This window comes from Sminthopsis crassicaudata, chromosome 4 (assembly GCF_048593235.1).
Source record: "Sminthopsis crassicaudata isolate SCR6 chromosome 4, ASM4859323v1, whole genome shotgun sequence".
NCBI lineage: Eukaryota > Metazoa > Chordata > Mammalia > Dasyuromorphia > Dasyuridae > Sminthopsis > Sminthopsis crassicaudata.
Window position 1 is genome coordinate 74,231,681 of NC_133620.1, and position 288,358 is coordinate 74,520,038.

At 34.4% G+C, this 288,358-nt stretch overlaps 4 protein-coding genes across 8 annotated transcripts; 2 read left to right on the forward strand and 2 right to left on the reverse strand.

Annotated features, from left to right (window-relative positions):
• Positions 1-746: 746 nt before the first annotated feature.
• On the forward strand, positions 747-29,523 carry RNF2 (ring finger protein 2). The gene is made up of 7 exons (XM_074308591.1): positions 747-1,067; positions 13,677-13,765; positions 14,589-14,749; positions 20,353-20,568; positions 26,335-26,607; positions 27,857-28,028; positions 29,196-29,523. The coding sequence occupies exons 2-7, from the start codon at positions 13,679-13,681 to the stop codon at positions 29,295-29,297; spliced, it is 1,011 nt and encodes a 336-aa protein (XP_074164692.1). The 5' UTR covers positions 747-1,067; positions 13,677-13,678; the 3' UTR covers positions 29,298-29,523.
• Positions 29,524-42,372: 12,849 nt separating this feature from the next.
• TRMT1L (tRNA methyltransferase 1L) lies at positions 42,373-133,125 on the reverse strand. 2 transcript variants are annotated; one of them, XM_074308587.1, is made up of 17 exons: positions 133,071-133,125; positions 87,105-87,525; positions 83,591-83,743; positions 80,633-80,746; positions 70,821-70,934; positions 68,316-68,380; positions 64,206-64,335; positions 61,372-61,495; positions 55,644-55,723; positions 53,074-53,323; positions 52,174-52,386; positions 49,896-50,086; positions 48,098-48,176; positions 45,720-45,886; positions 44,777-44,836; positions 42,827-42,953; positions 42,373-42,743 (listed from the first exon to the last, which is right to left on the reverse strand). In XM_074308587.1, exons 2-17 carry the CDS (start codon positions 87,244-87,246, stop codon positions 42,431-42,433), a joined length of 2,322 nt encoding a protein of 773 aa, XP_074164688.1. In that variant the 5' UTR covers positions 87,247-87,525; positions 133,071-133,125; the 3' UTR covers positions 42,373-42,430. The 2 variants fall into 2 exon arrangements, with proteins under 2 accessions (XP_074164688.1, XP_074164690.1); XM_074308589.1 differs by lacking the exons at positions 87,105-87,525; positions 133,071-133,125 and adding an exon at positions 86,959-87,078.
• Positions 87,589-217,230, forward strand: SWT1 (SWT1 RNA endoribonuclease homolog). Of its 4 annotated transcripts, none has more exons than XM_074308583.1 (19): positions 87,589-87,642; positions 96,941-97,030; positions 100,416-100,508; positions 103,477-103,535; positions 108,993-109,761; positions 111,967-112,026; positions 113,895-114,024; positions 116,613-116,714; positions 117,963-118,151; positions 124,364-124,457; positions 130,992-131,140; positions 132,829-132,992; positions 138,566-138,704; positions 143,405-143,550; positions 147,404-147,612; positions 152,038-152,169; positions 186,457-186,523; positions 196,441-196,505; positions 216,237-217,230. In XM_074308583.1, exons 1-19 carry the CDS (start codon positions 87,604-87,606, stop codon positions 216,367-216,369), a joined length of 2,829 nt encoding a protein of 942 aa, XP_074164684.1. In that variant the 5' UTR covers positions 87,589-87,603; the 3' UTR covers positions 216,370-217,230. The 4 variants fall into 4 exon arrangements, with proteins under 4 accessions (XP_074164684.1, XP_074164685.1, XP_074164687.1 ...); XM_074308584.1 differs by having other exon boundaries at positions 87,641-87,844; XM_074308586.1 differs by lacking the exon at positions 87,589-87,642 and adding an exon at positions 87,821-87,952.
• Positions 217,231-217,920: 690 nt separating this feature from the next.
• IVNS1ABP (influenza virus NS1A binding protein) lies at positions 217,921-236,007 on the reverse strand. The gene is made up of 15 exons (XM_074308590.1): positions 235,868-236,007; positions 229,338-229,576; positions 228,004-228,132; positions 227,428-227,597; positions 227,228-227,303; positions 226,623-226,796; positions 225,864-225,989; positions 224,256-224,363; positions 222,415-222,544; positions 221,721-221,945; positions 221,131-221,252; positions 220,863-220,989; positions 220,480-220,611; positions 220,190-220,363; positions 217,921-219,367 (listed from the first exon to the last, which is right to left on the reverse strand). The coding sequence occupies exons 3-15, from the start codon at positions 228,112-228,114 to the stop codon at positions 219,114-219,116; spliced, it is 1,929 nt and encodes a 642-aa protein (XP_074164691.1). The 5' UTR covers positions 228,115-228,132; positions 229,338-229,576; positions 235,868-236,007; the 3' UTR covers positions 217,921-219,113.
• Between the last annotated feature and the right edge of the window lie 52,351 nt (positions 236,008-288,358).

Below are 288,358 nucleotides of genomic sequence, written 5' to 3' on the forward strand. Positions count from 1 at the left end.
GAATGTCCATGGGCATCCTCGGAGGGAATACCCGCAAAGAGGATGTTTGGGTAAGAACCAAGGAGAATTCATCTTCAAGCTCAGAGAATGGTCTGGAAAGTGCTAGGGTTCTAAGAGTACGATGGGGGGCACCAAAGTTAATGGCGGGTTTTTTAAAAAAATTAAAGATAATTTTTTCCCATTTACTTCATTTTGTAGACAAAGAAACCAAGAAGCAAAGAGATGATTTGTTTTGTCCAAGGTCATCCAGGTCATTGCAGCTTCGAAGCTGAATCTTCTGGTCCAGACCTCTCCATATACTGGTTGGTAATAGGCGGTAATTTTGGACATTTCTTAGCTGAAGGTCACGCGCCTCGGGGGTGACGGTGCCGTGGGCACAGCTGACACGGAACAGGTGAAAGAGAAAGGAGCGGGAGGAAATGGGCAAGAGGTCATGCCAGGGAGAGGTCAGCCCCGTCTTTGCGCCTTAAAAGTTGGAACATCTCTCGCAGGAATCCCGGAGGAGACGCAGGGAGGATGGGGAGAATTCCTGACTGGGGATGCGGCTGACACACCTGTCCCAGACCACGCTCGGGCTGGTGGGGCAGGCGGGGCAGGCGGGGCAGGCGGGGAGGGTGGGCCCCCTCCCCCACCCCGGGGTGATGAGGCTTGATGAGGTCAGGGCGATGACGTCCTGATTTCATCATCTCGGGGAGGGGAGGGTACTCGGGTGGGGAGGAGGGGCGGGGCAGGCGGGAAGGCGGCGCGGCGCGGGGGGCGGGGCGGGCAGCGAGGGGGGCGGCTCGCAGCTTCCAGGTGTCTCTCCCCCCGCCGGCGCCGGCGCCGCCCCCCTCCCCCAGCCTCTGCCTCCCGCCCGTTCGGCGTCCAGCCCCGTCGGAGCCGGCTCGGGCTCGGTCTCTCATGAATATTGAGCGGCCCCTGTTGGATTTCCCGAGCTCCATTGCGGAAGCCGAGCCTCGCCATATTGTGCGGCGGCGCTGCCGGCGGCGGCTGGGGCCCTCGCTCGCCTGCGTCTCCCTCCGGCTGCTGCGGCGAGCGGAGCCCGCGGAGGCTCGGGGCGGGCGCCGGTGAGTGAGGGCGGGGGCGGGCCCGGGACCGCCGGCCCGGGAGAGGGGGAGGGGACGCGGCGGCGTGGGCCCCCGCGTCCCTTCGCTCCGGGGCCGGCTCCGGCTTCTGCTCCGGGCCGGGCTGGGGGGTCTCGGCGGCGGCGGAGAATGCTCATTGTTCCGGCGTTTCCTCCGGTTGGGGGGGGGGGAGGCGGCGTGTGTGGAGAGAGGGGTAGGCGAGGCACATTTCGGGGAGAGCAAGCGGTGGGAGAAGGGCTTGCTACCCTCTGCCCGCCACTTTTCCTCTTCCCTTTCCTTCTCCCCATTTTCCTCCTCTTCCCCACCCCCTCCCTTTTCTCCGTTCTCGCCCTCTCCTCCCCTCCCTACTACCCCATTCCCTCCCTTTTCTCCCCCCCCCCCATCTTTTCCTCTCTCCTCCTGGTCCCCCTCTTCTCCCTCTTGAGCGTCCATCCCCACAAGATTGGGACTGGGGAGGGGGAGGCTCGCAGTCCCCCGAGGTTCCGCTCCTCGAGGCACAACTTGGGGGGTGTACGTGGATCCTTCCCGCCGCTGCACGGAGGAGGGGAGCTCGGGGTCTGTGCGGGGGAGTTGGGGGTGACGGTCTTTGTGCTGGTGGCAGCCCCTCCAGCTGAGGGGCCGAGTCCTGGGGCTCACGGGGGGACAGCCTTCTCCGGGGTCTCTGCCTCCCTGTGGAAAGGAGGAGGGATGTTGATTTGAGACCCCCGGGTCCCCGGAGTCCAGCCCTGGCTTCTGCTCATAACGTCACCGAGCTTGTCAGATCTCTCTCTGATGCTGAAAGTGTTTTTTCACGTTCTGTTAAATCCACAAAACTTGTCTCTGGCCACCAGAAGCAGACTTTGGGAGGAAAAAGCGCAATTTAGGGTCTACCCGGTGAAGCTTTTGATTCCTTCCAAGTTTTAATCACCTCAGTTCGTCGTGGAAGGAATGGATTGGAATTCACCCAACCCTATACTTTTGCATTAAGTATAATGCACCTTCCGCTCCGTGACTGGAGCTCAGTTGGAAGTTTCTACCAGACCGGACCACTGTCATCGGTTTCCTCCTCTGTGAAATTGAGAGGTTAAAAAAAATTACAGCCCCCCTCCCCCTCGTGCCTTTTTGCCAGAGTTAAAAAGTTAAAACTGAAAATTCTAGGACAAAGATAGGTGGTCAAACATAAAAGTGTTTTAGTAATCCAATTTATTTTTAGTACAGTTTCAAGATAATTTTAGTTTGGAAGGCAAGCCGGGTTGCTAAGCAGCCACCCATATTGATTTATTTCTGAAATCCTATAATATTAATTATGGCACTTAATCATACACCTTTTTGGCATTAGTCTTAAACATTTCTCGTGTTTCCAGAATATCTTGTTCTTTACATCACCCATTTTATATGTACTTGTTGATTTGTATATAATGGAATTTGAGATACCACGGTGCTTTCGACCTCTTTATTGAATGAGTTCATTGTATTTTGTCTTGCCAGGATTACTAGAATAAATAATAGCTGACAGTAGAGTCCTTTTTAATTTTTCCCATATTTGCATATTTCCCATATTGGATATTTAATATGCAATAATAATAGTTAGCGTTTATCATGCTTGTAAAGCACTGTATACTTTCAAAGTACTTTACAAATATATCATTTGAGCTTTACAATCCTGGGAAGCAGATAGCTGTTATTTTTCCTTATTTTACAGATGAGGAAACTGAGGCAAACAGGTTAAATCACTTGCCCACAATCACACAGCTAGTGTCTGAGGCCAGATTTTGACTCCGTTGGACATACTCCCTCTGCAATGCTCAATTCACTTCTTGCATTATCTCATTTGAGCCTCAAAACAACTCTTTGGAAGATTAAATAGTACTTAGTACCACTATTTTGCAGATGAGTCTACTAAGACCTAGAGAAATTTTGTTACTTGCCCATACAGTGGATTATATGGTGGTCACAGCACTAGTTTCATTTTTTTATTCCATATTTTCTTTATTTATTTTATTTATTTCAAAACAAGCACGGACAATTCTTCAACTTGAGCCCTTGCAAAAACCCAGTGTTCCAATTCCCCCCCCTTTTCCTCCATGCCCTCCCCTAGATCACACCACTAGTTTCAAGCAGTTGAAAAGTAAGTTTTCAGTTTCAGATCTTCCCTTCTTCCAAGTCCAGTGCTCTATCCATCACACCCTAGAGGAATTGGGTGGGAATTGATTTTACAGATGATTAGGTGATTGAAGCTTCTAATTGTGAATTAGTTTATTCAATTATTAGTATTCATTTATTATGTAAGAGCTAGGAATAATGCCTTGGTAGAGTTTTGTTTATTATCCATTACTCATTCTCCAAGGCCAGAGATTCCTTTTGATATTTAAGTAAAATCCTTGCTTCTACCAACACTATAAAATTATTATATAACTCTAAAATAGCTTCCAATTGTATAAATATTGTGCATTTCATATTGCATTTTTTTTTTTTTTAAAGCAAATGCTAATCATTTATCGGCATCTCTGCTCTTCCTTTCTGGAACACTTTGTGGAAGGCAAATTACAAAGCAATTTTATTGCCCTCTCTTAATAGAAAAGCATGAACTTTAGGGATATTGCCTTTTTTTTTCCCAGTATACTTTGTCTCTCAATTACACATTACTGGTTTTGCAAATGTTGGTTTAATATGTGTTGTGTGTGTGTGTGTCTAACTTTCAACTCCTATTTTTAATTTAAAATGTAAAACTTTATTAATAGGTTTTGTGTTTTGCTGCTGGCATTTTTAAAACTTGTGGCTAAATTGATTTTTATCACTTTTTGTTAATGGTAGCTTTGTTATTTTAATTATGTCTCCCCCAAATTTTATTAAGGAAACATGTATATATATATATATATAGTTAAATCTATAGAGTTATAGCAGGAATAATATTTTTATGCCATTAGACAGTATGAGTTTCCTAGGTCATTACCATAGGGACATTTAAGACCAGAGATCAAATAATGAGAGAAATATCAGAAAACTAGTCTTTTGGAGGAGTATAATCTACTTTTCTGGGAGTGGATTGTACACTTGCACATTTTCCTTTGGTTTTTACCTTTTCATAGCTTCTATCTTTCAACAATGAAAATATTGAGAAGGCAAATTTAACAGTTTAAAAAATGCATAAACAAAATGAAAAGACAAAATAGGCAGAATAAGCAGCACTTTGAAATAGAAATTGGAGAGAAAAGAAAATATAGTTAGGTAGAAGGTATACTGGAGAGAACTATCAGGAAATAAGCAAATGTATTTTTAAAAATTACTATACTTGTCTGTTTAACCCATTTAAGCCTTATGCAGGATTTAATTTTTCAGTAACTCTTGAAGTGATATTTCTGTGTGAAAGGTTAAAACTTTTATGTCCATTGCAAAAATAATCTTATAGTTATAAAAATATAAAATGTAGGCTTCAAAATTAAAATAAATTAAAATACTTGTAGTATTATTGACTGAATTTGTAGGATTCAGGAACTGAATTCAGGAGCTGTTCAGTTAGCTTAATAAGGACTTATGATGAAAATTGTTAGGCTCCCATTCAGTGCCTTTTTTGTGGAAATAGGGGAGTTTGGTTTTTTTTAATTTAATATTTCAATTTAATATGATCAAATTTTGGAAGGATTGTACTGGGGAGGTAGAGTACTATATGTAAATAGATAACAGGCAATAAGAAACGTTTTATGCCCTTTTTAGTTCCTTCCTTTTACTAGTTTTCCTAGAAAAAAATAAAATAATCATGACTCAAGCAGGGTAAAGTAGTGTTAACATTTTCTTTTGACTTAAAAGAAAAATAAAAGTTTGTTCACTGTTGTAAAGGTGATTTAAGTTTGATGCTGAACGTTCTGCTCTAAAACTCAAGTGTATTGTCTATTGTGCCTGAATGATAGTCTGCTTTACAATAACAATGCTAAATTTTTCAACCAAATCTGAACATTCTTTTCAAGAATCCTCAATTCAGATGGCTGGTGGGTAGGTCCTAAATAAAAGAATCTGCTCTTTTAAATTAAAAAAGAGTGGGGGATGGAAGATTCTGCATACTCGGTTAAAAAGATCCATAGTACCTACTGCCCATTAAGCCTTCTTCCTTTTAGATAAAATTACTTTTTAAAGATTGACTTGTCTCATAAGCTCCAATTTCTCTTCTCACTTTAAACTTTGTTGTTTTGAATTTAGAGTCCTACCCCATATTTTCTTTTCAGTGGGTGCCTTGCAACAATTTGAAACTGAAAACCTCACGTTTATTTGCATATTTAAGGGGAATATAAGTGTCTGGCACTATGTTAAGTGCCTTTATAACCTCAACAAAATCCTGTAATTGTTCACATATTATAGTTGGGAAAATTGAAGTAAACAGGTTAAGTGACTTTCCCAGGGTCACATAGCTATTAAGAATCTTAGGGACTACTTGAAATCTGGTCTTTGACTCCAGTCCACTGTAGACCTCACGTGGGAATAAAATGAAGGGAGGTGGGGAAACAGGCTCTTTGATATTTTAATTGGAAAAACTTAGTTGTGGTTTAATTCTATTTTATTTTTGATTTTGCTTATATCTAGAAAGACAATAAAATACATAATAATTTACAGTAATCTATATGCCTAGGCTATTAAATTGAATCTTTTTTATCCTTGAAAATTAACTTGAGAAAGCCAACTCCTTTAAGGCCCTCATATCCCACCCCTTAGTCTAATTATCTCTGGGGTCTTTTTCCTTCCTTGGATCTCACATGACATTTTGCATGCAGCGTTTTGTTTATAGTTAATAGTTCTACAAGTCATCCTTTTAATGAGCTCTAAGTTGTATGAAAACGAAGACAATTTTATCTGAACTATCTTTGTTAATATCTGCCAAAATGCAGTACCTGTAGGAGGCACTTAATGCTTGTTGATTTGAATTAATAACAAGATTGAGATTATTTCTGATAGAATTTTGGGAAAAATCAGTAGTTTTAATTGGCCTTTTCCACAGTGAAAATAGTGAATACCCTTGTCATCCTCTTGAGAAAATCTGCCCACCTTTTCTGTTACATCAAGACATGTCATTTTTATGGATTGATGGTAGTGGCTGCTAAGAATGAGAATTGGCCAGGGCTGGGGGGATTTGAGGGGGGGTTATTATGGGCAAATGGCTTTATTCTTAATTCTGACATTTATTTTGTTTAAAGTGATAAATTGTTTGCCTTTAACGTTAACAGTAATTCAAAAGCAAGTTTCATTTGTCAGCTTAGGTTAGCATCTATGTAGCTCATTTCAGTAATTATTCAGTTCAAAAATCTTAACTATTTTTGACAAGTTAATATTTCTGTTAGGCAAAATATAGACAAGCCTGTCAATTGTATTTATTTTGAATTGTATATTTGGAACTATGTATTGGAATATAGGCTATCTATGACAAAAAGGGACATCTTATTAATTCTTAACTCTTTACCAAGTTGAAACAATAGGTTTTTTATGTTTTTCAAGACACCCATCCGATGTGACCATGATTGTTTGAATCAGATATTTGTACACAATAACCTTTGAAGCGTGGAATCAAATCTCTTAGTAAAAAAATGAGAAAGTTATCAGTTAGACATTCTAAGTTGAGACGTTTTGATGTTGTGCACACACATAAAAAACATTCGTTGTAATAATGCCCAAGAAATAATGAATAAAGATTTTTTTATTCTAAGAGTGGGCTATATGGACTGGGGGCTGAAGTACAAGACTGGAAACCAGAAGCCTTGGACTTCTAGGTCTGCTAATAGAATAACCAATTGTGTGACCTTGATGAAAAATCACTTAATGCTTTGGTCTCAGTTTCTTTTTTGGGACATAATGATGATCTATAGATGGTTTTATAGCTCCTTCTAGGTGTATTGATCTATAGTTCTCTTCTGCTTTGCCTTCTAGACAAAACTTTTTTTTTTTTTTTACTGGTTTATCAGATAACTTTCTATGAAAGGAATTAAAATATAAAATGGAAATTGTTTTAATTTTGTATAATTTTTAAAAAATCATTGTAACATACAGTTAAGCAAAACAAAATTCCTGTACTGACCCATGTCCTAAAAATATATGTCTGCACACTTGTCAATGTATTACTTCTCTGTCAGGAGGTAGGTTGAATGTTTCTTCATAAGTCCTCTAGAATTGTTAATCATTACATTGATCAGAGTTCTTAAGTGTCTCAAAGTTGTTGGTCTTTACAGTGTTATTATTGAATAAATTGCACTCCTGATTGTGCTCACTTTACTTTGCAACAATTCATACAAGTCTGGCCAGTTTCCCCTGAAACTGTTACCTTGATTTTGTGTGTGTGTCACACACACACATATCCATTCAGTTATCCTCGAATTGATGGGCACCCCTTAATTTTCAATTTTTTGGCACAGAAAAAGTTGCTGTATTTTTGTATCTTCCTTTGATCTTTTGGGGGGTATATAGACTTAGCAGTTCGAAGTTGCTTTTCAGAATGACTGGTCCAATTCACAACTCTACTAGATCCTCCAAGTATTTGTCATTTTCCTTTGTTGTCACCTTTGCCAGAGGTACAGGCTGTGCTGGAATCCAGCAAACATTACAAGACAGGGCTTGATTTATTGTTTTGTTAAGTGCCTCAACTTAAGAAAGTGGTGCACAAAATGTAAATAATGAATATTAAACTTAATATGTTGTGCGTACATTTTTTTTAAACTAGAGAACCAGTTATTAAATGTTTTACCAAGCTCCCCTGGTCTGAAATGTTATGAATTTATTGTGTGTCTCTTAATTATTAGTCATGTAGAACATTTTTCAAATATCTAGTGATAACATGGATTTCTTTCTTTTCATAACCTTTAACCATTTATCAATTGGTAAATGGCTCTTATTCTTATAAATTTGAACCAATTTGTTATCTTGTAGGCAGAAACAGTTCTGCTTTTGTCTTTGTATCCCCAGTACCTGTCATTTAGTAGGCAATTAATACTTGCTGTTGAATGACTCTTGACCTCATATTGTCATTGAAGGGAAGGAGTTTATAGACCTTAAGTCAATATATAAATCTGAGCTAATTGCTGACATTACTTTCTATATTCATTGCTTATAATTTCATGCTAAAAACCCATGTAGGGCTCAATACTAAGTGCATCACTCTCCCACATCCATGACCTTTAAGATAGTGTCCTGCTTTTTCCTGGCTCTTACTTCATACCTGCTTAGTAGGACATTATTAAAACAAAAGATGGTTTGGACTCAAGACTATTGAGCTAGTGGTGAGGGGTGGGGGAAAGTTTGGTTTTGACTACATGACTCTTAGAATTCAGTTCATTGCTTGCTTCTGTTTGCCATTTCTCCCTCAATCTCTGCCACAACTATGCTCTAATCTTTTTATCAAATCATTCTTTAATAAAACTTGCTTATTTTTTGTCCACTGATCAGAAGAAAAAGAAAGCAGTACTATACTGACATAAAAGGATGCAGACTAGAAGCAAGATAAACTTCATTGCATCATTTTATTTTGAGCTGGAGAGGACCTTTAGAAGTCATCTATTGCCATTTTACATATACAGAAACAGACCTTGAGAGGTGAAATGAATTGCCCCAAGTTTTAGAGAAATTAAGCTGCAGAGTTGGGATTTAAGTCCTGTGGTGCCAGTTTAAGGGCAATAGACAAATGGAGCTTCATATTGTACAATATAGAGATTCATAAACTTGAAACTATAGAAATCTATATAAACTATGTAAAATGATTATTGAATTGAATATTATCTTTATGTGTATATTCATTTATTCTTATTATAACTTATTCTTACTCAGTTTCTTTTTAGAATCCACATTATAATCAGCCTATCATTGATTAATTGAGGCGTTGAAAATAAAAGTACAAAAGGAAATAGTTCCTGCCCTTAAGGAGTTTTGTTTTTGAGGGAGGCAGGATTGGGGAAGAGATAAAATACACATACTTATAGATATAGAGCTAGAAACCATTGCATTTCCAATAATTTCATTTTACAGCTAAATTGAGGCACAGAAAAGTTAAATAACTATCCAGTCATATAGCTAGTGGGTGTCAAAGGCAGGATTTAAACCTAAGTCTTCTTGACTTAACCTGTTTGCCTCAGTTTCCTCATCTGCAGCACAAACGTGAAGAAGAGGACATAGTCAAAGTGCTGTAGACAGCAAGGCTAGAGGCACCTAGCTCAGCCATTGGAGGGCTCTCCTTTTCTGTAAAATAGAGATAATATTATGTATTAATATATGGATCAAATAAGATTATGTCTCCATGTGCATATGTGTGCATGTGCTTCAAAGTGCTATTGTCATTAGCAGTTCTGAATCTAATTTCTATCCTAACCAAAACTTAAAATTATTTGTGAGATTGGAGACCAGTTCTAATACTTGGTCTTTCTAGAATTTACTAGTAGGAATAATGAAGTGGGTCTGTATTTTAATTAAACACATGATCATTCCCAATACCTAGTATAATTCTATAAATATTATAGATGCTTTATAAACTTTCAGGTGTTCTTAACTTTTTTTGTGTCAAGGACCCATGTGTCAGTCTAGCAAAGTCTTTGGACCACTTTTCAGAAAACTTTTAAAGTAATTGAAATGAATGCTAAATTTCAGTTAGAGATTAATAACAATAAAGAATTGAGTTCTCCTTCAGCCAGGTTTATAGATCTCCTAAAATCTGTCCTCACATACTCAAACACCAAGTTAAGAACTCCTGGCATAGTTGAGTCCAGGAAATAAATCGATGATTACATCCAAATAGATAGTTTGTGATAGTTTCTCAGAAAAATCTGGTGTCATCACCTTTGTTGGGGAAGAAAAGGGACTGGTGTTATTGAATAGTGTGACATCATTGACAGAATTAAAAAGCAAGAAATGTCATTAAAGACAGGTAACAAAGACATGTTTAAAAGAATGACTAGATTTTATAAAGATAGTATCAGGCTAAACTTCAAGCTCAATTGAGATTACTGCTAAAGACAATAATTTTTTAGCCATGTTGCAGATAAGAGGAAATTAAATAAAATATAGGAATCCTACATATAATTGGACTACTGCCTTTGTCTCTCCTTAAATATATCTTCCATGTAGCTTTCAAAAGAATCTTCATAAAGCCTGTGTCTGATTATGTCATTCCCTTCCCTGATCAAGAACTTTTTAATGGTTTCCTAATTCCCTTAGGATAAAATACAAATTCTTAAAAGTTTGGCATTTAAAGCCCTTCAGTATCCACCTATGGCTTAACTTAGCTTCATTTCACATAACTCTTCCTATACATATTCTTATGTTTCAGCCAAACTTGCCTAGTTCTTGGTGCCACCCTCCCCCCCTTACCTTAGAGTTCTTGCCACTTCTATCCTCAGTAAAGCCTGAGATGTACTTATGCTAATATTTTCTTCCACATTAAATTAGTGTACAGTGACTTATCCCTGTACCTGTGGAATCCCTCCCCAGCAGAATATAACCCCTGTACTTAGTGATGTACTCCTTGTATTCCCAGCCCCTACAAGATATAATTGGCATTTAAATGCTTGTTGGATTTGATTGGGCCTTATATTAGGTTAGCAAAGTACTCCATTAGTTCATTTGATTCCTTGTAACAATCCTCTGAAGTTAGGGCAGGTATTAGGCAGTCTTCTTTATAGTACATAAATGTGGTGATAACATTAAATTACTGGGGTATGATCTTGTAGTTTTAAATATACAGGACCAAAAGAATCAAATGAGTTATTTAAAAATTATTGTATGTCAAAGGACTGGGTTACTTTTGTTACCTCAAGCAAGTCAAGTCACAATTTATAAAATGGGTCTGGGATTAGATCACATCTTCTAGTGCTGAATGTAGGATCATATGATCCTAAATACTGACATGATAATTTTGTTGTTGTTTAGTCATTTCAGTTGTATCCAACTCTTCATGATCCCATTTGGGGTTTTCTTGGCAAAAATATGGGAATGGTTTGCCATTTTTTCTCCATCTCATTTTGTAGATGAGGAACTGAGACAAACAGAATTAAGAGTCTTGCTCCAGGTTAGTAAGTATCTGAGGCTAGATTTGAATGCGGGTCTTCTCAGTGCTCTACTCACTGTACCACTTACCGGCCTATAACTTATATATTTATAAAATTTATTTTTAGATATATTATCTGAATGAAAAGAATACAAATTCTTCTTTTAGGAAATTCTAAACTTTTCATAAACGATGGTAAAATATTTTACCAGGAATTTAAGACTAAATAATATGGGCTACAAATAACTATACTATATGGAATTAAATAGACATTAAGCACTTTCTGTGTATAAATCAGTGTATTTAGAAATAGTAAAACTTTTGGCTAGAGAGAAGTAATGGAATATATGCCTTGAAGGATAGGTCTGGTAGATTGAAATGGTAGGTGGTTCTTCTTACCCAGGTATGCCTTTCCATGTACAAGTGATCCTGTTCTTTTCTGTCTTCTCCCCATTTATCGTCCCTATTCTTCCTAATTTTCAGTGTCTCCCTGATTCCGGTTTGCTTCCCTATTGCTTATAAACAGATGCCAAAATCTCCCTCATCCTCAGAAAATCCTCATTTGAGCTTCCATTCCTAATGTCATCCTGGACTTTCCCTTTTAAGGCTAAAATTATTTTTCCCCCTAATGGTATTTTATTTTTCCAAATACATACAAAGATAATGTTCATCTTTGCAATAATACAGTTTTGCAAAGATGAACATTATTATCTTTGCATGTATTTACCCCTTTCTTTCCTGCCTCCCCAAGACAGCAAACAATTTGATATAAGTTAAATGTGTGCAATTCTTTTAAACATATTTCCATATTCATCATGCTGAGCATCAAAAAGGGGGAAAAATGTATAAGAAAGGAAAAAAAACCCAAGCGAACAAACAAAAAAGGTAAACATCTATGCGCTTGAAGTTTTCCCTCCAATAGATGCTTCTACTTTTCTTTTTTCTTCCTTTTCATTACTCAGAAGTCTGTCTTCTATCCTCTTTATTCAATTGATAATGATCTCCCCAAGTTACCAATAATTCTTAAATGCCAAACCCAATGACCTTATCTCAACCTCCACACCTTTTGACTTCTCTGCTGCATTTGACACTGTCACCTTCTTTCTAGTGTTCTTTTCTCTCATCTTTTTGTGTGTTGACATTTTTCTCTTCAGGTTCTCCCATTTGTCCGACTTTTCCTTCATCATCTTTTGTTGGTCATTTATCCTAGGTTATAGTTGCTATCTGCTAACCATGCAATTCCCACAGGACTCTGTTCTGACTTCTTTTCTCCTTTATCATTTCATTTGGTGATCTCATCAGTTGTTTTTTGTTTTTGTTTTCCTGCAGGTGGCTTTTCCACAGGTTACTTTGTTATCTCTATATTGTCTATGTGCTGCCTTCCTCTTTTCTTAGAATGAAAGAAAGCTCCTTGAAGTTTTTTTTTTTTGTTTTTTTTTCTTTGTATCTTCAGCACTTAGAATAGTGCCTCTCACATAGTAAACACTTAAATGCTTCTGGATTGTTTAATTGGTAATGTCATTTTATTAAATGAATGGAAAATGATCAAGAAAAACTTTTGTCTCATAAAGAAAATTCTTCTCTAGTGTCATAATTTTTCTTTTGATAAGCATATTTTTGCAGCTTACTTGGCAGATTGTGACAGTAAATCAAAATATAGTCAATCACTAACTCTTCTCACCAGTTAGCTCTATTCATATGTACTGCTTTTTGTTACATATTGTTCATTTTCTCTTTATTTGCTACATAATCACTTGTCATTTACATATGGAGAAGAGCTTATTGAAGTTTCCTTTAAAAGTTTTGGATGAGTAAAAGGACTTTTTTACCCAAGTACAAATGATTTTAAAATTGGCTTATTCTTTATTAGAAAAATGAATTGCAGAGTTGTATCAGTAACTAGACCGGTGAAATTTGAAATTGATGTGAACAACAGAAATGATGACCATCAATTGAGATTAAATTATGTCAGTCAGAAATTACATATACATATGCAATTAATGATTTGAAATATGTGATGGTTTGTCACCTTTTCTCAAGCTCTTAGCTTTCTTTTAGTTTGTTTAATAAAATTACTTTTGAAAGAGGAATAGCTTTTAAAAATATAAGAAAGAACCATTTTACATATGGAAAATGACTATAAATAAAATATTTTCTATTTTACTAATGAAGACTGTTAAAATAGCATGTATATCCTATGAGGTTGTCATTTTATTAATTGACTTAAAGAAATTTTAACTTGCTCCTAGAAGTAGATTTATAAAATATGTTCTTTAAATTGGAAAAATGAAAAGTTAGGTGTTTTTTTTTTTTCAAGAGATTTATATAAGAACTACAAAATCTCTGCTGATCAACACATTTGAAGAGAAACATTTTTTATTTTTTAAGAGTATACTAAATATTTCCTAGGTAAAATTTTTAATTCTGACATTTAATGATCTTTTTAACCACATATAATACTTTAACTTCTTTAAGGAACTTTGATAAAACTGACTTTTGAAAAGGTTAATCTTTTGTCTTCAGTTGTTTATATTCAAAAACCCTTTTGTGATATTTTTATCCTCTTCAAATAATTAGACTTTTACTCTTCTCACTTTTATTTTCAGCAATGTCTCAGGCTGTGCAGACTAATGGAACGCAACCTTTAAGCAAAACATGGGAACTAAGTTTATATGAATTGCAGCGAACACCTCAGGTAATATAGACTATGTTAAAATATGATTTGAAACATTGAGGTAAGAAATTTGTATAGTTATAAGAAATGATTTAAGTTATAGAAATGTCTATATTTTTGATGTTTAAAAACCTAAAACTATAGATTAGGTAAATCTATGTGCTATTTTGAAATGTGGTTTTGTTTTGTTTTGTTTTAATTATGAACTAGAAAATAACATTGTTGACTAGACCACTGACATTTGTTGTGCCTTGATAACCAAAACCCTTCTGATCATTGATAATGCAATGGTGCCTATTTGTAATATAATTTTTTTCCTGGTAAATATTTTTAGGTAGGAACAATTAATGATGTTAAGTAGAGCATGCTTTTATGAGATGTATTATTTTGTCACTTTCCCATTTTGCCAGGTATATGTCTTAACAGTAGGTAAAACTTGTATTACTGAAAGCCCTAAAACCATTGAACTTAAAATGACTTTCTTTCTCTTCTTTGTACCCTATTTCTCCTGCTTTCAGCTATTTTCTGTCTCTGTTCTTTGAGCGTCTGAGTTGAGTTGTATAAGATGAAGTAGTTCGCAGCAGAGACTTGGATATTTTACTAGCCTGTTGTATGGTTGTGAAACACTAGTTCAAAAGATGTTTAAAACTGGAAAGGACTTACCTAGTCCACTTTCCTCATTTTGCAGAAAAGAGAAATGAAGTCTAATTAATAGGAGAACTGACCCTGTGAGCCAAACATACAGGTTCATAGATATTTATAGCAAATTATGATTTTAGGATTTTACAAAGTAAATCTGAGTATTTTATTCAAGTTTTCCTTTTTTTTTTTTTTGGATCTATAGGAAGCAATAACAGATGGCTTGGAAATTGTGGTGTCACCTAGAAGTCTACATAGTGAATTAATGTGCCCAATCTGTTTGGATATGTTGAAGAATACTATGACCACAAAAGAGTGTTTACATCGCTTCTGTGCAGACTGTATCATCACAGCCCTCAGAAGTGGGTATGTTGTGTATAACTTATATCAAATTGCATGCCATCTGGGGGAGGAAGGAAAGAGAAAATTGAATCTAAAAATCATTTTTAAAGAATGTTTAAAAAATTATTTTTATATGCAATTGAAAAAATTTAAAGAAGAAAGAGATGTTGAACAATCTTTTAGACTCTTAAATTGTGTTTGAACATTGTGTAGGAATTAGAAAACCTTTTAACTATTGGAAAGTATTCTGGTACCATAAGAATTGATGAGATGATAATTTTCATACATAAGAAAAATATACAGTATACAGAAGAATGTTCTTTTTAGAACTAGAAAGGAACATGTTTTCAGGATATGTTTATAATCGGCAGGCAATTTTATGTATTTTGAAATGAGAGAAATACTAAAGATTAAATAATGAGAAGAGTTGATTCTGTTCTTGTGTTATCATAGGAGAATATAAATAAATGTAAGATGCATATTTCTTGGAAGGTTGAGAAGAAAGTAAGCCATATTTTTTCTAGCCTTTTAAGTAGATAAAATCATATTACTGTGGAGCATGGTATATGCTATTTTAAGGCAAGGGCTGATAACACATTTTAAGTGAATTCCAACATAAGTATGTTTCTTGTGCTTATGTACCAGTATTGGAAAATTGTGAGATAAGTTTTTTGAAAATGTCTAACAGTGATTATGTCTACTAAGCATAATTTATTTGTAACAAAGTCTACAATTATGGAGAGTTTTTTTAAGTTTTTAGTTATTGGCAAGGATTGCTGCAGTGGTTGTTGAAGTTTCTGAAGTCCTTGTTTTTGGGAAAGGAATTATGTTCCAGACCTGAGAACCTGAAATGGAATCTTCCTAAGATCTTAGCATAGACATGGGACAAAGTCAGTCAGATCACATTGACAAACAAACATGTAGGCCTTCCCTTCAGGGTCCCCTATCTCCCAACCCAGTCAGGAGAAGCTCTCAGTAGAACAGCCGACATAAGACACGCCCCGTCTGAAGGGCATGTGGCAGAAAGAACCCCTGGCAGGCTGGGGGAGTGCAGAAGAATTAGGAGCCCGTGGTATCTAATGTTACCAGACCATCACCTCAACACAGCTACCTCCCTGCCGGACTTTCCTCCACAGATCATTCCGAGCCTTGAAGCCTCCCCCCTGCTCCCAGAGGGAATTGAGGCTGTTGAGTCGAGCTCCTTTGACATCTTACAAACCCCTGGGCTGTGTGCCCCGCTCGGCCTGTGCCAGCCTGGGCAGGGTAGCCCCTCCCAGCCAACGGCACCAGGCACTCTCTTCTGCTCCTCTCTTTTCCCAGCAGAGTCCTTCTCTGCCTCCTTTGAGAAGGGGTCTCGGTGCTTCTTCTTGGGGGTCTGTGGTGGGCTGAGTCGCTGGCCTCCTCAGGACTACTGCTACTGTGGAGTGTCCCCATGGCGCCATCTTAGATGTTCTTCTCCAAGGGCTATCACCTCTTGATAGCCAGTGTCTCCCTGAACTGTGTAACCATACCATCAGTGGTTTCAAGAGCAACCTGATCCCCAGACTGTGTCTAAGAGACCCCCCAACTCTGGGTCTTCCATGTCTATAATGTCAGGAGGATATCAAGTCTAGGGCTGTACACTTGCCAAAACCTTGTTGTTTCTACATCCATAACATTTCTCACACTCAATCCTTGCCCCACATATAGCCACCCCCTTAATTCATGGCCTCAGTTCTTGTCACACCTTGGATTGTTGCAGTCTCCTCCTGATTTGTCTCTCTCCACCACAATTCATTTTGGGATCCACTGCCAAAGTGATTTTCCTTAAATAAAGATTTGACTATTATTACTTCTAATCAATAAATTAAGTGGTTTCCTATTACTTTTTAGATTAAAATATTAATTGATCTAACTTTTAAACCATTTGCAAGATGGTCCCAATCTATTTTCACCTTCACTGAGCACTACTGCCACACAATGAAATCTAGCTAGAATAGGAATTAGATAAAAAATTGGATATCCCAGTGCAGAATGTAAAAACCCACACCAACAACAGAACAGAAAAAAATCATCTTGATCGAATCTTTCTTAAGTAGAATCTCTTGAAAGAATGTGTGAAAAACAAAAATATTGAAGTGGAAGAGTATTTTGCTATAGAAACTACAGGCAACATTTATTAAAAGAACATGAATTCTCTACAGCTGATCTAAACAACAAGATATAAATAATAACTTAAGCATCTAACATCTAATTGAATAAGAGTCAAGCAGCTAGGAAAAAGAACTTTAAACAAAAGGAAAAGCATTTTTAATAACTCAAGATTATTCTACAGTTATATGAAGTTAAAAAAAATAAACAGTGTATTCTAAGGAACAAATGGGCACAAGCTGTGATCTAAATCTAAGCCTCATAATTTAAAATGACTGAGGCATTTGTTATTCCCTGATTCTGAGGTTTCTTGGCAAAGACACAAGGGGCCATTTCCTTGTCCAGCTCATTTTATGATGGAACTGAGTCAAAAAGGGTTGACTTGCCCAGGGTTACCCAGCTAGATCTAGTCAGTGTCTAAGGCAGATTAGAACTCAGGGAGAGGAGTCTTTCTGACTCCAGGCCTCCACTCTTCTATACATTGCACCAGCATCTGTTGGAGACATTATGGTCTAAAAAGAGACGAGGCTTCCTCTTAATAAATATCCTAACAACAAATAGAACAAAGATAAAATTAATATTTGCAAGTTATTTTTTTTAAATCAGTTTGTGAATAGAACAAAGTGATTATCAGTACAAAAAGAAATTGAAGGACTATTAGATGTAAGGGGAAATTAAGTAATCTGAAGAAGGAAAGGAAGAGTTGAATGAATACCCCATGAAATAAATATTCTTATCCTTTATAAGTGAATCAGTATTTTTTTGTCAGAGGGAATAATGGCTTGGCCTAAGGGAACAAATGGAGAGAGGGGAAATAAGTAATAAGGAAGGTGGTCAGTGCATCTCTGCCAAGCCCATAGTTGAACAGTGAAGGGATAATACTTACTTTAGTTTCTTAACAGAGTGAGGGATTATGGAAGAATATGATAAAAACAATGGAGGGATGATACTAGGATGAGAATGGTGAAGGCTTATTCCAGATGGGAAGATGAAAGGGTTCCACAAAAGAACATTCCTTTGGAAAAGGAGGTCTATATCTATAGAAAGAAAAAAAAAAAGACTATAATCTCCCTGGAAACATCCCACTCAAAGAAAAAGGGATGTGTGAATGAATCTTTGTGACAGCTAGAGACATAGGACCAGGCCTTATGACTTTGGCTACAGTGACCAATCAGCAGGTAGCACTGTTTCTAATATTTCTAAGAATGAGGCATAGAAGGAGTAAATACTGAATCAGAAAACAAAATTTAAGATAGATCTTAAGGGAAAAGAAATAACAGGTGCTACAGTGGTTAGAGCACCAGCCCTAGAGTCAGGAGAACCTGAATTCAAATATGGCCTTAGTCACTTAATTCTTCCTAGCCACATGACTCTGGGCAAGTCACTAACCCCCAATTGCCTCACCAAAAAAAAAAAGAAAAGAGAATATTATAAGCAAAACAATGATATTTAAAATAAAAAATGGTCAAAGGGGGCTAATGGGTTAAAAAAAGTCACGATTTAAATTCAGAAAAGTTGGGATAAACTATGTAAATATGGGAGAGGGTGATGGGGAAAGACAGAATCCATGGGAGTTGACTTATTAAGATAATTTAAGTAAAGCTAATACAGGGACAAAATAGTAACTTAATATGAAATGCGTAAAATTAGTATAAAAGAAATAAATTGGAAAAAAAAAAACACCGAGAAATCTGGCATTCTTAATAATTTAAATTTAAATTCAAAAATCCTGGTAACATGGAATAAGTACAAACAAGTTACTCTGTAGCTGGGGTTTATGAAAAAAAAACAAAGTTAGAATCATGCTAAGAGGCATTTCAAAAATGCAAATCCATAAAACCAAGAGAGATAAGTAAATTACATTATATTTAAAGAAACTACATAATGAAACAGTATATGCTGAAATATACTATAAATATGTATATTTTCATACACATGTTTATGTATATACCAAGTGTATATGCTACATAGCATAGCATCTAACTTTGTAAAAAAAAGTAGAAATTGAGAATTGAAAAGAATTGAAAAGGGTGAAAGAAGTCTCTATAATATAGTTGAAATGTGACTATCCAGTCTCTACTTCAAGCACTTCCAGGAACAAGGAACTCTTACTTAAGAAGTCAGTTCATTCCATTTTTTGCATAGCTCCAAGTTGTTATGAAGCTTTTTTAAACTAATATCCGCCCTAAATTTGTCACTTAGCAGCTTCTACCCATTATGCCTTTTGTGTCTCTATGAGGGCAAAAGACTAATCCTCCTTCATATAATAGTCCTTCAAGTACTTGAAGACAGCTGTCATGTTCATCCTCTGTTTTTTCTTTTTTCCAGGATCAGGTTGCCCATTTCAATTAATAAGATACCCAAAAAGGAACTAAATTGCAAAAATGCATCTAACAACCCAGTAATTATGGGAGAATTTGGTAAATCTAACAAAGATGAATAAAAAAAGAAACTATAGATTAGGTAAGAAAGAATCAGAAACCACTGAATTGAATTACACAATGTTTGATAGCTCAATAAATAGATTGCTTAAACATGAAGTCAGAAAGAGTTTAAATCATACTACAAACACATCCAAGTTAAACTCTATCTCAGTTTTCTTAATTGTAAAATGAGGATAACGGCGCCTAATTCCCTGGGCTTTTGTAAGGATCAGATTATTTTTTAAAGTGCTTTGCAAACAATAAAGTACTGTCTAAGTGCTGCATATTATTATAAACCCCAAAGTATAAATTACTTGGAAAAGAACTTTTAGGAAAAATTAGTGGAATTCTTAAAGAAATTAGGGTTAGACCAACCCCTTTCTTATCTATACCTAGAGGACAAATCTTAAGGGATAGAGGTACTCACAAAAGAATAAGTAGATAATTTTTACTCCATTAATTTTTAAAAGATTTTTAATATGAACAAAATCAACAAAAGTAGAATATAAATGGAAGATGTTACTTGAGGGAAAAAAAAATCTTTGCATAAGATTTTTCTGGCAAGAGTGCTAACAAATTTTTAGGGAACTAATATAGATATTTGAGACAAAGGGCCATTTCTCTCTGGATAACCAGACCAAAAAACCTTAGAACAAAACAGTTTTCAAAAGAATTAAAAACCAATTAATATGAAAATTTGGACCAAATCACTGAATTATAATAAAAATGCAGATTGAAACAAGTTTTTCAGTTTTGGAAAGATGACATGAGGGATAGGCAACATTGGAGGGACTGCTAAATGACTAAACAAATTGCAACATAGATGAAAATTTAGAGTGGCATTAAGAAGATATTAAATGCATTTAAAGGGAAATAGAACAAAGAAAAAAATAGACCCTGTGACTACAAAAATCTTAATGGAAAGATTAATAAGAAACTGAATAAAGTCTTAATTATAGAGATCGTTTTATCTTAGACAAGAATTGACATACCAGTTGCAAACTAGATTTTTTTTTTTTTTTAAACCTTAGGATGTACACATTTTATAAATTAATTTCCTTTCTTTTCATTTAGGAACAAAGAATGTCCTACTTGTCGGAAAAAGTTGGTTTCCAAAAGATCTCTAAGGCCAGATCCAAACTTTGATGCTCTCATCAGTAAAATTTATCCAAGTCGTGATGAATATGAAGCTCATCAAGAGAGAGTGTTAGCAAGGATCAGCAAACACAATAATCAACAAGCTCTCAGTCACAGTATTGAGGAGGGACTGAAAATACAAGCTATGAACAGGTATATTGGGAAAAGGATAGTGAATGGTTGAAAAGTGATGAATTTCTCAAATGTTACTAAGCATTGGATTTATTTAAATTTAAATTTGAAAATATGACAAGAAATAAAAGGTGTATAGTTTTTTTTGATGGTTTATTGTGAAGGTAACATGTAAACATACTATATGGATATTTACATTTGAACAAATGATTTCAGTATAGGTTATTGAAAATAATGCATTATTCCCTCATTGATATTTATGGTTTTTTTTTTTTTTTTTTTTACATTAGTTTCTATAGTCCTATTTTTGATTCTTTTTTCTTTGCTTGAAGTTATTTCATGTACATATGTCCATCTAGTTTTCTTTGAATTCCTCTTAGCTTCCAGTTTTACTTGTACCATAATATTTGATTATCTTCATATGCCATGACTTACTTAGCCATTCTCCAGTTAGTGAATGTTTTGGTTGTTTCCATTTCCCCCCAGTAACAGATGTTTGTCTTTCTTTAAAAAAAAGTAGTTCCAGTAATGGAATTGGAGATAGTGTAACTTTCATTTTGAAACTTTAGTGTTTGTATAAGTTTAACAGGTTATTTTTTTCTCCACTGTACATTAAGCTGTATCTATCCTGTATGTACAGAGTTGTTTGCATTTGTTTCCACCATTAAAAGTGAGCTTGGGGACAGGGACCATATTTTTGCCTCTTTTGTATTATAGTACTTAGCATAGGACCTCGCATTTAGTGTCTAATAAATGCCCACTGGTTATTTCTAGCTCAGGTATTGTCACAATCTTATCATAGTCCAAACAGCTAGATTTGCCACTGATTAAAAATTGGAAGATATTCTCCATTATGACTGTAAGGAACTGAAATAGTAATCTGTGTATCCGAATAAGAATAAGGACATTATTAGTAGAATCATGAAATCTTCATTTTTAATGAACTTTGGAGATTATCTAGTCAGTCTTTCAAAGCAGAAGACTGATAGGTCATTATTCTACTTGAATGCCTTTATTGAGAGGATAGTCATTACTTTTACATTGAATGCCTTTATTGATGGGACACTTAATACCTTTATAATGGTCAGCTTTCTTTACAAGACGTTCACCCTTTTAAAAATTTTTTTCTGAAATTTATCAATTTATTCCACCATCTTTCTAGAATCTTCCCTGTTACCATTCAGATTCTTTTTTTTTTTTTTTAATAGTTTTTATTTACCAGATGTATGCATAGGTAATTTTACAGCATTGACAATTGCCAAACCTTTTGTTCTAATTTTTCCCCTCCTTCCCTCTCCCCTCCCCCCCAGATGGCAGGTTGACCAATGCATGTTAAATATGTTAGAGTATAAATTAAATACAATATATGTATACATGTCCAAACAGTTGTTTTGCTGTACAAAAAGTATATAGTGTAAAGTGTATAGTGAATAGTGAAATAGAGTAGCCTGTGAAGGAAATCCAAAATGCAGGTGGACAAAAATAAAGGGATTGGGAATTCTATGTAGTGGTTCATAGTCATCTCCCAGAGTTCTTTCGCTTGTTCAGTTCATTACTGCTCTATTAGAACTGATTTGGTTCATCTCATTGTTCAAGATGGCCACATCCATCAAAATTGGTCATCATACAGTATTATTGTTGAAGTATACAGTGATCTCCTGGTCCTGCTCATTTCACTCAGCATTAGTTCATGTAAGTCTCTCCAGGCCTTTCTGAAATTCACCCTTCTGCAGAACTAAAACATACTCCTTCTGACTAATGCCCCATTGATCTAGATTTGTTCCTTGAAGCTTCAAAGAGGCATTGTTTTATATTTTTTCTGTTTATGTTTTCCCAGAGCATCTATTTTATAAGGTAAAATTTGCTGGGTTTTTTTTTAACCATACAGTTATTTGCTTTCCTAATTGCTTATTAGTTGCCCTTCTCTGGAAGTATTCCAGTTTAAGTAATGTCTCTTTTGAGAAACGATACTTAGACATCAAATAAATATTTTAAGATGTAATCTGACCATTACCAAGTAGATAGAGACTATTTTCAATCTGCACGGCCATATAAACATAGCTGAATTATTACCCAAAATTTTTTTTTTTCCCTTTAGCAAAACTGTTGACTCATATTGAGCTTAATTGACTAAAAGCCCCAGGTTTCTTTTATCTTATACTTGTTTTATGCACTAAACTATAGGATTTTGAATTTATCCATATTAGATATAATCTTAATTTTGATCTTTTAAAATCTTGATTTTATTGTCCATGGGTATTAGGTATTCTGCTTTCTCTTTTTATGCATATATGTTTTTATTCAAGTTGATGGTGTAAATGTTGAAGAGACAGGACTCTGCATAGATCCCTGTAATATATCATTAGATAGATATCTATACAGAGTGCCTATAATGTATCATTAGATATATTCCTTTAGGTTGGTGATGATTGATTAAACAATCTTCAAACCATGTTTCTCAGTTCAGTCTCTTTATATCTTATTCAACTTATTAATTAAGCATTTAGTATTATTACTGTTGGCCAGCCACTGAGGATATGAAAACAAAAAAGAAACTGTTCATGCTTTCAAGTAGTTTGTATTCTATTGGGGAGTCAACATACAGGTATGTTAAGTATATGCAGACAAGTACATAATAAGAGGGTCATCTAGGGGCAGAGGGCATTAGTTGTTGGTGATCTCGAAGAAGACAGTGACCTTACTTCTCCAAGGGTTCTCCAAGGCAGAGGAGGGGAGTCTGTCCTAGGCATGTGGAGCACCTCTGCAGGTTTTTTTCAAGACCCAGGGATGACAACGAAAATTGAGCCCATTGGTGTTGACGAGGTGTGCTCTTATTCTTTCCTCTTAATGACTTTTATTCTACTCTTTCTAATTTTGAATATCATTATCCTTGATAGAGAAGATGGATGCAGAAAGGGAGGCTGAGTGATTCTGGTTTTTCTCATCTTTTGTTAACATGTCAGCTTTTCCTCAGCAGTGGGCCTCTATTCTTCCTTGTTCTTGCTCTAAATATAGTTGTTTGGGAATGGGGACTGTGGATTTCATCCTGGGCTTACTGATTCTTGCTTTATAGGTTTTTACTACTCCTGAGAAAGAGTTATTCTTCCCTTTCTCCCTGCAAGTGTCCCCTCTTCTCTTTTTATAGTTTTATATTTAATTTGTCTAGACAAGTTTCCTGACAAATTCAGGATGTTACTTAGTCTAACTACTAGATGAAGAACTATCAGTAAGACAGGTTATAGTTTAATTTGGATCATTTTAAAGTAGTACATTCCGTTTTTATAATAGTTTGCATTTTATACAGGACATAAAAATACAATTTTTAGAGCTAGCTGGTGCATTATAGGTCATCTAGTCATATCCTCTCATTTTACAGATGAGGGGACTGAGACATAGGTGAGTGACTTTTCTGACATTAGTAAAGCAAAGAGAAAGCTCAGTGGACAGTATAACTATGTCAGGCTGATTTATTTGTAACTAAACTAAAACAATGGTTAAGTAAAATAAAGCTTCTGTTTATGAGACCTATTATAGTTTCAATTTTTAAGTAAGCTGTAAGGGAAAAGTTGGGTGAATCTAAGCAAAATCATCTATTACAAAACTCTTGCACTTTGCTGGGTAGGAGAGGAATAGATCCGTCTTATTCCTTTCTCGAGCACAGACCATTATTGATCTTAATTTCATACAAAATACTTTGGTTGGTCATTTTCTCCTGACAGTCTTCAGTTCTGTGCAAGATTATAATAAAAAAAGTAGGAGTCAAATAACAGGTTATTACATAGGTGACACTTTAAAAGTGAAACCTCGGAGAAAAATATAAGACTCATTACTGACAGTGAGGCATGAAGTCAGAAAATGGGTTCATGGAGGGAGAAGACACAATGTTAAGATGGAATAACAGCAATCCAGGCTCATTCAGGGAAAGGGCATGCTAATCCCAGGAGATATAAAATGGTTCCTAAGGGTATCACTACACATGCTGTTTGAGAAGCTAGTATTCATCAACCTTTTTTTCATCAAGATAAGGTTAAAAATTGTGTTCATTATACTTGTTTAATTACTGAGGCAGGTTAAAATGAAATGCCTCTGTTTTAGAAGGGATATATATATATATATATATATATATATATGGCATAATGTGTTAATGTTGAATTTGGTATCAGGAAGACCTGAGTCCAATTTTTGGTTCAGACAGTGATTTGTGTCTTGGGGTTTCCTTTTTGTTTTTGTTGTAAAATGGCCTTAATATCACCTATGTCACTGAGTAGTTGTAACTTTCAAATGAAATATATGTAGAGCTTTTTAAAATTTTTCTATGTTATATTTTTATTTTTTTGTTAAACATTTCCCAATTATATTTTAATCTGATGCCAGAAAGACTGGGGAATTTTGCCAGCTATGGGCTTGACACTGACACACACACACACACACACACACACACGTAGATATAAATTTAAAACTATAGAAGTCCTCATATAAAAATAATGTAAATTGGAGCAAACAAAAATATTTGCAGACCAAATCAATATTTTTAAAAAGCCCATAAAACAGTGCCTGGAACGTAATTATGATTTGAATGCTTATTCTTTTGTCCCTTTTCTATTAATTCAATGACAGACAAAACAGCTACATGCAGAGGGGATGACTATAATTGCAGTATTTTGAATATTTTTCAAGCCTTAAAATTATATATAAATATTTGTTGTTCAATCACTTTTCTTCAGTCATTCCTGACTCTTTCTGAACCTATTTGGAGTTTTCTTTGCAGAGATCCTAGAAGGGTTTGCCATTTCCTTCCCTAGCTAATTTTACAGATGAAGAAACTGAGGCAAATGGAGTTAAGTGACTTGCCTAGGATCACATAGCCAGTATGTATCTGAAGCTGGGTTTGAATTTGGGAAAATGCCTCCCTGACTCCAGTCCCAGCACTCTGTGTACTGTGGTACCCTTGGCTGCCCCATATAAATGTTAACTCTTACCTGAAAGATTATCTATGTCACTGAAGAATTAGGATTTCTGGAAATGTCGTGAACTTTTTACATATATTTTTAAATCTCAGGCTATCTGTAGGATGTCCTTTTTCCTGTCTTGCTTATAGGCAGCTAGGTGATGCACTGTGCTTTGGAATCAGGGAGCTCCAGATTCAAATCCAAGTTCAAATATTTCTTAGCTTTGTGACCTGGTCAAGTCACTTAATCTAGTGCACCTTCAATTTCCTCAGTGGTTAAATGGGAATAATATCATCTCACCTTTTTTTTAGGATTAATAGATTTATAAAGTGCTTTGTGAACCTTATGGCCCTATCATCATCATCATCATCATCACATGATTTGTATTCAGAATTTAAGCTAATTTTAATATCCTATGTTAAATTAAAAATAGATAAGAGAAAGTATGTTGGTTATTTTTTTTTGAAATTTAAGTGTACTTTTTAAATTAAAATAAATATTGATTTGGATTTTTTTAGTCTGTCTTTTAAACCGCATTATACACACATACAGGAAAACTTACTAGTTTTGCTAGAGATTTTCTTACTAATTTTTATATTCTATCATTGCTAATCTTAGGTGCTACTATATGTGTTCTATTTAATTCTTCTATTTTTTTAAAAAGTATTTTCTACAAGCACATGATAGGAAAAATGTTTTAGTTATACCTTTACTATAGATATAACTTTACTAAAGTCACCAGTCAAGATTGTTCCGTGTTGGAGTAAAAGACTCACTTCTTTTTTGTTTTGCTTTTAACAAGGCTAATTAAGTAATATCACATAACTTTGCTCATTAGGCTGCAGCGAGGCAAGAAACAACAAATTGAAAATGGCAGCGGAGCAGAGGACAATGGGGACAGTTCACACTGCAGCAATGCGTCCACTCACAGCAATCAAGAAGCTGGGCCTAGTAACAAAAGGACCAAAACATCAGACGATTCTGGGTTAGAACTGGATAACAACAATGCCACAGTGGCCATTGACCCCGTCCTGGATGGCGCTAGTGAAATTGAGTTGGTTTTCAGGCCTCACCCTACGCTGATGGAGAAGGATGACAGCGCCCAGACGAGGTGAGCAGGTGGGGGAAGATTACCCAACAAGTCCTTGATGTGCTGGGCCCCACAGGTATGAAGATTGGACATGACTGAAAAAACGGCTTTACTGTTCAACCTTTTTGATGCTCCTCCCATCTGTTGTTTCATTTTCTGTCTTTTTCTAGCAGCACAGCCTCCCTTAATCACCTCCAACTTTCAAAATCCCTAGTTTTCTTCTAAACTTAATACAATGACCACCTTCTACAAAAGACTTCTTACCTCCCCATCAGCTCCTTATGCCTCTTTTTTAGACTGTGCTTTGAATTTACTCTAAAAGTACTTAGATGTGTGTATGTTATTCTCTACATGCAATGAAAGCTTGAGGAGGGTGTGCTCTATTTCTTTTTTTCTTTAGTCTTTGTTTCCTTACCCAGCAACTGACCTATCACATAGTAAATGTATAATAAATGTTTTTAGATAAAATCTCTTCTATTAGTAAATTTTAATTAGTAAATTAGTAAATTTTAATTTAGTAAGTTGGAAATTAAAGTAATTGAGATTATGAGACTTAAAGTTTTGATATAAGGATGTAGAAATTTCAGAGCTCCTCCGTTCCTTTTTCTACCTTTGTTCTATTAAAGATGGGAGAAAATTGAAGTTTTGAATACTAGGTGGTAGAGGGCTTATAAGGAAGTAATAGTGTTCTGATTTTTTTCCATTTTGTGTGTATTTACATTTGGAATCTGTCTTCACTCTTTGTACTGTGCTGTCATTGAGTAGAGGGTATGGAAATAGGTTTGAAATGATTACACATGTGTGACCTGTATCAGACTATTAGTTCTCTCAAGGAGATCTCCCCTCAAGGAGAAATAAATATTGAAAACTATGTTTACATGTAAATGAAAAATAAGCTATTGAGTAGAGGATATGGGAGGACCAGTGAAAGTGAAAATAGATAGCATCCAGTACTTGATGACCACTTTAAGAGGTCCTGCCATTATCCATAAATGACTGAAATTAAATGAAGGAGAAAGCACTCCTAGGTATGGGGACTTAGAAAACTTTGTGTAGGTGATATCATTGAAATTGAGTTATGAAGGAACTGTAGGATATCAATATGGTGGATGGCTTTAGAACAAGGCAGGAGGAATAGAAAATGCTGAAATATATCTTAGAAATTTGTTTTATACCTCATACCTCATATTATAAACTCAAAGGATCTGAAGATTTTGAAGATTATTTTTGTTTTCAGCACTTAGCTTTTTAAAAATTCCTCCTCTTTCAGATACATAAAGACTTCAGGCAATGCCACGGTTGATCACTTGTCCAAGTACCTAGCTGTGAGATTAGCTTTAGAAGAGCTCCGGAGCAAGGGAGAATCAAACCAGATGAACCTGGATACAGCCAGTGAGAAGCAGTACACGATTTACATTGCTACAGCTAATGGACAGTTCACTGTGAGTACCTGAAACTGCTTAATATGTAACATTAAGGCATCCTGTAAAAGGTATTGTTACCTTCTTTGTCCAGAAATCTTTTCTTACTCCATGAAGCACCTAAGATTTTTGGAGGGAATTATTTGTCATGAGATACTACTTGAGTTCATTTCAGGTCTTATTGCCCCTACAACATAATTATGTACACTTTTTGAATACTTAACCATTTTCTTTATGCTAAATGCTTAATAGCACTTCTATTTTCTATGGGCTTTTTGAGGAATAAAGAATAAGAATAGGAGAAGCTACAGCTACAGATTATACATTTTTTTTTAAATTGAAAGACTTGAATAGTATTCCCCAGAGAGTCTTTGGGACTCTGTACGTGAGGCTTTTTCATCTACTGTAGTATAATAGAAGTTTCATGGCACTTATTTGCTAGAGTGGCAATCTTTGCCTTTAGAACTTTTTAGTGATCTTATTTAATTGGCTGTTGGATCTGAGACTTGGAACTCTGCTTCTACAATCATACTGACCCAAAGGGGATAGAAGGAAGTGAGTGATGTATATAAAATACATTTTGATTCATAAAGGGGTTAGTTTACTTAGAAGCTTCAGTGTCATATTTAGCCATAGCAGATACATGCTTTAAAGCATTTGGAAAAATGAATTTACTTAAGAAATGAAGGCAAAAATATGGCGTAGTGAAAGGCTACATATATGACCTGTATCAGACTATTTGCTTTCTCAAGGAGATCTCCCCTCAAGAAGGGGAGAGGTAAGGGAGAGAAAAAAAATTTGGAATTCAGAATCTTCCATAAATGAATATTGAAAATTATCTTTATATGTAAATGGAAAAATAAGCTATTGAGTAGAGGATATGGGAGGATCAGTGCAAGTGAATTTACATAAATATAATAGCTTCTCTTATTGAAAGGAAATTGTACATACCAGGCCATTGGGAAAAGAAAATTTCTCTCAGGAAAACTGATTTTTATGGTCCTCTTTTATTTCTTGAAATATGCCATGTCATTGGCAAGGCTGCTTTTAGCCACAGTTGTGTTTAGACACTAGAACTAATAATTGTGTTTTTCAGAATCACTGTTCCATGTCTTCTGGCAGTTTTCTAATTCTTAATTTCTATAATATTCCTTACCTCAATTATACATATTTTCTCTTCATTCTTAGGTACTAAATGGTTCTTTTTCCTTGGAACTGGTCAGTGAGAAGTATTGGAAAGTGAACAAGCCCATGGAACTTTACTACGCACCAACAAAGGAGCACAAATAAGCTTTGGAATGATGGCTTTGAAAATAAACTTTTTTTTATAGCTCTGATTTCTTTAATATTAAAGATGCACCATCATTGTTTTCATGGACATCATCTTGGATTTGCGTTCAGTTTCCTTGCTGAGCCAGACTTGTTTACACTATTAGAATTCTTGTTTTGTTTGTTTTTATTTAAACTTTTCTTTTTCAAAGGGACTAAATAAAGCTATCCAGTGCATTCTTTTGAATAACTTCTGTGTCTTTTCACTGATGAAGCAGTGGATCCATTTGAGGCTCTCATCTGGCAAAGGAAGGTTTAGTGGGCCTTCATACTTAATGGCAACCTTTACTTAAGTTTTTCTCAAAAGTTTCTTAAAAGTAAAGAATGTTAAAGTTGGTTTATGGTAGTATTTTTGCTAGCTAAGGGTAAGGGTATAATTGTGGATTAGGCATGAGTAGGCTTTTTTTTTTTTTTTTTTTTTTTTTTTTGAGGAGCATAAATATTTAGTATGTAATCTCCTTCCCTAAAATGTAATTTATTTAATACAGTCCTAAGTGAAATAGGTTTTCTATTTCATCTGAAGGTTAGAACTTAATAAGTATGCTTAAATTTTTGTTTCATGGGTTTTTCTTCATTATTTAAAAGCTTGTTGCTAGAATTTTTGTTAAAAATTGATGTTCCTTATTTTACTGTCAAGCAGTGTCATTCACTTTTCTTCCTGTTCCAGCCTTAGAATTCTTGCTGTAGTTAGTGAATTACACAACTCAACATTATAAAGAGACACTGGTATACTATTTGCAAATCTTACTAGGCGTGGGAGTTAAAGTTCTAAATATAGGTAGTTCTCATATATAAAACTTAAGGGATCACTTTTTTGATCATAACTGAAACATCTTTTGTAGTCCCTTGTGACAGTCATTTTTTTATAGTATTTGATAACCCTCTTGTAATACCAGAGATTCTGGGATATACTTACTTGCACTTTAACCTTGATTAAAAAAAAAATACTGTACTATTTCAATAAAATGCCCTTCTTTTTTGTGGCTATAAGATTTGAGAACCACATGATATTGACAGAAGGAAAACAAGGATATACTTTTTTGTATGAAAAAAATTGTATTATTTTGTTTTCTAACTATTTACCCCAGTGGTTGTTTTTTTTTTTTTTTTTTTTTTTTTTTTTTTTTTTTTTTTTTTTTTTTTTTTTGGGTTGCTAGAGAATAATTTTTAACTCCTATTGAGCCACAGAAAAGTATGGTAAACCCACCCAGAACTTGAGTCCTGTGCTGCTACAGTGCAGGATGCTTTGCTAAAGGAATAGTAGTACCACCTAAGAGCTGCACTTTGCTTAATTTGGTGGTACTATAACATGAGGTACAGTGTTAGGTGTTTGGGGTGACAAGGCTTTGTACTGGTGGTCAAAAATACGAAGGTTTGCATGTTATTTCTCATTCCTGTCACACATCCAGCTGTTTCTGAGTTTTTAGTTTTACAGTATTTACAGAATATCAACATTGACAAACCAAACTGTAATGTTTTGAGAGGAAGAAAGGAATCCTCTATTTCCCTTGTAATTAAAACCTAATACTTGTAAATATTGAGCCGTCTGTTTTGACGGGGGGGGGATTGGTTTTAAGTGCTTCAGCCCTACATGAACACTCAATAGTTTTATTAAAATTTTTTTTATTTTTACCATTTTTTTCTAATATTTAAAACCTGTTTTTACAGTTTGTTTTTTTGGGTTTTTTTTTTTTTTTTTTTTTTTTTTTTTTTTTTTTTTTGTAATGTGCCATGAAATTGAGAGCCGCCAAAATTAAGAGAAATTTTGTATTTGGTACTTTTTTTGGTGTAATGTTCAGTTGTATATTAATGCATGTCCACTGACTATAACCTGGGTTTTGTGATATAAATACTTGGGTTTTGTTGGAAAAGTACTAGATTAGTGGTTGCATCAAATAACTAAATTCCCATTGTGTGATTTTTAATAGAACTTTAGTCTTGAAGCAAAAGAGATATTTGTGAATTTAAGCTGTGTTTATGTTTAGAGAATGTATGTGTGTTCATGTCAGTGTGGGAGAATGTAATCTCTTTACATCACTAGTGACTTTATTGACTGTTGTCCTTTACAAAATATAATGTAAGCATTTGATAAATCATTGAGTGTACTGTCTTTATTTAAAAAAAAAAAAAACCCTCAAAACTTTTATGATTTCAAAGCCTATATATATGTATGTCTCCTGGACCAGTTTTCTGAATTCTTCTATCTAAGGGAAATAGAAATGGCTTATTATAAAAATGAGAAATTGAGCACTGCAAAGCATATCTAAAATGGTTCAGCTTATTGTGACATTTACATACATATCCACAATAAAATAAATGATTTGCAGGTCTATTTGCTTCAATAATAATCTTATTCCCACTCAAGTTTTATAGTATCTGCCTTATTTTGGTAGATGTATAATTGCAACAGTGCAAAGTATAGTAAAACCGCATTAATTCAAATTGTTAGGAATTTGATTTATTTCAAAAGGTGATATGGGTAGGGTTTACCAAACCAAGGAAAAAACATATTTGTGCAAGTTGAGTCTGATGAGTAAAAAGCATAAGTTTTCATACTTATTTACTTGGGACTTAATTTCTTCATAGCCTTTAAATTATATATTCACTAAAGTAATTCCATTTCAGGGCATCTTCCTAGGTAATACTTTAACAATTTCATTTATTTGTATATTAAAATAATAAATGTGTTAGGATTTTTATTAGTTTAACATTGTTAAATTTCTGAGGGCTAAGCATAAGAAAGCATAAGGAAACTGAGGTTTGGAGGGGAACCTTTGACTTAAATCCTGCATCCATTTATTAGCCAGTATTTAGGCAAGTCACTTCATTTTTCTGTTGTGTTCTTGCCTGTGGCACACGACTGTGTGTCAGATGAAGTCATGTGAAAGCATTTGATAATTGTAAAGTGCCATTGGAATGAAAGCCATTATTACTGCATTATAGAAGTTTCAAGTTTTTAACGTAGTGATGTAAATCATTCAGCTGCAGTCATGGTATTCAACTTCCTCAAGGGTTTGGTCCATTTATTTATGTTTTTAATCTTCCTTAGTCCTTTGCATATGTTGTACATTTATTTAATAAATACTTGAACCAAGCAGTATTTTTAATGCCTACTGTCACCAACACATTGTACAACAGAGAAAAAGTAGCCTAAGAAATGTGTGTACATTTGCATACTTAATATAGAACTTAAGTATTTAAGAATTTGTCAGTCAAATATACTTGGTTTTTGGTGAGGTAATTGGAGTTAAAGAATTTTCCCAGGAGCGCACAGTAAAGTATCTAATTTTTTAAGGTGGAATTTGAACTTCAGTCCTGACTCCAGAGCCAGCGCTCCATCCCACTATACAACTTAGCTTCCCCTCAGTAAAATATACTTGTAAAGGTTGAATGTTAAAGATGAACTGTTAACTCTTCTGGATGCTCTTCTACCCACTCTCTCATCCCCATCCAGTCCCTCCATATCCATCCCCTTTCCCGTCAATTTTTCCAGCTTGAATTTGGATGCCTCCTTAAAATGGATATAAAATATCTATATAAAATTCTTTAAATTTTAAAATATGTTACATACTTGTTATATAAATAAAAATTTTAAAAATGTAAAATCTATATAAAATATCTATGAAATTCTTTAGAATCAATATAAAATAATAAATGATATTCAGAAAATCATTCTTAACAATCATCTGGTTTCTTTGCTTAAATTCCCATAAATAGACTAGTGGTCAGATTATTAGAACTCCACTAAAGCCTCTGATATTGGAGTGTGATATGGCAGTGATGCTGAATTCTCAGCTATGGAAGGGCACAAACTTGTCAGATATTGCCAAGTTGAGAAAGGATTTGAGTATAAGCAGAGAACCGGCCTATGTGTGTGCAGAGACCATGTTAGCTGCAGTCTACGAAGCTTCAGAGGGCTCAGGATTTGCTTGGAAAAAACCAAGAGATTAAATAGCATGTGTTTGCCATTCTGCAGAAAGACCGCTGGTAATGGTTTATCTATAGCACCACAATTTGAGGCTTTCCCATCACATCAATAATAAGTTAATAAACATTAGTAACTACACTAGTTCTCTTCACAAGATGGTTTTAATAATCACTTCATGATTGACAACAATTCTGCCGTTTCTGTTTTCTGTTGGAGTCTGAAATCTTTTGAGAATTTTCATTTGCTTAAGAGATAAGCATAATTCTGTAATACCAACTTGAATAAAAATTTATTTCTTTCATCTTTTCCTTAGGGAAGTTTTTGCTTAACAAATGTTTCTGCCTCTAGGATATCACCGACAAAACTAAGCCCTAACTCCTATACTTCCATCCATGGGGAAGAGAATCATCTCAAGGGCATCTCAGTAGTGTACTATGATGCCAGCTCTTCATAGTAATAAGAATTCTTAAAGTTATATCGTATAGTCTTTAAAAGCAAGAATTATGAGAATGTTTTAGAAGCTATTTAGGTGTGGAAAACCTCAGTTATTTTATGAAAATTAGTTTATGTGGCTACAGTCTCCATTGATGACAGAAAAAGGCATTAAGAATGCAATTCTCTTTGTATAGCTTATCCATAATAAGGAGCAAAATTCAAATCCCACCACTTACACCCCATGTGACCTTGGGCATACAGTGGTAACCCTCATTACAAATGGGTTTTCTCATTTGTAAAATGATGGGATTGGACTAGTTTATTTTGGGGGTTCCTGGACAGGATGTGGAGTTGGCAAAACCTGGGTTCAAATCTCAGACCCTAGTTTTCGGGCTGTGTACATCATTTCTATGCCGGTGTCCTCAACTAGAAAATAAGGGGGAATTTTAGTTGAGAATCCTTAAGGTCCTTTCTAGTTCTTATCTGTAATCTTGGGACTGAGTTCTAGATTTATGATCTTATGAACAAGTAAATTCCAGGCTAAAAGTCAGATAAATAAGGGAAACTATCAGATGTAAGAAAGTAATTTGTAGGAGTCCTCAAAGTTGGGTGTCCACATGTGATGCTTCAATACCAAACATTTGGAAAAAAACCAAAGACCTTATTAACAAAAACAAAAAAGACAACGGAGAAAGTAATAGTCACTGATTCCTATAGTTCAACTTTACCATTTCTATAATATTTAAGAATAATCTATATTCATTGAAAGCAGCTTTTGAAAATTATATACAATAACAGACCACATTTTAGTATCACAATTGCCTCTTTAAAAAAAAAAAAAGAGGTATACTGATGTATTCAGTACATCATTTTAAAAAGTATTCAATACAAATAAATGCCTTGCCACCTTTTCCAAAGATTGTGTGGAAGAGTTAGAGATAACATGTCTTTTTCATAATTTATCAAGTGAAGTATAAAACAGGTAGACATGATTGCCAAAGATGTTTGACTCTCCCAAGTAGTGTGTCCATTGTGGAATATAAATGAGAATTATAAATTCTTATAGGAATCAAGAGCCTCTAGATGCTGTTCGTGAATATTAGATCTATACTTCAGGCATTATTTTCTTTTTAAAAACTTCAGAGTAGTCAACTTTACATTGGTAAGGTCCATTCTATAATTTCTACCTTCCAGACTCTCCCTTTTTGACATTGCCTCGATACGCTTCAGTGTTTTAATTCAATAAGCCCCATTTCTCCTCTTGTGAAGCAAATCAAATTTGAGATAGATTTTGAGTAGGAAAGAAAAATTAGCAGAAGTAATGAGGTAAGAAAGAAACAAGATGGAAAGTGGCTTTCCTTTACATGATGTGGATTCCAACTTAACTCTCTCTGGATGAATGTAGTTTTATCAGTTTAAACATACTAAACTGTAGATTTCTAGTTTCCACTGAAATGATTTCCTATCAAAATGTTAGTTTGATATTTTCTTTTCTTTTTTTTTTTCTTTTTTTTTTTTTTTTTTTTTTTTTTTGCTGAGGCAATTGGGGTTAAATGACTTGCCCAGGTCACTAGGAAGTGTTGTGTCTGAGACCAGATTTGAACTCAGGTCCTCCTGACTTCAGGGCTGGTGCTCTATTCATTGCACATCTAGCTGCCCTAGTTCGACATTGTAAACCCCTTAATATTTCTCCCTGGACAATGGAATTTAGAGAAAGGAGATCATTTAATCCAATTCCTCATTTTACAGATAATGAAATTAATGTCGATCTTAAATCTTTAGTGTATCAAATATTAAAACACCCACTTTATAATTAGCCCAGATTTTCACAAGTCAAATACTGGTTAAATAGACCTATAGAATTCTGAGGGCAGGGAACATGTTTTGAAAGAATTGGGCAAATGAAAATGTTATATATATGGTCTTGTTCTAAAAGCTGAATTTAATAGAAGATTTGAGCTTTTCTGAAGGATGGTATGGATCATAGGGATGGGGGAAAAGTAGGTGTACTGTTAATTTCAGACAGGGAATGTAAGCAAAGGCTCTTCTGCGCTTACAAATACAAGGCTACATAGAGGATAAGTAGGAAATAATTAAAAGACGGAAGACACCAGAATTCAGAAGTCTTGGGTAGAAGATGGGATTTTAAAGGAAGTCAGAGAGGTCAGTTTGTCAGTATCATTGGTTACTTTTGTAGGGAATATTTTGGCTACGTTCAGGATTTGTATAAGGGGAGTAATGAGAAAAGAAAATTGGAGGGTCAGATTGCATATAGTGTGTTGGATCAAGAGCAATAAATTTGAATTCTGTCCTATTTACTATGGTGAGCCACTTAAGTATTCTGGGCAGAGAAATAATGTGATATAAGTGATATTTCAGTTTTCCTATCTGAATTTTCTCTCCAACTTTGAACACTGAACTTCTCTCATATAGCATTAACTCAATTTGGTTGCCTACCTTAGCCCATTCTCCAGTTTGAAAACGTCCTTCCCAAAATGTGCTCAGAACTGCATAGTATTCCACATTGTGAGGAAAAGCCTACAATGAAAAGTTGTAAATTATATTGGCATAGAGTAGGAACAAAAAGGGATAAGACCACAAAGAAGATAAAGCTATTTAATTCCTAAGTTGCTTTTGTGTCCTGATAAGAAAAAAGACTTATGGACTAGAAAAGAAAGAACAAAAATGGCAAATAGAAGGTTGAAGTAAGATGATAAGAATTCTTAATGGACCCTTAGGTCACATGAATCATATCTCCGTGTTCAGAACTGACAGCTGAGGTGGCTGAGACACTGACAGCAATATGGAAAAATATGGATATAGTTCAGGCTTGCCTTAGGCCAATGACTCAAAAATTTTTTCTTAATGAGTGGAAGCAATAAATGATGATATAAGCAGCTTGATTTTAAAACTTTGGCAAAATTGTAGGACATTATTGGTGAAAAAATTGTTAGTGAATATATACTAAAGAAAGTGATCACATCAGAAAAATGCAAATGAACAACTCTGAAGTACCATTACACACCTTTCAGATTAGCTAAAATAACAGGAAAAGATAATGAAAAAGGTTGGAGGGGATGTGGGAAATAAGATAATATGTTAAGAGTCGTGAACAGATCCAACCATTCTGGAGAACAATCGGGGAACTATACCCAAAAGGTTATCAAACTGTGCATGTCCTTTGACCCAGCAGTGTTACTACTGGGCTTATATCCCAAAGAGATCTTAAAGGAAGGAAAGGGACCTGTGTGTGCAAAAATGTTTGTGGCAGCTCCCTTTGTAGTGGCCAGAAACTGGAAGATGAATGGATGTCCATCAATTGGAGAATGGTTGGGTAAATTATGGTATATGAATGATATGAAATGTTATTGTTCTGTAAGAAATGACCAGCAGAATGAATACAGAGAGGCTTGGAGAGACTTACATGAACTGATGCTGAGTGAAATGAGCAGAACCAGAAGATCACTATATACTTCAACAACATTACTGTATGAGGATGTATTCTGATGGATGTGGCTCTCTTCAACAGTGAGATGATTCAAGCCAGTTCCAATGGACTTGTGATGAAGAAAGCCATCTGCAAGAGACGACTGTGGGACTAAGTGTGGATCACAACATAGCATTTTCACTTTGTTGTTTGCTTGCTTTTTATTTTCTTTCTCATTTTTTTTCCCTTTTTGATCTGATTTTTCTTGTGCAGCATATTTGTGGAAATACGTATGGAAGAATTGCACATATTAATATATTACTTGCCATCTAGGGGAGAGGGTGGGAAGGGAGGGAAAAATTTGGAACACAATATTTTACGAGGGTGAATGTTGAAAATTATGCATGTTTTGGAAATAAAAAAGCTTTAATAATAAAAAAAAGTGATCACAAAGAGCTAGTGTAATTTTATCAAGATCAGGTCCAGACTAACTTTATTTCCTTTTTTTTTTGACAGTTATTTATGAATTAATGCTTCAGGGAAATGATATAGATGGCTTACCTAGATTTATTAAAACATTTAATCAACTTGTGCTTTTTTTCTTGTAGAAAAAATGGGGACGTGGGTTAAATAATGGTGTATTTGTTAAATGGTTGCATATCAAGAATAGTTTTTCATAATTTTTTTTTTTTTTGCTGAGGCAATTGGGATTAAGTGACTTGCCGAGGGTCACACATCTAGGACATGTTAAGTGTCTGAGACCAGATTTGAACTCGGGTCCTCCTGATTTCAGGGCTGGTGCTCTATTCTTTGCACCAACTAGCTGCCCCCAGTCATTCTTCATTTCATGCAGTCAATAAACATTTATTAGGTGCCTAGTGTATGCTAGGATTGTGCTAAATGCTGGGGATGTCAGCCTGTACTAGGATGGTGGCAGCTGCATAGGGAAGAAGGATGTGTATTTGAGATATTGCAAAGGTAAAGTCAGCAGACTTTGGATATAAGGGGTTGAGGATACTACCTAGGCTCTGAGCCTATGCAACCAGGGGGATGGAATTGCCCTATAATAATAAGGGAGTGTTTTAGGGGAAGAATAAATTCAATGATGGACATACTGTCTTCTGGATATCATTTGAAATGTCTAAAAGGCAGGTGAAAGTAAGAAAGTAGCCGGGAAGTTAGGATAGGTAGGTTAGAAAATCATCAGCATAGAGATGGTAATTAGATCCATGAGGGCTGATGAGATCACTGAATGAAACCACAGGGGAAAAAGAAAGCCCAAGACAGAGCCCCATGGGACCTGGTTATCCTGCTTGACCTGCATAAGGATACAGAAAAGCCGACTAAGAAGTGGTCTAATAAGGGCAACAGTCGTGTCCTGAAAACCTAAAGAGAAATCAAAGAGGGTGGGGAAAAAATAAAAAATAAAAATTTAAAAAGAAAAAGGGAGAAGAGGGTGATCCAGAGTGTCAAAAGATGCAGAGAAAAGAATGAAAATTGAGAGTCATAAATAATAATAAATTTTAATACTTCCTTATCTCACCATATGTGACTGTACTGCTTGAAGCAAGAGAAGGGGAGTCATTAAATTGTTCATAAAGATCTTTTTAGTGGGATGTTCTGAGAATCTGTGGGACTATTCAACAATGTTACTGAACATCCTTATCAATCACTCAAGACAGAGCTGTGGTTAGTTGGATAGTGCAGGCCTCAGAGTCAGGAAGATCTTGTTTCAAGTCTTGTCTCGGATATTCACTGGACAAATGACCTTAAGTAAACTCGCTTAATCTTTATATATCGCCAAGACTATAGAGTGCACAGAAGGTACTAACCTGCACTAGCACAGGGAATCTCCAATAAAACTGAAGGTTTAGTTCCTATCAATAGCTTAAAGTTGTTCTCAGATGACAACTGAGAGAGATAAGTAACCTTGGATGGCAGGATCCAAAACAATCATGATAGACCAGGTCAGTGGACCAAGATGGCTAAGGTGATTAGGGGCCGGAAGAGGCGGTTAAGACCTGTAATTTCATACACTATGTAATCCTGTCGCATGATGACCCCGTTAACACCCCGAATACCTTAGAATCAGCCAGAGTCAGGATAAGCCCAAGTCATTTGTCTTTATTCTTGTTCTTTAGCAGTAGAAGAGAATGGACATGTAGGATCTCAGCGACCTCACCTCTTCGTTCTCCTGCACAGAAGTGACTCTGGCTAGTCTCCCTCCAGCCCCTAGTCTCTCCTACAATTCTCTTTATACACCAAACAATTGGGCCAGCACAGGATGGTGGGAAGGGCCATTTTCCAAGCATTGAACAATGGGTAATTAGCCTTAAGTGCTCGGTTGTCTGTTCTCAGTGCATTAACTCGAGTTTCAGCCCTTTACACTGCCTTTCCAAGGTAAACCCTAAGAACAAATATCGTGATATACATGTAGATTCCAAAAAACGTAATCCAGTAAAAAGTTGATGAGAAAAGATTTGGAGGTTTTTCAATGAGTCAGAACACATTTGAAATACTGTGTTTGGTTCTGGGTACTACATCTTAGAAAATGCAGCTTAGCATTTGTCTTTTGTGGGCAGAGTTATACAAAGTCATCAGCCTTGCTCTCTCCCAATTACTGAAATCCAGTGGTAGGACAAAAGTCAAGGAAGACAACTGACAATGACCTGAAATACACCGGACTACTATGGTACCTGTGATATCTGCCCAAGCTTTACATGCTCCACAGCTTCAGCTGCCTTCCATTCTCATCTACTTATTCTGCTGAGGGGAGTTTTCATATACTTAAGGTGGATCTCCCCCTAATTCCCACAGATACCCCCTCAACCCCTACTTCGGTTCACCTACTAAGACAGTTTTACCAGGGTGTGATACCCAAGGACAAGAAGTGGTTCTGAGAAGGACTCAGCAAACCCTCATACCAGAGATGCTGCTTCTTCCTGAATATCCCATGGACCCTGCATCCAGAGTAGAGCAACCTGATGCAAATGGAAGGAATTGAATGGTTTTTTTTAGCCTGAAAAAGTTGGGAATGTTTTATGTGACCCAATGCTGACTCGAGAGAGACTCAGAAACAAAGGGTGGGAGTTAGAAGCAATTTTAGAGAGAACTTCTTCAAGGAGAAATAAGCTATTTAGGGAAGCACTGGATTCTTGGAGTATTCCAGGAATTCTACGCAGTTTACTGGATAGGTTGTAGAAAGGATCCTTTTTTGTATAGATAGCCTAGATGGTTATATTAAGTTCCTTTATAATCCTGTAATTCAGTAAAAAGTAAATGCTCAAAGTAGGAAGATGAAACTAAGCTTGGTGGCTAAATTGGATATAAAAGAGTAAGTAGTTAGGTATAGTTAAAGTTTCACCAGTTGAAGACTGACATATTATAGACAGTGGAATATTAGTTGTGGCTGGAGTAGTTGGGTTTGAGGAAGAAGTGTCATCTCACTGGATTTGAGATGACAGTGTGGGAATGGAGGAAGATGTGAATTCCAGCATATACTGATGTGGCATTCATTCAGTACAGGTGATAGCTCAATCTATCATGAGCGTTCATTAAAGAGATCATGAGAGTTCTTAGAGAATGCCACAGCATATAGCATTATAACCTGCAAATACCTACTAGGTAATTATGTATTAGTGTTTATACTTATCAATATATTGTTTTTTCCCCAAGCTGTAGTTGATTGGACCTTTTTTTTTTTTCTTGAACAAGCTTTAAGGAATTATAAAGATATTCCATAATTCCTTACAACCATTTGAAAACCCAATCATTGTCAATATAAACTGAAGCTAACACTTGAGAAAAAAAAAATGGGCTTGCAAAATGAGAATTAACTGTTTTTGCATAGTGAAATGACTTCATTCAGTATGACAACTTTGAGAACTTGGAAAAAGAACAACGCATTTGAAAATATGTGAAGTCTAAGTTCTAAGTCAGAAGCTATCACTGGATTTTCTCTGAAATAAACTGAAGAATTATATTTAATCTATTTAGCTGATTTATGAGAGGGTGACACAGTAGATGGAGCACAGGGCTCAAGTTTGGCCACCACCATACATTTTGGCTACATAACCTTAATGAATTCATTTAATACTTTAGTGCCAAAAGCAGCTCTCATATAAGCAGTTGTACACCTGACTTTGTGGGGGGAGAGTTTTCCCACCAAGAATCCCCTTTACCAGTAAAATCACAAGTCTGGCCTCTTTCTTCCTCCTAATGATGCCCTCTTCATCCTCCTCCTCACTTCCCAATGTTCCTCTTAAAGCAAGCTCTAATATTTTGGGGTATTTTAAAAAATGTTGGTGAAAAAAATATTTCAGTAACCTTCAAAAAAGAGGGAAGAGGCTTGCAATTTTATAACAACTTGTGAAATAAAGTTAATGGTCCTAAGCTTTCAAAAGTAAAACATTAATATTCTCTTAGAAGTAACTCAATCATTTAAAAGGATAAAATAAGATCAAAAAAGCAAATTCGAAAGCTTTTTTGCTCCAAATACTTTTGATATGGTAGAGAAATTTTTTTTTCTAAATCTATTTTTAGTCTTTTTACTCTTTGATGCTTATATAAAAATGCCTTTTATAGAATACTTAACACTGAAAATGAAAAATCACTTCATGAGATTATATATTATACTTCATAAAGGCAGATCACAACAGATTAATGTGTTTATGCAGTGCATGAGGCAGTAAGATAATTCACCTGTTGTTCTATTACATGTCTAAGTCTGGTGTCTGCTAGATTACAATATAATAAAAAGGCCTCAAATGTGTAAGAAAACTTTGCTGCACACCAATCCCTCTTTCATTTGTAAAATATCTGTCATTTGTACCTTTGGCACTGATAGATATCCGACTGACACTTAGTTAGTAGGGCTGCAATGTGCAGTGCCAATACTTTTAGCTACTTAATTGTGAAATACAATGTAGGTCCAGAAGAAACACTTGTAAGCTCAAGGTCATGGTAATATTTAAAGGCTTCTGGCTCCCCCTCTCTGCCCTATAAAAATGTTATTTACCACAAACATGGTAAATAGGCTCAAGTGGTAATGTACAATTGAAAATATTTCAAAAGTACCCAACTGTCAACTATGAAACTCTTCCAAGTTATTTAACCAGAGGGGTGACATCAACTGCAAAATCTGCATCACATGAAACATCTGTAATATTCTGAAACTGTCTCCTTTAGAATAAGAAAAGTTTCAATGCACAGCTCTCCAAATCAACTTAGAAACCAATTACAAACTGTTAAGGTTTCCATATAAAAATATGAATGTTTTATATTTGTTACATCACAGGAATTAAATCACACAACAGGAGCTCTCCAGTCGTCTGTCAGGACATCTGGGAACAAACTTTCATTACTGGATTTCTCATTCCCCACGGCCTCGTCAGCCCTGCCATCTACAGACATAGGGATGGAATCTGTTCTCGCATCCTCAGCTGTTGACTGCATGTGGCCCTCCGACTGTCCCCCTGTGTAGGTGGGCATGCTGTACTTCATCAGGATGGCTTTGAACTGGCTCAGTGGGGCGTCTGTCCGCACGCCCATGGGGTCGAAGTGGGTGCGGCTGACCCGGAAGCCCGCTTGGGAGAGATACTGCAGAAACTTATTTAACCTGCCGAAAAGAAAAGCGAGGTGAGAGGGGGCTTCCCAAACCAGGCCCATGACTGGGCTCCCTGGGGCAGCCTAAGGTCTTACTTTGGCATGTTCATCCCCTTAATGCTGTGTCTGTGGATGTTGTAGTAGAAGGGAGGATGTTCCGCATTCACCTCAGCCTTTTGTTTCTTGGTAGCATTTCTGCATATTTCATTACTTTTTCTCTTTCCTGAAATATAGAAACACTGGTCTATCTTCTTTAAAGACATAGACAACAATATGTTTATAAAAGACCTTGAAAAATAAGTACAGTGCTTTAAACAAGAAAGATTTATTTTTGTTGTGCTAATTAAGCCTTTGTTTTAAATTTGCCCCTTTTAAAATTCCTTAAAGTCATGTAAGAAAAAATTAATTCAATAACTTCTTTAGGAGATACTAATAATGTACTATTTATATTAAATTGCTGGATTCAAGAGTCTTAAGAGACTTGGCTTAAGACTGGATATTTTGTTTTTGTAAGGCAATATGGGTTAAGTGACTTGTCTGTAGTCACACAGCTAATAACTTAAGTTCGACACAAGTCCAAATTCAAACTCAGGTCCTCCTGACTGCTGGGCTGGTGCCCTAAACAGCACTGTGCCACCTAGCTGCCCCCAAGGTTGGATACTGTAACTTAATTCCCTATACTAAATGGACAAATGACCTAAGTTCTAGCACTTAGTTTCCTCATAAGCGAAATGGGAACAAAAATGGCCATTCTTCACAGGGTCAATCTTATGAACAAATGAGATAATATAAAGTTCTCTATATCATTTACTACTGAATGCTTCATGTTTCTTTTTCCAAATAGGTACAAAGTGAGAATTAAATCACAGAATAGGAACTCTCTAGTAGGTATGCTATCTTAAATCTATTTTTTATCTTTCATAGTACAGTATAATAAAAAGAATAACATCAATAAAACTTGTTTGGTGACAGATTTTCCAAAAAATAAATTTGCAAAAATACCCAAGGCTTAGAATAAGTAAAAGAAAAATGCATCCACTGTTATGATCTAAATTGTGTTGAATTAATATTAAATATAATGCCTAATGCTGGATGCAGAGGACAAATAATGAAATATACTTCCTGAATATTCAGTGCTTGTGGCTGAGCTATTACAACATAAAAGAGATCAAAATATTTTCAAGAATAATTTACAGATTTAGTGCTATATTAATTAGACTACTTAGAAGATACTATATTGTAAAACAGTCATCAACAAAACCATTTAGCACTGGTTAAAATGTGGCTTGATATCACTAAAAGAAAAAAAAAAAAATCACACACACACAGCCCCACAAAACCAAATCTGATCTCTCACCATCTAGTTTTTAGTACTCACACCCACACACCCACACCCCACTTTTGACGAGGCATTTCCCCAGGATCATACAATACTAAAATACTAAATATCAAGTCCTGGAGGCTGGATTTGAAATCAGGTCCTCCAGACTCTAGGGCCAGTGCTCTATCTACTGCATCACCTAGCTGCCTTTGTACTATTTTCTTTCAGGAAAATAATAAACACTTTTCTCTATATTTTTTAAGAGCATATATCCAAAAACCATTTTAAAGCCTAAAGTTTGAGGTAATGAAAAGCTGCATGTAGTTCATTAAAAAGAGAAATCTGGTAAGATAATTAAATCTGAACATTCCAAAAAACTTGCATTGCCTAAAATAAATATGGACATGCAACTTAGTTAATTAGCATACAGGAATACTAAAAATTCTCAAAACTGTGGAATATGGTATTTTGATCAATTATGTGCTCACATTTAGAGTTATTACAGTCTACATATAAAACTCCTATTTAAATAACTAGAATACAATCACATTCTTAGCTGAAACCTTGCTAAGAAAATTACATCTTTCTTTGCTTTGAAAGGCACTTTTGTCTCCTTTAATACTTCTAAATATCATTAGATAAGTATATAATTGCTATGAGGTATTTTCAATGCATACAATGCCATAAAAATAAGCCTTTTTTGTATTTTTTGGATAAATACATACCATGTACAACATAATAATCTGTTCCAGTATCTGGAGTTTTAATAACTACACCACATTCCTCTAAAAGATAAAGAACAAATAAGAATAAAATATTTTATAAATTAATAGTGACAACAAAAATTAGATTAAATATGAAATCAATGATGCTGGCCTCCCCCAACTACCCTCATTTTTATCTGAATAATCTTTGAATTTATAGATAGAAGAAAAGGTGGAGATAGTTCGAGCTCTTAATCAGGCCTAGCCAAATTATACCATGATCACATTTATAGAATAAAATAGAAAAAAAGAATGAACAACTTTAAAATTACTTGAATGAGACCCAAAAAGTCCTATGGAAATTTGCAGTCAAACTACTCTTAGGACCTTGAACAAGTCAGAAAATGGGGTTAATTAACAAAAGACCATTAGCTTTTAATTTAAAGTAACCCACCAACTAAAGCTATCAATGTTTTGTTCCCCGACTAAGCATGAACATAGATTATGATAGTCTGATCTTCAGCAACGGTGACTTGAAACAAGAAACTATATTTCTCAAAAGAATATTTGCAGCATAGGTATTAATTCTTCTTCAAAAATATGGCAGAACATAGATAATATAATACTAACATATGGTTTTCTAAGCCAATCTGCAGGCCTGAAGATTAGTTAGTGGCCCTGTTTCTATTTGAGTTTGACACACCATTGTTGTAGACAATCATCCACTTCCTTTGAATTCTCAGATTTGCTAGCATAAAATATTAGGTAGTACTTTTTGATATCTGTTCATTCTGAAAAGGGAACTTTAGTTGAAACTTTAGCTCATTGCATCACATAACTTTTAAATTATAAAATTAAAGTTGAAACTTTAGCTCATTGCATCACATAACTTTTAAATTATAAAATTAAAAGATTCCAATAAAGATAAACTATTTTTGGTGAGTGCTGTCACTTCCTTAGTCACCTTGCTTATTGAGACTTGTAGGTGCATGAATTGAAAACTGTTTTAGAGTGGTGCACTCTGCCTCACAGATTAAAGTCTTTATTAGGGGCTGAATGTCGTCTAAACCATGCTGAACCGCTTCAAACAGCATTCTTCGGAGGAATCCAGTATTAAAGAGAGAACCTGACCTGGACAAATAAAGAAAATAAAATGAACACTGAGCCTGAGAAATGTATATAATCTTCAAAGGAAAAGGACTCTATTTATTTAACTATTGACTAATGTATATAATTATGTGATGCTGGGGAAGGCTAATATTCAATAGAATTCATGATCCAACTTTAAATTTACTTGCTTTAATGAGGCTAGTTTTTTATGAAGTCAGTTCAACTGCTTAATAAAAATCCCAGTGGGATTAGTCAAGAAAAAGAAATTCATGTTTCTGCTGTATGTAAAATGTCCTTCTTTTGCACACTGGAGAAAGATATAACGAAATATAAAACACAGCCTCTGCCTTTAGAGCTCAGACTAAATTTATGTAATATACATGAAAATATTACTAAACCAAACATTATGATAAATATCAAGTTAAGTGATGTGGAACTTGGAAGGAAGAATTATTAATGTGGGTTGGTCTTAAAAAGTTATATAATTAAAAATAAAAAAACCCTTATCTATACTTGAAAAAATAAATTTCAGGTGATTAACATATTGTAGTATTGCACAGGTATACAACAGTATACGTGAAAAAGACCTGTTTTTTTTTTTTTTAATGAACTATATAAACTCAATGAGTCAAAAATATAACATGGCAGTCACAAAAACTAATGTGATTTTAGTCTATACTGATAAAGTAGGATATTTAATACAATTTGGGTTACTGTGCCATTGTATTCTGCTCCAACGAGACCAAATCTGGAATATTTTGTTTCATAATGCTTTAAAATGACAGTGATAAGTAAGAACATAATGAGAGTGGGATGATTCTGATGGGAAGGGCCTCAAAACCATACTTCAAAAAAGACTATATGAAAGGATTAAGATCATGCACAGTTAGAAGGGGATGTACGTCATCTCATACAACTCTCTTAATGCAGAGGCAGGATGACTTGTTCAAAATCCGATGGGTAATTAGCAAAAAAATTAGGAGTTCAATTCAGGTCACAGAATTTCAGACCTTGCCCTTTCCTCTGTTCCTTGCTGCTTTTATGGGGGTTTAGTCTGGAGAGAATTGGGGAACATGTGACAGCTGTGTTTAAGTTTTGGAAGGGTGGTTGTATCAAAGAAGAATTTAAATTTTGTTCCTTGGTTCTAGAGGACAGAACTAGGGACAAATCACACTTCAACAGGGCTTTCAGGTTTGCAAAATACCTCCATTTTCCAGGGTTCTTCAAGACCCCTGAATTTACAGATGAAGAAATGCAAGCACAGGGAGGTAAAGACTGTCTGAAGACACACAGGGAAACAGTGGACTGGGCAAGAAGATGAGATGGATTCTCAACTCCTCAGGCAATCTATCTCCTGCAGCCTGCCACATTATTGGACAGAGGGGAATAGGGTCTGACAGATGCTAGAGGAACTGGCCTTTAGGCTGATGTCCTCTTTGCAACATGTCACACAGTCTTGCAAATGTCAGTGTGAGAAGACACTTTACAGGCTGCTTAGTCTCAGCTTCACTTGTGGCTGAAGGCCAGAAAAAAAAAGTAACTTGCAGGAGATGACCCTGAAATGAGAGTCGGCGTGGAGCCTGGATCTTTCGAGAACCATTCTACTATACCGTGTGACATGCATTTCACTACTCCTGTGTCAGAGATGGGAGAGAACCCTTTAAAAAGTGCATTTTGGTTTTATAATTTTGTTTTTAAAAGCCTCACCCTAACATATGCAGTCAATTTCCAATTTATTCAGAGACTAATTCTCTCGTTTATACATTATAAGAATAATGATAATAAAAAAACATTTATATAGTGCTATATGTCAGGCACTATGCTGAGCACTTTAAATTACCTTATTGGATACTTACAAGAATCCTGTGAGGTAGGTGCTATTACCTCCATTTTACAGATGAGGAAACTGTGACTTAGCCACTAATAAGTATCTGAAGCACATGTCTTCCTCACTGCAGACTGGGCCCTTCCTCCATTGTACCCCCCTGGTTACTCTAGGCAGGGAACTTGGTTATTTTCTTCTACTATATAACCTTTTAGCACTGATGGCAGCAAGGGAGGGTAAAGAAATTATACTATTTGTTAATAGCTGAGGTATAAAGAGAAAGAGGTGGCCATATTTTGTTTTGTTTAGTTTTAAAATTTGTCAACATGATGGCTATACCTATCCTTCATAATTACATCTTGGCTGTGACAACAACTGTGTAAATTACTTTATTCTTAGATACATACCACAAAGGACCCAGTTCTATTGCTGTCTTTCCAGGCATGCTTCCGTGACAATCACAGGGCAGCTGTCTATATGGGTTTTCTGTAAAAGGAAAAGAAAGATAAGATGGGATAAAAGACAAAGAGCATTAAGTAAATTTAAATGCCCTCACATTTGAACAAAAACATGGCTTTTGTTAAGAGCTGGAAGATCCAAAACACCACTACAGACTACCTCCAGAAAAAAGTCTCCATCCCATGGGCTGACTTTACCAGTACAATAATAGCAAAGGGGCTTGTCTAAGCAGAGCGTATTTTGGATTAGAAAGCCCTGCGAAGAGACTGGACCAGCTTTACTGCTGGTGTGGGGATCCATGGCAAACTGGTAGCTAAGTTTGGCATCTTCTACTTTACTTTAGGAGAGCCAAAGCTCTTGAAGCTATTTCAGGTGAGACATGGCGCCTGAGCACATGGGTCCATCTCTTCTCACCCCATCCCCTAACACTATGCTTCTCCTTATAATCCTGCTCTTAAGTCTTCCAGTTCTAGGCCAACAGCAGCCAGGAAATGTTCCAAGTAGGAATACTGACTCAAGCATAGCAGTAGCACTTGAAGGAGAAGAGAGAATTTTCTTACACAGATGATATAAATTTTAACTTTTTGACACCTCTTATATCTATATCCTCTCTGTTTTAAAATACATTCTTCATCTACTCCATGAGTCATTCTTTATAACAATTTGGTCATACACTAACCAGCACATTAACTGAGTCTGAGAGTATGTGCTGTAGCCAATATCTCCATTTTTTCAAAGGGAGGTTTACTTTCTCAATTTAAAAAATTTTTTATTTTCCCAGTTACAAAACAGAAGAAAATTATTTTAAAAAAGTGAACATAGCAATGTGGATAATGTGCTGGACTTGGGGCAGCTAGGTAGCACAGTGGATAGAGAAATGGCCTTGGTGTCAGGAGGACCCGAGTTTAAATACAGCCTCAAACAGTTAATATTTACTAGCTGTGTGGTCCTGGGCAAGTCATTTAATCCCAATTGCCTCAGCAAAAACAAATAAATAAACAACCAGATAATGTGCTGGACTTGGAAGTCAGGAAGTCCTGGGTTTAAATCTTGCCTCAGACACTTACTAGCAATATAGCTGGGCTAATTTTCTCAAACTTCTAATTCTTCTCTAGAGGACCACCATGTTACCAGTCACTTAGACTCACAATTTAGTTCATCTTCAAATCCTTACTTTTTCTCCCTCTCTGCTCCCTATTCAATTTGTTTCTTAAATCTTGTTCATTTTACCTCCATAATATCTCTAATATATACCCACTTTTCTCCTCTGACACCGCTACCACCATTGAGTGGGAACTCAGTAGCTCATGCTGGGACTATTGCTAGTGGGTTTGTCTGTCCCATTCCAGTCCATCCTCCAAAATGAAATGTCAAATTCATCTTCTTAAATTGCAGATCTGACTGTCAATCCCCATTCACTGAATTTCCTATCACTTCAGAGTTCAAATATAAAATCTTATTGGGCTTTTTAAAAGCCCACATAACCTGGTTTCCTCTTATGTTTCCAGTGTTTTTATGTCTTATTTATCTCTCACACACAGCGAGACTAAATGACAGTGGCTTTGGTGTTCCTTAGACAAGACATTCTGCCTCTGGACTCTGTCCATTTTCATTGGCTGTCTTCTATACTGGAAATCTCTCCTTCTCTGCCTCCTGGCTTCCTTCAAAGTTCAATAATATGTTTAAGTTAAGGGTACAGTTAGTACTTATTTACAAATTATACGGGAAATTAAAAGTCTTATTTACCTTCTACCATATTACCATCCTTTTGAAAAATCCTCTCTTCACACCACTGACAGTGAATCAGGTATCGAATTTTCTTTGCTGTTTCATCAGCTGGGGTAGGACCCCTCAAAACTCTCACAACTACAAGGACAAAGTGTTCTAGGGCTACTGCAAACAAGACTTCTATACCTTTATTACAACGAGTCGCAGCTCTGTAGGAACAAGAAAAAGAAGAAGTTGCTTCTGGAAATCAGCTATAGTTTCACTACTTGAATAATGCTCATTTGGACAGTACATATTAAGAAAGAGAATTTGATTCTTATCAAAAAGTGCTTCATAAATAGAACTACCACTATTCTTTTCACCCACTTATGAGGAAAAGGGGTGCTTGGAGAGTGAGGCAGGGCTCAGAGCTGCACCTCCTCCCCTTGTTATGGCTGACTTCTATCAGCTCCTTCTCAAATCCTATCTTCTTTACCACCTTTCCTGTCCTATACCTTGTCCTCCTAATTCCCTTTCTATCTCATTATCTTATCAGTTTGCTGGTCTGTTCTATCTGATTTTGAGTATAAAATTCTCCTCACTGGGGCAGCTAGGTGGCACAGTGGATAGAGCACCAGCTCTGAATTCAGGAGGACCCGAGTTCAAATCTGGTCTCAGACACTTAACACTTCCTAGCTGTGTGACCCCTGGGCAAGTCACTTAAACCCCAGCCTCAAAAAAAAAAAAAAAAAAAAAAAAAAAAAAAAAAAATCGCCTTACTGTTTTTCCTTTAGTAACTTCTATGTGTGTGTACACCACACACACACACACACACACACACACACACACACACACACACACACACACATTTATTAAGCATTTAACTATATTGTAAGTGCTGAGGAAGAGATACAAAGACAGTCTTCATAGCACTCACAGTATGACACATAAATAAAATAACTATAATACAAATTATATTTAAATGTAAGGTGTGGACCAAATGCTTTGTGAAACTTGAGGGACAAAATGTTGGAAAAGCTTTTGTGGAGAAGTTGCAGAACTTATATCAAGTAGATCACATAGATCAGGTAGACACGGATGGAAGGCATATGCATAATGGCAAGAGTAAATGTACAGAAGGGCAGAAAACAGTGTAGAGACATGGAGGTAGCAAAACTCCCAGTTTCATTAGAGAATGGAGGGTATGAGATAAGACTACAAATGGAGGGGGTATCAGATTGTGGAGGACCTTTAATGCCAAACTAAGGGAAATTCAAGTAATATATAAAGGGAACAACTGTAAAGTTTTGAGCAAAGGAGTATTATGATCACATTTATATATCAAGAATATTATTCTGACAACAAACATCCACTGGAGAAGATGGATGCAGCAAAGTCAGTTAGGAAGATAATCTGTATTATGGTAGTGGACTTACTTAATGGATCTGAGAGGTTTTGTGTCATATGACTTAACAAATGACTGGCTATATAGGGTGAAGAAGTAAATTTTCTCTTCCTTTTTTCTACTAATTTAAATTTATCACAAAACCCATTTATTGTCACTAAAGCTTCCTAGATATTAGGATAAGTGCCCCAAGGGACAGAAGATCTTCTATTTCTTCTGTATGGTACCTGTCATAGCAACTTACACATGATGGGTGCTTGATAAATGCTAAATGAATAAAAACCCTCCACTTCTCAACTGAATGGAGAATCAATTGGAGTCAAACCAACTAAATATAGATAAAATGGATATAAATTTAATAAGCTTTCTCCTAATCTAGGATAAAATTTTTGTTTTTCTTTTTCCTGGTGCTATTGTCCACCTTCTTATTCTTTCTTTTCTGCAATGAAATATACTTATCTGAAATTATCTTTTACAAAATTCTCCTTACCCCACAGCTTTTCTTGTCTTTTCATAAGCTTTACAAGAATTTATAAAACAATAATCTTTATTTCTAGCACAAGTTTTTGCCTTTTAAGACAGGAATTCTTTATATGAAACTCCCCATGATTAGAAATCACCACATAAAATACCAAAATCATTAAACATCAAATAAACCAATTCAAAACACAGAAATACAATGTATACTGTATAGATATTCTGGTACACTAGACAGTTAATTGTACTGTACATAATTATGTCCCCCCCCCGCCCCGAGGCTGGGGTTAAGTGACTTGCCCAGGGTCACACAGCTAGAAGTGTTAAGTGTCTGAGACCACATTTGAACTCGGGTCCCCCTGAATTCAAGGCTGGTGCTCTATCCACTGAGCCACCTAGCTGCCCCCATAATTATATGTTACTAGTCACCATTACCTTGCTACTGCAGCCACAACAATTCTGGCTGCCAGTTCCTTGTAGTATTCAGTTCGTACAATGTTACAGCCATAATGACGCCGGGCCACATGCAAAGCCTTTGCATATAAAGAACTGATGTCTGTTGAAGTTACTGACACTATCCCAAGATTCCTTACATTTCTGAAGGCAGAATCTAGATAGTTCACTGATGTTCCAAATGGGTCCAAGTGTCTAAAAATCACAAAAAACATGTTAGTATTTAAAGATGCATTAATAACCACAAAACCCATAATAATTAGCCTTCTGGTTAGCTTATCAAAAAAAAACTCTGACAAAAGATATGTATTGAGCTCTGGGAAAAATAGTAGGAGAGATATTCCTATCAGACTATTTCACAGATATAAATATTTTACACATCTATAAATCAGACACGGAGCTCATATTTAAAAATATGTGAAAATCACATCCTTGAATCAATTTCAATCCTTGAAAATCAAGGAGAAAATCTGAGAAAACTCAAATCAGAAACAAACATAAAATCAGGGGACCATTGAGAGCTACAAAATTAAAATTGTTGATATTTTTTCTTAAGTTTCCCCCCCCCCTCAAACTAATTTAATTGGCGTAGGGAATCTACGAAGAAAGGGAAGTTCTTTTAAGAACTGACATGGGCAACTTAAGACTCTTGGAGAACTGCTGGGATCACTAAGAAAGTTAAATGACTTGCTCAGGATCACAGACTGGAGATGATGAAAGTGGTTCTTGAATAGAGGCCAGCTTTATACCCATTGTGTTACATAAAGCTGCTTCTCTTTTCTCATGCTAATATAGAAAAATTCCTCAATTAATCATCAGTAGTAGTAAAGTAACTACAATAAATAGCAGGGAAAGAACAAGTGCAGCTTATTTTTATCTTACATAAAGTCAAACGATCTCAAGTGCATCAGTACGTTGGCATCCATTTTGGTCACTTCAATAGCACCAACATTTTCTTCTCCTTCTTCAAGAGCTTCATCACATTCATCCTCTTCTTTGCTGTCCAACATCACTTTCATTTTGTTTAAATGGCAATTTTCCTGAATCATCGTCACAGAGTTTTCATTAAAATCATTAATAGTAACCTTTACTGCATTCCCAAGGTGTTTTGCCCACTGTAATCCCATTATGCCTTAGGAGAGACGAGGAAGAGAAGAAGTTATTTTATAACCACAAACAAAAAGAATGCAAATTACTCTTGTTGCAAAGAGTACAATTTTAGAAACATTAAAACACAAGTTTCAAATTCTGGATGTTTTTATAAGCAATTTTTCCAAGTCTGTTAGGGTATATATTTATTCAATATCAGTAAAAGTTATGTATTTTTTATTGCTAATAAAGAAAATCTGCATAGTATGTTTTCATTCAAAGTTCTATTAATTTTTTTTGTTATTGACAATTATGCATTTTTCTTACACCTAGGGAGTGCTGAAGAAGAAGAGCAGTAAACTTTGATATAACAGTCACCTGATGGATGGCGATGATCATCTTTGCCATGAGGTACAGACCCTTCCCTGACAAGACTGGTCATTTGGTTAGGGTGTAAGGATCATTCACAGACAATTTCAGTGCTGGAGACCCAGCCTGACCAAGCAGAGCTGATAAAAGAGCATCTCTCCTTGCCATCTAATCACAGAGGAAATCTGGCACTCTCCTCTGTGGCTTTAGAGAGCAGGCCTGTAGTCCAACCCTGCTGGTAGTCAGGCCTGTAGTCCAACCTAGCGATATTCTGTATGAGGACAACAGGATTGCTCCTGACTTCTTCTGGTTCTTTATTTATTGAACAATGATTTATTAAACACTTGTTACAGGAAGGGCCTTGTATTAGGCTCCTAATGGAATAAACAGAATATAAAACAAAGCAGTTTTGTAGAGAAATAATGATGATAGCTAGCATTTATAGCACTTTCTTTGTCTCAGGCACTATGCTAAGGACTTTAAAATTATTTTCTCATTTGATCGTCACAACACTCCTGGGAGGCAGAAGCTATTATTATTATCTTCACTTCACACATGAAGAAGCAAAGGCCTACAATGTTTAAGTGTCACACAGGCTAGCCAGTTTAAGAGACCAGATTTGAACCTGCAGGACCAGCACTCTGTCCCCTCACTGCCATGTGAACGCTAGAGTCCCAGTGTGATCTTGTTTGTGGTTGTGGGTCTGACTCTTAAGTCTCTGAGGGCTGAACTGATGGAGTCTAAATTCTTCCAGATCCTACCAAGCATAACATTTTCCTGGAAATTCTGTTCTTATTTTTGGCAGAACCAGTACAACTAGGAATAGAGACCAATGACCAGTTTCAAGATATTCCTATCTATTTAACAATAAATTCTTTGTTTATGACAACCCATGAAACAAAGAAAAAGGCAAAATGGTCCTCAGCCTCCTTTTAATTTAGAAGAAATGGTAGTAGAGAGATAGAAAATTCATTTTTTTAGACTATCTACAAAAGCCAATATTTTAGAACTGAATCCTATAAATCTTGATATTTTCTCTAGATAAAATTAGAAGATGGAAGAGGCTATAACAACTTGGCTCACATCTCCTTAGGAAGCAAATAAAGCTGGTGATGTTGGTTTTATCACTTGTTAAAAAAAAGCAAAAACCCCATGGATTTCATGAAACATTTAGTTATAGTGTGTCAAACTGCACATGACAAATATTTTGAAAGGACTACAAAAGAAATCATGAAAAATGGCAACTTATGAATCAAGACCTGTTGCAGAGGTAGGGAAATTATATGATAAACTTCTTCTAGTACATTTTAAGAGGTAAGATTCCCATAATAGCTTAAGACAGAAAATGGAAAGGGAGTGAAGATCAATGACATAGGAACTAAAGGATCTGGTGATTAGTTAGTTGCAGTGAAAGGGAAAGAAGCAGTAAACGAAATAAAGGGAAAGGTTGACTAAAAAATCCTGACATTTTAGATTTTGTGCTAGGGTTCTTAACCTGGGTTCCATGAACTTATTTCAAAAAATACTGTGATAGCTGTATTTCAATACAACTGATTTGCTATGTAAGCCTGGATATTTTATTTTATACATTTAAAATCATTTTTCTAAGCAATCTATAAGCTTCACTAAATTGCTAAATGGAGTCCATGCAACCCATAAAAAATTAAAAGCCCTAGCTCGACTGTAAAACATCATCCATGAGGAGATTAAAGGGGTTAAACTTTTACCACATCAGGTAGAAGGCATCCAAAAGAACTTTGATTAAAATAACTCCTAAGAATCAGAATGAGTCTGCCTATTTGGCTTGACATTACTGGTTTTGTCACCTTTCTTCTATGAATGTTGTAGTCATATTTGGGGACTTCTCCATTTATATTACCTTAGGTTTTCAATTTTATATCAAATTTTCCACCTTAGATACTCATGCTTCATAAATAAGAACCAACTGTAAAATTAAGTTTGCTTGGTTTTTTCTTTAAAATTCCTTTTCTTACCAGTGGCTCCAAAAGCATCCAAACATTCCAAAGGTTTCCGTTCCTCAGCCAACACTGCCAGCGTAGAGAATATCAGTTGCCTGGAAGAAAGTTTAAATGTTTAAGAAGTTTTTCCTTACATTGAATCAAAATCTTTGTCTATCTGCTATTTAAATGCTATTCTTTGGGTTACATAGAAGTCAAATTTTTTTTTTTAATGTGAATATCTTTAACATTTTTGAGGTGTTATTGATAGGGAGTGAGGTCCCTTTAAGATTCCTTTCTGATTGTCCAACCCCCATGGCTGACCTTGATTCACAAATCCTGGTCAAAAAGCACTCTTTTGAATATTTGGGCCTAGCCCCCACTATCTGCTCAGCTTCCCCCAGCCCTCACAAACAGTTTCTTCTCCCCAGAACTTGGTACCGCCCACAAAGCCCCTTTTAGGTATAAAAGAGCCAAGCAGGAGCTCTCTCTTTGCAGGAGGCCCTCCCAGCCAACACATGGTATCCTTCTGGCCACGTAAGGGTTCCTGCCCGCCCAGCGGCCACCTCTGGCCCCGGTGTCTTTCTAACTGAACTTTACTTCTAAATTTCTACAATAAACCTTTTATTTATCAATCAATTTTTGGGACTGTAAATTCATTTACAGGGGACACTGCGCCTCATGGGATCTTTGCACTGATACAATGGGATTTCCCTTTTCCTTTCTCTTATCATTATGAGCTTCTTAAAGTTTTTCTTCATTGGGCTAAACATTCCAAATGGTATGAATGAGGCCCTTGACTACCTTGAATGGACTATAGCCTTTGAATACTGTAGTTTACCAATGTCCTTCCTAAAATGTATCATCCAAAAACACACACTACTCCAGTTGCAGTCTGAGCGAGGAAGAGGAAAAGGGGAATGGCTTTGTCCTAATCCTATAGATGTAAGTTCAAATGAAGCCAAGATTGCCTTCTGTTTTTGGTAAATATAGCCTATTTTCTGTAATTTTCAAGTTCTATCTACTGGCTCCTTCCCTACTGCATACAAACAACTATATATTCCCCAACCTTTAAAAAAAAAAAAAAAAAAAAGCCCTCATTAGACTTGCCATCCATCCCTAGTTACAATCTCCAAGTTCCCCTCCTTTTTACAACAAAACTTTCAGAAAAAGTTGTCAACACGAATTGGCTCCAGAGCTGGGCTTTAGGAAAATCACTCTGGTAGCTATGTGAAGGTCAGATTGGAGGGGGAGAAACTTTAGGGAGACAGGGGAGATGATGACTTATGTAAGCAGAAAAGGCAGGATAGATGCAAATGTTGTGGAGGTAGAAATAGCAAATTTTGAAAAATGCCTGGATGTGTGGTTAGGGAGAGACAGGAGTCAAAAAGGGCAGCTAGGCAGCAAAGTCAGAGGTAACAGACAAATTGGATTTGGGGTACCTATTAGCTGTATGATCCTGGATGAGTCATGTAAACCTAGTTGCCCTGGTGCCTCAATTATAGAATGAGTTGGGGAAAGAAATGGCAAACCATTTCTAATCTTGGCTGCATTGGTTATTTTGTACAAAATCTTTTTAATTTAGTCTAATCATAGTTATCCATTTTGCATTCAATAATGTGCTCAAGTTCTTCTTTGGCCACAAATTACTCCCTTCTCCACAGATCTGAGAAGCAGACTATCCTTTGTCTCCTAATTTGCTTATAGTATCACCCTTTATGTCTAAATCATTGTTATGGGCCAGCTCTGTACTTAAAGCAAGGATTCTTACAAGGTGTTAAGTCAGTGGAATTAATAAGACAATGGTTATCTAGTTTAGCATGGTGATTAATAGTTCTCTAGTTCAGTACATGTACTTAGTACTTAATATAATTCTACAAGATACACACCTGTGATGTAATTAAAATAGAGCATATAAATAAAGCTACAACAAACTCAGCCAGAGCCAGAGCCAGAGATGGACTTAGAAGAGACCCAGAGACACATTCATTCCATCATCCACCTTTGTGGTGGCTAGAGGCTGAAGCACAAACCCTGGGACTCAGAGAGATTCACTTCATCTCACACCACCATGATGGCTGGCCTCTGGTACTTCCTCCACTGAGACCAAAGCCTGTCTGAAAGGCTCTCCAGAAAGCTGGCTGGGGCCTCAGGCAAGGAAACTAGATTGTGAAGGAGATAATAAAGGATTTGGACTTTAACACCTGGCTATTCTTGTGGTGATTAATCGGCTGAAAAGAAGGCTGCTCCTAGAAATCATGACCCCATTTCGACTTTATCTTGATATAGGGTGTCAGATGTGGGTCAATGCCTAGTCTCTACCATATCCTTTTCCAATTTCCCCAGCAATTTTTGTCAAATAGTGAGTTTTTATTTCAGAAGCTGAAATCTTTGGGTTTATCAAATACTAAATTACGATAGTCATTGACTATTATCTTGTGAACCTAACCTATTCCACTGATCTACTACTCTATTTCTTAGCCAATTCCAAACTGTTTTGGTGACTATCACTTTATGATAATAGTTTTAGGTCCAGTATAGCCAGAATATACTTTTTTCTCAATGATACATGACCAGTATAAAAACTAACTATATATTAGGGCATAAAAAAAAATTAAATTATGACGGAAATATTAAATGCATCTTTTTCAGATCATTATGCAATAAAAATTTTGTGTAATAAAGGATCATGGAAAGATAAACTAAAAATTAATTGAAAACTAAATAATTTAATCTAAAAGAATTAATAGGTCAAACAAGAAATCATAGAAACAATAATTTCAAAGAAAGTAACAATGAGAGAGCATACCAAAATTTATGGGATACAGCCAAAGCAGTTCTTAGAGAAAATTTTATATCTCTAAATGCTTACATGAATAGAGAAAGAGGGGATAGGTAAATTGAGCATGCAACTAAAAAGAAAACTAACAAATTAAAAATCCCCAAATAGCAAATTAAAATTCTGAAAATCAAAAGAGAGGTTACTATATAAAAAGTGAAAAAGGTGAACTTACTAAGAATGGAGAAATCAAACCAATAATTATAAGATATTTTGCCCAAACTTGTGCCAATAAAATCTGATAACCTAAGTGAAATGGATGAATATTTACAAAAATATAAATTGTTCAAATAAACAGAAGAACATAACTGCTTAAATAGAAATCATGTGATGCAGAGAAAGCTTCTGATACAATATACTATCCATTCCTATTAAAAATATAAAAGAAAATCACATAAAACATTCACATTTCTATATATTAGCAACAAAGCCCTTCAAGCAAGAGATAAATTCCATTTAAAATAACTGTAGGAAATATAAAACATTTGGGGGTCTACTTGTCAAGACAAACCCTGGAACTATAAATACACAAATACAAAACCCTTCTCACACAAATAATGTCAGATTTACACAACTGGAAAAATATCAAGTGCTCTTGGGTAGGCTGAGTTAATATAATAAAAATGACAATTCTATTTAAATTACTCTACTTATTTACCAATCAAACTGCTAAAAAATTATTTTACAGAGCTAGAAAAAAAAATAAAGTTCATCTAGAAGAACAAAAGGTCAAGAATATAAAGGGAATAAGTGGGAAAAATATAAAGGAAGGTGGCTTAGCCATACTAGATATAAAACTATCATAAAACTGCAATCATCGAAACTATTTGGTATTAAGAAATAGTAGTGGATCAGTGGAATAGATTAGGTACACAAAACACAGTTGTAAATGATTACAGTAATCTATTGTTTGATAACCCCAAAGGCTCCAGTTTATGGGATATGAGCTCACGATTTGACAAAAATTGCTGGAAAAACTGGAAAACAGTAAGAGGGAAACTAGGCATAAACCAATATCTCAAACTATATATCAGGATAAGGTCAAAATGAATACATGACTTAGATCTAAAGGGTAATACCATAAGCAAATAACGAGAGAAAGAAATAGTTTCACAGGTCAGATGTATGGAGAAGGGAAGAATTTATGATCAGACAAAAGAGAATATTACAAAATGTAAAATGGATAGTTGATCACATTAAATTAAAAAGATTTTGCACAAGCAAACCAATACAATAACGATGAGAAGGAAAGCAGAAAGCTGGGAAATAATTTTTGCAGTCAGTACTTCTGATAAAGGCAATTCTCAAATATATAGAGAACAGGGTCAAATTTATAAGAATATGAATCATTCCCCAATTGATAAATATTTGAAGGATGTGAAAATGTAGTTTTTAGATGAAATCAAAACTCTCTATAATCATATGAAAAAATGCATAGTCATTATTGATGAGAAAAATGCAACTGAAAATAACTCTTAAGGTACCACCTTACACTTGTCAGATTGGCTAATGTGACAGAAAAGGAAAATGATAAATACATTGTGGATGGAGTTGTATATTGATCTTACCATTCTGTAGAGAAATCTGGAACTATACCCAAAGTACTATAAAACTGCATATCCTTTGATCTACTAATATTACTACTAGGTCTGTATCCCAAAGTGATCATATAAAAGGAGAAAGGACCTTATGTATATAAATATTTATAGCAGCTGCTCTTGTAGTGGCAAAGAATTAGAAACTGAGGGGATGCCCATTAATTGGGGAATGGCTGAACAAGTTGTATAACATATATATATATATAATGAAATACTATGATTCTATTTGAAATGATGAACAGGTGTAGTTCAGAAAAACCTGGAAAGACTTGCATGAACTGATGCTGAGTGAAGTGAGCAGGATCATAAGAAATTGTAAAGAATAATAGCAACATCGTGCAATGATCAATTATGACTGACTTAGCTCTTTTCAGCAATATCCAGTGATTCAAGAAAATTCCTAAAGATTTATGATACAAAATGCTATACACATCCAGAGAAAGAACTATGGCTTCTGAATGCAGATTGAAGCATACTATTTTCATGATCTCCTTTCCCTTCCCCCAACTTTTTTTTCTTTTACAACATGGCTAATATGGAAATGCTATAAAGAATTTACAAGCATAACCTATTTCAGAATCCTAGACATCTTGAGATGGGAGGTAAGAGAAAATTTTGGAAGTGTAAAATATTATAAAAATGAATGATGAAAACTCTCTTTACACGTAATTGTAAAAGTAGGAAAAAAAATTAAGAATGGAAACCTTTATATCTATTTTACCCATAACGTAGCTGTATTTTTAATCTATGCAGTTAAAATCTAAACCCCCAAATATAGTGCTTTATTAATGTTAAACTTCCATATAAAATCCTAAATGAGTATAAGATTAATTTGAGTACAAATTTCAAGCATTCAAAATATTTTATTGTGACCTAATTGTTAGGAAGTTGAGATATCATCTACAGCATATTTTTGGCTTCTATCTACTGTCACAATATTATATCTGCCCTAACACATTGTTATTTACAGTAGCAGTGGGGAGGTACAATGGATAAAGTGCTGGGCCTGGAGTCAGGACGACTCCTTCCTAAGGTTCAAGTCTTGCTTTAGATACTTCCTTCCTATATGCCAGGGCAAGTCACTCATATCCCTTTTTGCCTCAGTTTCATATGAAAAATGAGCCAGAGAAGAACCATTATAGGATCTTTGAGAAGAAAGCCTCAAATGGAGACATGAAGAGTTGGACATCACTGAACACACATACCTATTTCTCCCCTAAGTTGATGATGACAATTTATTTTCCCATGAAATAAAAAAATTCTAAAGAAAACATTATGACCTTAAATATCAATGAATATATCAATACCTCAACTCAAATTTTCTTACCTGTTTAATTTCATTTTTGGATTAAAGTAGGAATCTGTTTTCTGAGGCGTAGAATAGTTAGGAAGAACTTGTATGTCAGTGTCTGCTTCTTTCAACACTTCACGGGATAGTTTAGCAGCAGAGGCTAAAAAAAAAAAAAAAAAAAAAAAAAAAAAAAAAAAAGATTTCCAAGGACTCATAGCTTCAATGTAGAATGTGCAAGCCTCTAATATATATTCAGGGGGACAACCATCCCACACTAATGTGCCACCATGCACTTTAAACTTTATAAAGTGCTTTTTTCATTACATGCCAGTAAAGGAGGGAGGTAGCGCAACTGTTAAAATCTCCATTTTACAGACTACAGAACTAAGGCTTAGAGACACTAAATGCCTTGATCTTTGCTAGGCAAATCAATCAATGACAAGATCAACAAACTAGAATCAATCAATAAGCTTTTATTAAACCTGTTCTGGCAGAACAGGCCAAGTTCTTTCTTGGGGGCATCAATTCTGGGGATGAGGTTTTGGTCAGACATGTTTCATTCCCCTCTGGATTTTGCCACTACCCCATCCCCTTCATTTAGTTCCTTTTTATGTACTGTCTCCCATTGTTAGACTATAAATTCTTTTAGGGCAGGGACTGTGCTTTTGCTTATATTTGTATCCCCAGAGCTTAGCACAGTGTTAATAAATATTTGATGCCTACCTATCTACCTGAATGACTTTAAGGTTATAGGCAAAAAATTAATATACGCCAAAATTACATACTAAAGTAATATACAGGTTATTTAAATTCAACCTAGAAGAGAGCACTAGCAATTAGGAGATTGGGAAAGGCTTTATGTAGAAGGTGATGTTTGAAGTGTTTAAAGGAAGAAGGTTTATATGGTGGAATTGAGGAAGGTGTGTATTCTAGTCATGAGGGATGGCCACTGCAAAGACAAAGAGATGGAAGTGCCATGTGAGAGAAACGAGAGACTACTTTGGCTAGAGGGTAGCATGTAGGAGTCTTCACATTTTCTTTTTAACTCTCTTACATTTTGGCTTCTGACCTCATTTAACCAAAACTTCCTCTCCAAAATCACCAATAATCTTTTAGCTGCCAAACCCAGTAGTCTTTTCTCAGTCCCTGTTCTCAATCTCAGCCTTTTCCAGTACTGATCAATATCTTTGGATAGACTCCTCTCTATAGGTTTTTGGAACACCATTCTCTCTTCCTCTTTCTCAGTTTTATTTAAGACCTCTAACCATAGGCTAGAGCCACAAGGCTCTCTTCTCCTTTTTCTCAAACTATTTCACCTGGTGATCTTATCACCTCCCATGAATTTAAGTATCTTTTTGCTGATAACTTCCTAATCTACTTATTCTGTCCAAAGTTTCTGTCGACCTTTCAACTACCTTTCAGAAATCTTGAAATGAATGTCCAGCAGACATAAACTCAGTATATCCAAAAACCAACCTCATCTTTTCTCCCGTATTTGCCCCCACTTCTTAACTTCCCTATTATAGTCAGAGGTATCTTCCCAGTCTCCCAGGCTTACAACCTAGGTATCATCCTCAGCTCCTCCACCATCTCTCCCCACTCACATCCAATATCTTGCCAAGGCCTGTCAATTTCTTCTTTACAAAATCTGCCTTCTCCTCGTCTCTGATCTCACCATCTTGGTACAGGCTTGCATTATGTCCCACCTAGAATACTGCAATAGTTGGCCCACAGGTCTGCCTGCCTTAAATCTCCCTCTATTCCTCCATGCTGTTATCAAAGCAATTTTCCTAAAATACATGTGTGTACACCCCCCCACACACACACACACAATTGCTTTCTTATTCGATAAACTTCAGGGATGAACTACTGCCTCCAAGGTCAAATATAAAAATCCTGTTTGATGTTCAATGTCCTTAAAAACTATCCCATCATTACCAGTTTTCTTACATCTTTTTTTGTATCGTACTCTTTGATGTTCCAGAAGAAAAGACTCCAATTCTCAATTCTAAGCATTTTTCTCTAACTGGGTCTGCAATTCTCTTAACTCCCTCAATTCTACCTACCCACTTTTCTAGCTTCCTTAAATCCCAACTAAAATCCCACTTCTGAAACCCTCCTAGTTTTAATGCTTTCCCTCTGTTAATTATTTCCTATTTGTCCTATATAGAGCTTGCTTTGTATATTTTTTTTGCAGTTTCTTTCGGTAGACTGTAAGCTCTTTTGAGGGCAAAAGCTGAATTTTGCCTCTTTCTGCATCCCTAGCACTTAGCACTGTGCCTGGCACATAGTAGGAACTTAATGTTTACTGACTGATAAATATCACTATAAACACTACCAGCAGGTAAGCTGAAATCACCTGCCAAATGTTTCAGAATCTATTTACTCTTATCCAAAGTCTTTATATATGCATCAGAACCAAGATTATTATGAGCTGATTAAATCTCATTACTTATTTCTTTTGTGGTTTTCAATGCCAATGAACAACAACTAAGCATGTACTTATTGTGAACTAATTTCAATGCAAGGTAAGTTGCTATTACACTTTGCTTTAGGGGCAAGAGATGTTACTCTTCAAAGATATTACCCCATAGGAGTTACTTTGTTTATTTGCAATCTTCCACTTCTTTTCTAGTCCAATTTGTAAATGGTTTTGTCATGTAAGACAAATACTCAGGTTAAGTAATTTTGCATTTGTTACAAGGACAATTTGAGTAAAAGTGCCGCTGTGGAAATCACCTTCCTTAAAGAGTCTGCTGGCTCATGATGGATTTTAGCCTGTATTTCAAAAAAAGCTTTGTTTCAAATGTGGAAATTATAATTTCCCCTATTGTTTAATGATTTGTTAATAGACAAGCTATTCAACTTACCTGCAATATATCTGGATTCAGTTTCTCCTTTGTTCACATGGCGTTTAATATGTCCTATCATATCAGTTCTTCGTGTGATTGTTGCTGAACAAATGATACAGTGATAATGGGCCCCCATCTTACTAGATGTCTATGAACAAAGCACACTTAATTAAAACACACAATATTAAACCTATATTAAAGCAACTTGACAGTACCTGAAATTGAAATTGGGGACAGAAGCTCTAATAGAAACACTCATTTTCCCATGTTCCTATTTTATTTAAACGTGAAACTCCCACATTACTTTTCTGTAGACTTTAGATTTAATTTTGTAATTTATTGTTTCCTTCTTTTAATAAAAATCGTACTTTACTTTCTATAAAGACCACCTGTACATTATGGAGATATTGCTATTGGGACTTTACTGAACACAAGTTAACATGTAATTTATTTATTTTTAGAATAGTTAAACTTTATTTTCAGTTTCAAAATCTCATTCCCTACACTCTTGAAAAGGCAAAAATTTATGCTTTACATATATTTACATTTACATATATGAAGTCATTCAAATATATGCTTCACTCTATACACCAGTATTGATTCAGTCACAAGAACTCCGTAGAATAGACAGGATTTTTCAAGTTCTTTGGAATTGTGGTAGATCACCTTAATGATTAGACTCTTTAGGTCTTTTTCCTTTTATCTCTTTGGAGATAGAACTAGTAACCATATTGTTTGATCAAAGCTTTTGGATATAGTTCCAAATTTTTATCCAGAATGACTAGACCAATTCACGGCTCCAACAACGAATTAGTGTGCATATTTTCCTGCATACCCTCCAGTATTTTATTTTATTTTCCAGTCATCCTACTTAATCTGATGAGTGTGAGGTGCTAGCTCAAGAGCTGTTTTAATATGCAGTTCTATCATTATTAATAATGAAGAACATTTTTATGATAATAGATAGCTTTGATTTCTTCCCCTAAAAACTGTTCATTCATATCTCTGGATAATTTATCAATAGGGGAATAACTTTTATTCTTATAACTTTGGCTCAGTTCTCTATATATTTGAGAAATGAGAACTTTATTTCATAAACTTACTGCCAAGATTTTCCCCTTCATTTTCTCCTTTTTCTTCTAATTTTGGCTGCACTAGCTTTGTGCAAAGATTTTCAAATTTTACGTAATCAAAATTATCCATTTTACCTCTTGTGAACCTCTATTTCTTAGTTATAAACTCTTGCCCATCTATGAATATCTCACATGGTATCATCCTTTTTATCTAAATCACATAACCATTTTAAGCTTAACTTAGGGTGTTAAGATGTTAGTTTATGCCTAGTTTCTGCCAGACTACATTCCAGTTTTCCCCAGTTTCTGTGGAATAGTGAGTTGTCATCTCAATACCTGAGAGTACAGGTTTATCAAACACTAGCTTATTTCTTTATGTCACATCACTATTCTGTTCCACTGATTAACTCCTTTTCTCATCCAATACCAAACTACTTGGGTGATTACAGCTTTGTAGTACAGTTTGAAGTCTGGAACTGCTAGACTCCCCCCTTCATTTACCTTCCTCTATTTCCCACTCTACTGATTCCCTTGTTGACCATTTGTTCTTCCAGATGAATTTTGTTTTTATTTTTCTTACCTCTAAAGTCATTCTTTGGTAGTTTGATTGGTATGATATGGATCAAACAAATTTATTAAGGTATTGTTATTTTTACTACATGGCTTAGCATGTCTACCAGCAATTATTTCTTCAACTATTTAGATTTTATTTGTGGGAGAGTGTTTTGTAATTGTGCTTTTATAAGTTCCTTTGTGTCTTTTGGCAGGTAGACTCCCAAGTATTTCATACTGTATGCAGTTATTTTAAATGAAATTTCTATATTTTCTTGACAGGTTTTGTTGGCAATATTATTTAGGAAAGCTGATATTTATGTGGGTTTACTTTATATCCTGCAATGTTGATGAAGTTGTTAATTATTTAACTAGTTTTCAGTTGACTCTCTAAATTTCTTTAAGATATATTGTTTAACATTTTGTACACAAAAAAAGGCTCAACTCCTATAATATTAGTGACAAAAATTTCACCAAGATTTCAAAAAATAATTTAAAAAAATTAAACCACTTCCTTTGGTATAATTAAATATAAAAGGGAAATAAAACATTAACTCTAAAGAATTAGAGAATTAACTTACATTCAAAATTAAAAAAAAAGAAAAATACATTTTCCTTTACATTCTTAATAGTTAACTACTAGACTGATTTTTAAAGTTACTTAAAAAAAAATAACAGCTTTTTATTTTTTAAAACACATGCAAAGATAGTTTTCAACATTCACCCCCTGCAAAACCTTGTGTTTCAAATTTTTCTCCCTCCCCTCTCCCAGAGACAGCAAGAAATCCAAAATAGGTTAAACATGTGCAATTCTTCTAAATATATTTCCACATTTATCATGCTGCGCAAGAAAAATCAGATCAAAGAGGAACAAAACAAAACTAGAAAGAAAAAACTAAGCAAGCAAGCAAACAACAAAGGTGAAAATATTAGTCCCCTCAATCCTCTACCATCACAAATTTATTGGAAGTGGCCTGAGTCATCTCACTGTTGAAAAGAGCCACGTCTATCAGAGTTGATCATCACATATACTCTTGTTGCTGCTGTGTATAATGTTCTCTTGGTTCTACTTGTTAGGATTTTACATGGTGCTAAATCAGTTGTCTGATACTTAACAATTCTCTAGTTCAGAATTCACACCTTTATAAGGAGTTAGCTCATTGGCCCCTTGAGGAGTTGGCAGAAGCCCATTCTCTGGGAGGATAAAAGGAGCCAAGACTCAGTGGGGAGAGTCAGTCTGGAAGAAATCAGTCTGGATTGGGTCAAAGAGAAGACTTCCCGTGGGTTCGAAAGTCCAGCAGATTCACAAGTCTAAAGGAAAAGTCTCCTCATGGACTTCTGGGAGATTCACTCTAGGATTGAATTCTGGGAAACCCACAATCCCACACTTGGAGGCAGAGTCTGATTCATTCCCACATCTACCTTCGTGCTGGCTGGAGGCTTTGGATTCAGAGGGAGCTAGAGACTGAAGCTGGCTGGAGACATTCTGACAGGAAAAGATTCAAGACTTTGAAGGACACCATATAGGATCTGGACCTTTAACTCCTGGCTGCATTCTGGGAATTACTGGTACTGGAACTAAAACTAAGGCTGCCTCCCCAGAAGCTCCCCAAGAGATCTACCCCTAGAGAATGATCGCAATTTAGAGACAACAGAACATTCACATCTACTCACTTCGCTTAGCATCAAATCATATAAGTACTAGACTGTTTTTTAATTTGAAGCAGTATGGGTTCAAGACTCTCCTTTACCACACAATGCTTTTATGTGATCTTGAGCAAGTCACTAAACTTCTCAGTGTTACAGGCTAGAGGAATCAAACTTTAAAATGGTTCAAATAAAATTGCAGGGGAAATATGGACTTAGAAAACAACAAATTATCATTATCTATGCTGTATTGCATTTTTAAATTTATTTTGCTAACCATTTCACAATGACTTTTTTTTTTTTAATTTTTTTTCCCTGAGGCAATTGGGGTTAAGTGACTTGCCCAGGGTCACACAGCCAGGAAGTGTTATCTGTCTGAGGCAGATTTGAAGGAAGGTCCTCCTGACTTCAGGGCTGGTGCTCTATCCATCCACTGCGCCACCTAGCTGCCCCCACAATCCCACAATTACATTTTAATGTAGTCTAGGCAGATGCTGACCTCAGTGAGTAAGATAAAATTTCCTCACCTGGGAATTTCTCATACCATTGAGATCACAAGTCTAGTCTCTATTTCTATTCCTAAGTTTTATTTTATGTGATGAGGAATTTGTCAGCTAGACATCAAATAATGTAAAACCTAAACAGCAATGATAATAGCTTGTTCTTTTCCTTTAAATTATGCCCATTACAATGCTATGAATTAAAGGGAAGCAAGGTCTATGTCTTAGATATAGAATAGGAAAAGTCCACTATGAAATATGAGACTTGATATTTTTAATTTTAGGGAAGGAAAAAAAAACAAACCTTAATTACTATAACAAAACAAGTTTTATTATTTTCTTAAAAAGTTCATTACCTGGTCTCCAATGAGGTTTGGTTTTACTGGTCGACAAGGTAAGTGACAGATGCACATCCTATAACCTAAAAAGGAGAATGGTCTTCAAATAAATGTGATATACGTCACTTTTTTTTCCTTTTCTTTTTTCTCTTTCTTTTTTTGCGGAGGCAATTGGGGTTAAGTGACTTACTCAGAGTCACACAGCTAGTAAGTGTTTAAGTGTCTGAGACCAGATTTTAACTCAGGTTCTTCTGAGTTCAGGGCTGGTGCTCTACCCACTGTACTACCTAGCTGACCCATATGTCACTTTTTTCAAACTTAACTTAAGATACTCTTTCAACCCAATGTACTCAGAATTCTTCAGTAGTTTGAATGATGGTTTCATGGGTTGACAAGGGTAAGGAAAATGAATCTATATCACTTGCTAAATCAGCCTTCTACTAATGTGGTTTTCAAATTTATCTAGGCTGTATTTTGTATTACAAGCGTACAATTGGTTGGTGAGCAAATGCATGAGTTTAAAACCTACTAGAGTTAAGTGTTATGCTACCATGTGCTTTGGGGAACAGAGTTACCTCCATATCATAATTAGATCAGGAATTTGGTTAGAGTGTCCAACATGTATGTGAAGTGCAAGCCCAAATGTTTATCTCACAGGAAAAGGTAATAGTAAATTCACTAATTATGTTTACATTTACATCAGTAACTAAATGAGTTTCTTTTTGCATGGTGTGCTGAAGAAAGCAGAATACAATCATGACATGAGTTTTGATCCTGACCTATCACCAATTAGTGGGTGGTTGCAAGAAAGTTTTAATCCTCCCTGGATTTCAGCTTCCTTAACTCTAATCTGCTTTGTTCACTCTATTGGAAACGTTCTCAAAAGTAAAATTCTTTATTGTTCTTCATAATTCTATACTATTTGATGCTGGTATAGCTCCTTGAAACCCCTTCCTTCTTTAGTACAGAACTGTAATAGTTATTTTACTTTTTTTGAAGACTTTTTTTGGGATCTATTTGCTCTTGTTCTACTTCTGGATCCTAATGAATATAATTACCCAACAGCCAATCTTTATTCTTTTTAAAAATCTGTATTCTTTCTTTTCTGTCATCTATTTTCTACTATCTTTTCTGTTTCTACGATTTTGATTATTAATGCTATGAAAATGTCTTCTAAAGCTTCATCTTCAATTCCAACTTCTTTACTGAGCTCCAGTTCTATATTTCTAATTGTCCATTAGACATCTACACATGGATAGCCTTAAACTATCTCAAACTGAATATGTCTAAAACCAAGCTTCATCATTCCCCCTCTCCCCATTGGCTCTTCTTCAGGCCTTTCTTATTTCTGTTCTGTTGATGACCAAGCCATTCTTACATTACATCAACTTCAAGTCTGTTTTCTACTATTCGAAAGAAAGAAGCCACTCATTTCACTACCATTACAAAGTCATTGCTTATGTGAAACGTGAAAAAATGAGTAAACAGATAAAGTTAGGTAGCTTAAAAATTAACAGCTTAATGCCATTTATAAGAACAAGACAATAAAACTTCAAAATATTCTCAGTTCATCAGTTCTTACTTGACAAGTAAGTGACTATTTTCATTCTAACCTAAAACAGCATGCTTTTCCTGAGGGGTTTTTATCATTTTGATTGGCCAAATCATGTCAAATTAGAGTTAATTAAATTGGAAGGAAACTCAAGAGATCACAATCACAATCTCAGGTTGGAATTACTTTAGAAGTTTTATAGGAATGGCTTCTATATCCTTAAATAATCATCTAGTTTCTGAAGACCTTAAGTGATGGAAAATGGTACTTCCTGAAGTAGCCCTTTTCATTTTTTACAAAGTTTTATTTATTTGGCAAATCACATGGTTTAATCTTTATTTTAAACATGAGGAAACAGATGTCCACAGATTGAATGACAATCAAGATCCATAGCCAGTAATTAGATCAAGTCTCCTAATTTTTGCCCACAATATTGTCTTCCTTGTAACCAAAAAGTGCATAAACACTTGTCTTGCTTTTATGACATTTACTCTAATTCATATGCACCAAAATTCAATTTGATGAAAAATAAAAATTATATTTTCCTTAAGAGCTTAGACTTCTTTACTGAAAATTAACAAACTAAGATGTTAATACATTTAAAATCACACAAATTTAGGCACTGAGCTATTTGAGACTAAGCTGGAAGGCCAAAAATGTTAGAAATAATAGCTGTTGATAAGTTATTATAGAAGGATCTAATTAAAATAGTATCCTTCTTACTCACCAAAAAACTCCAACAATAATAAAAAACCAGAAATCTGTAAGAAATGGAAACTGCCAACTTCCAAATGGATATGAAAGTGCTGTGATACTGTCAACAAACCAAACCCGCATTTTTCTTTTATTACTTAGTCTTAAGTGACAAAAAAGCTGCAGAAGCTTTATCTTGAAAATACTTAATTAAAAATAAGTGTGCCCCCTAGCCCTCAATACAGTGCATACCATATCCTATCCATTAAACATCTTACCTTCAAATTCAACAGAAACTTTCCAGTGCAAATTCTGAAGGTGACGATGAAGTTTATGGCTATAACAAGCTTTAAATTTTTCCTCAGGGCATAATGGACAAAGTTTTTTACCAGCTAAAAAGAAAAAGACATTTATAAAAGGAAATAAACTAGTTGTTAAAGAATTCTACAATTCTTTTAAATTCTACAATTCAATTAAAACTCCCTTTACCCCCAAATAACAGCTTAAATTTTTTGTGATAACCTCATCTTGCAGTTCTTGGCAGTCGTCAGGTAATATCCTACAACCTCTTTTTTAGGACCACTGATTTTTAGCAGTCTTTACTATCTCCTCCATATCTAGCTAATATTTTTGGTTCCACCAATGAAGGAAAAGAATGACACTTGTAGTGTCTTACACAAACTCTTCATATGATGACTGTCTGCAGGTAAGTTATTGTGGGGAACACTTCTTAAACCGCTTAGTTGAGCTTATAAGGAGTAGCAATTTCCTCATATAAATAGAACAGTAAGATAGAAGGAGCACAAGTAATTATGATATTTCTCTCTTCTTTTAGCAATAATGGACACCCTGGGGCAGCTAGGTGGATAGAGCACCAGCCCTGAATTCAGGAGGAACAAATCTGATTCAGGAGTTCAAATCTGATCTCAGACACTTAATACTTCTAGCTGTGTGACCCTGGGCAAGTCACTTAACCCCAGCCTGGGGGGGGGGGGGAATTAATGGACAGCCTGCTAGACAAAGAAAGAATATCCTCAGGCAACATAAACTGTGATAGTAAAAAAAAAAAAAAAATATATATATATATATATATATATTAAGCCAGGCACTGTGGATTTGAAGATTTAAAAAAAAAAAAAAAAAAAAGAAACCATTCATGCTCTTGAGAATATTACATTTCTTATTAGTGGAGACTGCATGTACAAATATTACACATATAAGTCATACAGAGTACATTCTGAACAAATACCAGTTGATTAGAAAAGTGGGATAATTAGGAGGATCAGGAAAGGCTTCATGTAGAAAGTGACACAGTAAGTATTCCTTGAAGGTAGAGAAGCAGTCTATGAAGGGAAGGGAGGTAAGAAGGCATTGGGGAAATTTAGTCCAGAGGCAAGGAGATGAGAGAGGGGCATCATGGGAGTTAAGAAAAAGAGAGGGCACTTGAATGGTCTATAGAAGGTGAAGAGTGTCACAAGAAGTATGGAAATATAGGTGGGGGCAAGGTGGTGAAAAGTTTTTAAAGCTAACCAGAAAAATTTCTATTTGACTGCAGGAACAATAAGAAATCCCTAGAATTTTTTGATTAAGGAACACCACTGGTTAGCTGTGCACGTTAGCAGTATATAGAAGATAGTTTAGATTAGGGAAGCTTGGGACAAGGGTCCCAATTAGAAGGTCGCTGCAATGAAGCCTAGAACTAAGGTTAGGCTATATAAAAAAAGAGGGATCAGGTCAGAAGTTGAGATATTTGGCAAAGGTAGAAATGGCATCTGATTGGAAAACATAGGGCAAGAGAAATACTAAGGAATAGTTTGTCCCTTTGATGGAAATAGAGAAGTTGGGAAAGTGATGGATTTTGAAGGAAAGGCAACAAGTTCTGCTTGGGACACATTAAGTTAGAGATGAATCTGAGATCTCTAGTTTGAAATGTTGACCAAGAGTTGGATGTGAAATTTAATTTTAGGGGAGAAAATGGTAGAGGGTCCATGATACAGCCTTAGGGAATCCATGAATGGGGGCGAAGTGAGATAAGGATGATTAGCTAGCAAGAGAAACTAAGGAGCAAGAGTCAGTTATTTTAAAAGAATCATGAGATGACCAACAGGATGATTTCAGAAAGGCCTGGAGAGGCTTATCTGAACTAATGCTGAGTGAAATGAGTAGGACCAGGAGATCGTTATACACTTCAACAACAATACTATATGATGATCAATTCTGATGGACATGGCCATTTTCAACAATGAGATGAACCAAATCAGTTCCAATAGAGCAGTAATGAACTGAAAGAGCTACACCCAGCGAAAGAACTCTGAAAGATGACTATGAACCGCTACATAGAATTCCCAATCCCTCTATTTTTGTTCACCTTCATAGGCTAATTGTACACTGTTTCAAAGTCCGATTCTTTTTGTACAGCAAAACAACTGTTTGGATATGTATACGCATATTGTACTTAATTTATACTTTAACATATTGAATATGTATTGGTCAACCTGCCATCTGGGAGGGGGAGGGAAGGAGGGAAAAAATTAGAACAAAAGATTTGGCAATTGTCAATGTTGTAAAATTACCAATGCATATATCTGGTAATTAAAAACTATTATTATAAAAAAAATAAATAAATAAAATAAAGAACCACAAGAGAGTGGTGTCACAAAATCCAGAAGAGAATAGTCAATATCATCAAGGCAGCTGAGAGATTAAGAAAACTGAAAAAAGATCATAAAGTAGTATCTTTGGAGAAAGCAGTTTTTGTTGAGTGATGATGTCAGAATGTAAAGGGCTAAGAATGGAGAAGGGAAAGATATAGGATGATAACAGGAGGGATTATTTGGGTATAATTTTGGGGATGGGGAATATAATAATGTCAACCACACAATTATTATTGATTATAAGCCTCAGCAATATGCCTAGATCCATACTGTACCTAGAATAGTAACAAATGAAAAGCTAAAACCCTTTACTTGGGTTATATTAGTACTACATAACTTGTATTTTAAACAATGTTTTTACATCTAATGAGGAAAATATATACAGTAGTATTCAAAAACTAATTGTATATGTTTTAATATGTGTGTGTGTATGTACACACAGACCTGGAGACCGGATCTAAAATTACATTGGCATAAGGAACTCTCAGAACAGGAGAGCCTTCCTAAATCGAAAAAAGATTTAAAGAGTCTTAGTTGTCTAGAGCAATGGTATTAAACTGAAAGCTTCCCAACCAGATTAAAATTTAATTGGAAAATATTTAACAAAATAATAAAAATGAAACAACATAGATAATGTTAATATATAGTTTTCTAAGTCAATAATGGGTAATCTGCATGGATTCTTGTTTGATCTGGTGACCCTTTTCTGCTTGATTAAATATGGCTAATATAGAGCACTAAGGATTAGGTGTTTTGGCCAGGGTCATGCAGCCAACTACTTTTCACAGACAGGAATGGGAACTCAGAGATTTGTTAACAAAGCCAAGAAAACTTCTACTCCACAATGCTTCTCCCCAATATGTTATTGTGTTTATGTCTGTGTGTGTGTCTCTCTCTGTCTCCATATAATTACATATGCATATTATATAGCCTCTTGCAGATATACGCATGTATACATATATAAACACATATGAACACAGATAAAATATTTAAAGGGTACATCCTACTTCCAAAAGCACCTAAATTGATTTGCAAATGAACAATACACAACAGTATAATTAATACACAACAATATAATTAAGGGTAAAAAAGAACAGAGTCTATCTTAAAAGAAGTTAAAAAAAAAAAATGATGTTACCAGGCACCTGAAGTTAACTGAAATCTGGATAATTACAACTTGGGTATTGAATCTAGTTGCAAGTTTTTTGGTGTCTACGTAGAAAAGAGAAACATTTAATCATAGTGTTTTCATCTTAATTAGAAGCAGTAATTTTTCCAGAACTAATCCCAAACAAGAATTTATTTAAGGGACAATGAGTAATTTTCTTTCTTTCTTTTTCTTTTGTGGAAATTTTCTTTTTTATTATTAAAACTTTTTATTTTCAAAACATTTGCATGGATAATTTTCTTTTCTTTTCTTTTTTTTAAAATAGTTTTTATTTACCAGATATTTGCATGGGTAATTTTACAATGTTGACAATTACCAAACCTTTTGTTCCAATTTTTCCTCTCCCCCATGGCAGATTGACCAATACATGTTGTTTTGGTGAACAAAAAGAATCGGACTTTGAAATAGTGTACATTTAGCCTGTGAAGGAAATCCAAAATGTAGATGGACAAAATTAGAGGGATTGGAAATTCCATGTAGTGGTTCATAGTCATCTCTCAGAGTTCTTTTGCTAGATGTAGCTGGTTCAGTTCAGACAATGAGTAATTTTCAATTACAGCTTTATCAAAGACACAAATCTTGAAAGATGATTCTCATATTGAACTTTTGTAAGACAAAGGACAAAAAACTAGATCTTAATTCAGTGAGAGTTTTTGTATGCTTGTCATAGGAAGGTAAAAAGAAGCTGAAAAAATAATAATCCAGGGACTATTTTCTATGATTTAACAATATATAAGTTAGAGAATCAAGATAATGATTAACATGGCAATTAGATTCTCTCTCTCAATTAATGGGTAACCTAAGCAAGTATTTAATAAATACCAGATCAAAGTCAATTAACAACTGAATTATTCAGTAGAAACTAAAAACATAGGTAATGTTTAAGAACTACTGCTTAATATTTTAATTTTCATTTTTTTTCTAGAATAATGTAAAAAAACAAGCTGTATTACTGCTTTTAAAAGTTACTTTAAAATAATGTTTGAAACGATGTATAATTTAGTACAAATTAGATGAACTAGCATATCACTTCCAAATTCTTGCTACTTGTTGAGTTGATGTGTGATCTGGCCATTTAATTTTTATTTAAATTGATACTGATGTGAGAAAAGCTAAGAAAAGAAATGGTAACATTTCACATGAGATCACTGCAAAGTCCTTCGTACTGTGCCCACCACATGAGAAGCATACTTTAAAATATTCTTATTTGATAGGAGGTAGGACAAATGCTCAATTTAATTCTTCCTTTCTTGTCTTTAATAAAACAAAAGCTGGATCTAAACCTTAGGACTTGAAAACCATTCTTCTTAACTGTTATAGGGAATTCCTTCTAATTAACAACATAATTTTTATTAGAATATGGAAAGAAATTTTTTTGAATGGTTCACTGTTCTATCTATCACTTTTACCTATAAATGATCTAGGATCACAGGTGTCAAACTCCTTGAATGAAATTAGAATGTAAATAGGAAATGTTTAATACAATAGACAATGCTAATTTGTGTTTTTCTATTTTGTGGTTTCAGGGAACATGTTTTTTTTTTCCTTTCTTTTTTAAAAAAATTTTTATTAACTTTTTATTTTTCACAACATATATGTGGACAATTCTTCAACATTAGCCCTCCCTTTCCCTCACATCCTTCCCTAGATGGTAAGTAGTGTCAATATATGTTAAACATGGTAGAAATGTTAAATTCAAGGAACATTTGTATTTCAGTCTTCACTCATCTAGATCCTGTTAAAAGTACTTCCTATTCTAAGGTTCAAATCAGCTGTTCCCTCCCAGTTCTTATAATATAGAACATTCCTCAAATTCTGGCTCTGGGCTCGTGTGACTGAACAAGTCACCCTATATTTCCTGGCCTTAGTTCCACACATGTAAAGATGGGGATTGATGGCTTCCAAGGTTCTTTCTCACTCTTAAATCTATGGTCTAGGTTTCTAGTTTTTTGAAACATCTCTCAGGTTCACCTCTTCCTATTTCCAATACCTTTGTTCACTGCAATCATAATAATATGCAATCATAATAATCATTATTCCAGTCTCTCTATTCTAATTCAGTATACATGTTACTGCTAATTTTCCTAAATGTGATTTTTAGCTGACCACTTTTCCACTTAAAATTCTAGAATGCAATTAAGTTTAAATTCCTAAGCTTGGTAAGCCCTTCATAATTTGATGCCAAAAAAACTTGACTAGGTTTCTTTTCTGCTGCTCCCAGTAAATACCTTCCACTTCAGGAAGGATAGTTTCCCTCCTATCCTCATACTTTGTATGTTACTACCTCTGCCCTGATATTCTAGCTATTCTCTTACCTGAAATGCCCTCCCTTCTCCTTTAAGGAGAACTCTCCATTAAGCCTTTTCTACCCACTTTGATTTCTTTTGAATTACTGAAATTATATGCAGTAAACACAAACATAACATTTAGTTATTTTAATTGAGGGAATCAATATTTCTTCTCTAGATTTATACCTTCTGATGGATGGGTATGGTATTTTATAATTAAGTATAAAAAGGTGCCTAAGTATAAAGTTATAGAAGACGGACATAGCCATTATCATCCTTGTAACACTAGCATTAAAAGGTAGTTTTATTATATCCTGGGTTAAGGCCATTACACTTTTTAAAAATCATGAGATACAACTATACTGAGAGCTAACATGAAACAATGAGAGTCTGGCCTGAGAATCAGGCAACAGCAGAATGTGAGTTACTGTTTTACAACTAGCCAAGTGATTGAGAATAGGAATTTGACTGAGCCTTAGTTTCTTCAGATGTAAAATAATAAAAGAAAAATTTCCCATTACTAGAGAAAGCCAGACAAGTTTTTAAGTGATATAATTTAAAACAAAAACATCGTTTCCAATGTAACACTCATTTATAACTTCAAGTATCAACAAAGTTTTTGCAAAAGATTCTATTACAATTTTTGTTTCGTTTGCAGGCATGGAATTTTTTTTTTTTTAAATTTTCTTACACAGCTACAAAAAGAAGCCTACAAAAACAGGATTTTAAAAAACAGAAATAAAAAAAAAAACAAAAGAAAATGAAACAGAATAAAACAATACTTTTTAGCACTACCAGTCTCAATGATAATTCTTTTTACTCTTTCCTATATGCCATTATGTGATGTAGCAATCTTTAAAATTACCCTTTTATACAGAAGAAAAAAGAGCCTCAAAAGTAATAAAGCAATCAAAATGACCTAGAAACATGAAAGAGAAATGGGGTATGGAATACTCATGCATCCTATCTTTGATGGTTCATAGACTTTTATTTCACGAGCTTAATTATTTCAGAGACAATTCTGTTTTGTGTTCAGTTTTTAGGGACTATGGGGTAGTATTTCACTATATTTTTTGACTCCCAGAAAATGATAGCATGAGCTGTAATACCTAAAAGCTGGAGAACAAGACTGCTTAAACAAAGACTGTAATTCAAGCATAGATTGTAAAATTAATGAATTAATTTTTTCACATTCTGAAAAAATGAGAAATGTTAGTATGTTCTATTTCTTTATATAATCAAGAGCCAATCTACATCAATGGAAGACATTACTTATTGGGAGTTATATGCACAGAAAAAAAAAAAAAAAGGCTTCCAACAACAACAAAAAGCAAAGCAAAGCTCAATGGCTCACAACAAATTTCAAAATTTAAGTTTTTTTCTCATCAAGATCCTAAAAAGCATTTCCTTGTGTTCTCCACAAATTGCAAACTAAGGCACGTTAATTTCTGTTCTCTTATAGAAAGAATATAATTTAAGGACACATTGTAAATTAGTGAGTTAATTTATTTTCTTAGAAAGTAGTTACCTCTTGATATAGATCAAATGGAGAAATATTATTAGCATATACAAGTAAAATCTTATTATAGTCACTATCATGAAGTATGAAGTATTTGACAAAAACTGAGGAATTTCCATGTTCCTACAAATGACTTTTGTTAATTGATAACAAAGAATTCCCTATTACAAATTCTTTGTTGGTTTCAGCTTCTGTAATATGCTATATTACATATGGTTGCTATGGTGATGAAGTGGATAGAGCATCAGCCCTGAAGTCAGGTGAACCAGAGTTCAAATGTGACCTCGGACACTTAACACTTTGTATCTGTGTGACCCTGGGGCTTAACCCCAACTGCCTCAGCCAAAAAAAAAAGGGGGGGGAGGGGAGGAAAGAAAAGTACTTGGCTTGGTACTATCTGTCTTTGGAGGAGAGTAAGACAACTCATGGCTGAGTTACAATTTTTAAGTTCACCAGGGAGCAGAAATGATTCTTTGATTCTTTTCATTTCTTGCCCCTCAGACATTCCAATGACCACCAGAACTACTGATCCTCTTTAGGCCCAGTTCCCCAGCTCCTTCTCCCTCCCAAATAGGATATGCAGAAAGAACCAGAAGCATGGAAGAGGGAAAGGGGTGAGGAAGTGTGTCTGTCATACCTCCCTCTTTCCTCTACTGGGTTCAGAGCATTTCATTTCACTCGCTAATTCACTCCTGAGAGGCTGGATTTCAATTCTGTTTTTTCTCCAGCTCTTGTAGACCTGGAATATGATTTTTTTTTTTTAAAGCAAATTTAATTCAACAGATATTTGGGTGTCTATGATGTACAAATGTTTCAGGTGATAAAAGCATGAATAAGCCACCAAGGCCTTTATAGTAGGGAATACTAGACATCACTTGCAGACAAGAAGAAATGTGGGTAAGTAGCCTAAGGCATGTAAGAGCAGAGCATTGAAAGCTGTTCAAAGGAAGGAGCTTTTCTAATGGAGGAAATGGGGGAGGAAGGAAGGAGTGGGCAAGAAAAAAAAAATTTCATGAAAACACAAGGAAATATTGAAACGCTTAAGTGAAATAATGCCAAGAAAGCAGAAATAGAAAACATACATATACAAAGCATGAATATGTTAGCTGAACTAAAACACTGACAAAATTGTATAAGTATAAAGAGGAAGACATCAGAATGGGACACAGAATAAAATAAACTAATATTAAAGTTTTTATTATTATTAAAAAAATATAGATTAGAGCCTGACTTTGTTGGGAATTTAATTGCATACTTTGATTTGAAAAATGAGTTACATTTATAATTTTGGGGGGACAGTGGTAGTAGAAAAAAGGTTCAGGAGGGATACTGCATTTGTATTAGATTGTGGAGGATAAGATTTCAACATACAGCATATTGCAGGAGAGAAGGATAATAATTATTAATAATGAAGTTATAAAATGTCTAAACTGAATGGTCATCATGTGTTTCACCTAAATATAAAATTCTCGAAATTTGATCTGCAGGTCAAAAAGTCATGGGGGCAGCTAGGTGGCCCAGTGCATAGAGCACCAGCCCTGAATTCAGGAGGACCTGAGTTCAAATCTGGTCTCAGACACTTAACACTTCCTGGGCAAGTCACTTAACCCCAGCCTCAGAAAAAAAAAAAAAAAAAAAAAAAAAAAAAAAAAAGTCGTAGCTAGAAAACAGAGTATAAATTCACTCTCAAACACAACAATTTGCTTATCTTCAGAGAGTTATTATACAACACTGGTGGTAACTTAGCATTTTATAAATTCAGAAGAGGTTACTTAAATGGAAATGTAGAAACATTTCAATGGAAGAATAAAAAACAATTCCTAATAGGTTAAGCAAACTGAAAAGGAAAGCATTTATTTTATCATAGAGCTATGAAAATTTGCTACTAGAAGGAATCTTAGCTAAGATTTGTTTCCTTTTAAGAAAAATCATCTGGGAAATTTGATAGTAGTTAATCTTTAGTAGAAATCAGATAAGAAATCATATAAGGAAAGGCATCAATACATGGGCATCAAGTCAGATGCTTTAAGAGAAGCTAAAGTTACTGTTATTTACATTCATTTGTTGAATAAAAGCAAATCTCTAGATAGAGAAAGATAGAGCAATTTGCTAGATTTTGAGGGGAAAACAACAGAGACAAAGATAGACACACATGTATGCACATGCTAAGATTAGCCACAGGCAGTTGGTTTAAGGAATATAGTCACTTACCTGTACAGGGAGGAAAAAAAACTTGCTAAAACAGTTTTGAAATGTATGCAATTGGTAATAATAGCAAGGGACACGAAACCTTTTTTATACTTGGCTTCTAATATGTTACAAAAATTTCAATAGGGAGTAGAGCTCACACTTGGTAGGTTCTTTGGGGATCCTGAGCAAGTATTGTGATAAAATAATATAGAAAGAAACCAAATCTATGCAAATACTTTTGTCAGAGGAGAGCTTGTAACTGCAAACATACCTGCATCAAGCTGGTCAGTATTTGATGAGGACACAGTGGAGGCAGAGTCACCTTCGCTCAGGTAAGCTAACTTCTCTAGATCAGTCAGCTGTCTTTGAATTGAGATGTGTGTTTCTGGGGGAAAAATGGGTCCATTTAATAGAATGACTTGGAAAAGAGCACTTTAATGGCATTTCCAAATTCTTGACCCCCTTAAACTAGGTTACATATGACGTCATACACATTTTCTGTGGCACAATTCCTCATCAATCACCCTGGGAGGTTGTATTTCCATCATCAAATGGCAAATTTACATGTATAACTTAGCAAATTTATAAATTAATAAGCGTGCCATAAAATACAAAAGGTTATAGAGCACCACATATTTTAATTGCACTAATCTACTTCTCTTATACTACTAATAAGAAGAATTTGTATTTCCTAAACACAGATTAGTTAAGAGGAGAAAGTTAACTGGGAGTATGCTTTGTGAGGAGAGAATGTAGTATGGATGCCCTGCCTGTGGGGCGAGTTTTTTGGAGTCAGCAGCATATGTGAATTGTCATAACTTAAGTCAAGCACCCAGGGTGCTCGTTCTACCTAACTCTTGACCCTGGGCCTGTTACTTGACCTTTCAAGAACATCAGTTTTCCACCTTTAAGCTAGGAGTGACATGAACAGCACTCTCTACAGAGAATTTGATGTAAAAATGTATGCAAACTTTAAAGTGATCTATATAAATATAAGATATTTTTAAAATGACCGAGTTATTACCCATTCTCCCTTCCTAATTTGTTTGGTTGTTCACCACAATGCCCATGTGAGTCAGACTCTTCCACTCTTTTACCACCATATAGTTCATGAGAAAGAACATTGGTTCCTACACATGGTTACATGTGCCACCTAACCAGTCTGCAGCCTTCTCTTTTGTATCAATCAGCACATGCAATCACTTTGGGTGCAAGCACAGCCATCTCCCCTGAGATCAAACTTAAAAGATCAGCAATGGATCTTGTGAATCTGAAATTCTATTAATGACCCTTTACAGCTAAATTACTGGGCATCTTTATTCTGTCCCACTTCAGCACAAGGTCTAGAAATTTACAGTTTTCTTGGCTAAGTAAGATGGGGCTTTCCTTTTACTCCCACAAAATTAAACTTTTTAAGCTTTGGAGGGGGTTCCTTAGAGCGTCCCAATTGTGCCTCATCCTTCCTTCATGCTTCTCTATCCCCCATGCCCTTGTCTTTCCTAGGGTCAGTGCCAGGATTTCTGACATGTTTGTCTCTATCAATCCATTTTATTATTTCATGGGGCAGGAGACACCTTTTTATAGCTTTATTTTTTTTTTTCTTTTCCTCTCTGTATTAGGTTTTTCTTGATGACCTTTTAACCCTATTATTGATTCCCTTTTACCTCCTTAAAATTATTTTCTTCTAGTCCTCATCTGGATTTTTCTTTCTATCTATCCTGTCTAGTAAAACTTGTTCATTCTTTATATTAAGTCTGAGCAAGAAGTTTTCTTGAGATCTTCAACCTTTTCTTTAAGATGTGCAATTAGCCTGCATATAATATATAGAGTGATTGCTTCCAGGAGGAAAATAAAATTCATGAAATCCTTATATACCACTGGAATACTTTTCCTAGTTTTCACATATCCTAGTATATAAAGGCTATGCTGTATATGTTAAAGAACAGAGGTCTGTTCGGATGCTTCTGAAACATGCCTTTTGCATGCTGCCATAGCAACCTACTTTTTTTTAATGCTGCTAGTTGCTGCCAGCCCCAGAGATCTGAGGACTAGATATCTGCTTTTAACTTATTTTTCTCTTTTCCAGTGTTAGTGCTTGCTAATTTTTCCAGACTGAAAACCAGTAGTCTGCTAATCATTATAAGAAAATATAGATCCCAAATAAGCAAACACAAAGAATACTTGTTAGAAGTTTCAAATATTCCAAAATCCTCCTTCTTTTTGCTTATTCTCCTCATTCTTCACTACCAGAGCTACCCTTGGCTTTGTCTGGATCTTTTCTTGCTCTGTCACATGTTATGTAAAAAAGTAAAATAAAATAAAAAAGTAAACAAAATGATTATATTACGTTAATTTGCTCTGGTGCAGGTACAAATAAACTGTGGCTCTGTGGAAATAAAACATCCAATGTCCTTCTTGATGATGTCTCTACTTTTTGGCCATCATCACTAGAAGCACAATGGATCAATAACTTTAGAGAAAATAAAAGAGTACAAATAAGATTTTTATAATTGGTTAAAATTAAGTATAGATTATATTACAAGAGAGACAAATTCATAATTAATTCCTTATACACTAAAGAAATGTATTCTTATGCCAATGACAGCTAACCTAACCAAAATAGGACATTTTTGTGTTTTTTCATAATTTCTCATTTGGTCAGAAGCTTCCACTTGTGGACTTTTGGCACTTGAAGGCAATGACATAAGAAACCTTAAGAGACCATATAATCCTATACTATTAGCATGTGTTTACTGCCTTGTTACCTTCTGATATGTTCTACTCCGGTTCTCCATCACTCCATGATCTCTCCATGTTACCCTGATCTCCTGACTCTAGTTATATTAGATCAATCTTTCAGGGAATCATTCCACAAATATAAACATATTTTAATAAATTGGTAATAAAAGGAAAATATGAATCTTATGTTCTCCTACAAGATTCATTCAGTATAGATGGAATATGGAGTATTGTGTGTGTGTGTGTGTATAAAATTTTATATTATGTTAGCCATAGAGATTCATGTTTAGATAATAGAGACACTATAACTCAGACTTAAAGAACAAAACAAAAATCTAAGATTATAGGCATTGGATAGAAAGACATCTTAAAGTATTCCAAGATATTTCAAATCTACTAATGTATAACCATGGATAACAAGGAATCTGACTTAAATACTTCACAATTATTTCTTACTATATATCATAATTTCACAATTTAATAAGCAAACCTCTTGATAAATCAGATGAAGCCAAGATGCTGTAAGGCTCTTTCACATTTTCCTCCTGTTCTGCTTCTTTCTCACCACTCTTCAATTCCATTTCAGATACAATGTCTTTATCATGACTGTTGTTGCTTAATTTCACTGAATTACTAAGTCCATCTAAAGAATAAGAAGGAAATCTGTTTTATAAAGACAGTTAAGTGCTTAATTATTAACCAATGCATTAAAATACTTTCATTTTAAGTTTCTTCTCTTAATCATGTAACATGAAATCTTTAAGTAAATAAACTCAAATACCCATATAACTTAGGGACTTAAAAAGTTAAGAAAATCAGATACTTTCCAGGATAATTTCTTTTATATATGATGACATATCACAAAGATTAAGTGACTTTGTCCAAAGTCCCACAAATAACTAACATTTATACAGCGCTCTAAAGTTCACAAATGTTTTGTGTTAAGTTATTTCATGTGAAGTCAATACTACAAACACTGTCAATCTCCATTTTCTGGATGAGGAAACAAGTTTTTTGAAGAAATGTGAATTTTTCATGGCCATACAGATAGTAAGTCTCAGAGGCAACAAGTAAATTGAGACCTATGTACAGCAATAAGCTCCCTCAATGTAGATTTATTGTGGTTACAGTTAGAGCAAAGGGAGCAAATACTATCCCAAATTGTTGTCTCTCTTGCTATGTTTAGGGCTTAAATTTAGTACCCTTTGTTGTGCTTTCCTCTGTCCCTCAAATTCTGCACCAAGTGACCGCTTCTGTAACTGGCTGACTACCAGCTACTAAACCCTGTTGAGAAGTTCTGTTTCACACTAATAGAATGTTTGCTGCCTCATCAGAGTGCATAGAGTGTTCAGGAAGGATGAGCCCTTTTCAGGGCTGCTCATCCACCTTTGACCCAACACTTACCTGTGGCTCCAAGAAGCAGCAGGGTATGCTCTGGTTGCACTCTGCTAAAGCCATCCTGGCAGATAAACTAGACCAGGCTGAAGGTAACCCAACAGGCCTCAAACTTGTCAGTGATTTAGGGAGATATCTATTCCCACACATGTGGAGATTTCCTCTGATGGAATGTGTGGATAGGAATAATTTTTCTAATGGCCATGAAGGCAGCTGAAGCAGGTGCTATGGAGCAATCAGAGCTTGGTCAGGAGATACCAAGACCATTTATTGCATCTTAGGCCATTAGCAGTCACCTTTTAACTCTGATCCTACCACTGCACTTGGATGAATCTCAAATGACAACTGTCTAACTCTGGGCTCACTTGAATCCAATTAACCACAAGTCAGGATATCACTGCATGATGTCACTGGTCCTCCTTAAAAATGAAGGATGAACAATTGTCTTGTCTCCTTTCAGTATTTGACACAATGGTTCAAATATCACTTCAAGATCTCTGATTATTATGTTAAGCTTAACATGAGATAGATGGCTTTCCTTAGCTCCAGAAAGCCCAACAAAATATCTAGCCAGCCTTCCCTTTAGTTATCACTGTTAAAAATAAATATTTTCTCATAATTAAACTCAAGCTAATTGTTTATCTTATTTAATTACTAGTATCCTACAAAGTTTCATAATTTTAGAATATTGTAAATATCTATTATCTCATCTACTTTTAAAATATTTTCAGTACTGATGATTTCATCTGTATGAACATTTTCTCCACTGCTGTGTATTGCAAAAACCCTTATGCCTTAATACACTCTCCTGTAGTAAGTGAAAAATTCATCAATGAGACCAAACTGGGGATAAATCTTTCCAAACTTAAGGAAGCTGCTCCTTAGAACAGATGTAAAGGCTGTCCCAAAAGTCTTAGTGTAGTTTAAATGCTTTAATAGCTAATAAATATTTGCTATTGAATTAAATTTATTATTTCCTTTCCAGCTTGTGCCCTTTCAAAGCCCAGTCATTTATAATACTTTTGAGAATTACTCTCAAATCACAATCATCATTTACAGCACTATGATAAGAAAATACATCCCAAATTCCAATGAATTGATTTTGGAAATAAATTTTTTATTAAATCTTATTACTTTTATTTATTTTTGTTAGTTTATCCTTATGTAGCACCTTTTCTCCTTGAGATGCTAAAATCAATTTTTCAATAAACTTGTAGGAAACTAGACAGATGCCTTAACAGTGAGTGGTAAATCTCCGAGTATTAACTTTTCCATATTATTTCTTTCATGGCTCTTCCTCCTCAATAGTTTTTGGATTTTACTTGTTTTTATTTTCCCCAGGCCTAGTCCTATCTATACCCATTGTCCTGCTTACTAGGATGTATAGCAAAACACTCAATTGCACATTAAGGAGCTCAAGGCATCTATTCATGTTAACTTCAGACAAATGCTGTAATCTGCTCTGGTGAATGAAGAGCTAGCCAAAGTCAATCAATCATGTCCCTATCTTTCATTTATAAGGGTTCTCTGGCCCGTGGGCCAGATCGGCCTGCTGCGGGGTTATGGCACATGGGCTGAGGGGAGGAGACAGTGAGTCCAGCCCTCCAAAACAGTCTGAGGGACAGTGAACTGGTCCCCTATTTAAAAAGTTTGAGGACTACTAAGTTAACATTTCTAAGTTTTGTTTAAAAAAAAAAGAAAAGAAAAAAGAAACAATTTTTTCCCATTATCTTCTCCACATACACCAAAACTCCAATACAAATTGCAAAATTATTTTATCATAAGCCTGTAAACGTTCTCACCAAGCTCTGAGGACAGGGGCTGTTGTTCCAGCTTTCTTTGTATTCCCAGAACTGGGTTCAGTGGCTGGCACACGGGCATTTTATAAATGTTTGTATACAGTCCATGCCCACCAATAACGCAGCCATACATTCATTCGCTATTACTTGAAGAAAGTGAAACATAATTGACAGAACTTTCTGGACCCAGCCAAGAGCTGTGGAAGCCAGTAGACAGGAAATGTTTAATATAAAAATCTTTCAATGATTTAGAAAAAGATGAAAAGGGAGTAACTTGTCTGGGAAACTACTCTTTCACGGCTTCAAGTCCGATGGCCCATACTTATGTGCCTCCCCAAGTTTAATAAGATAAAACACGCTCTTACAAGGCCTCCAAGCCTCAGAGGCGGCTGGGTTCGAACGTCCAGAAGACCAAAATTCAAATTCTGCCTCAAGGATTCTGTGGCTCAGTTTCCCTGTCTATAAAACACAGTCGCTATCTCCCGGGCTTGTATCAGAATATTATTTGAACTTTTTTTTTAAGCAGACCTTAATGGGCGGTACACCTATATACACATGTACATCCACGTGAATACAGACGCACACTACGCGTGCACCTGGATACAAGTGAGTGTTTGCGGGTACACCCATAAAGTCAGACCTTGGGGGAAATCGGCCCTCCTACCATTGCTTCCGGTCACACTGGATGCGGCAGTATCCCAGGGGCCTCCGCAAGCGCGCGTCAGACCTCCTTTGGCACGTGGTGCTGCCTCAGTTTCCCCAGCCTGACTGATTTTCGGACCCCCACACTCCCGCAGCCCCTCCCCTTACTGCTCTCCGAAGCAGCCTCTGGGGTAGCCTCCTCAGGTTCGGGCTCAGGATCGGGCTCCGGCTCGGGCTCGGGCTCAGGTTCCAGATCTGGCTTCGCTTCTGGGGGCGGCAGCGTCGCCGCCTCCTCCGCCATGTTCTCCATAGTTACCACTTCCACGCCCAGCCCCGTCTAGGGCCCGAGGGGAGCCCAGGGGGTGGTGCTGTGGGTCGCTCCCAACTGCTCACGCTATGGAAGGCCGAGGGTAAAGTGGAGAAGAGCGAGATATATCGGCTAAGGTAAGGGTGGGGGAATGGGAGAGAGCGTCCGTGCTCCTCAGGCGGAGACCAAGGGAAACACCGGTATTCCGCGATCCCGGAGGTTCCCCAGTCCCTTAAGTATTAAGCTTCCACCGCGCCTCTGCGCACTGACGTATGAGGAGCGCTGGCCAATGAAGTAAAATTACTCTGTCTCCATGGCACGTTCACTGTCACTCCGACTCTATTCTCCACCCTCTGAACAATGAACGAACTACAACACCCAGGCTGCACTGCGAGGCCAGTGAGTGAGGAGGGTTAACCGGGGGGAGGGTGACTGTGGGTGTGGGATGGCATTCTAAGCTCGAAAGAGGAAAGAAAAGCAAACCAAAACAAACCTTGCGCGTGAGCTTCCCGGGAGCTAAGAAAGAACTACAATTCCCAGGGGGCATTGGAGCAGAGGGAGCCTTGTAAGGGCTTGGGCCTTGGCGCTGCAGCCCTCTGGGGTGAGTAGTGCTTCTCCGGGGAAAAGGGCTGGGATGTGGCGGGTGTGTGCCCCCTCCCCCCAGGCTGGGTCCTCAGTGGTGACTGCTTGAAAGACCCTCCTCGGTCAGGTATCCTCTCTTTTTTTGCTTTTGTTGTTGGATACATTTAGTTACTTTCGGCCTTCTCCCCCTCCCGCCCCCGCCCAGTCTCCTGTGTTTCCTGTTGGTGTCTCTGGGCGAACTTCCTGTGCCTGGGAGAGTACCCGTTCCCACCTCGCCCTCAGAGAGCTTACAGTCTAGTGCTGGGGCGGAGGAGGGAAACCTCTGCACGGACGGGACCGTGGGGGTACGTGTTGGGCTCGGGGTTCGAGGGGAGATTCCCAGGGAAGGCGTTCGGGTTAAAGAGAAACGTGGAGCTCGGGTGGGGACTGGAGCCTAGCGGTGGAGAGGAGGAAGCTCCAGGTGTGAAAATGCCCTGAGTGTGCGGATGGAATGCCTTAGGCAGGGGCAGCGAGGAGGCCCGGGGCTCCGGATCCCGGGGCTGAGCCGGGAGGATGCCGGGAGCCTTTGAACCCCGCCCGGGAGGCGGTAGTGAATCCGAGGGGGGCCTGGGACGGTGACTGACTCGAGGAAGCTGCCCGGGGAGTCGGAGGTCCCTAGGGGAGGGGGGGAGGGTCTGCGCTGGGTGGGGGCCCTCCCAAGCGTGCCGGTCCCCTTCCCCGCCTCGTGTCCGCAATGGTAGCCCTCCTCTACGTGGGGATGTAAAAGTCCGAGTTTGAAAGCGTTTAGCTGTCCGCCACCCTAACCCTCGGAGGGCTGTGGCCCCAAGAGACTGGCCCACGTGAATACTGCTTTTTAGGCTCCAAACCCGGCGCTTTTCTATCATATTTTACTTTTACTTCCCCAACTTTATAACCTTCAATCAACAAATATTTAATAAGAGCTTTGTGCCTGTGCTAGGTACTGGAGATACGAGTAAAAAGGGCATACAAGTACATATAAAGAAATAGCATAAATACATATATATATATATATATATATATATATATATATACATATATTATATATATATTTTTTTTCTGAGGCAGTTGGGTTAAGTGATTTGCCCAGGGTCACACAGCTAGGAAGTGTTAAGTGTCTGAGACCAGATTTGAACTCTGGTCCTCCTGACTTCTGGGCTGGTGCTCTATCCACCACGCCACCTAGCTGGCCCACATTTGATTAGTATAGCCTTCATGTGGGAGATGATGCCTGTCTGCATCTTATGGTAATAGAAATGGCCAGCGTTTATAAGTCTTTTAATGAGGCAGAGGTAAGGTGGGAGTGTATCTCAATTGTAGAGATCAGTGCAAAGGCACCTGGAGTGGAGGCGGCCGGCGGCATGAAGGGAATGGTGGGAAGGCCACTTTGGTGGAAACATAGTGGGAGAAAAGAAAAAGTAAGAACAATTTCTTTTTTTTTTTTAAATAGTTTTTATTAACCAGATATATGCATGGGTAATTTTATAGCACTGACAATTGCCAAACCTTTTGTTCTAATTTTTCCCCTCCCCCCCCATGGCAGGTTGACCAATACATATTCAATATGTTAAAGTACAAATTAAATACAATATATGTATACATGTCCAAACAGTTGTTTTGCTGTACAAAAAGAATCGGACTTTGAAACACTGTACAATTAGCCTGTGAAAGAAATCCAAAATGCAGGCAGACAAAAATAGAGGGATTAGGAATTCTATGTAGCGGTTCATAGTCATCTTCCAGAGCTCTTTTGCTGGGTGTAGCTCTTTCAGTTCATTACTGCTCTATTGGAGCTGATTTGGTTCATCTCATTGTTGAAGATGGTCATGTCCATCAGAACTGATCATCATACAGTATCGTTGTTGAAGTGTATAATGATCTCCTGGTCCTGCTCATTTCACTCAGCATCAGTTCATGTAAGTCTCTCCAGGCCTTTCTGAAATCATCCTGCTGATCATTTTTTTTTTTTAAACTTTATTTATTTTTTTTATAACATTATCCCTTGTATTCATTTTTTCCAAATTATCCCCCCCTCCCTCCCCCCAATGACAGGCAATCCCATACATTACATGTGTTACAATATAACCTAGATACAATATATGTGTGTAAATCCCATTTTCTTGTTGCACATTAAGTATTAGATTTCGAAGATATAAGTAACCTGGGTAGATAGACAGTAGTGCTAACAATTTACATTCACTTCCCAGTGTTCCTTCTCTGGGTGTAGTTGTTTCTGTCCATCATTGATCAACTGGAAGTGAGTTGGATCTTCTTTATGTTGAAGATATCCACTTCCGTCAGAATACGTCTTCATACAGCATTGAAGTGTACAGCGATCTGGTTCCGTTCATTTCACTCCTGCTGCTTATTTTTAAGTAAGAACAATTTCAAGGAACCTCTTAGAGTAAATAAATAACTAAATTAAAAATAAACAAACAAATAATTAAATAGAGTAAATCTATTGCTTTGTTTTTTTGCTTTCTGAACAAAATTAGATTGGAGCTAAGCAAGCAAAGGGGAACTGAATCTTTCCGTCCCCCTGTCCTCCCTACTTGTCGTGAGTGCCATCTTCAAAAAGAAAGAAGTTTATAGAATTGATGAGTTAGAGTGGACGTACCTGATTTTATCTGTAGGCTTTCTGGTTAGATCTGTTTCCGCTTGAGTTGCAGATGTGAATTTGGATTTAGGGTGGCTTGTATTTAAAATGCCTTATCTGAGGGTTGATTTTTAGTCTCTTTGTAGTTTAAGCTGGAAGGGACCAGAGAGCACATAGTACAAAGCCTTCATGTTCAGAAATGCAATAACAGAAGGACATAATGAAGTGGACTTAATAAGGACTTATTATTATTGAATTGTGTGCTCTTTGACCCCAAGTTTTAGAGCTCATTCCATGGCACTTAAGAGTTATGTGTGTTAACCTTTCAGCTTCACTTTTCTTATCCATTAAATGAGAATAACACCTGATATATAGACCTCACAATATTTTGAGGCTCAAATGAGATCGTGTATGTAAAATATGTGGCAAATTTTTAAAGTGCTATATCAATGTTAGTTGGTTAGGATGCTATTTTTATAGAAATAAAAACTTTTATGAAGCATAGTGGTGAAGCATTTTTAATCTTGGGGAGTCTAATAATAGCCAACATTTATACAATACTTTTTGAGTTGAAAACTACTTTACAAATACCTTATTTGATCCTCATAACAGCATCTAGTAGGTGCTTTTATTTTTCCCACTTTACAGATCAGGAATCTGCAGCAGACAGGTTAAGTGTCTATGTCAGAGGTTAGTGACTGTCCAGTGCTATACAACTAGTGTTTGAGGTCATATTTGATCTCAACTTTTGCTGGCTCCAGATTCAAAGCTCTATCAAGAAATTCCCAGCCCTGTAGATACCCTCCTTGCTTAATTGACTAATCTCATTGTTGGAATGTTCAGAGTTCATTATCAAGTACTTTGGAAATTTGGTCTGTGGCTAGATAAATATGTAATTATAATGATTGTTGCCTAATATGTTTAGATCATCGTATCAAAGAATTTAAGAAGGGATCTTTGAGATCATTCAGCACAAATCCTCATTTTAAAAATTACAACTTTAAAGCCCAGAAAGGGAAGGTCTAAAGTAAAAAAAGTGGCAAGGGGGCCAGAACTAGGATTTAGAACTCTGGTCTTCTAATCCCTAAATTTACTTTTTACACTACATTAGCAATTTGTTATAACACTTGGACAAATCACATTTAAGGGATTGGGTGCTATAGGAAGTTTGACTTTTGATTTTAAGACCATACATATCATGTATACAGGAAAGAGAAGTAGGAATTTTGAAAACATCAAGAATTGGGTTGAGTTTCATGTACTGACAAAGGATCTTACTGAGCATTTTTATATTAAGAGAAATGATTATTTCTTTCATATAATTGATTTTAGGACCAAGTTTTTTCCCCTCTATTCTCATCCAGAAATCAACCAATGTAGGAAATGTTGTTCATGTGCGAATCCAGTCTGGTTGGTTAAAACTTATCAAAGACAATAAAGAAATTCTAGGTTTAGGCCAGTGGGTGCATTCCAATTCTGTTTCCACTGTCTTGCCTGAAAAATATGCATTCTCCCTTTTGTTATCCTAATGATATGGAAATTGACAAATGTCTTGAGATTTTGGTGCTCTTTGTCTTGTACCGCCAGACCCTTTTAGGATTTTAGTTTACCTTTCATTATATTTATTCTAACTTGTTAACCTTTTAGAGTTGACTTTCACCCTCGTGCAACTCTTTTCTTTTTCTCTTTTTTTTCCCCTTAAAAGATTCTTTTAATTCATTGCATCCTTTGAAGAAGGACCTCTCTTCCTTTTTTTCTGATGTCATTTGGAATTTAAAATATACTTAGCACTTTCATGTTTTTTATTTTGAATGATTTTTAATAGCATTTTATTTTTCCAAATACACGCAAATATAGTTTTTAATATTCGTCTTTGCAAAGCCTTGTGTTAGAAATTTTTATCCCTCTCTTCCCACCTCCCACTTTACTAAGAGAGTAAGCATATAGGGATAGGTTAAACTTGTGCAATTCTTCTAAATCTATTTCCATATACGTCAGTGCATCCCTTTTCAAAAGACTTTATAAATATGGAAGGTTTCCATCTCTATAATAAACCTATTTATTGACTGCTTTCTAGCTATAGTCAATAAAACTGATTGTGATTTCCTGAAATTCTCTGAAATTTTTATTTATCACACACACGGACACACTGAAAAGCTGAAGTCTCATAATTTAGCTTGGTTTAGCTTTGGGAAATTTATACTGTCGCTTTTCTTGAAAAAAGATTACTGTGAATCAGTTTATGTTGTTAAATTTACTTTGAACGCAGTTTGTCACCAAACAAAATTTCAGATAGCACTGTTTTTTTTTTTTTCCAAGTTAAATTTTATTTTTTTAATCAACAACAATCATTTCCCTCCTGCCCAAACTCCCTCACCATCATTTGAAAAAGAAAAACTCTTGTTTACTTATATGTAGTCAGTAAAACACATTTCTATCTTAGCTGTGTCCATAAAAAAAAAAAAAAAAAAAAAAAAAAAAAAAAAGTATCATTTGAGGTTTTCACCTCTCTAATAAAGAATTATTTCATTGAAGAATGTTTCACCTATGGGTCTTTGTGATCTTAGTTGGTCTTTATGCTAATCAGAGTTACTAAATCTTTCGAAGTTGGTTGTCTTTACAGTATTGATGTCATTGTATAAATTGTCCTGGTTTTACTGTTTAGGAAAAGGGAAAAAGAGCTTAGCTTAGTCAAGGACAAAGATTTCATAGGTCAAAGTATTTTTTTTTTTTTTGTCTGAACTCTTCATCTTATTTTTTTATTTCTAATTATCTAATACTTCCCACCAATTGCATGTAAAAACATTTTTTAATATTATTTTACAGATGTGAAAATTGTGTCAGAGAGGTTAACAATTTGCCTCTAGATAGTAAATGTACTAAGTCAAGTCTACTGAGTCTGAGAACCTTTTATTCTACCATTCTGTCTCTATTTTATTTAAATCAATAACATACTTAAATGTTCTATACAACTTGTCACATAAGCTCTGTCATGCAGATTAAAAAAAATTATCATTGTATCATTGTCATTAATTGATATAGAAAGGATAATTCTGAAACTCTAGAAATAGATGTGATTTGTTTTGTCTTAGGATGTATATTTTATATATATATATATATATGTTTTTTTTATATATATGTGTGTGTATATATATATATATATATATTTTTTTTTTTTTTTTTTTTTTTTTTTTACAGTTTTTTATTGACAGAACACATGCATGGATAATTTTTCAACATTGTCCCTTACAATAACTTCTGTTCCAACTTTTCCCTTCCTTCCTTCCACCCCCTCCTCTAGATGGCAGGCAGTCTCATACATGTTAAACATGTTAAAGAATATCTTAAATACAATATATGTGTACATATTTATACAGTTCTCTTGTTGCACAAGAAAAAACCTGATATTTTTAAAAATGATTTTTAGTTTCACTAGTTCATTATTCCTGGCTCTTTTATGTATACTATTTTGATACATAGTCTTAGGAATCCTAGTAAAGGTTTTCAAAATCTTTTTTTTTTTTTTTTTTTTAGTTTTTTAAATTTTTTTTTTTTTTAAATTATTGCTTTTTATTTACAAGATATATATGCATGAGTAATTTTTCAGCATTGAAAGTTGCAAAACCTTTTGCTCCAACTTTTCCCCTCCTTTCTCCTACCCCCTACCTCAGATCACAGGTTGACCAACACATATTAAATATGATAAAGTATAAGTTAAATACAATATATGTATACATGTCCATATAGTTATTTTGCTGTATAAAAAGAATTGGACTTTGAAATAGTGTACAATTAGCCTGTGAAGGAAATAAAAAATGCAGGTGGGAAAAAATACAGGCATTGGGAATTCTATGTAGTGATTCACACTCATTTCCCAGAGTTCTTTTGCTGGGTGTAGTTGGTTCAATTCATTGCTGCTCTATTGGAAACTGATTTGGTTTATCTCATTGTTGAAGAGGGCCACATCCATCAGAATTGATCGTCATATAGTATTGTTGTTGAAGTATATAATGATCTCCTGGTCCTGCTCATTTCACTCAGCATCAGTTCATGTAAGTCCTCTAGGCCTTTGTGAAATCATCCTGCTGGTCATTCCTTACAGAACAATAAAATTCCATAACATTCATATACCACAATTTATTTAGCCATTCTTCAATTGATGGGCATCCCCCCAGTTTCCAGTTTCTGGCCACTACATAAAGAGGTACCACAAACACTCTTGCACATACAGGTCCCTTTCCCTTCTTTAAAATCTTTTTGGGATCTAAGCGCAGTAGTAACACTGCTGGATCAAAGGGTATGCACAGTTTGATAACTTTGAGCATAGTTCCAAATCGCTCAGTGTCCCAGTTTTCCCACATCCCTTCCAACATTCTGCATTATCTTTCCCTGTCATTCTAGTCAATCTGACAGGTGTGTAGTGGTATCTCAGAGTTGTCTTAATTTGCATTTCTCTTATTAATAATGACTTGGAGCATATTTTCAAATGGCTAGAAATAGTTTCAATTTCTTTGTCTGAGAATTGTCTGTTCATATCCTTTGACCATTTATCAATTGGAGATTGGCTTGATTTCTTATAAATTAGAATCAATTCTCTATATGTTTTGGAAATGAGGCCTTTATCAGAATCTTTGTGTAAAAATGTTTTCCTAGTTTATTGCTTCCCTTCTAATCTTATCTGCATTAGTTTTGTTTGTACAAAAACTTTTAAATTTAATATAATCAAATTTTTCTATTTTGTGATCAATAATGATCTCTAGTTCTTTGGTCATAAATTCCTTCCTCCTCCACAGGTCTGAGAGATAAACTATTCTATGTTTTTCTAATTTATTTATAATCTCATTCTTTATGCCTAGGTCATGGACCCATTTTGACCTTATCTTGTTTTACGGTGTTAAGTGTGGGTCAATGCCTAGTTTCTGCCATACTAATTTCCAGTTCAGAAAATCAAATTCACAAATATAACAAGGAGAGGCTTAGACAGTAATTTGGGGGAAAAAAAATTCTGGGAGTTTTAGTAAATTGTAAGCCCTGTAAGGATACATATATAAGAGATATAAAGATCCAATCCAATCAACATAGGGGGTGAGAGAAAATGAGTCAAATGTGACACCAGTGTTGTCAAGTGTGATACCTGGGTGACTGGGAGTTTGGTAATATTTCCTGCATTAATAGGAAAGTTAGGAAGAGGGGATGTTAAGAGAGGATGAGTTTTGACTTGGACCTGAGGAAGAGTAGGGCTGGTTAAGTAGATATGAGATTGTTAGCACAAAGGTGATCATTGAATCTTCTATGAATGTAAAGTGTACATTGTAGCCAAATTGTAAAGAGCTAACCAAGCCTGACCGGGAGTTTGTAATTGATTCCAAATAAAAGGAAGCTAGTGGAGTTTATTATGTTAGGGGAGTGATGTAATTGAGGCCTGTGCTTTAGAAAAAAAGCCGAAGTTGAGGTTTGGGGTGTGGATTAGGCTGAGGGAGAGTAGATGCGGATTGACTGATTAGATAGCTATTACTAGTTTTGTAAGCCTGGGCAAGACATTCTATCTCTGCTTAAATCCACTGGTGTAGGAAATAGGAAACCAAAGACTTAACTAAGTTTATAACTAAATAGATATAAGGTAATAGACAGAAGACCTAGGTGGAAATAAAAATATGAATACCTAGCAAATGATTGAATATGGAGAGTAAAAAGGAATGACTGGCTACTTGGTTTCTCAAAAATCCTGGGCTAAAACAAACACTTGGATTCAGGATTTTTAGCAATCCAAACAGACAAAAGTTTTGTCCCCACATAAAAGAAACATCCCAATCTGAGGGTGAAGGAGACATGTTGGGATTGAAACACTCTCAAAGTTGGAGTTCAGGTGGCAAGATTATATACTCTAAAAATAGGTGTAGTTGAAAACAAGTGCCAGATTTAGGAGGGGACATTCCTACTCAGACCCAGAGATGGTGGAAAAATTCTTGGGATCCCTTATCAGTAATAGGCTTAGGTACAGGAAGTTTCTTTTTGGGATCTCATACTTGTAGGAGGGGATCTATTGTTAACTAAGCTGAAGAATGATTGGGGCCCTTGGGAGCAGTGTTAACTGTTGATTTTCTTTGCTTCAATGGGCATTAGAAACAATTAGCTTAAGTGACTCCATACTGGGGACCTATCATTATAATATAACATTAAACTACAATCAAAAAGTATTACTACATTGGCCAAGAATGGCATGGACATTTACCGTAAGGTTTATGATGCCCATCATAGAAATAGGGAAGTTTAGAAAAACGTGAATTCAGGAGAAAGATGATGAAGTTTGTTTTGGACAGTAAATCATACAGTCTCTCTTAGGTGATTGAACTTAAAGAAGAAAGATCACCAAAAGCAGAATCTTATTTTCTCAATGAGAAGTGGTTGTATATTGATAATCCCTAGGAAGAAGTGGTTCGCTAAAAGACTTGGAGAAATATAATTTCTAATTATATTTTTTTATCTTAACTTTTCTTTTAGCTTTTCACAATGTCCAAGAAAGGATCTAATGGTAAACAGGAAAAATCTCCAAGAAAGGACACATCTCCTTCATCCGACCTAGTTGAAAAAGTAAGAAGCCTCATTTCATTTTACAAATAAAATATTTTCTCACTATTATTTTTGTTTTAAAGCAGAAAAAATCAATTTTTAAAATGGGACATAGAAGATGATTGTTTCCTTTTTGTCTAGATTTGCTTGTCTTAGGACCGTTTTACATCATTCTCCTCATCCTTTTATTACTTAAAAAAAAAGGAACTTCTGGGAAGTTGAAGGGACATGACATTTTAATAATATTATTTTTTAGTTTCTATGGATATTATTTAGGATGGTTATAGGTTTAGTTTGGGATGGATTAGGGAGATTTGTTTACTAAATATTTCATCATATCAGAGATTAGTGTTTTTTAATTGACCTGAAATGGAATGTGAGATATTAAATGGGTAGTTTCAAATATTATATGGATATGAATGTGGATAAGTCTTAGAGATAGTCATCAGTGTTTGTTAGCCAAGATGAAAGTCATTTCCTGATATGATCAAAGAGGATAGCTAAAAAAATTTCATTCCCTTACCTCAAACTGAAAACCTTGGAATGAATTAGATTCTTGGAAAAAATAGGCATGGAAATAGTGTGGGATATCATTTATTGTCAACACCTCATTCAGTATATTTAAAGTAGGACTTTGGGCTATCCCTAATATATTGCTTATCTTATTGATGGCTCCAGAAACTGGCACTTAGAGGCCAGGTCAAAGCTTTTTAAGTTTTGGGTGTTCATATGAACATCCAATGGTAGTCACTTTTTTTTTTTTTTTTTGTTAATGATACCATCCTTGGTTCCTTCTCCTGAGTAGCATTTATTTTGGGAAAGAATACTGGAGGAGGGTTGCACACCAATCCACTATTTGACTTGACTCACCATAGTAAGGTATCATTAGCATTCTTTTTTTCTTCAGGAGAAATTTGTATGCATCCTTCACTCTTTTCCTAATCATAATAAGAAATAATTAATAAACTTAGCCTATTGTGCTTGCCATATGCCAGATACTCTGCTAAGCACTTAACTGTTATTATCTCATTTGAAACTTTCAACAACCCTGTGAGAGAAATTATTTTTCTGTTATACTAATAACCAGTTATTCATATTGGGATCCAGGGTTTTTCTTCTTTTTATTTCCTTATTCAAAGCTCAGTCCCTATGGGTCAGTCTTTGAGGAATACTCCTGACAGATGAAATTGGTTGGGAATCATCCCCATCCAGATAAACTAATCTTGTTGAATTTTAGCCCTAAATACATTAAGTTCAAGCCCTTAAACCTCTAAAGCACCTCTCTCCCCCAGTTGTTCAACGAGTTGGGGATAGATTGTTTTGCCCCTTTGTACTAGTGGCAACTGAATCTCATTCAAGCCACGTTCTCAGCAGGAGGGACTGAGGGCTTTTAGCCTACTTCCCATTTGAAGTTTATCTACTCATTAAGAGTTAAATAATTAGGGTTGATTTTCATCTGTCAAGGTCAGTCCCATTTTTCCTTCAGTGATTTCTATGGTTTTGTCTTTGATTGAGAGAGACTATCGACTATTGATTTATTGGTTATTTTGTTAGCCTAATAATTACCCCAAAATTGTCTCTTGGGCTTATCGTTCATCTCACTTGGGAGGAAGGTGCTATTTTTATATCCATTTTACAGGTGAGGAAACTAAGACATACAGAAATTAAGTGACTTGTTGAGGGTCACACAGCTGGGAAGTATCTGAGACCATTTAATTTAGGCCTTCTCGACTCCGGCTCATTGCTTTTATCCACTGCTTTACCTTACCTATCTGCCTAGGTTAGCAGTTGTGATTAACAATCACAAGATTTATCTAAGAAGTTTTCTTTCAGTGTAGGACGTACATTGATTTAGCTTGCTAGGAGAATTGCTAGGAGAAGACAGAAGGACAAAGGCTGTAGTAATAGTAGTATGTTGTATTCATTTATGGATTAGTGTGATCTACTATTGATTGCTGTTGCTAATTTTGTAATCAGAAATCATGTACTATATGCTAATTTTTGTGTTTTTTTGATTTAATGGAGGGAAAATTTTAATCAGTGGTTGCTCTGTTAGAATAACTTCTAAGGAACAATAAAGCATAGGTTCTTAACCTTTTTGTGTTATGGGTACTTTGAAGCTGCCTTATAATATTTTAATACACACAGAATAAAATACATAGGGCTTACAAAGAAAACCAATTATATTGAAATGAAAATGCATTTTTTCTCCCCATCCAAGTTCACAAACTTACTGATCTATATCCAAGAACCCTTTGTTGGTCTAGCAGCCCCAGGAGGGAACCCTTGATCTTAAGCTAAAGAAAGTGAATTCAAGGGAATCCTTGATTTGATGAAGGTGACAAAAGCCACAGTAGACCAGGATTACAGTATTTTGAAGGATTTCTAAATTCCTGGTTTTAAGAGAAACTTATTTCTCCTGGTAGGCAGATTCTCATGTTTTTGTGACCAAGCCATTTCTCCTCTTCTGGAAAATGAGGGAGTTGGACTTAATGATTTATAAAGTCCCTTCCAGCTCTCTTTGATCCTATTAGTACTATGATTTATACTGACTTACCTAGGAGTTTTAGCATGAGAATGCCTTTCACTAACAAGATGACCACATATTCTTAGGGGCTTCCTGTGGGCTGCCTTAAGAGGTAAATAATTTTGTCCACTTTTGATTGCTATCCACAGTTGCTACTAAAAAAGACCCCAGAATGATTTATGTTGTGGTCCATCCCACTTTGCCCCAGCATATTGAGCCTTTCTCCTCAGGAGGATTTCCTGGCAAGAGTTTTCCTTACTTTAAAATTATTTAAACTTCTGTTTGATTCCTGACTCTCCTGTTGCTAGCCTTTCCTGTTTGGCTCTAGCCACCCACAGGTTAAGGGGCTGTTTCCAGTCCAGATGACATACCTATTGCTTGAAAAGTCTTTGAGGGCAAGGATTGTATTGTTTTTTATCTTGGTATACCCAGAGCTTAGTATGGTGTCTTCATCATAACTAGTCTCTTAATGCTTAATTGAATTGGGTAGAACACTCCTGAAGGCCAAGTAACCGTTAAAGAATTATAGAAAGTTAAGTTAGAGGCCTGGGAGGTCTTTGGATATACATTACTCAATTTTATATAAGAAACCAAGTCTTAGAAAGGGTTAGTGATTTCCATACTGTCATAAAACATCTCTAGATCCAGAGTTGAATTCAGGTCTACTGCATTTCAGGAGCATTATTTATTTATTTATACCACATCTGCTTCTTCCCATCTTACCTCTTAGATTCTTTACATTTTATTATTATAATGTCTCACGGTATTATCCATTGAATACTTAAATATAGGTTCATTGAGATATATAGAAGGCACTCTTTATAGCATTTAAAAAAATTAAACTTTCTCCTCCTCACTTTTTTCTCTTGAAATTTTTAGGAAAAGAAGCAGAAAAGAATCTCTTCAAAAGCACCAACTCCTAGTATCTTGTCTTGTTCCAGATGTTCAACTTCCTTAGGGAAGAGAACGTTGGTAAGTTTTTAGCTACCTTGAATAATTTAAATTATATGTTGACATCTTGCTTCTTCCCTTTGGTGTTTTTGTTTTGTTTATCTTATCTTTGTTTTGTTAATCTTTTCTTTATAAAGATTTTATACTTTGATTTCTTTTTTGATTGCATATTTTACCTTCCTTTTCCTCTTCCAAAACTATATTAATTGTTACACTTCTTGGACTAGAATACATTTCTGCATGTTAAAAAATCTTACAAATTTAGTAACAGAAATGATAAATGAATGCATGAAGGGACATATGGGACTTACAGGTAAGGATATCCAGGGGATAGAAAGTGAGATATATTACTTTGGTTAATGACAAGAAGAGTAGCTGTGAAACTTCCATTATGCCTAATATAGAATGCTTTACGCATTTTTGTTTCTTAGAATTTAACTTTCATTTCAATTTACTTTTATCAGAATAATCTTCATTCTTTAAAAGCAAGGAAACAACTTCAATGGCTCTCTTTTGTTAATGGGTTAAAGTATAAGAACTTCTATAATCTGGCATTTAAAGTTTTCTCTAACAGATTTTACCCAACTCCTCCAACGTTATCTCCCATTGTTAGCCTATACACATATTTTATTCCAGCTTGCCTAGTTTCCTTGCTGTATGCACCATACTCACCATGGAACTCACATGAGTTGGTGAGCATGGAACTCACCATGCTCATTTCTTATTCCATGATTTGGCTCATATTGATTTCCCCAACTTGGAAGGCCTTTATCTTTTACCTGCCCATGGCTACAATGCTGAATTAAAGTAAGATTACCACTTATTAGGGATGCAACCTTAGAGGAGTCTCTGAAATTCTGAGCTTTTGTTTTCTAAATTATATTTGCATTTATAGTATCCTTCTGAGAAAAGTGCTCTTAATCACTATCTAATGACATTTCCTTTGTCTATCTTTCTTGACTTCTTTGTAGCCTCTGACACTGTCAATCATCTTTTTTTTTTTTTTTTTTTTTTTGGATATTCTCTCCCCTATAGGTTTTCATTTCATTACTGTTTCCTTTTTTTCCTGCCTGTATGCCATTTCCTAAATTTCCTTTATTGAATCTAGAACATGTCTGTTAACCAGGCGTGAGCCCACAAAACTTCTCTGGGCCCCCTCTACCATGTTATTTGATGATCTCTTCAGATCTCACAAATTCAGTTAACATCCCTATGCCAATGATTCTCCAATCTCTTTAATCAGTCCTGCTCTCATTTCTGATTTCCAGTCTGGCATCTCCAACTGCCTGTGGGCATCTCAAACTGTATGTCTCATAGATATCTTACTCATCTTAACTAAATTGAATTCATTATCTTTTTCCTTAATACTCTTCTCTTTCTGACTTCTCTCACTGTTCAGAATGCCATCATCCAGTACTAGGTGTCATCTTAATTTCTTCATTATTTTTTTCAGGCTTTCATATCTAGTATATAATTAAGACCTGCCAATACAACATCTCTTATATGTCTTCTCTTCTTCCTTTTGATATTTTTGCTGTTTTAGTGCAGGTCCTCCTCACCAAATGTCCTGCACTCTTGTAATAGCTATTCTAGTATATTTTCCATTCAACTACTAACCTAATCTTTCTAAAATTCCAGTCTGACCATATCACCTCCTTATTCATTAAACTTTTGAGAAGGCTACTTATTATCTACAGGATCAAATATAAAATTCTTTGTGTGGCTTTTAAAGGCCCTTTTTAACCTGTTTCTTTCCTAGCTTTCAAATCTTTGATACTTTACTCATGTACTCTACTATCTAGTGACACTGTTCTATCAACTTAATGGCTTTCCTGCCTGCCTTCATGTTTCAATTTGTATCCTGCTTTCTGTAAGAGACCTTTTCTTACCCTCAAATTCTAGTACTTTCTGAAAATATTTCCAGTTTACTCTTTTATAGTTTGTACTTATGCATTTGAATGTATTCTCTATTAGAATATAATTTTCTTGAGGACAGAGACCATTTTAGGTTTTCTTTGTATTCCTGGTGCTTAGCACATTGCTTGGAACATAGAAGGCACTTAATGACTGTGTATTTGTCCATAGTCTTTAATTTTTTTTTAATTTTGAAAATAGCTTTTTATTTTCAAAATACATGCAAAGAGAAGTGGGCAGCTAGGTGCAGCAGTGGATAGAGCACCAGCCCTGAAGTCAGGAGGACCTGAGTTCAAATCTGGTTTCAGACACTTAACACTTCCTAGCTGTGTGACCCTGGGCAAGTCACTTAACCTGATTGCCTCAGCCAAAAACAAAAAAAGCAAAGAAAGTTTTCAGCATTCATCCTTACAAAACGTTGTTCCAAATCTTTCTCCTTTTCTCCCCCCCCCCACCCCTCTCCCCTAGATAATAAATAATCTAGTGTAGGTTGGACATGTGCAATTATTCTAAACATATATCCACATTTATCTTTCTGTACAAGAAAAATCAAATCAAAGAGGAAAAGAAAAAGCAAATAAACAACTTAAACAAAAATACTATGTTGTGATTCACATTCAATCCCTATAGTCCTCTTTCTGGATGCAGTTGCTGACCATAGTCTTTAAATCAAAAATAGGTTTATATGATATGATAAATGAGAATAATTTTACAAAGCCTCATTAAATCATTCAAAATAAAAATAACTAATTTAGAAGATTCAGAATATTTGATCATTTTTCATAGGATCATAGATAGAAAGGAGTTTAGAGATCATTTAGCATAAACTACCCTTTTATAGCAAAAAAAATAAAAAAAAGAAATAAACCCAAAAAACTTACACGTAGAGAAATTACTGTCTTGTTTTGCTATGTGTGTTTTTCTTTTTTTTTTTTTTTTTTTTTTTTTAACATGTCTTGGACATTCCCAAGTAGTCTGTAAGCACCAGGGGAAGTAGCCTTTAAATAAATCGTATCATTGCTTTGCATAGTTTGTGTTCTTCAGTTCTTGCTGATGTATAAATTTTCTTTTTTAGAAATCTGATGATACAGACGTTTTATACTGTGATCCAAAAAGAAGAGAAGACCTTCAAAGGTAATTCCTTATTGTGTTAATTTCTTAACATTTTTTTGGTTAATGTGGATGGTGAAGCTCACAGTAATTCAAAATCTATTCTTAGTTTTATTTTGTGCCAAATTTGGACTATCTTTTATTAGTTTTGATTTAACTGTTTTCTTCAGTTTTTGCATGTACATATTGTCTCTTATTGACATGATACACAAGTTGTTTGTAATAGCAACTGTCAGTATCAGTCTTAAGAAAATTTTCAGTGAAATAAAAATTTCATCAGATAAGTAGTAAGTAATTTGACTTTATTTCATCCTTAGAAAATTTACTAAAAGTATTAGCATGATAACTTAAAATGTGAATCTATAAAATTTATATTATGTCTGTGAGCTCTGCATAAAATTTATACTGGTGATCTTTGCTGAATTACTTGGTAGCAGAAATAACTAGGAGAACTTATGAGATGCTATGGAGGGTTATACAAAGAGAAAATAGAATTGTGATATGTGATCAAAGGAAATCAATAGCCCAATGAAAAAAATCATTGATAATTAGAGAAATACAAATTAAATATACTCTGAGATCTCACCTTCTATTCATTATATAGATATAATTAACAAAAATGGAAAATTACAAACATTGGGCTTTGGCAAAACAGGTGCATTAATGTATTGTTGGTAGAGCTTTGACTTTTCTGGCCTTTCAGGAAAGCAGTTTAGAATTGACCAGAAAGTTAACTGTACATACCTTTTGACCAAAAATTGCTACAGGATCCATATATACAAAAATAATTATAAAAGTGTTGGCAAAGAATTAGAAATGTAGGAATTCCCATCAATTAGAGAATGGCCAAACATTAAATTATAGCATGCATTGTAATAGAATACTATTATACTCTAAAAATGATGGGAGACAGCTTATTTTTCTGACTTCTCAATAGGATGTTATAGTATTTTATTTTTTCCAATTGCGTGTAAAATTTTTTTTTGACGTTTTTGACGTTCTTTTTTGTAAGATTTTGAGTTCCCTTTTTTCTCCTGTGTTTTCTTATCTCCTCCCCAAGACAACAAGCAATCTGATATAAGTTGAACATGTGCAATTATTTTAAACATATTTCCATATTAGTTATGTTGTGAAGGAAAAATTAGAACAAAAAGGAAAAACATTTTTTGAGAAAGAAAAAGCAAACTAAAAAAAAAAAAAAACTAGCATCTTTTGATGATCTGTATTCAATTTCCATAGTTCTCTTTGGGTATGGATGGCCTTTTCTTTTATTTTCTTTATCTTTTTTTTTTTTTTTTTTTAGTAATAATTGTTTTCAAATACATGCAAAGATAGTTTTTCAACATTTATCCTTGCAAAACCTTGTGTTCCAAATTTTTCTCCCTCCTTCCTCACTTCCCCTTTCCTATAGACAATAAATAATCCAATATAGGGTAAATATGTGCTGTTATGGGAGTCCCTTGTTAAGGGCTATGGGGATCTAATTCTGACCAGAATAGAGTGTGTCATGTGAGAGGACGATAATGACACAAGGAGAAGAAAGGCCATTACAGGGAAACCTTTGAACCTCTAATTTATTTCATCCTTGTATAGAATATATAGTTTTTTTAAGTACAGCAAGGTTATTAAAAGAAAACCATACATTTGTAAGCAGTACCTGCATCATTAACTGTGTTTTATGATCTCCAGACAGACATCTCTGATTGTCAGGGTCATGTCGATTCCCCACGAGTCTGTCGGCTTTGCTCAGAAAATTAGATAAAATTAGAAAACCAAAACATTCCTTTAGTTTCTCAAGTGTGCTATGATTTGTAACTGCAGAGACTCAGAGTACTGGCCCACCCCTTTGTACAGGCCCCTTGAACCCTTTACAGTCTTTCTGGGTTCCACACTTATTTGTGGTCCTCAACAATCTGCAATTCTTCTAAACATTTCCACATTTATCATGCTGCACAAGAAAAATCAGATCAAGGGGAAAAAACGAGAAAAAAAAACCCAAGCAAACAACAACAAAAAAGGTGAAAATACCATATTGTGGTCCACATTCAGTCCCCACAGTTCTTTCTTTGGGTGTAGATGGCTCTCTCCATCACAAGTTTATTGGAATTGGCCTGAATCACCTCATTATTGAAAAGAGCCAAGTCCTGGATGGCATTTTCTATCCCAGGTCTATTGGAATTATCTTAGATCATCATATTGTTGACATAAGCTAAACCTATTATAGTTGGTCATCACATAATCTCATTGTTACTGTGTTATGATGTCCTTCTGTTTCACCTCACTTCACTCAGTATCAGTTTATGTAAACTTGAAAGAGACAATTTCAAAGAAACCTAGAAAGACTTAAATGAACTGACTCAATGAAGAGTGAAATATGGGAAGAACCAGAACAATTTATATAACATTTTAATAACAAACAGCTTTGAAAGATTTAGGGACTATAATCACTGCAATGAGCAGCTACAATTCAGAGAACTTAGGATAAAACATATTACCCAAGTCTTGACAGAAAGGTCATGAGACTTATTCAGAAGGAGGCATTTTTTTTTGGACATAACAAATATGAAATTAAATAAGAAACTATACATTAAATGTTTAATTTTTCCCCCAATTACATGTAAAAACATTTTTTTTTTAACATTTGTTTAAATTTTTTGAGTTCCAGATTCTTTCCCTCCTTTTTTCTCTTTTCCCCTCTCTCATTTATAAGGCAAGTAATTTGATATAAGTTTTATGTGTGTCTGTGTATGTGTATGCAGTTGTGCAAAACAAATTTCCATATTAGTCATGGTTTGAAAGAAAACTCCTCCCCACCCCCGAAAAATAAAATAAGTAAAAACTATGCTTCTATTTGCATTCAAACTCCATTAGTTCTTTCTTTAAGGCAGTTTTCATTGTAATCCCTTCAAAATTGCCATGTATTGCTAAGAACACCTAAATCATTCACAGTTGAGGATCACCCAATATTGTTAATATATACAATGTTCTCCTGGTTTTGCTCATTTCATTTTGTATAAGTTTTTATGTCTTTCCAGGTAAAAACAGCAATATAGAGTAGAAAAGGAAAAAAAAAATCCTCTTAATTTTAGTTGAATAAATTGTTAAGGAAGTTTGAGAAATATAAAATGGCTATAAAATTGTGAATGCTCTAAGACTATAAATTCTTTGATGGCAGGCTCCATTTACTAAACTTCTTTATATATACCATATTATATATACTAGGTACTGAGTAAATACTTGATTTATGTGGAACTTGAACCAAATGAGTATAATGCCTCTAGACCATTAAGAAACATAAAACTCTTTTTCTAGTAGAAACAGTATGGTTGAATAAATTCATAAAGCTTTTCCCCATTATTCTTTGAGATATTTGTTATATAAGATGTATTTCTTATTTTAAAAAACCTTATTGATACCTTTTTTTTTTTTTTTTAATCTACATTCCTGAATATATCCTCTACTTAATAAGCCATTCTCTGGAACAGGAAAATAAAAAGAAGGCAAAAACAGCTCAGCAAATCTTATAATCTATGTAGTGATCTATCCTCATGATTTCCCACTCTTGATGGATACGCCTTTTTATTTCTTTTCAAGTAAATTTGGATTCTATGATTATATGACTTCATTTTTTTTCCTTTCCATGTTTGTTTAGTCATATGCTTTTGTGAAGTCCTTGTGTGATTCTCTGAATTCTTTCATATTCTTTGTTTCTTACTGTACAGTACTATTACATTTCCATACTGGTTTGTTTAGTCATATGCTGATCAATGGACACCTATTTTACAATTTTATGCCATTTTATTATATATGGAATCTTTCTGTCTCTGACCTTCCTGGAGTATATGGAGTAATAGAATCTTTGGGTCAAATATAGTGTCCATTTTAACCACTATTTTAACTTAATTCTAATTTGATTTCCAGGATGGTTGGACCAATTCATGGCTCTACTAATGCTGTGCTAGTGTGCCTTTCTTTCTCAATCCTTTCTAGCATTGGGTAAGAAGGAAGTAAGGAAAGAAGGAAATAAACATTTATTAAGTGCTAATGATGTACCAGATAAATGAAGATACAATGTAGGGTCATGAAGTCTGAAAATCAGGAATAAGGCCAGGAAGGGAATGAAGGCTGGCATGGCCCCTCCACCGAATGGAGGCCTCAAGGGAAATTCATCAGTGGGAGAGAGGATTATTTCCATCTTTTATTGTCTTTGCCAATTTATTAGTCACCAGGTAAAGTTGCTGATTTGTTTTGCTCTGCATTTCTCTTATTTTTAGGTATTTGGACTAATCTGTCATGTAGTTATTGATAGTTTGTAATTCTTTTTTTGATAATTCTTTTGACCAAATATCCCTTGTGGATATTTGGGTTGGTATGAAAAACAGATATTTGATGTAAAGATTGCCCCCTCCCCCCCCGTAAATATTTCTCTTTTTATCCTAAATGATTTGTATAATTCATGCAAAAGTCTTTCAATTAATATAAATTATCTTACCTTTTTTGATCATTTCTATTCCTTATTTCAAAACATTTCCTTAGGTACAATTGAAAAAAAAAATCTGATTCTCTACTTTTCCTTTTTTTGTGGTATAAAAATCCATTTTGAGTTTATCATGGCTTAGGGTTTAATATTTTGGCGTAAATCTTAATTTTTGCTAAACTGCTTTTCAGTTTTCCCAGAAGTTCTTGTCAGAAAGGGACTTCTTCTACAAGTCATTTGTTTTCAGAATTACTGAATACTGAATTATTTCTTATCTAGTCTCTTTCATTGATCTATTTTTCTGGTTTTTTAAAACTTCAAATAGTTTTGATAAGTGCTTTATACTCTAATTTGAGATCTGAAAGTGCTATTTCTCTTTCTTTTCTGTTTTTTTCTTATTTCCTTTACATTGTTAGACCTTTCATTCTTCCAAGAAATTTTGTTATTTTGTATCAATGTGTATTTTGTGCTTTAAAGTATCACTTTGATTTTATTGGCATAGCACAAAATTTATAAATTAATTTAGGTGGCATTGTTGGTTTTAATTTTATTGGCATTTATTTGTGTTTAAGAGGTTACCATGTTTAAATTTTCACTGATAATGAATATATAAACTGCATACTTAGATATCATATGTCTTTTGCACATTTAACCTGGCCAGTTTTAATTTCCTTATCAGTAAAACTGGGATAATAATACCCATAGTACTCATTTCCCTGATTTGTTGTAAGGATAAAAAGAAGTAATGCACAAGAAACATTTTTTTAGGCCTAAAGTGTTATATAAATATAAGACAATATAGTAGATTATTAGGAATTGGATATTAATCAGATATGTTTACATTGCTTTTGAATTATTTTGATTTTCAACTGTAATTTGGCAACTATGACTTAATTCTTAATATATCTCATGTCAATTTATATTTGAAGTATTCCAGTGTTAAGTTTGAGAGTATCATAGTATATAAATGGTTCTATAACTTTAGTTTTTGTATTATTTTTTAGGTTGGATGTAGAAACAAGTATTCAGAAGAAGAAACAAAAAATCAGTTCTTTTTCATCTCAGGAACCTGATAGACATCGAAAGAAATCATTTGATGACAGTCAAAGTACTTCTCACAGGCACTCTTTAAGTAGAACGGACAAAGAAATACAAAAATATGATTTCAAATATGAAGATGTAAAGTTGAAAAGTGAGAACAACCAGAATGACTGTGACCTCAAAAGTAATAATAGCTTCACGCTTACCAAGAGTACTCAGTCCCAAGTGGAATCTCCAAAAGGTGAAAGGAAATGGCCTCATCATCTTTCCCAGAGGGAGAAGATAAAAGCATGGCAGAAGAGAGAAAAGATCATTAAAGTCAAAGATAATTTAGAAAAATCTTCCCTTGAGAAATACAGCAAAGATAAACTTGCCAAGGAATGTAATTCTAAAAACTTGAGTAAGGAAACACTTGGTCCTGAAAGATGCAGAATCAGTTTCAAAGTTGCCACAAAATCTTCAGGTACTCTTCAAAAGGTGGTACAGGATAATGTTTTTAATTCTAAATTTCATAAACCAAAGCCTTCCTGTGAGAAAAAAGAAAGCCTCCCGAATCCGCCAAGTTTTCCCAGACACAAAGTTAAACATTTATCACCATCAGATTCTTCATATACATCATCTGACTGTGGAGGGAAGTGGAGAGAAAAAGATCATCCTGATCAGTCCAGCCAAAAAAGAAATGATTCCCGGCCAGAAGAAACTTTCTTTCCTGAGACAGTATTGTTAAAACAGGTGGAGTGAATTTTTTATTTTGGTCAAAAGATTTTGAAAGTAGAGTAAACCACTTTTAAAATTAAAGTATTTTAGAGTTGTTTTCCTTTGTGGAAAATGAATTAAAATGAAAATTTACTGAGAATTTTTTTATTTCTAGGCTTTAAGTATCATTACCTATCCTTTCTTCTTTCTTAATTGTGAGGGGATTGGTTCTTTTGTTCATGCTTGCTCCTAGAAGGAGGGGGGTGTTTTACTTTTACTTTTGTATTCTTAGAACTTTTCATAGCACTGAAGTAAGTACCTTATAAATGCTTGTTATTAAGTGATTTGGTGGAGAAAGTTTTCATCAAAGTGAACCTTCTGACTGTTAGCCAGTTGTCAGGAAAAGAGACAAGATTAAAACAGGAACCCTAGTGTCCTTTGGCCCCTGTACACGAAAGCATTCAGTTTTCAATGCATTCCTTGACCATAGCAATTTATATTGGTTTTTCCTCTTAATTTTCCAGTTCATTTATAGACATGAGCACTTTCCCTACTGGATTCAGTTCAATCCAAAAAGCATTTATTACTGTGTTGGGCACTTTTTACTACTTGTTGGGCACTTTAGGTTTTAGGTACTGTGTATTAGGTATGTGAAACAGCCATTCTTCAGGGATATAGTATGTAGACAAATAAGTACATGAAATGCATGTAAGAGTAATTTCAGGGAATGTTAAGAGAAGATCTCTAACAACTGGGGGATCAAGAAAGACCTGCTCTAGGAGTTGATAACTGAGCCTAAATTGTATATACATATACACATGTGTAATATATGGTGAATAAAAACAAATACTTAAGAGTAGTCAAATACACTATATAGTTCAGGAGGATGGGCACAAATAGTTGAAAGGATTTGGAAAAGGTCACACAGAAGATGATGTTTGAATTTCTTAAATGAAGAAACAGTTTTTGAGGCAGAAGAAAAGGAGAGTATATTTAACGCATGGATGATGAACTAGTACATAGACATGGAGAATGAAGATGAGGCATTGTTTGTGAGGAACACAGACAGGAAAGATCACTTTATTTGAATTTTTGAGTATGAGCAATTGGGTAAATGAATATTGAAGCTGGAAGGAGATGGGCCAGGTTGAAAACAGCTTTAAAAACTCAACAAAAGGCATTTTTTTTAGAAAAAATAGGAAGCTACTGGAATTGATTGAATAGGGTTGTATGGTCAGATCTGTGCTCAAGGAAAATACTTTGGCTTATGTGAAATAGGTAGAGTTGAAGAAGGGAGATAAGTTAGGAAGCTGATGCTATCAGAAATCTAGCCAAAAGGTGGGGAAGAGCAGATTTAAGGTGTCAGTTGTGTAAGTGGAGAGGAGTTGGATGAAACATCTCGTGGGATAGCAATGGCAAAGTTTGGTAACTGGTGGCATAAATAGGATGACAGAAAGTAAAAAGCTAAAGTTATTGCTGGAATGACAAACCTGGGAGTCTGAAGCATGGTAGTGCTTTCAGCAGGTGTAGGGAAGTTTTGAAGAGGGAAAAGTTTGGGAGGAAAATTTGAGGTCAATTTTAGACATTTGTTTGTGATGTCTCCTGTACATCCAGTTTGAAATATTGAAAGGGCAATTGGTAATAGGGGAATGAAGTTTTGGGGGGTGGCGTCATTTGTGTAAAGGTGATAGTCTAGTTGTTGAAAACATTAGCAAAAGAGACAGTAGAGAGGGGAAGGGAACACCCATAATTGTGACCATAATATAGCTGATAAATAAGCAAAGGAGACTGCAGAATAGAGGAAAGTATGATTCTGTGCCATGAAATCCAGAGAGAAGATGTTGAAGGATGACTACTTGCTTGTGAACTTAGGTAATTAGGATCTTAGCTAGGGATATTGAGTCCTTAAACAGAAATAGTCAACTTTGAAATAAGGATAGATTTTGGGAATTTGAGATTTCTGTAGGATAGCTAGGTTGAAATCTCCAGAACCAGTTGATAATGTGGGACTGAAGTTCAGGATAGATATATAGGCTGGGCATAGAGATTAGGAAGTCATCTGCATAGAGATGATAATTGAATCTTCCAAAGTTGAATTTATCTCCATTGAATAGTATAGAGAAAAAAGAATAGACCTAATATAGGCAGTTGAGGGGCCATTGAAAAATGCTTAGGTTGTAATCTTAGAATCTGATATGTTCTTTATTTAACATTAACTCATAGAATTAATTTTTATTTTAGAATTTTGAAGCAACATGTACTTCATATTCAAATGATTGTGATCAGGACACAGATCAAGAGGTTAGTATTCTTATTTACTTCAAATGTATCAAATATAATTGCTAAATTGAAATTGTTCTTGGCTCATTAATATTAAAAGTGATGTGAATGTAATATAGTTAAGATATAGAATGTAAGATAATTAAGATAGATCTGACACGATTGTTGCTACATTACAATTATTTTATTTAGTTATGTAATATAAAATTATTGAGAAAATCAGCATTATGTAGTAGTAAAAGCCCCACTAGACTTACATTCAATCTAGACAAGTTATTTAGAGCTTCAGTTTCTTCATCCATAAAATGAGGTTAGACTAAATAGCCTTTAAGGCCTTTCTAGCTCTAGTTTTAAGTATATGATCTGTGATTCATGAACCTCTATAATTTTGTGGTGTAGATTGCTTCAAAAGCCATTATTTAGAAAAAAATTTTAAAATATTTCTCTATCATTTGATCTTTTGCCTTATTTTAATAGATTTCCTGAGTCTTAAATTTTTACCATAACACAAATAATGAAAGAGATTTCCATTTGTACTTGTAGTTGCAAGACAGCAAAATGGGGGTGTTCCTTGAAATTATATGCATGACTATCTTAACTATAGAATATGGGAAGAAGGAAATGCCTTGTATTACTCCTCTAATTGGTCTCAATTTAGTTCTGAAATAGGTTTTTAAGTATTATATTTACTTAATGAAGTTTTTTCTTAATTTAATAATTAGGGCCATAGGTGTTTTTTTTTTTTTTTCATTTAAAAAGAAACTCCAAACTTCATTAAATTGCTTATTATTTTATGACCTTCAATTTTTTGTGGCCCTCATAATATAACAAGGTTTCCCCCCCCCCCCTAATTTAAATTTAGTATTCCTTTTAGCTTCTTTAGTTTTCCATTAGAGAATTAACTACCTCAAAATGTGTAAGGTCTGAAGATCCAGTTTATAATCTGGGGTGGTTTGTAAAATTTTTTTAATATTCTGAGGAAGAACATCAATCAACTACTTATAAATATATTAAGCTATTAAGGTTTTAAACTTTTTTTTTTCTGTACACAGATCTTCTGCCTTGAATATATGTTTTTCATTTTCTTATTAATTTGGAAACAGCTCAGATGTGAGTCTTTCTACAATTCATTAAAAAAATCAACTTCACAAATGCAAGATTGATGAGACATGAGTAGGCAGCAGTTAGTCTGTGAATGATTTGAGGGTTTTAGTGGACTATAAGAATAATGTGAGTTGGTACAATAGTGATTTCGTAACCAAGAAAGCTAGTCTGATTTTGGGCTTCTGTGAAAGAGGCCTAAAGTTAAAAAATAAAGTGATAATAATTCTGTTGTCCACAGCTTTTGTCCAGCCACATTGGGGTATTATGTTCTGTTCCAGGAACTGTTAGAGGAAGACATGGATAAGCTGTAGAGTATTCAGAGGAGGGCAGCCAGGATAATGAAGGTCTTCGAATTCATGTCATCTGAGGATCAGTTGAAGGAATGGGATGTTTATGCTAGGGGAGAGAAGACTGACTGGTGGGGTGAAGGGGTCTAGTAGTATGGGAGGACAGATATGAGAACTATCTTGAAATATTTGAAAAGGCTAACACCTGGGAGAGAGGTTTGCCATGTTCTGCTTGGTCCCCGAAGGCAGAGCTAAGTGCAAATTGCAAAGGGACATTTTGGACTTGAGGTAAGGAAAGATTATTTAAAGCTATTCATAAGCAGAATGGAATGTTTTTAATGGAGTGGGTTTCCCTTCACTTGAGGTCTGTAAGCAAAGGCTGGATGGCTACATATTTAGTATGTTATAGAGGGGATCCATTTATCAAATAAAGGTTGGATTAGATTAGATGGCCTCTGAGATCCCTTCCAACTTTGGAATTCTGTGATTCTCTGATAGATGCAGATAGTAGAAGAGCTTCATGCTGCTCGTGTGGGGAAAAGTATGGATTTACCTGTGGTACCAGCCTCTGGAGAGCTGACAAGTATGGAAATAGACTTGGCTGAAGATGATGTGCATCCTTTTGTTGGTATGTCCTCTATATTAATGTTGGCATTTTTACCTGATCTCTTAACGTTTCAGCACATTAACTCATTATTTTGAATGTATTAAGATATGGAGGAAATGTCCAAAAAGTTTTAAAGAAATTATGTATTTACTAGTCTCCAGTGACAGTGTAATTTATTTCAGTATTCTGCCTTGTCATAATTTATTATATTCAAATTATAAGGCAGTGAGGTAGCATTTTTGCTTTCTGACACAAGATTTTTATTGTAATGTACTTAACTTTAATTGTACTTTTTATTTAGTTTGGGTAAGGGATAGTCATCAAAGTTTTGACCTCAATTTGTCCTCCTTTTACTGTAATTGTATGCTAATGAAGATTTTTTTTTTCTCTGTTAAGGCATTGACTGGATGTAATATAAATTGTAATGTGTGGAGGAAGTGTCATCTTGGATTTATCCTGATTTTACAGTCAGATCTTGTTTATTCTTGGTAATGGGAAGGAATAGTGGTATAGACAGTCCCGTCATTTATTGACTTTGGAATGTATATATTATATTATTTACCTTACTGATGATATTCAGTTATAAACTGATCTTTATTATTAGCTTATTATTGATGTATACGTCAACTGATGATAGAATAAGCGGTCTTAAAGCACTATAAGTAGCAAGGAAAAGTCCACTTAATTCAGTAAACATTTATATTATGTGGTAAAATACTGTGATAGTTTTGAGGAGAGAGAGAGAATTTAAGATAAGGAAATTGCTCCCATGGACTTGGTAGTATAGAAGAAAATAAGATAGATAGCCTTAACATACAAATAATATGTGTTAAGTTCACTATAGAGTTCCAATGCAATTAAAGCCATAGATGTAGGGCTGTTATCAACTGGACACATTGGGGAAAGTTTCACAGAGGAGATAGAATTTGAATTGGGCTTTAAAAGGACGTCTATTAATTCATTTGGTGAATAGGGAGAGCAGAAACATTCCAGGAGAAAATAAGATAGCATGAGCAAAGACAAGGAAGCAAAAAAAGGAATTGGGTGGGCTCTGCAGTTATTAAGAGACTATAGTTTGACTTGTGAAGAGTCCATTCAGGGGTATAATCTGAAATAAGACTGGAAAGATAAGCTGATCCCAAATTTTTGAGGTCTTTGAGTATAGGCAAAGTAAATTTGATTTTTTTTTTTTTTTTTTTGCAATGGGGAATAGGGAGCTAGTGAAATTTGTTAGCTAAAGAATGATTTGACCAGATATTTGTATGAGGCAGTGATTTTAAATAGTGGAGCAGAATTTGGAGGCTATTGCAGTACTTTTGAAAGTGGGTAAAGAAGGCCTATGTTAGGTCCTTGCTGTGGGAATATAGTGAGGCAGCAATAGTAAGAGATGTAGAAATTTAAATGACAGTACAGGACTGGATATGAGAGTTATGGCAGGAAAAAGAATAGAAGGTTATAGAAACTCCCAACAAGATAATAAAAATGTAAAGAGTAGCAAGATTTGGGTGAAAGTTAATAAGATTGGTTTTGGATTGTTAAGCTTGAAGTACCTGTGGAAATCAAGGTGGGAGGTGTCCTGTAGGTTCTTGAAGCTATATTATATATCTAAATCTGAGATAAGGGATCTGGATTTGAGATTTTTATTTGGGAACTATTTTAGAAATGGCAAATGATGTCATGGAAGTGAATGAGATTCCCAAAGGGAAAAGAAGATAAAGGTAATAAGAGGGTTAAAGACAAGATCCTAAGGAATGTTTATTAAAAAGTACAAAAGAGAATGAGGAACTTGTGAGGGAAACCTAAAAAGAATGTTTATAAAAATAGGAGAACTAGGGGAGAGGGAACTTTATCTAATACTAATGAAGAATTAAGAACTAATAAAGAATGGGGTTATCAAAGGAAGATGCAGAGAGAATATGGACTAGGAAATGGCTATTGGATTTGATCTCTAGGATGTCACTTGACATCTTTTAACAGAGCAGCAAATCTGCAAGGCACTGGCCCACAGTTATAGAAAGGAAAATGAAAATCAGTTCCTCACTTTGAGGAACTTAAATTCAACTTTAGCCACACAAAGGTCTTACTGCAAAGGGGAAGGGGTGATGAAGATGTGAAAGCATTGAATGTAGACTTTTTTCCCCTCCAGAAATTTGGCACTGATGGGGAGGCAGGAGTAGAAGAATGATAACTGGATAATATAGAAAAGTCAAAGGGTGACTTTTTTCATATTGGAAGGAATTGAGAAATTTTCTTAAGTATGTTCAAAAGAGCCATTGGTGAAGGAGAGCTTTATATGCATGAGAGAAGGGGGAATGATTAGTAAAGTAAATCTTGCCTTAGATCAGTCAGGAGGGAATATAATCAGAGGTATAGGTGAGGAGTAGGGATAGCTTGAGTTTTGGATTTGAAAATTGTTGTGTGTAATATTAAAATAATAAATGATGGGTAATTGGGCATTGATTTCAATGAAATCAATGTCTTAAGGTTAGAAGACAACTTATTTCTGGAAAATTGCATTTTTAAGTTAAGTTCAACAAGCAGAATCTTATAAATTAGTATTAAGAATAACATAATTTTAAAATATTGGTGTACCTTTTTATTCCATTCAGAGAATACTGCTTCAGATAAAAAACTTTTAATTGTTATTGACACAAATATTCTGATGAATCATCTTAAGTTTCTTGGAATTTTGAAGACAATGGATGTCCCAGGTATTTATCCATAAAGATATTTTTTGATTCTTACTAGACATTATCTGACATCACTAGAAAACATAGAATCAAAATTTGTATTTGTGTTGTACTTAACACTTTGAGATATGGAGTACAAGTGGTTAATTCCCTTTTTATAGGACAAGAAAACTGGAACCCGGAAAGTCTTAACTGTGATTTCCCTATAAATTACCCGATTAGGGAGCATCAGAGCCAAGACGCAAACCAAGGTCATCTGAAACCTCATTCCCAATTCTTCTTACACTATTTCCCTTTAATTATAGTATGAACTTGAAATTTTCCTTCCCAGAGAAAGACAAATGTTTTCTGATGCTTGCCAAAGTAATTTTGGCTATTGAGTCCTAAACTTACTTTTCATAATAAAATGGGATCTTCAGAAGTTGACATAGCAATATAAAATCTTACTCATAACTTTTAAAAAAAAAGAATCTATTTTTAACATTCATTTTAAGAAATTTTGAGTTCCAGATTCTCTTCTTCCTTTAATCTCCTTTGTCCACTGAGAAGGCAAGCAATATATCATTTATACTTGGGAAGTCATACAAAATATATTTTATATTAGCTATATTACCAAAAACCTATCTAAACTAAAAAACTGAAACAAAGATCTGTATCCCGAGTTCATCAGTTTGCTCTCTGGAAGTGGATAGCATTTTTAACTTATGAGCCCTTTGAAGTTGTCTTGAATAAATTGTATTGTTCACAGTTGCTAAGTCTTTCCCAATTGATCATTATTAAAATATTGCTGTTCCTGTGAACAGTGTTTTGATTCACCTCACTGCAGTATGCATCAGTTCATATAAAACTTTGCAGGTTTTCTGAAACCATCCTACTCATTTCTTACAGTACAATAGTTTTCCATCATAATCATATATCACAACTTGTTCAGACATTCCTTAGTTGATGGCCTTCCCTTCAATTATCAGTTCTTTGCCAACACAAAAAGAGCTGACTGATGAGAAATTTTATATATATATATATATATATATATCTTTGTAATATTGCTGGATATAGTTTTATAGCCCTTTGGGTATAATTCATTCTCTTTCCTGAATTCCTTTGAAACCTATTTGGTACTTATAATTTGCTGTGTGGCTAGTTAAGCTCAACTAAATTGTAAGCTTCTTGATTTTAAGGAAGTGTCTTATATTTCTCTGTAAAGCCAGCATGCTTAGTACTGATGTCAACTTGTATATTTCTTGATTTGATAAGATTTGAATTTTTCAGGCTTCGATAGACTTGTATTGATAATTCCGTGGGTGGTTGTGCAAGAACTAGATCGTATGAAAGCAGGGAAATTACTACGGCATGCACAGCACAAAGCTATACCTGCGGTTCATTTTATCAATGATAGTCTCAAAAGTCAAGATGGAAAGCTGTGGGGTCAATCTATTCAACTTGCTTCTCAAAAACTTTGTAAGTATCTCATGGGGAATTGAATAGGTGTTGGGGAGTGCTGCATTTTCTGTTCAATTTAAAAATGGGTATAAAGGGGAATGGTTTAAAAACTTAATTTTCCATTAAAAGGATAAAAAATTGATTATATTCAAAACATAAAAATTCAGCAAAAAATACATTTAAAATTTTTTTCCTCAAAGCTTTATTATTACTACGGAAAGTAAAATCGAAATTTAGTAAGTTTTTTTGTGCTTTATAGCTATCATTTTTTATTTCTTTAAAAAAATTGTTACATAATACTGGTGTTGGGTGATGAGGCTATTCTGTATTTTCTTTATCTTTTCTTTCTTTTAAGTGTTTCCCTCATCCTGTGAGCTTGTTGAAAGCAGGAACCCATTTCAACTTTTCTTTTTGTACTCCCAAGAGCTTACCATATAACAAGTTCTTAACAAACGCTTTTTCATTCATTCATTCATTCATTCATTCATTCATTAACTCATTCATCCTGATTTTTACTAACCATAGTTATTAGTATATATGTGTTTGAGTCTCTGTGATAAGGAAGTATTGTATAGTAGAAATTTTCCACATTTTTTTCTCTTTTAATTATCTAAATTAGGATTTCGAGGCAAGCTGTAAAAGACACATAAAACACCTATATATTGATGTCTATACCAAATCAAAATACATGTTTTTCCGGTATTTTGTTTAATTCTTTATAAGACTCTTTTCTTCATAGCTCAATATCTTTAATTGATGTTTTTTTTTAACTGTTTTTCAAAATGTGATAGTTTATGAGAGTCTATTGTAATACAGTTTACCATATATTCTCACTTTAACTTAGAAAAGAATTTCATTAGTGATAATTGTTCTCTTAGTCTTATTTATGCTCAGGAAGAAGTGTTACTATTCATTTGGAGGAAAACTTCCTTAAGTTCGTCAAAGAAAACCACAAAGTATATTTATTACCAATAAATAGAATTTTAATGGACGGATAAGTGTAGGATGAACCTGAAATGACATTAAATTGGGTTTTTTAAGGAAATCAGTCATCTGTATGGTTTGATTGTATGACACGGGAGACACTGGCACAGGACTGCCCAACATGATATACCCTCATCAAAGAAAGTGCTGTGCTCTATGAGTAAAGCAAGATTGAATGAGCTCAGAAGAAATGAGAGATGTGCAGAGTTAGAGAATTCACCTCAATAGTTCATATGGATTATTTGTATCCAACCTGTGGCAAAGCATTCCGAGATCATTTTGGTCTGATCAGCCACAGTCAGACACACTAACTTGGCTCTACCATGGAGATGTTATTTTGGTCCACTTTGAGAGAAAAGGATAGCAACCAACCCATTTAATGATTGTAAATAACAGTGTCTCAGAAATCCTTAAGGTATAATGAATTATTTACTTAACAGTATACTTTTCTTAACACTTTGGGAACATAATGAACAATGATGTTTATTGGTAGAGTACTTTAAGATTTTAAAAGCACTTGTTTTCAGACAGTCTCTTTGAAATAGCTCGTACACACTTATCTCCATTTTACAGATGTGAAAATTGTGTCATAGAGAGGTTAACAATTTGCCTCTAGATAGTAAATGTACTAAGTCAAGTCTACTGAGTCTGAGAACCTTTTATTCTATCATTCTGTCTCTATTTTATTTAAATCAATAACAAACTTAAATGTTCTGTACAACTTGTCACATAAGCTCTGTCATGCAGATTAAATAAAAATTTATCATTGTCATTAATTGATATAGAAAGGATTATTCTGAAACTCTAGAAATAGATGTGATTTATTTTGTCTTAGGATGTATATTTTATATATATATATATATATATATATATATATATATATATTTTTTTTTTTTTTTTAAAGTTTTTTTATTGACAGAACACATGCATGGGTAATTTTTCAACATTGTCCCTTACAATCACTTCTGTTCCAACTTTTCCCTTCCTTCCTTCCACCCCCTCCCCTAGATGGCAGGCAGTCTCATACATATTAAACATGTTAAAGAATATGTTAAATACAATATATGTGTACATATTTATACAGTTCTCTTGTTGCACAAGAAAAAACCTGATATTTTTAAAAATGATTTTTAGTTTCACTAGTTCATTATTCCTGGCTCTTTTATGTATACTATTTTGATACATAGTCTTAGGAATCCTAGTAAAGGTTTTCAAAATCTTTTTGTTTTTTAATTTTTTAAATTTTCTTTTTCTTTTTTTTAATTATAGCTTTTTATTTACAAGATATATATGCATGGGTAATTTTTCAGCATTGAAAGTTGCAAAACCTTTTGCTCCAACTTTTCCCCTCCTTTCTCCTACCCCCTACCTCAGATCACAGGTTGACCAACACATATTAAATATGATAAAGTATAAGTTAAATACAATATATGTATACATGTCCATATAGTTATTTTGCTGTATAAAAAGAATTGGACTTTGAAATAGTGTACAATTAGCCTGTGAAGGAAATAAAAAATGCAGGTGGGAAAAAATACAGGCATTGGGAATTCTATGTAGTGATTCACACTCATTTCCAAGAGTTCTTTTGCTGTGTGTAGCTGGTTCAATTCATTACTGCTCTATTGGAACTGATTTGGTTCATCTCATTGTTGAAGATGGCCACAACCATTAGAATTGATCGTCATATAGTATTGTTGTTGAAGTATATAATGATCTCCTGGTCCTGCTCATTTCATTCAGCATCAGTTCATATAAGTCTCTCCAGGCCTTTGTGAAATCATCCTGCTGGTCATTTCTTACAAAACAATAATTTTCCATAGAATATATACCACAATTTATTTAGCCATTCTTCAATTGATGGGCATCCCCCCAGTTTCCAGTTTCTGGCCACTACATAAAGAGCTACCACAAACATTTTTGTACCTGCAGGTCCCTTTCCCTTCTTTAAAATCTCTTTGGGATATAAGCCCAATAGCAATGCTGCTGGATCAAAGGGTATGCACAGTTTGATAACTTTTTTGAGGATAGTTCCAAATTGTTCTCCAGAATGACTGAATGTATTCACAATTCCACCAACAGTGTATCAGTGTCCCTGTTTTCCCATATTCCCTTCAGCATTCTGCATTATCTTTCCCTGTCATTCTAGTCAATCTGACAGGTGTGTAGTGGTATTTCAGAGTTGTCTTAATTTGCATTTCTCTGATTAAGAATGACTTGGAGCATCTTTTCATATGCCTAGAATAGTTTCAATTTCTTCATCTGAAAATTGTTCATATCCTTTGACCATTTATCAATTGGAGAATGGCTTGATTTCTTATAAATTAGTCAATTCTCAATATATTTTGGAAATAAGCCCTTTATCAGAACCTTTGACTATAAAAATGTTTTCCCAGTTTGTTTCTCTTCTATTCTTAGCATTAGTTTTAATTAAATTAGCTTCTAATTTGGGGGTATCGCTTTTGAAAACTACATTTCACTTCCATCTGAGTAATTTTTTTGTTGTGATGTCATTTAATTTTCTTCCATTACAATAATATTTTGATAACTTGTCACAATGTTTAGTTTATGCTGGGTTCTTAAAGTCCGCACTAAGGCATAAGCTCTAACAGGAAATGTATCTGGCAACAGATATCCTGTAGTAGAAGGGTGACCATTGAATAATGAATTTTTGTTGGCTATGGTAACTCTTAAAAATGTTAGAAGGGTTATAATCTGTATGGAGGGAGGGAATACTGACAGTGATGAAATAATAGATTTTTTTGATGTATAAATATTTGGTAGCCACGATAATTGCTCAAATTTCTTATTTGTAATAGATATTTTTCAAGATTTTCAGTGCCTCATAGTTTTGTTCATCTGAATGGGTGTTATGTCTGGAACATTGCTTTAGGGTTCAAATCTGGCTTAATTCATACACAGTTCAGCATACAGTGCCTTTTACTGACAGTGATAATGATGGTCAGCCATCCTTTCTAAACTTCCTCCTTAAACTTAAGAAGTATTGGACTTCTCAGACCCACACAAAGGTGCATAGGTAGATTTTAGAAATTCCTAAACTTGGTTAGGGAAAAAAAATTGTATCTTTATTTTCACTCACCTCAAATTGAAATTTAGCATTTTCTTCACTTGTTTAAAAATATCATTCTAAGAACAGTTGCATAGGTTTATCAGACTGCCAGAGGACTTCACTAAGCAATGAAAGATTAAGAACCTTTGCTCTAAAAATAGTCTTAGCTCCATTTTAAATTATAGAATAAGATACATGTTTTGTTTTTTCTTACTGTTTAGCTGAGCTTCATATTAGTAAAATCTCATTTTAGGATCTGGCAGATTTAAAGTAAAATTATTTGTTGGGACTAAGACCAAGAGCAGTTGTTACAGGATGCTAAAATGTTGGGATTGGAAAGGATCACAAAAGTTAGTAGCTCTACCTGAGGGGAAATCAATCCAGCCTTTTGTTGAAGATTATGTAGTAATAAGACCCATTCTTCCTTGTGCCAGTCTATTCCATTTTGGACAGCTCTGAGTTGAACAGTTTTTTATCCTCTTGAATTGAAATCAACCCTTTTTCAAATTTTTTACACAATGCCTAGGCTCTCTCCTTCCTCCCTTTTTGCAGATAATGAATCTAAACCCCTAAGCTGTTTATTGATTTGCTTAACATCAGATAGCCAATAAGTATAATAGTTAGCATTTGGATTGAAGAAATCTTTTGAGGGTTATTTTCACCAAGTTATACTTGAAGCCAGGCTTGCACAGTCTTTATTTCATGAGAGTTTTCTCATTGTTTGTGAATCAATGAGGCTTTGTGAATTTTAAGACTTTATTTCTATGTTTGTAATGGTGGAGAAACTGAGCAAGATAGAGATTAGAGAATATTTAATAATTTATTAAATGGAGAGATTTAGTGGGATCAGATGGATCCATGGTTTGGTCCCAGGGCTGAATGAGACTATCATCTCCAATGATCCAGCAAACAATGACCTATATACACACATTGCTCAGACTCTGGAGGTAGACTGAGGCGGAGTCAGGGTGCTGAGAGAGGGAACGGGACTCTGACAGGGTGGGGTGAGCCTTTGGAGATGAGATAACATAATCAGGGGGAGAAATCCCAGCATAGGGAGAGGCATCTTGATAAGATGGTATCTGATATTCTGGTAGTTTGGGATGGGGAGAGACATTCTGAGACTCTAAAACATAAGATCTTTTATCCTTATCAAATATTCTGTTAAAGAGGAAGGGGAGGTTTTGCAGGACTGAGAAGTAGAGAAACTTGAGTCAGGTCAGGATAATTAGAGAAACTGAGAACTGTGGCACAACATGTTGACTAATAATGATGAAAATTGTGAAAAGTGCACAGCAACATGGTAAAGTACAGATTAGAAAGTCAGGAAATATAGATTAGATTCTTCTTTCTCACTTAATATCTATTGGACAGAGGGCAGCTCACTTTGCCTTGCTATAATTCATTTTCCTCAACTGTAAAATAGAGTTGATTGAGATATTCTCTAAGATCTCTTCCAGATCTGACATTTTGTGTTTTCTCTGTCATGAATTATAATGTCCTAAGGTGCATTTTTTTTTTTTTTTTTGGTTGGTTGGTTTGTTTGTTTTTTTCCTGAAATGATTGGTGTTAAGTGACTTGCCCAGGGTCATATAACCAAGAAGTGTTAAGTGTCTGAGGTCAAATTTGAACTCAGATCCTCCTGACTTCAGAGCTAGTGCTCTATCCACTGTGCTACCTAGCTGCCCCTAAGATACATGTTAAATAGATAATGTGCAAAAACTTTAGTATCCTTTATTTCTTTCATTTTCTCCTCTTTTCATTTAATGACTTTTCATCCAAAAAATTGTTTCCGCATCAAGATCTCACCATCCCTAAATATAAATATTCATATCTCCCTAGCTGTCCTATTAAGCTGTACTAAGCAGACGAGGAGTTAGGAATCCTAACTTACTTAATCCATTACTAAAATTAAATCACTTTCAAACTTATGAAATAAATCGCCCCAATAACCACTATCATTCTTACTCTCCTCTCACTTGGGAGGCTTCCTATCACTTATCAGTTTCATACCAAAATGGCTTATTCTCCAAGAACTAATTACTAATAGAAATATTACAATAGCCATTTTAATAGTTCTCTGATCTCTATTAAATGTATTTTTCTATGTGTGAATTATTTATGCATACAGTCTAACTATATACTCTGCTGACTTTTACTTTTGCTCAATTTGCAGATGGATTGAGTGATGAAAACAATGATGACAGAGTCCTGAAATGTTGTCTTCAGTATCAGAATTTATTTCCTTGTGCTGTTGTTATATTGTGCACGTGAGTTCCCTGAACAATTCACCTTTTTTGGTATAAAACTGCAGTAATTGAATGAAATTAAAAATGTGGGGGAGGGTGAGATAATTTCTTAATTTCTATATCTAAACTCTTAGTCCTCATTGAGCAGGTTCTCTACTTTGAAATTGTTTTTGTTCATGAGCTGGAAGATTGAGTATTTTGGGGGTGTTAACATTTATTTAAAATATCTTATGAGTTAACAGGTAAAAGATAGTTCAGTCTGTGATAGTGCTAGGTTTCAGTAGGTTGTTGTTGAATTTACTAAGATATTTCCAGGTCTGTATTTGTAATATTAAGATTTTGTTATCTTTCAGCCCATGCAGTATTATAGATTTTTGACATATTATTCTAGCTACCATGTCATGTCTTTTTATTGTTTGATTTGACAAGGCTGTTGGAGTTGGAGTGACTTGCCCAGGGTCATGCAACTAGTAATTGTTAAGTGTCTGGGGCTGGATTTTGAACTCCAGTCCTTCTGACATCAGGACTGGTGAGGTCTCCACCATGTTGATGTCTGGTTATTCAGTAGGGTGCTACATTTTAGTCTGCAATAATGTGTTACATTCTTTCTAACATTTCCTTGCATAATTGGCATTATTAACTAAGTTAATGCTTTTTAATGGTAACTCCTATAGTTTTGGGGGACAGTGCCTTGGGTCTGTAGTGCTGTTGTTAAACTCTTTGTCACTACAAATAAATGTTTATGACTTGGGCATTGTTTGACACTTCTTTGACCTATTGTTGACTGAGTTCATGTGGATGGCATTAATATTTGGGTCTTAATTTCATAGGTCCCATGTAGAGATTACCTTTGTTTGCTTTCAAAAAATTCATTGGTCTGTAACTATTATTAGCTTTTGATACTACTTAGTGAAGTATATTCTAAGAATGTTTCTTCCTTTTTGCTGTCAGAAGGTTGCTGTTTTTATAGTTGCTAAATGCTGATGGACCTGTGTTTCATTTACATTATGTGGATTGTTGTTAGATTACTTAAAAAAAATTTTTTTTGGACAAGGCATTTAGGGTTAAGTGACTTGCCTGGGGTCACACAGCCAGGAAGTATTTTGAGGTCAGATTTCAACTCGGGTCCCTCCTGACTCCCAGGCTAGTGCCTAGCTATTCATCGATTACTTTTCAAATGTGCCATACATCACTTTATAGTTCTGAAACCACACATTTATACTATTGTGGTATGCATGTTATATGCTTTTAACTTGTTTTGTCTTATTCAGCTTTAATATCAGAATGCCATTAAGTTTATTAAAATAGCCAGTCTTTTTCCTTCTTGATTTTTTTTTTTTTAACTTTGTTTCTTTTGTGGAAGACACCAGGATGTTTGTAGGTACTCCCTTTATTTGCTTGTGCAATGTGAGCTCTGGGTTCAAGCTTGAAACCTTTCTTTGACCTACATTAAGTAATCATCAAAGGCATTATATATGTTATTGGTTATTTGAGTAGCTTGTCTTTACACAAAGATATAGATTAAGCAAAAGACAGTGGGGACAGATGAAGGCTAAAGAAGACAATGAGGAGATCTGGAGGCAGAGGTGACAGAAGCAGATTAGTGCAAAGGCTAGTGGAGAATGATTATAAATCAATAAACATTTATTAAGTAATTAAAATGTGCTTGTCATTATACATAGGCACTGGGTATCCACAGATAACGATAAGAGAATCTATGCTTTTGAGAAATGACATTGTATGCATATATAATTGTTAATGCAATACATACAAACTAGAGACCAGATTATTTTAGAGGAAGACACTGGCAACTAGACAGATTCAGGAATGCTTTTATATAGAAAGTATTGCTGGATTTAAAGCATGAAGGAAAACAAGGATTATTTGCCCAAATGGTTTTTACTGATAGAGGTATATACTCAAAAAACTTTAAAAAATCATAGTAATTTACTATGTCCTCTTCTTTAGGGATTCTACCTTTGCTCTAATTTTTAGCTTCTTGGCTAAAATTTTTGATGTTGGTGTGTGTGTGTGTGTGTGTGTGTGTGTGTGTGTGTGTGTGTGTGTGTGTGTGTTTGTGTGTGTTTTTGTTGTTCTTTTGATTTCTTTTCTGGCATTAACTTTTGTAAGAGGGCAGACTGTCCTGCCCTAATTATGCCAGTTTTAGTGTAGCATACCCTTTCAGAGAATACTGAGAATATCAAAGAAAAAGAGTCTCATACCAGCTTGGTTATTATTAATAAGATTTATTAGGGTTCATTAGGTTCATTGTGTTATTTGAGGAAGTTTACTCATAAGAGGCCAGTTGTCTTGGGCATTATAATAAGATAGAGTAATAACATTGTGGATTGTCATACCAATCCTAACCAAGGTCAGGTATTATAAAAACAGAACAAAAAAACCACAGTGATAGACTCGCCCAGGGATTACATGCAAGTTTTCTCATAGGATAGTTGGAGTTTCATTTGCTGCTTACATTTACTCAAGGTAATTTACATTCTTTGTGAGACTCCTTAGGCTTTGGCTTACTCTCGCACAATTTTATAATTTTTGCATTCAGATGCTCATTTAAGGGATCTAGAATTTTTGATATGCTTTTGGTTGTTATATTACTCTCTGCAAAAATTTTCTGTTGTCTTTAAATAGTTGATAATAGAATTTTAAGTTTTCTACTGTACATTATCAAGCCCAAATAAACATCAGTCAGTCTTCCATTTATCTTTTGTAGATCTTCCATAGGTCTTTCAAGGCATTTCTTCAGTAGTGTATTTTCCAAATATGTGTAAAGATAATTTTCAACATTTGTTTTTGTAAGACTTTGTGTTCCAAAAATTTTCTCCCTCCCATCCTTACCTCTCCTTCTGTTCAAGACAATAAACATATTTCCACTTTTGTCATATTGTGCAAGAAAAATCAGACCAAAAGGAAAAAAATTGAGAGAAAAAAAACAAATAAAGCAATGAAAATACTATGCTTTAATCTACATTCAATCTTCATAGTTCTCTATGGATGTAGATGGCATTTTTCATCCCAAATCTATTGGACTTTGTTAAGAAGATCCAACTTCATCACAGTTGATCATCAAATAATCTTATATGTATAGTAGTCTCTTGGTTCTGCTCATTTCACTTAGCATCAGTTCATGTAAGTTTCTCCAGGCCTCCCTGAAATCATCTTGCTGATCACTTTTTATAGAACAATAATATTTCATTACCTTCCTGTACCACAGCTTGTACAGCCATTCTCCAATTGATGGACATCCACTCATTTTCCAATTCTTTGCTACTACAAAAAGAACTACTACAAATATTTTTGCACATGTGGATCTTTTTCCCTCCTGAATGATTTCCTTGGGATACAGGTCTAGTAACAGCACTGCTGGGTCAAAGGGAACACACAGTTAAATAGCCCTTTGGGCATTGTTTCCAGATTGCTTTTCTGAATGGTTGGATTAGTTCACAACTCTACCAGCAATGTATTAGTGTCCCAGTTTTCCCTCATCCCTTCCAACATTGATCATTATCTTTTCTTGTCATTTTAGCCCATCTGAGAGATGTAGTACCTTAGAGTTGTCTTAATTTGCATTTCTCTAATCAAGAGAATTTTTTTTCATATGACTAGAAATGGCTATAGTTTCTTCATCTAAAATTGTCTTTCATATCTTTTGATCATTTATCAATTGGAATGTCAAATCACTCTTTCCATGTTACTGTGTATAGTAAGCTGTCAAGATTATCACAGTGTTGCTTAGTAGTCCTAATTTTTCTTTTGTGGTTCTTGTTAACGGAATCTGACTGCCATTGATTATTGGTGCTTTGTTTTACTGTCAGATGGTGCAAGACAATGCACTTGTGATCATTAGAGGAGATGCTATCCCTTTTGAATTATACTATTTTGGTATTGTTAGTCTGCTAATTAGGTTTATGCTGTCAACCTCAAAAAAGGCCTTTTTTGGAATTCTAGTGTAAGTTTGCCCAGCTCTTTTTCAAAGTAAGTTGAGATTTTGGTTCTACTTCAGCCACCCATTTGGCACTAGATGTAATTTTTAAAATTCTTAAGTGAGGATTTTCAGTGATTTCTGGTCCTTAGCTTTACCTTTTGTAGTATCTCAATTTCATTCTTATTTTCTCTAATTTAGGCTTAGGAACACAATTGTTTTATTGAAAAATGATTGACCTAATTTAATATTACTGTATTATGCGGCTTTGTCTGAGAATACTTCTTTAAAAAGCTGTTTTCAATTTTTTTCTAATAGAGTTACCAGCACAAAATGATCATCTTCTTGTGTTTCTAGAACACAAAAAAGGATCACTTACTTTTCTCCTCTTATTGTTATCTCATCATCACTATGGTTTTGAGTAAGCTTAGATTTGTAGTAGAAATTTCATCACAATGCCTGGGGTACTGCCCCACTCAGAAGTATCCCCCAAACCTGGCATCTTGCCTGGCATCTCCATTGTGTCACTCCTTCTTTTTCCTTACTTTCTCATGCAGGTTGGGTTGGTCTTTGAGAAGATTACAATAACAACATAATAATTATTATGTACATTGGTGGGCTTAGGAGAAGTGAAATACACCTGAAAGAAAGCAGTGGATTGTAGACAAAGGATAATATCTGGCCAATCCCCAGGACTTGGTAGGAGGAAGAAAAAATGGGGATGATTAGAGATAGCTCAGAAGTAAGAAAAATCCCTATATTTTTGCACTTGTGAATTATCTTAGGATCTTAACTTTTTTTTTTTCTTTTTTTTTTTTAGTGAGACAATTGGGATTAAGTGATTTATCCAGGATGACACAGCAAGTTTTATGTGTCTGAGGCTGAATTTGAACTCATGTCCTCCTGATTTCAGGGCTGGTGCTCTGTTCATGGCATCAGCTAGCTAGCTAGCTGCCTAGGGGTCTTAATATTTTATAAAGAAAATGTATTCAGTTATACTTGAATTACAATCAAACTTTTATATGTAAATTGCAGACTCTTCTATAATAAGCACATTCTACTAAGATAATTTGAGTACAATAATTCTTGTTGAATATATTATAATTGTATTTTAGTTGCTTTAATTTTGCTGTTTTCATGAATGATCTTTAGTAAACAATCACAAAACAAGTTTTTATAGGTGGAACTGTCTCCAAGTAATAACTTGTATTTTCATTTATATATCTTTTTAAAGTTTATAAAGTTAAAACAATCCACTGAGTCTGATATTTTATATTTCATCATTTCTGTGAAAGTTTGAGATAATATAGCCAACAAGCATCTGAGCTATGCTGGAATTCAAACTATCTCTTAAGTATAGAACTAGACTTTTTTTTTTTTCTTTATTTAAATGAAATTACCTGTAAGATGTTATTTTATTTTTTAACTTATTCTTATCAACACATATTTATTTGGGTTTCTTTGTCCAAATTGAAGAAGAAACATAGTATAGTTTTGGAGGTCAAAGAAGTAGTTATAAGTTGTAGCTTTTAGTCAGTTTCATTCCTAAAGTGGGCATTTAAATATTAAGAGATTGCAGTTCTCATCAAGAAATATGCATAGAAATTGCTTAACTTTTTGAGATTTTCATATGCAGTAGCTTTTTCAGAGCAAAGTATTATCATTTTTCCTAATTTGGAGAAAATTGATTTTTTATTTTGCAAATGAAGAAAAATTAGTAATCAGTTTCTATAGGACATGTAATTATTAATTTTAAGGCTAGTCAGATGTCATTCTGCAGTTGCTTTTAGTGCACATTGAAATCCAAAATAGTTTCAATTGGTAAGCTATTTAGAATTAATTACTGAAAATAATAGTAACCTAAAAATCTAAAAATTTTATCTTTTGTATTTTGTAATGTTCGCTGAAGCCCTAAGGTGAAGGCAGTGGTAATTTTGAGACTTGATTGTACAAGACAAAGCTAAACTTAATTTAGTGGATGAATTTATAAGTGGCTTATTTTTAAATGTTTTGGGCTTTAAATAAAAACTCTTATATTTATTGTACTTGTTGGTGTTTTCCAATATAGTGGATATGTCAGAAATTCTGATTATGCTGTTAGAAATGCCTAAGATACATTCTCTCTTTGGAAAACAGTTCACTTATACATTCCTCACATTGTCCTTTCTTATTTTCCATTTCCCACCTTTATGATCTTTTATGTTTTAACCTTTGTGTTCCTGTTTCTTTAAAAAAAATTATCTTTTGTCTTTAAAAAAAACCTTCAAGACTTTGCCTTCTAAAAGTTACCCAGTTTATCTTAGTATTTTAAGTGTTCATTTAAAAAAATACTAAGTCTAGGTGACTTGCTTTCTTATAACTTTATTGAAAAAACATATTCGTAATTTGAATGTTGAAGAGATATGAAATCAGAACCATATCATGCCTCTTTTTTACATTCACAATTTTATGATTGACAGATATTCTTTAAATATCTTGTTTGTTTGTTTTTTTAAGAATCACAGATCTCATCTAAGAATATTTGGTTTCTGAGTTCTATTTTTTCATGTTATTTTATACTGTTATGTTCTTTTTGTAGCATTTTGTTGTAACAAGGAAAAATATAATTTTCCCCACAGGGATGATAGAAATTTATGCAATAAAAGCATAATAAGTGGTATAAAATCACTCAGTAAAGTGGAATTAAGTGCAGAGTTGCTGAATCTCAGTCCCAAATCAGTAACTGTGGACAATCAACCACATGTTTCTAATCAGTACATCAAAGCAGGTTAGTGTGTTCTTATATTTATATTTCAATAAGTAACCTCAGTATACAGTAATCATCAGTAGCCTTTGACGTTTGTAATTAATATTCTTTATCTCACTGAACAAAATAGAGGTTCATATAGAATCTCTATTATTAGCATGAAAGGCTCATGCAGGCTAAATTAATAGTATAAAAGAAATTTTGAATTTAAGAATTAAGTTTGAACTGGGGTGATTGTTTTTAAAGGCATATGAGCTATGTAGTTAAGTTCAATTGTGATATAAAATTACTTTTCATAACCTTTTGAGACTAGATATGATTGAACAAACAGATTAAAAACAATTTTAATTTATGGGTGTTCTTAATCTTTCAGTTTTAACAATTTGTTCTGAATATTGTACTCACTCAAAGTGGAGGTTTTTGCAGGAATCCTTAATAGTACAGTTTTTCATGCTGAATAATGTAGAAGCAGGGAGGGTGGATGCTATTGCTTATTTACTATTCATGAGGTTGTATAGTAAATGGAGTCCTAGACTTAAGGTCAGGACGACTTGAGATCCTGTTCTGCTTCATACATTATACCAGCTTTGTGACCCTAGATGTCACTTGGCCTCTCAGCCTAAATTTCTGCATCTATAAAATGGGAGTAATAATAGCACCTAACTCAGCATTGTTGTATCAAATCAGGTAACTTATTTTACAGAGTTTTGTGAATTTAAGCAATTTATAAGTGCTAGCCATTATTGTTTACTACTAATAGTAATAGTAACATTTTTCCCAATTTTCTTTGACAAAATAATTTTCCCCCTTCTATCAAAATACTTGGTGAAATTCAACATCAAACCAGACCATGAGTAATATGGTCGTTATGTACATAGCAGCCCATCTCCCAATCTTTAATATGATCACATATATTAAATGGGGTGTGTGTGTGTGTGTGTGTGTGTGTGTGTGTGTGTGTGTGTGTGTGTGTGTATTCTGCTCTTTTGCCCTTGATGGTGAAAATTTTCAGTTTAATAAAGTTGGAGATAAATTTTTTTATTCTATTTTAATTTATCTATAGAATTATTATAGGTAAACTTCAAATGTTTTTGAGTTTGACCAAAGAGAAATTATATTTAAGGTTTTAAAAAAATATATCAATTAAGTGGTATCAAGTTAAGATGAAAAATAATTTTAAATGAATACGAAGAATGGAGAGTAAATAGAATGACTAATCACGTAACAGATTTGTGGATTTTTTTTAAACAAATCATTGCTGTGGGTTAAGATCATAAAAAAATAATTTTTTTCATAGCTGAAGATTCATTAAATAAACTGCTTAGAAGTAGTTTTCATATTAGTCCCCAAGCATATGTATTAATTTTGGTACTTTTACTAAAATATTAGATAGCTTTCACCAAGTTTGACATAGCAGTTGCTAGTAGTCTAGATAATGCACAAATCTTATATATCTAGATTAGAGTACCCCATTCAATTATTTTTTTAGTTAGAAAAAAATTAAAATCTGAAACCTGTTTGTAACAGCATCTTAATTGTACTTGTTATTTCTATATCTAATGGTTGATTATTTCTGATATTTTCTCGGTGTTTATAGATAACAAGCTATTAGAAAAAGAGATGAATTATGATTTTAGTATTTTAAAAATGATATCAACTTGTTTTTTATATATTATAGAATCTTAAAACCCTCAAATTTTATTTTCCAGATACAAAACCCCAGGAGAAAAGCTGCAAGGGAAATACTGTATCATCTGGAATGGCCATTCTACTTGAAAGTGTTATTTCTGAGCTTGAAAAATGTCTTGGAACAGCTCTATCTTCTATATTAGAAACAGAAATGAAAATTGCTTTTGGAGACCTCTGGCTGGAGGTGATTATTTCAACAATAATTGACTGAAAATTTCTTGTCAGAGTTGAAGAACGAGTTTTGTAATCCAGAAGAAATTACTTAAGTGATATGATAATTGATTTTAGTGTGATTAAAAATTTATCTTTCTTTTTTTACTGTACATTGCTTTATGAATCATGTTGGGAGAGAAAAATCAAAGCAAAAGGGAAAAACCATGGGAGAAAAAAAGAAAACAGAAAAAAGAAGTGAAACATAGCATGTGTTGATTTACAGTCATTCTCCATAGTTTTTTTTTGTTTTTTTTCTGGATGCAGATGGCATTTTCTGTCCAAAGGCTGTCTATTGGGATTGTTTTGAATCACTGAACCATTGACAAGAACCAAATCTTTCATAGTTTTATCATTACATATTCTTGTTGTTATTGTGTACAATGTCTTCTTGATTCTGTTTAGCTCATCAGTTTGTGTAAATCTTTCCAGGCCTTTCTAAAATTACCTTGTTCATCATTTTTTATAGAACAATAATATTCCATTATTTAAATATATCTCAATTTATTCAGCTATTCCCCAATTGATGGACTTCTACTCATTTTCTAATTTTTTGTTACCATAAAAGGAGTTGTTACAAAAATTTTTGTACATGTGGGTCCTTTTCCCTCCTTTATGTTTTCCTTGGGATACAGACCCTGTAGTGACACTGTTGGGTTTAAAGGTATTTATAGTGCTATAAATATTCTTGTACAATATGTTCTTTTCTCTTTTTTTGGTCTCTTTCTGATATAGACCTATCCCTTTTTGTCTGTACTGTTACAATAACTTTCTAATTTTTCTTCCTGCTTCAGCTCTCCCTTCAATACATCTTCTATGTAATTACCAAATTGATATTTCTAAAACTTGAATTAAGTCCTTCCTCTTTTGAAAAATCTCTAGTAGTAGTTTTCTCTCTACATTCCATTCACTGGGTCATCTCAAGTGTTCAATTCCATCTCTTATGAAGATGACTCCCAAATCTCTGTATCTATGCCTGATCTTTCTCAATGAACCCTTGTCCTACAATCAGGATCATTAACACTTTCCCACCTTGATGTCCAATACATATTCACTTAAATATTCTCAGAATAGAACTATATTTTCTTTCAAAACTGTCTCTTCTAAAGTTCTTTATTTACACTGGGGCTACCACTGTTCTTTCAAGGTTGGCAACCTTGGCTTTTCCCTCTTATTTCTGATACCTAATTAGTAACCAAGTTATCTGCTTTCATAGCATCCATCACATGTACCCCCTTCTATCTCTTCACATAGCTGGTCACAAAGTCCTCATTATATTTTGCCTGGACTATTAAAATAACTTTCTAATTTTTCTTTATGCTTCATTTCTCCTCTTTCTAATACATCTTCTATGTATTTGCCAAATTGATATTTCTAAAACTTGAATTGATAAGGTCACTCCTCTTTTTAAAAATCTTCAGTAGTTTTCTGTTATCTCTAGGTTAAAATATAAAATGCTTTGTAGGACAGAATATGCTCTATGACATGGGTCCCACTTATCTTTTTAGTTTTTTTTCATGTTAGACCTCTTTATGTACTCTGTAGGCAAACTTGCCTTGCTAACTGTTCCTCATGCTCAACATTTTAACTCGTGCCTTTCAATTCTTTTGCATGTGGTCCATCAGCATCTAAAATGCACTTGTTCCTTAGAGTTCCCTTAGAATACTGAGTTTCCTTCAAAGCTAATTCAGGGATCAGCTTTTAGATCAATTCTACTCTTTCCAAGTTGATAGGATTTTCTCCTCTTGAAATTACTTTGTGAATATTTGTATTAGCTTATATGTCCTTATATTGACATATAAGTTCCTTGAGGGTAGGAACATTCTATTTTATATTTTTTTTAATTCTTAGTGCCTAATACAGTGCTATAAGTGCTTAATAAATGTTTATCAAATTGAATTAAAATTTTGAATCTAAAATAATGCATGAGAGACTTTATGTTGGCAGACAATTTTTAAAGTTAAATCTCTTGTGGGTCTTTGGTTTTTTAAAAGTGAATCTGTAAACAAGTGTATTTTTAAAGTCTTTTGTACCTTTTTGTCAATTATGTGTCTGTGAATTGTGATCAATTACAGAAAGCAATTTGCAAAAGTTTACTTATATTTTTATCAAGGCTACTTTTGATAATTAAGTTCATCTTGAAAAAAGTAGGTATATAGGTTGATAATTACATATGTTCTTTTATATACCTTTTTGAACATAGTACTAGGTGGCATTCTTTTAGTATTTTATTATCCTTGAGTTATGTTGTAAAAGAAACTTTTGATTCTTCTTAGAGTTGAGTCTCAGACTAAGCTTTCTCTAGCTTATTTTGGTTTCTCATTCTTTTTAATGTTTAGAAAGAAAAAATACTGTTGATAATCTTCATTCTCCTATGTATTGTTACCTAATTGAATCTAAATTGTAAACCATTGGTTTCCAGACTTTGTTACTCACTTGTCTTTATTATGTATATATTTACTCATTTATGAGTTATATATAGAGTGTTATTATATTAATTAGTATTTACATTATAGACATTAGGAATAGAAATGTAAAAAGCTTGAGGTAAAGATGAAATGGTATTTGATCCTAGAGTAGAGATCCCGGGGGGGTGGGTGGGTACTGGGGCTTATAACTGAAGTAGGAGAACAATATGATTACACCTGTACTTTATGGCAACTTCAATGAATTGACATAGGAGGAGATCTCTTGAGATAGACCAAGTAGGAGGTTGTTTGAATAGTTCAAGTGAAAGATGATGTTAGCCTAAAGTAGGATGATGGTTGTGTGAGAAATAGAGGTAGAAATGACAAGATTTTGGCAATTGATTGGAGATGTGGGTTGAGGAAAAATAAGGAGTTAAAGATGACCCTTAGTGAACTTGTGTGACTAAAAAGATAGTGTTGCCCCTGACAAAAATAGAGAAAGGAAAAGGTGGGTGGGTTTTATGGAAAAATTATGTAATAAAATCTGCAAAGCAGCTTGATTCCTATTTATCCTATAACATTCTGAGCTACCTAAAAAAAATTAGAGGTTTGGGGTAGGAAATTTGTAGATGGGAAGGAAGAGGAATAAGACTCTTTATTTTGTAATTATTATCATGGGTCTGAGAACTGCCTTTGAGGATAGCAAAGGGATACCTGCCAGAACCTTGAGGTTGTTAGGGGCAGTGGTTAGTATGTTGGGAAAAGTAGGATTTTTTTCTCATAATGCTTTCTTTGCATGTTTGTATAGTAGCCATTCAGTTATTACGTACCTGAGAGTATGACTCAGAAGACCAGAGATGAAAGGTTTTACAGCAGAAGAAATGAAGCGTTTGAATGGGGAACCAGAGGAAGGGAATGGCTGATGTGGTGGTATTGGAGACAGCACCCATGACTAGTTTCTTCAGAAGGGTTGGAATGGAAGCCTATCATTCCTTTCTCATGATTTATCACATCCTTTTTGGGGTCTGTTCTTAGTGTGGAGACAAGTGTTCTGAAATATCTTCTGCATTCTCTTTCTTTGGAAATTTTTAAGCAGTGGCTAAATGACTACAGGAGTGCTATAGATGAAATTATTTTTGAAGGTATATATTTTGTTGAATTAGATGGCCATTGAAGTACTTGTTTTTTGTTAAGCTGTGATTATTCTTGACCAATATCCTTTCTATTTGGTAAGGATTTTGAATGTTTTCTGTCTAAGATAATCTCTAGATCTTTTTTGTTTTCCCATCACGATAGCTGCTTTATGTCAGTTGAACTTTTGCAAGAAATAATTATACTCAAGGTCAATAGCTATATTTTTTTCCATTTGGAATTTTTCAATATAATAATAACTTTTATATAATAGGTTAAAGATATTATCACATCATTACAACCCTGTGAAATAGGTGCTCTTATTATCCTCATTTTACAGATAAAGAAACAGAGACTGAGAGAGATAAAATCATTTGCCTTGAGTCACACAGCTAGTAAGTATTTGAGGCAGGATCTGCACTCAGTTCTTTTGACTCTAAGTCTAGCACTAGGCACTAAGCTTTTTCAGTGATTTGTTTCAATAGGCCACTTTGAAGGCTGCTATTTTTGTTGCAGGGTTTTTATCTTCTGATTTGGTGTTAATTTTGAGCTTTAATCCATCTAGTTGATAATATGATTATACACAGTTGATTCTGATATGACTCAAAATCAACTTGTCATTTTCTATCTGTTAAAATTCAGTGATAGTTTATTGCTTGCCATGTCTATTACCTTTTGCTTTCCTTTTTAAGGAAAATATTAATGATATATAGCCCTAAGGCTTCTAAATAAGCCTTTGGTTTCTTTCATTTCCTAAACCTGAATCATATTTTTCCAACATTCCATCCTTCACTATGCCTAACTTTACATAAGTCAAAGTATTTATGAGTATATGTTGACTGGATTTAGAAGATCTTGTCAAATTCTTATTTTTCTACTTTATTTATTGTACCAGATGTTGGCACCTAAGCTTCATGTGTTTTGTGACTTTGGTGCTTATGCTTGAGACAATTAAAAGACTAGATGACAAAGTGTCACTTGAAATTATGTTTCTTATTGTTTGAGTTCATGATGAAACCAACTTTACCAATTCTTTTGTTTGTCTTTTCAAAATAAACCTGAGACTTAACTGCATTATTCCTTTTTTTTTTCCCTCATTTCATTCATGATGAGAGTTTCAATATTAACTCTTCTAAAGAATATAATTCCTTGGTCATTGGATATAGATTTTGCAGTTAGAGTACAAAGTTCTATTAATGCTTATGATTTAAAAACTATAGTTCTCAGTAGCCCTTTTCTGCCACTTTTATTCCTTGTGATAATGAGAAATATTTAATACTTTACTATTATTGTAAGGTTGTATGATGATATTTTAAAAATTCATTGTTGTTAATTTTCACAACTGTGGTGGTTAGTTAGTTTAAGTAGCAAACCCAGTGTGAGAGAAAAGGTTTCTAAAAATGGATTTCAGTAAGTCAGTTATTAGACAGTAGACATAGGGAAAGCTTTTGCTTACTGATGATTTGTAAACATAAATTATTAAAGGAAAGCATCTGTTTACTATGTATTTGTCATATTTGCCTTGCATAGTAAATGCCAGTTATTCAACAACTTTGGTCTATATAAAGACTAGTTTTTTCAATAATTTTGAAATTTTCAAAGTTTTCACTAAGTTAAGTAGATGAGATGTAGATTAGTACTAACAACTAACATGATGTTGGAGAGACTGTTCATAATGACAAACTTTAAAAATTTTGAAGTTTAATAATTATTCAGTAAGCAATTATTAAGCACTTTATGTACACAGCACTATGCTAGATATTGGTGATGCAAAGAAAAAACAAAGACTATCCCTATCCTTAATTAAGGAGCATATATTTTAATGGCTGAAATGACAAATGCCTAAATAGCTAGATACATAGAATAGATTGAAGATAGCTGTAGAAGGGAAACTATTAGCTAATGTTTGGGAATAAGGGTGGTAACCAGAAAAGACCTCTTTTAGGATGTGGCACTTGGAGTGAATATTAACTTTGAATATATGTTGGTTTTTTTTTTTAAACTACAGATGGTGTATTTCAAGCCTCCTTGGACACTTGCAGATTTATTACAGTGTTTTAAAAAACACTGGTTAGCTGTTTTTGGTTTAGTTATGGAGAAAGATTTGCTTATGACAATTGAGAGCCTATACGAAAATCTTTGTAAAGGTAAGGAATCTTTGATTTTTTTCTATGCTATATTCTTGTTTTCTTAAAATGTTTGATTTAAATTGAATTTCTTTTCAAAGGTTTTGAAGAGTTAGTAGATGCCTTATCCCTGGTCCTCTTTTTTTCTTGCTTTACAGTCTTTCTGGATAATAATATTTATTTATGATTTAACTGTCACTTTGATAGACATACTATATATTGAGTATATATTTGGCATATCCACTCCTGACCTTTCTTTTATCTTTCCTTTTAAACATATTTCCATATTCTTTATGTTGTGCAAGAAAAATTGGATCAAAAAGGAAAAAAAATTAAACATGAGAAGAAAAAACAGATGAAATTTATTCTTCATAGTTCCCTCTCTGATATGGATGGCATTTTCCATCCCAAGTCTGTTGGAATTGCATTGAGAAGATCCAAAATATATCAGAGTTGATCCTCACATAAATCTTCTTGTTTACTGTACACAGTGTTCACTTGGTTCTATTCACTTCACTCAGCATCAGTTCATTTAACTTTTCTAGGCTTTTCTGAAATCATCCTGCTCATTATTTCTTAGAAAATAACAATATTTCATTATATTCACATACTATAATTTATTCAGCCATTCCCTAATTGATGGGCATCCATTCAGTTTCCAATTCTTTGCCACCACAAAAAGGGCTTCTATAAACATTTTTGCATACGTGGGTTCTTTTCCCTTTTTTATGATTTCTTTGGGATACAGACCCAGTAATGAAGTGGCTGAATCAAAGGTTAAGCACAGTTTTATAGCCTTTTGGGCATAGTTCCAAATTGCTCTCCATAATGATTGGATCTGATCTTTCTCTTTCTTGATCTTTCTTGCCTATGGGGGAAAAAAGGTCCCTAGAGGTCCCATTGATTCTTTAAACTGATCGTGTCTAAAACTGAAGGTAAAATCTTTTCATCAAGATCTTTTCTTTGTAACTTACTTTTTTTTTTTTTTTGTCACTACTACTTATCGATAGTACATCATCCATATTTTAGATTTCATGTTAAGTTTTATTTTCTTCACTTTTACTTTCTATTTACTTATTAAATCTCATCAACTACACTACTGCTCCAGTATCTGTTTACGTCTCTCTCCTTTCTATTTTCACTTGTCAACAATTTTAACATGGGCCCTGATTACCATTCATCTGGTATTATTTATTAATGTCCTACCTCTCATCTCCAGTTTTTCAGCTCCATTTCCTTCTTCATAATTCTGCCAGATTCATCCTTTAATTTGAGCAGATCTGATCACACCACTCTTCTATTCAAAGTCCTTTAATGCTATTCAAAGTCCATTTAATGATGGTTGTCTATCTGTTTTTTAATAAAAGTTATGTTTCTCATTCTAGTAGCCAGACCTTATACAATATCTAGTCTTATCTTCCCTCATCTAATCAATGTAATATCCAAACTAGATTGTCTGTGTCCATCTATGTATATCTTAACACTACTTTACTTTTGTGCTTTTACTCATTCTATTCTTTCTGCCTGGATTCTCTTTTCTTTTCACTTAATATGTCCACCCTTTTCCATCTCAGCTTTTTAAAATCCTAAATTTTAAAAACCAGTTTAAATACTACTTCATCCATGAAACCTTCATTCATTGTTCCAAAAAGAGGTATAGAATTTATTTTCTTTTATAATTTTTGAATTGTAGGGGGCAGCTAGGTGGCGCAGTGGATAGAGCACCAGCCTTGAATTCAGGAGGACCCGAGTTCAAATTTGGTCTCAGCCTCAAAAAAAAAAAAAAGAAAAAGAAAAAAAGAAAATTTTTGAATTGTAGTAAATTTATATATGCGTTTTATTTTCTCCCCTTTTATACTATGAATATACTCCTTATCTCCACTCCTAGTACCTAACAGAAATGCTTTCTTTGTACAATAGCTAATAATTTATTGTATAGACCAAGATTTGAGAATGCAAATTTATCCTGTCTAGATTGAATCCAACATTTATTAAACACCTACTTTATACAAGGCAATGTTAGGTTGTGGGGCTCCAAAATGAAAATAAAACATTATCTTTCTTGAAGGGGCTTATGTTCCATTCAGGATGGGAGTGGAAAACTTAAAAGTACCTGGTCAAATAATAGGTATAAATAGATAATACAGTCATCCCTTCCATATCTTGGGGGTTTGGGGGCATGACATCCCAGTGATCTGGGATCCACATCAAAATTTTTGGCCCTCCCTGCATACAAGAGAAGAAGTCTGAATGATTTCTTTTATTTTTATTTGGTATTTGTAGCATCAAATTGCAAAACTTGGGTTGGTATTATGTAATACTCTGCATATATTTTGTGCATTTCTGAGTTTCCAAACTTTTTTGGTGTCATCTGCTGGCCTTCTTGTGTCTTTTGCAGCTTTCACAGAACTATCCCAAAATCCCATTTAATTTCTTATGCCAACCCATGATATATTAAAGCTATGATAGGGAAACTTGGGATGTGGAAGGGATAATTGTACTTAACAGGAAAAGATTAAAAAGTTGGTTAGATGTAGAGTTTCACAGAATAGGTGACACCTTGAAAAAATGATAAGGATTCTGAGAGGTAAAGGTGATAAAATTGTATATTTTAGGCGTTGGAGTTGTTGGTTTGTACATATCCCTCAAGGATGTGAAATGTTGAGCTTGGGGAGATAGCTAATCATTTACCTGAGTATGTCTTAGTAGCTTAACACCCATATGCTTTATGAGTGTTTATAGCATCAATTTGGAAAATTTGGGTTGATGCTTTATGCATCTTATAGCTAATTTTGAATGGAATTCTCTTTCCACCATTTCCTTTTTGTTTTTGATAATACTGTATCAGAAGTGTGATGATGATTTTTATGGATTTCTTTTGCATACCAATTACTTTAGTAAAGAGTTTTAATTGCCTCAGTTTCATTGTTATTTTGCTGTTTTCATTGCTAATTTACTAAAATTTTAGTATATTATCTTGGTTTTTTAAAAAATATTTATGGTTTTATTGATTTTTATTTAACCCATTCATTGTTCAGAATGTTGTTTTAATTTCTATCCTTTCTCTTTCCTGAATTAATTGTTTTCTTAATTTATGGTCTGTAAAGTTTGTATTTATTTCAGATTTTTACATCTCTTTATACTTTTCTTTGTTCATTAACATTCATTTTTTTGCAAAGGTACTTACTGTATGAGGCTGAATAGTAAGTTTGTTCTTATTAAGATGTCATAAGTTCTGATATCAGTTTTCAACATTCTGTTCAGTTCTGTGGGTTTTTTTTTTCCCCTACTAGATTTATCTAGCTCTACAACAAGAGCAGGAACTTTTCCTCCAACAATTCTGCATCTTTTTTAGTCTTTTTGGCATTCATTTAGCATTTCTTTTATGGATTTATTCTTCTTGACATTGGGAATTTTCATTACTGCTTTGTCTGAAATAATAATATAGTTCTGATATTTTTGGAATCACTTTATGCTTAATGAATTTTGGTTATCTATTTTGACTCAGTGACTTCTTTTTAAAATGTATTTATTGCTTGTAGCAAAATATTTATTTTACTTCTCTTAATTTATTGGGGAATTTAATCCATTCACACTTGAGATTATAATTGTTAAATTTATGTTTTTTCCCCTTGAATTTTATTTATTTTAATTCTGTCTCATGTATGTCAAGACTTGATCTCAATGATTAACTTTGCTTATAATAATTTTATCTCCATCAACTTTCTGAGATTCTCTTCCTGTGCCCCTTTTCTCTTTATTACTCTTAACATAGTACAGGTTATTTGATTTGTTTCATTTTTATTATAAATATAATTTGGATAACAGGCATCTCTAGACAGTATGATACTTTACAACTTGAATTAAAGATGTTTTTAGGATAAATTATTAATTAGCAGCTAAAATGTAAGTATGAAATTTTTAAGGGGTTTTATAAAGTAAAGCATGAAACAATGATTTTATCACCTACAGTAGTACAACAAAGGAAGTAGAAATCAAAGCTTAGAACAATGATTTCAACAACAATAAAAAAATCACTAAAAGAAATTGAACTCTAAAGTTTCTTACTGAAAAACTAATGACATTCCTAGAGAAATCAGAGGTACAATGTTCAGTCTCAGATGTGATTGTTCTCTCAGTTTTTTTTTTTTTGCTTAGCTATTTTTGTCAAAAGGGAGAATTCATTTCTTGGAACAGGAGGTAGTTATGATGGGAAAATACTGAAGTGAAAAGTAAAAACATATTTAGAAATGATTGTGATGTTAAAAAAAAACCAAAGGGATTTTAAAAAAACTTATTTTTGCAAAAGAGAACTTATCTTTAGTGTTTATCTTCTTAATTTTAACTGTTCATAATTGAATCCTTGGGAGGTGAGAAGGGGCTCAGGATAAAGCTTACGTGAAAACACTTTTAAGAAAAGACAATTTTCCCCAGGAGTTTGCCTGAGAAAAAGTGGAGAGAGAGAGAATGATAGTTTGCATAGATAATGCAGTCTTTATCTTAAGAATTACCCAAATATATAAAAGTATACTTTATTAAAACATAGTTCCAAAGTGATTAACTTTGGTAAATCTTTGCTCATTTTTGGAATCAAGTATACATTTAGTGAATGCATATCTGTTTTTTAAAAAACAATATTAATTAGTTTCCTGAGTTTCTTCTCTGTATCATAGATTTATAATGTATATAATCTCTTTGCTTTTAAATTTTCTTGATGTCAGCAAAGACAGTGGACTTGACAACAACTAAATTCCTGCTTCAGGATTCCAAACATTTGATACATGCTTTTAGTATAAGGTCAAACTATGATGGGGTTCTGCCACAGGCCTTTGCTCAGGTGAATCAATTGCTTCAAACACTCTCAGAGGTAAGATGGTTTTGGAATGCTCTTTAAAACAAGTGTCAATAAATGCTTAATGCCTAGCCAAGTACTTTTAGTTGGTAAATAATAAATGAAATATTTATTGTTATTCTAACTTGTTCTTTAGCCTTAAAGGTACATGAAGTATTAGTTGAATTAGATACTGAATAGGCAAGCAATTCTGGGTTTTAGTTGTATTATATATTTTATCCTTTCAGGAAAGAAGGGTTTTATGATATTTGTTAAGAATACACTTCAGTTCATTTTTGGGGAGAAGACCGCTCTGATTATTAATCATTTTGTTGTTTCTCCTATATAAGAAACTCACTATCAGTTTAATTCTCTAGTTAGAATTTAAATTCTTGCCTTTCTGATTCCAAACCTAAAAAACTGTAAAAAATTTGATGCTTTTAAAATGTATACATGTTTAGTAGTTCAATGTATCACAACAGTGAGACATAGCAAATGCAAATTGATGTAGCCTTTCTTCAGTATGATTTTTTTCTCTCATAAGCCCTTACTTGACTAGTTTTTTGCTTGATTTTTCGTGGCCAGTTAAGTTTTCTAATCATTCATTCATTTATTTATTACTTTCTGAGCTAAAGAAGGAAATGATGATGATAAACAATCATAGTTGGTGAAGAAGGAGATTATTAACCAACATATTTTTATATTCTTGGTGCAGATAAAAGTATATTCTGTAATGATTTAGAAAATGGTGTTTTGTTTTGCTTTGTTTTTAATTTTTAATTGGTCTCTATTTGACATCATCATATTGCTGGTGTGAAATAAATTTTTGGAAAATGAGACTTTTTTGTAGCCTTTTGTAATGAAGAGCAGAACCAAGACTAGAAGAGGTTATTGTTTTGACTTTTGTTTACGTATTGTTTTTAGAATACTTCATTCTCATTCATATCATTATTAGGAAAGATAAGAACAGTGATTCTATGTTTCATAAAATAGAATTTGATTATCTGAAATAACCTGTGCGTCTGTGATTTGGAGCTAGTTATTAACATTTTATTTTCATTTTTAGAAACACATTTTGGCATCTGGATGCTGTCGAACACTTTTTTTGCTTCTGGCACTTTTAATATTCCTCTGTTTGAATGTTAGATTTAACTGACATTCATCTTCAAATAGAGTGGGACAAAGATTCAGTTTCTTAATGCAATTGTGTAGAATTACTTCATTTGAAAGAAAATAAGAGAATAAATGATATGACAGTACAGTCTATTAAAATCTTTTTCAGACAGATAAATAGTTCATTTAATTCAGAAGTCAAGAGAGAGATGTTTATGAAGTTTGGTTACAATAACTGAACTATGAGTTTAGCATCTGAGAATATAAACTGAAAAGCCTACAGACAACTTGGCTATGCATCTAGTTGAACCATAAGATCTCAAGATCGCTTGCATATGAAATTGGAAGAACAGATAATATTCAAAGTTCATCTTACAGCTTTCTGTTGATGATCTGCTTATTTGATTTTAGCCATATTTGAACTCTGTAGCTTCAAAGGAATTATCAGTGTTATATATGAAGAGGAAGTCAGAAAGAGTAACTGGAATTGACCAAATACCTATAGAGAAAAATTAATGCTGGGAGTGCTATGTTTTAGTCACAGAGATATTTTCAGAATTTCTTGAAGAGGAAATATCTTTTCCCCACTCCAAGAGAAAAATCACTGACATTTATTTTACTAGGAAAAAAAGAGACTTAAACATCTGTTATTAGCTTATTCTTATCTGTATAAAATCTTTTAAAATGATTTTTATATGTGTGTGAGAAAAAAAATAAATTCAGTGAATTTATATATATGCATATATATATATAAATATAAATATTTAACATAAATATGTATACAGTTGCATATATGTATATACATTATATATGTAGACATACAAATAGATACAAAATACACATCATGCATAGATATATTGACATATATTTACACATATTTATTCATTCTGAATATGTTCATACGCACAATGCTTAAGATATGATTAAATATGTATCTCTTAGAATTAATAGAATAATATTAAGCTGAGTGGAATTTGGGAAATTATATAATGCTTTCAGTGATCCCAAACTGCTTGTTCCTGAAGACTATTTTAACACTAGTATTTTCTACATGATAGTGCATGGTTAGAGATTATGTGACATCATGATTTTGAAAGAATCAAAATTACGTGTAATTTAAAGGCACTGGAAAAACATATAAGTGGATGTAGGCTTGTAGCATATTGACATTGTTGATAAACATATGAAAGATAATATAAAGGATATCATCAAGGACTTGTTTTCCTCAAAAAATCAGTTATATAGGATTGCAGACAAAAAAATGGAACTTCGGCTTGTATTGTTATTGTATCTTTGAGATACTAAAAGAATCAGGAAATGTCCTGGTGAGTTGGGTAGAAGATTTTTAGAAAGTCATGACCAAAGTACCATTACGAGATGAAACAGCATGGAGAGTTTGTAATCTGTAATGGCAGAAAGGAGAGTCTCTATCCCATCGAGATCACAGAATCCTCTTGGAACAGTTTGGATTCTATGGTTCTGCCATTGCCCTATTTTGTGGCTGTCAGTTTTCTTTTTCTTGAGTATATTGTATCCTCAGCCCTTATCACAGCTTTGTGTGTAATAAGCACTTAATAAATGTTTTTTTCATGCCTTCATTGTTTCTGAAGAAAAAAGTCAAAATATAACTGATATCATTTAATCTAAGTTTCTGGTTTAAGTATAGGGCTGGAAAAGAGGCAGAAAGGGTATAATTCTATGTTCTATTTATACTCTTATCAGCCCTGTGACTATTGTTTTTTTAAAAACTAGGTTTTCCATTTCTGAGCAGGGCAGGGAGAGAGTTTTTCCTGTTAGGCAGTTTGTTGGCTCTTAGGGTTAATCTTATTGATGCGCTACTCAATGCATGTACTAAGCCTACTGCAGCTAGGAACTAATGAGTTCAAGAGATCCAACAGCCTCAGTATCTTTCAGTAACAAGAATTACCGGCATGTGCTAGTACTTCTGCCAGGTAATCAAAGGCATAGTACCAAGGTAAGAAAATGAAATCATCCTTGAGATAAAATTGCTTCACTTCCTATTTATAAATTGGGAATGATTTCCTCCCTCAAATGCTATATCTGTGTACTTTGAAAATAAATTCTACAAATAGTAGTTTGAGTTTTTAATTCATTGTTTACTTTAAAAATATACAAAAATGGACACCTTAGTTTTTTTTTATTAGGGAGAAATAGAAAGGTCTAAGTGATGCATGGAGGCAGAAAAGGGGATATTTTAGAAATATGAATGTTATTTTCTTTTCTTCCTCTGTTTTCTCCTATTCATTATTTCCTTATTCTTTGTTTCCTTAGTCTGATAGCACTGCATAGTAGTAAACATTTTTTGTTTATACCTTGACAGGATTTAAAAAAAAATTTTTTTTTGGTCACCAGATTTAATCCTGCCAGTTCAACTCTTGGATTATTATAAGAAGTATAATTACTAGTCTTTTCTATTTTGTAGTCTTAAAAGTTTATAAACTGGAAGCAAAGAAAATCCTGTTTCTTTTTTCCCAAGTTAATAGTGAAATCAGTATGTGAACTTTAAAAATTGCTTGTCAATATTGTTACTTCATTAAACAAATCAGTAATCATATGTGATTAAATAGGTAATAATTAGAAAAGGGCCACGTTCACTCTAATATTGGCACTTGCCTATGAATATTCTGTGTATAGTAAAAAACATAGCACCTCACAGGAAACTGTAACACAAATGGGCACAAGAAGTTGGCTCTCCATTTTGGACACTTGCTAGTGTCAAAGTTAGCTGCATCTTATGCAATTCTTCTTTCCCCAGGTCAATTCTAAACATAAGCCAAATTCTACAGAGTCAATTGAGTCTTTTTCAAAGAATGCTGCATGTAAAAACCAGGAGGAGAATGCACTGCTCCAACCCAGTAATCAGGAGAATACAACAGTGTTGAGAACTGAGCTTCCCCAACCCAACAGACATCAAGAAATCTGGTCTGTCCTAGAGAATGTTTGGACCACGATATATACGAACAGGTACCATATTAGCAGAGATGATTTATAGTTTTTATAGCTCCGGGCTTTCTCTCTGCTCCACCTTCTCTTTCTTTTTTTCTTTTCTCATTAAATGTTAAGTCCCTATGATGTATTATAGGTTGAGAGTAAAGGACAAATTTTTTAAGTCTGGCTAGTCTTCTCCAAGAATTTACATTCTTTATGGTGATGATTCTCAGATTTATTTTTCCATTCCTAACTTTTCTTCTGACTTTGTCTCACATCTCCATCTCCCTGTTAGACATCTTGAACTTAATGTCTCCTAGATCATTTTAAGCTCGCCCTATCTAAAATGAAGCTCATTGTTTTCCCCTCAAATCCTCCCCTCTTCCTGACTTTTTCATTATTAGAGAGCACTATCTTCCCACTGACTCCTAGGTGCAGTCTTCAGTTTTTCTTTATGCACCATACTCACTTATTTGCAAAGTCCTGTTTCTATCTTTGCAATATCTCTTTCATATACTCCTCTTCTTATGACATGGTGGCCATCCTGGGGCAGACCCTCATAAACTTATGTAACACTACCACAGTTGTATGGAGGTTGGTGCTCTGTCCCCCTTCCAGGCCATTCTCCTCTGTCAAATGTATCCGGTGTTCAACTAATCTTCTAAAATGTTAGTCTAGTATATCACCCCACCCTTTCTTTTTCTTTTTTTTATTAAAGCTTTCTATTTTCAAAGTATGAGCAAAGATAGTTTTCAATATTAACTCTTGCAAAACTTGTTCCACTTGTTTTCCCTCCCTTCTCCCCATTCCCTCTCAACATGGGCAATTCCTCAACTTATTTATTTATTTATATGAACTCCCCCCTCACCTTCAAGTTAATTCTATTGGTTCTGTTTGTTACCTTTATGATTCTACTTTTTGGATTCTCTGCTACATATTCTGAGACCCAGTAACACTGGCCTCTGGGCTGCTTTGGACATTCTCTTATCTGTTTTCCGTGTCTGTAATACTCTGCCTCCTAGCTTTCCTGACTTCCTTCAAGTTTCAGATCAAGCCCTACCTTTGGCTAGAAGACTGTCCTATTTCCTAGTGCCTTCCTTCTGTTGGTCATCTCCAGTTTCTCTTCTGTCCATCTTGTTCATCCATAGTTGTTTGCATGTTGTCTTTCCCATTAGACTGTGATCTCCCTGAGAGCAGGTGCTGACTTTTGCCTTTCTTTGTATTTTCAGCATTTAGCAAAAGCTTAATAAATCCTGGGTGATTGAATCTCAGGTGAATAATTCTCTCTTTCTTTCTCTTTCTCTCTCTCCACCCCCCTTTCCATTCCTCTCTTCTTCCCTCCTTCTTTCCTTCCCCTCTCCTTCTTTCTCTCTCTCTCTGTCTTTCTCTCTCTCTCTTCTCTCTCTGTCTCTCTCTCTCTCTCTCTCTCTCTCTCTCTCTCTCTCTCTCACACACACACACACACACACACACACACACACACACACAAAGTTCATAGTAAAATAAGTTAAGAGCAGCATCAAATGGTTTGAAACCAGAGGGAAAAGAAGTCACTTCCAATTTGGAACATTCAGGGATGGCTTAATAGAGGAAAGTTGTATTTGGGTGCATCTACCCTTGAAAAATGGGTAGGATAAAATACCCAATCCCTCTATTTTTGTCTGCCTACATTTTTGATTTCCTTCACAGGCTAATTGTATACTGTTTCAAAGTCCAATTCTTTTTGTATAGCAAAACAACTATTTGGACAAGTGTACATATATTGTATTTAATTTATATTAACATATTTAACATGTATTGGTCAACCTGCCATCTTGGGGTGGAGAGAGGAGGGGAAAAATTGGAACAAAACGTTTGGCAATTGTCAGTGCTGTAAAATTATCCATGCATTTATCTGGTAAATAAAAATTATAATTAATTTTAAAAAAAGAAAAGAAAGAAAGAAAAATGGGTAGTATTTCACAGGCAAGGTAGAGGTAAAATCAAAGAAAGGAATGGATTTTTGCTCCCAGAAGTAAAAAAGAGACAACTTTGTTGTTATTCAAATGCGTGGAGAAGGAAAGTGGCATGACTTGTTGAATTGCAGTTTGGCTTCCCTGGAATATAGAGTGTGAAATTATGTCAAATATGGTTAGAAAAGCAAATGTAAAGCTTTTGCTGACACAGGTGTTGCAGACTGGGAATAAAATAAATTGGAGGCAGAGGGAAGAGGAGAGAGGTCAAACAACACAACGTCCTTTCCGTGAAGAGCTTGAAGAACAGAAACTGCTTCTCAGTCTCCTTATATCATCCTCTCACATGAGGAGATTCATTCTGCAGGTCTGGATTGGATCTCCAGCAGCCACTGTCAAGTGGCTCCTGTGATACAACATTAGGCTAATCTCAGGAATTTGTATTTTCTTTTTATAATAATAGGGAGCTAGTGCAGTTACACACACACAACACACACACACACACACACACACACACACACATTTATCTATCTCCATATATTTGATGAAAGAGTAAAGTGGTAAGACCTGTTAGTTTTGGAAGATTATTTTGGCAACTATATGAAAGGTACATGGAAAATTGGAGCTGCATGGGGCAGGAAGATAATTAGAAAACTATTATAATAGACTAAGCAAGAGATGATGAGATCCTATAGTAGAATGGTAGTCATATAATTGGAAAGATGCAAGTGATTGTAAGATGGAATCTGCATTAATTTGGAAATGGATGGTGAATGAGGGAGAGGGAAAAGTAAGAGATTATCTTGAAATTTTAAATTTAAGTAACTGACAGGATCATGGCACCAACCATAGAACATAGAACGAATCAGGACAGGATTTGAGGAAAGATGATTTATTTAGTTTTCAATAGGTCAAGTCTGAGACAAGCAAATTTGTTGTTCTTGGCTGAAGAGGCCCATTAGGCAATTAGTTGACAATGTGAGACAGGAATTCAGGAGAATTGGGACTAAGTCCACTTGTAAAAAAATCAGTTGATCAATTACTGTTTTACCCAAATGTTGATTTTTAGTACAGTTTAATCTTTTTAAGTTATTGATTAGTTATATGATAAATATTGAAGCAGTTTCTTTCTATCTAGTGCTGTTGCTTCCTGATCTGATGCATCTTCCTGTTCTGAGGAGCTTTTAGCTCAGTCTTACATAATATGTATCCAGGTGGCAATTTGCTTTTTTAATCCTTAGCAAGGAGGATGTTTATAGTCTGAGCAAGGTATTTTAAGTCTTGCACACAGTTTGTTATCCTAGATAGACACCTGTTAATTTCAGGATAAGCATAATCATTAGTTTTTCTCTTGCCTTGTTGTTGATCTATTAAGCAATAGTTAATATAGTAGATGACAGAGTTGAGACCCCACAAGGTCTTGACAGAATAGAACATCTATTGATCTGAATCTAATAAAGATCAATAAAGGTAGGTGCAAATTTTCCCTTTTGTGACCAAAAAGCAACTTGGCAAGTATAAGATTGGAGTTGGGAGAAGTCATGGCTAGATGGTAATCTGTATGAAAAAAGTCTAAAGATTTTATTGAACTTCAAGTTCAACATAACTCGGATATGTGATGTGGCTGCCAATCTTGGCATGTCATCATGACATGGAGAAATGAGAGTCCTTTTGTACTTTTTCACGTTTGGTTCTGGGCAGCTCAGTTTAAGGACATTAACAAAGTTCATAGGGTTTAGAGTAGGACAGTCAAAATGGTAAGGCACCAAAGTCCATGACATAAAGAGATTGAAGAAATCTGTGCTGTGATGTCATGTGAAAGTGAGGTTCTATTTCTCTGGCCCCAGGGGACAGAACCTGCTGTAAAGAGTTGGAAGTTGCATAGAGGCAGATTTAGGCTTTGTCTCAGGAAGAACCTGCAAACAATAGAGCTTTCGAAAAGTAGAATGGACTTCCTGATGAAGTGGTAGGTTTCTTTTATTGCAGGGATTTTTGACAATTATCAATATAATCAGTTTTCTTTGTAATACTACATATTTTATACTTTTAAAATCATTTTTCTGATTAGAGGCCCCTATACTTTACCAGAATGCCAAAGAGTTTAGGGCACAACAAAGTTAAGAACTTTTGCTCTATTAGACATCTGAAGGCAAAGACTAGATGATCTTTTATTGTGTATGGTGCTGGAGGGATTCCTTTTGTATTTGATGTAGAGTAGATGGGGCCTTTGGGATCTCTGAAATTCATTTTTGCTGAATCTGCTTCAGTTTCTCTGTGAAAATTAAACAGAATTTGTATAGTACTATTTTGGCTTTGGATGACTATTCATCTATACCCTCCTGCATGCCCATCAAGCCAAAGTTTTATTGTGCAGTCTCTTATTTCCATTTTAGATACTGTGTGATAAGAATAAACCTTAATATGTTTTTTATATATGCAGCAAACATACAATGAAATTTTAATAAATGTACATGCATGTGTAACTTGGATCTTTCATTTTGTTTTTTAGCACGGATGTTTTCCAAAGTTTGGATTCCAACAATACGTCGAGCACACCAAAGATTGCATCATTTGAAGAGGCCTTTGTGTATCTTCAGAAATTGATGGCAGCTGTGAAAGATGTTCTTGCTGGAATTCAAAGGTAATTAATTGATAAATTCTTTTTAATATTGAGCTGTCATTTGTATAGTTTTCATTAACATTTTGGAATTTGTACTTGAGGTGTCATTAATGTAGAATAACTTGTTGAAAAATAATGAACCAGTAGAGATTCATTTTGTATGTGACATAGATCATCTATGAACTGTCTAATTATACACAAAAATAAAATAAAACAAATACTGTTCTGGCCTTAAGGAATCTGGGATGAGGGAGGTAGGATATGGTAGAAGGTATGTACGAAATAGCTATTAACAAGGTAGAATGAGGTAGGTATGAAATATATCTGTGGACGTAATGGTATTCAAGTTAAATAAGGCAGAGTGAAATAATTAAATGCATTGACTTATAAATTAGCCTTACAACTTTTTCTATTTTAAAAAATCTTTGATGTGCAATGTCTGCCGTAGTCCCTTTTACATTATTTGACATTAGTTTCAGAAGATTTTGACTTGTATTCTTTAATTATGCATCCTGAAATCACATTTTTGTCTCAATGGATATTAACTATATCTTTGACAAATATATTTATTTTTCCAAATCTCACATCACTTATAATCCACAACTTTTCAACAGGATTTAAATCCAGCACCTTTGGAAACCTAACCTGTAGGCTATAATAGGATTTAAATAAGGCAGAAGCAGCATAGGAAGCCCTAAGTTCAAGTCTTGCTCCTGACTTTTGTTATTCTATATGACCCTGTGCAAGTTATTTAACCTCTCAGTGTCCCTAGGAAACTCACTAAGACTAAAAATTGTAGAGAAGGTGTCAATCTGCATTGGTAGAGGTATTTCCTTTTCTAGAAATTCCCTATATTAATGTAACTCGTCCTTATTGCCCCTTAAACTGGGTTCAAGTATGTTTGTCTCTCTTGTATATCTTTCTTAACCTTTTTTTTGTTATGTAATATGGTAGAAGGCTAGGTTGCAGTATTTTGTCTCCAGAAACTTAAGAATTTCTGTATTCTTAAACATTTACCTTCCTTAGCATATCAATATATTTATCAGAGCTTATTATTCCCTCCAGTAAACTAAGACTTCTTGGCTAATTCATAATTTAAAAAAAAATTCCCCGAAGAAATTTTTGAGTGGATCTTTTACAGTCTGATCTCACAAATGAAAAAATGTTTCATCAGTAGGGTTTTTCCAGCTCTAAATCTCTCATTTGATTTTGTTGTTCCTAGTTATACTAGAACTAACTTGTCTTAGTTTAATTTATTTTCTAAGAATTTACCTTTTAATATTATCAGTTTTTCCAGATTTCCTCAAACTTCCTGGAATTTTTGCCTCCTTAGTTTATATATTAATTCATTTAAAATGTCTCCGTGAATCTCTCCTGCTTGCCCTAAAAACACAATACAGCCTTAGAACATTGACCTTTGGCTGTTAACTCTTACTATATTTATGATATAAATAGGAATTTATGAAATTAACTTAAAATGTTTTTATAAAAACAGCTTTTTATTTTTCAAAACATGCAGATAATTATGAAATTAACTGTTGTAGTAACATTCACTCTACTAAATAATCACTTTATTGTTGGGTACGTGATTATCCTTTCTCTGATTTGGCTAATTTAGAAATTTTTAAGAGTCCTACAAAATAGCAAACGTTTTAAAGCAGAACTTGTATTGGAACAAGTATTACAGAACTTGTAATGTGGGCCCCAAAGCATTATTTAAATATTATGTTAAAGAATAGAAAATGTAGTCAGGTAATATCTTTGTAATATGGATATTTCTTTGTGTCTCTAATGGGAAGTAGTTCTGTTTGCCCATATTCTTTTTCAAAATATGTAACAATTGTCTGAACTGAAATCTTATGTTCCAGTTGCTATTTATAAAAAATAATTTCCCTAATTCTTTTTTTTTTTTTGCCATCTAAAAAAGAGTTGCTTTATTTTTGTACATGTAAGTCCTTTCCTTTTTTTTTTTTTTTTTTCTTTCTTTAAATCTCTTTGGGGTACAAACTTAGTAGTGATATTGTTGTGTGAAATAATATGCATAGTTTTATGGTCCTTCAGACATAGTTGCAAATTGTTCTCCAGAATGGTGGGACCACTTTATAACTCCATCAATAATTCATTTGTTTACCTATTTTACATTACCCCTTATAGCATTTGTCATTTCTGATATGTATGAGGTGGTACCTCACAGTTTTAATATGCATTTTTTCTAATCAGTATTGATTTAAAGCTTTTTTGTATGACTGAAAATTTTGATTTCTTCTTCTGAAAGCTGCCTATTTTTATTCTTTGACAATCTATTAATTTGAAGGTGGTTCATATTTTTATAAATTTGATTCAGTTCATTGTATATTTGTGAGGTGGCCTTTATCAGAAAAACTCACTGTAAAAATTATTACATTATTGTCTATAGTGCTTTTTTATTAAAATGTAATTTCCTTGATTAACTCTTAATTAGGTCTATTTTTGCTTTTGCTTTGTTTGAGATCATGACTGTTATTCCTGCCTTTTATTACTTCAGCTGAAGCATAATTGATTGTCTTTCTGTTTCAAATCTATCTCTTATAAACAATATGTTCTTGGATTCTGGTTTCTGATCCTTTTTGCTAACTCTTTTTATAGCTAATCTCATCCCATTCCTATTCACAGTTATGATTATTTTTAAAAATAACTTTAAATTTTTATTTTATTTTTCCAAATGCATGCAAAGATAGTTTTTGCAAAGATAGTTTTCAGCATTCATCTTTGTAAAACCTTGTATTCCAAATTTTTCTCCCTCTTCTGCCCTCCCCTCCTCCAGACAGCAAACAGTCCAATATAGGTTAATCATGTGCAATTCTTCTGAACATATTTCCTTATTTGTCATGCTACGCAAGAAAAATCAGATCAAAAGGGAGCAGGGGGGGAAAACGAGCTAACATCAACAAAGAAAAAGGTGAAAATCACAGTTATGATTACTAACTATATATTCTCTCCTGTTCTGTTTTCTTCTATTTATCTTTCTTTTTCTTTTTATCCTGATCCTCAAAAGTCTGTTTTGCTTCTGACCATTATCTCCCATAATATGCCTTCCCTTTTATCATCCCTCCTCTTCCTCACCCCTCATTTTTTATGCCCTTTCTCTATTTGCCAGTGGCATGAGATTTTTATGCCTAATTGAGTGTGTTTATGTATTCTCTTTAAACCAATACTGATGTGAAATTGAAGCATTGTCTGCCTACTCTCCCCCCTCCTCCACCCCTCATTCATTTCCCCACTTATAGTAAAGATTTTCCTTCATGTACTTTTTTTTTGGTATGAAATTTTTTCTGTTTTCTCCTTCCCCCTTCTCCCAGTGCATGCCTTTTTCTCAGCCTTTTGTTTTTGGTTTATGATTATCTCAACATAAATGACTCACACCCATATTCTTTGTCTATGTAGGCTGCTTCTAAGTGCCATGATAATGATAAAATTCTTGGGAATTACATTAGGAATTACATAGTTAAATTTTCTTGATTTTCTTGATTTTTTTTCTTTTATCTTTCAATACATCTCTTGATGTATTGAATAAGTATAATAAGCTTAAGCATAATTTATTATTATTAAGTATAATAAGCATAAGTACTCCCTTCCCATATCCCATTCTTATCCTACAGGATAAGATAGATTTCTCTACCCAATTGAGTGTGTATGTTGTTAATGTTGATGAGTCCCTCTCTCCCTCTTCCCTTTCCCTCCTAACTCTCAACTGAAAAGCTTTTTTTTTTTTTTTTTTTGCTTTTTATGGCAGATAATTTACAGCATTTCACCTTTCCCTTTCCTTCCTGAAAGTCCTTCTTGCAATGCTGTTCAGTTTATATCTCAATTAGTCACTCCGCATAGGAGTGCCTACTATGGCCCTGAAACTGGGCACAGTTCAAAGAATGAAATGCAATCTATAAGGAGTTTACATTCAGTATCCTAAAATGTGATGCCAATGAGAGAACTCAGAGTGAGTGCAGCAGGTGATTTCTCTCTTATTGTATACTGTGACTTTCTCAATGGAGCCAGTGATCTTATTAGCTCTTGACTACACATCATATTGTGGTCTCTAATTTTCTTTCCATCAAAACTTCCAGCAGTGATATTCCTGGATCAGAGGATTTGCAGTTTTATAGCCTTTTGGGCATAGTTCCAAATTGCTTTCCAGAATGGTTGGATCAATTCACAACTCCATCAACAATGTATTAGTGTCCTAGTTTTCTCAGATCCCCTACAACATCCAATATTTTCCTTTTATATCATATTAGCCACTCTCTTTAGATTTGAGGTTTTGAGTTGTTTTAATCTGCTTTTCTCTAATCAATAATGATTAAGATAGAGCCTTTTAAAAATATGACTATAAGTAGCTGTCATTTCTTTGCCTGAAAACTTCCTGTTCATATGCTTTCACCATTTATCAACTATGGATGACTTGTATTTTTGTAAACTTTACCTAGTTCTCTATATTTGAGAAATGAAGCCTTTATTATAAATACTTGTTGCAAAAAGTCCTTCCCCCCCACTCCTGCCCCGGTTTTCTTTTTCTTTCTTTTTTTTTTTTTTTTAAATAATTGTGATTGCTTTGGTTTTGTTTGTGGGAAAACTTTTTAATTTTATATAATTAAAATTATCCATTTTATTTTTTGTAATGCTCTCCACATCTTCTTTAGTCTAAATTCTTCCCCTATTTGTAAATCTGATAAACTATCCCATGCTTTTAATTTGCTTATAATAACACCTTTTTTGTATAAAACATTTACCCTTTTTGACCTTATCTTGGTATACAGTATGAAATACTGATCGATTCCTAGTTTTGGCTATAATTTTTTTCAGTTTTCCTAGCAGTTCTTGTTAAATAATAAGTTATTATTCTTAAAGCTTGGATGTTTGGTTTATCATATACTTGATTACTATGCTGTTTTACTATAATGTAATTTGTACCTGATGTATTCCACTGATCTACCATTCTCTCTCTTAGCCAAATACCAGATTGTTTTGGGAACTACTGCTTTGTAATATATTTGAGATCTGATACAGCTACAGTAAATGAATTTTACTATTTTTTCTAGTTCAATAAATAATTTTTGGTAGTTTCATAAGTATGGCACTGAATAAAAAGATTAATTTATGTAGAATTATCAATTTATTATATTGGTTTGATCTACTCATGAGCCATTGTTATTTTTCCAACTTTTGGATCTGACTGTGTGAAGACTCTTGTGTTCATATAATATATAATTCCCAGATTTGTTTTGGCAGGCAGACTCCAAGCATTTTTATATTGTTTACCATTTTTAAAAATTGCATTGCATTTCTATCACTTGCTGCTGGACTCTTATGCTCATGTAGAAATGCTGATAATTCATTTTTTGTTGTTTATTTTGTTATTTAAATGTTCAATAGTACTTTATTTTTCCAAATACTTGTAAAGATAGTTTTCAATATTCATTTTTGTAAGACTTTATTTTCCAAATTTTTCTCCCTCTTTCACCACCTCCCACCCCAAAACAGCAAGTAAGTAATCTGGCATAGGCTAAATAGGTGGAATTCTTTGAAACATATTTACTTATTTGTCATGTTGTGCAAGAAAAATCAGACCAAATGAGAAAAAACCAGGAGAAAGAAACAACAACAAAAATTGAAAGCATTGTACTTAATCCATATTCGGGCTCCATAGTTCTCTTTCTCAATATAGAAAGCATTTTTCCATGTGGACTTTATTTTATATTCTGTAACTTTGCTAAAGGTGCTCATAGTTTCATGTAGTTTTTTAATTGATTTTCTAGGACTTTCTATGTATACCAGCCCATTATATCATCTGCAAAGAATGCATTACTTATTTTAATTCTTTTAACTTCTTTTTTTCTTTTTGAATTAGGTAGTTTAAGCATTTTAGTACAATATTGAATAATAGAGGTAATAATTGGTGTCTTTGCTTTGAGCACTTGCTTAGAGGGCTCTGGTTTGCAGGATAGTGGGGCCTCATTGGAGGATTGCTATAGGCCCCTTGCTGTGATGCTGGTGGCTGCTGCTGCTCTTGGATCTTTATCTCTATTCTATCCCAGAGAGACAAATTCCTGCCCTGCTGATAAGCTGCTTCCCTGCTCTTAGAGTAGTTCCAAGATAATTTTCTAATTTTTTGGAGGGGAATTTTGGAGAGCTTCAGAGGCTTCCTTCTTCACTTCATCTTAGCATGTGATGTCCTCGTTTTCTTTATAGTTACTCCTTGCTTCTGTTAAAAAGTTTTATTAGAGGATCAAGCCTCCTCTAAGGCCTAACATCCCAACATCTTTCTAAATTTTGCCTGTTTTAGCCATTATTCATAGTTGTTGGGTTTTTTTTGTTTTTTTTTTGTTTTTTTTTTTGTTTTTTTTTGGCTGAGGCAATTGGGGTTAAGTGATTTGCCCAAGGTCACATCCAGGAAGTGTTAAGTGTCTGAGGCCAGATTTGAATTTAGGTCCTCCTGACTTCAGGGCTGGTGTTCTATCCACTACACCAACTAATTGCCCCTATCCATAATCTTTTAAAGATTACTAGCAAACAGTGACTTAGCAGTAACATGCTGCTATTTCATTGTCTTTGGAAATAAATACAAGATAATTATGTGAGGAAGATATTAGCTGCTGAAGAAATTAATAAAAGACTTCCCCTTAGAAAAGGTTTAGGGTTTCTAAGAGGTAGAGTTGAGAAATAAATACCTCTGGTATGGGGAATAGTGGTGCAAATACATAGAGGTGGGAAATAGCATGTCATATGTGAGAAACAATATGCTAGTTTGTCTTGACCACAGTGCGTATGAAAAATAACATACTCATAAAGTTAATAAGATGATGTTGAGCCTTGGTTATGAAGGATTTTAAAAGCCAAACAAAGCATTTTCTATTTTAAGAGACCTTTAAAGGGTCCTAAAAGAATATTTAAGAAATGATCAGATCTGTGATTTTGAAAAAATCTTTTTGCAGCTATGTGGAAGGTAGAATAAAGAGATGTGCCACTCAGATAAATTAGGGGTTCAGGTAGGATATTATTAAATCCTGGATTAATTGAAGAGAAAGGGAGAGATACAAGGTTGTGGAATTAGAGGTGATAAGGTTTGACAGCTGATAAGATCTCCTGGGGTTAGAGAATGAAAATTGAAGAATGACACTGAGGTTGTGATCCTAGGTGACTGGAATGATAGCGGTGCCCTAACAGAAACAATGGTAGGCTTATACTGGTCTCTCTTGGTTTGTTGTCTTTTTTTTTTTTTTTTTTTTTTTTTTTTTTTAATGAAGCGTTTTACTTCAGTAAGCTAAATTTAATGATTGGTCTGTGACTTTATAGGGTATGTAAAAATAGGTGTACTGGGAAAGCCTTAAGTTTTCTTTTGCCTCAATAAAATCATCTTATAAATTAGAGCATTTTCCTTATAGTAAATAAGCACATATTGAGATAGACAAGAAGCATACAAGAAGTTTTTTTCTTATAGAATTCTTCTGGCTGCTCTGAATTTCCATTCCTTCCTCTTATTGCCTAGAGTATGCTAGGGTCATAGGCAGCTAGTTCAAGAATCAGCCTGATTGTGTGGGGTGCTACTATAGCTATCAAACAGGGACATGTCACCAGTATAGGTAGGTACAGCATTCCAAAGAGAAGTTACAGGTCTCATCTTCATTTCAGATTAGTCATAGTCATCCTGCTCTGGATACAGGGTGGGAGGTGAAGAATGAAATATCCTTTTAAACTTATTCAGCAAAAATTTGTTGTTCCTGGTATATGCACATCACTGTTTTAAATGAGTTACCATCTGCTGTTGAGGACCTTTAAATGTAAAAGGGAGATAGCATATACTAATGGTCTGTTTATTAAAAATTGTCAAAAATTCATTCAGTGTTTATGGTTTCATTTACACCTAACAAATAATAGCTGCATTTTATGAGTGATTGTGATCTTTTGTATAGCCTAATGTCTAAAGCTTTGGGGGTTGCAGTTGATTAATAGGGTCAGGTTAGAAATTAGGTGGTTGTTTTCTCTTTGATCTGCCAGTAGAGGGCAATGTGAATAAAGAAGTAAAAGACATTTGCTTATTTGACAGGGGCTCAGCATTCAACTACTGTAATTGTCAGGTTATTTTTGTTTTAATCATCAGGTAAGTGATATTTAAATCCAATATATTATAGGGATCACAAATTATTATTTGTCAAAAATAAAACTGTAATTTGTTACAAACCAACTATTTAATTATTTTTCATGAAGGTAGGTAGATTTTTTTATTTGCAACACTGAGAAGTGAACTTGACATTTGTAATAATTATGAATAGTTGAATTTAATGTTAGATATTATAATGAGTACTATTATTTAAAAGTAGTAAATCATATGAACACTTTGTGGTATTTACTTAAAGTAGAATAAAAAATGAAGAACAACAATGTGCCTTAAACAAAAAACAGTAATAGTACTAAACAGTTAATAGAGTACTTTCATATATAATCTAATTGTCTTGATGATTAATACATACACACACATATACATATTATTTGGTCAGAGAGTTGAGCTGTTAAACTCTAATACCACATAAATATTTACAGAAAATTCAACTATTTATACATATCCAAGGGCTATAAGTATTAGGTAAAAATAGGAAAGGAAACTAGCTGGACAAAAACTAAATAAAAATAGATCCATATTTTTCATCTTTTTTTCCTTTTTCACCAAATTAATGTTTGAACAAATTTTTTTTAGCAACCCTTCTTCTCATCTTTCACCTTATATGTATGTAGGAGCAACTATACTTTTACTAGTGGTTCTTTTATCTGAAAATCAGAGAGGAAGAGGCAAGGTTCTTTCCATGTAAACTTTCTATCTGATATTCCATTCTTTCACTAGTCTGATAAGAACAGAGCATGTGTCCTTAAGAATGGTTCAAAAGACTCATCTTTCTAAGTTGGCACATGTGGAAGGGTCCATTATTTGGGGTATTTAGATGAGTTTTTTCTCCTTTTTAAAGATTGCCTTAGGGTTTTATTAAAAAGTAGGTTAACATCTTTAGTTTTTGTTTTGCATATGAAGAAATTTAAGTCTTTAGTTTAAGTATCTCAGGATCATTGTCAGTTGCTTAGGATATAAAGTAAACTTATAAAGTAGACTTGTTTTATTAAATCACTAAAAAATGTAATTTCTTTTCAAACTACATTCACTAAAAACAATTTCAGAAGATTTTTTATTTTGAAATTCTTCCCTTTTACCTTTTTTTCATGCAGTGATAACCAAGAAATATGATACTCATTTTACATATGAAGTCATGTAAATTACATTTTACTTATCCATGTTGTAAAGGAAACTGCAAGAAAAATAATATGGAAAAACATGCTTCAATCTGCATCCATTTTATCAGCTCTCTCTTTGGAATTGAATACATTTTTCATGATGAGTCCTTGGAATTGTCTTAGATTATTGTATTGATCATAGTAGTCTGAGTCTTTCACAGTTTATCATTAAAATATTACTGTGTAGTGTTCTTCTTATTCACTTTGCATCAGCTCATCTAAGTTTCTTCAAAGTTTTTCTGAGGCCATGACCCTAATTCTTTATAGCAAAATATTATTCCATCACAGTCATATACAACAACTTGTTCAGTTGTTGGACATCCCTTAATTTCTAATTCTTGGCCATCATTCAACTTGCTACTATAAATATTTTTGTACTTCTGAGCTATTTTTTTTTCTTTGATTTCTTGGGAATATAGACCTCATGGTGATATTGGGTCAAAAAGTATGCACAATTTTATAGCTCTTTGGGCATAGTTCTAGAGTGATTGTATCAATTTTCATTTCTACCAATCTATTTTTCTAAATCCTTTCCTGCATTTGTCATTTTTCCTTTTCTGTCATGTTAGCCAATCTGATAGGTATCAGGTGGTTCCTTAGTTGTTTTAATTTGCATTTTTCTAATTATAGTGATTTAAAGACTTTATTGGTATGAATATTGATTGCTTTGATGAAAACGTTCAGATGTATAAATTTTCCTCTACTGCTTTGGCAACATCCCATAAATTTTATCTATATTGATTCATTGTTATTCTCTTTAATGAAATTGTTGATTCTATGATTTATTCTTTTACCCACTCATCTGTAGAATAAAATTATTTAGTTTCTAATTTTTAATTTATGCTTCTAATACCCTTTATTGAATATAATTTTGTTGCATTATGATCTGAAAAAAGGTACATATAATACTTATGCTTTTCCATATTTTTTTATTATACGGTCAGGGGCTGTGTATAGCTGAGAAAACTATTTTTTCATTTTCTAATTAATTAGCTGATTTTATTTAATTACTTTTTAATCCCATTCAGTATTCTTCAAAGTGTTAGCATATTTAACTTTTCAAAAATACTATTTATCCCCTTCTTGATCTAAGAGAAGTAGATTGAGGTGTCCTGTTATTAAAAGTTTTATTTTCTCCTGTAATTAAGTTTTCCTTTAAGAATGTGGATGCTATTCTTTTGGGTACATAAAGATTTAGAATTAGTGTTAAGTGCCTGTGTTACCTTTTAGCAAAATATTGTTTTCCTATTTATCCCTTTGAATTAGAACTGGTTTTGGTTTTGCTTTATCTGAGATATCCTTTACTTCAGGTGAAACATAATAAGCTCCTCAGTAGCCCCTTAATTTAATTCTATGTGTATTTCTGTTTCAAATGTATCTCTATAAAATGTGATATATTATTAGAGTATGCTTTCTAATCCATTGTACTATCTGCTTTTATCTATAAATTTAATTACGTTCATCTGATTTTCATTCGTAGTTATTTCTATGTATTTTTCTGTGTTCCCCCCTTCCCCTTTCTCTCTCTCTCTCCTTCTCTCCCTTTGTTTTAGTTAACATTTCTGAATGTTTTGCTTTGCCCTCTGTGTTCTCAGCATCGTTCCCTTTCTCTTCTTTTCCCTCCAAGGTCCCATTGGGTAAATTATATATATATATATATATATATATATATATATATATATATATATATATATATATATATATATAAAGAGAGAGAGAGAGAGAGAGAGAGAGAGAGAGAGAGAGAGAGAGAGAGAGAGAGAGAGAGATGTGTGTGTGTCTGTGTATTTCCTTCTTTGAATCACTGCAGATGAGTGATGTTCAACCATGTTCAACCATTACCTCCCCCATTTTTTCCTGCTTTTTAAAATGTGTTCCGCGAGTTCTTACATAACATCATTCCTTATTCTCCCTCCCTCTATTCCCAATATATCCATTTTTCTCAGCATTCCATTTTTTTTCCTGAAGATCAACCCAACATATTAGACATAATATTCATACCCATACCTTCTAAGTAGATTCCTTCTAATTGCCCTACAGGTGATAAAGTTCTCGGTCATTATATTTGGGAAATTCAAATTATTGAATTTCTTATGATTATTCATCATGTTTACCTTTTCATGGCTCTCTTAAGACTTGTATTTGAATGTCACATTTTCTATTTAGCTGTAGTCTTTTAATTGGGAAAAACTTGGAAATCTTCCATTTCATTCCTTTTTCATCTGTACTTACACAGTTTTTCTGAGTAGTTTATTCTTGAATGCAATCCCACCTCTTTTGCCTTCTAGAATATCATATCTAAGTCTTCCACCCCTTTATCATATAAATCTTATGTGAGTCTGAGTATGACTCCAAGGTATTTGAATAAACTAGGTGTTTTCTGGCTCTTTTCAGTATTTCCTCCTTGACTTGGGAACTTAGCAATTTGGTTTTAACATTCATTTTGACATGTTTTTCAAGATGTGATTAGTGGATCTTTTTGTTGTCTATTTTTTCCCCCTGGTTCTTAGCTCTTTGGGCAGTTTTTCTCTAATTTCTTGAAATATATCTAGACTCCTTTTTTAAATCATCTCTCAAATCCATTTATTTTTCAGTGATCTCTCCTCAGTCTAGAACAGCTGTTTTTTTTTTCCTATGAGATACTTCACTTTTCTTTTATTCTTTTGAATTTATTTTTTTTATTGATGTCTCATGCTGTCATTAACTTCCACTTCCCCAATTTAAGAAGTTATTTTCTTCAGTAAACTTTTGTATTCTCCCAAGTTATTAATTTTCTTATCATAATTTTTTTTGCTTTCTTATTTCTTTTCCCAACTTTTCCTCTTTCATTTGATTTAAAAAGTGTGCTGTTATAAAAAAAAATCTCCTTTCTTTAGCTCTTCTAGGAGTTCTTGTGGTTATGTTTAATATATATTTTTCTTTTAGATTTTGCTTGCAGATACCTGTTTTTGTGTCACTGTCTTTGGAGTTTGTGTTGAGTTTTTCTGTTATCATAGTAGCTTTTTATGGCTAGCTTCTTTTTCTCTTTACTTATTTTTCCAACCTGTTTCTTGACTTTGAACTTTTATATTAAAGGTAGCCTCTATGTACAAAAGGTGATGTTGTAGAACAGGTGGGGTGGTAGTCGCTGTTTTAAGCTTCAGGCTTTTATGCCATGCTGTTATCACAGCTAGTTCTGGAGGTCTGTATGTTTTCAGTGCTTCCAAGGTGGTATAATCCAGGGAGAACTGTTCTCCTGGTCTATGTTTTAACCATGTAGCTTTCTTGTTCCTCTACAACCAAAAGCACATCTCACTGCCCTGGAGATATGACTCTGAACTAAATAAAGGGCAAGGATAGCACCACAAATGGCATCAAATCCTCTGCTCAGTGCTAGCACAGTGGGCACCCATATTCTCTATCTAAATGTTCAGTTCTCTTATTGTATTTAGATGATGAGCATTTCTGGTGGTACTGCCGTGGCACCAGATGGTGTTGCTTACTCCTTCTTGCACTTCCATTCCAGTACCCACAGACTTCTCGTTCTGATCTGCTGATTGTCTTGGTTTGGAAAAAATAACTCACTTAGACTTTGTTGGTTGGCTATTTAGACTTTGATTTTATGCATTTAAAAAAGTTGTTTAGTGTATATTGGGAAAACCTGGGGAAATGATCCCTTCACTCTACCCTCAGGAATAACTCTATTAAAGAAATTCTTTTAGTGTCCATCATTTGGAATATTTATTGTCATGATCAAAAAGTATTTTCAAGTGACTCAATAAATGGTACTAAATTGGTAGGTAAAACTAAGTTTAAAAAGCAAGTCATTATGATCTAAACTAACAACTTCAGCACTATAAATATATTGTCAATCAAACAGTTGTATAAATTTAAAACTAATACTAAAGTATTTGCATTATATAATAGCACATGATTAAGTATTTTTTTTTGGGGGGGGAGTAAGGTTGGAAATGAAGCATTAAATATTCCAGCTTCAAGGGATAGGATCAAAGGTATGAAAAGTAGGAATACAACAAAATTGCCACTTCCGTTCCAATTAAGAATTTTGTGGAGGGGGTGATAATTTCAAATTGCCTAGGTTTTCTAGTCAGACTTGCATTTTCCACTTAATAAAATACAGTTGAGATTAGAGAAACTTTTTCATAGTTTCTTAAATTCCAGAGTTTGACTAATTTATGATCCTTAATATATGCATTGTGCAGTCATGAAGGAAATAGTCTAATATATATGTACTTTTTAATTAGTCTTGCTCTCATGGCTTAGATTTATGTAGAGGTGAAGCTAATTGTTAGTAGAGCACAAACTTTGGCAGGCCCACTAACCCAAAAACTCTTTTGAGTACAACAATAGATTGTTAGCACCACACTAATCTAAATTATATTTGTAAGGATTCATCATCAGATTAGACACTAGGTTTTGAAAGTTGTTAACCACATTAACTCTTTACCAAATGTGTAGAGGGATTTTAATCTGGTAAAATCACAATTGTCATGAACTGTTGAAATGTTTAACTGTACTTGTTTACCTAAATAAGAATTCAGTTAACAGATCTATATTTGAAGAATGCTTAGTGTTTGAGTTTCATTTTATTTACTGTAGTCAAAAGAGTTAATATTAGTCTGTATAATTTGCTTTTTTAAAATTAAAAGAAGCATAATTGACAAATAACCATTTCAAAGCAAAATGTGTATGGAGGACAATAGATTCATTTTAATCTTTGGAAAACTTTTTTGAGAAGCCTGGTAGAGGTAGAAGAAAAAAGTTTTTAAAACAAAGGAATCTTAATATCAGAAACTGATATTTTCTGGGTGTAAAATATGCATTTATCCATTAATGTCATTTTTTTTCATTGTTACAATTTAAATATAATAAGCTTCCCTGAAAATGATATATCAGGATTTGATTGTATTCTTTAGGTGTCATCTAATTCCTGATAATTACTAGGTACATGGATATGATATTGAATAATAGCATAACTTCAGTTTTAGAACAAGATAGTGATTAATTTTTACTGAGTTATTTAAACTCTTTAATCACTAAAAGTTCTACTCCAATGTCTCATAATATGCATTTTGTTATTAGTTTATCCTTGTTGTGTTTCTCCCGGCACAACTTATGTGGCAATTCCTGCTAAATTCAAACTTTCTATGTTGTAGATGACTGATAAAGTTTAGAGAAGGTTATTGTTTGTTTGGCTGTGGAACCATGGCTTTCTTAGACCTGGCAATCCTTAAAAATCATCTGCTAAATTAGAGTAGTTGTATACTATTGTTGGAAAAGTGAGTACTTATAATAATGGATTTACAGATCTTTGATATAATTAATCTCTACTCTAAGTAAGCATTGATTTCTTTTAAATTCCTTTGGTTTTCTTTTGAAATATTTTATTTTTAGAAAAAGTTCTTAAAATTTCCAATAATGCCTTTTAGAAAAAAATCATAGAATAACATTCTATTGTGATTTAAATATTTTATCCATTAACCCAACTTAATTTTAATATCAGAAGAAACTTATAATGACATAAATTATAAATGAGTCATGGAAAAAGCAGGTATAAGATAATTGCATCTCTAATATATTTATTACTTAGTTGTCTCAAAGATATTGGTTTGTACTTAGAGCATTTTATTAATTGCATTTTTTAACTTAATACAGAATATTCTATTCCATAATTCTCTGATCTTTTAGGAAAGGCTGCTAAAGGCATGACACAAAAGTGGAAATAAGGAACAAATATTAAAACTACATTAAAGCAGGTAGACATTGGGATACCTTTTTTTTTTTTTTTTTTTTTGAGAAGAATATGTAAGCATTTAAAAGCTATAGGCAGATTGCTTTTTTTTTTTTTTTTTTTGCAGTTTAGGAAAGAAATTGCCTAGCATTTGAACATATTCCAGATGTAGAAAATAATTCTAAGACTTAATTTTTTTTTCCTTTTCTGGGTTAAGAAAGCACTAATGAACATTGTGAGTTCATTTCCTAGACATTTTGATTTTATAATCTCTGTAATAACATCAATAGCTTGTCAGGATTCTTGCAAGGTGCTAAGTCAGTTATCCAATTTAGCGTGGTACTTAACAGTTCTCTAGTTCACTAATGTACTTAGTACTTACTAGAGTTCTACAAGATTCACACCTTTAAGAGAGCATATATAACTTAGGAGCCTCAACCAAGATGCACTCTGGGAGATTCAGAGCCAGGATTCAATTGAGGAGATTCACAAGCCAGAGAAGGCAGCTTAAGCTCTCAAAACCAAGATCCCGAAGGCCTCCAAAAAACTATATGAGCCCCAAGTGAAGGAGATAAGATTTTAAAGAGACAATAAAGGATTTGGATTTTAATCCCTGGTTGCACTTGTGATTACACTGAACTAAAATGAAAGTTCCAGAAGCCCTCCAAGAAACCTGCTCCCAGAGAACATTATATTTTAGAGAAGAACATTACAATAGCTGACAAATGTTCTATATTGCTTTGTTTATTATTTGCTTATATTATCTCATTTGGTCAAATGAGTAGTTGTCTTACTTTTTACAGATGAGGAAACTTTGGCACAGAGAGCTTTAGTTTTATTTTTTGTCCCCTTTAGAGTTTCTGCAATTCTCTATACTTGTGGAAGAACTACTCCTCCCCATCCACACAGTTCCCTCTCACCCTCCAAAAAAATGAAAGGAAGAAAAAAATTTTTTAAAGGACTAAGGGCAGAGGAGAGAGAAGAATCGTGATACACATGCAGAAAAGGGAAAGTAATTGAAATATATTTTTTTTACTTCATCAACTTAAGAAATGATCTGGTTCTCAACTGAACAATGATCAGTTTCAGGGATGGCAAACTTTTTTAGGTCATTAATGAGTGTACTCAAGCGATAACAGGGGATTATTACAAAAGAATACAGAAAAGGGAAGGAAATAAGCAAAGAGGGAAGATGACTTTTAAACTTTTGGCTAAGATGATGTTATGGTTCCCAGAAAAACCGAATTCTCTCTCAAATACTTGAGCAGGTTATGCTCAAGAACTCCAGAAATGACAAGTAAATTTCATTCATTTCAGACCTGAATCAAAGATAATTGGAAACCTGTTAGCATTGGGGAATGGGTTTATAAGCCAGAAGTCTGTTAGAACTCTGAACACACGTGTTCTTAGAACTCTTAACATGATGGCATACTGTTCCCAGAGAAACTAGGATGGGCTGGAAGCTTAAAGTAACCGGATAGGGATGATTTAGAGGAAATCAGAAACTGACAGTATCCTTAGTACAGATGGGGGCCAGAAGTTGTCAGCACTCTGACCTAAGATGTGTCAAAGGCCCTAAAGAGTGTAGCACTTGAATCTCAAGCCAGGAGGTTCTGGAACTTCCCTGTGCTCTTGGCTCAGACATAGCAAGGGAGATAGAAACTAGCAGCAGGAGCCTAGAAGATCCAGATCAGGAATAAGTAAGTCTGACCACTATCCTAGGGTGTGGAAAGGATTAGACCTTGGCACTGGCATCAAGTCTCAGGCAACAGGAACAGAAGACAGGGAATACTGAAGTAGTAATTTAGGCATCAGAGGCTTAGAGAGTTGGAGAGGACACGGAGAGAGGAATGTTTAGTGAATGGGATGGAAAATCTTGTTCACAAAAACTTGTTCAGTCAGTCATGTCCAACTCTGTGTCCTCATGGACACCATGTCCTTCGACCCCCCCCCCCCCCATTTCCTGAATTGATTCTCTCTTACATCAATAATTAATTATTAAATTGGAACCAGATTTCTTTCCAAAGTCTGTTGTTTTTCAGTCTTGGAAGGGCATTGTTGATGGCTGAGATTACTTAAATCCCTGGATAAATGTCTTTCAGTCCTGGATGAAGGTTCTACCCTTTTAGAGAATCTTATAAATAATTTAGTCTAAAGTGAATCCCAATTCATTAGCAGATCTTAGCAGAGGCTGACCCTCTTTTGTCTAGATTACTCTAAGTCTAGGCAATCTGAACAAGAGATAAATCTTTTAGTTCAAGAGTTAGTGATTAAAGCCACTAGGCCCTTATTAGATAAGCCCACCTTGCATTATAATCATTCTTTTCATTAATTATTAACCAACCAGATTGCTACCCTGAGGTAAACTCACTCTTTCAAAAACTTTTAATGGGTTTCATGGATGTCATTCAGGAATATCACTGATCTCTTATAAATCATTGCTAATGGAAATTATGCCTCTCAATTATTTTTTTTTTCTTATGTGTCACATAATTGTACAATATCACTGTTACTTTGTACAATATTCGCCTGGTTCTGCTCACTTCAGCATCAGTTCATATAAGTCTTTACAGATTTTTCAGAAATCTACCTGCTTATCATTTCTTATAGCACAATAGTATTTCATTACATTTATATACCAGAATTTGTTTAGCCATTCTTCAGTTAATGGGCATCCCCTCAATTTTCCAATTCTTTGCTGTCACAAAAAAGTAGTTGATTGTTTGATAACAAAGCCTCTACTATACATAAGCCCCTTTGCCATGACAAAGCAGTGATCCAGGAGAAGCCCCAAGGACTTATATGAGTATGTAATTATAAATGAAATAAGAGTTCCTCTGGAGAGAAGACTAAATGGATTAGAATATGGTGTGAAAAACCATACCCGAGTAATATTCCATGTTTGAGGTTTGAGGTTTAGGGGGAATAGAAAAGAAATAATAATTTGAAAATAGTGTTTCTTACTTATCAATAAGTAGTGTTGACATTTCTTTTTCGTTACCTTCATTATAAAGAGAGTATGAGGCAGATTCTGATGGAATCTGGTATGTGGGAATATGACATAAATATGGATGAACAATGAAAGGAAAATGAAATTGAGAAGAAATGAAGGACTTTATTAGAAACCATTTTATCCAATTTCATACCAACAGAAATTAGATAAAATGGATGATTTAGAAAAATATAAAATACCCCAATAAACAGACTAAGACATATAAATATCTTATCACCCAATTCTAGCAAGAGAAATTAAACAAGCTATAGATGAATTTTCCCTGCCAAAAGCCCCAGGACCATGTAACAAAGCGTTAAAATGTTCAAAAAACAGTTGATTCTAATTTTTGCATGAAATGTTTGCAAAAAGGAAGAGATCATCTTTGTATGGAAGAAAAATGGTCTTAATGCCTAAAACAGTGAGAAAATAGAAAAGAAACTATAAATCAATATTTCTAATGGATATCTATGCACAATTGTAAATGTAATATTAGCAAAGAGGCTTCATCAGCATGTTAAAAAGTATATACTTTGTATTTGTATATTTGTATCAGGAATGCATATTTTGTTTAATATTAGGAAATCCACAAACACAATAAATTTCATTAATAAAGCAATAAAAATATGTAGAGATTTAGAAAAAGCCTTTGGCAAGCTATATTAATTATTAGCATTAAGAATATTACGAAGTATAAAAAATATATAATATTCTTTATTATAGTGAATAGTATTCATTTAAAATTGGCAGCCACCTGGAGGGTTTTGCAACAAGATTGGGGTGAAGTAGGGATTATTGCCATTTGATAATCAGCGTTCTAAAAATGCTAGCTACACAGTAAAAAAAAAAAAAAAAGAAAAATGAATTTGAGTAAGTGTAGATTAAGGAAAAACAAAATTATCATTTTTCTTCAGATACTTTTGCTGTAGTTATTGTTCATTCATTGTTCATGTGAAACTCTTTGTGACTTTGTGACTGTCTTAGATTCACCTAAACATTAAACAGTGATTTCTGCAAAAGTGTAAGGTGGAAAACAAATCTACCAAATTATAAGCCTTTCTATATATTCCTGAGAAAAATCATCTGGAAGAGAGAATTTCATTCAAAGTAACTATATAATGTATAAAATATTTGGAAGTCTACCTACCAAGACAACTTGATGTAGACTGGTAATTGGTGAGATTTGGACTTAGTGAAGGTCACAAAGCTAATAAAAGCTAGTGTTAGGACTCGAACCCAAATCTTAATAAGTGTAGATTTTAATGATGATAGTTATTTATCCTTTCCAACCCTTTTATATATTTGGGAAAACTAAGACTTAGAGAAATTAAGTCACTTTACCAAGATGTAGTGACTGTTAAGTATCTAGATTTAAAGGCAGGCACTGGAGTCTGGTTCTTTATACTGCTTTACACAGCAAATGGAAGAAGAACTTGGAAAGATAGAAGATAAAGGGGGCAAGGTAAAGATCCTGGGACGTCAGGGCTGGTGTCTGAATTGTGGGAAGCTAAGTAAAGCTAAGAGCAGGACAGAACCATGGGGCTGATCAAGACCATGGGCTCTTGGTGGGAGGTAAGAAATACCTAGGGATTCCAGAAAATGTCGGTAGCTCACATTGCTCCTGGCTCTTTTTCTTAGGACCATCTTTTATGTTGATCTTTTTGTTTTAATACCTCTTCTACCTTTGAGTTGGAGGCTACTAAATGGTGCTACTGGAAGGCTGGAAAACCTGAATTCAAATCCAGCCTTGGGCACTTACTAGTTGTGGGACCCTGGGCAAGTCATTTAACCTGGGTCTGCATCAGTTTTTTCCATGTAAAATGGGGTTAACAACAGCACCTGTATTAGAAGACTGTTGTAAAAATCAAGTGAAACATTTGTAAAGCACTTAGCACAGTGCATGGCAGCTTAATACTTTTCCTTTCTCCCTCTCTCAGCATAATGGAAACTAGCTGCTAGCTTGGCAAGATAGTAGTGCCCTTAATAAATTCCTTAAGTTGGCACTTAAGCCCTCAGATGCTCATTCCTGGTCTGTCTATAATTATTAATCTAAATTGGAGGCCAGGCAGAGAGACAGCAGGTGAGAAGTGCAATTAGACAACAGATATATCTCTCTATATGTACATAATGTCTTTGTGGTGGCAGACAATTAGACAATAGTGAGAAGTGAAATGCAATTAGATGTCATATATATATATAAATAAGTTTTTGTGGTGGCAGACAATTAGATAATAGGTGAGAAGTGAAATGCAATTAGATGTCATATATATATATATATATAAATAAGTTTTTGTGGTGGCAGACAATTAAATGATCCCTAGTTTGAGAAATGTGGTTTTTGTTAAATTTAGTTTAATATTAACATAGAACATATTTAATAATAAATCAAAGGGCTACCATTCTCCTATCAGTTAATTGTATTATCTTAATGCTAAGAATATGGATATTTTTCCTCATCCAAACCTTTTAAATAATGTAATAAATTCACATTGGTTGATCTTCGGTAGAATATTCTGGTAAGCAGAAATGATTATATTTTGTACAATCAAAACCCTTATCTGTGTTTTCTGGAAAAAAGATTTTTTTTCCCTCTACAAAGAAACTTCCTCCCCTTACCCCCTAAAGGAAGTTGAACTATAAATTTCAGATTGTAGAAAAGGGACTTTTACCTTTGCCCTTTAGGCCAGTACTTGGTGGTGCCAAGGGCGTTTTCATATTAAATTTTTTCAGCCAAATGCCAAAGCATTGATAGTTGTGAGGAAGGTTTTGTTTCAGCCAGTTAAATTAACTTTTTGATGGCCAAAGTCAAATTTATCTCACTATGAAACCTTGGAAAATAGTAGCTTCCAAAAATTTCATTTGCATAGAAGCATGGATTACATTTCCAATAGGATTTTTTTTTTAATTTGAAAATATTTTTCATCTCAACTGTTTTCAATCCAGCTGTCTATTTATGCATAAGTATTTTTTTTTCTTTTGTAGTGAATATGCCTCTAGATTTTTTTTTTCCCTCCCCTTTGAATCTCTATCATCATTGTCAGGATGTTATACCAGCCTTGAAAAAGGCCATTTAAAATTAGATCTGAAGTATCTTTAATAGTATATATGATGAAAGTTCTTAGTTATTGTTTATCTCCATACAGTTAATCCTTTCAGTTCACTAGTGATTTTTAAGGGAACAACATACTATTTTATTATTTGATATTATGCTCAAGTAAGTGAAAATTCATGTTTATACTAATGATTTTTATCCTTTGTCAGTAGATATATTGAGATGAGTTAAAATAATTTTCTTTGAAGATTATTTAGATATTGCCTAGGTTTGTATGTCATTAGGTATTACTAGCAGTATAGTAATCTGAGTATTCTTATTTGTTGGCATTGACTCATTAGGAGTGAGTTTATGTAATTAAGAATTAAGAAATTAAGAAAATTAAGAAAAAAATATGTCAAGTGATGAAAGAGATCCAATATTTGTTTTACATATCATTTAGAACTGTTTCTCAGAGATGGAAACATATAGCCATTTGAATATACAAAAAAGAGTGTTTATTTTTGAATCTTCTCTTAATCTCATTTGCTCTTGTGGGTCAATGGGTATTTATGTATCTTTTAAATATATGGTATAACAGAAATTATCATGGCTATTCAAAGAATACAAAGGAAAGAAGAAAAAGAGCAGGTACTTGACCAGGCCTACTTGAAGAAAGAGAAAGAGAAATCTCAATGGAAGGCACATACAAAATGTCCTTTATTTGCTATTACTTAATAATAATTATGTAATAATAAAGACATCTTCAACCACAGGTGGTAAGTAGCTACCTTTGTAATACAAAGCATTCATGATAATCACGCAGATGTTTTACTGCTTGAAAGTTTGCAAAGCACTTATCTTACAACATAGTGAAAGTATTATTATCCCTAGTTTATAAATGAGGAATGGAAAAGGCCTCGTGTAGAAGGTGAAATATGAACTCAACTTTGAAGGAAACTGGGGATTCTAAGAAGCAGGAAGGAAAAGGTATTGGGGTAATTAGCCCTAACAGAACCCTCAAACTGGAATTTGAAGAAATACAGAGTAGGCCAAAAGTAGAATGGTCCTGAGGAGCAGTAATGTATAATGATTTCAAAAAGAGGGTCTGCAGCCCTTGTTGTGAAGGGTTTTGTGTGCCAATATGAGCAGCTTATAATTTGGTTTTATGGAGCTACCAGGCCTCTTGTGTAATAATGGTAAGAAATTTCTGTTAGGAATGTTATTCTAAAAGCTCTCTGAAAGAAAAAGAGACGCTTAAGGCAAAGAGACCAATTAGGAGAGTGATAAGGACCTAAACTTGTATTTTCTTAATAGAAAGGTGAAAATGGAAATTTTGAAAGAATCATTTTATAGGAATCACTTTATAGGTTTTCATAGGATTTTAGAACCAAAAGGGAACTTTGAAAAAGGCCTTCTGGTTTAATCCCCCTATTCTAAAGTTGAGATGCCTGTGGTATATTAAGATAAATGATATTTTCAAGGTTACACAGCAAATTATTATAGAAGCAGCTTCTGATGAACGACTTTTCACTATACTCTACTGTCATGGGAAGTTAATGTTGATTTTTTACTGGAAATATCAAGACATTTAGATCAATTGACTTCATTTATAGATATTGGTAATGGTCAGAATAAAAAACTGTCATTTTGCTTCTGTTTCTTAGGAATTGGTTCCACAATCCTACTATACATTTCTAAGATGATAATTTTTCTTGAGTATTTGGACTTTGTCTTATATATCTTATATGTCTTATATATCTTATATATCAGCCCCCCCTTCCTTCTTCCTGTTCTCCACATTTCTATACTGTAAATATAATAAGAATTTTATAAAAATACTTTATTGAATTAAATTTCTTTATCTTTATAACTCAAATATAAAAACTAGAGTTATGTGTTTACAAGTAAAAACTGGCTAATTCCTGAAGAAGCAGCATAGTTTTATTTTAAATACTTGTTCTGTTACTGTTCCTTAAAATATTGCCAGTGCAGAATATTTTTTAGAAATTTTATTCTAAGAATCTTTTGTTTGAAGACTAGTAGAAAAGGAGTAATGAGAAAATTATACACAAGACTGACCTTTAAAGAATTTTTGTGTGGGATATTATTAAGGCATATAAGTTTGTAGCGGTTTTTCCCCCCCATTTTTTATTTTTTTCATGTAATCTTCAACTCTATAGTAAACATAACTTTTTTTTTTTTTTTTTTTTTTTTTTTTGTTTAGCCTAACTTTTCACTCATAACATTCAAGAAGAGCTTGGACTACATAATTAATAAATTCGATCCAGAATTATGTGCAGTGATACCAAGATTGTGGTCTTCAGTTTCTTCACCAGAAATTCATCATTAATAATACCTTCTAGCTTTCTTCTGGTAGTAATTTTTATCTCCATCACAGTTTCTAGAAATGGATAGTTATCATCAGGTTTAATCATTCTTGGGTGTCCCCATATAAATGCTTCAGGGAGTTAGTGAACTTCTCTATTCTTCTCTGTGCTATTAATATCACTTAACATTAAATAGCAAGCATTTATTTATTCAGTGCCTGCTGCATTCCACAGAATATACTAAAAGTAATGGAAATACAAAGACAAAAATGAAATAATTCTTCCCCTTAAGGAGCTATTTTGTAAAGGACAAAAACAAATACATATACACTTTATAAATAAGTATGAAAAAAAGTAAAATTTTTAAGGGCAAGATTGTAGCTCAGAGCATCTGGGAGGGTCATGTATAAGGCATTTGCGCTGAGTCAGCTTTCCTGGTAGTGTTGGGGAGAGCTTCTTGGCCAGTTACGTTGCTTTAACAGGGAAGAAACATGGACAGATATCTATTTATGGATAATTACTTTGGCAGCAAAATGTAGTATGAACTGGAGTGGTGAGACTTGGCCATAGTGAGACCACTTAGGAGAATACAAGATTGGGTGTATGGAGACCACAATCTTGGCAAGCAGTGAAAAGAGGCTAAATTAAGGTGATAGGTGTATGTGTGAAGGCAAGAGGTTAGATGTAAGAGATTTTTCTGACAGTAGAAACAACCAAATTTGGCAACTGGTACTGGAATTATAAACCTAGGAAAAGGATAGAGTGCCTTTGATAGAACTCAAGAAGTATAGAAGTGAATAGGCTTTTTTGGGGGGAAATATTTTATTTTTTCCAATTACATATAATTTTTGAACTTTTTTTTCCCTGCCTTCCCCCATCTTAAGAAGAAAAGCAATTTGATATAGATTATACACATGTATAATTTTCATATTAGCTATGTGTTGTAAACAAAAAAATATAAAAAATGAAGTCTACCAACAAAAAAATTAAAAAATATACTTGCATTCATATTTGATCTGTTCTTTCTTTCCTTCCTTCCTTTCTTCCCCTTCCTTTCCTTTTCTTTCCCTCCCATCCCTTTCTTTCTTTTATTCCATCACACAGCTAGTAAAATGTAAAGTGTTTTGACACTGAATTTGAATTCGGATCCAGGGCCAATGCTCTATCTACTGTGCCATCTAGCTGCCCTTTGAAAAGCATTTTTCATCATAAGGCCTTCATTACTGTCTTAGCTGAGGGTGGGGAACCTTTCTTTTTTTTCCCCTGACAAGGACCATTTGGATATTTATAACATCACTTGCAGGTCATACAAAATTATCAACTTATGGAGCTCAAACTGTGGAAGATTATTGTATCTACCTTTCAGCTCATCATTGCCTATAGTTGCCTTAAACTAATGATTTCTTAGGTCTTTTACTGGGGGACTGAATGTTCTCCACACTTGTCTTAGATCATTGAATAGTTAAGTGATTCACATCGTACATTGTTGTTATTGTGTACAATATTCTGATTCTGCTCATTTTATCTTGTATAAGTTCATATAAGTCTTGCCAGGTTTTTTCTGAAACTATCCTGCTCCTAATTTCTTACAAAACAGAAAATATTCCATCAAAATCATACACCATAATTTGTTCAGCTATTCCTCAATTGGTGGACATTGACTCAATTTCTAATTCTTTGCTTACCACATAAAAGAGTTGCTATAAATATTTTTGTATTTGTAGCTCCTTTTCCTTTTCTTAATTAAAAAAAAAAATTCTTTGAGCTACAGACCTAGTAGTAGTATTACTGAGTTCAAAGATATTCAGAATCTTGTAGCTCTTTGGGTATAATTCCAAATGGTTCTTCAGATGGTTGAATAAGTTTATAACGCTACTAAGAGTGCATTAGTGTTTCAGGTTTTTCATATTCTGTCCAATATTTGTCATTTTCTATCTTAATAGTCAATTGATAGGTGTGAGATAGTACCTCAGGATTGTTTTAGTAGTGATTTAGAATATTTTTTCTAGGACTATAGTTTTGATTTCTTCTGAAAACTGCCTCATATCTTCTGGGGAATGACTTCTGTGTATTCTTATAAATTTACTCAGTTCTTCATATATTTTAGAGTTGAGGTCATTTATCAATTTGCTGAAAAATTTCCCCTCTAGTTTCCTCTTTTCTTTCTAATCTTAGCTGTATTGCTTGTGTATGTGCAAACATCTTTAATTTCATGGAATTAAAATTATTCATTTTATACCCTATGTTCTCTGTCTCTTGTTTGGTAATACATTCTTTTCTTATCCGTAAATGTGACAGGTAAAATACTCTATTCTTCCTTAATTTGTTTATGATATGACTCTTTATATTTAAATCATGTACTCATTTTGACTTTATCTTGGTGTACAGTCTGAAATGTTGGTCTATGCCTACTTTTTGCCATTTTCCCCAGCAATTTTTGTCAGAAAATGAGTTCTTGTCCTAAATGCTTGGATTTTTAGGTTTGTCAAACATTGTATTACTATGGTCATTTACTATTGTGTGATATGTACCCAATTTATTCCACTGCTTCCCCATTATTTCTTAGCCATTACTATCTTCTTTTGATGATTAACTGCAATGCAGTTTGAAATCTAGTAGATCTTCCTTCTTCCTTCCCCACCCCACTTTTTTTCCCTTAATATTCTTGATCCTTTGATCCTCTGAATGAATTTTATGATTTTTTTCCCTAGCTCTATAAAATAAAATTTTTTGGTAAGTTTGATTTGAATAGTGCTGAATAAATAAATAAGTCCAGGTAGAGGTATTTTTGTTTTATTGACTCGGCCTTCCTATGAGCAATTAATAGTTCTCCAGTTTAGGTCTGTCTTTATTTGTGTGAAAAAGCATTTTGTAATTTTGTTCATATTATTCCTGGATTTTTCTTGGCAGGTAGACTCAAATATTTTTTGAACACCTATAGTTAGCTGGCATAAGGTGTTTGGTAAGCCAGCAAAGAAGACTGAGAGGGATTAGTTAAACAGGTAGATGGTAATTCAAAAAGAAGTAGTGTCACAAAAACAGGCATGAGGGAGTTTCCAAGAAATGAAAGTGTTCAACTGTGTCTGTTAAGATATCATTGTTTACTAAGATCAAATCATAGTAGGTTAACCTCATGAAGGATGGAACATTATGGTAAGATAAAGAGTATTGGAATTGGAGTCAGAAAGACTGAGGCTCAGATTTTACATCAGATATTTGTTAATTTTTTGATCCTGGGCAAATTATTTTACTTTTCTGTGCCTGTCCAATGTCCTCATCTGTAAAATGGGAGGATTGTTAATTTTTTGATCCTGGGCAAATTATTTTACTTTTCTGTGCCTGTCCAATGTCCTCATCTGTAAAATGGGAGGATTGTTAATTTTTTGATCCTGGGCAAATTATTTTACTTTTCTGTGCCTGTCCAATGTCCTCATCTGTAAAATGGGAGGATTGGATTTAATGGCCTTTTAAGGTCTCTTCCCACTCTGAATTGACTGTCCTACAACCCCTTTTTTGCTATATATATTTGGAACAAAATGGAATAATGGGATGATAGTACATTTTGATGTAGTCTTAACTCTTTGAGCATAGCAATCATATCCCATGGTAGTCTAGTATTTGAGGGGTTAATATGATTATATTCTCCTTGGATTTCCAATGGAATGCTACAGGTAATAGTTTTTGTTGTAGCTTTCTTAATTATTAAAGACATTGTGTTTTAATTTTATTTAAAGGTTTTGTAGCTCCTATGTAGGAATGAAAAGTTGTCATGGGACACTTGTGTAGGTATTTAATGCATGGACTTTAACTGTTTTCCTTTTGATTTAGGTATAGTATTGGAACAAAATGAGATACTTCTAGGTTATTCAACAATTAACAATAGATTAACTGAGCTTTAGCACAGTAAAATATATAAGGATACTGTAGCATTTAGGAATTTTTATCTTACACATATTTTACAAATACAGTCTTATTGAATTCTCACAATAGCCTTGCAAGATAGATGCTATTAATATTCACTTGCAGTGGCAAAGTATGCACTGAAAAAACTGAAGGAAACAGATGTAAAAACTGTCCAGGATCACACAACTAGTAAATGTCTGAATAGTGGGTTGCAAGGATGGGACATTGAATATTTTGTGTGAGAAACAGTAGAATATGTGAAGGATGCTAATGTTTAATAAGATTGAAAAGGTAGTTTGGAGCCAGGCTATTAAAGGTTTTAAATGCTAGACTGAGGAGTTTGTTTAACTTGAGGTGGTAATAACAACTAGAATTTCTTCATAGAATTTGGGAGATAAAAGTGGTCTCAGCAGTCTTTTAGTTCAACTTTTATGCAAATGAATTCCTAGTATTACATACTTGACAATTATCCAGTCTCTGCTTGAAGACTTTCAGTGAGAAGAATCTCTCAAAAGCAACTCATTCCACTTTTTTTGAATGGCTTTAATTGTTGAGAAGTTCTTTCTGATTTCAGATGTCTTATCCATTGCTCCTGGTTGTTTTGGAGTCACACAGACCAGACTAATCACTCTTTCACATGAAAACCCTTAAGATACTACTTACAAGACAATTATCTTCACCTCTTCTCCAAGTTTTCTGTCTTCAAAACTAAACATCCCCGATTTCCTCACCTGATCCTCATATGACTTCATGGCGCTTCTCTCTTGATTTCTCTCCTCAGAGTACTCTCCAGCTTATCAATGTTAAACTATGACCCAGGGAATATGACATGTGTTTAACCATTTAATTCAGAAAAATAAATTTGGCAGCTCCGTAGAAGATGGATTGGAGAAGAGAGAAAACAATAAAAAGCTGCTATCGTAATCAAGGTAGATGTTCAGGGCCTCAAGTAGTGTGGTAGCTATGTACATAGTCAAAAGGCTGTGTGAGATATGGAGGTAAAACTGATAGTACTTAACAATTGATTGGTGAAGGGGAGAGAGGAAAAATGATCTAAGGTTATAAACTTAGAAACTAGAAGACTGGTGCTACTTTGAACGATAAAAGAAAGGTCCAAAATTTGGGCAGGTTTGAGAGTAAAATAATTAGGCCATTAGAATGTGAGCTCTTTTTTCCCCCTTTCTTTGTATTTCTAGCACTTAGTGCTGTTGTTCAATCATTTATGTCTGACTCTTTGAAATTTTTTTTCAATAATATTTTATTTTTCCAAATACACGTAAAGATAGTTTTCAACATTCGTTTTTGTAAGCTTTTGCATTCCAAATTTTTTCCCTCACTTCCTTATATTCTCCTGCCCCAGTCCTGCTCTTAAATGGCAGCCATCTAAGGAATGTTACTTGATGAATTTCTTTGAACCTTGAGAATAGTGTCTATTGGTGGTACTATATAATTCCGACCCATCCTATTCTGTTTAATCTTTTAATAATTTTGATAGGCATCATGATTATCACATTTTCAGCTGACAGAAATCTAGGAAAGCTGACTTTGGATAAAAGTATCATAATATAAAAAATATCTTGACAGATAAAATCTTGTACTCAGATTAAAAATATTTTCAGAGACACATTTGAGGTGTGGTTTAAATAAATGATGTTAAACTCAAATAGAAATAGATCCCTGAAGACTGCATATTGATTTAGAAAAACACAAGTTAACATTATGCTGTATTGTATTTTTATTAATTTTTGTTCAGAATTTCCCAATTATATTTTAATCTGGTTAGAGCCCCACCTGAGAGTTTGATACCTCTAGTTTAGGCTCTAGTTTGTGAGAAAAAAACTTAGTCATTTTTATTATTACAAATATAATTTCAGAAAAAAAAATTAACAATTATCCCACGTTACTCTTCTGATCACAGCAAGTATTATGTTCAAATTGGGGCACCACATGTTTGATAAGACTAGTCACTACAGTACAACTAGAGACCTGGAATCATTAGAGGATTCAGAGCCATATTATAATCAGATTTTACTATGCTTTAGTTTCACATCCCTTTTGGCTATCACATCTACCCACCTAAGTCATCTCTCCATCTGCCTGCCATCCCTGACCTCCTTTCCATGTAGACCAGCATCTTCCTTAGGAGACCTCAGATTCATATACTCTGGTCTTCCTCAATCCAAGCTGCTTATCTTGGAAAGTTAATTCACTCAATTTTACAGCTTCAGCCTTATTGCTTAACTCATTAGAATGATGATAGAGACTGTGCAAACTAGGTTACTACTGGGTGACCCTCAACATCAGTCTGTGCTTCAATGTTTTGAACCATCTATCCATTCATCTAGTTCATTTCACCAGCACCTCTTCTCTCCTTTCCTTATTTTCTACCTTCTCAAAATAAAATTCCCTTTTCTTGCTGTCTGTCAATGTGTTGTCTTTTCAGAAAGCAAGCTGAAGAAAAAGAATCATCTTTTTTTTAATTTTTGTATTCTCTTTACTTATCACAATGCCTGATACATAGTACTAAGTAATAGTATTAAGTAATCTACCCATTTGTACATTCAACTGTTCATTATTCATAAAAGTAACTACTGGCAATGTTTAGACTGTTTTTTATCTGACTTAAAAATATTTGAAGGGCTTTTCAGATAGTAGAGGATTTAGGATTCTCATTCTCTTTCTCCAGGAGAAAGAACTAAAATAAGTACACTAACCTAGATAGTACAGGGAAACATAAAGAATCTCCGAGTCATCAAAGTTATCTGTAATTTTTTGAAAAAGTTCAAGAATCATACATAGTTCTAGGTAATTCAATCATTTTATTAATAAAGCCATCACATTTCTTAATAAAAAGGTGGTCATTAGGCTGTCTTTCTTAGACCAAAGATCCCTAATGGTGTGAGCTCACAATTTATTTATTTTTTAGTATAGCTTTTTTATTTACAAAATATATGCATGGGTAATTTAAACACTGACAATTGCCAAGCCTTTTGTTCCGATTTTTCCCCTCCTTCCCCCCACTCACTTCCCCCAGATAGCAGGTTGACCATTACATGTTAAATATGTTAAAAGTATAAATTAAATACAGTATATGTATACATGCCCAAACAATTATTTTGTTGTACAAAAAGAATCGGACTTTGAAATAGTGTACAATTAGCCTGTAAAGGAAATCAAAAATGCAGGTGGACAAAAATAGAATTCTATTGGGAATTCTATGTAGTGGTTCATAGTCATCTCCCAGAGTTTTCACTGGGAGTAACTGATTCAGTTCATTACTTGAGCTCACAATTTATAAGCCCTTTGAAGAATTGTGTTCTTTAGGGAGGCCAATCAACTATGATTGCTTAATATAGTGGGAGGGTAAACTATGCTAAAATGAGGGTGTTGAAGTATTTGACTTAGGTCCTCCAACTCTTGGTTAAAGAAATAATCAATTTCCTTATCAACTGTCTTTGACTATAGGGAGAAGCAGCATTTTCCCAAACCTGTCTTGAGCAACCACAAAGAACAGGAAGAGCCCAAACTTAGAATTTCTTTTATTGTCTGATTCTTGGTCCGAGTAAATTTTTGAGATTTTCCGAGTAAATTGAGATTTTCCTCATTGGTTTGTTTCTGGATGAAGAAGTAGATAAAGGGGAAAACCTTGGTCCTAAAATAGTAATTACTTATTAAATATAAGAAACATTCATTTCTCAGGTATCAAAAAATGAAATCAACTGCATTTAGCAGTAATCTCTCCATCTCTGAATATATTCGGTTTGAAGACCAAGGATTATACATTTATTGAAATAATGATTTTCTGGTAGAAAAGGAAATTTCCCTCATGACAAAAAAATTAAATTATTGCTATCAGATTAATTAAAAAATGACTCTTTGGCTGTGAATCACATAATTAGGGTTACCCTTGTTTTTGTTGTTTAAGTAATATATTTCCTCATGACTTGACGTAATTTTCCAAACTTTTCAAATAGTCAATTAGTGTTGAATCTTTCATTAAAGGATTTTGTTATAAAAGAAATTCCCAGTATTTATTTGAATTAAATTGGTTGCTATTTGCTAGTTTTTTTCCCTTTGGTATATGGCATAGTGGGAAAAGAGCTTCCTTTAGTAGTAGCCAATAGTACTTGAGTTCAAATATTGTTTTAACAGGCTAGTTTTATGATGGTGAGCAAGTCACTTACCTTCTATGTTTTAAGAAGTTGGTTTTTTTTTTTTTTTTTCTTTTCTTTGCTGAGGCAATTGGGGTTAAGTCCTTAGGGTCACACAACTAGGAAGTGTTAAGTGTCTGGGATCAGATTCAAACTCAGGTCCTCCTGACTTCAGAGCTGGTACTCTATCCACTGTGCCACCTAGCTGCCCCTGTGGGAAGTTTTCTAAGACTGGATTACAGAATTGAGAGGAATTTCCTTATTTGCTAGTTTTCTGTCAGTGGAATCACAGTTCTGGGCTCTACTTTTAGTCCTGTTTTTCTTAGTAGTAAAAACATATGATTTTTGTATGTATATTAGGGAAAATTTTAATATGCAATTATAAAACTTTATTCAAACTTTGAAATATGGAATATGATCTTTTGTACCATGTATATGTTGGGAAATGTTGTAACATTGTATCTGTAACTTATTTCATGTGGAAATAGTTCTGTTTTAATGTTGGTTTGATTTTTTTTTTTAATTTCATAGGTTCTTTTTTTCTTTTTTGTTTGTGTTTTCTTTACTTACATATAAAATGTACATTTATTTTATGCATTGTTCCATATGAATCATTTTGGAAGAGAAAAATCAGAACAAAGGAAAAACCACAAAGGGAAAAAAAAAAAACAAAATCAATGGGGAAAAAAGTGAACATAGAACATGATGATTTATATTCATCCTCTATAGTTCTCTGGGTGTGAATGGCCTTTTTCATCCAAAGTTATTGGGATTGCTTTGGATCACTGAACCACTGAGAAGAACCAGGTCTGTCATAGTTGGTCATCACACAATCTTATTGTTGCTGGGCACAGTGTTTCCTGGTGTGCTTGACTAAACCACTGAGAAGAACCAGTCTGTCATAGTTGGTGGTCATACAATCTTATTGTTGCTGGGCACAGTGTTTTTCTTTGCTTGTTTCACTCAGCATCAATTCATTTAAATTTTCCCAGATCTTTCTAAAGTCAGCCTGTTCATCATTTTTTTTTTAATAGAACAATGATATTCTGTTACTTTCATGTACCATAACTTATTCAGCTACTCCCCAATTGATGGGCAAATCAATTTTCAAATTCTTTGTCATCACAAAAAAGAGCTGCTATATACATTTTTTGCACATGTGGGTCCTTTTCCCACTTTTATGATTTCATAGGTTATAACAGAGTCTTTAATTAAGAATAACATTTTAATAGAGAAATGATATGTTAGGATAAGTCCACTTGGAAATTTAAAATTTCCCCTCCCCCCCCAAAAAAAATCTCTTCTCTGATGCAGAATTATGAACTTTCATGTTATTGTCAAGACACCACTATATTCCCAGAGACCAGTCTTATGATTGCTATATCATCCTTGACTTTTCACTCTTAGCCCATATATTCAGGTTGTTGCCATGTCTTGTCATTTCTATCTTGACATCTCTCATATATGGCCACAATTTTAGCTCAGGCTTTCAAGATCTTTTTACTAGACTACTACAGGTAGTAGTAGTAGTTTTTTCTTCTCTCTTTTTTTTTTTCATTCTTTGTCTGATCTTTCCCCATTTCATTCTATTTATTCTATTTTCCACACAGTTCCAAGATGATTTTTTTCTGCAACCTGTCTGACTGGTTAGCTTTTACTCCTCAGTGGGCTCCAACGGTTCCCTATTATGTTCAGGATTAAATATATTTTCCTCTGGCATGTAAAGCTAAAGCTCTTCACCAAGCCTTATTAGCCTTCTTAGACCATAATCTCCTTCATGCACCCTGTGATCCAGCTCCATTGACTTGCTTCCAGTTCCTGTTATGAAAATGGAATGGTTAATGCCTTTATTAATCACCTTGATCTGGTCAAGCTCCCTTACTATCCAGAAGAGACTGCACTGATCTGAGAATCAAATAAAACTGGGTATTCCTTGCTTGACATATCAGAAGTTTCTTGTAGTGTTGTCACACTGAACCCAAAACTTCTCTTGCTGTTCCAGATAACTAGCTCTGACTGATTCATATCAACTCCCAGTTCTGAAAAACAATCCATTCCAAAGATGTGTCAGCAAAGACCACTATGTGATTGCATCACTGCCTGCCCTGTGCTTCACCCCCCTCTTTTTTGTCTTTATAACCCCTGCTGTCTATGCTGTTCTAACTGTATTCCTATGTATACATATCCATATACTTAGGAGAAATAAAAGCCATGGACACAACCTGTTTTGCCTTAGAAGGTTGGCACCATATTAAGATATTCCATCTTTTATTTCTATGATTTTTTTTTGGGGGGGGCCACTGTTTGGTCCCCAATGTCTAGAATGCTCTGCCCCACCTCACCTCTGTTTACTTTTCCTGGCTTCCTTCAAGACTCAACTCTATTCTAATCTTTTTCAGTTAGCTTTTACTGCTTCCTACAAGTACAAATGCTTTCTCATTTCAGATGAACTTCATTTACTCACGTGTGTGTTACAAGTATATACCTAGTTATACATGTTGTTTCCTTTGCTAGTCCTTCTTGAAGACAAGGACTTCTTTTTACCTTGCTGACTAAATGACTTATAATGAAATTTAAAATGAAAGTTCATAATTATACAGAGGACAGAAACAGATTATTGAACTTGAAAATCATTTAACTTAATTTCCTTATTTATAAAATGGTAATGGATATCCATTGTAGTATCTAACAGTATTTTTGTGTGGCCTAAATGACATTGTGTTTATATAAAGTGGTAAATAAATATATTACTTTAATGAAAATATTATGATTATCATATAGCTGTACTGTTTGCAGCCTTATTTTTCAGAACTTCTACAATCTTTCAGAGAAATTGCTAATTTTGTGTTTTCCCATTACAGGATTTTGGCTCCACACAGTTGTTATCAAGATATTGAGACCCTTTATAACTTCCTAGTGAGTAATGAGGTATGAGAATTTAAATTTTTATCTCTTTTTCAAAAGAAATGACTTTAATGTAAAATAAAAACAAAAAATAAATTTTAGATTATGTTAGAAAGAGAAATATTGATAGGTTTGAGGAACATTGATGGATTTGAAAGAGTATTTTCCTAGGAATTAAAGGAATGTTTTAATTACAAGATTTGTAGTGAGTTTTGCTAATCAACAACATGACCTTGGGTAAACTACTTATTTATGCCTGAGTTTCTTTATCTGTAAAATGAGAAAGGTGGATTAGATTTATTTCTGAGGTCATTTCCAGCTCTGATTTCAAATGCAATAAAAGCAAATAAATTTATATTATTTTGAGTGCATGGTGTTTCAGTATCTTTTATTTAATAATCAATCACCTAACTCCTATCTTCTGCTTTTTTACTAGGATATACATTGAAGCCTTTAATATAACACAATTATCTTTGATAGAAATTGTTGATTTATCCTAAAAATTTGGGTATCTAGAAATGCCAGGATAGCATAATATTTTATGGTCTCAACTTTAAGGCAGTACAGATCATGAGGGCAACATTACAATGAAAATCTGGAATGTTTGAATCATGTTGTCCCCAAATGTTTCTTAAATAAATTTACGTGCTTTTTCATTTTTTGTTTAGGATATGTTTTGCCTTTCTCTTTGCCTAAATGTACCCTAGGTTGCCTTTATATTCTGACATTCCAAATTTGCAATCATTAATTTTTTGAAAATAAATTTATTTACAAGAGTGAGTGTGTTAGATTTCTACATAATTAATAATAAGTTTTTAAAAATTTATATTATTTTTTCTAAGAACTGAAGTCCTTTAATTTCTTTAGGTCATCCATTTATCATTTATTATCTTTAAATGAGAATTCTTTCATGCAGAGACTATTCTTTTAGATTCTATTTGTCTTCAGCATTTGATGTTGATTTTTTAGTTGCTTAAAATACTGGGGGTGGCTTTGTCGAAGGAATAATTTCATTTCACTTGGTGAACCCCACCCTAGCTGCCTACTGCCATCTCAAACTGCCATTGTGCTTTTTACTTTATGCTGATACTAGTGATGACAGATCTTCTCAGCTTATCACCTCTAATATGGTACAGTAGAAAACAATGTTAGACCCAACTTTACCAATTAACTTTCTTTTCTAACCTCTTGTTACTGCCTTCCATGCACACTGAAGACTAATTTAAAACCTTTCCCAAAAAGCCTTGTCTGATTCCTTTATTTGTGATGTTTTCTTGCTCCACCCTGACTTCACAAAATACTCTGTAACTCTAACTTACCTGTCATGTATTACTGTGTATCATGTTTATTACTCTAAGGGCAGAGATCATAGCTTATTCCTAATAATTTAAATTTACACATTCCCATAATGTTTACAAAATACCTATTTTTAATAGCAATCTTATGAAGTCATCTTATCAGTATTTTACAAATGAGAAGAGTTGAATTTGAGATCATTTAAAACACCTTGGTAGAGTTAGAGAGCTAGGATTCAAACCAAAGTCGCTACATTTAAAATCTGCTGTTATTTCCAGTGTGTTACAGTGTCCCAATAAATACTTGAATTGAGTTAAACTTTTATTAGTTGTGTGCTCTTGGGTGTCACGTAACTTTTCTAATCCTTGATCATTTCATTTGTAAAGTGAGCAGAATGGACAAGTTGACTTATAAGGTCCCTTCCAGCTTTAAAAAGCTTATTAGTAAATCTAGATGCTATTAGAGATATTTCTATATTTTTTCTTTTTAAAACATTATTTAAAACTTAACTATTGCCATATGCATAGCAGAACATGAGCGAATTGAAAATATGAAACACTAAATTTCCATTTCAGTAAAGCCTATATAATAAATACTTAACATTTTGTTCACAGCTGTCCATCTTTTCTTTTCTTCCTTGTAGGTTTTCTTTTATTCTCTGCTGTGTAGTTTTTACTTTATTCTCTTCCTGTCCCCGTTCTCCCCCTTCCCCCCCAGTTTCTCTCTCTCTCTCTCTCTCTCTCTCTCTCTCTCTCTCTCTCACACACACACACACACACACACACACACACAAAACTATAATATTGATATTTTAACAAAGTATATATGTATATATACATACATGCATATATATGAATCCCTTTGTATGTATGTGTATTGCCTACATTTAAATTTTCATCAAGGATACTTTGTTTCTGTTATGTGTTGAACACACATAGTAAGGGCACCTAAACTCAGTTTAATCTAAAACAGGTTAAGCATTTTACTTAATATTTTTTACCATCTTATAGAAAGCATTCCAGGAGTGATTATAAATGCTTAAACTATCATTTTTGTGATTAAATTATCAAAACCAGAGTCTTTTCCAGCAGTTTGCCTTCATTGTTATCCTCATTCTCTTATCTTTAATTTTTCCCTAGCTACTAGCTTCTTCCATACAGCCTACAAACTTATCCATTTATCCTCTATCCTTAAAAAAAAAAAAAAAAATCTCACATGATCATCCTAGTTAGTTGTCTCTTTTCACTGTTCTATTCCTTGAGATAGCCTTCAGTGTCCCCTATCCCCTCTCTCCCCCCAAGATTCTTAATTTCTTGCCTCTCGCGCCTCTCCCTTCTAACCCTCTGCTGTCCAACTTTCTACTTCATCATTTAATTGAAATTGCCTTCTCCAGTTAAATTACTAAGTCTAATGTCCTTTCCCCAAAACTTCTTAAACTTTTTTCCACTTGCAACCCCTTTTTACCTGAGAAATTTTCACATGACCCTGGATATACAGGATTATAAAATAAGTATATAAATCAAACTTAAGTGATAATACTTTTGCAATCTCCACATTCAGTTACAATGATTTTATATGGGGTCACAATCCAGAGTTTCATTAGCTTTGCTTTAACCTTTTGTATTATTGATAGTATCCTCTCGGATACTGTACTGTCTTTTCTCAGTTTTCTTTACCTTGCTCTCTGTCTTTTCTTTTTTCTGTCTGATCTTTTTTAAGTTTTTCATCTATACCATGCCCATTAATCAGAGGTTGTCCCTCAAGGTTTTGTCTTGGAATCTCTTCTCTTTCTCCTACAGTATACTGTCTCATTTGATCTTATTAGCTCTTATGGCTCTCCCATATTCTCATATCCAACTCTAGTCCCACATAACCAGTTGCCGTTTAGACATTTCAAACTGTATGTTGCATAGGCATCTTAAACTCAGCATGTACAAAGCAGAACTCATCTTTCCCCTAAAATCAGTCCCTTTTTTGAAACTATTTTTATTCTTCCAGATATGAACATTCTCTCATGTTAGCATCCTTGGTACTATTCTTGTCTCCTTACTCTCATATATTGACAAATTGACATTTCTATCTTATGATAACCCTCATCTATATTCCTTTCTCTCCGCTTATATTGCCACTGTCATCCTAATTTGAGTGCTCAGTATCTCTGTCCTTAGCTATTGTAATATTCTTCTAATTGATCTGTCTCAAATCTTTCCTAGTTTCATTCCATCCTCCACTTAGCTATCAATATAAGTTTTCTAAAGTGTATACTTCCGAGATCAGTGAACTGTAAACGTACCTGGTTGCTGTAGGATCATCTATTTGGCATTTAAAGCTCTTCATAACTTGGCCCTTTCCTGCATGTATAATCTTCTTACATTTTACTATCTGTGATTCAGCTACTCTGAACAACTTGCTGTTCTCAGAAGACATACACTCTTCTGTTTCTGTACTGCTTTCCTCTATGCCTAGAATAATTTGCCTACTCACTGCACATTGAAATTCAGCTTTTTGATACAGACTGTCTTTGTGATTCTGGGAAAGTCACTTAATCTCTCAGTTCTCTAAGAAACATTCTACTGCTTTAAGTTATAGACAGGGTTCTAATTTTAATTAGTGAAAGTAATTTCCTCTTCTGGGAGTTGACTATCATTGACATTACAAGTTAAATCCCTCTCCCATTTTAACTAAGAAGTTCAAAATATTTTCTTTGTGAATTTTTGAAGTATTTAGCATGAATTAAAATTCATTCGGCCTAAAATCAGTACCTTTTTCAAACTAAGGATGTAAGAAATCATGAATTTTTCCAAAGGGCCTATAATTTTGCTCTAATAATTAATTTTGTATTTTAAAAGACTTTTAAATCATCGCATTCCCATCAAATTTTATTAACTAACTTATAGTTAATGCTTTATAGCAAAGAACATTACTTCTTTAATATCTCTCCTTCAAAACTTAGGTCCAATCCCACCTTTGAATAGAAAACCTTTCCTTGTATCCTCAACAGTTTTCTCCCTCCCTCTATTTTTTTCCTCCCTTCTTTCTTCTCTTCCTTCCTGAAATATTTGCATTCATTATAATATATTTCCAAATAGATTATTTGTTACTACGATAAGCAACCTAGTGCTAGAAAGGGCCTTAGAGACCATCTAGTACAAACCCTTCTTTTTTTCTTTTTTATCTCTTTATCTGAGGGTCCAGGGTTCAAGTCCCTGTTCAGGCGCCAAATTGCTATGGTCCGGTCTAGCTCCTCTGAAGGGCTCAGAATAAGTCCTTGTCAGGATAAGCAAAAGTTCTTGGCCCACATTTTGGACGCCAATATGTACTGTGCTGTTGTCTCCAGAAACTGCTGATCGCTCTCTGGTCTAGAGGAGAGACTTCTTCCTCCAGAGAGCCGCCTCAAGTCTGGCCCAGACATGAGACTCTCTATCTTGAGTGCTGCCCTCTTTTATCCTCCCAAAGAATGGGCGTGGGATAATGGCAAGAGCTTCTGGGGAAAATTACTTCAACCAATGAACTTGCTCCTCCTAAGCATGCAAGCTCCTCCCCAGGAGTTCACAGATGTAAAACTCCCAGTAAAGGCCGGAACTAGAGAATTGTTAATTACCGACTTAGCACTTAGTAAGAATCTAATATTTCATTATCTCATTAGCACTTAGTAAGAACCTAACATTAAATATATTTTTTTTCAATTAACAAGCATCCATTTTTTTTTACTTTCCCACCTTCTTCCTCAACTCGAATTAAAACAAAACAAAAAACATTTTTAACAAATAGTTAAATAAAACAAATCCTCTCATATGCCATGTTCAAAAATGTGCATCCTTTTCTACATATTTAGTCCATTTCTGATCTATCATCATGTGAATGTTCTTTGCCATCAGTTTTCTGAAATTATGGTTAGGTAATTGTGTTAACGGAAGTTTTTTAAGTCTTTCAAAGTTGGTCATTTTTATATTGTGGTTATATAAAAATTGTTCTCCTAGATTTGTTCATTTCACTCTGCATCAGTTCATACAAATCTTCTCAGGTTTCTCTGAAACTGTTATTTTGGTTATTTCTTAAAGCAAAATAATAATTCCATTATATTTGTATATCATAATTTGTTCAGTTATTCTCCAATTGATAGGTACCACCTTAATTTAAAGTTCTTAGCTACCACCAGAAGAGAGCTGCTAGAAATATTTTCATATGAATAATTCCTTTTCCTATTGATGTCTTTGAGAGTATAGGCTTAGTAGTTGTACTCTGGGTCAGTATGTATGTATAGCTCATTTTTTGGGCATAGCTTGAAATTTTTTTTACTGGAATGGATGGACCAACATATAGTTCCACTGATACTGTGTTACTCTGCATATTTTTCTACCCCTCCAGCATTCATCATTTTGCCTTTTTGTTCATTTTGATAACTGTGTGATTCAGAAACCTATAATTACTTCAATTTACATTTTCTCTTAGTGATCCTAGAGCATTTCATATGGAAGTTGATAGGTTTGATTTTTGGTTTTTGAGTGCTTATTCATATACTTTGACTATTAATCAATTGGAACTTTTTTTATATATATATATATATATAAAACAAGATGAGGAAACTGAGACTAGGGAAACTGCATAATTTGCCTAATGTCACCTAGGTATCAAGTGGCAGGAAGAATTTGAAGCCAGCTTCTCTGTGACCTGGGCACATCATGTAAGCCTGTTTGCTTCTGTTTTTTATCTGTAAAATGAGCTGGAAAAGGAAATGGCAAACTACTCTAAGAAGAAAATCCCTTGAGGAATCATGAGAAGTTGTATACACCTAAAAACCGTCTGGACAATAACAACAACAAAATCTTATCATTTATAGAAATTTTAGAGCCAGAAGTGTCAAACATGAACGACACTTCTGAGTGATGGTAAGGTCAGAGCCAGATTAAAATGTAATTGAGAAATTTTTAACAAAATAAATTTGTCAGTATGTGGTCCAAAGGGATCAGTATGTAAATATGGTTTAGTAACCCTCATTTCTAGTACTGTCTAGTTGTATGACACTACTGTTCTAGAAAATAAAATTATTTTACATGAGCATACAATGACATTTTTGCAGAAATCTATTTGCCTCCATTTGCCTGCTGTGGAGGTATTTTTTTGTTTTTAAAAGTATTTTTCTCTTTGTTAGATTAACATCTTATCTATTTAAGCATCTTTTTTTTATTGAAAAAGTCAGACTTCACAGCATATAACTTGTAAAAATAAAACTTAAAAACAGCAGAAATATAAAAATGTCTATTAATTTGAACTGAGAATTTATGATCACTTAAGTTTCATATTAAGTAAAAAGAGAGGCAATGTGATATATTGGGTGAACGCCTCAAAGCCAGAGAAACCTGCATTCAAATTCAGCTTTTTTGATACAGACTGCCTGTGAGATTCTGGGCAAGTCACTTAATCTCTCAGTTCTCTAAGAAATATTCTACTGCTTTAAGTTATAGAGAGGGTTCTAATTTTAATTAGTGAAAGTAATTTCCTCTTCTGGGAGTACTATCATTGACATTACAAATTAAATCCCTCTCCCATTTTAACTAAGAAGTTCAAAATATTTTCTTTGTGAATTTTTGAAGTATCTAGCATGAATTAAAATTCATTCGGCCTAAAATCAGTACCTTTTTCAAACTAAGGATGTAAGAAATCATGAATTTTTCCAAAGGGCCTATAATTTTGCTCTAATAATTAATTTTGTATTTTAAAAGACTTTTAAATCTTCGCATTCCCATCAAATTTTATTAACTAACTTATAGTTAATGCTTTATAGCAAAGTACATTACTTCTTTAAAAAAATTAATTCTGTAACTATATATATATACATATATTTAAAATTCTATAAATCAGACTTTGTTAAAACAGACTTTTTAGCCATTTTCCCTTTTCTGGTATTATATGAATCATAACAGTAACAAGTTACAATAATACATTAAAATGTAAATCTTGTCAACAAACTATCAATAACATTAAAGTCTCATCTAATCCATCCTGTGCCTTATTGTGGCATTGAGTTAAGTCTGAATTTTTCTTTTGTATGCCAGCATAAGAGAATCTGATGGCTCTTACCATATAAGAAAAGTTGAGTGTATAATCCCAGGGATCAATCAGCTAAACTAAATTTAGAGCTTTTCATTGCTAGGTTGGCCACAGAATAATGAATATTTTGGCTATGGCTATGTTAACTCATGAAGACTATCCAGTAAGGCTTAAGGGATTGTGATTGGTTTTACTAAAGGGAATAACAACTCTACAGTGAAGAAGGTCATGGCTCCCTTGACTTATATCAGGATCAGTGATTCACAGAACCTCAGCATTTTAAGAAACCTTAGAAATATCCAGTTAGAGCCATATCTGAAAAAAATCCTTTTTCCAACATACACCAAATAAAGGGTCACCTTGCTTTAAGATGAAGATTTTCAGTGAGAAGAACCCTCGAGTCAACCCTTTCCATTTTTGTATAAGCTCTGATTATTAAGAGATTTTTTCTTGATAGCATACCTAAGCCGCCTTCTTTTCAACTTCTACCCCATTAGGATTAGTTCTCTCCTTTGAGGCCATGAAGAAGTCGTCTAGTTCCTCATTCATGTTATATCTCCCTAGTTTTAATAATTGTCTTCTCTTATGAACTAGCGATCCCCTTTTCTGACTGCATTCCTCCAGAATTTTTTTATCAATGTACTTCCTATATAGTGCACAGAACTGAACACAATATTCTAATATTATGTTCTAACAAAGGCAGAATAGAATGGTGCTGTTATCTCCTGGTTCCTCAAAGTTATGCCTTTGGTAATGTAGCCCTAAGAGTGTGTTACTTTTCTTGATTTCCCTATCACAAATCAGTTTATAGTAAATTTACAATACTTAAAACCTGAGATCTTTTTGAGATGAATTAGTATTTAGTCATATACACATACAGTCTTTTACTTATAAAGCTGATTAATTGAATCCAGGCGTAAGACTTTACACTTGATCCTATTAAATTTCAAAGATTCAGCCCAATGTTCTAGTATGTCAATATAATTTTTAATCTTAACTGTCATTCAGCTTGTTAGCTGTCCTTCCAGCATTGTGTCATCTATAAATTTCATAATTAAGCCATCTGTGTCTTTGTCCAAGTCATTGTTAAAAATACTCAACAACATACGGTCTATTGAACTCTATTGAATGCTTCCAAGTCATTCAGCCAGTTCAAGATATACCTAATCAAATTCTCATCTAGCTTAGGACTTACTGCATTTTTTCATTCGTGACCCCTTTTCACCCAAGAAATTTTTATGCAAGCGTGGGCATATAGGTGTATAAAATGGGTATACAGATCAAACATTTATTGATAATAAATCATAATTTCGTGACTCTTTCCCCCGTTCAGTTACACGACCCATATAGGATTGCAAAGCATGGTTTAAGAAGCTTTTATATAGCTCACATGTTTAATTCCTTCAACAAGAGTACATTAAGACTTTTTCAAATGTTTTGATAAATCTAGGTAAATTATATCTACCACATTCCCCCAAATATTAAGAAAAATATATTAGACTTGCATAATGTGATCTTGATGAAACCATATTGACTTTTTGTGGTAATTATTTCCTTTATTAGATATTCAGTAACCCTTTAGTACTGTGATTTAGAATTTTTCCATAGTCAAGCTCATTGGCCTACTATTAATAGGCCCTATCCTTCTTCCCTCTTTGAAAATTGGGACAGAATTTAATCCAGTAGTAGTTCTCTAGTTCACTAGGTTATCTCCAGGCATCCTGATCTCTGTCTTGCCACTGGACCCAGATGACTCTGGAGACTGGTGACCTTGCACAGCCCTCTCTTAACTTCAATCTAATTCCCTGAGTTGTAGTTCTTTTTGAGAGCCAGTCTTTCAAAGATCACTGGCAGTGGCTTGGCTCTTAATACCTACTAATTCTTTTATTTCCTAAAAAAGTTGTTTCTCTGAGCCACTGACTGCAGGAGTTAGAATGAGGCCTCCCTGAGTTCTAGTTTAAAAATGAGGAAACGTGATCACTTTCTCTTGTCCACTTTAATTCCTTTCTTTATTGACAAATGTCTCTCCAAATGCATGAGCATCTGGCAACCCTGTGTCTTCACTGGAAAAAGTAAAAGGAAACTTGCATATAAAACCTGTGTGTGCAAAAGAATTTTATAAAAGGATGCCCTTTACAGGCATCTAGATACTGGAGTGGGATGTTTTGGATCCCAATTCTGAAGTTATCTTTTCTGCTTTCCCCAGTAGTACAGGAAAGGTCCCATCTCTGATTTATGATAGAAATGCTCTCTTATTTTTAAAGATTCAAGAGTACTAATGTATGGGGATTAAGGTTCTTTCAGCTACCCTTACTTCCAGAGCTTGCTTTGAGCTCACTAATTGGGGAAAATGAGTATGAAATCAGAACACTTTCTGATTTGTTCAAGGTTAGTTAATATGAGGGCTGTAAAGAGTTTTCTCTATGTTGCTAGATGTGTTGGGGCATTAAACATTCCAATTTAATCATTCCTATTTAATATCCAGATATTTAAAATCCTACTACTTAGTGTATTAAGCAGTTTTAACTGGGTTTTTGCTAGTCATTTGATTTAGTGTGCGATTTTAATAATTATGATTTTTCTTTTTTCCTTAGGCAAATAGATGTATCAACTTTACTGCCCAGGAACTTTATGACTGTGTGTCACAGGCTGAATATCGGTAAGTCATCTATAGTATAAATCTGTAAGCAGAATAAGTGTCTTGGAATAATAAAAGTTACTAGGTACAGCAGTAATTTTCACCTTTCCTCGACCTGCTTTGGTTTTAGACTCTTTTCATCTCTTATTTAACTTCTTTTCTTTTCTCTTTTTTTCTAATTACTGAAGTTGATGGGTGTGTTTCATAATGAATAATTGCCCATGACAGAAAACACTGAATAATAATTTCATAGAGCATGCTGCCTTGCAGTTCCTCACCTGGCCATTCCTTGTAGCAGCAATTTTGATTAAAAGGGAAATTCCTTAAAGGAAAGACAGTTCTCTCCAACGTGTCTGAATTACTTGGATTTTACTTTTCTTTTTGATTCATATCTTGTTGCATTTACAGGTTTACTTCTTTTATGCTAGTTATATTTTTTTTTAGGAGTAACAGTCACCAAGACTTTTTTTTGTTAATTACTAGACTATGTGAGCTATGGCATTTGCTAACAAGCTGACTACTAGACTAGAGACTATTTATTGGGCCTATAATGGTGGGGGGTAGAGAGGAGGGTATGTGTATGTAGTAATTGACATTGAAAAAAAATTGAATAATGCCTAGATTCTGTATGAGGTAGCCTTGGAGCTATTTAAAAGCAGTTGGATTTTATGGGACCATTTCAATATTACATAGTTTCTCTATTTAAAAGAGGAACTAGAAGGAGGACTTCTTCCCTTATTTGACACAGGGCCAAATAGGATAGGTGAGGTTGAACCAGATTCCCTTTTTTAAAATAAAGAATTTTAGTAGAGTAATGTTAGGGCCAACCAGTTTCTCTATAATCTGAGGTAAGGGGGAGGCAGAAATAAATTGCATTTAATAGGCATACATATCACTTCCTTAGGAATATTAAAGCAAATAATTATTTAAAGTGCTTGAGTTTTTAGTTCTTTTATAATTTCTTATCTCCAGAATTGACTGTAAAAGAGGGAATTGTGAATGTGGAAACCAGACATCTGCAAAAAGACTTTTATTTTAATGCTATAGGGAAATTATAAGTGCTATAGGAATGAATGGGGAGGGCAGAGATGGGGGGTAGGGAGGAATTGTGCATAGAACCTGATACAATAGAAAGATAATGTTTCCGATTGAGTGTCCTTGATTAAAACTTACAAGCAAGGGATAAAATAGAAATATCATTACATAGTTATAATTCAGGAATTTTTAAAATCTGCAGTCAAACGCCTTTCAGTTTTTTTCATCTCTTATTAGAGGGATACTTGATTACCTATTCATTTGTCAGGATCATATGGGAATTTTAATCAGAAACCTAGGATGGTATATTAGCCAGTCTTTAGTTATTATAAAAAAAGAAATTGAACCAGTTTTAACTTTCAGAAAACCTAAAAGAGACAGACATTTTTCAGCATAAATTAAAAACTAGTTTGTGATAGCAGATTCAAAAAGTATCTGGTAAAGCCAAACAGCATTATACTAACAGCAGAATGTGTACTAACACTGATGTTATTTTCTCATTAAGAATGCTTTTGGAAACTTGCTTGTTTTGTGACTCCAGAGACAGAAGTTTCCTCAATATTTTCCCCTGAGGCTGAGATTAAGTGACTTGCCCAGGGTCACACAGCTAAGTGTCTGAGATCAGATTTGAACTCGGGTCCTCCTGAATTCAGGGGTGGTGCTCTATCCCTTGAGCCACCTAGCTGCCCCTTTTCTTTTCAATATATATATATATATATATATATATATATTTTTTTTTTTTTTTTTCCCCAGAAGTTTCCTCAAAATTAGATTAGACTAGAGTTTCTGATTTCTAACACAGAGCTTCTAAGAAATAGCCTTGGATCCAAAAATACTATAGAGGACTTGGATTTTCCATTTTAACTGAGGAAGTATGTTACATGATATATAAATAATAAATTATGTGTTAGGATTCTTACAGATGTTATGGGCCAGAACTTGAGACAAGGTTATGCACGTAGTTCACACCTTTAAAGGAGTTCATACCTTTAAAGGTGCTTTGATTAATCAGAAATAATTCTTGCATATATCACAAATGTGTCTCCATTTTTAGGAAGAATTTAAGGGAAGTTATATCAAGTAATCAAAGGTTGGCTAATTATTTTTATATTAGTATAATTGGTTAGATAAAATTGAACTGGTAAATACAGTTAACATCTAGCAAGACAGAATCTTCCCCTCTCCTCTTCTTTCTTTTTTATTGACTCAAACTAGTCAGTTGCTTTGATTTTTGTTTCTTCAGCCAAACCAAGTAGGAGAAACCTATTTGGATTATTCAGGGAAGAACACATGTCTATTACTTATTTTAATATAGTGCATTCAGTTTTCCTCTTGCCTAATTGATAATTTTCTAGAGTTATGCAAATAAATAAGGGAAAGTATTTCTTTATTGACTGAATTATTTGGAGAATTGTATCTTCTGATTTTTGCTGTGGAACTAATGTAACAAATGTTCATAGTGTGATATTATGTGCCTTGTGTTCTCTAGTTTATCTTTGAAAATAGTTAATGATGACAGAGGATATAGACATTCTTGAACTTAATATTAAATGCTAATGCTAGAAATATTTTGATAAGGTAGATAAAGGTCTATATTAGACCTTAAAACAATGGAACAAAAAGCATTTTTAAGGAGTTACATTGTGTACCTCAGTTGTGCAATTTGGCATTTGTTGTGGTTTGTGGGTCTGCTAGTGAAATGACAATTGTTTTTTTTTTTCCCTATGAGGTACTATTTCATTGTTTTATTTGTATTCCCAACAGCAATCAGGCACATAGTAAATACTTAATAAATACTTGCTATTGGTTTGCCTGCTTCCTTTTTCCTACTTTTTTTTTCTCCCAGACACTTGGATTACTTCTGTTTATAAGTGACTGTCACAAAGAAAGAGTTTTTTAAATGCTTTTTCATAACATATAGAGGAAATGTTTTTAAAATAATCTTTAAAAACCAAATAAAAGCTCTAAATTTACATCTTTAACATATTTGCCACATATCTTTAAAAATTATATTTGTTTTGTTTTGTTTACTTTGAATTAGGCAGAAAGCTATGGTGGGAATATGTTATGGGAAGGAGATAAATAGAAATAAAAAATGTAAATGTAGACCTAAATTGGACACCTTGGCCTTTTTGGGTAGTTGACCATCAAATTTTGATTAAGGCAATAATTATGTATTCCAGCATATTTAACAACTTTAAAAATTTGTGATTTTTCTTTCATTAGTCTTAGTAGTTTGTATAAGATAGTTAATGTAGTAAGTAGTACATTTCCTTCTTCTGTTATCTCTTGTTATCTCTTGTTTCTAATAAATCAGAGGAGACCAGGACTGATAGGATGACATAGTAACCCAATCTCTGAAGCTAGAAATTTCACAGGCACATTATTCATAATACATAGTTCAGTGAGTGGCCCTGTGTGATCACATTCTAGGCTAATTCAATATGCTGACCAAAATTTTGTCCATGGTGTGAGAGTATATATTTTGATGGATTCTAAAAATGGCAGAGAGAATACATTTTAACTTGGAATTGTCCACTGATTCTTTAACCTTAAGCTTCAATTGTAATAATAGTAGACTATAATTTCTATTTAATTCTGTTGAATTTATTATTTTAGAGATAATGATATGGAAATCATTTCCTGAACCCTATCTATATTCCATAAAAATTTTTTCTTCAGATTCTATCTAAATCTTGCCTTTCCTTCCATGTACAGCATAAGTCTGTGAAACCTTCCACTTACAACATGAGTCAGTGAAACCTAGTCTATGCCATTCATTTGTAACGATATTTAATTTTTTTTTTTTATGGAACCTGTCTCTTAAGTAAATTGAATTAAAAATACTCTTGAAGATAATGACCATATCTTCTGCCTTGCTATATCTTCAGTAGTATGTTTTTCCCTCCTTCATGCTTATTTCTCCAAAAAGTATTATTCCAAACCCTTGTTTACAATTGGAGAACTCATATTGGTGAGATCAGACTGTGAAATATGCAGTTATGTGCTTAATAACTATTGAGAATTCTGTCATAAAGTATTGGAATGGTGTTTCATCCTTAAAATGTAGTATTCATAGGATCATATATTTGTATCTAGTAGTATTTTATAAGGTTATCTGGTTTAACTCCTTCATTACAATGATGAGGAAACTAAACCCCCCAGAGAGAGAAAAATCAAGAGGCTTGTTTGAGATCAGAAATATCAGAACTGAGATTCAACTATCAATGACATAAACTATTAAAGTATACAGAATATTGAATTTGGAATCAGAAGGTGGTCTGAATTTGGGTCTGAACAGGATCAGTTATTCTGTTATGAAACTTCATCTGTAAAATGGGGATAACAATTTTTGAATGATCTTCTACGTGATCATCAGCATAAAATGTTTTAATAATACTTAAATACTTCATGAATTTATAATTAATATAGTGCTGTATAGTTAACAAATTGATTCTGAAAACTTCTTGACCAAATTCTACTTCGATGCAAATAACACCAGAGAGCAAGGTTCTTCCATGATAGAGATGTTTTTTAGGAAATGGTGATGCTAACAGACTGTCTGCTTTTCTTCTGGCTGGTTGTAGAAAAGCTCATTCCCAGTTAGATGTTACTTTTGTCATGATAACACCTGAAACAAATGAAAATGTCAACTTAGTCCTTTGTGGCCTTTCCCTTCTGCTTCTCCAGTGATAGTGGCAGAGTGGAAGAAAAGGAATCAAGGGATACCAAGGATCTTAAAGTTTTTTAAAACATCTATTAAAGGGAAGGGCAACAACACTGAAAGAGCATTCACATGCTACGTGACATCTCATGGGCTTTAACTTGTCACATATTCAAAACATATGGTCATGAATTCACAGATTTTCCTTGGAGATGTAATAAAAGAAATTCTTATTCTTCAGCTTGTATTCAAAGGACAGAAGAAATATTTTTTCAAGGTGTTCTTAGTCGTATCATATTTCAGTGCTTATGTTAAGTATTTTCAAAAGGACTACTATGAATATATAGGTGACCAGTAACCTAAGGAAGAAAGAGTATATGGAGAGGTTGGTAAGGCCTTCTAAATTAAATATATATATATATATATATATATATTTTAAAAAATAGGTACTTTCAGCACAAAGGTGGACACAGAAAAGGAAAGCAAAGAAATGAGAGACACCAAAGCTTTAGAAGCCACATTGTTTATCTCAGAAGGTAGAGCCAGGATGGCAAAGTAGCAGAGATGAAGTACCCCCTCAGAAGAACTCCAAACAGGTCAACAGAACAGAACCAGTCCAAATCTTGTTTGTTAAATCTAAAAAAAGACACAGCAAATCACTTTTCCAGCTAACAGGGCAGCAGGGAGACAGAATTTGGACACTACCAATGGGGACTGAGCAAGAGTCGGCCACATGAGACCACTTCAGTGCAGGAAGGGGCTGTAGACTAGAGCAAGAGAGCTAGTTCCCAGATCTATCAAGGGCACTTCATGTTAAACAAAAACATTCCTAGAGCCACTTAGAAACTTTGAAGTTCAAATGGGATTTTGGAGAAACATTAGAAAAGCGTCATAGAGGGACCCTAATTAGATAGAAGACTTGAGAGTAGTTTATAATGTCATAAGACAATCTAAATGGAAGGATAAAAGGAGGGACAGATGATTACACTTGAGAGCTGGGGAGAAGAGAAAGGAAAGTTTGAGGGAAATTATCAGTACACAAGTAGAAGTCTACACAAAAAAGAGCATTTCATGGAAGCAATTGGCACTTGAATCTCACTCATTTCAATTGGTCTAAGGAGGGAAGAATACATATAGACAGTTTGGTACATTATAGGGAATGAGGAATGGAGAGAAGGAATTTAGAGGGTATATTATATAGAGAGATTAATTTTAAGCAAAACAAATTCCAGTTAAAGATGTACCAAAATATTTTTGTCAAAGAATTGGATTTTGAGGGGGGTATGATCAATTGGGGAAGGGCAAAATGAATTATAGTGTATAAATGTGTTGGTATGCTATTTTCCTGTTAAGTTATATTAAAGAAGATGATTTCATTGAAATCTTGGAAGACATATGAACTGATACAAAATGAAGTGAGTAGAACCAAAACACACTGTACAGTAACAACAATATTGAAAATATATTCAGCTTTGAAAGACTTAGAAACTCCAATCAATGTAATGGTCTATTACAATTCCAGAAGTCTAGTGATGAAACCTATTGTTTACTTCCTGATAGAGAAGTGAGAGACATAGAGCATAGTGTGTTTTTGTAGGTGTACACACAAACACTCTCTCTCTCTCTCTCTCTCTCTCTCTCTCTCTCTCTCTCTCTCTCTCTCTCTCTCTCTCTCTTTCTCTCTCTCTCTCTCTCTATATATATATATATATGTATATATATATATATCTTAAATAAAGGTAATATGGAAGTTTGTTTTGCTTGACTATACATGTTTGTAATGGGATTTATTTTTCTTTTATTCTCATTTGGCACTTAGGGAGAGGCAAGATATATTCTACAACACATTAAATCTTTCCAGCTGTGCAGTTGTCCAAAAGGTGTGTAGTAAATGTAAGAAACCACTGTAGTTATTTATTATTATTATTACTATAAAAATAATTTAATAGAGAACAATATCTTTATTCCTTGAAACATAAAAAAATAATTTTATTCAGTAACCTTCTGGTTATTAATATCAAAGAAACAGATGCATATTTACTAAAAGTTTTCTCTATTATCAAGGAGGATATTTAAGGGATTCCTTATAGCTAGTGAAGTCTTTCAGATGCTCCCTTTTATAAATGACATTGTGTAGTTTCATCAAGCTTCAGAATATTACTAACCATCCTAAATGAAATCCTTAAATCCTCAAAAGAGGTCAACTTAACTATATATGCAGTTAAAACAAGTATAGAAGAAAAATTTTTATCCCTACTATGATTTGTACTTGAATGGAGAATTTATAGCTATGGTCCATCAATTCATCTATTTTGGACAGGCTCTGTAGATAAACCATGAACTGGATCAAGATTGAGAGAGAAGAAGGAAATTGAGTTGGATTAAATTTGGAAATTTTTCAGTGATTTAATGGCCCAGATACTCTCCTAAAACAAAGGCCCATCTCACTAACCTCAGTGTTAGTGATGATCTTTGACCTCAACTTGTAGGATACTGCAGAATTGAAGTTGTGGTTAGTAGGCAGTGAAGTTGGCGTGACTCGGCTTCTTGTATTGCCAGTAAAGAAGTACTTTAGATGAATGGGTAGGCCCGTCATACAGAAAGATGGAGAGCCTGTGATCTTTCCTGGTGTTTGTGCAATGTCAGGTGAGCTGCTAGAAACTTCCCACCATATTGGTTGAAATTTTTATGAGGAGTTTATGAAAGTAGAGTTGTACAAGACTAGAAGATATTGGTGGAGCATAATCTCAGCAGCTGCTCACCTAGCTAGCTAAGATCAAAGGTCTGTTGCAATACCTCACCATGGAACTAGTTTCTCTGGTTCTTCCTTCATGGAGGGTTGTATGAATAGAATGTTAATCAAAAGACTAGCATTTTTCTGGCCTCACCAGACCAGTAATGGGGATAGAGATTAGACCTCTGATTTCATTGGTTTAGGGAACTTTCAGGGGAAGAAACTCCCTTTACTAATACAGATTGGGATCTAATCTTTGCTATTTAGTCTTACAGAATTGCCCCAGTGACCAATTAAATCACTTGCCCAGGGTCATAGGCCAGTGCATTTCAGAGGCAAGGTTTGAATCTAGTCTTTGAGGCTGGCTCTCTGACTATGTCACATTTCTGTCTATCATCAGGAGGGAACATAACCAAATTGTTAGGCTAAGAGTGAGGATTAACTATACATTCTCTTAGTTCATTAATATTTCAGATTACTTTAAAATCCACTAAGTCAAGAGTTTATCATAATGTATCTTGATTATTCTTGGAGAAATCTTAGTATTATATCCTATCTTTGTTTTGGTAATTGGTACAGGAATGATGCAGCAGGATTTTTAATTGAAAAGATAGGGTATTAAACATTTATGAGCCAGAGCTGTTTATATTGTCATTTTAAAAATCTTATTAAAATGTGTCATGAAAATGTTTCAGTCATCTTTGCAAGTAAGCATATATACCAGGAATCATCACAAGATATTTTACCTGGAAAAGATCCTTGAAGTATGTTATTAATGGAAATGATTGATTTGGTATTCAGAAGGAATTGTTCCTTACTATCTTATAATTTACAGTCAACAGTAAAGTGAACATGTAGCAGGTAGAGCTGGTGAAATGCCATGAAGCATTTAAATGTGATGGGAAACTAAAGTTTCCCACCAACCCATTTTTCTGGTTTAATATAGAAAATAGTTGAGGAAAATCAGATGCCCCTAAAGTAATGTAATATTTTTAGATGCAATTCTTAATTTAGTATAGGCATTAAGATATTTGTGGAAAAAAATTCAAGCAGCATTTTTTTTTCACTGATATTAAACTTAGCTTAAGCTACTGAAATTTTATTCTTAGCCCACATCCTTAGTTTCTTTCATGTTCATTTTTACCCAACAGGTCAAATCAGTAAGCATTTATTAAACAACTTCTATGTGCCAGATGTTAGAAATATAAAAAGAGGCAAAAAAACAGTCCCTGTCTTCTCCAAAACTCATATTCTAATGGGAGTGGAGGGTGGCAGCATGCAAACAATTATATACAATTTATATACAGCATAAATTGGAAATAATCACAGGAGGAAGGTACTAACATTAAGAATGACTGGGAAAGGTTTCTTGTAGAAAATGGGATTTTTAACAAAGACTTAAAAGGAAGTCAGGACGTAGATATGGAGAGGGAAAGAATTCCAGGCATAGAGGACCTCCAGAGAAAATGTAAAATCTAGAGATGAAGTTTTTGTGTAAGGAATGGAAAGGAGATCAGAGTCATCTATCAGATAAGAGAGGACATTAAGTGTAAAAAAAGACTGGAATGGTAAGGAGGGAAAAGTTTTTAAAGGGCTTTAAAGCCAAGGATTGATTTTATATTCACTCCTGAAGCAGTTGGGAGGTTCTGGAATTTATTGAATAGGCAAGTGACCTGGTTAGACTTAGTTTTGGGAAAGCACTTTGATAGCTACCTGGGGAATGGACTAGAAATGAAGTAGAAAGGCCAGCTAGAAGGCTATTAACAATAGTGTTGTAATAGGTGTAACATGCTGAGGGCCTGAACCAGGGTGGTGGCAGTGTCAGTAGTAGAATCAACAGGTCTTGGTAACAGATTGAACACAAGGGTGAGAAAGAATAAGTAACCAAAAAAGTACATTTAAGTTGTGAGTCCTAGTGATATAAAGGATGGTGGTGTTCTTGAAAGTAATAGGGCAATTAGAAAAAGGGGGGGAAGGTGAAAGGGGAAGTTCACTTTGGATCTGTTGAGTTTAATAATCAGTGGGACGGTTAGTTTGAGATACCCAGTAGTCAGTTGGAGATAAGAGATTGGATGTTAAAAAAGAGGTTAGGGTTGGTTAAACTGATCTGAGAATCATCTGCACCAAGCTCCTCAAAAATGATATCTCATTGTGACAAGCATTACCACGGAAACAAGCAATTTTTCACTAGCTTTCTAAAATCTTTGTCTTTTGGTCTTGTTTTATAATTGAAAGGTTGCATTATACCAAGCCCCCCCCCCCCCCCAGAATCTGTGTTTTATATATGTATGTATACATTCATAACATATGTATATTGTGCTTATTCATATTGAAAATAACAGTTTATATTGTATACTCAGGTTTTATTTTATATTTAAGAGGAAAGTGTGGTTTAAATGTGGGCCAATTTTAAGTGATGGGATCTTATATAGAGAGGTGGCCAGGGCACACAGTATTCTAAGAGCTAGAGGGGCTTTCTTTTTAGAAAGTTCTGACAAATATATCTCCTGACTGTTCAAAAATGAGCAAGACCAACAAGTAATAATGAAATCCTAAAAATTCTGTACATTTTTCTTTCTTGCATAACATTAGCAGAGAGCCTTGCACATTAAGATGTGTTTATATAAAAATGAAAATAGAATATTTGAAATGCTGTTAAAGTCTATTTCTCCCTTTCAAGCCAAATTCCTAGAAAATCATCTATAATTATTAGTTCCAATTTTTTATCACCTATTCTTTTCTCAATCCCTACCAAAACTTTCTTCTCTTCACACCACTTAGATTGCTCTTTTCAAGGTTACCAACAATCTCTCTAATTACTAAATGTAATGGCTTTTTTTCTTTATCCTATTTTACCTTTCTTTAGCTTTTGAGATTTATTTCTTACTTGGTAATAACATTGTATTTTTCTGGTTCTTTTGATCTCACTCAAACTTTTTACCAAAGCATTATTTATCTCCCACACACTATTTATAGGTTTCCCTGACCTGGAACTTTTTCAGTTTCTTGTTGTCATCTACTCTCTTGATTCAGTTATCTTTACATAGCTTTATCATTTCATATTCAGTAGCTCCCAAATTTAACTCTTTCTTGCATTTCTCTTTTACTTTATCAGTTGTCTGCTAGAGAGCTTTATCTCACTGTTCCATCAATATTTCCAAATAAGTTTGCAAGTCCTCTTCTTCCACATTCATTCTCTTTTCATTGTTTATTCGCTACTTTAATTCAGAACTTCTCGACCACTCTCCCTGGATTATTGAAATTAACCTGGTTGGACTTCCTGTTGCTTCTTACTTCCTCTCTCCTATGTGCTCACCACAGTCTAGAATTTAAGTCCCTGCCCCCATCTTGTGTTTTAATTTAATATATTTAATATATTGTTCTCTATGCTTCAATCAACAACAAAATGTTCCTGGTAGTTTGTTTTCTCTCTCCCATTCCTATGCCTTTGCACAGACTTCTACCACTTCCTCATTATGTACCTTTATTTTCTTCCAAGACACAGTATAGGTGCTAGCTTCTACTACTAGCTGATTTAGCTATTTACCACCCAGTTAGACTTCTCTCCCTTCTGAAATTATCTTGTATTTACTTATCTCTGTACATATTATATTTCCCCATAGAATTTCAGTCCTTTGGGGGCTGGAGATGTTTAACTTTTGTCTTGATAACTCAGGATCTGACACAGAACATGAGTTTTAACAAATGTTTGTTTTGTTAAACCTTTACAGATGTTTTGCTTTATAGAGAGTCACTTCTGTTAGTATTAATTACTTTTGGACTGAACTTGTTATTTATTAATATAGAGAACTTCCAGAGCTGTCTGAGGCCCCAAGCAGATGAGCAGAGCCAATGTGCACCAGAAACAAGTCTTAAACTCAGATTTTCCTGATTTTCAAGCCACTTCCTTATCCACTATACCACAGTGCTTCTCATCTAATGTTTCACACTATACCAAAAACAGGAAGGAAGGAAAAAAGGAAAAAGGAAGGGAGAAGGACAGAAAGAAAAAGAAAACCTTCTTGCACTAGGTTTGAAAACTATATGAAAATTCAAGAGGATTGTAACATCAGTTCAAACTCTAAAAATCATAGAAATTGATAATTTTTTATGGGTAAAAAGGGTAATATTGTCTAATGAATCCTTTCCCAAATTACATTAAGTATCTATGATTTCATCATTGCAGATAACACCTTCCACTTTTGCACAGTGTAATCCCTCAGTACATTAGTTAGGTGGTTTGACAAGTTTACATGGTCCCCAAAATCTTGACTACTTGCTATTTAACCTTTTGATGATGATCTTTTCCAAACTTAGGTAGTCCTGTTCTCAGACAACAGATATGTTGTCTATTCCTGGGTCTGAATGTTTCCCAGTACATCAGACCAAACTTTGTCCTAACATAGCCTTCAAGAACATAAGTTTATCTTTGTGCCACACTGGAGACTACTGTAGAACTTTAGTAGAAATACTAGAATTTATAAAGCGCAAATTACAGGTCACTCTTGTCATAGGAAATGACTTCATTGTTTTGTATTGTTGAACTCTGGGGAGTACATTTTAAACTTCTAGCTGGCAGTGTTTCGTATCTGTCTCATATGAGCTTGAGCTAATTTACTTGTTACCTTCACTGCCCCATGTAATACCTTTGTTGAGAAATATAAACAAACCTTAATCCTTGTGGATTTTGGTCACAGCAAATGGCATTACATTTTCTAGATTGCATTTTGAAACAATTGGTGTATTATTGTGGTCTAAATGAAGGGAACTCAACTCCCTTGTGAAAGGGAACTCAATTGAAGTTTCTGTTACTGTCTAGATCTGTAGTAATTATTTAAGTACAGTAAAAAAACAAAAACAAAAAACTTCTGTTCCTCATTTCTTAGCCAACCTTCCATCCTTTTTTTTAGTTAACTTGTAGAAGTGTTTAGACAGTAGCCATACAATCCCATTGCCAGGTCCATATTCAAAAGCTTCCAGCTTGGAAATATATAGTACTTGGAGTCCTTGCATTATCCAAATTAGACCTAGGATAGTTATAACATCTTTAACGAGTAGGTTTGTTTTAGTTAAGTGAATAAACATTTATTGTAAGGCACTATGTAAGAATATAAACACACAAAAAAAGAAATAGTTCCTACTTTGGGGGGGGTAGGTAAGGTAATTGGGGTCAAGTGACTTCCCCATGATCACATAGCTAATAAATATGTTTGAGGCCAGATTTGTATTCAGGTCCTCCTGACTTCAGGTGTAGCCCTCTCTTCCCTGTGTCATCTAGCTACCCCAAAACAGTTCTTCCTCTCAAGAAGGTTACATTCTATCTGAGGAGACATGTCTATACCTAAGTATATACATAATAAAGTTAATGCAAGATAGTTTAGGAAAGGAGGAAACCTGTAAGTGGAGGGATTAGAAGAAATGTGGAGGGAAGGTAGTGCTTGAGGAACATTTGGGAGGAAGAGAGGGGGTCTGTGAAGTGGAGGAAGGAGTACCTGCCTGGCATGAAGGGTATCCAGTGAAAGACATAGACCCAGGAAATGTGAGAGCCTGCTCACTGTGGGGAACCCTAAGTCGGCTTAGCTGGGCCACAGATTGCAGAAAGGAAGGTAATATGTCAGGATCTTGCAGAGATGAGGGAGAGCAGGCCCAGACTGTAAGGAGCTTAACAGGGGAGTTTGTGTTTTGTCCTAGAGGCAAAGGGAGTGTGGGGAGGGATGGAGCCAGATCTACACTAAAGGAAAGCACTTGGGCAGCTTAATGGAAGGGAGAGAGACTTGGGGTAAGGAAGTCATTTTTAGAGTCTGTATAGTGATGTAGGCCCAAACTAAGATTGCTGTATAAGGAAAGAGAAGGCATAGGATATAAAAGATCTATGGGGGATAAGGTAGAGTGAGGAGTTGATATGAATTTGAAAGACTGGAAGAATGGTGGTACCTTCCGCAAAAATACTGCAGGTTGCCAAAGGGGGTGGGGTGATGAGAAAGATATTTTGTTTTGGACATACTGAGTATGTCGTACATCTAATAAGCAGTTGAGCCTGGAACTGAGGAGAAAAATGGGCTTGATGTATAGATCTGTGACTTGTATCTGTAGAGATTTTAATTAAACTTACAGAAGTGGAGGTCACTGAAAGCTGGGGTGTGGAAAAAGAAAAGGGATAAGATAGTCTTTGGGCAAAATCTGTAAGTATGGTTTGCCTTACATTTTAGTGCCTTCCTTCTGAGAATATCTCCATTTTATTTTGTATGATTGGTTGTCCATACTCAAAGAGGTCCAAAATGACATCACTATGTTAGAGTTAAGTTACAGTGTGTCCGATTTTGGCTGACCAGACCAATATGTTTGGAATGTTCTACCACAAGTTGGGCCCAAATACTCCACATAAACATTTAGGGTGGACTTGCTAAATTTGTGCATCTGATTTCTTTTGAGCTGCTGAAATTCTGCTTTTCTAGTAGAGCACAGCACCTTCTTTGATGCAGGCACACCATCCTGGGCAGTTCTTTGCCAACATCTTCATAAATTTCAGTCAGTTCCAAAGTTCTTGATTTTGCATATATATTTCACACACAGTATTTTTGCATGTTGTCTTCCTGATTGTGAATTACCTTGGAATGACTATTTTTTGCCTTTTTAATCTCTGTTATTTAACACACTGCCTTTCACATAGTAGGCGCTCAATAAAGGTTTGTTGACTGACTGATTTTGTATTTATTAACTTCTAAACAGTTTAGAAGAATATCTCTAATGACCAATGAGATGTAACTGAAGTGTAAGTGAGGGTTTATTATTGGCAGCTGTTATGTTTTAGAACTTGTACTCCTTTTTAAAGCAGTTACTTCTCTTTTATGATGAGATACCAGAGTAGGATTTGAACTGTCTGTATTGTATATTTTATTTTGGTTGCCAGTTAATGCTGCTCAGATACTTAGATGCTATCGTAGTTTAAAAAAAAAAGAAAAAGAAAAAAGAAATTCTGAGAGTTCAAACTTAGGCTTCCATGAAACTCAGGTCATTAATTTATGATTTCCAGAAGTTTGGGTCTTTGTTAATATGAGTACATATATAAGTGCTTGCATGCTTTGAGCTTTCTTAGAGCTTAATGAGATGATGTAAAAGCTGCCTTTTTTAGACATCCCTGGTAAATATCTTGGCCATCTTGACAATGGTCTTTTTTGACTTTCTCCTCTGCTTGCTCTGATGTTATTGGTAGTTGGTTACAGGTCTGATGATCTTGATCTAGAGGTCCCTTGACATTTTGGGAATTTTAAAAACTTATCTTTAAATGTAGAATTATTCTAGCATGTCCTGTAGGGCCCAATTCAACCTTCAATCCTAAAAGTTAGTTGGGATCAAATTCACAACTTCAGATCCATACCAAAACTAACATCTTTCTGGATGGCTTATGGAGGTTACCCTAATGCCAAGGAAAACCCCTTTAAATCTGTTATGTACTGGAGGCAGCTAGGTGACTCAGTGGATAGAGCACCAGCCCTGAACTCAGGAGGACCTGAGTTCAAATGTGGTCTCAGACACTTAACACTTCCTAGCTGTGTGACCCTGGGCAAGTCACTCAACCCCAGCCTCGGGGGTGGGGGGGGGGAATTATTATGTACTTATGTCTATAGGAATAGAAAGAGGAGAACAGGGTGCTGTTTTCCTAGGCATTCTCTTAACTTAACATTTAATACATCCATTTTTATCCATATTGATATTTTCTTCCTTCTATCACTACAAGTTCCTGAGCTAATGGTAACTCAGTTATCCCAGGGATTCCTCATTACTTCATTAAGAAGATTGAGGCTCTCTTTTGAGCCTCTGTAGAAAAAAGTTCACCACAGTGAAGGTGCTTCATCTATTTTGGAACTACCCAGATCCCTGGCCATATGGGAGCTGGATTACTATAATCCCTAGAAGTGCACTGTCAGGAAACTGGCCCATTAAAATTTGATTCAAACTCTCCTACTGTGCCAGAGATTCAATGGCCCAATTCTTAGCCTCAAGTTCTCTCTATATATCTATATCCTTGGCAGACAAAATAAATGATGGCTAAGTTGAATTGTAGTCAGTCATTGATGGCTACTGGGCCAATTCTAAGAAACTTTGGGAAGATGCAAGGGTTCCACCTTCAGTAGCTACTGTAGTTAGTGACTGCCAACCCTATCCACCATGGAAGATCCTCTAAGTTATTTTTTGTGGAGGTTTTGCTGCCACTTTTGCATTCTGAGCTTTTCTGATCTTTCCATCATTTTGCTATGAAAATTCAAATAGGAAAAGGGATTTTTTGGATTTCAGTAGTGAACTTCTAGATAGGTATGCAGCCTAAAGCAGCTCTGAAGATATAGCCAAGAAGATTCCAGCCAGTGCCCCTGAGAAACCCAAGAAAGAAGAAAATCCATTTGATATGGACTCAGGGCAAAAATTCTTATCCTAATAGACTTGTGATCAGTAGCAGGGTAACTGAAGACAGTGATGAGGAAGAAGGTTATGAAAAAGAGGAAGAGGAATAGGGAGACAACTTTGATGATAAAAGACTTGTGAAAAAATTAGAACAGTATTGGCTGCCATTGTGAGCACAGAGTTTTTGAAAGGAATGAAAAAGACAATGAGACTGACTAATGCAAAAACATCTTCCAAACCTGGGGGGCAAACTTCGAGAGAATTTAAGAACCTTTTGTCTAACTTAAAGCTGTGGGACCAAAAAAAATTTTTTTTTGACAACTCATTATCATTTCAACACTATGAGATTTTAGAATTAAATAAATGTTGCATGAATAATTGGCTACAAATGACCAGCTGTAGTTCTGACATTTTAAAAAGAGCTCTATAATTTTTTAAATAGCCTTTTCTGGTATTCTGGCTGATGAGTTATTCCAGCCCTTTAATGACCACCCCCTGCCCCAGTCTTTATTGCCTGCCAAATAATTTGGGAATTTCTTAGAATGCCCTCTCCCATCCTCTCTTGTTGAAACTTTTCCTATCCTTAAAAGCCCATCTAAAAAATGACAGCTTCTCTGGTAAGTCTACTCTGAATTTTCCTTCCTTTGAACTTTCTAATTTATTAATGTATTTTGTATTATCATTATATAGTTGCCTCTTAAGCTCCTAGAACAAGGATTACGTCTTATTTTCCAGAGCTTGATACAGCACCAACTGCATCATAGGTGCTAAATAAATAATGATTGGATTTGAAAAAGAAAGCAGTTAGTTCTTCATCGCTGAAAATGTAGAGGTTACATGAGTATCCATTAAGCCACATGTTCAGTGAATTCTTACATAGAGTACATCCTGTTATTTGAAATAAACCCAGTAGCAGAAGGACCCTTATGCCATGACCTGGTATATAAAATGCAGTAATAACATCTCACATTTATTTAATGCAGATGTCATGTGTCTGCACTTTACAAATGAGGAAAATAATTTTAAGCTACCCCTCAAACTGGGGTCTGGGCTAGGATCTGAGTCAGACATTTTACTCCATAGTTCATAGCTAACTATAATACTATATCAAAATTGAATCGAAATGCCTCAAAAGAGAACAAGCATTTCACACATGTAAAGTATTTTCTGCAATTTAAATTGCTCATTTGAATATAGAAGGGCTCTCTTTACTCAAAACATGACCAAACTCTGCTATAGGGGGCTCCAATGCCAAAATTGTGAATCACACTAAAGAAGTAATCAAACTGAAGATTAGAGATATTGCAGAGAGATCATCTGCACTAAAGAGCCACATACAGAATAAGAGACAAGGGAATCAGGAGTCTTTTTCACAGATGGACTAACTGACCAAAGGAAAGAAGCATTTGTATACCTCATCCTCTAATTCATTAGGACTTGATTTTTTAAAAATTAGAGCAAGACTAAATATCTGCTATGATTCTTGGCATGTACTGCAAGAGTGTGAATGACCCTTTTAGTTATAAGAAGTTTAAATACAGGGAATGGAAGAGCCAGAGAGAATTTATGTCCCTCCAAAAAGAATTGCCTGATCCAAAGTGGTTTCTTGTATACCTTCCTAAAACGGCTGACTGCTCCCCCTTTCTATTTCTGATGCTTCCAGCCTGAGAGGCAAACCTTAATACAGAAAGTTTATTTCACTCCTGTAGAGATGACTTGAGCCAAGATTTAGAAAAGGGAATGGAAATTCTACAGAATGCCTATAAAATGATAGTTCAAGACTCTAGGAAAACTTGTAAAATTGTATTTTCTCTTTCCTGACATTTATTGCCACCCCTATGTGTGTATCTTTCATGTGTTCATTTTGATTTTCAGTACTTACTACAATAGCTGTAACCTAACAGGATTTTAAAAGGGTGTACACTTTGCTACCTTCAATTTTTGCTGGGGGTTTTTTGAACTATCTACTAATGTATCTTTCTGTAGGATTAGTGCCATAATTTTCTCTTTCCTATTCTCACATCCTTGAAAGAATCAATTACAGGATGTATATTTATCAAAAATGGGAGATTTCTAGATAAAACAATTCAGCAATATTTATTAAATGGAACTGAACAGATTTAACCCAGGCAAGCTCTGATGAGGCTGTATTGTATTGATTTGGCCTAATCATATACATGGGCTCTTTTTGGACGTCCAGCTCTGAGAATCTCCTAGAAGCTGTGCTTCTATAGAAAAGAATGCTGTATTTGCCATGAAATATGCCTGGCTACCCAGCTTCACTGTTAGTTTATTTAGAGCCATTTCGAGTCTGCCAATCAATTCAGATTTATTAAATAATTAGTATATGAAGGCACTATTTATTACTAGCCACTCTAGTAATACAAATTATAATACTCTTGCATTGTCAGAGACTACATATTGATAGTTTACCCTCTTTAAATGATATTTCTCCTATATATAGCTTCTTTTATATGTTTTATTTGAATATTGTCAATCTCATTAGCCTGCTTTTTGAAGGCAGGAAATGTTTTTGGACTCTTTTTGTATCCTCAGCCCTTAGCACAGTGCCTGGCATGTAAGTAGAGGCTTAATAAGTGTTTATTGAATGAATACAAAATACAAGGCAGTTAAGTGTTTTTGGAAGATCACGACCTACCCCATGGAAATTGTACTTTGTTCTTCTAACAGTGGGTAGAATGTTGGATGTGGAAATGATAAAACTCCTGAGTTCTGACCCAGCCCCAGATATTCACTTTTTTTAGCCCTGGATATGTCACTTTAACTTTTCAATTTATCTCAAGTGTCAAGTTTATGGAAGAGGAGTTCTTGTTACCAGAGCCACCTGCTAGTGGCTGCTAGGGATCTAATTCTGACCAACAGAACTGAGAGGCAGTTGTATTCTCTGACCTCTCTCCTCTTCCCTCCAATGCTTCATTCCCCATGCACAAGCAACATCTGAGTCAGTAAGGGCTAATTTGCAATTCCTTCAAGGGTGTTATAATTCAAAGCTGTGGGGGCTTTTGGAGAATTGACCATCCCTTCACACTTAGGTGTGGTCCTTAATAGTTCTCCGTTTTTGTTTTATGGCAACACAATTATTTCTCCTCCCCCCGCCCCCAACAGTATGGCCAGTAAGTCTATGCAGCAGCTATTATCAGAGTTTGCATCCTGAGGAATGCAAACAGCACTCTTTTCCATCCTATTTATTCCTCTACATGGTTTCAGGGTGAGACACCATAGCAGGTGTTAAATCTTGAGATGTCATGGAAGTAAACTTTCTGACAAAGGAGAAGAGGACTGTAGCAGAACAGGCATTTTTCTTAAGTCTCTCATCAGTCTCCTGGCTCGGCCTTTTGATATACTGGCCCATTTTAATTACACCAATTGGGTCTCTCTTCCCTTCCTTTCCTTTCCCTTGAGTTACTGAAGGGAGGATCCTACTCTCTAGCAATGCTGCATCTTTGTTTCTTGTGTCCCTGTTCGGGCTCCATTTGTTAAGGGAGTCACCTGCTAGTGGCTACTGGGATCTAATTGTGACCAGCAAAATAGATCCCTTCATGTGAAAGGATGATGACAATGCATGGAGAATGCAACTGCCTCATTCTTTGACCTCCCTCATATTCCTTCTTGCCTCCATTTCCCTCCCAATCCACAAGCAACTTCTGAGTCAGTAAAGGGCGATTTGCAACTCCGTAATTCATAGCTGTGGAGACTTTGACCTGCCCCTTCACACTTAGGTGTCTTAAATTCCGTAGAATAAGATAAGCTGGGGCTGTCTAGTACAGCAGGAAAACCCTATTCCCCATGTCCTAACATAAATTGTTTTTAAGCCAACATCTTCTATCATATAGAACACATTTATAAAATCACCCTTTTGTTGCTTTCCCAGGTTTGTTTAATACTTTTTCTTTTCTAGGGAAAAGTTAAAAATTGGATGTTGTCAGCTGGCCCAGATGGAATACACCATGCAGCAGTGCAATGCCTCTGTCTATATGGAAGCCAAAAATCGGGGATGGTCTGAAGATATGCTCAACTACAGGACTTGTTAAATGTTTTCTTCCTTAATCCTTTATATGAGTTGGACTAGTTGAAATAACAGTATAATGTAGTTTTTGTTTTGTTGTGAAGTCTTTTGAGCCAAACCCCAAATTGGATCAAGAATAGTCCTCAGATTTTCATGTTTGTTTGACTGCCTTTTCCTGAAACAGCTAAGACCTGAAAAAAGCTTAGTGCTTATGTCCTGGGACAAATGTTTTTTTACTGTATAAGTTCAGTTCTTTTGGAGTCAACAACATTCCCCACTCCTCTTATCCCTAGGTTTTATAGATGGGATGATGTGGCTGGCTGTTCAGTCTCTTCCCAGCTTGAACTTGTCCTTAAAGTCAGGTTATATTGTCACAGTTGTGGGACCAGACATAAGAACCAATCCCAATATGGCCACATCTTACAAACTGAACTTCAGCCACCTGGACTATTTGTTTTGATCTGGATTTACCCCTGCAGGCCAGGGAACTAATTTAATACACGTTTTGATGTAGCCTTTAATATGAAAATCTTCAGTTATGACCTAAAGCTTTTATTTTGGGGTCATTTTGCTGCTTTCAGTTCCTACACTATGGCATCGAAGTTAAGCTGCAATGCAACTCTACCTCTTCCAATCTTCAATTCTTATAAGCATCCTTTATTTCTAGAAGAGGATTTACTTGAAATGCAACTCTGCCCTAGTTTATAGTTTTAGCAATGTTAGCTCTTGGCTGAAACTCAACATTTAATCTTCTGCATTATTCATTTGTACAATGAATTAGAAATATATTCTACATTTGGTAACAAATCCAACTAGGCATTCTATTCCAAATATATGTCTTATTTATTTTAGAAAAATTTAAATAAATTTTTTTGAGTAAATTTAAGTGTTTCTTGCTTTACTTTTCTTTCAAATAAGTTACATGAGGGACTGGAAGAGATCTTAAATTGCTAGTTAGGGTAGCATGTAAATGTTTCCACTCCAAATACCCAATTTGTATATTTAATGGAAGTGGCTGAAACTGAAAACTGAATTTTTACTTTGACAGTTTTCATTAACTTGAAAATACTTAACACTATGAAGCACCTGAACATACAAGACAGACAGCATAGTTAAGGTCCATTACCAGGATGTGGAAGTCAGACAACACAAGGTTACTGGACCACAACCATAAGGCAATTTTATGTAATCTGAATACTACTGTAATACATATTTGAATCTTGGTTTGGTTATCACCTGTGTATTTTTTGGACAAGTCACTTTAAATGCTCTTTCAAATTAACATATTTTATCATCAAATGCTATAAATAAGTATTTGGACTTTTAAAGGGACCTTATTTCATCTAATCCAATTCCTTTTTCTAGGTTAAGGACACAGATTCCCTTTACTTTTATCATGTCATAGCTGAAGATAGGCATTGACTATCTCCCTTCTCAGATGAAATGGCATAGATGTCTGTCCTAATCACAGGGAAATGAGGGGGGAAGAGAAAGTTTCCTTACACATTACAAAGTTCTACATTCCTCATTCTTCAGAAGCATACAACAGATACTAAAGAAATAAGTACACAAACAATCATGTTCTGATTTTAATTTCATGGTACAAGGATTTCCTGCAAGGTACCTTTAATGTGTTTGCATCAGCAGTAAAGCATTAGAAAGTGCCAATTTTGGCACCTTAAGTTAGATGTGCAGCATTACACATTAGACACCAAGTATCCCAAATTTATCCATAAAACAAAAACATAGTTCTGCTTAAGGTTGTTTCCAAAAACCTAGTAGAGTGTGTATTAAATATTTCATGAGCAAGGACTGCCATGTGGGAATTAATTGTACTGTTCAAGATGACTACTTTGAAAAGAAAACATTTCACTATCTTTCACTTAGCTTAAATAAGAGTCTCGTACAAAACACTCTTCAACCCAAACCAAAATACTTAAAAGCCAGAATTATTTCCACTCTATTGTAATCAACTATGTTACTGTTCAGAATCCTATTCAAACAATTAAAGTGTTGTATACAAAAAACAAAACAAACCAAAAAAAGTTGCATCTGAGGCCAAGGCTTAGAAGTTAGCATTCTAGGAGTTGAAGAAAAGCCTTTCTCTAAGCCCATTCTAAGACTCTCCCTCTGCTTCAATAATTTGAATCTGCCACTTTTCATATCAACAGATAAAAGTACTCTGCTGAGAATATAAAAACTTTTTATAAAAAGGCAATCATAAAAGATTAATTCTTGTTAGGCATGTCAGCTTTCTTTAAAAAAAAAAAAATAGCATTGTAATATATTAAATAAGGATTTTTTTGTTAAGATTGTTGTTATTGAAAAGGGGCCTAGGGAAAAAAATTTGCCGACATCCCAATACCTTATTCCCTCTTGCCCCATAAAACACATTCAAAGGAGAAAGTCATTTCATGTGCAAATTGGCAAAACAAATGTGGAGAAGAGGGAAACTCTTGAAATGATATGCCCAATCAGTTCTTAAGTTTATTTTTTTTTTTTACAATGTCAACTTTCAAAAAGACAAAAGTAACCAAAAAAATTCTAAAAATACACAAAACAAACCTTCATGTTGGCATTCTTTTCAAATAAACACAAAAAATTATGTACAGCACATATTATAGTATGCAATATGCAAAAGCTTTGTGTTGCTGTTAGCAACTTCTATATACCCTCCCCCACCCCCAATCCCACCCTATTCACAACTGTACCTCTACTAAACACAATTACATCACTAAGCCTGTTAGTTTGGAAAGGGCCTTAAAATTGTTAAAATTGGAAAAGCCTTGTATAGGGGCTCCATTCATTTGACTCAGGATTATAGACTTCCACAGTATTTAGGAATTCATTGCCATCAAATCCTCCCACTGCATAAATGGTGTTCCCCACAGCGGCAATGCCGGCGTTGCTCCTTGGTGAAGTCATGTTTCCCATCATCTTCCATTCATTTCTAGCTGGATCATACATCTCTACACAACTGACAGCATGAGAACCATCAAAGCCTCCACCAACAAATAGCTTTCCTAAAGGAGAAATGCCATTAAGTATTAATAGGAGCAAATACAAATATACAGCAGAGATACAATGAATAAAAATCTGAAGGGAAGCCAGAATCTTAGCAATTCAAATGCGTTATTATTTTTAAGTTATGTCAATTCAATTTTAATCTCTGCATTTTAGAAAGGATGACAATGAGATCAAGATTCCAAAGAACCATAAATTCCTGAGACATTATGAGGGCTTGTTTAGTCTAAAGTAGGTTAAATTATATGCAGAAACTGAATAGGAGGAAAAATGGCTTTAATTTATAGGTTGTAGGCCACATAGAAAGACCGCAGTCAACTGTTATATGCTTAAGGCATTAACCTGCATCATTACGATTTCATAAAATTCTATATATATGTGTGTGAATATATATATATCTATATATGTATGCACACTCCCCTACTTTTACATTACCATTTTTGCTTTTAAAAGTTCTATAATTTAGAATGTCAAAGAATTAGTCAAATTAATGAATTTTACAATCTATTCTCTTCATACTGAAATTTATAGTTATTTTTAAGTATATAAGAATTTTGTTTCTTTTGTTTCTAAATTTGAATTATAAAAATTATTTGGATCTATGGAACTTTTGGAAGCTACCAAATTTACTCACATATATATTAAACTACTGAGAAATAGAAGGGATCCAGCATCCAACTCACAAACAAAAGGAGCCCCCCTTTCAACATGTAGTTAGAGACAACAGATTTTTGCTTCCTTTAAAGTTGATTATGGCAACACTAATTTCGTTGTTTTTCAGCTATGATCACTGACATCTTGGTAGAAAGGAAAATATTCACCATTATGAACAGCTACTCCAGCTCCACGTCTAGCCACATTCATAGATGCAATCAGTGTCCAGGTGTTATTCTCCGGGTTGTAGCGCTCTACTGTATTCAAGCAATTCCAAGACTCTGCTCCTCCAATTATATATAAGTAACCACTAAGCTCACATACTGCTGATTGATGTCTACCTGTAAAGGCAAATTCAACTAGTATTATCACCTTATTACTAAAATTCCCTTAGAATTATTTATTTCAAAGGTACTCAAGTAAATCTGCCTTAAAAAATATGAAACCACCAACTTACGAATGTTAAGGGGAGCACAGCTGGTCCATGACTTTGTTACAGGATCAAATACATCACAATTTTTTAGTCCTTTCTGACCATATGGATCAGAGCCACCAAGGATATATAGTTTTCCATTCAAAGCACAGACCCCTATATTTGAAGGAAAGAAACAATTATATGCTATTTTAAAAATTCAACTATCAGGGCAGCAAGATGGCACAGTGGATAAGGGCATCAGCCCTGAAGTCAGAAGGACTAGAGTTTAAATCCAGTTTTACAAAACACTTCCTGTGTGACCCAGGGCAAGTCACTTAATCCCAATTGCCTCAGCAAAATAAAGTAAAATAAAACAGAATTTCAAGTATCTAAAACCTTTAAAACCTGGACAAAAAATAATGTACCTGCATTACAACGGTTGGTTCTCAATTCAGGAACTTGAATCCAGTCATCTATATTTGGATCATACATCTCTCCACAACTCAGGTCATCAGAGTGGCCATTTGAACCACCAACCACATAGAGCTGACCCTAGGAAATAAATTATTTCAGTCTCATCTGTTTAAAATTTCAACAAACACAAGACTACAGAATTTCAATCAATTCCCAAGTCACAGGAGAGACTAAGAAAATAATGGTCTCTACTATATATTATGGGATCAACTCAATTACCATTAACACTGCCATTTGAAACCGGGCTCTTGGTGTTCTCATGGGAGCCAAGAAGGACCAATGATCTGTATGTGGATCATAGCATTCAACTGTGCGAAGACATTCTTCTCTGTTGTAGCCACCTAAAAGGAGTAAGTAAACCAATATATTTCTGAGCTCAGAATTCCTTCAAATGTTTCTTGGAGTATACACACATAATACAGTGCACTTATTTTTGAAGCCTTAACTATATGTCTGCATTAGAATTGAGAAATAGATTTAATTCTTAAAGTCAATTGTTTATTCTTGGATTGAAAATTAGAATAAGAGGGAAAACAATTCATTTATATTCCCACACTAGTTGGGCTGTTTTTTAAATCAAAGTCTCAACTTATGACTGTTGAACAAAAGGCAAGAACATTTACTAATAGCTTCTTTCCATAGGCAAGAATGGGCAGTATTCAGAATAAATCATGAGGAAGCAGTAAACATTCTTAATCAACAATAGGATTTAGCTTTCACTAGCAACATACTGAATATCCTTATTCCCTAATATCTATTATAAACTTCGCTAGGCTTCTACATGTAAAATGTTTCTCAGGTTAACTCACCTGCAGCTATCAGTTTGCCATTCAATTCAGCTGTTCCTAGACCAGATCGAGCATAGTGCATGGGAGACATGGGCTTTTCTACAGGGCCATCTGGTTGCAATTCAAAACTTAAACTTTTAATCAGTCGAGGAGTACTTGTTGGTGAACTCTGTGGACTATTGCGTCCATGAAGGAAAATTACACAGAATACACCATCCAGCACAGCAAGACACAAGTAAGTATTATCTGCAAGCACAAAAACTTGGCATTAAAAACTACATCTCAACAAACATGATCTCCTCCCCCAACAGGTGAGATGGTACCCTGTATTTCATTCTTTTGCAGAAAGGTGGGGATGTCTACCTGTATGGAACATAGATTTTCAGATTTTTAAAAATTTTTTTGCTCCTCTTTTTTTCATTTTTAGGGGAAAAAAAAATATATCTTATGTGGAATGGATTTCTTAGGAGGTATGGATAGTAGAAGGAATTCTGACTATTTTAAAAAACTCATTTACTTGTAATTTCAGTTTTGAAATCCATTATTTATACATACTATTTAAGTAACATGCATGTTAAGATATAATAATATAGTATATAATAATACAAAATATACAAAATATTAACAACTAATTTGGAGGGAAGTTTTTTCTTCCCAAATCAGTAACAAAATTTTGCTACTCAATAGGGCAATTCATCAATTTTTATATACTTACTTGAAGTCTTTTCTGAAGCAACAATTTTCCATTCATGCTTAGGACTTTGTACCGTAGCATTTGGAGAAGAGACACATCCAGTTGAATTGCTACTTAACTGCTTGTGGCCATTCTCACGTGGTGGCTTTTTCTGCAAAATCAAAAGGGAGCTACAGAAACCTAGGCAAAGACTACACACTGAACTACCTCTGTGCCTCTGAGCCATTATGAAGACAAACACATGATTCTAAAATCCATGACTTATGTATGTCATTTATAGCACACCTAAATTTAAACAAATCCATTTTCTAACCACTGACAATTTTACTTGCACACCTATGTTAAGTGTTCACTTCATAAAAGAACCACCATATCTTAAGACAAGTCAAAAAACAATAGCCAATTTAATAATTAAGAAACTAGCTACAAGTAAGAATATACTTAATAATTCAAACAAGGAAATATTCTGACAACTTTATGTTTAAAGCATGAAAATCTCAAAGGCAAAAGGGAATAGAAGATACATTTGGTACACATTATGAGCTCACAGAATTTGTTTTACAGATGTGTTAGAAGACCTAATGTTTCCCTTCAATGAGGAAGAAATATATGCAGTGCCTCTAAGACACAGTGCGCCAGGTAGAATTAACAGATTTTCAATGGAAAGAATTTAATAAGAGGACTTGTGTTCAACTCCCAGCTCTGTACTGCTACCTGTGTGAACTTGGGCAAGTGATTTCTTTTGGCCTTTTCTCATCTCTTAAATGAGGAATAGAAGTTTCTTCTAGTTCTAAATCAGTGATCCCAAGTATCATTGCAGCTATATACAGTCAGAGGCAAGTAATAATAAGCCCATCTTCTAGCAGCTGTAAACCTACAAGTTAATGCTATAAAGCATTGTGCAAGATTTCCCACAAACCTGATCAATCTATAGAAGCCATGTCAGGAATTATAATTACATGAGAACATGACTCAATTTACAGACATGAAGTCCAAATTGCTATAAATCCACAGTATTGGTTTAAGTACTTCTAAAGTAATAATTTTTACTTCAGCCCGCCTTTATTTTTATGATGATCAGAGTATAGAGTTAACAACATTCTGACAAAAATTTCTATAAGTGAAGATTTCGTTTGACCTGATAAAATTCAAGAGTTTTTCAATAAAAATTATTATGCACAGCCAAAAATGAATCATATCTTTAACACTTGTTTATCATCATCTCAAATCATCCAAATGTGATTTTGTTTATTTAGGTTGAATATCTTGATTAATATTTGGAGTAAAGTTTGTATGTTGAAAAAAGGCAATAAAAAATAAAAGACTGGGGATAACTTGTAAAAGCAATGAAATTGTAAACAATATGAAGCAAGATGCACATTGGAATTAATAAGCAAGTTTCTCCATATTCATTGATTTAGAGAATTACTTCTTAGTATGCAAAAGAATTTAAGTTTTATCATTCTTTATGGTTCTGATATCTACATACTGTCATTATGATTTGCTATTTATGTCATTATAAGCTCACACATTAAAGGACCAAATACCACATGCTAAGAAACATGTCCAAAACTTCTTAAATGTCCACATGATCAATCATCTGGCTACAAAGATCAAAATACCTCTTTATAGTCTCAAGTCTCTAACACTAATTTATAATATGCTAACTTATCCTAAAACAAAACCCCAATTTTCACTGTCACTATTCTTTCATTACGTCACTTTAAAAGCCCTTTGTCTTATTGCAAATCTTAATTTACGGGGAAGAATCCAAATGGAATCCCAGATTGGCTACTTAGGTGTGCTATAAAATTTACTATCAAATTTTAACCTGCAGTTACCTCCAACTCTGCAATGTGTACCTGCACAAACTGAATGTGGTCATCATCACTGCCAAACACCTCAGCCTGTCCATCTAGTAGATTCCCATCAAGCAGCTTGTGATCAGCTGAGTAGTACAACGTTTGAACCTGCAAAACAGCAATAGAATACCCATGTGGTGGCTCTTGTCACCATAACTACTCTCCTATTAGGTAGAATACAAAGACTCCACAAGGGAACCTCCAGTGAGTGTGCCTCTTGATATCTCACTCTGGCAAAATCACAAATTAAAAGAAAAATACAAGTCATGGTGGTAAAAAAAAAAAAAAAAAAAAAAAAAAAAAGAAAAAGAAAAAAAGAAAAAAAGAAAAAAAAGAAAAAAAAAAAGAAAAAGGAAAAAAAAAGGAAAAAAGAAAAAAAAAAACCTTTTTTTTTTTGTTTTTTTTTGTTTTTTAAATCTTCCAATACTGGCTTAAGAATCCTTGGCTTGTTCTGCTTGAAAGAAATCTTCATTTTTCATGACTCCTAATAATTATTAACATTTTTGATGTAACATTAAGAGAGAAAGTATAAAAGCACAATATACAGGATCTTGAGTAATATACAGATTCACAATCACATATTAGGGTTTTACTCCCTGAAAATAAGCTCTTTTCCATGTACAATTATTTTCCTCTTGGGCAGGATGAAAAATGCCAACAAAAGTGAACTTTAAAAAAATTCAATTCCCAAGCCCCAAAACAGAAAAAAATGTGAGCATGCAATAATACATACTAAAGCAGCCAAATAACAAGTGGCAAGGCAGAAGATCAACTGAGAACATAAATGACACAAGGTGTTTTTTTCAAAAGTCTCTTAGGCTTATGTCTTTATCATATTATCTAGCTTCAGTGGAAATGCTACAATTGAGCAATTAAGTGCAGTGTCCTTAAGGAAAAATTTTTTCCAAGTCTCCTTCATTAATATTTTAGGCTTTGGTGCATGTGTGTTTGTTTAGGGGATTGTTGGGGATGTCTTAAGAAAAAGTGGCCCAAGAGAAGTTTAGAGGTATGCATGAATAACACCAATGAAAGACATAAAGCTTTAAAGAAAAGAATCCTGTAAAGGAGTAAACACCATTAAATCATCATCGCTCTCTGCCCACAGCGGATTTTTCTTAGGAGAACTGGGGCAGGACTGCTGCTTCTGTACGTGTCAATACACTTGAGGTTTCTTCTTGTTTCTTCAGTCTTGGGTATCCTAGTTTTGTTAATAAACCTATAGGGAGATAAATCAATGGGGAGGAACAACCATTAGAAGCTTTTACCTACTTTTCATATTTAAAGCAAAAACCTGTGAAAGAAACATTATAAGAATCTACAGAAATTTCAGTACCACCTCCCCATTTCTAAAGCAAATTACATGCTACTTTAAAGAAAGTTATCAGCACATAATGAGCAAAGAAAAAAAAATAAAAGAAAGCAGAAGACCAGACTGAACAGTTCATTCAGCTCACCTGGACACCCCCCCTGTTTCTCAGCTTAGGGGTACCTATAGCAAAATTTAAATTCTTTAGGGTCATGGTTATAAAATAAAATGAAAGGGAATCCTTCATGTCAAAGCAACTTAACTTTAAAGAATTGTTTAATCCCATTTACTTAAAAACTAACCTCTTCCATCAGCTCTTCCAGACTGTCTCCATTCTCCCAGATGCTACGTTGTACCCAGTTGATTACCTTTGTATATAATTTGCCATTGCTAGGTAGGCAGACATTGTCTTCAAGCATGACCTCCAACTAGAGTTCCAAAAAGAGAAAATAATCATTAAAATGTTTTAGTGCCCACTTAGTCAGTAAAAATTCTAGTTCTACTTATTGCATGAGTTTCTATTGCAAAATTATGTTAAAACCAATTTTTCATGTTTATTCTACCTAAAACTTCTTTTCTACATTTAATTATAAACTGCACTCCTTTTTAAAGAAAAACAGATAAAGTTTGAGAAAAACAGGAAAAAAGATACTCAGCCAGCTATTAAGATAAAACCATTTCACTTAAATGATTTTTACAATCTTCTCTGAAATACACCTTTTGTATCATTTTTCTAGTATATAAGGTGTATAAGTGGTAGAGAATAATGCACTTCTAAAAACAAAAAGGGAGAAAAACTGAATAGTGAACTAAAGTGAAACTAGTCACTAATAATCTTCACCACAAGTCAGGTTGAGAAAATGTATTACACTCCTTTCATTGGGACAGGTAAGAACTAAGAATGAGGAATGTCATAAACATTTATGACAGTTTTTTTAAACTATTTTGTTTTGCTTTCTTTGTTTCTAAGGGGAAAGACCTTATCTGGAAATGACCTGAAGAAAGGTACAAAAACTTTTAAAAAATGAAGCAGGCAGGATAATTTTTATTTTTCTTCTTACTTTTAGCCGGGGAAGTTTAAGAAATTCCTCTTCTTCTGAAATTTGTAATAGGTGTTCCTGGATATAAACATCAACTTTATTCAACAAACGTGAGTCTCCCATGCAACTTGCAAAATTCCGGTAAGAGATACAGCTTGAAACATCCATCCTGGATAGCAAATAGTCACCACAAACCTTTGGAAAAAATAAGGATATGCAAATATAACAATATTTCACAACTTCTCTGTGAATTTATAACCTATACTTTTCAAATAGTAAATCTTGAGAAAAACAGTAAAAGCTCCAGAGAGCAGAAAAGGCAGGATATAATGTTGATGTTTAAAGGATTTTCCCATAAGCTAGACAGCCCTCTGAGATGGAAACAGTAAGACCTGGAACCTAGTCTATTAAAAGTTTTTTGGTTTAACCACAGATCCCAAACAACAAAGAAAAGCCCCAAATTTATTTTCATTTCTATTAAGCAATTATCTCTGTCAAGGATCTACATGCATACTTCCTTTACTTATGAAAATTTTCATTTGAGCCATGATAATAAATTTTCAAAGTTATGCATATGACTAAGATCAGAGCAACACTGAATTCTCATTATATAAATAAGACTATACCTGCTTTACTCTGTCCATCTTTAGCTTCTTAGCTGCAGAATAAACATCTTTTACTAACTCTTTATCAGCTTTCAATCTATTAAAAAAAAATTCAAAGGTCCATTATAGTATGTCCATATTAAGGTTTCTAAAACACATGTTTTAAATTAGGAATTTCAAAATTATGATATGGAAGCTCACTTTCATGTGATAGTACTTACTGAGCAGTGTAGGCATAATTCAACAAAACTTCAACAGCTTCTGGATTGAGATCGTCAAATTTAACATGAGATACTCCATGAGGATCACTATCACTATTGAAGATTTCAAATAAGTAGGGACTGCAGCAAGCCAAAACTGCTCTGTGTGCCAACATCTCATGCCCACAGACCTTAAGATTATAAAGAATTAGAATCAGAAATTTATTAGATAACATCTTACCAACAAATCATTATGTAATATTCAGTTCTCTCAATTTCCCCCAAGTTATCTTCTCAAAGTATACTTTGTAAATGCCTTTTATGGAAAATATATTAATTAAGTCTGGAAATTTTTGTGACCTGGCAATAAAAAAAATATCTTCTTTGTTTTTTTAAAAGAACTATATCCGTATATTGCCCAAGCCAAATACAGGAACCTGATTTCTGATAGTCTCTGACCTCCTATTTAAGCAACTCAAATCGTCCCCAGCTCCCGAGTAGTTCCCTATATTAATGCCATTTAGTGGGTATACCAGACTGGCTTAGCCTACTCTTGCTCATACTTCCACTTCACTCCAATAATCAAAATTTAAGTACCTGAAGTCGAACATCACAGAATTGGCCACTTTTCCGCAAAGCATTTAATTTGGCAACTGAAGACTCAATAAAATTTTCATCTTCAAACATTAAATATCCATTGGGAATCATTTTTAAATATAGATTTGGCTGAGAGAAAGAAAACATCTGTTATTTTTTTCTTCCTAGAAAATAACTTTAAAAAAATTAACAATTTTGTTACACAAAAGACTAATACCTTTTTATAAATCCTATTTTACCCAAGTTGGATATCCTTAAATTACCATGTACATTACATGGAATATAAAAATATATTCCAAACAATAATGCAGCAAAGCATGGTCAATAAAATGCCCCAAACCAATGAAGACCAATCTATCCCTATATCCCTTAAAGGCTAGCAAACAGAATGACTAGAAATGAGGACCACTTCCAAGTTTCCATCCCTGTTAACTACCCCGTCTTTAAGAAGGAAACTATGAACTCTTGTACTGATTTATTTCAACTTATAATGAAAAATAACTTCCTAATCTAAAACTAGAAATATCCTCCAATTCTTTTTCCTTTCTTTCCTCCTCTCTGCATAATTCCATGGGTAGATTCATTTTAAATTAAGATGTCATAGAAAATCATCTGGTCCTATACCCAGAAGCTCTGCCATTTTTAACCTTATAACCTTGATAAGGTCATTTGCTCCTCAATCTGGGACTCAGATTTCTTCATTGTCAAATGAAGGGCTATGACCCAGACACAGAAATCCCTTTTAGATCAAAATCTTGAGACAACACAAATTGGCGGGGGGAAGAGGAAGGGATCAATGAATAACTCTATTCACACATATAGCCTACTTTTAATAAATTTCTAGAAAAATATAGCCTTTAGAAGCTAAATTAAACTTTCACATTCTGTGTAATCTAAAATCATCTTTACTTTATAAAGTAAAAATTGATTTACCAAAGGTATATTTTTTTCATTTACCTGCATTAAAAAAATGAATGCTAAAATTCTACTTATAAAAATAGAATAAAATGGATCACTGAAGTAAACATTAAAATAGATTTTTATTTTTTAGTCACTGAAGTTTAAAATACTGACACATTTGGTATAACTTAAATGATATCAAAGAATTCATATTCCTAATGTTGTCAGTGAGAAATATTTAACAATTTCAGAGTAAAATGAATATATAGATGAAAGAATACCACAGCTTTTTTACTCTTGACTTTGATAAAAAAAAAAAAAAAAAAGTGTTATAATTCTTAAAATTCTAAAAGAAATCCTTACCTAGCAAAGATTTTAGCAGAACATCAATGTTCTGCATTTAAAGTCTCTTCAGGTATTAAGCTTTTACTCACCTACTAATATATTTGTGAGAATTTATGCCAGAAGATTTGTTAATAATCCAAGGAAATTGGAGTGTGAAAATGCAGCATACGATTTTGTTATCTTCTTGTATGAAGACGGGGGCTGAATAAAGGCAGATGTGTTTAAAGCTGCAGTGGTGATTTCAAAACTATCAGGCTTGAAAATGATGTAATCAAGTCCTTAAAAGCTATAGACATGAATTTCTTCTGTGATAATCATGCATCATAATCTGTAAGAGAGAGAGTTTTTTCTTAGATAAATTAAAGTTCTACCAAGAGTTTACAATCTCAAAATATAAGCAACCTTTAAAAAACTGATTTAGCATCAAGTACAAGATTACATGTAACAGTGTCTCAAACTCAAAAATTAACTAACTTGAATTTCCTTCCTAATTCCCCTACCTGATTCTATTAATTAGTGCTCCATAAATGATAATTCTTTTCAAGATCCAATAATCCTTGAGCTTGAGAAATTTTGCAAACAAAAGATTTAATATGCTCACTTCAATATTTTTCCTACTAAGAATTAGGAAAAATATATTTATGAGCACACTCTTTAATTTTTTTTTCCATTTCTGATTATATCCTTCCCCTACATAGCCAGTCATTTCTTTTTACAACACCAATTTTTTTTTTTTTTTAACCAACTTTAATAGCTTACATCTACATCCACAGTCCTTTCAACAACTTTTTAAAGGCAGGGGGCATTTTCTCTTCTCTGGGGTCACTCGGTCACATGTAGACAGTTTTTAAAAATATTTACATTGTTGCAGTCATTTTGTATACTGTTTTTCTGGAGTTGCTTTCTTCACTGTTCATCTAAATCTTCCAGGGCTTTTCTGAATTTTTCTTAGTCATCGTTTTAATGGCATAGTAATACTGCACTGTTTTTTATGCCACAAATTGTTTAGCTATTGTCCAATCAATATGTGATATACAGAGCAGACCTCAAAGCCAAGTAGACTTGATTTCAAAAAATGCAAGCAGTGACCTTGGGCTAATCATTTAACCTCATGGTATGCTAATGGTATCAAATTCAAACAGTCTATGTTTTATCATCATGTTATTTTGTTAAATATCCTAAATCTATGCTCCAACTTATCCCAATCAGTAACTATGTATTTAGTTTCTCTTCTTTGCTACCTCAAAAAATGCTGCTATGACTTACTAGTATATGTGCGACTTCTTTTTGTCTTTTAGACAACCTATGTCTTATGGATATTTTAGTCATTTATTGAGCACAATCCTAAAGTAATTTCCAGAATGGATTGATCAATTCACAATTTGAGTGTATTTAAGTGGCAGTCTGCAGCCCTGTCATTCTCTAGTTTTTTTGAATGTGAATGAATTCTGAGAAAGAACAACATTTAATGGAGAGTGCAGACGCCTCTGGGTTGTGCAGAAAGATATGAAATTCTAAAGCCTTTTAATGTACCACAAGCAGATAATATGAAAATAATTAAAGAATTGTATATGAAACATTACTGAAATAGATTAAATTCTCATCTTGTCATTCAGAAAAGAAATCAACCCATATGAAGCACATCTACAACTGTGGCTATGCCAAATGAAGGAACTTAAGAAGAGTAAAGAGTAAAGAGTAAAGGAAAACATCAAAGAGTCACTATGACAAATACATTTATCATGCTTGGCTTCATAGGAGAAAACTAGGAACAATACCTACAAGTTATAGAAAAGCAGATTTCAGGTCAGCAAGATTTTCTAATCAATAAGGTTTTGTATAAGTTATCTGAATTTCTTTAATAGCTAGAGAAAAATATTTGTCTAGGTATTGATTCAGAGGCTGATCTACATGCAAGTCTGAGTGTATAAATAGATAAGTTTGCTTCTTTAACAATATAGTGGTTATTTCTTATAATTTTCTCAAAATTCAAATATCTTTCTACATAAATGCAAGATATAGCATATATTATAGTTACCATTTCTCCATAAAGAGTATATTACATGTCACCTGAATTTAGTAGTACTACAAACTACTTCAGTAGAAGTTTTCTTATAACGGATTATAAGTGCCCCAAGCTGTCTGCTATTACAGTTTAATGAAATGAACCACAAGATAATCTTAAGCATAACACATAAAAAAAAAAAAAAAATGATACTAGTTTTTATTATCAGTTTCCATCTATAAAACTTAGTGATTAAGACCAATAACTGCAAAAAAAAATTAACTAAATGAATGTTAAATTCACTTTAATTGTGTCAAGTAATTCTTGGTTTAACAAATTTAGTTTTTTTGTTTTTCTACAAAAGCACTGTCTACACATTGTATAAAATTTTCAGAATATGTAAACATTCATTTTAGTGACATTTATTGGGAATGGGGAAAGAAGGCCCTAATTGAACTTCACTGCTTTAGCAATTTTTCTTGCATATGAAACTGAGCTTACAAGTCAAGGAAACATTTGTCAATATCAGATCATCCCATGACCACTGAAAAGAAAATTTTACTTAGAAAAAAAATAGTCAAACAAGAATAAACCAGATGATCCCTACAAAATCTTAGTTTTTGATCCCTTTCTTCTTCTTTTTTTTTTTTTTACTACAACTTGTAGGAAGACAAGCTTTTTGATTAATATTGACATATGCACATCTTAAAACTTATTCAGAAACTTCACAACATATAGGGAAATTTCATAATGAAATGGGTAAATCCTAGATTCAGCTCTAAGATTCTAGATTGCAAACTAGTTCCCTTTAAATAGTACAAGACAAAGCTGGATTCAAGTTAAGAGAACACAGTCTAAATTTTTAGACTATGATCAAAGATTTTATAAACATTTACATTAATGAAAATTATGAAGGAACCCCCTATTTTTAATGTGGTTCTGTAAAGTATTTTTAATAGTAAATACATATGACACATTTTTCACTGTGAAAATTTATTGCTTAAAGATGAACATATCCAGAAATATGACTCAATACTTTGAAGCCAGTGAGATGCAACCACTGTCTTCTGATTACAAGATTTTTGCTACCCAGAATGTGCCTGCAGAGTGAACTTGCTATTCTTCAGAGCTAACACACTCAGCAAAAATGTATACTAAGAGGTAGCCATGTTGTGAGTAAAACGTTCCTTTAAAGTAACAATGATTTTACAAGGTGATCCCTAATATAAAAGTAACTGATTTTTAACTATGGCATAATTAGTTCCAAGGTTTGTAAAAAAGCTTTTTATACATTTATCTCATTTTCATCCTCCTTAACTAAATTAGATAGGTACTTTGTCCTTGTTTAATTTATATTTTTATCATAGCAATTAAGATAAAAAACAAATTTCAGCCTTTTGTAAATTTTGTGATGTGTGGCTCCCTCTTTGATTTAATTTTTTAAAAAAATTCTAGATAGCTAACTATATTACCTTAGATAAGCTGTAACTAAACTAACAGTCGTTTTCTAAGTTCTTTTTATTAGACAAAAGCTTGATTTTTCAACAGTCCACAAAAATCAGAGTGTATGTCTACAATCTTTTATTTTTTTTTTTAATAAAGACTTAACTATTGAGAAGCCACAGGTTCAGAATCCATCATTCCTGTACCCTGTACATAGTGAATTCTTATCATATTCTAGGATAGGAACAGAAATTCAAATTCCCAAATTCAAGGGTGGATCAAAATTACCCTTTTCATAAACCATTAATAATACTAAGTTATTCACTCTTCTCCCAACTTGGAAAATAGACCTTATATTCACCCCTTTCTTTGAGAACCCAAAACATATTTCTATAATACCCAACTTTAATTGAAATGGAAATGAATGCAACTAAACTAATAAAGCTCAATGGAAAGACTGGATAAATTTAAAATATAGGTAATCTTGAATCAGTGAATAGAAAAAAGGGAAACCAGAATAAGAATTTTTTAGGGAAGGTCACTAATATGCATATCAGTTTAAAGACTTTATATACAATTGTGATTTTCTTTGGTTATGGCATCTACTTTTCCTTAAAGTTTTAAAAAAAAGAATAATTATGGACAAAGATGGAGAGAGGAGGCAAAAAAACAGAGAAAAGAGACAATGGAAGATAAAGTAAGAAGGAAACAAAGATCTGAGAATGGTAGTCAAAACAAACTGTTTTAGTCATATTTACTTAGTATTCCGTTGGGTGGTGTGGTCAGAGCCAAGTAATCACTGTTTTTCAGTGAGGAATTTATTAGGAGATACTCTTTCTCTTAAGGATAAAGTGGAGATTAGAATTCCTATTTGTTAAGGAGTTGGTTCAGCAAGGAACAAGGCTTTTAAATTGCTTAAAACATCCAAAACTTGGTAAGAATAGCAGCTCATCATCCTCTCTTCTCCCCCCCCCCCCAAGAAAATCAGTACCTGGTTTTTAGGTTTTCCCACAACCTTCCTTTTCCCCTTGGAGCACTCTCAAAAGACCTGGAATTAAAACTAGTGACTTTCTCTTGCTTTATTAAAAAAAAAAAAAGCATATTATCAACATTACATAAGAATATCCTTGAAGGAAATTAACTCCCACATAAAGGTAGTCATCTAGAGATAACACTGAGAGGTACTTGATTTTTTTTTATATGCCACAGAAAGTTGAAGCTGTCTGTTTCAGGTAACAATTTATACCTATATCATTCAAAGTCAAAGGCCATTATTTTGACTCTCTTTCTCCTGTAACCTAAAGTCCAACAACTATGAAACCACAACTTCAATTCTTAATTATGGACAAATTCTTCGGTTCTCTAATAAAAGCAAGAAATTGACTTCCAAAAGAAAACGTAAAAGCAATAACCTCAAAAAAAAAAAATAAAAATCTAAGCTATACTCTATATTGACAAAGGTGGTTAAATGAACCTATAAAGTAATACAATTATTACCACAAGGCTCTTAAAAGATGTCACAAAACAGAACAGAATAGCTGGAGGCCTGTTCCCCTATCACTGACTCACCTCCAGTTTACCTACAGTGACCAAATTACCACCATCTGGAATAGATCTATGTAACACAAATTACTCAAAAGCACAATTTTCACGATCCCCAAAATTATTAACATTTGCATCTACAGGCAATCAAGACATGGCCCAAATAAGAGAGTTAATTAAATTATTAATATTATTTCTTCATTCCCAGGACCTCTAGAAAAAGGACTAGTTCAATAAAATATGACTTAGATCAGGGTCTTTACTGTATTTTTTTTTTACAGATAATAGAATTTCTGGATTTCCCATAGTGAATCAGTTAAGATGAGCAACCTCACACTGCGAAAAGTGCAGAAGTGATGTCAGGGGTGTTCTGGGTCGTTTTTCACTATTATTTAACCATGGATCACAAATTATAAAACAGTGAGCAACTCAAAGAAATCCGGGTAAAGAAAAGGCTGTTCTTTCAGTAGCTCCTGATGCCTTTTTAATTGTCATCTAATTGTCATTTAATTGTCACTTTTACCCATTACTTTTATACAAGTATATATGAAACAAACCAAGGAAAACTTTAAAAATATGCAGTTATGAAATTAATATCCCTCTACCACGTGTAAAAAACGTGACGATTTTATTAAGTGTTCCAGCGTGTAGGACTGCTTCCTAAGACCCTCAGAGCTGGAATATAAACCTTAGAGCAGTAGGGTGGCAGGAGGTGTTTGGGGGGGGGGGGGAAGGGGCGCCCAAACCAAACCCTCCAGATGTAAGACGAAGTCCGGCTCCCGCGTGGCGCTGGCCCCCTTCGGTTTCACAGCCCCAGCGCCCCACGCAGGGAGGCTCGGCACTCCGCCGGCGGCACACCCCCAGCTGGCGATTGGATGGCTTCCCAATCAATCAGCCCCTACACGTCAGGGCAGCCGATGGCTGCCTCTTCCCGCCCCCTCTTCGCCTCCGCTTGGCAAGAGAAGCAGGCAACGTGGAGGGAACAAAGGAGCCCTGGGGCCGGCGGCTCTGCGCCCTGCAAACCCGGCCAGGGGCGGGGAGCTCTCCCATGTCCCGCTGACCCCGGGCGCGTCCTCATCGACCCCGGGCCCCACAGTGAGTAAAAGAGACCCGGGGGGCTCCTGCTCCAGACTGCGGGAGCAGGGATCGAGGTTCCCGCGCCTCGTTCCCCGGGAGTTGGGGGCCGGGCAGCGGCGACCGCCGGAGCCGTTCCTGGAGGTGACAGCTCCGAGACACCGTCAGGTGCACTTCCGAGATCGGGGAGAGGGAAATCACCATCCCGTGCCTCCGTTTCCTGCCTCGCAAATGAGGGGCCTTCGCGTCCTTCCAGCCCTACACCGACAAACCTTTCCCTTTTTCGGGGAAGACAGACAACACGTGTCCCGCCCCCTCCTCGTTTGCTAGCATCGGGGCCACCCCGCCGAGAGCGCGCGGGACCGGCCTCTCCCGGACTGCTAGTCGCCGGCGCCGGGGTTACCGATCCCGACACTCCGCCTTCCGCCTGCACACACCAGGCAGGCGGGGCCGCGCTCGCATCCCTTAAGCCATCCCCTCCTCGGTTCGGTGTCTGGCTGGCCCACGAGCTCCCTCCTCCCACTCTCTCCATCTCATCCCGCCCGCGGACGTTACCTGGTTCCTCTGAGAAACGACGAAAAAATTCATCGCTGGAGTTTCGGGGGGATCAGGAGGAAGTGAGTGGGAAGCGGCCCCAACGGAAAGTGCCTCGAGGCAAAGGAGGCAGCGATTGGAGAGGGAGGCTGGGTCAGCCAAAGGGAGACACAGACGGGGAAGGGGATCCGCACGGGCCGGATTGTTCGTTCGCCGTCCGCCCTGAGGAGGAGAACGAAGAAGAGAAGGAAGAGAAGAGGGAGCCGCTGCCACCGCTGCTGATCCTGCCGCTGCCCGGGAGACCGCACGGAAGATACGTCCGTCCTCCTCGCGCGCCAGAAGACACTGCTACCTCCCGCCCCGCGTTGGCCGCACCCCCTTCTACACGTCACCGCACGCGCCTGCGCTTCTGGCGCTGCCCCCTCCCACTCCTTTTTTCGTGAATCCCTCAGCGAATCAGAGCCCGACACACAAATCACTCCGCTTCCCTCCTTCCAACTCCCGCCGGAGCCGAAGCCCTGCCTCTCTCCCTCCCCCGCGCGCCCACCCCTCCCCCTTTCTATCCCTTCTGCAGCTGCACTAGGTCAGTGCAAGGTGATGTGAGGGCGAGGTCCTGGGCAGAGTGGGTAGTGCCGCCGCCTTCTGTTGCTATTCCTATTCCTCCTCCTTCTCCCTCTCCCCGTCGGGAGCTTTTTTTTTTTTTTTTTTTTTTTAATATCTAGACCAGTCTCCACCTGTGTGCTCTTTTCCCCGCCTACCCTTAACCCCAGGCTGGTTCTTTCCAGCGCCGAGGAGGAAGGAGTTAGCTGGGCCGGCAGCTCTTACCTGTCTTCCCGGATCAGATTTTGAAGATTAGTTTTCATCCCCAAGAATTAGGACTTCAGACTCGCCGTCTCCTCCCAGCGCCACACCCGGGCCTGGACCTAACTGCTTTAACTTACCTGGGTCCAAGCCACACCTTCCCCTTAGAGTTAATTGCAGTCCGCCAGGGGATTGGGAGCGAGGGGAGCGAACGGAAGCAGGGAGCGCGCGCCCGGACGCTCATGGGGTGCGAGGCATCCAGAGGCTTTGTGTTCACACCCAGTGTTTGTGGGTTTTATTTTTGCCCTACCGGCCTGGAGTGGAGAGACCCGACGCCAGTATATGCTAATCATCTCATTCCGAGCTTCTTAAACTTCAGTTCCAATAAATTTTTACAAGACTCCGGATATACAAAACACACAAACCCGGGTATATAAAAAGGCATCTGAAACAGGTGTGCAAACCAAACATTTATTGATAATAGGTCACAATTTCGAGCTGGAAAAGACCAAATCCGGTGCATCCACGGCAGAGGGAAGGGCCTTCCAAATGTGACAGAACCCAGGCCCCTTGAATCCTGTTACTTCTTATCTTGGCTCCTCACGGGTTCCTGCTTCTTCGGTGGAGAGCTGCACGCAGCTCTCTGCACAGACACAGGAACAATCCTTAACCGGCTCTGCCCCTTATGTCTGGAGAGGAGCAGCAGGCTGCGATGTGAGACGATGTACCTGGAAAATTTGAAACCCTTCCACCGAGCTTCCGAGGCCTTCGTGACTTCATAACATCCCCATTCTGAAGGGGAAACGACTTAGGACAGTGGTCCTCACACTTTTTGCATAGGGGCCAGTTCACTGTCCCTCAGACTGTGGGAGGGCCGGACCATAGTAAAAACAAAAACCCACACTCTGTCTCCGCCCCTCAGCCCATTTGCCATAACCTGCGGGCCTAGTTTGAGAACCCCTGACTTAGGAAATTGAGTGGGGGGAATAACTTGCTTGATTGAAGGAGAGGAAGTTTTAGTGAAGCAAAAGTTAACTCCAAACTGGAGTCTTAACAAAAACATCCAGGTGAGTGACCTATAAAAGGCTTGGTTAATCCCACAGGGGAAGGTGCTTGAGCAGAGACTGGACTTGTTCTTGTTTATATACTGATGGGTCAATGGACCACATATGATGTCCCAGCGCCAGGAGTTCTGGCAGTTTGTGGGACATAACAGAATTTATATTTATTGGAGTTTTCTTTACAGTGGAAATTTCAGAGGTTCTCATTTTAAAAGTCATAAGAAAAACCTTACTTTGTGTGAGTGATTTAATAAATCCAGGAAGAAAATCTCATCCTATTGAATTCAAATTTAGCATCAGATGCTTCCTAGCTGTGTGACCCTTTGCAAGTCACTTAACCTTGCCTCAGATTCCTCATCTGCAAAGTGAAATGGAGAAGGAAATGGCAAACCACTCTTGTTGCCAATAAAACACCAAAAAAAGAGTCACCATCAGTTGCTTATTATGTAAAACAGTATTTATTTAAAAGATAAAACAAAAACTTCAATTTATAACTTGCAATCCCAGTTTTCCCTCATCCCCTCCAACATTTATCATTATCTTTTCCTGTCATCTTAGCCCATCTGAGAGGTGCTTAGTGGTACCTCAGAGTTGTTTTAATTTGCATTTCTCTAATCAATAGTGAGCATTTTTTCATGACTAGAAATGGCTTTAATTTATTTGTCTGAAAATTGTCTGTTCTAAGGCAAAGAAGAGCACCAGTGCCTATGTGTGCAGGGGACTAGAGGCTCTTCCTGGGTAAAGATCAGAACACAAATCTCTCCCAAGATTATACCAGTTTGGAAGCACCAAAAATTTTCAGACTCCCAAACTAACTTGAAAAAGCAACACAAATAAGCCTGAGGCTTTGAATGGTACCTCCACACTGCCAGGTGAGCAGAGATCAACTTTAACATAAAGTTCAAAATCTAGAAATAGGCAGGAAAAAATGAGCAAATAACAACAAAACACCCTGGCCATAAAATGCCACTATGGTGGAAGGGATAAACTCTGAAGAAGACAATAATGTAAAAATAGTTATGAACAATTCCTGAATTGTTCCACAAGAATTCCTGAAAGAGTTAGAGAAATAGAGAAAATAATGAGAGAGGCAAGAAAATTATGAAAAGAGACAACATCTTGGCAAAAGAAGCATAAAAAGTATTGGGAAAAGATACCTTAATGAACAGAATTAGCCTAATTGTAAATGAAGTTAAAAAAAAGTTCACTGAAGAAAATAATTACTTAAAAAGTGGACTAGACCAAATAGAAAAGGAGGTTAAAAAAATTCACTGAAGAAAACTTCTTAAAAAACAAAATTGGCCAAATGGAAAAAGAAAATTCCTTAAAAATTGAAATTGAACAAGTAAAATCTAATGACTTCATGAGACATCAAGAAACAATAAAGCAATCATCAGTATGATGAAAAACATAGAACATTTGAAATATCTCATTGGAGAAACAACTGGCCTAGAAAATGGATCCAGAAAAGATAATTTAAGAATTATTGGACTACTTGAAATTCATTATCAAAATAAGAGCCTAGATGACATATTTCAAAAAGTTATCAAAGAAAATGACCCCAATCCCTCAGATACAGAGGGTAAAATAGAAATCATAATAATCTCAACATCTTCTGAAAGAGATTCCAAATGACTACTCATAGGAATGTATATTGTAGCAAACTTTCAGAGCTCAGTTCTTCAAGAAATCATTCAAATATTGTGTAGTTTCAGGATGATAGAAAATTTAGCAGCTTCCATGTTAAAGAAAAGGAAAGCTTGGAATATGATATTGAAGAAGGAAAAGGAGCTAGGATTACAACCAAGAATCACCTAACAGGCAAAACTGAGCCTAATCCTTTAGGAAGGAAATGGATATTTTTTTTAAATTTATTTTTATTTTTATAGTTTTTATTTACAAGATACATATGCATAGGTAATTTTACAACATTGACAATTGCCAAACCTTTTGTTCTAATTTTTCCCCTCCTTCCCCACCCCCAAGATGGCAGGTTGACCAATACATGTTAAATATATTAAAGTATAAATTAAATACAATATATGTATACATGTCCATACAGTTATTTTGCTGTACAAAAAGAATCGGACTTTGAAATAGTGTACAATTAGCCTGTGAAGGAAATAAAAAATGCAGTCTGATAAAATTAGAGGGATTGGGAATTCTATGTAGTGGTTCATACTCATCTCCCAGAGTTCTTTCACTGGGTGTAGCTGGTTCAGTTCATTACTACTCTATTGGAACTGATTTGGTTCATCTCATTGTTGAAGATGGTCATATCCATCAGAATTTCCCCCCTTCCCCCCCTCCCCCCCTCCCGAGGCTAGGGTTAAGTGACTTGCCCAGGGTCACACAGCTATGAAGTGTTAAGTGTCTGAGACCGGATTTGAACTTGGGTCCTCCTGAATTCAAGGCTGGTGCTCTATCCACTGCGCCACCTAGCTGCTCCCACATCCATCAGAATTGATCATCACATAATCTTGTTGTTGTTGTGTACAACGATCTCCTGGTCCTGCTCATTTCACTCAGCATCAGTTCATGTAAGTCTCTTCAGCCTTTCTGAAATCATCCTGTTGGTCATTTCTTACAGAATAATAATATTGTTGTGGATTATTTCTAATAGCTTTTTAGTAGAATGTCTGGAGTTCTGTAAGTATATCATCATATCCTCTACAAAGAGTGACAGTTTGATTTCCTCATTACCTACTCTAATTCCTTTGATCTCTTTCTCAACTCTTTTGCCAAAGCTAGCATTTCTAATACAATATTGAATGTAAGGGTGATAGTGGGCAACCTTGTTTCACTCCTGATCTTATTGGGAATGTTTCCAGTTTATCACCATTACATATGATGCTTATTGATGGTTTTAAATAGTTACTACTAATTATTTTAAGGAAAAGTCTATTTATTCCTATACTCTCTAGTGTTTTTAATAGGAATGGGTGTTAGATTTTATCAAATGCTTTTTCTGCATATATTGAGATGATCATATGATTTTTGTTAATTTGGTTATTGATATAACTGATTATGTTAATAGTTTTCCTAATATTGAACTAGCCTTGCATTCCTGATATAAATCCTACTTGGTCATAGTGTATTATCCTGGGCATGATTTTTTGTAATCTTTTTGCTAATATTTTATTTAAGATTTTTTGCATCAATGTTCATTAGGGAGATTGGTATATAATTTTTCTTTCTCTGTCCTACCTGGTTTGGTATCAGTACCATATCTGTATCATAAATTTTTCAAATAGTTTATTTAGCATTAGAGTTAATTGTTCTTTAAATGTTTGGTAGAATTCACATGTAAATCCATCTGGTCCTGGGAATTTTTTCTTAGGGAATTGATTAATAGCTTGTTCTATTTCTTTTTCTAAAATGGGACTGTTTAGACTATTTACTTCTCCCCTCTGTTAATCTGGGCAAGCTTTATTTTTGAAGGTATTCTTCCATTTCATTTAAGTTATCGAATTTATTGGCATAAAGTTGGGCAAAGTAACTCCTAATCATTGCTCTAATTTTCTCTTCATCAGTGGCAAGTTCTTCCTTTTCATTTTTAAGACGAACAATTTGATTTTCCTTTTTCCTTTTTCTAATCAAATTTATCAAGGGTCTATCTATTTTGTTGTCTTTTTTCATAGAACCAACTCTTAGTTTTATTTAGTAATTCAATAGTTTTTTTCTTACTTTCAATTTTATTAATCTCTCCTTTTATTTTTATAATTTCCAATTTAGTGTTTTATTGAAGTTTTAAAATTTGCTCTTTTTCTAGCTTTTTTAGTTGCAAGCATTCATTGCTTTCTTTTTCTCTAGTAGGCCTCTAGAGATATAAAATTTCCTCTTATTACTGCTTTGGCTACATCCCACACATTTTGGTATGTCATCTCATTATTGTCATTCTCTTGGGTGAAATTATTAATTGTGTCTATGATGTGCTGTTTCACCCATTCGTTCTTTAGGATGAGATGATTTAGTTTCCAATTACTTTTTGATCTATTTTCCCCTGGCCTTTTATTGAATGTAAATTTTATTGCATCGTGATCTGAAAAGGATACATTTACTATTTTTGCCTTTCTACATTTGAATTTGAGTTCTTTATATCCTAATATATCCTAAATATATGGTCAATTTTTGTATAGGTTCCATGAATTGTTGAGAAGAAAGTGTACTTCTTTTCTGTCTCCATTTAGTTTTCTCCAAAGATCTATCATACCTAACTTTTCCAGTGTTCTATTTACCTCTTTAACTTCTTTCTTATTTATTTTGTGGTTTGATTTATCTAGTTCTGAGAGTACAAGTTTGAGATCTCCCACTATTATAGTTTTGCTGTCTATTTCTTCTTTCAGCTCTCTTAACTTCTCCTTTTAGGAATTTAGATGTTATACCACTTGATGCAAATATGTTTAGTACTGATGTTGCTTCATTATGCTACCCTTTAGCAAGATATAGGGCCCTTCATTATCTCTTTTAGGTCAATTTTTGCTTTTGCTTGATCTGAGATCAGGATGGCTACTCTTGCTTTTTTGACTTCATCTGAAACATAGTAGATTCTACTCCAGACTTTTACCTCTACTCTGTGTGTATCACCCTGTTTCAAGTGTGTTTCCTATTGTAGGATTCTGCCTTTTCCTTGGTCTGATAGTTTCTGGAATTTAGCCACAATATTTCTTAGAGTTTTGATTTTGGGATCCCTTTCAGTAGGTGATTGATGAATTCTTTCAATGTCTATTTTATCTTGTTTCTATAACATCTGGGAAGTTCTCTTTGATGATTTCCTGAAAAATAGTGTGTTTAGGCTCTATTTTTTCATCATGATTTTCAGGGAGTCCAATAATCCTTAGATTATCTCTCCTAGACCTATTTTCCAGGTCTGTTGTTTTCCCAAGTAGGTATTTAACATTTTTTTCAATTTTTTCATCTTTTTTTTTTTGGTTTTGCTTGACTGATTTTTGGTGTCTCCTCAAGTCATTCATTTCCATTTGTTCATTTAATGAATTATTTTCTTCATTTACTTTTTTAAAATTTCTTTTTGTAATTGTCTAATTGAGTTTTTAAATGAGTTGTTTTGTTCTATGGAATTTTTTTCCATTTCACCAATTTTATTTTTTAAGGAGTTATTTTCTTTTTCCAATTCAGTAATTCTGTTTTTTCATGGAGTTGCTTTCTTTTCCCACTCTATCTTTTAATGAGTTACATGTCTCATCTGGATTCTCTTGCAAAGCTTCCCTTTCCTTTCCCCATTTTTCTTCTAGCTCTCTTTTAAGAGCCTTTTAAATTTCTTCTATGAGAATCTTATGTGGTAGGGATCAGATCATATCTACCTTTGGATCTAGAGACATACTGTTTTTAGTCTCCTCAGCGTTTGAAATCTGCTCTCTTTCAGCGAAGAAGCTATCTATAGTTAAAGCCCACTTTGCCTTTTTACTCATTTTAACTACAACAAAAAAAGTTGCAGTCTGCTTTTGGGGCAATGTGGGGTTACCCAATTTCCTCAACAAACGTCAGGAAGTAGCAGTGAAGCAGCAGTGGGACAGCAATGGTTACACTGGCTGCACTGGGATTAGCATCTGCACTGGGATTAGAATCTGTGCTGATCACAGCATTTCAACTGTGATCAGCGGTTGCCCGCTGAAATCATGTTGAGTCCTTCCCCATTCTAGGTGCATGTGGCTAGGTCCTGAGAGACTCTAGCATTTTGGGGTTATAGTCTTTACCCCTGTGTTTATAGCTTCTCTGCCAATCTACTGGCTTGCTTCCAGAGCATAGTAGCTGACACTATAGTAGAGTTCTCCTTGCAGGTTTTCTGCTGGCAAAAACTACACCCAACCCCTTCTGGTCTGTTCAGTGTGGGCTGTTTCCCATGCTCTCACTGCCTATCTGCCTGAATCTGCCCCTGGCCTACTCTCATTCTGTCCCTATGCTCAATCAAAACCAGATTTTTTTCTGGCATATTTTGAGATTATCTTCTGTTGGTAATGTGTTGTACTCCCAATATTTGTGAGTTTTGACAGTCAAGCACTAATTCTGAGGCTGAGTTTCATAAAAATAGTTTGAGGGTAAAGGAAAGCTCAGAAAGATGTGTATGTCTTCTTCACCATCTTGGCTCTGCCCTCACGTAGAGGCCTTTTTTGTCCTCATTGAGGTCTTTGGTAAGGAGAAGATCATGAGACATAAATTCATTAAGTGACTGCTATTTTGTTCTTTCTGACTATTCTTCCCAAGGACTCTCTGCCAAGTCTGACACTCTGTGCGGACTCTAGCATTAAAGTCACCTAGAATTACAACCTCATTTCCTTTAAGCACATTAATGATAATGATCTCCAGGTCTTCATAAGTTTTTTTCTTTGACTTCATCAAGCTTCATAGTGGTGGGAACATACATATTAAGGATGGTGAGGATGGTGACATGGCACTTTCTTATAAACAATGACTTCATCATGAGCCTATTGTTCACTCCATTTGGGAAGCATACAAACTTGTTGACTAGAATCTATACTAGCAATATTGAACTCCCTTTTACTATGACCATTCCAAAGAAACATAAATCCAGCTCCACCTTGGGTAAGCTTGTCTTCATTTGCCAGCCTTGTTTCAGGAGTGGCTAGCATTTGGTTGTGATATCTGCTGAGTCCTCTCACAACAAGAACTTTCATCTTTCAGGTCTACGAGATTTTGTGTGGTGCATAAGTGTATGCACATTCTATGTACCAATGTGAATGGAAACATCTTCTCAAAATTTTTTGTATTTTTTTTTATTTCAGTCACTGGATAGGATCTTTGCTTGCCCTAGTAAGCAGATCAGGATTGGATTGGATGAAGCAGATGATTTTTAGGGCATTTTTTTTTTCTAATCCTTCCTCACACCAAGAGGCAGCAGCGGAATCCTTACAAAAGGCTTTTCAGAGACCTAGGGGGCGGCCGAATCCCACTTCTGTGTCAGTCCTATGAGAAAATTACCCTATGGCCCAGGCTACCCGTATGCAAACTTGTGACTATAACTTTAATGTATCCATACCTGCTGCTTCATCACTTGCCACTTGCCATAGGACTTTAAGGTAGGTAAAAGTGGTAAACTGGTATAGATATTTTTTGACTCTTGCATATATCGGACTTAAATGAAACAGTTGTAGACTTCATTTTCTCTTTGAGCCATTCAAGTCCAGTTGCAAGGCAAAAAGTCAAGATCATTTGTAGTAGTTTGGAATACGGTGTATAACCTTGACTTCTTCAATTTCTAACCAAGCTATAATCTTTGCAGGGTACTTGCTTCACCTGCCTTTTTGATTATCAGAAAAAATACTTGTTCTCATCTGCCCATTCCATCCATTGGAGGGAAGTCTTCACATACATTTCACATTCTTCACATATCTCCTTAATTCATTGATAGATTTGAGACCTATCCATTGGTTACCCTCAATTTGTTTTACCCTATCTGCTGAAATGGTTTGCCAGGATGTGATTGTAGCTCATGCTACAGATTCTTGGAAGCACAGTAAAAGCTGGATAACTGGTTGAAAACCAAAGGTGGAAAACAGTCTTCAAAGGACGTGGCAGCCCCCAAACCAGAGTTACTGGAGTTACTAGTCTTTCCCAAACACCTACCTAACCACCCCATTTTAATAATTTTAGATATTTTAACATTTAAAATTTAAATAATTCATAAATATAAATCATAGCATACAGATTATACATTTATTTCTCATGCCTCAGATCTACTGTCTTATTTCTCATTAGCAATTTAGACATCCACCAAGATGTAAGTCTCATTTTATTATTAATTTTATCTGAAGCATTTTTAAATTTCAAAACAATTATGGTTTATTTGTATGAAGAAATTATTACTTGACCTATTTTTCTTTGGTTATGTACATAACAAAAATACATATGTGTGTCTGCCTAATAAAAACAAATATCTATGATTCTCTATTTTTCAGGTGTTTCTGCTCATATATTTGAAAGTATAGGGAATGGAAGTTATACCGGATTTGGAGAGAGAAGACATGAGTTGGAAATCCAATCTCTGTCATTCAATAACTTTGAAATGTTGAGCAAGTCTGTAGGCTTGTTTCTTCATCTGTCAAATGAGGTAGTTGGACTATATAAATCTTAAGATACTTTCCAGTTCTAAATCCTTTGAAAACCACTAGTTATTTTGTGTGAGTTCAAGTCATTTATCCTATTTGACATTTGGTTTTTCCATTTAGAAATTAAGTAACTTGGAATCAGTTTTGCAAGGCAGAATGATGTTATGTAGTATTATACTTGAAATGAGAATATATATACCTGGGGTCCAAATTCTACTTCTGATGACTTATCTAGCTGTGAGATTGTGGGAAAAGCAGTTGGGTTTATAAAACCTTCAACTGTGAAATGGAAATAATAATATCTATTGTGTTTGCTTCACAAGGTTAGTCTAGAGATCCAATGAGATAATCTATAAAGTTCTTTGCAAGACTATAAATGTCAGCCATTGTTCTTATCTTTAAATCTCTAAATTCATCTGTAGATATATATATATATATATATATATATATATATATATATATATATATATAATTCTATGTCTTGCTTCTCCTAACCAAATGTATTTTTTTCCTCACTCATCCCTTTCATCTTTTTTTCTTATTAATTATGGAAATTTCACTATCTTTATAATAAAAATATTGGGATTCCAATGCCGGTCCTAACATTTGAGCAAGTCATTTGACCTCTTTGGTGCTAGATTTTTTTCATATTTAAAAGCAATGCTTATTCTACTTACCTTATAGAATTGTTGTGAGGAAAGTATTTTATTAAATGTAAAACATCATATGATGTGAGATATTATTGTTATTATTATTATCATTTAATTCATATGTCCTCTCATTGCTAGATAGCACTGAATCTGGGGTCAGGAAGATGAGTTCAAATGTGGCCTTAGACACTTTCTAACTTTGTGATGCTGTGCAAGACATTTTTTCTATGTCTCTCAGTTTCCACACATGTAAAATGGAATAAAAGTTATACCTCCCAGGATAGTTCTATGGATCAAATGAAATAATATTTGTAAAGCACTTTGCAAACTTTGAATTGTTATATAAATGCTACTATTATTATTACTATTTTCCTTCTTGCTTTTAGACTTTGAACACACACAAATGATATATTCAGAATAAGCAAAAAGGAAAATACATAAGGAAGGAAAATAAGAGAAACTTTTTGTACTTGCCATTAAATTATGTCATTGGATTTACTTTCATAATACTTTAATATATAATAAAATGAAAACATGATGTAGTTCTTCAAAATTATTTTAAGAATTAATATTCTGTTTTACCCACCAAGTTAAAAAAATTATTAAATCCCTGCTATGTGCCAGACACTGTGTTGGATATACAAATACACAAGTAAGATAAGTAGCTGGCACAAAAGAAATAGCATGCTTATAACCAAGTTTGAGTCACTTTTTTTTAATGGCTAGGGCCTACACTTAATTATTGAAGCCTTGTGGGAAAAGAGTTTGCCTTAGGTATCATTTTCAAACATACTAATGTAGTTGGAGCTAAAATAATTACAATACAAAGAGAGTAGACTCCGGATCTCTCTTAGCTTCACCTGTCAGCTGGTCTTGGTTTCAGTTAACTCTTCCATCTTGTACTTGGGAAGACAGAAAAGAAAACTGGGTCAGTCATCCTTGAATCTTATCTATCCTCCTTCTTCCACATTCAATCAGTTGCTAGATTCTATCAATTCTATATAGATAGTAGCTTTCACATCTTATCTGTTGATTCTAGTCTTCCACTTTTGCTCCTGCTCAAGTCTACTCCTCCTTTATCCCAATCTGAGGATTAAAAGATTTTCCTTTCAAGGCCCAAATCAGATGTGATTTCCTACTTCTAATAGGAAATCATTGCTACTGGCACTCTTCAAAGTGAACTCTCACTCAAAAGTTCTCACCTTTCCATTCAAATTTTTAAAATGTTATTTATGGCCTTCTATGTTCAAGGCCCAAAGCAAAGTGCTAAGAATGCAAAATAAAAATGAACTTTTAACTTTTTTGATCATCTTCACAGCTAGAGATTGTGGAATTTGAGCCTCCAAATTCAAACCTCTATAGCATGAAAGTTTGAGTTGTCCTTATTTGTCTATATTACCTATGCATACCACCTGATTATCCTGCCACCTTTCATTAATTTTCAAATGAAAATTAATGAAAAATGAGGTGTAGATTTGGTAGACTGGTAGATAATACTCCAAATGGGTAGTGCTGTGAGAGGAGGCAGAACCAAGATAGTGGTGTGCACATAATCATTAAGTTGAACTCCTCCAAAATTCCCTTTTGAACAACATTAAAAGAAATGAAATAAACTTTTGGAGTAGTAGAGCCTACAAAAGTCAGAGTGAGACGTTTTTCTGGCCTAAAACAAAAGGAGAGATCCATCTGGATGAAGGCTGACTTGGAGTATAGCAGGAGCATCAGGAGTGGACCTTGGAAGTAGCCATGACAATGAGGGCAGCAACAACAGCTTCAGAAACTCTCAGTTCAGAGATGGTGAAGGGTTGGACAGCTAGTCAGAAAGGGATTCCAGGAGACCCTTTGATGGCATTGGTTCCACCTGGCACGGACAAAGTAACTCTGTTGCCCATATGCAGTTGTGGGTCACAGTTCCAAGGCAGAGAAGAGTGCTAGTGCTTTTGGCTGCAGGGAACCAGGAGTCCTTCCTCAGTAAAGACAAGAGCACAGACCAGGAGATCAGTAATCACACCTCTTCTTAGACCTCCCCACCTTGGAAGCACCTAAAACTCTGAAACTTGGGACAGTGCCTCACAGAGTAGAAACTACAGGAACTTTCTCAAATTTTTTGGAAATCATTTAAGTGTTGAAGTAAAGGAATGAAAAGAATACCTATATCTAAGCAGAGAGAACATATGTTTAAACAAATCCAGCAGCCAGTCCAGCAACTCTTTTCCTATTTAAATGGTGATCTTTGTCATCCTGTGTTCAGTGTGACATCTGGTGAATATAAGTTACTCTACTGAAGGGAATTTTCCTTGCAAACCAATTGCCATCCGTGTAAACTGATAGTTTCCTGCATGAAAAGTCAAAAGACTAGGTCAGGGTGGGGACAAGCAGTGACACAAGACCTCCCCTTTTCCATAATACATGTTTACAGAAGTCCAGAAGACTGAAAAATAAAATAAAACCAACTCAATGGAAAATGTGTTAAAGAAAAATCAGTAAATGACAAGGTTATATTGACCTGAATTTTCCTATCCACAGTTGCTGTGAATGAACCTGTTAACATAGCCAAACCAGTGTAGTTGGAACTAGATGGAGGAAAGCTCCCATGATGACATTCCTGCTTCAAAAGTTTGCTGGTTGGCCCTGAAATGGGACATATATTTTTTAAAGGCTTTTAAAAATGTTATAGACAAAGTTATAGCATTAGTTCTGGCTACATACACCTACTAACCTTTTATATTGTTTTTGTTTTATTTTTTGCCTATAATATCTCCAACTCCCCTCTTTCAACTCAACCTTACCCTGTTTTTCAAGGTATTGTTCAAGGACTATATTCTCCACAATATCTCCCTCAGCTAGTTTGGCCACATCTCTCCCTTCTCTGAACTACTGTAGTAGTTTTTATAGTTGACTGCAAGATTTGTGCTTTTCTCCATGTCAGGCCCCAATTGTGTAATATCCAAAATTCTGTTATATTTAGGAGGTTGAATAGAAAATAAAACAATAAATAATAAAATAAAAATAAAAGTTGAATCAATTTTATTAATACCAATAATAATATAACCAAATTTTTGTGTCCCTTCCCAAAAGAAAAAAAAAAAAAAAGAAAGAGAAAACAGTGGGTCACTTTCCTGTGCTCTAGGTCCCCAACCCTGTGTTTTCTAAGCTCTCAGGGATTTTACACTTGACCTGGGGACAGACTGTCTAGATCATAGCTGATTCTGACTTTAGGAAGACACTTGAAGAGAGACAAGTTAAGGGAATCAAACAGGAAGAATGAGGAAACAGAGCTTGTGTAAATCAAAGAAAGGAGTGTCTGGGCCATGGAGATCAAAGTGCAAGGTCTGTCTAGTTGATCACACCTTGATGAGACCCAAACCAGGGCAGTATTCATCTAAGATCTTTTAAGTCAACTATACCTTAGTCAAAAACTTCTCTGCTCATCAGATTAGAGAGAGTGATAAGATAGCCTTGTTTCTATCTAGAGAAAGTTGAATATTTTAGGTAGTTTCTACTCACCTTATATTTCTACTTTCCTCTCTGAATACAAAATAATTTACAATAAAATAATAATAGCTAGCATTTTATTGTGCTTTTAAGGTTTGCAAAGTACATTATCTCATTTTATCCTTACAGCAATCCTGGGGAGTAGGGGCTATTATATCATTTTACAGTTGAGGAAACTGAGCCAGACAAAGATTAAGTACCTTGTCCAAAGTCACAGAATTAGTAAATGTCCTAGAGTGTATTTCAATTGAGATAAAATTATGCATCAGCCAAGGCAAAATAGAAAAATTTGAACCCTGGATATGTCCCTTGTTTTGTTTTTGTTCTTAAATGTACTGATAACAACCTTACTCTGTGAGCAAACTAAGACTAGCATTTTCCTTTCCCTTTTTCCTGGAGGAAGCTATTTAGACAGCTGAGTTTTAAAAGCTAGTCATTTTCCATATTACAGTCAAAGGAGTAAGTTACTTAGAGAAAGAGAAAACTTGTCCCTGAAGGTCCTGAGCTACTACAGAAGTTTTACTTGTGTGAAGAAGGCAATTGCCAAATATGTCCTATGCTCAAGGGATGATTGATAACTCTGTCTGCCTTGTTTACTATCAGGTCAGTAGTAATAATAATAACTATAATCAGTTTGATTCACACTTTTGTGATATGGTATATTTATATCTGAGAAAGTTAATACTTAAGAAGTTAAATCTCTTTGTTATAGGGAAAGCAACAGTATATGTCAGAACCAGAATGTTAATCTATGTAAGTCAGTCAGTCAGTCAATAAATGTTTATTAGGTACCATGCAGAGTATTAAGTGCTGGGAATACAAGAAAAGGCAAAGTGTAATTCCTGCTCTCAAGGAGGTCAACTGTGTAATGGGGAAAACAATATACAAATATAAGAAAAATAAGTTATTAAATTGTTTGAAAAAATATATAGTTTGAATCCAACCATAATAAAAGTTCACTATCCAGAATGCCACCTGATCCCATTAACTCTCTAGGAATGCTACTGATTGCTACAAGGAATTTGGGGCTCCCCCAGATCCTAGGTCTTGTTTTGGGTCCACACAAGCTTGTCCTTTTGGGTTCCTTATGTTTTGACTTTGCCCAAATTTTATGGAATATTTATATTTACTTATATACATTTCAATCTATCTTGCTTTTAAGCTGCCCTCAGCAAAATTGCTTAACTGTGTACATGTAGTTCATATAGTAACAATCTTGTCTAAATCACATATAATATAAAACTTCTGGAGCCTGGAAGAGAGGGAGCTATACCTCTTTTCTAGCTCACTTTCTTTCACCAAATGACCAATTTTTTTTCTAAAACTATTTCAGATTTTGGGGTTTGATCTTGTAAACAATATAAATAGCTACAGTATGTAAAAAATTATTTTTAACCTATTATGTAACATGCACTGAGTAAGGCAATGGGGAAGTAAATAAGAAAAAGAAAGACAGCCTCTGGCCTTTAGGAATTTATAATCTCATGGGAAAAACTATATGCAAACTGTATACAGATAAATTGGAGAAGAAGCATTAAGACTGATCAGTCTAGGCTTTCTGCAGAAGGTGGAATTTTAGCTGGGACTTGAAGGAAGCTGGGGAAGCCAGGAAGTACACTAGGTAAGGAGGGAGAGAATGTCAGATAATAGAGGATAGCCAGAGAAAATGTCCACAGTCCTGTGCAAGTAGGAGCAGAGAAGCCAGTGTTACTAGACTGCAAAGTATGTAGGATTACTCAAGGTGAAAGAAGTTATGAAATGTTTTGAACACCAAACAAAATTTTATTTATGATTCTGTACATGATAGAGAGCCACTGGAGTTTATTAAATAGTAAAATGACATGGGAAGGTGACATGCTTTAGGAAGATCATTTTGGTAGCTGAATTGATGATAGATTGTAGTGGGGTCATACTTATGACACAGAAACTGGTCAGTATAGCAACAGTATAGGCTTGTGATGCTAAGGACCTGCGCCAGAGTGGTAGCAATGGCAGAGAAGAAAAGATAACATATCAAGAGATGTCATGAAAGTAGAAAGGACAGGACTTGGTAACTCATTGGATATGGGGAGAGAGGAGTGAAAGAGACTGAGGAGTCAAAGCATGACACCTCTAGGTGATAAGCCTGGGTGGCAGGAAGGAAGGTAGTACCTTGGACAGTAATTGAGGAGTTAAGAAAAGAAGTGGATTTGGGAAAAAGATAATGCCTGCTTAGGACAGGTTAATTTACATTATCTATGGGATAGTCAATTCAAGATATCCAGTAGGTGGTACAGAGATAGGAAGTCACACCAAGAGAAGTTAGGATAGATAAGAAGATTTGAGAATTATCAGCATCAATATAATAATTGAATCCATGGGAGCTGATGAGATCTCCAACTGAAAGTATATAGAGAGAAACTAAGAAGAGGGTCCAGGACAGAGCTTTGTCCATGCTGGGTTAGCAGAGAAACTCCTACTATCAAGTCCAGAATTCTTTTCACTGCTTCACTGATTCAATTAATGAATAAATGAAATTAGACAGTATAACATTGGTAGCTCCCTCTTTCAAAATATATTGGCAATTATTTTCAAATAGAGAATATAGACTGAGAAAATAGAGCTGGGAAGAATGATTTGATAATGGGATAGTGTAGAGTAGATACATGGGAATATAATCCTTTAGGTAATAGGTAACAGTGTAAAAAGTGCTGGGGCTGGAGCCAGCAGACTTGAGTTCAAATCTTCCCTCAGACACTTATTAGCTATCAGACCCTGGTCAAATAATTTAATCTTCTGTCTGCCTCAGTCTTCTCAGCTGTAAAAGAGGATAACAATAGCACCTACCACACTGGGTTGTTGTGAGAATTAAATGAGATGATATTTGTAAAGAACTTAGTATCATGGATGGCATGTGAGCCACATATGTGTTATTCCCTTCTTTTTCCTCTTCCACATAAGCCAAGTTTGGACTGGCCTGGTCAAGACAAATTTGTCTTTCTTAAAATCACTGTGTTTTGAATTCAGAGAAGTTAACTAATCTGTCCATAGTGACATAACTAGTAAATAGTTGAAGCAGAACTTGAAGACAATATTCTGACTCTGACTTGATACTGGACCATAGTCTAATATTATATTATTTGCTCTGAGAATGTGTAGGTAGGATCTGGCTTTTATTCCAACCCACAGAAGAAGCACAAAAGACTGAGATCTCAGTTTTGTTATAAAAATTTAGAATGAATATTGTAAGACTGTCCTAATCTGAACTTTGATTTCTCTAGAATAAACACCAGTGTCAAATGAATACAACATTCAGTCAATACCTATAGGGAGTATACTCCCTTTCCTCAAGGCAACCGGGTAACTAGATCATTGAGTGTGTGTGGGGGGGGTGTTGAGTAGCTTTACTAAGAATAGCAATGCCTTGTTTACTTTCGAACCAATTAAGATAAAGGATGTCTTTTTATTAATCTAGTCAACAAAGATATATCTTTTCCTCTTTTTTCTAAGATTATTCTTTCCAAAGTTATCAATGGTTTCTTAGCCTTTGTGGGCCTCAATTTTCCTCATTTTTAAGATGAAGACCCAACTATATGATCTTAAAGATCTCTGTCAGCACTAGATCTATGCTAAGTAACATAGGATATTCAGGGCTTGGACTGAACTTCTCTTTACGTATTCTCTTCTCTCCTGCATAAAAACTCCCATGAATTCTGTTATAATTTCTAATGGATGGTTCCCTAACTTATGTATACATACTGATTTTATCTTATGAACTCTATCTATGTATTATCAACTGACTATTTAATATCATTTATACGCCTTGCTGGCATCTCATTCCCATTCGGTCAATAAACATTTATTAAGTACCTTCAATTAAGTATATTTATTACCTAATACTTCTGTGCTAAGTATTGAGGATACAAAAAAAGGCAAAAGAGAATTCCTATTCCTAAGAAACACATGTTCTAAAGAGATGACAAGCAAACAAATATGTACAAATTTTATTCAGGATGGATAGGAAATAATAAAGAGGGGAAAGGCACCACAATTAAGAGAGGTTGTAGAACATTTCCAAGGCAGAACTGGTTATCTTCTCCAAACCTATTCCTTTTTCATACTTATGAATTTCTATTTGGGTTCCATCTGTCCTTTTAGCAGCCCAGGTTATATTTTCTGGGCTGATTTGAACTCTTTTTTTTTCTTGTACCCCTAACCCACAAAATCCATATTCAGTTAGTTGCCAACTCTTACCGGTTTAACTCATCTTTTACCTTTGTTCTTTTATTTCCACTCACATAGCTGGTTCCCTAGTTCAGAGTAGCATCACTCATCACCCTAATTAGTGTAATAATGACTTAACTGCACTATCTTCTTCCAGTCCCTCCCTTTTCCAGTCTACACTTAACACTCCTGCCAAAAGAATTGAAAGGGATGAGTCTGAACATGACATTCCCTTCCTTAAAACCCTTCATGGTTCTCCATTGCCTCATCCTATGTGCTTGGCATAAACGAAAAATTCCTGATTTTGGTATTGGAGACCCTCCACAATATGATTCCAACTTCTTTTTCTTTCTTTTTAAAAATTTTAATAGTTTTTATTAACCAGATATTTGCATGGGTAATTTTACAACATTGACAATTGCCAAACCTTTTTCTAATTTTTCCCCTCCTTCCCCTCGCCCCCAGATGGCAGGTAGACCAATACATGTTCAATATGTTAAAGTACAAATTAAATACAATATATGTATACATGACCAAACAGTTGTTTTGCTGTCCAAAAAGAATTGGACTTTGAAATAATGTACAATTAGCCTGTGAAGGAAATCCAAAATGCAGATGGACAAAATTAGAGGGATTGGGAATTCTAGTGGTTCATAATCATCTCCCAGAGCTCTTTTGTTGGGTGTAGCTGGTTCAGTTCATTACTGCTTTATTGGAACTGATTTGCTTCATCTCATTGTTGAAAATGGCCATGTCCATCAGAACTGATCATCAAATATATTCCAACTTATTTTTCTAATCATATTTCATATTAGTCTGCATGAGATACTCTGTATTTCACCCAGACTGAACTACCAACTCATTCCTAAACCTTTCATCTCCTGTATTCATATATTTATTGTTCCCCACATGTTGCCAGAATCTTCTCCACCCTTATCTCTGCCTCTCGGAATATTTGTTTTCCTTCAAGGCACAGCACAGAGGCCTCTTCCAACACAAACACTTCTTTACTCACCCTAATTATTAATGCTTGTTTCTTCCTCAAAATGTCTTGGATTTACTTCTTTGTGTGGAGAGGATCATAGGATTGAAGTTTTAAAGTTGGAAGGAGACTTTAAAGATCGTCTAGTCTAATAGTTATTTTTTTGCATGTGAATTAACTTTTCATATTATTTTTCTTTAAAAAATTTTTGATGCCTTTTGTTTTTATAATGCAGTAATTTCCAGATATCAGATAAACTCCTTTCCCTACCTTCATCTTTAAATATTTCCTCCTAGCAACAATTATACTGTTTTTTTACACATAGCAGGTACTCAATAGGTACTTAGTAATTTTAATTTTTGAGTTGAATGGTGGAAGAGGGCTACTTTTCACTTTTTTTAAGTTAAAATTTTTTTAATCAACAAAACTCTGTTTTTTCCCCCCCTCCTCTTACCCACTCCATCTCCAACTAAGTGCTTCAGCTTTGGATAGAAAATGAGCATAATGTTTCATCATGAGTCCTTTGGAATTGTGGTTGATCCTTACAAGATCAGATTTCTAAATTTTTCAGTTGTTTGCTGTTAAATATAATCATTGTATAAATTATTCTGTTTTTTTTGAAAATAAATTTTTATTGATATATTTTTAAAATATATTATTATAATTTCCATTATTTTGCTATCAATATTTTTGGTACATATTTGGAAACTTTCTTCGTATCAGTGGCCTCCTTGGGGTTTAAGCCTAATAATGAAATCTCTGGGTTACTCCTCACTTTTAGTCAAAGGAGAGACTCAGGAAGGGGGAATGTATTCCTTCTGTGTTAAAGGGAATAGTGCTAATGTTAAAACATTGTGTGAAGTAAGTTATATGATTGATCACTGTATCTCCACCCATCAATATTCTGTATATTACTCCAATCACAGTCATTTGAGTGTGTTTGTTGTGACTCATCTATGGAGCATCCATCCTGGAGAGACAAAAAAGTTTTAAATGCCATTTACACTATTATATGCAATTAGATTGACTACTTATCTAGTTAGTCCCTTCCAGTGGGGTCTGGGAGGTAAAAACTATTGTTATAACCCTAATGTGTTTTAAATATATATATATATATATATATATATATATATATATATATATATATATAATATTTATTATTATAATATTATTGCATGACAATTATAAACACACTAATAAATATAACTTAATTAAGGAAAAGCTTTTTTGTAGGGGCAGATATTCAATAATTTTTAAAATTGGAAAAATTTTTTGGACCAAAAAGTTTAAGAACTAGGAGATTAGAGGAACTCTGATCCCTTCCTGCTCCAAATAGAATCTCTGATCCTATCCAAAAGTGAAGCATTCTCATTTTGCTTAGGAAATTTGATAAGATCTTCCCCAGAGGGATATTCATGTAGGCATGCCTTCTAATTACCTTGAACTTCTTTTAGAACCTACATCAGAGAAACTTGTGAAATACAGGTGGTAATATCCTCAAAGACATAACAACCATGGAAGCTTTCTTCATAAAGAATATTTATAGAAAAGTGACAGAGAATATTATGAAGGGGAGAGCAGAACGTACAAGAAAGTAGGGCACATTCAAATAAGTAGAGGGCTTGTTCTTAAATTGTGTAGCCTCTACATGGAGCTATGCATTACTTTGTAAATTTATTCCAAGTTAACTGATTGTTTAGAGTCAAAAAAGATATGTCTCTGTAAAGGAATCTCAAATATTTTTCTTAAAAAGTTTTCTCTCAATAACTAAAAACTCACATTCCTACTATAATTCTTAGTACCCTTTCATAAGTGAGGTTTGGAAAAAGAATGAAAGTACTAGGAGAGTGGAGGGTATGGAAAGGAAGTTTGGCCCAAATAGCCTGCTCCCACTCCCATGAGTACAGTGTAAAGAGTCAGAAGACTTGACTTTGAATCTTGATTCTGCTTTTTATTACCTGTGTGAACTTGGGTTAATTACTTAGACTTTGAGCTCCAATATCCTTATCTATAAACAAGGATAATAACATTTGAGTTACCTATTTTTTACCATTTGGTTTTTTAAAAAGTTTTCTTTTTTTTAATCATAAACTTGACAGACAGCAATGAACATGAACATGAACATGACCACAAAGAACAGAATAAAGAATATATGAAATTTTGAATTTTCTATAGTGCACAGCTTTTAAAAAAACATATAGCATATATTAAATTGAACATGGTAGTAATTAATCCATTCTGAATTTATTTGTGCATTTATTTGTGTATTTTAAAAATATCTTATTGCCATTCCTTTGTTTTCTTCTTTTTTTAGATTACTATCATTCCTTACCTCTTCACTCCTCTGAATAATTCTCCCCTCTGCAAATAAAAACTCTCTTTCAAATAATGTGCAGAACAAAATTTTATACACACACACACACAGAGGCATGTTCAATTCAAACTGGTTCTAACCAGTTCAAACTTGTTTAATTCAATTGTGACCAGTTCAAATCAGTTCAAACTGCTTCTGATTAGTCCAAACAGGTGGTTCTTTGATAGTAGGTTTCCATTATAATGATCAGTATTATTTTATGTATTATATATTATATATTATAATGATCATTTTATAAAAGATCCTTACAACTTTTTTCTGATAGGTAGTACTGATTACTTTTTAAATTTCCATTTTATTATAATCATATTGCTGTGTTATTATTCTTATCCTTAAGAGAAGGAAACTAAGGTTATTTCCTCAAAACAGATAAAAAGAGGCATCCTGGATCCATTTTATTTCATTTTTTAAATGGATATGTGTGGGACAGTAGCAACCACAAAAAGAGATTCTCAGAGTAAAAAAAAAAAAAAAGCAAAAAAAGGGGTTTATTAACCATCTTGTGAGAAAGGGCAGTTCCCATCTGACAAAGTATTTGTCAGTAAAGAAGTACAAAGCATAAATTGCAAAATATCAGATTAAATAAAATATAAGCCCTTCTCCCACCTTTACCTTTTTGTTCCATTGTTTGGGGGAGTCCAGGCTTACACCCCAAACTCGGAAATCTGCCCTAGAAACAAAAGAATGTTAGTCAATAATAATAAACTCTTAATCTAATTTCCCTAGAGAACCGCTATACAAGCACATATACTCGGAAAAGAGAATTAAAAACCATCATCACCTTTAAAAGAAGTAGTTATATGCTGTTTAAGAGGTGGTGGGAAACAGGGGACAGACATCTGCAACTTTTTTTTAGCTATAGCTCTATTTGTTACTGTGAAGCCATAATTAAGATATCCTTTAAGGCTATATTCCCATTGGAGTGCTGAACTTCACTCAGTTAATTCCACACAGATATATTTTGCTTTTACAATCATTTTCATTTCTGATATATTCTTCCCCTTATCCTTAACCTTTGCCTTTCTCCTTACCTTAACCATTACCTTTCCCCTTACTCAGCAAACCATCTTGGCGAGGAAACCCCAAAACTGAAAAATCCTTAAAGGAGAAAACCTCCTTGGACTCTGCCTCAGGGAGGGGACTCCACCCTAAGCATAAACAGTTTCATCTTTATTATCTGGCTCAGTCCTGAAACCCATTGAATTAAATTCAAATTCTAACCCAGGATGCAACCCAGCCAAGAGCCAACCTTGGGACTCTACTCACAGCCCCTTTTAGCTACATCTTTCATTATAAAAAAGCCAAGCTGGAAACCCTCTCTTTGCCGAGGTCCCAAACATGGCAGCCTTACACCTGGCACCTCAAGGACTTTCTGCCCACTGGACACTGGGTCTGGTACTTTTCTCTTTACTTAACAAGACTTTAACCTTACTGCCAAATCCCTAAATAAACCTATTTTATCAATCTAGGTTTTCGGGTCTATAAATTCTTTTACAGGGGACTCTTGCGCCGCATGTGCATGTTTAACTTGATTCAATTCAATTCAGTTCAAAGAGAAATTTGTTAAGCACCTATTTTATTCTATGTTGCTAGGTGATGAAAATACAAGAAAGATGACAAATAGTTTCTGCCTTTAAGGAGTTTATATTCTCCTAGAGGATACCACATACATTCCATAGCATACTTTGAAGTCACCCACACTAATTATGGGGGTAAGATATCTGGATCAGTCTCGTGGATTTCAGAGGCCAAGACTATAGGATTTAGGACTCTTTATAATTAATTACATGGGATCATAGTTTCAGAGCTGGAAGGAAGCTCAGAGATCATCTTTTCCAACTCTCTAATTTTATAGCTGATGAAAATGAGGCTCAGGGAAGTTGAATAACTTGTTAAGGATCCCACAGGTAAATCCAATTACAGGTGCAATTTGAATGTAGGTCCTCTGTTTTCAGAACGAGTACTATTTCCAATATGCCATATTCAAACAAATATTAAATTAAATTGAATACTTAAACTACATGCTGCTTTTGTCAACCTTGCTGTTCTGCTAGCACATGGACTTCTTCCAGAGTTGAAATTTTGGAGCATTTATTAATGTACTGTTGGAAGATGCTTTTGGTCACTCTGTATCCTGGTAGGATTGTTAATAGGTGTTCTCACAAAAAAGAGCAATGGTTCATGATTAGATGAGTGATGACATCCTATTTATATGCATGATTGTGCTTGTGACCTTGAATTTCACTTCAGTGAGATGAACAAAAACAATGCATTTTCCATTCATCTTTAAAACTGACTCTCTTGTCCTATAGGCTTACATTATGTTCTCCTCATTTTCGTTTGTTATTCTGTGGAGACCGTGTATCATACAACTTTCTTTTGCTGGTCTCCTAGAGCCAAAAAGTGGGTTTTGTACTCTTTGCTAAAGTAACAGCTGCGAATCTAAGGATCATAAGTCAGAGATTAAGAGCCCAAAGGGATTTTAGAGGACATCTAGTCCAATTTCCCCTCTGTTCTAAGAGACAAAAAAAATATCTTTTAATATTAATAGAGAGACCTATTGGAGTCCAGCCAGAGGAAAAGCAGAAAAGTAGAAGATGGTGAAACAAATTACTGAACAGAGATTAGAGGAAGATCAAAACAGCTTCTGACACTGAGTCCTTTAAAGGATTACTTGTGAAACAATTGGAGTATAATGAGACAGTATATTCTACCACTCTATAACTGTGATATTGACTCATCCATATAGAGATAATCCATCTCCCAATGGATGCTGGGAATAATGATTCCCTTGGGAAGAGTAAATGTGTCTCAGCCATTAACAGGATGGAGTGACATGAGGCTTTTGGGGGCATCTTACTCCTGTATTATCTTTGCATTTTATATAGCAAATGTATTTTTGAGTATAATGTGGGTGTGTTTTCTTTGTGATGTAGTGAAGGAAAAGAGACTGTTGAGTGTAGTGAGATTGTGGACATATTCTGGAAAAGATACATGAACATATACATATATACATCACTGTAAAATATGAGCCTAGAAGAGCTTAGGTTGGGTAGAGCAGCTTGCTGCACTAAGGTCAGATTTTTAACTTGCTTGAAGTTAGGGCATCACTCCTTTGCACATGGAGGGTGTCTAATTTTCACTGCTCCTACCAGATTTCTCTACTCTCTTGATATGTTTTTTAACATGGGGATCAAAACCCTCAATCCAAGTAACTCAGTTTTTATGATACATACAGTTCTTTGAATCTCAAAGATGAAGGAATTAAAGAGACTAAAAATGGTTATTAAAGCAAAAGTATGGCATTCATGAGGAATGTTCAAGTGTATGAAGGAAGGTGACAGATTCTTCATTAGAAGGGGGAAAATCAAGAAGTAACCCTAAACATAAGAGTAATTGCTACAATAAAATTTATTTTTTCAGACATAAGGCAGAATGTGAGCTATGACTTAATATTACTTACTAATTCCATCACCCAAGTTCAGACTTCATATTTGCTTTCTTGACTATTTGAAAAGATCCCCAACCAGTTTAGCCACCTTCAGTCTTTAATATATTTTAAAATCTCTTTAATGAACCCTTTACATTGCTAGGAGACTCATTTTTATTATATCCAGATCTGATCCTGTCAACTCTCTGCTCAAAATACATTAATAGCATTCTATTACTTACTAAATAAAGTCCAAATTCCTTAGTCTAACATTTAAAACCATCTACAATTTGGCTACTTCCCTCTTTTACATTTATTTTTTCCACAATGTCCCAATCCTATTCTTTGTGCTCCACTTCAGTTGGAACCACTATTTCCCATACATGTCCTAAGATTTTGTACCTTCACAATGTGCCCTGTTGTTTCTACCTGTTGAAATTCTACTTCTCTTCAATGGATATCCAGTCACAAATCTTCAGAAAATCAAAAGTTATATCTTGTTTATTGTAGTATCTCTTTCCGTGTTCTGCATATAAGTTGGGATGAAATAATCAAAGTTGTGATAAATATGTAAAATACTATAGTAAAAATTTAAGCCTAGAGAAACTTAGATTGGATAGCAGCAGCTTGCTAAGGTCTTTTTAAGCTAAGGTATTTAATAGGTCTCAATTTGACTGAGGCAGTGCCCAATCAGTGATAAAGAGAAGGTAAAAAAAGAGAAAGAGATTGACTTCATTTACCTAATCAAAAAAATTCAATCTGGGAGGAAAAGATCCTCAGGGTTGCTATCTACCTTCACTTTGAGCCAATAGGGGCCCAAATAATGACCATGTGAGGCTTGTCCTAGGACTTATTGTTGGCAATGAGAACCAAAGTGATTTGGGTTTAGGGCATGGACCTAGCTCCATAAACACCAAGATATCTTGTGAGATTTCAGTGATTAAAATTTACATTCCTTTGGGCAGAACATTGGCAGGGAAGGGTACGATACTCTATGTGGACAGAGGAAAGAAAGAAGGAAGAAAAGAAAAGATAGTCAATTCTTAATGAATGGTTGCTGATTTGAACTGTTGAATTGGAACAGCTTTCTAAAGGAGACTGTGCAGGCTCTCTTCCTGGAGGTCTTTTTAAAAACTTGGACAGACATCCATTTGGGTGTTTCAAGCAGGTTACTGCTCTGACATACACAGGTAGTCTAGAGGACTTCTTGTAAACATTTCTTTTAAGGTCTTATATTTCTATGAATTCTCTTTCTTCCACCTCCAGATGATAAAGTTGACTTACTTTTTGGATAGTCTTTAACAATGAATAATTAAATAATTCTTTCATTATGGAATAATTAAAAAGAGAATGTGTATCATGATGGGTAGAGGACCCTTTTGAAGTTAGGAAAACCTCAGCTCAAGCCCTGTCTTGGCCATTTATTATCTGTGCACCAAGGGCAAATCACTTAGTCTCTCAGGGCTCCAGGCATCTCTCTAAGACCATGTTACCAATGGGTTATAAATCTGCTTTGGGAGAGGCAGTTTCAACACCAGGGAGTTTTTTAAACCTCTAAAATTGAAGCTCTAAACTCCTCCCCTCTGTCATTAAATAATTCTCCAATATAGACAGGATTAAATTCTGATCTTAATCAAAGGATATGAACAGACAATTTTCAGATGATGAAATTGAAACTATTTCCGCTCATATGAAAGAGTGTTCCAAATCACTATTGATCAGAGAAATGCAAATTAAGACAACTCTGAGATACCACTACACACCTGTCAGATTGGCTAAGATGACAGGAACAAATAACGATGAATGTTGGAGGGGCTTTGGGAAAAATGGGACACTTACACATTGCTGGTGGAGTTGTGAAAGAATCCAACCATTCTGGAGAGCAATCTGGAATTATGCCCAAAAAGTTATCAAAATGTGCATACCCTTTGACCCAGCCATACTACTACTGGGCTTATATTTCAAAAAAAAAAAATACTAAAGAAGGGAAAGGGACCTGTATGTGCCAAAATGTTTGTGGCAGCCCTTTTTGTAGTGGCTAGAAACTGGAAGATGAATAGATGTCCATCAATTGGAGAATGGTTGGGTAAATTATGGTATATGAATGTTATGGAATATTATTGCTCTGTAAGAAATGACCAGCAGGAGGAATACAGAGAGGCCTGGAGAGACTTACATCAACTGTTGCTGAGTGAAATGAGCAGAACCAGAAGATCACTATACACTTCAACAACAATACTGTATGAGGACGTATTCTGATGGAAGTGGATATCTTCAACATAGAGAAGAGCTAATTCAATTCCAATTGATTAATGATGGACAGAATCAGCTACATCCAGAAAAGGAACACTGGGAAATGAGTGTAAACTGTTATTTTTACCTTCTGAATCCAATTCTTCCTGTGCAACAAGAAATTCAGTTCTACACACATATATTGTATCTAGAATATACTGTAATATATTTAACATGTATAAGACTGCTTGCCATCTGGGGGAGGGGGTTGGGGGAGGAAGGGAAAAAATCTGAATAGAAGTAAGTGCAAGGGATAATGTTGTAAAAAATTACCCATGCTTATGTACTGTCAAAAAAAAGTTATAATTATAAAATAAAATAAAAATAAAATTTAAAAATTTTTAAAAAAAAGAATACATCTTCATACAGTAACAAAAAAAAATTCTGATCTTGATCCATACTAAATATTTGATCCTCAATAAGTAATTTGATCTCTTGATGGCCCTGACAACTTCTAGGAATTATCTACTGAGTCAAAGACAGTACGTGCAGTTTCCCAAACTGACAAAGACTCATAGGATATAATGTGCTTTTGAGTGCTGCAGTGAATTGTACAATTAAATGTTTATTTTTAAACTTTTCCTTTTGTCATACTGGCTCTGACCTATTAAGGAAAGCATTGTTTGAAAAATAGCAAAGCTTCCCCCTATCCTGCAGCAAATGAGAATGTGGAAGGTTTATTCTAGCCATTTGATGACATTCTCTCAGAGAGAGATTCAATTAATGGATCTTTGGATCAAAGGCAAAAAAAAAGGAAGGAGAAAAATAAATAGAAAAATGTTGACTACTTCTTTAGCACAAAATAGCTAACCAAAAAAAGGCATGCTCTCTCTTATGACTCCCTTATCAATGTGTGAGCCCAGGCTGAGTCACTCATCTGGAGAGTCAATGATAAACATAAAACTCTGTACCTCTAAACTTTAACTCCACAACAACAACATTATGCTTAAAAAGTATGAAAGTTTCTAACATTTTAAGAAAGTCTGTTTGCAAATTTTAAGCTATTTTTGTTGTTGTTTTACAGTCACGTCTGACTCTCTGTGACCTCATTTGGGAATTTTCTTGGCAAAGATCCTGGAATGATTTGCTATTTCCTTCTCCAACTCATTTTACTAATGAAGAAACTGAGGCAAACAGGATCAAGTGAGTTGTCCAGTCACACAATTAGTAAGTGTCTATGGTCACATTTGAAGTAGGTCTACCTGAGTCCAGGATCAGCACACTATCTAACAGCTCCTTTAAGTAGATCTTAAAGTTTACATCGAATCTGGGATTGACCTTTCATGTTGATTCTCTCATTTCCCTATCAGAGATTTTTAAAAAATTAGATCTATGATTTTATTGATATCTGTCACTCCTGGATGAGGAAGGTCTCTCTACTAATATCCTGCAGCTTAGAGTCTTAAGGAGTTGCCTAGAGCAGGGCTTCTTAAACTTTTCCCACTCACAACCTCTTTTGCCTTAGAAAATTTTTTTTGTGACCCTGGGTATAAATGGTATTCAATAATGATAATGAATAATAATTTTGCAATCCCCCACATTCAGTTATTATCTGACCTCATATCTAACCAGTTATTATTAGACCTCATATAGACTTAAGAACCATAGTTTGAGAAGCTGGGACCTAGAGCATCCAGAGGTTAAATACTTTGTTTCATGTTACTCCATCAGTATGAGTCTTAAGCAGTCCTTGAAACCAATGGCTCTTCAGGATGCTAAGGTTAGTTCTCTATCCACTATACCATACTGCTTTAAGGAAATCACAGTGCCTCATTTTCTTATCTTTTCCACAGGATAAGAACTTTACTTACGAAAATCACTCTCTCCAAAGTTATTAACAATTCCTTAACTGCCAGATCTAAAAGCTTTTTCTTAATTGTCATCACAAATTGTCTTCTCTGCAATCTTTGACATTGTCAATCACTCTCCTCTCTTTGAGTGTCATCACTCTCTTTGAGTGATTTGTCAATCACTCTCCTCTGTTTGATTGTCAAACACTCTCTTAGAGTTTCATGACACTGTTCTTTCCTGGTTCTCTTCTTACTTATCTGAACTATTGTCTGTCTCCTGGATCTTCATCCAACTTACTCCCACTTTCATTGTCCCACAGGACTTTCTTCTTTTCTCCTTTGATAGTATTTCAGTTGATAATTTCATCAGCTTCCATGATTAAATTATCATCTCTAAACTGATGATTCTTAAATCTACCCATCCATCTCTAATTTTTCTTCTGACCTCCAATCTGTTTCATATCTCCAACAATGTCTGTTGGACATGTTGAGTTGGATTTTTAAAATTTAATACTTTCCCTAATTACATATAAGACACTTTAAACACTTTTTAAATTTTGAATTTTTTAATAATTTTGAAAATTTCGAAAATTTCCAAATGTTCTCCTTCCCTTCCATCCCCCCTTATTTGGCATAGCTTATACATGTGTATAGATACACAGATATATATGTGTATTCATGCAAAATATATTTCCATAAGTCATGATGTGAAAGACAAAAAAACAAACAAACTCAAGAAGATTAAAGTGAAGGAATAAAGATCTGCATTCAGGTTCTACCTATTCTTTTTCTGGAGATATACAGTACCTTCCATCTTAAGTTCTTTAGTACTGTTTTGGATTATTATATTGCTGAGAATTGTTAAATTATTCATAGTAGATAATCATGCAATATTGCTATTATTGTATATAATGTTCCATTTCTGCTCATTTCATTTTACATCAATTCATTTAAGTTTTTCCAGGTTTTTCTGAGAACATCCTGCTTGTCATTTCTTACAGCACAATTGAACTGGATGTCTTCAACTCAATAAATCCAAAATTGAACCTTTTTTCCTTTCTTCTCTTAAACTTTCCTCTCTTCCTAACTTCCCTTTCACTGTTGAAAATACACCATCTTACCAGTCACTAAGGCTTGCTACCAAGATGGAATCTTGACCTCTCACTTTCTCTTACCCTCCATATACAATCAATCTATTGCCAAGGGCTGCTGATTTTATTTTTATAACATCTCTTCTATACATCCCATTTTTTCCTCTGCACTGCTACCACTCTGGTGCAGCCTTTATCATCCCATGGCTGGACTTTCTATCCTTCAGCTCCTTCTGGCTGAGGTGGGGACAGGCAAGGACAGAGGAGACCATATTAATGTCTTTATTTTCTTTTTTTCTCCTCTGTATCTGAATCTTTGTCTTAGTTGCCAGATTCCTGTTTTTCTTTTGTCTCACTCAGAGATAATTTTGCTTTCTGTTTCTTTCTAACTCTCTAAAGGACTTGGGGAGTCCCTACAGTTTGTTACTTCTCTTCAATGTTCTTCATCTTTTCTCCCACAGGAAAGGGGTGTAGGGATGGGAATAGGTTAGTGATAGAGAAAACCAATGAAGAAACTATCAACTTAAAATAAAAATAGTCTGCTAATTGGTCTCATTGCTACATATCTCTGCCCACTCCACTCCAACCTTCACTCACCTGTAAACTTCCTAAAGTGCAGGTTGGATGGGGAACCCATGCAATCAACAAACTCCTTTGGCTTTCTATCATGTCCAGGATCAAATATAAAATCCTGTTTGACATTCAAAATCCTTCATAAACTGCTTCTACCTCACTTTTCTACTCTTCTTATACTTTACTCACTTACTGCTTTTTGATCCAGTGACTTTAACTTCCTTATTATTCCTTGTACAAGACAATTTCACTCCTAAGTCTTGGAATTGTCACTTGCTATCCCCACTGCCTTAAATGCTCTTCCTCCCCCATCTCTCCTTCTTGGATTCCTTCAAGCACCAGCTAATATCCTACCTTCTGGGGCAGTTAGATAACCCAGCAGATAGAGCACTGGCTCTTGAGTCAGGAGGGCTTGAGTTCTAATATGAACTCAGACACTTAACACCTACTAGCTGTGTGACCCTGGACAAACCTCTTAATCCCAAACTTCCTCACCCCAAACATAAAAATAACATCCTACTTATAGGAAGCCACTCAATATTCTTCTTAATTTTGGTGCCATCTCTCTGTTGATTCTTTCCCATTTATTATGTAGCTTGTTTGTATGTTTGTTTTCTTGTTGTCTCCACTATTAGATTGTTAGCTTTTTGAGAACAGAAACTTTCTTTTCAACTTTTCTTTGTATCCCTAGTGATTAGCATAGTGCATGGCACCCAGTAGGTATTTAATAAATATTTATTGCCTGGCTGATTGACTCACACTAATATTGTGAAAAATAAGAGGAAAATGAAAACTAAGAGGATTAATAATAAAGAAAATTATTATCCAAAAACATGCCCTATTATACTCACATTTTTAAATCCTTCAAGCACTTAAACTTTTAATACTGAATTATCTACTTCTTTTGATCTCCTCATTTTGATCTAAGGAATATGAATAGATAGGTAACCTGATAGATAACCTGAGTTTTACTAAGACTTCTTAATATAATAGAGGATGTGGCATGTTTTTCCATTGTAATATTCTAAACCTGGCTTCACATTCTTTTGGATGGCTCCAGGAAAAGGCGACAATCTTTATTATGTTTTTATAGCTCTGAGAGAATGGATTCACTTGGAATGGAATGTAAGCAGGGGAAGGGACTACAGAAATTTCTTTCTTGGAAATTGTCATAGAAAGGCATTATCTATTATTCTAGAAATTTAGGAAGATATTTGCAGAATAATGTAAAATGTGCAAACTCTGGAGTAAGGAGAAATGTGGGGTTCATGTTCACCTGTAACACTCAATGGTTGTCGAACTGTGACCAAAGGTAATGTATCTTTAGTTTCCTTGTATGTAAAATAGGGATAAGAGTACTTAATAAGGTCTTAGTGAGACAGAAGTGAGATAATATATATATGTATATATATATATATATATATATATATATATATATATATATATATAAATATAAATGATTTGTATACCTAAAATACTATGTAAATGTCAGTTAATCTAATCTATTCTTAGGCAATGTGACAGACTAGAGGATGGCCAGGCAGAAAGACTCAAGTGAGAGATGAATATTCAAATAAACAGATATAAGGGCCAAAATTATTCAGTGTCAAAATACAAATGCTATGCATTATTGTTGTTGAATTAATCCACCAAATCTTTGTAATTATATCAAGTCCTTTATTTTTCCAAATGATTCTTTTTTTTTATTTTTTTATTCTTGCCTTGTTTCTTATCTTTGTTAGCTAAATACTACCATGGTAGTTTACATTTATTATATTTCTATCATTTGTCTAGAGCAAAGGTTATAGAAAAAAAATCATTTACTAATAGTTGAACTTTTTGCAGATTGTTTTATAATATGTTTGTTTTTGTTATTGTTGCTTTATCATATATCAATAATAATATGTTAGGGACCTGAAATTCAATTGTTTTAAAACAGTTACAGGCCAGGAGTATAGAATGAAAGGAACCTTAATTGCTAAGCACAGTCAGACCATGAGACAGAGATTTCAAAGATAAAATTAGGTTGACAAATCTAGTTGTAAGCTACTTTTTTTTTTTAAAGTACTTTCAAAATTTAGGGGATTTAAATTGTTTTCTTTGAAAACTAGCTTCATACTCACTAATAAGAGGCCCAAATCAAAACTGAAAATAGAAAAACACACTGAATTGCTTAAAAACCCTTATCACTCACTTTATTTAGAAAAAGTAATTCTCAAAGCAATGTACTACACTCCGCAGCTTTTCTTCAGAACTGGTTTTGGGATATTTCCTGGTACTTTAAAAGTTTATTGCAACATGGAGGTTAAGATTAAATAGATATGAAGTTAGTTCAATCATTCTGTAGCAACTCAGTCACTGAATCTTTCCATTTCTACTTTCAAAATAGCTCTTCTATTCATTCTCTTTTTTTACTCACACAACTACAATCCTAGTTCAGATTCTCATTAAGCCTTTCTGAACTATTACAAAAGCTTCTTAAATGATCTTCCTACATCATCGCTCCCATTCCAAACAATCTTCCATATACAGCTTCCAAAGTGATTTTCAGAAAGCACAGATCTGACAATATCTCTTCCCTACTTATTCATTTCTAATAGCTCCCTATTACTTTGCAATTAAATTACTCCTCTGTTTGGCTTTTACATCTTTCCATACTATACCAGACATAAGTCTCCTCCTACCTTTCCAACTCTTCTATTCTTCCTTTTCTCATACTTCATGGTTTTCCTAATTTATACTTCCTACATGACAATTAATCTCCCAACCCTTTGCACTGGTCACTTCTGATATTTGGAGTGTATTCTTTTCCAATTTCGACCTCCACAAAATTCCTTACTTTCTTCTTTAAGACTACACTCCAATACTATCTTCTTTATCAAGTGAATCTTTTAGATATTCTCCCGCTTACTTTGTATTCACTTTGTATATATTTCATATACATATTTATATATGTATCTCTAGTCTCCCCCTTCCTACCTTACAGAACATAAGCTTCTTGAAGGCAAGGGTTGTTTCATTTTTCTCTTCCTATTTCTAACAGTTAGCACAGTGCCAACACATACTAGGCATTTAATAAATGCTAGTTGATTGATAAAGTCCTCTTTATGAACAAAGAAAAAAAAACTTGCTCAAATGACCTCCAACTATTTTGAAATATGTTTCTTTCATAGATCTTATGAATTCTGTAAATCCAAGAGAAACAAATTTTCCAGTATTTGTCAATAATTGGGGAATTTTTTGGGGAAACTAAGAAAACTGAGGTGTGGTTTTTTTATTATTGCTTTCCCTTGTCATGTGATTTAAAAATTGTTTGTTTCCTGAACAGTCAAAATTTGTTTCAGCTTTTTTTTTTAGACTCAGCTTTCTCTTTTGTTCTTACTACTATAAGATTTTTATAGAGCAAATTGTTAATTTCTATTTTAGTGGAAAATTTCTTCACAAAATCTATGGTTAGCTGCTTCATCGGGATTTAGAGATACCCTGAATTTTTCAAATACAAGAGAACACAAATTCTAATGGGTCTTGCCAAAGTTAGACTTCAATAATAATCCTGGAAACAGAAGATTCTGATTGTCATTTGAAGAACAGCCTAAGTTAATATGGACAGACTTATTTTGAGAACAGTGGTCACTGTGTGATGGGGATTTGGGCCATAATAAGCCATGACACAGATAAAAATATAAAGCATCATTCAGTCATCTATAGCTCCCCTCTCTTTTTGCAGTTTTAGTGGGTAACTTTCCAGTATCCCTCTTCTTTTTGGGTAAAGTCACCCTTTTTGGATGACTTTTTATGGTTTTTTTTTTTTGTCACTCTAGCATTTGCACAGTGCATGACACATAACAGATTCTTAATACATAATTATTGACTGACTAACCATACTCTTCTTGGAAATCTGATCATACTTAGAGATTTTTTTCCTGCTTCCAAGTTATAATGACAATACTGGATTCAGTTCCCCTGGCAGAAGCTAAAATGAACTTGATGGATAGACCAGAGAGGCAAGCCACCCTTCAGTGCTTTTCTTCCTTTTAAACATCATGTGTTGAGGACTATTTGTAGCTGTATTTGGAAGGATCAGATGCAGGAATAATAGAAGCTTTATTCCCTACCTGGCCTCCTGTAGCAGTTAGAACATGTTTTACTTAAGCAAGCCTGTGCCTAGGATGTGGCTACCTCACTTTTCTTGTTTTTTCTTCCCTGATGAGGTGACTAAGCAGCAACCTTAAGATGGATGAAGCCAGATGATCTTGTGTATTTTAGAAGGTCATTAGGTCCTAGAAGGTCCAGGAAACAGCTGCTGAAGTATCCACTAGAATAGTTGATAGCTACTGCAGCAGAAATAGCAGGAGTGGGCTGGTGCCAAGAGAAGAATTAGCATCATAGGGAGAGAGGAGGGCTACCAGAACAGAAAATGGAGCTTGGATCATTATTGTTATTTGATCAGACTGTGTTCAACAGAGTTGAAAAAGCTAATTAGCAGAATTGCTAAGCTGTATTATATCTTAATGAGGCTTACTACCAGCATCCCAGTAGATCATAATCTGGTTACAAGTTAAGGTTTTGTATAACTTTAAATTATTCTGTATTATATATTATGGTTCTTTTATACTTAGCCATCCCTTTTATGTGTGGGAATAAACCTGTTCCAAACCTGATTCATAGTTTTCCATTGGGTATCTTTTACTGATTGCTCTTTTTTTTTTTTTTTTTTTGGTATAAATCTTAGATTAAAATTTAAAAGGAATTGTCCTTAGAGTATATTGGGTGAGAATTGGAACTAAGGAATTTGAAAAAAAAAATAGGAAGTCTGTTTATCATATTGAGAAGTCAGGCGCTCTAGAAGTAGAAAACCCATACAAACTGTGATGGCAAGTAAAGTACTTGCCTGTGCCTGAATATCAGCTCCTGTGGCCTCAGCCAAAGAATGATATCAACTGTGATAGACATTTATGGTAGATAAGTGAAAGAGGAGAACATAGTATTCTAAGAATCACAGCTTTAAGGCCATTTACAAACATTAATTAAACTGTTAAACATAAGCGGCAACTAAGAGAGAAGATTTTAGAAAAGTGGCAGATTAAGGCAGGGTATTACTTGATTCTTTCAAATTCCCCCTCAAACCATTTAGAACAATGTCTCAAAGTGGACTTTAGAGCAGCAGAAATCATTAGAAATCAGGGTAAATCCAGGGCAAGCCAATGACTTCATAAGGTACCACAGATTAATAAAACAAAATAAATGAAAAAAAGAGAATGTGAAATATCTTATTACAAAAACAACTCATCTGGAAAACTGATTGAGGTTGGACTATCTGAAAATTATGATAAAATAATCTAGAATCATACTTCATAACTTTTGTATTATTAGAGGAAATTGCCTTGAAGTTTTAGAATTAGAGAATAAAATAGAAATTTAAAAATCCACTGATTACTACTGAGATACCAAGAAAAAAAACTCACAGGAACATTATAGTTAAGTATTGAAATTCCCAGATCAAGAAAAACATATTAAAAGCAAAACACAAAACAATTTAAATATTGTGGTGTTACAGTTAGAATGACACAAGATTTAGAAGCTTCCATGTTCAGAAGGTCAAAGGACATGAAATACAATATTCTGAAGACAAATAGAGGTTGGGTTTGTGACCAAAAATAACTTACTCAGTAAAATTGACTGTTATTCTGAAAGGAAAAAATGGCTACTTAATGAATTAATGGTTTTTTCAGGTATTCTTGAGAAAAGTATAGAGCTGAACAGAAAATGTAATCTACACGAATCAAGAGAAACATAAGATAAACATGAAAGAGCAATTATAAGAGATTTAATTTGGTCAAACTGTTTACTTCTTATATGGAAAAACAATCTGTAACTCCTAAGAAGGTTATCATTACTAGGATAGTTTGAAAGAGCATATATAAATAGAAGGCTTGAGGTTGAGTTGAGTATCATGAGAAGAGCCTAAAAAATAAAATTGGATGGGGAGAGGTAAAATGGAGCAATTATCTCATACAAATAAGGCATGAATAAAATAATTATTATGGTGGAAGACAGTAGGGAATGGAGGACTGGAGGTGCTAGAATATTATTTTCATCAGAACTGGGTTAAAGAGGGAATAACTTATACATCTAGAAGGGGATAGATGTCTTAATTTACAGAGAAATAGAAAGACAGGAAGATGGGATAAGGAAGGGACTCATAAGAAGGATGTGCAGGTTAAGAAACAGGAAGATAAAAGAAGAGAACAAGGCAGACATACTCTTAGAAGGACAGGTGGATTATGAAATAGAAAGACAACAGGAGAGAATAAAGGAGGGACTTTTAGAAAGGGTACAGATTAGAGAAGTAGTGGTCAGAACTAAATAAGACTTCTGAGGAAGCATAAGGTAAAAAGAGAAAGAAGAACAGTGAGTAAAATAGGATGGATGGAAATACACAACTAGTAATTACATCTTTGATGTGAGTGGTATGAATTTACCCTAAAAATGGACATGGGAAACAGACTGGAATCTGACAATATTTTGTTTTTAAGAAATGCATTTTTTAAAAAATGCATTTAAAATGACAAATATACATAGAGCAAAAATAAAGGACTGAAGTAGAATTTATTATGCTTCAGCTGATCTTCCAAAAAAGCAGGATTAACAATCATGATATCAGACAAAGTTAAAGCTAAAATAGATTCAATGAATAGAGATAAACAAGGAAACTATATTATGTTAAAAGATGCCCTGGATAATGAAATAATATCAATGCTAAACCTATGTGTATCAAATATTATAGCATACATATTTTAAAAAGAAAAACTAAATGAATTACAGGTGTAAGTAGAAAAACTGTAATAGCAGAGGATTTCAATAAAACTCTTTCAATAAAAACTAGATAAGTCTAATGAAAAATAAAAAAGTCAAAATATGATAGATATCTGGAGAGAATTGAATGGGAATAGAAAGGAATATATCTTTTTTCTTGGTGATACATGATATCTTTACAAAAATTGACCATATGTTAGGGCACAAATCCTTTATAGTTAAATGCTGAAAAGCAAAAATATTAAATGCATCTTTTTCAGATCATAATGTAATAAAATCATATTTAATAAGGAACCGTGGAAACAAACTAAAATTAATTGGAGATTAAATAACCTAATGAGTAGGTTAAGGAACACTAAGTCATAAAAACAATAATCAATTTTATTAAAGAAAATGATAATAGATAACATACCAAAACCTAAGAGACATAGCAAAAGCAGAAATCAGAGGAAAATTTATATCTTTAAATGCTTACATCAATAAAATAGAGAAAGAATATATCAATGAATTGGGCATACAATTAAAAAAAAAGCAAGAAAAAGAAAATGTTTAAAATGTCCAATTAAATAGTAATTTGAAAATCTTAAGCATTAAAGGTAAAATTAGTAAAATTGAATATAAGAAAATTGCAGAATTAATCAATAAAACTAGGAGTTGACTTTATGAAAAAACAATAAAATACACAAACCACTGGTTAATATGATTTTTAAAGTAAAACGGAGAAGAAAACTAAATCACTGATATAAAAAATGAAAAGGGTATAATATGTGATTAATGAAAATGAAGTCAAAACTATTATTAGAAGTTATTTTGCCTAACTATATGCTAACTAAATTTAACAATTTAAGTGAAATGGAAGACTATTTACCAAAAAAAAACCCCCAACTATCTAGATTAACAGAAGAGAAAATAGAATATCTAAATAAGCCTATTTTAGAAAAAGAAATTAAATCAGTCACATTAGGACCAGTTGAATGTACAAGGATTTATCATTTGGATTTACATATGAAGATCAAATCATTTCAATATTAAATAGATTATTTGGAATAATAGGCAAAAAAGGAGTCCTATCAAATCCTATTTATAAAATAAATGTGGTGCTAATCCCTAAACACTACACAAAAGCACAGAAAAAAATTATAGATGAATTTCACTAATGAATATGGATACAAAATCCTAAATAAAATCCTAGCTAGGAGACTCTTAACAATATATCTCAAAATTTATACATTGTGATCATATAGGATTGATACCAGGAATGCAGAGATGGTTTAACATAAGGAAAACTATTAACACAATTGATTATATTAATAACAAAATAATATATCATATGATCATAACAATAGGTACAGAAAAACTTTTGACAAACTACAACACTAATTTCTATTAAAAACACTTGAAAACAGATATAAATAGATTTTTTTTCTTAAAATAATATGAAGCATTTACTTAAAACCACAAACAAACATTATTTGTAATGGCAACAAGCTAGAAGCTTTTCCACAAAGATTAAGAGGGAAACAAAGATTCCCATTATCATCACTATTATTCAATATTGTATCAGAAATGCTAGCAATAGCAATAAGAGAAGAAAAAGAAATTGTAGGAATTAGGAATTGGCAATTAGGCAATAAAACTATCTTTTTGTAGACAATATGATGGTATACTTGTAAAATCCTAGAGGTTCAACTAAAAATTAATTGAAACAATAATGTTAGCAAAACTACAGGATGTGAGATAAAGTCACATAAATCATAGACATTTTTATATGTCATCAACAAAATCCTTTAAGAAGAGATAGTAAGAGATATCCTATTTAAACTAGCCATAGGAACCATTAAATATCTGGAGTACACCTGCTAAGACAAACCCAGAAACTACATGAACATAATTACAAAACAATTTTTATACAAAGGAAATCAGATTTATGTAACTGGAGAAAAGCTAATTGTTCATAGATCCATGGCCAATATGATAAAAAGGACAATTATACCTAAACTAGTCTTAAATAAATAAATAAATGCCATCTTAATTAAATTACCAACAAATATTTTATTGAGCTAGAAAAAGGACAAGAACCTAAATATTCTAAAATATTTATGGCAGTTTCTTTATGGTGGCAGAGAACTGGAAACTGAGGGGATGTCCATCAATTGAGGAAAAGCTGAACAAGTTATGGCATATGATTATGATGGAATATGATTATGATGGAATACTACTGTGTTGTGAGAAATGATAAATGAATTGATATTAGAAAAACACAGAAAGACTTGCAAGAAATAGTGAAGCGTGAAATGAGCAGAGCCAAGAGAATGTTGTATACAGTAATAATATTGTTCAAAGAATAATTGTAATCCACCAAATAATTCTGAATATTTTAAATACTTAAATAAACTAGGACTTATGAAGGAAGATATTATCTACTTCCAGAGGGAAAAAACCCTGATGAATAGAAGTATGCATAGTTTTACATATATTTATAAATCTGTGTCAAATAGTGGCTTTTGCTAATGGAGGTGGGGAGAGAGAAGGAGGCTGTTCAGAAATTAAAATATAAATTAAATGTTAAAAAGGAATCTTAAAAACAAAACAAAAGAAACAAGTAAAAATTATTTTTCTTTCTGATCTTACAGGATCTATGGTCATTCAACATTGCTTTTCTCATGTAACTCGAATACTTTAGGGACTTGGGTGACTCCAATTTCATTGGCAGCAGGTGTGTGTGTGTGTCCGTGTGTGTGTGTGTGTGTGTGTGTGTGTGTGTGTGTGTGTATGTGTATCTCAAATTATCCAGGGAGTCCCCTTCCCTAGCATAAGAGCAGTGATTTCTCCACATGCATACCCACAGACAATTTTGCAAACTATTATTTATAACAAGGATTGAGCTTTAAGAGAGACAGATTAGCTGTCCAGAAATGAGATAATTGTTGATTTTAAGACCTCTAATTGATTTGGTATATGGCACTTGTTTATTATCTGCTTTTGTTTTTTAAACCATAGAACTACATACTGAAAAAAAAAATACATATATAAAATAAACACTTTTGAAGAAGAAATTAATCCTACCATGAGGTAATAGAACTTTCTGTATTTTGGTTTGCCTTCTTGACATGTTTGCAACCAGTAGGTTCTGCTATAGCAAATAGAAACAAAAGTTTTCTTCCTATAGAAAAGCCTTGGTAGGACATGCCTGCACTGGCACAGTCCTGGTGAGCCAACTTCAATAGAAATACTGCAGTTGCTAAGGAAGCAATAATACACAGTGGGATGTACATTCATCAGTCAATATATTCACAGAGTTAAGCCACATGCCAGAGGTGTGTCCTGTAACAGAGGATCTTGTAGGGCAATGCTGTTTTTATGAAATGGTTACTTTAATTAAAGCTAATTTTAACAACTTATGTTCAGGTTTTAGGGTTTGTTTTTCTATTGAAACAAAGAAACCCCTTAATGAAACAATCAGATAATCAATAAATATTAATTAAATTCCTACTGTCTTCTAGGACACTGTGCTAAATATTAGCATAAAATGTTTACATCTCCTTTTATCTTCACAATCAATTCAGGTTTGGATATAGAAGTAAAGTTGGATGAGGATATACAGAATATACAAGATTTTAGCACATTTCTTATTTGTCCTCTAAACTCTGTCTCTAAAGTCCCCTGAAAGTCTATATGCTTTGGGGAATTTATTTTCCCTCTTTGAAATTTTTTTAGTATTACAAACACTAATATGCTATATTATTTCTCAAAAGTCATACTTCTTTTCTCATCAAGAAGAATATGTTTTTACATCTATATGTGTGCAGAACCATACAGTTCTCTTGTTGCACAAGAAGTATTGGATTCAAATGCAAACAGTTCACACACTCATTTCCCAATGTTCCTTCTCGTTCCTTCTCTGGGTGTAGCTGATTCTGACCATCATTGATCAATTGAAACTGAATTAGATCTTCTCTTTGTCAAAGATTTCCACTTCCATCAGAATACATCCTCATACAGTATTGTTGTTGAAGTATATAATGATCCCCTAGTTCTGCTCATTTCACTCAGCATCAGTTCATGTAAGTCTTTCCAACCCTCTCTGTATCCATCCTGCTGGTCATTTCTTACAGAACAATAATATTCCATAACATTTATATACACAACTTATTCAGCCATTCTCCGATTGATGGGCATCCATTCATTTTCAAGTTTCTAGCCACTACAAAAAGGGCTGCCACAAACATTTTGGCACATACAGGTCTCTTTCCCTTCTGTAGTATCTCTTTGGGATATAAGCCTCTTCTGGCATCTTATTTTACTTCCACAGAACAAAAGCATGGTACTCCAGAATTTGTATTTCAATGACTGGAAATGGAAAATGCTCTTAATTGGGTCCAATAAAGTGGTTGGCTCAATATTATGAAGATTCAAGAAATTCAATTTAGTTCACATATAGATAAGTAATGAAAGAAAACTGATGTTTTTTAAACCTCTTGAGGGCAGGAATGAAGCTATATTTACTTTGGTAGCTTCCTCAACTTCTTATTCAATGTTTTATATAATAGACAAAATAATAATCTGAAAAATTGGAATTATTCTTTGAGAATTTTGGAATTTCTTCTGCACCCTCAGCCCATACCTTTAATTCTTTAAACCACATTAACATCTCACATTACCTGATCTCACAATGTTTTTTTACTTTATGCATTTCACATTGACTTTTTTCAAAGTAATTATTGTTATTTATTTATTGATATTGATAGTATCTTTATTTCAGCACTATGATACAGAAATTCTTTTAACAATTTGGCTAATATCTTTAACATGTTTTCGGAACCTGCCCAAAGGACAAAAATCCAAACTGGACTTTTATTTTAGATGGTATTTGTTCCTTATTATCATGTGTAGCTGGTAGTGACATGAATTAATGAAAAAAAAGACTTTATCAAGTGTTTGTGCCAGGCATTACACTGAAATGTTATTGGCATTGTGCCCTTTGCCCTGCTTCTGGAAAGGAAGTATATATTTCTTCCAATGTTTTGAATCATTGCTTCCTAATTGGGGCATTACAGAATATGGTGCTTAAAATGATTGTTTTTTCAAATTAGAAGAACATAGGATTTTTTTATCTCTCAGACTTGTGGAGGAGGAAGGAATTTGAGACCAAAGAAGAACTAGAAAAAATTTAAAACAAGGTTTTTGCAAGGGTCAATGTTTAAAAATTACCTATTCATATGTTTTTGTAAATAAAAGCTTTAATTTTAAAAATGACTGGTTTTTGTAACACTCTGGGCTTCTTTATATCTCTTTGTTTATTTCTGATGGAGGGTGAATGAGGAGTAGAAGGTAAAAGATGGGATTGGTAGGGAAATAGAGAGTAGATGGAGAATGGGCAGCATATATTGTGGAAAGCCTGGAAAGACATTAGTAGAAATCCTTTATATGAACTTTTTAAATGGAAATCTCTTGCTACAGTATTCAGAAATATTACTTTGATACTTTTTTTGCTACAACATATAGAGATATTACATTTGCAAATAACAGAAAATTGTAAATAGAAGTGTTGTTTGAGAATTGTCTTGCTGATTTTAAAGTAGTAACAGCTATAGAAATAAATTTGGAGTTCTATTAGTAAAAATAAATATGATACACTCAAATATTTATATTAATTAAACATTATTGGAATTTTAGATTATTTTTCATTATTATTAGATATGTCTACTTCACAATATATAAACTTGTTGGCTCTATGGATGGAACATTTATTCTTAGTTTTGAATGGTTTCCTAGTAATTTAGGCAAAGACTATGGTATAGTCTATGGTATAGATTCTATGGTATAGAATCTATAATTTTAATGAAATGACAGCTCATTATTCTCCAAAGCTATATTTATTATTATTATTATCATAACAACCATCTCTAATAATTCAAGGGAGTATCAACATCTGTGAAAGAACAAAAATGAAAATTTACCCTTCTATGTAGTGCCCCCCCAATTTTTTTAGGCATAAAGTGAGATGAAGGTAGCTAGGTAATTTGGCACATAGAACACTGGGCCTAAAATCAGAAGAACCAGAGTTCAAATCCAGTCTCAAACATTTACTAGCTGGACCCTGTGCAAATTACTTAGCATCTAATTGCCTTAACCCACTGGAGATGGAAATGACCTGTGTGCTATGGTCATGAAGAGTTGGATACTATTGAACAACAAAATGTGATGCTTTTAACTGAGAATAAATGCCAGAATATCAGTCAGAATCAAAACTACACAGACTAAAAATATAAGTAGTTAGAAGATAGTAAATAGAATGCTAGACATAGAGATAGGAAAGACTGAGTTCATCACTTAATCTTCCTCAGTTTTTTCATCTGTACAAAGGGAAGAATAATAACACCTACTTCTAAGAGTAGATGTAAGCATAAAATAAGAATATTTATAAAGTGCGTTGCCAACTTTAAAACACTACATAAATACTAGCTATCACATTATTATTAAATTGTCATTCAACTAGCTTTTATTAAGGATCTGTGAGATGTCATGTACTATGCTAAATGTTGTGTAATTTCAATCTTTGTCATAACCTGGAATATCATTTAGAGGAATCTTATTTGTTTTGGAGTCATTTTGCTTTGGGTTTTTATATTCAGCTAAAATGTTTTTCAGTTCATCAATTCTGATTTTGAAATAAATTAATATTTGTTGGCATGAAAGAAATAAACAAATAAGTAAAAAGGAAAGAAATAATTGAAATATATACAATGCTTCAGAATTTGCAAAGTGCTTAACATATATTATTTCATTTGAGTCTCTTAACAACCCTGTGAAACAGCTACTGTAGTTATTACCCTTCCCATTTTATATAGCAGGGAATTGAGGGTGATTTTTATGCCTTTCCTATGATCATTAACTGTCAGAGCAGTTTTTGAACCCTTGTCTTCCAGTCTTTAAGTCCAGATAGAATAGTTTTAGACTGGTCATGAGAAGGAGCACTTTGACACATTGTCACTCATAAGTATGAACTGTTTCTATGGTTAATTGGAATGTTTTTCTCTCCAGATATTTTACAATTTCAGACTCCTAGATAAATCAAGGATATCATTCTATGTATGCATTTAACACTACAAACACCTCCTTTGGAAACCTATCCTAAGGCTTCATCATGACATGGACCTTATAAAAGGCTCTACAAATTAATGGATCAAACAAGCAGTTAGTAATTGTCTACTATGTCCAGGCACACTTCTAGGCATTGAGTACACAAAGAAGAAAACAAAACAGTCCCTTTATTTGAGGTGCTTACATTCCAATGGGGTAAACAGCACTCAACTTCTTCTGGCACTGGCAGACTGAGTCTCCAGAGGATTTTGTCTCATATCGTTAGGGTATTATAAAGTAACCTTGCATGCACTGGGTTTCTGGAACTATCATTCATGAGCCCCAGCTGGTGACCTCTGCATTTATAATTAGCCAGAAACTTCAATTACTTTTTATTAAGAGAAATTTACTAAGCAGTTATAGCATATATTATAATATATAATAGTTATAATATTTATAGTATAGGAATAATAGTTATGATAATACAAAATATTTTCCTTAAACTTAAGGGGCACACTCTCTACTTATTCATAGTTTCTCCACAGAGAGTGGACTCAATTGTATAGCCAAATGTTGGTTAGGGACATATAAAGCAAAGAGGTATCACACATTTCTTATTTCCTGAATGTCTTTTTTGCTCATTATAAATTCATCATGAGATTTACTCTCTGGAAGACTTTGAGAATCAGTGCCTTTGTGGAGTTTATAGATGGCAATTCTTTCTATCAAGAGGAGTCATAATCCCTAAAGCTGCTGCCATACTTAGGTGTCTGTCTTTCTATACTTGTCTTCAAATAGTCCTTCTGTTTTCAACCACTACTTCTTCATTAGACTCTGCTACTAACTCTGGTGGTTTTTTTTTTTTTAACTTTTTACTTTTTAAATTATTTATTCATCTTCTTCCTTCCTTCCTTCCTTCCTTCCTTCCTTCCTTCCTTCCTTCCTTCCTTCCTTCCTTCCTTCCTTTCTTCCTTCCTTTCTTCCTTTCTTCCTTTCTTTCTTTCTTTCTTTCTTTCTTTCTTTCTTTCTTTCTTTCTTTCTTTCTTTCTTTCTTTCTTTCTTTCTTTCTTTCTTTCTTTCTTTCTTTCTTTCTTTCTTTCTTTCTTTCTTTCTTTCTTGTCAAAAGGAAGATTTATTTAGGAGAAGAGTTTAAAGACAAAATAAGAGATAAAAAAGACACTAGGAATGATAAATATGAAATTGAGTCGGGAGAGTATATAGTTAGCAAGGAAAAAGACGAGTTTCTCAGTTGAACTCATGATTAACTGGGAGAAAAGAAATACTCTTTGTGTGAAAATAAGCCATTGACTGGCAGGTTAGACTGACCAGAATAAGAAAAAAACACTATTAGAGAGAAGGTACTATGAGGGAGGAGAAAGAGTAACCTCATAGTGAGCTTAATCTTGAAAACGACTTAGTTTTTTGGATCTTTTTTAGCCAATAAAAATGTCATGATCAAAGCATTTCATTTCTCTCAAATTCATCAGACTTGGATATACTTAATTTATACCTTTAATTGATTGATTCAATTGGAATGTTTGGGTTTTTGTGTTACAATAACTAAGAGAGAAGATGGAACCCCTCTTTTATTTATCTGTATATATGACAATATTGGTGTATTATGGTTCATGGTGTCACAAAGAGATATTATTGAACAACTGAACAATAACAACAACAATACTTCAAGGATAGATGTTCTTTCCTCTAGATCTAGCCTTCTAGTAGTAAAGAGCAGTGCAAAAAGCAAGTTTCCCTTATATAGATTTTGGGGAGTATAGAACAAAGAACAGAGCAGGGAAGATGATTAGTTATAGAACTGAGGTTTAGGAAACTTTGGAAGTTTGGTAAGGGGGACTAGCCATGATCTCTCCCCCATCTCCCCATACTTTCTTCTCTCCTGAGAAGTGTTACTTGAGTTCGGGTATCAGATAATGGCTCAGTCTTTTATAGCAAAACAGACATCCTTGAAGTATAGCTTGGTGAAATGAAACTATCAGACCCCCTCTCTTTCTTTTCACTTAAATTCTCCAAGTTTAATTGAATTCCTTGAGCAGGAAAACTGAATTTTTAAACTTGAGCCATTATAGGTCATCAGATGTAAATAGAACTAATAAGGAAATTATACAGAATCAGTCTTGATTTTCTCACATCCTTGGGCACACATTGAATAATTATTTTTTTAAATTGCTTTTGAGATTTCAGAGAGTTAATATCTTTGGGATAATAATTATTTTCTTAATTCTTGTTAATTAATTATTGTGTTAGAAACCAATGCTTTACATTTCTCTGATCTTAGTTTTCTTCATTCTAAGTTAGAAAGGTAATATTTTTATTTCTTTTGGAAGATTTCAAATTTAAATTATTGAAAAAATTTTGGGAGCTTTCAACAGAAACTGATGTATTGGCCCAAATGGATTAATAAAGAAATAGTAATAATAATGTGATTTATAGATCCTGGTTCAATGGAAGTCTTCCTTTCTTCTAATTGGCATTTTAGCATTCTGTGTTTATCATTACCTGCAAAGGTTAAAGAATATAGTTCTTACCATTTTAATTATAGCCAACTAAATCTAGTGAAAGCTATAAACATCCCTTTGGAGACCCAGATGCCAAGAGACTAGCTCCCTGGTGGGAGGAAAGCTAAGTTGTGAAATGGATACATTAACTGACTATATTAGAAAACAATATGAAAGTCTAAATAGGCATGCTATCTGTATTCCTCTTATCTTTTCCTTCAAATGCATATTAGAGATATCACTGTAAATATAAAACATTTTTATTTAGAAAATAGCTTTAATCCCCTTGGTTAAATCCTATAAAAAAAGAACAACTACTTGGAGTTTTACAGCTTGGATTTTTCATTTTAGCTATTCTAGCTAAACAGGCACTTTCCACACATTTCTTAACAATGCATTTAATTCTCAGTGGAGGCGATGACCTAAGCAAAGAATGAAATTGTTACTTTACATTGTAAGTCTAAGCTCTGCCTCAACTTGGTATCTCTTCATGTCTTCTTATTTACCTTCTTTTCCTCAGGCTTTTAAAATTGAGAAAGATTTGCCTTGACCAAGTTTGCTTGCTAAAATCTTTAATAAATTTGAAATATATTTGTGATGTCACAGATTGGTATTAGTAGAATCTTACACTGAGAGAGCTAATTCCTATTAGATTGAAATCCTTTCTTAAAAAGACCAGCATTAAAAACACAATTTGAAGCTTAAAATGAAAAGTATAATTTTTTTCACTTAATAGTATTTTATTGTTTCCAATTACATATAAAAATAATTTTCAACATTCATTTCTATAAGATTTTGAGTTCCAAATTCCTACCCTGCCCTGTACTTTTCCCCTCCCCTCCCCAAGACATCAAGTGTCTGATATAGGTTATATATGTACAACCATTTCAAACACATTTTTATATTAATCATGTTGTGAAAGAAAAATCACAACAAAATGGAAAACCACAAGGAATAAAAAGAAAGAAAGAAAAATAGTATGCTTTCATCTGCATTTAGTCTCCATAGTTCTTTCTCTGGTTGTGGATGGCATTTTTTTTTCATCCCAAATCTGTAGGAATTTTCTTAGATCACTATTTCTGAGAAGAACTCATTCTATTGTGGTTGATAATCACACAATCTTGTTGTTACTATGTACAGTGTTCTTCTGTTTCTGCTTACTTTACTCAGATCATGTAAGTCTTTTCAGATTTTTCTGAAATCAACCTGCTCCTCATTTATTATAGAATAATAATATTCCATTACACTCATATGCCGCGACTTATTCAGCCATTTCCCAATTGATGGACATCTACTCAATTTCTAATTCATAGCCACAACCAAAAAAAGCTGCTATAAACAAAAAAAAAATTCATGCGTTTGAAAAATTTTTGTTTGGCAACTTAAGGGAACTCTAGTATGCCCATATCATATTGCAATATAAATGTGTTTCTTTATAATTTTTTATTTAGACAAGTCAATTTGCTTTTATTCATATGTCAATGTTTTGTATGTGGTAGATGCTTAATTTGTACTTATATTTATTAAATTAAAAGTCATTCAACCAACAAAAAAAGTTGTATAATACTGTTTCTTTGAAGATAAATTTGCCATGGGGTAGCTGAGGAGGTTCCCTTGCATAATATGAAGACCATTTCAATGAAGTTCCTTAGCAATCATTTCTTCATTATGTTGGTAATTTGAATAAAACTTCCTAAGCCCAGGGATCAAATATAAAAGAAAGTTAAGGACAAAGTTGGAAGGAGCATGTAAAAGAGCTGTGGTCCACAGTCAGGATTCAGAGATTTAAAACTGATATAAACAATGAGTATGAATTTGATCCTTTCCTTGATTTGCCTAACTGAATTGTCTCTACTAGTAAATAAATACTTCGGTGCTTTTTTAGCTGGCTTCCAGCTTTGAAAGAGATGGATAATGCAAACCCCCTTTCAGATTGCTGAATGGAGAAAAAGACATCTAGGAAGAAGCTGACATAAGAGGGAACTAGCAGTCTCTGTTGTTATGTTTATTCCCAGCTGGCTGTGACTTCAGGAAATAATCTTTGGTTACCTCACTGCTAGTGGAAGAGCTCTATTCTCATATATATATATATCTATATATCTATCTATCTATCTATATATATATATACACACACACACACACACACACACACACACACACACACACACACACTTTCTTTGTTCTTAGTTTTACCATTGACTTGGATAAATGGTTTTCTTTGCTTAAAAACTGACTAGCATCTTTTAGGTCTAAATTTGCTACAATTGCCCAACTATGATAATACACACCTATAATCTCTGATGTTGGGGAGGCCAAAGATGGTGTGTCTCTTGACTCTAGAAATTTTGAGCTATAATAAACTAAAACTAATGAGGTTTCTCCAGTAAGTCCAGCACCAGTATAATGAGCCCTTGGGACTGTGAGGCCATAAGTTTGCCTAAGAAGGAATGAGCTGGCACATGTCAGAAATGGATCAGTTATAATTCCAGTGCTGATCAGATGTCAAATCTGTGAATGTTTACTAGTCTAGATGAGATGGGGAGTTGTTGTTGAGTCATTTAGTCATGTCTGACTTTTCATGACCCCATGGACCATAGCATGCCAGGCCCTTCCATTATCTCTATCACTATTAATGGTCGTTGTTGCTGTGACACTATCCCCCTCATCCTCATTTGTTCCCCTTTCTTTTTTTTCTTTTTTTCTTTAATATTTCTTTACATCAGGGTCTTTTCCAATGAATACCATCTTCTCATTATGAGATCAAAAATTTTAAGCTTCAGTTTTAGTATTCTACCTTCCAGAGAATATCCTGAATTAATTTTTTAAAGTGTTAATGATTTGATCTCTTTGCTGTCCAAGGGACTCTGTTGTTTGCTCATTTTCCCATCCCATTATTTGGCTTTTAACTCTTTGTTAAAGTAGGGCTCTGTTTTCAGGGTGGAGGGTGCAATGTCTCAAGCTTCAGAATTTTTGTGCAGCTGTTTTCAAAGATCTTCTAAGGATCTAGACTGTGAGCTAGTACTGCAATTTGGATCTTAGTATTGGAAGAGTCCTGCCTCACTTCTAGCAAAGAGATCCCTGTAATCTTCTCCTGAGGAGCTGCCCCTTTCCCTGTGGACTAAGACCTTTGGTAGCCACTGCTGTTGATTCAGTGGATCACCAAGTCTATTCCTGGTTTGCTGGAGCCTAGATTGTGCTACTGCAACCTACTCCAAGATGGTGCTCCAGTATCACCCTGGTGCAACATACCTTTACTGTTGATCTTCTAAGTTGTCTTCAACTGAAAAATTCTTCCACTCTATCTTTCTGTGGGTTCTAATGCTCTAAAATTTACTGAGAGTCATTATTTAAAGCCATTGGAAGGGGAACTTGAGAGAGAGCTCTGGTGAATCTCTGCCTTTGCCATTTTGGCTCCACCCTCTAATTTGTGCAAGGGACAATCTTCCTCTGCACTATAATTTGAAAGTGTCAATTTTGAGGTGCTTTGCTTTTTTGTTATAGTCCAACTCTTGCAGCCATACATTGTTCATGGAAAAACTATAGTTTTGATCTTGTAGACCTTTGTTAGCAGGATGGTATCTCTGCTTTTTATGTTATCCAGATTTGTCATAGTTTTCCTTTCAAAGGGCAAGCATTTTTAATTTCATGGCTGCTGTCACCATCTGCAGTGATCTTTGAGTCCAAGAATATAAAATCTGAGACTGCTTCCATTTATTCTCCCTCTATTGGCCAGGAAATGATGGGACCAGTTGCCAAGATTCTAGTTTTTTTGTTGTTTTTTTTTTTGATGTTAAGCTTCAAGACAGTTTTTATACTCTCCTTTTTCACTCTCATTAAGAGTTTTTAATTCCTCTTCACTTTCTGCTGTTAGAACAGTATTGCCTACAAATCTGAGTTATTATTTATATTTCGCCTGACAATCCTAATTCTAGAATTTTGCATGACATACTCTGCATATAAGTTAAATAAAGTGATAATATACAGCATTGTTGCACTTCTTTAACAATTTCAAATCAATCAGTTATTCTATGTTTGATTCCAACTTTTGCTTCCTGGCCTGTTTACAGGTTCCTCAGGATACAAATAAGATGATTTGATACACCTATATTTTTTTGCCACATTGTGTTGTGATCCATAAAGCCAAGGCTTTAGAGTAGTCAACGAAGTAGAAGTAGATATTTTTCTGAAATTCTGTCAACTCCATTAGTCTTATTGTTAGCATTGCTTCTAAAGCCCACTTGACTTTATTCTTCAGTATGTCTGAGTTTAGATTAATAACCATACCATTACTGTTATCAGTGATGATAAGATCTTTCTAGTATAGGTATGTTACATATTTTTGCCACCTATTCTTAATCTCTTTTGCCTATTTTCCTTTCCTGCCCCCACCAAAAGTTTCCCTTGATGGATCACTTTTACCATCACTTCCTGCATAACTTTGTGTTTTTACTTTGTCCTCAAGATTCTGGTTGTTTCCATTTCATCAACCACTTCCTCCTTTTTGATTAGAATTAGATCCAGAATAGCAATTACTCTTATAATTTCCTCTATATTTGACAAGATTAGATAAGTTAAACATGTGCACTTCTTCTAAACATATTTCCATATTCATCATGCTGCACAAGAAAAAGATCAAAAGAGAAAAAAACCACGAGAAAGGAAAAAAAAAAAAACAAGCAAACTAACAACAACAACAAAGGTGAAAATATTATGCTTTAATCCATATTCAGTCTCTACTCTTCTCTCTCTGAATGTGAATGGCACTTTTCATCATAAGTTTATTGAAATTGCCTTGACTCACCTCATTGTTGAAAAAAGCCAAGTCCATCACAGTTGATAATCACATAATCTTGTAACTGTGTACAATGTACTTAGCATCAGTTCATGTAAGTTTTTTTTCTAAGCTTTTCTGAAATCAGCCTGTTCATCATTTCTAGGAATATACCTTTTTCTCAGCAGCACATGGGGTCTACATGAAAATTGACCATATAACAGGGCATAAAAATATCAAAGTCAAATGTAGAGAGGCAGAAATATTAAATGCATTCTTTTTGGATCATAGTGGAATAAAAGTTACATTCAATAAAGGGCAGTGGAAAATAGATTAAAAATTAAATATAAATTAATCTAATTCTACAGAATGAGTCAAAGAACAAATCATAAAAATAATCAATAATTTCATTTTTTAAATGACAACAATGAGACAACATAACAAAATTTGTGGGATATAGCCAAATCTTATTTCTCTAGGTTGTTACAACAACAACAACA

Excerpts from the sequence above, each read along its gene's own strand:
- RNF2 (XM_074308591.1), top strand. The coding sequence starts at position 13,679 with ATGTCTCAGGCTGTGCAGACTAATGGAACGCAACCTTTAAGCAAAACA. Across the intron at positions 13,766-14,588 it reads AATTGCAGCGAACACCTCAG|GAAGCAATAACAGATGGCTT; the intron begins GTAATATAGACT and ends TTGGATCTATAG. Across the intron at positions 20,569-26,334 it reads AAAATACAAGCTATGAACAG|GCTGCAGCGAGGCAAGAAAC; the intron begins GTATATTGGGAA and ends TTTGCTCATTAG.
- TRMT1L (XM_074308587.1), bottom strand. The coding sequence starts at position 87,246 with ATGGAGAACATGGCGGAGGAGGCGGCGACGCTGCCGCCCCCAGAAGCG. Across the intron at positions 52,387-53,073 it reads TTGAGATCGTTTGACTTTAT|ACACTTGGACCCATTTGGAA; the intron begins GTAAGATAAAAA and ends TGTGATTTTTAG. Across the intron at positions 45,887-48,097 it reads ATAGAACTGGGTCCTTTGTG|GTCAGGTTCTCTCTTTAATA; the intron begins GTATGTATCTAA and ends TTATTTGTCCAG.
- SWT1 (XM_074308583.1), top strand. The coding sequence starts at position 87,604 with ATGAACGAACTACAACACCCAGGCTGCACTGCGAGGCCA. Across the intron at positions 97,031-100,415 it reads CATCCGACCTAGTTGAAAAA|GAAAAGAAGCAGAAAAGAAT; the intron begins GTAAGAAGCCTC and ends TGAAATTTTTAG. Across the intron at positions 114,025-116,612 it reads TGATGTGCATCCTTTTGTTG|AGAATACTGCTTCAGATAAA; the intron begins GTATGTCCTCTA and ends TATTCCATTCAG.
- IVNS1ABP (XM_074308590.1), bottom strand. The coding sequence starts at position 228,114 with ATGATTCCCAATGGATATTTAATGTTTGAAGATGAAAATTTTATTGAG. Across the intron at positions 225,990-226,622 it reads TTAAACTTCCCCGGCTAAAA|TTGGAGGTCATGCTTGAAGA; the intron begins GTAAGAAGAAAA and ends TTGGAACTCTAG. Across the intron at positions 224,364-225,863 it reads TGGAAGAGCTGATGGAAGAG|GTTCAAACGTTGTACTACTC; the intron begins GTTAGTTTTTAA and ends GCTGTTTTGCAG.